At 46.8% G+C, this 229,190-nt stretch overlaps 6 protein-coding genes and 1 long non-coding RNA gene across 19 annotated transcripts; 1 reads left to right on the top strand and 6 right to left on the bottom strand.

The window, feature by feature from the left end:
* Window positions 1–8,971: 8,971 nt before the first annotated feature.
* PPP1R36 (protein phosphatase 1 regulatory subunit 36) lies at window positions 8,972–84,540 on the bottom strand. The gene is made up of 12 exons (XM_053366272.1): window positions 84,531–84,540; window positions 83,494–83,825; window positions 41,174–41,238; window positions 40,174–40,269; window positions 38,792–38,910; window positions 34,538–34,604; window positions 32,646–32,744; window positions 30,775–30,915; window positions 13,775–13,817; window positions 13,471–13,664; window positions 11,974–12,168; window positions 8,972–9,268 (listed from the first exon to the last, which is right to left on the bottom strand). Exons 1-12 carry the CDS (start codon window positions 84,538–84,540, stop codon window positions 9,034–9,036), a joined length of 1,596 nt encoding a protein of 531 aa, XP_053222247.1. The 3' UTR covers window positions 8,972–9,033.
* Window positions 57,314–59,871, bottom strand: HSPA2 (heat shock protein family A (Hsp70) member 2). Its single transcript, XM_053405084.1, has one exon. The coding sequence runs from the start codon at window positions 59,612–59,614 to the stop codon at window positions 57,710–57,712; it is 1,905 nt and encodes a 634-aa protein (XP_053261059.1). The 5' UTR covers window positions 59,615–59,871; the 3' UTR covers window positions 57,314–57,709.
* On the bottom strand, window positions 67,562–79,300 carry ZBTB1 (zinc finger and BTB domain containing 1). 2 transcript variants are annotated; one of them, XM_053404878.1, is made up of 2 exons: window positions 78,712–79,300; window positions 67,562–70,171 (listed from the first exon to the last, which is right to left on the bottom strand). In XM_053404878.1, the coding sequence occupies exon 2, from the start codon at window positions 70,149–70,151 to the stop codon at window positions 68,025–68,027; it is 2,127 nt and encodes a 708-aa protein (XP_053260853.1). In that variant the 5' UTR covers window positions 70,152–70,171; window positions 78,712–79,300; the 3' UTR covers window positions 67,562–68,024. The 2 variants fall into 2 exon arrangements, with proteins under 2 accessions (XP_053260853.1, XP_053260930.1); XM_053404955.1 differs by lacking the exon at window positions 78,712–79,300 and adding an exon at window positions 76,915–77,255.
* Window positions 84,541–90,699: 6,159 nt separating the features above from the next.
* Window positions 90,700–187,588, top strand: ZBTB25 (zinc finger and BTB domain containing 25). 7 transcript variants are annotated; one of them, XR_008332520.1, is made up of 4 exons: window positions 91,399–91,616; window positions 92,913–93,092; window positions 97,282–99,865; window positions 187,573–187,588. XR_008332520.1 is itself a non-coding variant. In XM_053406973.1 (3 exons), exons 2-3 carry the CDS (start codon window positions 92,920–92,922, stop codon window positions 98,417–98,419), a joined length of 1,311 nt encoding a protein of 436 aa, XP_053262948.1. In that variant the 5' UTR covers window positions 90,700–90,994; window positions 92,913–92,919; the 3' UTR covers window positions 98,420–99,869. The 7 variants fall into 7 exon arrangements, 6 of the variants coding, with proteins under 6 accessions (XP_053262948.1, XP_053263033.1, XP_053262768.1 ...); XM_053406973.1 differs by lacking the exons at window positions 91,399–91,616; window positions 187,573–187,588 and adding an exon at window positions 90,700–90,994 and having other exon boundaries at window positions 97,282–99,869; XM_053407058.1 differs by lacking the exons at window positions 91,399–91,616; window positions 187,573–187,588 and adding an exon at window positions 90,702–90,994 and having other exon boundaries at window positions 97,285–99,869.
* On the bottom strand, window positions 104,831–113,661 carry AKAP5 (A-kinase anchoring protein 5). Of its 6 annotated transcripts, none has more exons than XM_053406171.1 (2): window positions 113,578–113,661; window positions 104,831–107,832 (listed from the first exon to the last, which is right to left on the bottom strand). In XM_053406171.1, exon 2 carries the CDS (start codon window positions 107,038–107,040, stop codon window positions 105,598–105,600), a length of 1,443 nt encoding a protein of 480 aa, XP_053262146.1. In that variant the 5' UTR covers window positions 107,041–107,832; window positions 113,578–113,661; the 3' UTR covers window positions 104,831–105,597. The 6 variants fall into 6 exon arrangements, with proteins under 6 accessions (XP_053262146.1, XP_053262223.1, XP_053261788.1 ...); XM_053406248.1 differs by lacking the exon at window positions 113,578–113,661 and adding an exon at window positions 113,488–113,508; XM_053405813.1 differs by lacking the exon at window positions 113,578–113,661 and adding an exon at window positions 113,175–113,269.
* On the bottom strand, window positions 123,332–124,364 carry LOC128423054 (uncharacterized). The gene is made up of 2 exons (XR_008332660.1): window positions 124,308–124,364; window positions 123,332–123,896 (listed from the first exon to the last, which is right to left on the bottom strand). It is a non-coding gene; the product is annotated as an uncharacterized LOC128423054 (long non-coding RNA).
* Window positions 127,156–206,758, bottom strand: MTHFD1 (methylenetetrahydrofolate dehydrogenase, cyclohydrolase and formyltetrahydrofolate synthetase 1). The gene is made up of 28 exons (XM_053404739.1): window positions 206,450–206,758; window positions 191,149–191,233; window positions 190,425–190,484; window positions 189,232–189,285; window positions 188,020–188,156; window positions 186,753–186,853; window positions 185,394–185,530; window positions 184,522–184,633; window positions 174,421–174,548; window positions 171,589–171,686; window positions 170,210–170,383; window positions 168,954–169,090; window positions 168,491–168,537; window positions 166,085–166,192; window positions 165,910–165,984; window positions 164,900–165,002; window positions 163,677–163,753; window positions 160,289–160,429; window positions 156,589–156,657; window positions 154,602–154,713; window positions 151,307–151,446; window positions 148,236–148,277; window positions 145,788–145,888; window positions 143,039–143,216; window positions 139,520–139,627; window positions 138,182–138,334; window positions 127,849–127,957; window positions 127,156–127,552 (listed from the first exon to the last, which is right to left on the bottom strand). Exons 1-27 carry the CDS (start codon window positions 206,488–206,490, stop codon window positions 127,868–127,870), a joined length of 2,808 nt encoding a protein of 935 aa, XP_053260714.1. The 5' UTR covers window positions 206,491–206,758; the 3' UTR covers window positions 127,156–127,552; window positions 127,849–127,867.
* Between the last annotated feature and the right edge of the window lie 22,432 nt (window positions 206,759–229,190).

Here is a 229,190-nt window from a genome sequence, read left to right as displayed (position 1 = left end):
ACGAAGTTGATGTTGAAGAATCATTGCTTCAACACTGGTGATCATTGCTTCTTTCAGTACACTGATATTAGTTCACCTGTCTTCCTAAGACAGTATAATTTAGCCTGGGAAGACAGACTAAATTATACCAAATGTTAAATCACAAAATCTTGGAACTGAAAAGGATGGGGGACATCTAGTTCAAAAACCCTGCCCCAATACATGATGCAACTTAAATACGTGAAGCAGTGTAAAAAATATTATTTCCTTCTGCCCCATTTCATGATGGAAATCCCACCCATAGCTGCTATTTGCACCTACAACAGCATCCTTTTTGGACAAATAGCTTGGTGGGGCAGTAAAATGATTTGATCCCCCACTTTCACCACAGTCCTGACTGGGAGATCCATATGGCAGCTTTAAAAAATAATAATAATACATGTAACATAATTGGAATAACAAGTCTCTCTCTAACTATAATCCAGTTTCGACAATGGTCGCTGCTTGACAAAATAGTTAACTGAGATCAGCATAAGGTGGCATTGTGGAAACAGATGGCACAAAACCACTGCTGACCCCCCCTCCCCAACTCACTAGTTGTTAACCTGTTTGCATAAAGTACTTTTTCTCCCACACTTTCTTGTTTTCTGCTTTCATCTTCAGGAGCTATGGCTAACCTAGAAGCCCCTTAAATTTTATTAACTCTAAAAGAGGATAATAAAATTTATTCCCCACTTTCCAGCATGCTATGAAGTCTCCAGAAGTAGCACTAAAAACCTTGGTTTTCTATGGATGAGTGCATAGAAACTTAGGGTAATTTTCTAATATTTATGTTATTTCCAAGTATATAACTTGAATGGGGTGGTGGGACAACCCACAGACAGCCAATCAGCTAATCCTGTATCACATTTCCTGCAAGTAGGGTTAGTAGTAGTAGTAGTAGTAGTAGTAGTAATAATAATAATAATAATAAATGTTATTTGTACCCTGCCCTCCCCAGCCAGAGCCGGGCTCAGAGCGGCTAACATCATATAAATAACACAGTACACATAAAAACAGGCATCAATTAATTAAAATACATCTTAAAATTAATTCAGACAAATTAAAATCTGGACAAATGGCAGTTATCAGGTAAAGACTGAGAGCGGTTAATACTTTCCAGGACCAACTGTTTTCACTGGTCATATAAGGACCTGTGAACAGGCTGGGAGGCCTCCTTCATGCTTGTTCTTATACAAAGGAAAAAAGGTCAGACTGCACCCTGGCCAAAGGCCTGGCAGAACAGCTCCGTCTTGCAGGCCCTGCAGAAAGATGTCAAGTCTGGGTTGGTTGCCTCCAGACTATCCCTAGGTTCCAGGAGAGTTTCAAGTTTATACTGGAACTTTAGATTTGTGCAAATAAAGTGAATTTATTTGATTGTGTTTATTGAATTTATATTCCACCTTTGCTCCTAAAGAATTAAAGTACTTTGTTGTCCTTGTGCAACTATTCCACTTTTTTATGATAATAAAAAACACTGATTTTTTTGCAGTTAGGAAAGTGATAGACAGGAAAATAGATTGAAAATCATGGGATGAATGAACAATTAATGGGAACATATGTTAACACCCCAAAAGCAAATCAGGATGAATGCTCATTGTCATGTAACCACCCCATAAACAAACAAATAAAGAACAGAGATTAACCACTACATAGCTTTTGTGCAAGCAAATTGGAATGAATGCTGAATAAACAGGACATCCGGAGGGGCCCAGTGTGCTTTTTAGCTAACTTTGGCGAAATTCTCAACTTTTGGGTATTATAGTGGGGGAAAAATCTGGAGATAAAGTCTTCACTGTCAAGAGAACATTTCTGCCTTAAGTACGGTAAATTCCCTTTGATGAAACATCACTTAATGCTCCTGCTCTCAGCCTAACAATAGTATAAAGCAGTCAGCAGAGGGAGCCAAAACCCAATTTCTGCTCTGCTCTTGTTCCCTAAATAATTTAATAACCTTTATATAATTAAATGTTCCTGGGAGCCCAGAGCACTTCCTCACAGAGGTAGTTGGACTATTCTGTCTCTCTATGATTTGCCAGTCTTCTGTTTACCTCCATCCTCTCAGAATCTTCTGGAAGTGGGCTATTCTGTCCAGTCTGTAGCTCAGGGGTCAGCAAACTTTTTCAGCCGGGGGCTGGTCCACTGTCCCTCAGACCTTGTGGGGGGCTGGACTATATTTTGGGGGGTGGAATTGAACGAATTTCTATGCCCCATAAATAACCCAGAGATGGATTTTAAATAAAAGAACACATTCTACTCATGTAAAAACACCAGGCAGGCCCCACAACTAACCCAGAGATGCATTTAAAATAAAAGGACACATTCTACTCATGTAATAATAATAATAATAATAAATTTATTTATACCCTGCCCTCCCTGGCCAGAGCCGGGCTGAGGGCGGCTAACACCAGTAAAATCACAATAAAAACATAATTGGGGGGGCAATTTAAAATACAGGTTAAAATGCAATTTAAAATGCAGCCTCATTTTAAAAGTAGCCCATGTATCAAAACCGTAAGGGGAGGGAAAACATAAGGGTCAGACTGAGTCCAAACCAAAGGCCAGGCGGAACAGCTCTGTCTTTCAGGCCCTGTGGAAAGATGTCAAGTCCCGCAGGGCTCTAGTCTCTTGTGACAGAACGTTCCACCAAGTTGGAGCCAGTACTAAAAAGGCCCTGGCCCTAGTTGAGACCAATCTAACCACCTTGCAACCTGGGACCTCCAAAGTGTTGTCATTTGTGGACCTTAAGGTCCTCCGCAGGGCATACCAGGAGAGGCGGTCCCATAGGTACCTGGGTCCTAGGCCGCATAGGGCTTTAAAGGTTAAAACCAGCACCTTAAACCTGACCCTGTACTCCACTGGGAGCCAGTGCAGCTGGTAAAGCACTGGGTGAATGTGATCCCGCGGCAAAGACCCTGCAAGGAGTCTCGCCGCGGCATTCTGCACCTGCTGGAGTTTCTGGGTCAGCTTCAAGGGCAGCCCCTTGTAGAGTGAGTTACAATAATCATGCCGTGACCGTCACATGGATCACTGTGGCCAGATCGGGGCGAGAAAGGTAAGGGACCAACTGCTTGATACAGCGGAGATGGAAAAATCCCACCTTTGCTGTGGCTGCAACCTGCGCCTCCACTGATTCCCAACTGGCGGGACGGATTTAGAAGGTGATTGGGCTGGAGTTTGGCAACCCATACTCTAGCTCAGGCATGTCCAAAGTCCGTTTCGGGGGCCTAATCCGGCCCGCCACTTGGTTTATTGTGGCCCCTGTGGCAGTTTTTTTCCAGGGGTAAAATTCTAAAAAAAGTTCAACAACTTCAGTCCTAAAAGAACTTCCTGACAGTAAGAGCTGTTTGACAGTGGAATTTGCTGCCAAGGAGTGTGGTGGAGTCTCCTTCTTTGGAGGTCTTTAAGCAGAGGCTTGACAACCATATGTCAGGAGTGCTCTGATGGTGTTTCCTGCTTGCCAGGGGGTTGGACTCGATGGCCCTTGTGGTCACTTCCAACTCTATGATTCTAAAAAAAAGTCAACAACTTTGGTCGGCCCTTTGGTCGACCCTCACGCATGTTCACTTCATCAAATCTGGCCCTCTCTGAAAACAGTTTGGACACCCTGCTCTAGCCCAAGTATAGCACCATTCTGAAGAGGCTGCCTGTTGTGTCCCTGCTCTGAGCATTTCTTCTTCCAGTTAGGTGGCAGGCCCAGAACTCACTCATGCCTTCTCTGAGGGTGGGTGGTTCCTGATTGCAAATTTGCTGGGCATGCAAGAGGGCCCACGTTGAAGCATTCCTTCGCATTTTGAGTTCAAAGAGAATGTGGTGGAAGGTTGGGGGGGTGACTCCACTTTACCCTGAAGAGCTGCTGTCAGAGTAAGCAATGCTAGTCAAGAAGGACAGGTAGTCAGTCTGACCTGGTATGAAGAGACTTTTTGCGCCAGACTAGACTTGATGGCAGCAAATCCATCTGTTTAAACAGATTGAGAGAGGGATGGGTGGCAATCCGTTTTTAACTTGCAAATTGGATGCACCCATCAGAAGGTTAAGAACCTTCCTCTCATCCGCAGTTTATCCACCCGAACCCACCTCAACCTGCAAGAGTTAAATACCCAAACAGGGCTTTAGTATGGCTGTTGGTTTTTAGAAGAAAAGAAACCCCACAATCAGAAATCTGGGAAATACTGGGGCAGGGAATGTCTGGTATGTTTTTGATGAATCAGAGGGGCCTCCTTGTATGTTTAGGATTCCAGCTGTCATCCGAAGATAAATGACAATGTCTGGCATCCTTGCCTTGGTCCGGATTGCAGAAATGTAGCAAAGCTCCACAAAGGAGCTGTTTTTCTAGGCTTGCCTTGTGTGCAATAGCTCAAAAGGGAAGGATAATTTCTAAAATTGTTTTCTTTATCAGGGCTGCAGTCCTGTGAATTCAAATTCAGAACTAATCCTTCATCTGATAGGGCTTAATCCGAGATGCCAGCAAGTGTGAACAGTAGTGCTGCCACAAGATTCATTCCTATACAACAACCTTTGACAACCTGGTACGCTTCAAACTTTTTGGACTAAAGTTCCCATCAACCCCTGCCTGCCAGTTACTTCAGCATCTATAATTATTACTGCTGCTGCTGCTACTATTTCTTCTGTTGTTGCTGTTACAACGACTACTGCATAAAGTTTATTTAGCACCAATTCTTATAGAATCATAGAATTGTAGAGTTGGAAGGGACATCTAGTCCAACCCCCTGCAATATGGCGGTGGGGGGGGAGCTAAAAGGTTGTGACGATTGAGAAGGTTGAGCAGCTGCATATCAGGCATAGGCAAACTCGGCCCTCCAGATGTTTTGGGACTACAACTCCCATCATCCCTGACCTGTTAGCTAGGGATGATGGGAGTTGTAGGCCAAAGAGGGCTGAGTTTGCCTGTGCCTGGATAACATAATCAAAATGGCAGTTTTCATAGTAGCATATCATGTTTAATCAGTTTGATTAATCGGTCAAAACACATTGATACCTTCAGTTGATTGCACAGAAGATGGCTCACTTATAAAAATTGTTTTTAATAAATACTTTTAAAAATTGCTAGTAAGAACCTAAGAAGAGCCTGCTGGGTCACACCAATAGCCCATCTATTCCAGCACCCTGTCCTCACAGTGGCCGATCACAGAATCAGAGAGTTGGAAGGGACCACGAGGGTCATCTAGTCCAACCCCCTGCAATGCAAGAATATTTTGCTTCATGTGGGACTCAAACCCACAACCCTGAAATTAAGTCTCATGCTCTGCCAACTGAGTTGTGTGCGTCCATGAGAAGCCTATAAGCAGAACTGGAGCACAAGAGCTCTCTCTTCTCCTGTGCTTTCCAGCAACTGGTATCTAGAAGCATTGATGCCTCTTCTAAAACAATGCCTGTTGCAACACACTCATGTGTCATCTAAAAATGAGGAGAGCGTGCTTTTCTCTCTTTCAAAGGACTCTTCTCATACGAGAACATTATTTATTTTCTGTGTTGTAATTACAAAACAATACCTTTTCTTAATGCTGTGCCGTCTGCTGAAGAGAACAGCAGAAGAAGGTATTGCAGACCTGCACTGCACTCTGGGTTCCGCCGACACCTGTGTCTGCATGTCACTTCTCAACTTTTGCCTGCAAAACCTCGCCCGCCAAGATGTTGAAAAGAAACAAGAACAGGACGTAACAGGCAGTGTAGTTTAACGGGGAAACACCAAAGCAAACAAACAAGGACCTAACAAACAAGGCAGAGACAGGACAGCAGGGAAAGAAAGTACTTCTTCACACAGCAGATAGTTAAACTATGGAACTCACTTCCACAGGAACTATGGAAACTCACTTCCACAAACCACCAAGTTGGATGGCTTTAAATGAGTGGATAAATCCATGATGTATAGATGGTATATTACACCTGTGAAATTAGCCAAAATGTATAAGATAAATAATAAATGTTGGAAATGTGAAGAAAAAGAAGGAACATTTAATCATATGCTGGTGGGAATGTAAGAAAGTAAAGAACTTCTGGGAAATGATATATAATGAGATGAAAAAGATGTTGAAATATACATTTTTAAAGAAACCAGAAGCATTTTTACTTGGTATTATAAATGAGGATATTAATAGACAGGATGTTAAATTGTTCTTATATGCAACAACAGCGGCAAGAGTATTGTTGGCCCAGAAACGGAAGCAAAAAGAAATACCAACGAAAGAAGAATGGCAGACAAAATTAACGGACTACGCAGAATTGGATAAAATGACAGGAAGGATTTGAAACCTGTGGGACCAGAGATTTCCAGAATATTGGAAGAAATATATGAACTATTTTAAGAGCAACCGTAATCAACAAATTACTCTAGTAGGACTACAAGAAGTTTTGTAAGGAGAAACATATGAAATATTGCAAAGAAAAGAAGAGAGATATTAGTTATGAGATTTAAATGTAATAGTGAAAGTAAAAAATGTATATTAAGTGAAAAGATTGGAAAATTTTCAGATGTGATTGAGGGAAGTCAAAAAAATGTATAAGATATAAAAGTATGTTTAATAATTGTTGAAAATGATGTTAAAAAACTAATAAATGGATGGATGGATGGATAAATCCAAGGCTCTCGGTGGCTCCTAGCATCTGTGGCTCCTAGCATTGTGGGAACAGGAGGCTGGCTTCTTTCAGTCCGAAACATCTGGAGGGAACCAGGTTCAGGAAAGGCTGGCAGAGTCTTGTTGAAATTGGGGGGGGGGGCGGACAAATCAGAACAGAATATGCTCAAGTGCAACTTTCACAGCAAACTCCCAAAGCACAGCAGTGAAGTGTTTTGCTAAACACGTCCTTCGCCCTTGCAGCTAACAGGAAGCTGGCAACTTTTAATTTAACCACCCTTCCTGGTGCTGAACGACTTATGTGCCTTTCCCTACAACCACCCCCCATTTGTGCCAGCCCAGGCCATGGGCAGTGCTGGAGAGGCAGCTCCAAATCCCTCGTGGAGAAGGAAGGATTAGCATGTACCAGGCCAGCCTTGGCGTGCTGTTTATCAAGATTCCCCAGCTGAGCTGAAGCTTTGCTGAATGACAAAAGAGGTTCTTTTATACTATCTCCAGAGATGTGTAGTTTTAGCTCCCAAGGCAGGCGTGTCGTGCTTGTGGAGGCACGCAACTTGCTGAGGTCTGGTTCCATATGAGGGTGAATCATCTTCCTAAGAGGAGAAAGTGAGTCAGGAGGAAAGCTCTCTTTGTACAGGCTTATTATATGCCAGTCCCCCCTGCTGTTTTGCCCGGGAGTCAGGGAGAAATATCCACTCTTGCTAATGACATGTTGCAGCTGGGAATAATAAAAAGTGTGGCTCGTTATTCCAGCCCCACCCAGCCTTTCCATTGTGTGCTGTTGTGCATCCAAATGTTGATTATTTAGTTTAGAGCAAACTGGCAGGTCCTAGGGTTTATTTGTTGTTGTTCTTTTTAAAAAAACAAGGTGTCCACATTCTCGTTATGGGTCCTTGCACATGTGCACATGCATTATTTCCAACAACACTTAATTTAAAGCACACATTCCTAGTGATACGAATCTTGGGGTGCTTCCAAGGATGGGCTTAATATGGTAAACATATCACAAATGGGACGTTTATCACATTTCTGCCCAAAAGGTAAATCTGGATCCAATTATTGGGGCTGGGGTTTTGAAGCCAGAATGTCACATGGACCATCCCAAAAAATTGCACGCAGGAGGAGCACCCATCTGCCAATCTGGAAATTAGAACTAAAGGTCAATCCCTCCCCTTCTCTGCTGCAGGGCACAAATATAGGGTTGTCAGCTGCAAAGGAAAATGGGGCCCTTGCACCTTTAATAGGTCTGCAGAAGACCTTGTCGTAGCTTGTCATGCAGTGATGCAAGGGCATATATGAACTGGCCCAAAAAGGGGCTCTTTTCCTGCTTTCTAACCCATGCTAAGAGATCTCTGAATGTTCCTTTGATGGAACAGACTTGTTTCTCAGCAAGATATGTTGCACCCAGCCCTGACTTTATGGGGACCAAACTGGCTTTAAGACAAGCACTTCCAATGCAATGCAAGCACTCCCACTCTTGTCTGTGGGCTGGCTGTATCCAGATCAATCCATGGAGGGTATAGAGACGCTGGAAGCAGTGGGAAGCTGTAGTCTAAACAACAGTAGGTCCTGTTCGGTTGACCTTGCAAAGTCAGAATGCCTGGCTCCTAGTATTTACAAGGCCCTGGCCAATTTAAAGCCTTTGTGTTGCTTGCCAGTTGCAGATGTTAACATCTGTCCCGTTCTGCCTGGACTCCTGGATCAGTTTCAGGAAGCTCATCAAGTTAAATGTCCAGCCCTGACCTTGAGAATCCCAGATTGCTCCCAGTAGTCCTAGATTGTTTTAGGAATGCAGTAGGATGGTGTGTGGGTAAGGAAAATTTTAAAATAGCAAATTAAAGATCAGCATACAATGCATTTAAAAAAACAACAACAACTAATAGGGCTCACTAATAAACATTCCATAGGGATGGAGCAGGTACTGAAGATAATGTCCGAGACTGCCAAATCGCCACCCACAGCAGGCCACCAGCAGAGGATGTGAGCAAGCACAGTGTGCTAGGCCTGTGCAGCAGGAACTTCCAGTTGATGCACCAAAGCCTTAGGGAGGGCTCTGCAGTGAGGATGCAGGAAAAAGCCTTCTCCACCTTTACGGATTCCCATTTTAGGAAACCTACCTGTTCCACCAGGCCTTTGGAGGGGTTTAATACCTGAAAGCGTACTATGTCTAGTTTCAAAAAAACTCTTTATTCTGGTTTTAACGCAGACAGTTTTAACTTGCTTTAATGGTCTTTTTTTTTTTTTTAATGCACCGAAAACTGTATTGTCCTGGGAGCTTGGCAAAGTGGAAAGTGTAGCCTGGCTTTGCTATACTCTCCCTGCAGACTGGAGTACACAAGGGATACAATTCAAACGGCAAACGTTTCAAAAGAGTTTAATTAAACGAACAAAAATTATCCCTAATGGCTAGCGTACGCTGCTAGTGATTCTCAACGTAATCTGCTTCGGTGGTAGCCCTTGAACCCGCCACGGACTGGAGGCTCGCGCTGCCTTGAGGGACCTTAGGAGAGACATTCAGCTCCTGGGAAACAGCTGGAGAGATGCTTGTCTCCGATCTCATGCTTTCATCATCCTCGTTCTCAGCATCCTGCGTCCCGATAGGCTGAAGCGTATGAGGGATAAATCTGTGGCGTGGGCATCCAATGATGCCAATCCTGCCGGAGAAGAAGAGCGCAGCCAGGTTGTTGAGTGGGTGCCCACCTATTACACCTGGGCTAAAGGAACTGCACTAGCTGCTACAGCATAGGGATTACCGTATTTTTCGCTCTATAGGACACACTTTTTCCCCTCCAAAAATTAAGGGGAAATGTGTGTGCGTCCTATAGAGCGAATGCAGGATGTGCGGCTAAGCCCAAAGCCAGAACAGGGAGACGGAGCGCTACGCAGGAATTCCTGCTGCGCTCAGAAGGCTTACGGGTAGCCACCTGAAGCCTGGAGAGCGAGAGGGGTCGGTGCACACCGATCCCTCTTGCTCTCCAGGCTTCGCTTCGCTGGAGACGCGCTGCACAGTTTTCCCTCTCTGTGCAGCGCCCCTTCAGCAAAGTGGGAGGAGAAATGGAAGGGGCTCCGTTTCTCCTACCGCTTTGCTGAAGGGGTGCTGAGCAGAGAGGGGGAGAATTTCCCCCCCCCCCGTGTTCTCCCCCTCCTATGGTCCAGTGCGTCCTATAGAGCGAAAAATACGGTATATTCCACCACTTAACACCATGGCAAAGTGGTTGGGGTGCTATATCGGGACTGAGGAGACCAAGGTCCAAATGCCCATCTCGGCTATGAAGCTCACCGTGTGACCTTGTAGCAATCATCACCTCACAAGGCCAAACTAGGCAATACCTGAGTTCCGTATCTGTACCCTGAAATGCAAGTTTGTTTGTTAAAACAGTCTGCATTTAAAATAATAATTAAAACACTGCACTTAAGGATACAGCTAAGGTCCTGTTTGGCCCTCGGTTCTCCCTCGCGGGTGATTTCTGAGAAGTTTCTAACCATAATTACCTTGAATTTCTGCTTAACCCTCAAGAAAGAAGGGCATTTTCGCTGGCCAGGTTTAATTCAAATCCATCAAACCTCCTTTGGGGAAGGTTCTCAGGCAGGGTGGAAGGAGAAAGAACTTGCTCATGTGAAGACCACCTAGTGGAAACCCTCACACATACGGTTTTCAATAGTAACTCACTTATGGCTTATGTGTGTGGTACGGAAGCTGTACTACCCAGGACAGGATGGGGTTGTGCAGAGTTGTTAAGGCAGCAGAGAGCATTGTTGGCTGCCCACTCTCCACCTTAGAGCAGATTTATGCCACAAGGTGCCATAGGAAGGCACTGGACATAGTAAAAGATCCATCGCATCCTGGTCACTGTCTCTTCGAGCTTCTGCCATCAGGACGGAGATACAGGACGATGAAGACAAGAACGAGCCATCTTAAGAACAGCTTCTTCTCCAGAGCGATCTCGGCCCTGAATGGGAAGCCTGGACTTTGAAAGTCATCTAATCTTCCTTGCTGTACTATACTATATTGTTTTAATTAGTGTTTTTATGGAGCAGTCAAGTAATTTCGTTGTCCCCGAGAGGGGGCAATGACAATAAAGATATTATTATTATTATTAAACTATATGCTGATCTCCGCCAGCAATTTCTAGATCAACTCTGTATCCCCAAATGGAACCAGAGTCAGAGGTCATACATTTTCTATTACTGGGGAATGATCAGGAGCTCACCAAGTTAGTGGCTAAATATCTCTATTTGGTTTTATGTCGTCGAAACACACTGCAGACATCTGATCTCCCTGGAGACCAAGAGATGTGATGATAGACTCTCTGCCTCCTTTCTTTTAGCAAATGTTTTGTGCCACTGGGGAAGTGGTAATTCTGTATTGATTTGTTTTGGATGTTGTATGTGATGCCAATAAAGGTTTTACGATACGATACGATTTCTGGGAATAAAATGGGTGTCTGGAGAACCAGGTAGGCTGCCCTGTGCTCCTTGGAGAACGGGCAGGATAAGAAACAAAGAGATAAAGATGGGAGAGTCTGGTAGCTGGAGTCCCCTTCTCCCGATTTTCTGCTTTGGGGGTAAAGCAGACGGAATTGTTTCCAGGTGAATAAAAAAGACAGACAGGATGCATGTCACCAAAACCAACGTAGTCCATTGGCCTGAATTTGTTGGCATCCGTCTGTCTCGGGAGACAATGGAGGAGTGTGCCTTTTGGGGTGAGGTCAAGCCGTTCTCATCAAAACTCAATGGTTAAGCATTCATTGGATTCTATTCTGCTAGCTTTCCTCTCTTTTGCTCTAGCAGGGTCTTCAATGTCCTTTTGCTTTCCCCATGGCCATCACATGCACAAACAAGGCAGATGCACCCAATACATTTAGAGCACATTCAAATAGGCTCGAAACCATGAGTAACTCAGATGTATTTGTGAGAGAGGCCACTGCTCCCTGTTAGATTTTGTGGTCACGTATTGCGTAGAAATGGGACGCGGGTGGCGCTGTGGGTTAAACCACAGTGCCTAGGACTTGCTGATCAAAAGGTCGGTGGTTTGAATCCCCGCGGCGGGGTGAGCTCCCACCGTTCGGTCCCAGCGCCTGCCAACCTAGCAGTTCGAAAGCACCCTCAGGTGCAAGTAGATAAATAGGGACCGCTTACTGGCGGGAAGGTAAACGGCATTTCCGTGTGCTGCGCTGGCTCGCCAGATGCAGCTTTGTCACGCTGGCCACGTGACCCGGAAGTGTCTCCGGACAGCGCTGGCCCCCGGCCTCTTAAGTGAGATGGGCGCACAACCCCAGAGTCGGACACGACTGGCCCGTATGGGCAGGGGTACCTTTACCTTTACCTTTATTGCGTAGAAAAGCCCTGCATTCCTTACTTGGGTTCTGGCACGACAGAGGAAAAGGGTGGCAGCTCTTCAGGAATGTAGGCTGGCTGACTTCTGCCAGCATGGAGGTAATGGTCCTGGAAAAGGTACTGAGCACTGTCTTTAGGCATCGGCAGCAAGGTGCTCAGCACCGGCGATCGCTGGTCCATGATGCTTCGGATGGCTGGCTGCCTTACATCGGTGCTCCTTTAAGAAATAGTTAAAAAATTAAAAATTAAAAAAATGAATAAGGGAAAGGTGTTCAAGTAAGGGTGAAGTCATACAGGGTGCCTCCCGACTGACAGCATTTTGCAGGCTTTGGGGGTGCAGAATTCAATCACATACTGGAAATTTAGATTTGCAGAATTACAGTAAAATGGATTAAAGTACTCTATTGCCTCAGGGAAACAAATATACTAAAAAATATGGATTTTTTTTTTGTAATTAGGAAAGTGACAAGGAAATGCATTGAAAAACATGGGATGAATGAATGACCAACGGGAAAGTACGTATTTTTCGCTCTATAGGACGCACCAGACCACAAGACGCACCTAGTTTTTGGAGGAGGAAAACAAGAAAAAAAATATTCTGAATCTCAGAAGCCAGAACAGCAAGAGGGATCGCTGCGCAGTGAAAGCAGCAATCCCTCTTGCTGTTCTGACTTCTGTGATAGCTGTGCAGCCTGCATTAACTCCATAAGACGCACACACATTTCCCCTTACTTTTTAGGAGGGAAAAAGTGAGTCTTATAAAGCAAAAAATACGGTATGTGAATACATGAGATACAATAGCCATCTTCAAATATCTCAAGGGCTGTCATAGAAGATGGAGCAAGCTTGTTTTCACCTGCTCTGAAGTGTAGGACTTGACCCAATGGATTCAAGTTACAAGAAAGGAGATTCCGACTAAACACCAGGAAGAACTTTCCGATGGGAAGAAGAAGAGTTTGGATTTGATATCCCACTTTATCACAACCCAAAGGAGTCTCAAAGCGGCCAACAATCTCCTTTCCCTTCCTCCCCCACAACAAACACTCTGTGAGGTGAGTGGGGCTGAGAGACTTCAGAGAAGTGTGACTGGCCCAAAGTCACCCAGCAGCTGCATGTGGAGGAGCGGGGAAGCGAACCCGGTTCCCCAGATTACGAATCTACCACTCTTAACCACTACACCACACTGGCTCCCACTGTGCGACAGTGGAACAGTCTCTTTCAGGAGGTTGTGGACCCTCCTTGCTTGGAGGTGTATAAGCAGAAGTTGGATAGTCATCTGCCATGGATGCTTTGGCTGAGATTCCTGCATTGCAGAGGGTTGGACTAGAGGACCCTTTCGGTCCCTTCCAACTCTACAATTCTATGATTCTATGATCCTCAGGCTGGAATGTGCCCTACAACTACAATAATGCCTTGGCAGGACTTTGGGCTAAAAAAAATGTTCCCCACCCCCAATATAAATATCTGCAATGCATCCAATAACGGAGGGGAGGGGAGAAGAGAGAAAATGAGGCCATACTTGCGATAGCGGAAAGTGACCTTCTTCACCTCCTTGGTCACGTCTGTTTTCAACTCCTTGGGCTTAGCTATCTCTCTCAGAGCAGGATTGAATATGTTTGAGCGGAGCAGCCGGCCAACTTCCTGCTGGATTTCCTTGAGGTTCTTCTGTCTGAACGTAACAAAAGCCACGTAGGAGGAGAAGTTGTACAAGCACTAAATGCAAAATAAAAATAAAAATGGAGGTGATCTACTCTATTGTTGCAGCTTATCCGAAAGATGAGACAACCCTTAGCTGCTCTGTTCCTCCAGGCAACCGCTCTTACCTCAAAGAAATCCCTGTCTTTCTGTGTTGTTGATATTTTCCTCCTAAAATGTGGAAGAGAAGAATAAATCCACAGACAGCAACAGAAAAAGCACTCCATAAACATCTTCCTAAATGAAAGGGAGTTTCCTCAACATTCTGTCACAGTCTAGCATGACCAAGAAACAGAATCAAGACCAAACCCTGGCAGGTAAAATTCATTCCCATGCCCCAATGAAACTACCAAGTGGGGCTCCCAGTCTGCAGTTTCCTCTTGCCAAAATGACAGGGGCCCCACAAATGCAGTTTCAGACCACCTGTTGAACGCATCCATCCTGATTTGTTTGCAGGGAAGTTAGACAATGTTGCATCAAAGCAAGCGTTATCCCATGATTCCCAGTGCATTCCCCCCCACTTCTTTATTGCAAAAAACAAACAAACAATCTTTTGGGGAAGTGGGTTTGTTTGCTTTATTTCAGATATTTAAATAATACTTAATAGTCAGAATTTCTAAGTAGGGTAAAAAAAGGTTTGGGGAAAATAAAAAAACATCTAACCATACAGAGAATAAGAACAATTAAAAATCAACATAAAATCAGAACACTACCTTAAAATGCTGGTTGAAATAAGAAAGTTGTGGGACAACTATTCTCATATAACTGACATGCTTAACTCTAATTAATGCATGAAGGGGTTAATACAATAGAGTAAGCTGTCCTGCCAGACTTATATCCTTTACCATGGGAGGAAATAGGTAATCAAGCCTATTATCCCCATCCCTCCCCACTCTACCTGAGAAGCTCAGCATGAGAAGAAGTTTGAGCTTGCTGCTCCAACTTAGCCGCATGGCTCTCACCAGCCATTCTTGAGTTCCTATACCGATAATCTGGGAACCCTTACCACTTTGTTACTATCTTTGTTTCACGGTCTGAAGCACATGAATCCAACCTTTAGACAGTATGTAAGTAAACCAGTTTTTACTTTGCTGAACATGTGGTCTTTTACTATGCTGGGGGGTAGTGAGGGAATTTGGAAGCAACGTAGAAGGCATACTAAGTATTTGCCCCAAACCTGGATCTTGGCATCCAGGAATTATTCAACATGGAGGGTCCTTGTCTAATCTCAGTTGGGAGGGAATTTCAGGCTTCAGCCCCAACCCAGGCGACATGGTTTCTAGCAGTTACAAGCCATGCAAGCTGAGCCATGGGGCACCAACAAGAGACTTCCTTAAGATCTCAGTGATCAGGCTGGGATGTAAGGGATTCACCAATCCTTATGATATTCTGGATACAATTTTTTAAGGGCTTTGTAAATTAATGCAGGGATGTAGGTGGCGCTGTGGGTTAAACCACAGAGCCTAGGACTTGCCGATCAGAAGGTCGGTGGTTCGAATCCCCGCGACGGGGTGAGCTCCCGTTGCTCGGTCCCTGCTCCTGCCAACCTAGCAGTTTGAAAGCACGTCAAAGTGCAAGTAGATAAATTGGTTATGTTGGCCACATGACCCGGATGCTGTACGCTGGCTCCCTCGGCCAATAAAGCGTGATGAGCGCTGCAACCCGAGAGTCGGCCACGACTGGACCTAATGGTCAGGGGTCCCTTTACCTTTACCTTTAAATTAATGCATGAACCTTGAACCAGGCATGGTATTATATGTGCAAGCTTTCAAGCAATGATGTTACATGGCTGTGGTCATCCGATCCCATCAAGTCTAGCTGTAGCATTTTGCACCAGTCAGAACTCCAGGAAAGCCCCACATAGAACACATTGTACTAGGAGGCAATTGTGCTTTAGTCCCATGCCATGGAAAGCTTCAACTATAAATCAAACTGGTGTTAATGGCAGTGAAGCTGGCCAGGTTTTGGGGGTTTTTTTTAGCTCCGTCAAGTTGGCATTCCCAAATCATTTGCCTATTTTAGCCCCTCTCCCAAACCAAGAGTGTCCTCCTGGCTTATGGAAGATCTCTAAATTTGACTAAACATGTGTATTTAACATACGCATGTGCGAGAACAAAATGCAGATCCTTCCCCTCCCCTTATGTAATTTTGCCCCAGAGGAAACTGGCAGCAATAAATATTACCTAACCATGTCCCTGAGCCAGATATGCCTGCTTTCTTCCTCATTGTGTGAAGCACTAACAAAGTAAAAGGGGAAGGAAATCTACAAAACCCGTTTAAAAAATGGCAAGGTCCTCTGCAAATACCATCTAAGAAGATTTTCACCAAACTTTGGCTCTGCACACACAAAGATTGGGAATCACACAGGTGGGGGGGGCAGGATGAGACCCTCCAGAAAAGAGTAGAGTTTGTTTGTGTGCATTTTCCCCTCTAGGGCTGAAGCAGAATTTCTCTCTCCGGGCCCTTTTATCCTCAGAGAGAAAGTTGGGCTTCTGTGAAATGTTGTTTTGGGGGACGGTATTGCCATTTTGTGACAAGAGATGTCTCTGAAGATTATATATATCGCTCTTAGGCCCCAAAGGGCTGGTGACTTAGTCCGTTTCGGGGGGGCTAATCTGGCCCGCCGGTCAGTTTAATCCGGCCCCTGTTGTGGCAGTGTATCTGCTGAGGTAAAAAGCTCAACAAGTTTGGTCGGTCCTCACACATGTTCACTTCATCAAATCTGGCCCTCTTTGAAAAAAGTTTGTGCGCCCCTGTTTTAGGCTTAACCTTCCTAACCTCAACTCTGGACTAAAACTCCCATCAGCTCCAGCCAGGATAGGCCGCTCTAAATTTATTTATTTTGTTAAATTTTATATACTGCCCTTCATCGTAAGATCGCAAGGTAGTTCACAATATAAAAACACAAAAATATGTAACATAATAACAAAACAATACCCCCCCTTTAAAAGACCACAGATTGTTTAATTAGCCAAAGGCCTGGTTATAGAGGAAAGGTTTTGCCTGGTGCCTAAAGTTATGGAACGAAGGCGCCAAGCGAGCTTTCCTGGGTGGAGGAGTCCCCAAATGGGGAGCCAGGGCAGAAAAGGCCCCTTTCTCATGTTGCCACCTTCAGGATTGGCTCTAGCAGTCAGCAGCTACAGACCTTCCCCAGGAATACAGTTCCTGAAATTTCACATTTTCAGACGTGTGCTAAAGTTCTCTATGCCAGTTTCCAAAGCTCCCTTCAGGTTGCCTGAAACAGTTGGGCATCTCTATGCTCAGCCCTGCTCTCTCTCTCTCTCTTTCTTTCTTTCTTTCTTTCTTTCTTTCTTTCTTTCTTTTCTTGACAGTGGAATTCAAGGCTCTTTTGACCAGGGGCAGATAAGAAGAAGAAGAGGAGTTTGGATTTGATATCCCGCCTTCCACTCCCTTTAAGGCTAACATTCTCCTTTCCCTTCCTCCCCCACAACAAACACTCTGTGAGGTGAGTGGGGCTGAGAGACTTCAGAGAGAAGTGTGACTGGCCCAAGGTCACCCAGCAGCTGCAGGTGGAGGAGCGGGGAAGCGAACCTGGTTCCCCAGATTAGGAGACTACCGCTCTTAACCACTACACCACACTGGCTCTCGATATAAGGATCTTCCTAATATGGTCCTGGTGCTGTCTACTTATATTGAAGGGAGAGGGGAACGGTTAATCATTAATATTATCTACACATAGTAAATTCCGGCACTCTGCTAGGATGGCTACACAAGCTCAAACTCAAAAATGCAGTTATTTGCAAAGCCTAAATCAGACAGGTCAGGAGACCGTTTCCTGTCTAACCAGCTATCTGAAACTGCTGATGCTAGCTACAGGTCAGAAGGTCGTTTCCTGCCTAGCCAAAAACTGCTGTCAACTAAAAACCACTAGCAAGATGTTTCCTGCTTTGCTTCTGCTTTAAGTAATGCAAGATAAGAAGAGATACGAAGGGAATGCTTAGCTAGCGAAAGACACGTGTACAAGAAGGTGGGAGGGGGTGCTTACTGAGCAGAGAAAATGCTTAACCAGCAGAGGAAGTGCTTAGCTAGCAGCCTTAGCCAGCAAATATTGGGGGGGAGGTATGGGAGGAGGGTGAATGCTTTCAGGTATAAAAATGCTTGCTGAACATGGTAACAACACAGTCAGATTTCAGAAACTATATTCTGCTGACTGTCTCTGTGCACAGATTTGCAATAAATCTCTTTTCTCTGACCAAGAAGTCTCTGGAATTGTTTTTCCCCTCTGGCCACGGGGTTGGCGGACCGCTGGACCTCCGGGTACTGCTAATCTAAGGCTTCAGTTTTGGGGGCTCGTCCGGGATGGGTCCCCACCCCACGAAAGGTGGACCGAGGGGCCAGACTCGACCGGGTGAGCAACCAGGACCAGGGCTCGCAATCTCCAGCGCGCACCCTGCCAGTTTGTAGGGGGAGATCGCCACGCTGTGCCTGAGCCGAGACACCCAGTCGGGAGAGAAAAGAGGACGGCCGAAGGAGGGGTCCGCAGCGGAACAGGTAAGCCCAAGGGAAAGGGCGTGGTAGGAAGCCTGATCAGCTTCCCCTGGCTGTGAGCAGTAGAGTGCCGCCAGTAAGGTTGGGTAAAAGGGAAACAGAGGGGAAATTGTATTGGTGTGTTTTGTGTGTTGCATGTTGAAATTATAATGGTGTGATTTGTATGTTATATGTTGCATGTCGGATACCCCAGTGACTGAATTGTTGTCAAGTGTGGGTCGGGGCTTAGCGTCCCCTTGGCCGAGCGATTGCAGGGTTGTGCATTTTCTGCCAGGGCGACCTCGGCAGGTCACAATCTGTAGTGCGTGGAGTGTGAAAGAATTTACAGCCCATTAGGTGCGGGGTATCTGGAAAAAAAAAAAAAAAATGGGGTCTGGGGCAAGCCAATGTAGTCCTCTGGAATGTTTTTTAAAGAACTGGAAAGCGGCCACAAAGCATGATGATTGGGGGTTCAAATTGAGAAGACAGAGGATGAGGACATTGTGTGAAGTTGATTGGCCCCAACAAACTAACTGGCCCTCGGAGGGGAGCTTTGATTTGCAACTAATCAGCCCACTATATCAAAATATCTTGAACGTCCACCCAGACCAGATCCCTTATATTTCTACTTGGAAAACCAATGTAGAAAAGAATCCACCGTGGTTGAAAGCCTGCCAAGGCGACGCCCCACGAAATACAATCTGTACAGTTCGACCGGCAGGGAAGGCAGAAAAGCCCCCGGTGATACCAGACCCAGAAGATGAGGAGGGGGGAATCATCAAACCGCCACCACCCTATGCTCCACCAACTGCCCCTCTGGCAAATCCCCCAGGCCCAGGTCTCCAGGCACCGGGAGGAGCCGGTCCCCAGGCCCAAGCAAGCCCTGCACCAAGTCTAGAAAAAAGGGACAGCAACTTGTTAATGAATGATGAGTTAGAGGAAAAGAAGGAGGAAGAAGATGATGAGGAATTTATAGAGGAATTGATAAGATGGACTGAGAAGAATATGAGGTGGACCACGGAACAGGAGGAACGCATTACGGCATACGTAAGCCCCTATGCGGAAAAATTAGATGTGAGTCCCTTGTTAGTTGAGGCAGCAGAATGCTGCACCCCTGACAAGAGAAAGAGATGGCAACGTAAGTGGGGACAGGCAGCGAAGAAAGTTATGTCTCATAGACAGTATGAGAAAACCAGGAGGGATCAGGCAGCCGGAGTAATGCCCCTCCGAAGGGTTTATGACCCACCGGGACCTCCAGGAGCTAATGGGGCAGCAGCAGAACGGACCTACACGGTCCAGCATATACCTTTTTCAAGTGCAGATGTCTGTAATTGGAGAAATCAAAATCCTTCATTTGAGGAAAACCCAGCGAAAATCATAAAGCTGTTTGAAGGGATTTTTAAAACTTATAATCCCACCTTTGATGATGTGCAGTATTTAATGGATGCGCTGCTAACCACAGAAGAGACTAGGCGCATCCATGCTGAAGCCCGAGCACACATGAGAGCGCAGGGAGTGCAGGATCCAGCTATTGCAGCAGAGTACCCTGAAAACACACCGAATTGGGATTATCAAACTACTGGTGGCCAGAACACCCTCACTACCTACCGCCAGAACGTGTTAAATGGTATGAGGAGGGCAGCCAGGAAACCCACCAACTTTGTGAAGGTCAGAGAGGTAGTGCAGGGGAATGAAGAGGCCCCAGGGGCTTACCTGGAACGCCTGAAGGAAGCCTACCGTCAGTATACTCCTGTAGACCCAGATGAGGCTGCCAACGCCCTTATTGTAAAGGCTGCTTTTGTAGCTCAGGCAGCGCCCGATGTCCGCCGAAAGATTCAAAAACACGAGGGGTTCATGGGCCACACCCTTGAGTGGATGTTAGAACTGGCTCAAACCACTTACAATCAGAGGGAAGAAGAGGAACAAAAGAAAAAGGAGAAGTATCAAGCAAAGAAGTTGATGGCATTACAGGCCACCGCATCCATCCCTCAGAAAAGAGGAAGTGCCCGGGGAGGAGGGCAAGGCCGCCTGGGGAGGAATCAGTGCGCCATCTGCCGGCAGGAAGGGCACTGGAAAGGAGAATGCCCACAGGCCCACTTAGGAGGGAAAGGACGAGGAGAACGAGCCCCAGGCCCAACCCCCAGGGGACCTGGACAGGGACTGAGACCTTGGTCATCGACAAATGCCAGCAGGGGTAGAGGACGTGGACAGGGACCTCCCTGGTACCCCTCAGCCCAAAGGCAGCCCGGCATGATGAGCCTGAGAGAGGAGGAAGAATACTAGGACAGACCGGGCCCAGCTGCTTTAGGTTCCCGTGAGCCCATGGTCAAAATACAAACAGGGAACCAAACTATCCCCTTTATGGTTGACACAGGAGCCGCCCACTCTGTTTTGCCAGTACCAGTGTCCAAGCCCACCAAGCAAACGATTAACATAATAGGGGCTACAGGCAAATCACAAAGAGCCCCATTCCTGCAATCTGTTGTCTGTCGCCTGGGTGGCCAAGTGGTCCAACACAAGTTTTTGTATATACCAGAGTGCCCTATCCCATTATTGGGCCGAGACCTGCTATCAAAATTGCAAGCCCAGATCTCCTTCCAACCAACAGGGCAAGTGACAATGACCACAGGGCCGGCAGGGGAGTTCTCCTTAGAGGTACCCTTGAGGGAACACTGGCGCTTAATGATGGTAAAAGAAGAGGAGGGGATTATTCCAGAAGACCTCCTGCAAAAGGTAAACCCTGGTGTATGGGCAGAAGGCAACCCGCCCGGAATGGCAAAGAACATCCCACCTATAATAGTCAAGCCCAAACCATTCGCCAACCCTGTGGCTGTGAACCAGTACCCTATCCCCCGGCGAGCTGCAGAAGGAGTATGGGTACATTTGGAACGGTTACTTCGCCATGGCATCCTGAGGCAGTGTCAATCTCAGTGGAACACCCCACTCTTGCCGGTGAAGAAGGAAGATAACTCGTACCGTCCGGTCCAAGACCTTAGATTAGTTAACCAGGCCGTGGAAACCCTCCACCCCAATGTGCCCAATCCTTATACGCTGTTGAGTCTAATACCTCCTACTGCCTGCTATTTCACGGTACTGGACTTGAAGGATGCATTCTTCTGCTGCCGTCTGGCAGAGGAAAGTCAGCCCCTGTTTGCATTTCAATGGATGGATCCAGGAACAGGCACCAAGGTGCAATATACGTGGACGAGGCTTCCACAAGGCTTCAAGAATTCTCCAACCCTTTTTGGGGTTGCATTGGCCTCGGACCTGTCTAGCTTCCCCACCAGCCCACACAGGATTCTGTTGCAGTACGCAGATGACCTTCTTTTGGCCTGTTCAGACGAGGACACGTGTATGGAAGCCACCAAGGACTTGTTAAATCATCTGGCTGAAGCAGGATACCGAGTATCTAAGAAAAAGGCCCAAATATGCCAACCCATTGTAAAATACCTTGGATTTGATATATCCCATCAGCAACGGACCCTTAGAGAAGAAAGGAAGCAAGCCATTATCCAGATTCCAGAGCCAAAGAATCGCAGAGAACTTCGTGGCTTCTTGGGCTCGGCAGGATTCTGTAGAATATGGATCCCTGACTTCAGCACAATTGCCAAGCCTCTGCACGAGTCAACCAGAGGAACTGAAAAGGACCCCTTTGTGTGGGGAGAGGAGCAACGGCAGGCCTTCAAGGATCTGAAAAGGGCATTGCAGCAAGCACCAGCGCTGGGTATCCCAAATCCTGAGAAGCCTTTCTCCCTGTTTGTGGATGAAGACCAGGGAACAGCAAAGGGAGTGCTATGCCAAAAATTGGGAAGCTGGCAGCAGCCCGTGGCATACCTATCTGAGCGCCTGACGCCTACAGAACAAGGCTTACCGCCGTGCATGAGAGCAGTTGTGGCAGTAGCCACCCTACTGAACAAAGCAGACAAATTTACTTTTGGCCAAGACACTGTTTGTGTGACTCCGCATGCAGTCCCAGCACTGCTTGACATGAAGGGTACCTATTTCCTCTCCCAAGCGAAGATGAGGAAGTGTCAGATGTTATTGTTGCACCCGCGTCTGAAGTTCCAGGTCACCACCGCACTCAACCCAGCTACCCTGTTGCCGGTGGGAGAAGGTGAGAAGCAGACGCACGATTGCATTGAAGTGATGGATGAAGTATATTCCAGCAGACCTGACCTAAAAGATGAGGCAGACCCCCACTGGCTTTCATGGTTTGTGGATGGAAGCAGCTTTGTCGAGGCTGGGCAGCGAAAAGCAGGCTATGCAGTGGTAGCCCTGGACGACCAGGTGGTCGAAGCAAAGTCACTCCCGCCTGGAACATCGGCCCAGCTGGCAGAACTAACTGCGCTTACCAGAGCCCTGAGCCTGGCAATGGGACAGAAGATAAACATCTATACTGATTCTAAGTATGCATTCCTGACCTTACACGCCCATGGAGCCTTATGGAAAGAGAGAGGTTTGCTTACCTCCAGAGGAAGCCAGGTGGCCCACCCACAAGCCTTATTGAACCTTCTGGATGCTGTATGGGAGCCCGAGGCAGTGGCAGTTATCCATTGCTATGGCCACAAGACTGGACCAGGGGAAGTGGCCAGAGGAAATCGATTGGCAGACAGAGTGGCCAAGGAAGCAGCTCGGGAACTAGCCCCCACCTCGGTTATTGGAGCCCTGGTCCCAGAAGAAATTTTAAGCACCGCTGACAAGCCAGCTTATACCAAGCAGGAAAAGGACACTGCAGACGCCCAGGAACTGACATTAACCAAAGAAGGATGGTACCTTACCCCTGATGACAGGATATGGATTCCAGAGTCTCTTTCACGGCCAATAATTCAGAGGTACCATGATTCAACCCACATAGGACCCGATGCTACAACCAAGCAGCTGGAAAAATGCTTCTACATAGCCCACCTCTACCAACTGGCAGCCCAGATCTCCAGGAAATGCTTGCTGTGTCAAAAGAATAATCCCAGAACCGGACCACTAGCTCCCCCAGGGATTCAGCACAGTGGAACTGCACCCATGGAAGACCTTGTTGTGGATTTCACTGAATTGCCCCGCTGTGGACTATACCGCTACCTGCTTGTGGCGATCTGCACGTATACAGGATGGGTTGAAGCCTGGCCCACCAGAACTGAAAAGGCATTTGAAGTAACCAGGTGCCTGCTTAGGGAGATCATTCCCCGCTATGGGCTACCTAGGTCAATAGGATCTGACAATGGACCAGCCTTTGTCCACTCAGTTTTGCAATAACCCCCCCCCCATGCTAGTCAAAATGTGCAGTTTAATAATTATGTGCAGTAATTCTCCCGAGATTTTTTCTCTTTCTAACAGGTGGACCCAGGCCCACTGCTGTTAAAGTTGCTGACCTCACCCCTTGGGTCCACCACACTTAAGTGAAGAAGGCTATTTTAGATTGGACAGTTACACCAAATCCTGATGATCCTCTGAAGCTAACCATCTCCAGAAGAGCGCCAGACGACTGGACAAGTGGATGGGAGGGACGCCCGCGGGCAGCGTCCCCAACGTAGAGACTTTTTTCCAGCAAATTCTGAGGCACCGCCAGGACTTTTGATATTGGGGCCAGAACTCTTTGATATGGTCACTCCGTGTGTCAGGCCTCTGCAAGGGTGGATATATATATTCCTGTGGGTATATGTTAATATATGTAGAGGGAGAAGCCCCTTTCGGATACAGTGTGTTGGGAGGAAATCATGAGAGTATTAAGCATCCACAAGGACAGGTGGGAAAATTGGTTAAGGTAATAGGCTCCTCCTCAGAGAGGTGGGACACAACCTCCCAAAAAGCAAGGCAGCTGATAGAGCACGAGTATCAGTGGGCCCTTCAGCAATAAAATAGATATGTCCTAGAAAACTACAGGAGGTGATCTATGGGGTTGGTTGTATTCCTGGCTGCCTGATGGCAGTTGGCTCAGGAATGTTATAGTATTATTAGCAGGACCGCTATTAATCCTTTTGCTTCTTTGCCTCTGTATCCCCTGCTTATTGCAATGCTTGCAGCAAATGATGCAAAGACTCCTGTCACGGAAGCTAGGACCCACAGTCATCGCTGTGATGAGGGAGTATAGGCCCATACCCCAGAACGAACCTAAGTATTAGGTTGTTCAGAAGAAGAGGAGGGAGTGAAGGGAGAGGGGAACGGTTAATCATTAATATTATCTACACATAGTAAATTCCGGCACTCTGCTAGGATGGCTACACAAGCTCAAACTCAAAAATGCAGTTATTTGCAAAGCCTAAATCAGACAGGTCAGGAGACCGTTTCCTGTCTAACCAGCTATCTGAAACTGCTGATGCTAGCTACAGGTCAGAAGGTCGTTTCCTGCCTAGCCAAAAACTGCTGTCAACTAAAAACCACTAGCAAGATGTTTCCTGCTTTGCTTCTGCTTTAAGTAATGCAAGATAAGAAGAGATACGAAGGGAATGCTTAGCTAGCGAAAGACACGTGTACAAGAAGGTGGGAGGGGGTGCTTACTGAGCAGAGAAAATGCTTAACCAGCAGAGGAAGTGCTTAGCTAGCAGCCTTAGCCAGCAAATATTGGGGGGGAGGTATGGGAGGAGGGTGAATGCTTTCAGGTATAAAAATGCTTGCTGAACATGGTAACAACACAGTCAGATTTCAGAAACTATATTCTGCTGACTGTCTCTGTGCACAGATTTGCAATAAATCTCTTTTCTCTGACCAAGAAGTCTCTGGAATTGTTTTTCCCCTCTGGCCACGGGGTTGGCGGACCGCTGGACCTCCGGGTACTGCTAATCTAAGGCTTCAATATTCCTTAAAAATTAACCACCAGGTAAGCAGCCTTTCTCAGCCTCCTGGCTGCCAGTTGTTTTCTGGGCCCTGTTCAAGATGGGGGAAGCTCCAGCTCTGAATTTCTGCCCAACATGCAAGTATCTAAGGTACAGAATGCAAAGGTGGCACCCTGTATTTATTTTCACTCTATCCCTGCAGCTGAATCGGGAGGGGGAGTGTGTGTGTGTGTGTGTGTGTGTGTGTTTGCAATTCAGAGCCAGGCTTTCTGGTTGGGTCACTGAACAATTTTGTCATGCTGACTCTTGCATGCACAGCATTTTTGGGCTGGGCCACCGACTGTATCAGCCTACAATTAACCACGGAGTCGGTGCGGCTTAGCCTGCCGAATCGACAAGAAGAGGGAAAATAACTCCCTGTGCCGCAAGCGACGAGGATGGCTGACAGGACGCTGCTGAACCTGCAGCTGTGCAGCACCTGCGGGTGGCAAGGCACCGCCCAAGATCACACAGATTTTGCTGCTGCAGAAGCAGAAGGCAGCGGCTCTCCTGCGTCTCAGGTGTGTTGGCAGCCCAGCTGCCTCGTATCAATTGGCTGCAGATGCAACAAACTGAACCCGGGACATGACGCTGTCTGTGTTTGTTTGTTTGTTGTTTTGATTTCAACCTTTATTATACAAAGAACTTAAAATACATACAATATAAAACATTACATTTCAGACATTACAAATTATAAATATACAAAAGAATATAAAAGAAGAAAGAAAAGAAATAGAAAAAGAGGTAGAAGATGATTTTATTTACAATAAAAAAAGAACCTTCCGGCTATACACGTTGTACTATTTTGAAATAAATTCTTTTTTACACAGTTTCCTGAAAATGCAAAGTGCATGCACATGCAGGAAAACAAAGCTCAGAGTCAGAGTGTGTCCCTTGTTTCGGGTTTGGCACTTCAACACAAGGCGGGAAAGAAAGAAAGAAATGTGGAGGTGTTGAGTACCTGTTCCCCGCACAAGGGGAGTCCTTTGGCAGGCTAGGCGGCCCAGGGAGAGGGAACACAAATAATACCAAGGTGCCAAGCTGCTTTTAGGGATTGCAGGCACCCTTAAAAATCATGGGTGGTGCCTGAGGTTGGCAGGGTTGAGCAGCTGCTGGGATCGTAGCACAAGGGTGCAGCAGGTGTTGCAGGTGTTCTGCATGAAGAAGGTCCCAGGTTCAGTCCCAGGTATATCAAGTTGAAAGGGGTCTAATCGTAGCAGGTGAGGTGGAAAGGATTGAGATCTCAGAGAGCCACTGCCAGTCAGAATAGATAACAGGTGGGCATGATGATCAAATGGACCTCCTTTGAGGCAGCTTCCTACGACCCAGAAGCCAGCGCTGTCTGCTTGGTTTTCACTCTGTGCACAGCATGCTCTGAGGCAGCACAGGTTGTCTGTAACCTTCCCAAACCTTTCATGGACCCAAGCAGCTGCAAGCCAGATGCCTCAATGAGCTCTGGGGCATTTTCTTGCTCCACGCACCTCAGCAGATGTGCCTCTGCCTGCTCTACCCTATGAGGCCCTCCAAGGTTCAAGTGCCCAAGCCTCACTCAAATCCTAACCCTAGGACGGGAACGGGGGGGGGCACAAAACTCTTGATTGCACAGGAACACACTGAGTCAGAAGAGATTGTAAAACATGGTACTCGGGGACTCTGTGTTCCTGCCAAGTCTGCTAACCCCAGCTAAGGCCTCGCTGGAATTCTTCCTGCAAGTTAGTTTGGCTGAGTCCTGCTGCTTCTCCCTGGAATCATATCAGTAAAAGCTCATTCCTGGGCAATGTGCTCCCCGACAACCTTCACTTTCCGGCTGTGAGTCTGCGCGTCTTTAAGGGTGCTCTCCTAAAGCTGCCGAGACAACCTCTCCTCTCTCCGTTCCAGCAGTCTCAAGGGCTTTCTGAAAAAGCACAGGCCGGCAGGCCCTCGCAGCAGGTCACGTCCAGCTAAACAGGAAGGCAAATCCCTGCGGGGACTTTCGCGCTGAATAAACGCGGCTTTGGTTCTGAACGCCGAGCATGAGCTTCCTGCCAACAACAAAACAGCCATGCAAGCTTTGGGGAGTGTGACCAATATGAAATAAAGCTGCCGCTGTTTGTTTGTTTCTTTTGCTCTGCACCATCACAAAGCTCAAAGAAAGGATGCCCGAGCTGGTGCAGGAGAAATAAACTCAACTCATAAACACGTCAAAGAAATGACCTGCCAAGGTGGACCTGTGCTTTGCATGTTATTATAAGAGTTTGGGGCTTTTTCTTGCCCTTCGAAGCCACATAGTGGAAGAAAGCCAGTGAGAGTGAGTGATTCAAAGCGGCCAAGGCTCAAGTATGCCATCTCTTCTCCCCAGTACCAGCCCTTCTCTCCAGTCCTCTTTCCACCACCATTAGTGTTATTAGCTGCCTGGGGGCAGTGAAGGATCAGCCTGACTTGTACCTGAACCTTTAGCAGCAGAAACCAGCAGATTAAGCTTCTCACAACACAAGAGGACCACCTGGTAGCGCCTACTGATCAAGCTGCAACAGAGGCCAGCTGAAGAGATTGGCTAAAGAACCTAAGAAGGGGAACTCTCTAGAGCACGCCTGAGCAGAAGGCAAATAGGTGGGTAGCTTGCTGCAAGACTCCCAATTGTTTAAAACTCTTAAAACCCTAAATCAGGCTGCAGAAATGAACAAAGCTAAGCAGGAACAGGTTTGGGGGGAAAGAACTATGAGCTCAGGTCAAATCCCTTGGCTCAGAGGCACCCTGTTCCTTAATTTTAACTGTAAGCTATCTATGAGAAGGAAAACTCTGGTCCTGAACCTCCGCTGCCTTGTGGGACGTCTTCAGGAGTAAACCCTACACAAATCCAGAGTGAAGTGCCTAAGGCGATTGGATGGCACCTTCCAGCGACTCCTGCAGCCAAGCTGGTGCCAAATGTCTTGCTCTGCTTTCCTTTGGACCGCATCAACGAGTCTGAGAAGGGGTGGTGTCTTGTCGTCTGGGCAGCCCAGGATCTCCAGACACACTGCCCAGGCTTGTGCCCTGGGGAGGTCACTTGGTGCTGCTAACAAAGTGGTTTGACTTCACCTCCCGACACTCCATTGTCTCTTGAGAAAGAGAGATGTCAACACATGCCCTTTGTACCTGGTCCTTGTTCAGGTTCTTGCAAACAAAACCTACAAAATGGATCCAGCAAGCTTGAAGCCTGAATGCCCCTACTCTAGAGCAACTGGTAAGACTGGTAGGCTTTGGTTCGGGAGCTGTCTTATTGCCTTCTGAACAAAATTCTGTTGCGTGGCTTTTAACAGACGCTGAATCTGCAACAAGCAGAAGGAGATTGTCTTTGTCTCCATAGAATGAAAAGCTTTGTTTGCTGAGTCCTGCGTAGAAAATATCTGCTAAACTCGCAAGAGCAGGCCACACTGGTTTTTCTTCCCAGAGATGGCAACCTTAATGGGAGTGGAAGCAGTGCTGGGAAATAGGGGCTGCTGTTTTTTCATGGGCTTTGTAAGGTGGCAGTCACCGCAAGGGATTTGGCCCAAGGATTTAAAATAATTTTTTTAAAAGTACTTGCCCCTCCCCATGGTGACCTTCTTCATACTGTGACATTCGTCCCACTTCTTTGCGTGTTGAAATGTTCCAGAAGCACAGAGCTTACTCAAGTTTCATTTCCTTTGGAAGAAATTGCCAGAACTTCTGTCATGTAATATTTGCCCTTCTTTATGAACGTACGCATTGAGCAGAGATGGAGGAAAGTCCGCTGCTCACACATCAGATCTCCAGGTGAAATAGCCAGCAACCTACCGTATTTTTCGCTCCATAGGGCGCACTTGACCATAGGGCGCACCTAGTTTTCAGAGGGGAAATCAAGGGGGAAAATATGGTTCCCCCCCCCACAGCTCTGGGAGCAGCAGACAGGCTGTGCGCAGCCTGTGCACTTCTCCCAGACCTTCTCCCTGCTTTTGCGGGAGGTGGGGGAATTCCCCCATCTCCCGCAAAAGCCCACAGGAGCTGCACGCGGCTCCTGAGAGCTTTTCGACCAGTAGGGAGAAGGGACTGACGCAGCCAGTCAGTCCCTTGTCCCTCCTCGGGGGAAAGCCCCCAAGAGCGGCGCACTCTTTAAAGGGTGTGCAGCTCCTGCAGGCTTTTCTACGAGGTGGGGGAATTCCCCCACCTCGTAGAAAAGCCAGCAGAAGCCGCGCACCCTTTATAGAGCGTGCGGCTTTTGCGTGCTTTTGCGGGAGGTGGGGGAATTCCCGCACCTCCTGCAAAAGCCCACAGGAGCCGTGCACCCTTTAAGGAGCGCACGGCTTCTGCTGGCTTTTCTACGAGGTGGGAGAAGAGACTGACACAGCCAGTCAGTCCCTTCTCCCTCCTCGGGGAAAAGCCTCAAAGACCAGGTCGGGGAGCAGCGCAAAGGCGGCACACTGCCTTCCCACTGGCCCCCGAGCTTACCCTGCAGCCAAGGAGCCTGCATTCGCTCCATAGGACGCACGCACATTTCCCCTTAATTTTTGGAGGGAAAAAAGTGTGTCCTATAGAGTGAAAAATAAGGTAAATGCTAAGACTCAGGTATCTCTCTCCAAAATTACTCAAACTGCCAGCGGCAGCTAGGGATCATCCTTTGCTAGGAGCGTGGGAATAAAGGCATGGCCCCCCCTTCCACGTATTTCCTAGCTATTCAGAAGAGTAAGAGTGCCTAAAAATTACTTACCACAGATGCACATTGCCAGATTTGTGCAGTCTACCATTGCCAAGCCCAAAACTCTCTGGCAAGGCATTGTGATAAGGCAGCCGACAGTGGTAGCCCTAATCACAGAAACCTGATAGCAAATATTGTAATGAGTTTTGTTAAGTTGCAACAGCTATTTGCATGCTACCAGATCCTGAACACATTCACCCAGAGGCTATGACTGCTGATTTTAGTGACTTCTAAGGAAACATGATGATAATTTTAGCCTGTGATCCTAACTGATGTTATTTTGGAGTTTGTCCCACTAAGTTCATTGGGACCTTACGGCACCAATAATTTTTTGCTTAAGACTGTACCCTTGCACAGATTTCCTGAGTGCAGGTTTACCTGGAAGTTATGCAAGCTTACTTGAAAACAAGCCAAGCCTTCTACTGAGTTAGACCATTGGCTCATCCACACTACAGAATCGTAGAATTGTAGGAAGGGACCATGAGGGTCACCTTGTCCAGTCCCCTGCAATGCAGAAAACCTTCGCCCAACCTGAACCCACAACTCTACCCCGACTGAGCTATCAGCATGTCCTACTTTAAGGTAAAGGTAAAGGTACCCCTGACAGTTAAGTCCAGTCGCGGACGACTCTGGGGTTGCAGCACTCATCTTGCCCTATAGGCCAAGGGAGCTGGTGTTTGTCCACAGACAGCTTCTAGGTCTTGTGGCCAGCATGACTAAGCCATTTCTTGCAAAACCCAGAGCAGCGCACGGAAACGCTGGAGTGATACCTATTTATCTACTTGCACTTTGATGTGCTTTTGAACTGCTGGGTTGGCAGGAGCTGTCCTACTTTAATTGGCAGCTATTCTCCAGGATTTCACAAGAGCCCTTCCCATGCCAGGAATTGAACCGGTGACATTTTGCATGCAAAGCAGGTGCTCTCCAGATGAGCTACAACCCTTCCCCACTGAACTCTCTGGGATTTGCTTCCTGGTGAAAACGCTAAGAATCAGGCGGCATATCCCCCTTCAGTTTCCATAAAGGACTCTCAAAGGGCATTGGGTTTTGACAACCCACTCAGAAACCCAAGTTCCTACTTCTTCTGTTTTATTCCCTAGACATCTGCTGCGAAGAGCAGGTGGCGTTACAGAAAAGCATTTCCTGGGCGCAGCCATTTCCTTACTTCCCGCAAGCCATGTGATGCTGATCGGACATTCCCAGCCCGAGGATGAGGATGCAGTACAGCTCGGCCAGGTGCTTTTTGGTCACTGCTAGCTTGATTTGGTTCTCCCACATCTCTTTCCTTTCCAGGGCACTGGGCTTCCTGTTTAACAAAGAAGCAAGTCATTAAAAAAAGCATTGCACAGAGCACTCTCCCACTCATGGTTAGACGATCAAGAACACTATGTCTGCACCAGGGAACTCTGACCCAAATGAAAGAAAGCAACAGAAAGATTAGAACATTAAATCATAGGGCTGGAGTGGCACACCCTGGGATTGCCTAGCAAGACTCTGGTCAGGCAAGCAAGATCCACTATACCTGGACTATCATTAGTAGATTAGGTGATACAAAAGAACAGTAGGGTAATTGCAAATAAGGAGCAGGAAGGACCAAGATGTTGTGTGCTAGAATGTCTCCAGGTAGGTCAGGTGTGGCTAACCTGTGTTCCTCCAGAGGTTGCTGGTCTCCAGCACCCATCAGACTCGGCCAGCAGACCCAATAGCCAGGGATGATGGGAATCATGGAGCAAGCTTGTTTTCTCCTGCTCTGGTGGTAGGACTTGAATCAGTGGCTTCAAGTTACAAGGAAGGAGATTCCGACTAAACATCAGGAAGAACTTTCTGATGCCAGTGGGACGGTCTATCTCAGGAGGTTGTGGGCTCTTCTTCATTTGAGGTTTTAAAGCAGAGGTTGGATGACCACCTGTCATGGATGCTTTAGCCGAGATTCCTGCATGGCAGGGGGCTGGGCTAGATGACCCTTGAGGTCCCTTCCAATTCATGATTCTATGAATGTGATCCAACAACATCTTGGATGGCCACACCTTATTGGCCTCCCTCAAGGCTGGGGATCCTCTGTGGCCATCCAGATGTTGTTGAACCACATTCATAGAACCATGTCCCAACACCTAAGGAAGCGTTGGTGGTGATCTAATCTAAATGGTCTAGTTTAAGATCTCACCTGGGTCAACACAAAACGAAACAGGTAGGTGTTGGGGCATAAGGCAGCTGCCAATTCAAACAAAAGTTGGGTTGACTCATTTGTTTGACCTGTACTCTGTAAGCTGTCTTTGGAAGGTATTTATATTTTGAAAGGCAACCTAATAGTCTGTTACAAGGGGGGTGGGGTGGGATGGACGACATCATTATGGCTGAGCTCCATGCAGGAAATAGCTTTTGCCTGTTGCGGACTCTCCTGAAAACCCCCAGGAAGCAAGAAGGTTGGTGTTCCTTGCCAACACGCAAGGGGCAACAGAGTAGAGATACCCAGGCCAAGGCACTAGTGAAAGTAGGTTTGGGTGCATTTGTGGAGAAAGAAGGGAGAGTTCTGTCCACTTTTCAACGGTTTGTGCAACACCCACCACCCCAGCTTCCGCTGGTCTTAGGCCACAACCACCAATGCAGAACTGACCTCAAACGCAGCCATGAAGGAGAACAGGAGAGGTGGGGCTGACCTGAAAATGCTGAGATGCACTGACTCAAGTCTCCTTGTGGAGGAAGAAAGTCAGAAACGACCCAGGAAAGAAGGATGGAACCAGTCAGAGGAGACTGAAGAACACGGGGCTCAAATAGCTCCTGGGATGTGACAAGTGTCCCGCAGAATCACAGGAAATGGTCTTGGACTCCCAACTTCAGACTATTCATCCATTAGTCACTTGAGCACTGGCAACTCTTCAAGGTCTTGGGCTTGAGGCCTCATGGCTTGTGGTCTTTCTAACCAGCACAAATTGGGTCTTGAAGAAAAGCACACCGACACTGAATATATAGAGCAATAGCCCTTTCTAAACATGACGGGACTCCGCTTAAGACACACATCCAAGCGATTTTACTCACCCCATGAAAGATTTGGGTTTCATCTCCAAGGCTAATTTTTCCAGATAAAAATTCAGATAGTACAGCAGAGCCATGAGAAAATCATCTAGCTGCCGGCACCTAGAGCAGATTTTAAAAACAGAGCAAAACACCACGTCACCCATATAAACTTATTCACAAGGGAGCAGTTTTCTTTTGCTAAATGCGGTCCACTGGGCAATGGCACCTGGGTACCCTTCACGATAGGGACACGGGTGGAGCTGTGGGTTAAACCACAGAGCCTAGGACTTGCTGATCAGAAGGTTGGCGGTTCGAATCCCCGCGACAGAGTGAGCTCCCATTGCTCGGTCCCAGCTCCTGCCAACCTAGCAGTTTAAAAGCACGTCCAAGTGCAAGTAGATAAATAGGTACCACTCCGGTGGGAAGGTGAACGGCGTTTCCGTGCGCTGCTCTGGTTTGCCAGAAGCAGCTTAGTCACGCTGGCCACATGACCCGGAAGCTGTACGCCGGCTCCCTCGGCCAATAAAGCAAGACGAACGCCGCAACCCCAGAGTCGGCCACGACTGGACCTAATGGTCAGGGGTCCCTTTTCCTTTACCCTTCACGATACCCAATGTTCATGCCCAACGTGGCGCTCGAACCCTTGACCCTGAGATTAAAGGTCTCCTGCTCTACCAACTGAGCTATCCCAGCAGCCTATTATGTGTGAAGACCCAAAGGGTCACTTAACCATAATGGGATTTTAGAATAAGGGATAATTAATTGGCCCTCCCAATCATCGTCATTCCCACTTAAGAAGAAGAAGAAGAGTTTGGATTTGATATTCCGCTTTATCACTACCCGAAGGAGTCTCAAAGCGGCTAACATTCTCCTTTCCCTTCCTCCCCCACAACAAACACTCTGTGAGGTGAGTGGGGCTGAGAGACTTCAGAGAAGTGTGACTAGCCCAAGGTCACCCAGCAGCTGCATGTGGAGGAGCGGAGACGCGAACCCGGTTCACCAGATTACGAGACTACCGCTCTTAACCACACCACCACACTGGCTCTCTCTTAACCCACAAAGCTTACTGCGTGATCTTGGGATGGCCATTCTCTCTTAGCATAACCTACCTCGCAGGGTTTTTGTGAAGATGTGTGAATAATAAGAGGTGGGAATAATGCCTGTGGTCTGGGGTCCTTGGAAGAAGGCTGGTGGGAGCGGGGGTGAGTGGGATGCAAACAATTCCAAGCAGGCAAAAACATTGAGCCAGTGAAAGGTGTGGTCTGGGGAGAGGAGAATCATAAAACCTTAGAACTGTAGAGCTAGAAGGGACCCTGAGGGTCATCTAGTCCAACCCCCTGCAATGCAGGAATCTGAAGCTGCTCCATATGGAGATCGGACCTGCAACCTTGACATTATCAGCACCACACTCTAACCAACTGAGAAGTAGCCTGGCAAGTGTTTCAAGGGCCGCACAGAAAGCCGTGGAGGGCCACATTTGGCCCCCAGGCCTGATGTTCCCCAGCCCTGCTTTGCCACGCTAAAAGTAGCACATATATTAACCCAGATCCCTTATTAATCTCCTGTTGCAGGTGCTGACCCGGACAATCCCTTGCCCAAGGTCTGCTCATATGATTGACTAAGATTTCTGCAACAGCCCCATTTCATACTTCAAATGGAAGTGTAGCGAGAAGCAGCCGCAAGGGTACTTGTCTGAGGATGTGATGGTTGTGATTTCTGACATTTCCCCTCTCACAGAATTGTATATATGCCAAAGATATCTTTCAGAATTCAGGTCTTGATGACACAGGATTTGGCAACCTCTCCGCTAACATCTGACTTGGTTTTTACAAGGTGCCGTAAAATATATTTTTCTTTTTAAAAAAATGAAGTGAAAGCATCCCACTGTGAAATGCAAATACCAAATGGCATACCTCATAACTAAAGAGAAAGAATGGATGCGAAAGGAATCGTCTTCGTGGGCCAGAAACAGGGCAGCGTCTGAAAACATTCAAAATGAAAATTTTAAAAATCTGTAGCATTGCATTCTCGTCCAGCCCTGCAAAGTGTCTGCAAACTATCTCAGAGAAGGTTTTTACATAAATCGAGCTTTGTTTGCCTATATTTTTAAACTAAACTTCCTCCACGGAGCTCAGGGTGGTCCACCTTATTTTATTTCCCCTTCTAGCCCTGTGAACCAAGCTGTGAAGAAATTAATTACTGTCCCCAAATCACCCAGTGAGCTTTACATCTGGGAGGATTTGAACCCAAGTCTCTACGGGCCTTGTCGAACTTATGGAAAATCACAATCGCCGAACTTGCTTCCAGTTCTGATTTGTTTTGACCGTTAGGCTTGGCCATGTCGGCAGAATGGAAGATGGCAGGATCCCCAAGGATGTGCTCTAAGCGGAGCTGGCTACAGGCACCAGGCCAGTTGGCAGACCAACTCTGCGTTACAAAAATGTCTGCAAACGTGACATTAAGAGTGGTAAGATCAACCCCGCCGTGTGGGAATCCCTTGCAGACAACTGCAATGCCTGGAGACAGACAGATGGGCTGTGCATCCATAGCAGTGACCAGGGGAGTAATGACCACTGGCAGAAGCGCAGAGAGAAGAAACAACCGGATGCCTCCCTCTGCCCCAGCTGCAACAAAACATCTCTCTCCCATATCGGTTTCTACACCCAAAGCAGGAGCTGTAACTTTCCAACATTTTGACTTCACCCCTCAAAGGTGCACTCCTCCTTTGTCTCCCAAGACAGACAGATGCCAACAACAACCAGTTTAAGAAAAGGGGCAGAGAAAGAAGGAACTATGCAAGGGGTTAGGGAATAATAATAATTATTTATTATTTATACCCCACCCATCTGGCTGAGTTTCCCCAGCCACTCTGGGCAGCTCCCAATCAAGTGTTAAAAACAGTACAGCATTAAATATTAAAAACTTCCCTAAACAAATCACATGGAATCCTAAAACACGCTTACTAAGAACAAATCACATGGAATTCACTTATCTCCAAGTAGACATGTTTAGGACTGCCCTATAAGGGATTGGTGTAACTTGAGACAGGAGTAAGGAAAACAGCCCATTAAATTTGGATTGGTTTTATTTGCCCTGCTTTGTTTCACCTTAAGATAACAGCATGCCTCCTTCCAGAGAGCGCAGAAGTGGGTGCGGTTTGGGTGTAGGGCTCTGTCTGTGATCCCAGGGATTGTACCTGAAAAACTCTGCCACTGAGCTATGCACCAGGAGATGTGTGGGATGATGGATGCACGTCACTATTGTGGCAGGCTTGGGGTTTATCAAAGCTGCATCAGGCGTGACCCAAGAGGAATAAGCAAGTCGCCCAGGTCTAGTTTTCATGGAGGCGGTAAAAATGCGTCTGGGTGGTTCACTTTTAGAATGCAGGTGAGACTCACTTGACTGAAAGCTCCTCTGTACAAAAGCAGTCCCTGAATATAGAAATCTACCAAGCCAGGGAAAGGGGCCAAATTAATACTAGGGCTTTTTTTTTTTTTTGCACTTAATGCACATGTTTGTAAAAATACAAATTACATCTATTTTGGTTCTTAATGGCTGTAGGCACATCACGCCTTTGAAGCACATCCAAAGCACACAGACACAACCTTCAAATAATTCTGGGCACAGTAGTGTGTTAAGGGTTGCTGGGAAATGTATCAACAGTGCCTATAATCCTTTGAAGGGGAAATGTGCTTAAAAACACACACACAGAGTACTAGTCTAGCCTTCTCCTCATCATCTATTTTTCTACATGGAGTGTGGAGGGGTTTCTTCTTCTTTTTTGTATGGCAGAACATTAAATCATGTTTGCTCCCACCTGCAGTTTACTCTGAAGTGCTATTACCCAGACACAGGGTTTTCTATCTCCGTAAGAACACGGCTTCTTCTAGCACATTTTGACAACTTGTCTACGGTGGATTGACCTATACGTGGACAGCCTTTCCTGTCCAGAAAGATTTCCAGAATCCCAGTCCAAATTTAAGGTTTTGCAACGTTTTTCGAAGCTGACTCAACTTTTCAAAGGAAAAATGCAAGGCAGTCCTCCTAGGGCCATACCATTAAAATGCTAGAGCACGGGTGTCAAACACAAGGCCCGCGGGCCGAATCCGGCCCACCAGACCTCGTCATGTGGCCCGTGTAGCTGCCGCCGGCCACCAGCCTTCACCTTTTATTCTCGCTTTTTTTTTTTGACACAAGAAAGCCGCCCCTTCAGCGCTTGCGCGGCAGCCTACAAGCCAGAGAACGTCTGCCCTCTAGCAGCACCGGCCGTTCTACATAGGAAACCTCCACTTTACATGTCCTTTACATAGTCCTATAGATACAACCGGCCCTTTGAGGGTGACCAAACTGCTGATGCGGCCCCCGATAAATTTGAATTTGACACCCCTGTGCTAGAGGAAAACAATGCGCTTAGAAATTACTGTTACAACTGATTTAGCGATTTATGCCACGCCTTATTTATAAAGAAACGTAAGGGGGGTTACATGCCAGGCATAGGAAGCTGAAAGGCCACACAACAGAGAGAAGGATAGGCAGGGAGTTTCTGATGAGAGGGAAAATGCATGCTCACTTCCATCTCCCTCTCCCTGCATTCCGAATAGTCTGCTCTGGGCAGGCGTATACCTGCAGCACATGAGAATGACTTTAGGTGCACTGCTGCATTCATTGTGATTACCTGCTCTGCACTTTCCCAAGCATTAACCAGCTTTAGTCAAACAAAAGTGCACTGAAATAGTGCCTTTGTAATACTTGCTTTGTTTGCAAATACACAAAAGCAGCTATGTATGCCTTCAGGCGAAGCCAGAGTAGTGTAGTGTTTGAAGGGTCAAGAGTAAAAGCCGAGAGAGCCAGGACCAAATTGTTCAGCCATGAAAGACACTGGGTAACCAGTCAGTCTCTCTCTCAGCCTCACCTACCCTGCAAGGCTGCTGTTGTGCTACGCTACCTTCAGCTTCTGGAAGAAAGGTGGGACATGCATGTTTTAATCAGGGTTGCCACCATGTTTCAAACAGTGAAAATTCGGACAGAAAAGTTGTTGAGCATTTTTTGGGCAGAGTTGTTGAGCTTTATTCGCCAGAAACGACACTGCCGAAATAGATTGCCATACGTTCAGATATTCCTGGGCATTTTCGCGATTTCCACCCCAGGCGTATGGTAACCCTAGTTACCGTATTTTTTGCTCTATAAGACTCACTTTTCCCCTCTTAAAAAGTAAGGGGAAATGTGTGTGCGTCTTATGGAGCGAATGCAGGCTGCGCAGCTATCACAGAAGCCAGAACAGCAAGAGGGATTGCTGCTTTCACTGCGCAGCGATCCCTCTTGCTGTTCTGGCTTCTGAGATTCAGAATATTTTTTTTCTTGTTTTCCTCCTCCAAAAACTAGGTGCGTCTTGTGGTCTGGTGCATCTTATAGAGCGAAAAATACAGTAATAAATGTCCCCTCCAGCTCAGTCCCCTATTGTTTCCAATACAGCAAAATGCAGTGCTCTTTGTCTGAGTCTCCCGAGATTCAGGCTTACTGCACCTTCCCTGCCCTTCCCATAGGCTCCGATTCACATCACATCCCAATGGCAGGACAGAGAAACAGAGAGATTTCCAGACTACCAAGTGAAACACTGCCACTCACCAGTCCATTAAGAAACATTTGTCAAACCCTCGGCCACACCTGCGTGTGTTGGGCAAAAACCATAATGAATCCCATTTGTGAAATCCGAGATAGTAAAATGTTGTAACCAATGCTATGAAGATGCCATTATGAAAGAAGAGACTGGCACCATGATGCGATATAGAAAAGGAGGTTGCCTTTCTGCCTTCCCCTGCTCCATATGGACTGGAAATCTTGCATGACTCAAGTTATTTCCATGACTGGAGCCTTTCTGCAAAACACCCACTCCCTGTTTGGTCTATAGCGCATAGGACTGCCGTTGCTGATTCTGTGCAAGACTGTTAAGGTGGACGGTGCTCTTGGCTCCCACAGCTGGGACAAAGAAGCTATTTCTTTGATTTTTATGATTCTTAGGTATGCTGGACACAAGCCATTTAGGCCAAGTAAACAAGTGCTGTTTTCTCGGGATAACACTGAAATCAGCAGTCCTTGGAACAATCTCAAGGATGCCGGAGAAGATCAATAAGCTGCAACTAACTTGGCAATTCAGCACCCACACTTACACTTAACGTCTTCTAGAGAAATCAGTTCCTTTTGCAATCGCTTCAACAGCCGGGGCGACTTATCTTCTTGGATACTTCTCCGTTCGGCAAAGATATCTCGGAAAAAAACAGGATCCGGTCTGCAGATAAAATGGAGGGTGGGTAGGACTTGCATTTCATTTAATTGGACACATGCCAAGGCAACTCTGGAGCTAAACTCTGGCATGTTCTCTTTCCAGGTAACCTTGATTACGTTGAAAACAAAGGCAAAATTCAGCCTTCTATGGGCACATGAAGCTTCCTTATTGGTCTCTCGAGCCTTTAATATCCACAAAGGGGCGGCACTTAGGACATCCACAACACACATTTAAAGCACTGTCATACCACTTTAACAGCCATAGCTCCCTCCCCCAAGAATCCTGGGAACTGTAGTTTGAGGGTGTTGGGAACTGTAGTTCCAAGAGGAGATTCCTAGCAACTACAGTTCCCAGAATTATTTGGGGGAAACCAGGACTGATTGAAGTAGCATAAGAGGGCTTTGAATGTATGGTGTGGATGTGACCTGGAGGGGAAACTCTTTGCAAGACGCAGTGATGAAAATGGCCCAGTTTGTGCAGCCGTCTTCCCATCCTACCAATGCAGATGGCCTGTGGACCCGTTCTTTCTCATATTTGAGGGTGTGGATCCTCAAATGATCAATTGTAGTTAAGGCATTATGGGATGCAGGTGCAGAAGAGGGGAGGGTAGATACATCAGATGTATGTATGGTGTACACATCAGCAAAAAAGCAGGCCTGCGATGTTGTGTTGCTATTGTTCCCATTTTACAGACAGGGAAGTGGGGGCAAACAAGCAGCTTGCCCAAACATGTTTGCAGCTAAGCAGGCACAGAGGTGGCCCATGACATTGGGGCACAAAATCCGAATGGCAACCTTCGTGGCAATGGCAACAATATAATAATAGACCAAATAATTGACCTTTAATGGTGCACTTGAGGCAGGCCATCTCACTCTACCTAGAATGAATTGGAACTCCTGTCTCAAGAGTCACAAAGGAGAACTTTTTAAAACCAATCATTTTATTTTTAAAAAATAAATAAATTGGTGGGATTCCCTTACCATCCAGGTCAGGCTCAGACCATTTCTCCATCTATCCCAATACTGCCTACCTTGGCTGGCAGCAGCTCTCCAGGATCTCAGGCCTTGGTCTTTGCTGGGGATCAAACCTAGGGCCTTCTTCATTGAGCTATGTTCCATCCCCAAAGGTACGTTCAGTCTCTTCCCCTTCCCTTCCCCAAATACAGGATTTGCGTGGGATTTGAATCTAGGACTTCTTACATCCTTGCCAGGACCACAGACTATAGTCAGGGCATTTCAAGCTCTGCTGATTTTTAAACTGGGTCACCTGTCTGGCGTTTTTGTGGCCGTCTCTTGGAAGTGGATGGTTTTCCCTTTCTTTGACTTCTTCTCCACTTCCTTATCTTCCTCCTTAGGCTGAGCACTGCAATACCAAACAGAGGGGAGTTTTCGGTAATGGCAGTGGCAATTCATACAACTACACAGGAAAGAGAGCTCACCATGCATCTCTCAACCACAGAGTGAGCCCAGCTGAGAGGAATGGCAGCAAGTCCAATGCCAGTTCAGGATGCAATCTTGCCCCTGCCCACTATAATTCAGCTGGGATACTTGGTTTTTTTAATTTTCCAAAGCCCCACCATCCACAACATTTCTGAGTTGATCTGTTCATCTTCCATCCTTAATAATCCCACCCCCCAAAAAAATGAATACCGAAGGCGAGGGGGAAACAGGTTCAGGGATTGGACAGGTGGTTCTTTATGACATCACAGCATGCTCAACCAATCAGCGTGGGGTATCTTCTGCTTCAAAATTACAGAGATGTTTTCATTTTTATTCTTGCAGAGATTGAAGGAATGGGTATGTTTGGACCAATTGCACTTAGGGAGAGATGAGGCATACTACTAGATGCTTTCACAGCTGGAAAGAGCAGCATCCTGTAAACTCAGGCTCTTTTCAGTTGTCACTTTGTTTACTGTGGAATACCTCTTCTTACCTCCCATCGCTGCCAAGAGTTCTATCAGACCTGACATTTGCCTCCATTCAGAGGCAAAGAAAAAACATTTCGGTTCCTCCATGCTTTTGGAAAACAAGGATTCTATTTACTAAAATGTATTGGTTTCATCCTGCTGATTATGATCTGCTATTGTTGGAAATGTCGTAGATTCCATTGGTTTTATTGATTTTAATGGACTGTGCATGGAGGGGAGGAAATCATGCTGCAAGGCCAGGCGCTTCATAAACTAGCTCACTGGCAAGTGATACGAAATCACGATAACCACAAACAGAAACGCAACAAAGTCAGACAGAAAGGGGCACTGAATCCTTACCATGCAAATTCAAGACTTCGGCTGTCATCTTTCCAGTACCACAAGCCAGGGTTAACTTTCGTGAACTGCAAACGTTTTGGAATACACATGTATCAAGGAGTTAATGTAAACCATTTCATCATTTTCATGTTCGATTTTCAGTTCCAGAAATCCAGCGAGTTCATAGGCCTGACCGATAAGCCCAATGCCATGTGCTTCTAAAGAATGGCGATTCAATGTACACCCAAAACCAGGGCTGGAACAGCCACTGGGACATTATCAAGCAACCTCCAGGGATATTATTTCATGGTATTATTCTAAAAAAAAAGACTGATGTCGTGAGCCACCAAGCCTTAGAAAGACAACTTTTCCTAAAGGCTTTCACAATATTGGCCACCGGTGTATATAAAGGCCAGTGGTCCATCTAATAATCCTAATCATAATAATCAAGGCATTGACTGAATATTTCCAACTGCCTATTTAAAAACAGCAACAACCGATGCCGACTGGTCGTTTCAAGTTTGTGCCCATCAGAAACACTATGGATAGGGATGGAAGGCGGAATAAATATATATGAACACATATAGTGTTGTCCGACCTGTGGGGTGCCCTCCCATCAGATGTCAATGAGATAAATAATTATACAGCTTTTAGGAGACATCTGAAGGCAGTCCTGTATCAGGAAGTTTTTAATGTTTGAAGTTTTATTATGTTGGAAGCTGCCCAGAGTGGTTGGGACAACCCAGTCAGTTGGGCGAGATACACAAATTAATAATAATAATAATAATAATAATAATAATGCAAGCCAGTTGTATTCCTCAAGTAAGATTTAATTCACAAAAGGTTAGACAGCCAACATAGTGCAGTGGTTAAAGTGTCTGCCTGGGACCTGGGAGACCAGGGTTCAAATCTCCACTCAGCCATGGAGTTCACTGGGTGATCTTGGAGCTCATCATGGTATCTCAGCCTCACAGGGTTGTTGAGAGGGTAAAATGAGGGGCGGAGGGTGGGGGCCCAATGTAGGCCCTATTGGGGGCTTTTGCTAGAAAGGTGGGGTAGAAACGTAATAGGTAAATAAACGAAGCATGTCAACACCCACAAACTGAAAACTGCTCCTGAATTGTGGATACAAGAGTGGGCGCCTCTAATATTTGGGTTTGAAGAGGGGATTTTGACAGGTGAAGATTGCACGACGATCCAGCTATGAAAGGTGCAAGCAGGGCCAGATTTAGGTTTGAGGAGGCCCTTAGTTACTGAAGATAATGGGGCCCTTTATATGTCCAGCTGTCCTTTGCCAACAACAAATTGTCACTGTTTTTTATGTTGAATATATGCTATATGGTAATTTGTGGACCTGATAGGTATCTAAAGCCATTTGCACATAACAAAATATGTATTTTATCCAAGTAATTGTTGAACTGAAATACAATTAAGAAGAAGTATATTAATGGTGAAATAATTATTAAACTCTAACTTAAAATGATTTTTTAATTCATAACAAACTTAATAATGCAAAAACACTGTTGCTGTATATAAGTTTTATTGTATTTGTCTTTTATCTTATATTTTGGAAATGTACATCCAGGTTTTTTTCCCTTTAATTTTTTTGGGGGACCCCCAAGAGAGCGGGGCCCTAAGCTATAGCTTGTTTAGCTTATACGTAAATCCAGCACTGGGTGCAAGACCCAACCTGGTCATATCCTACCTTGGGCTTTTTTTAAAAAAAGAAAAAAAGTAATATCTGCAAACCCCACCTCACCCCCAAGAAGTTCCACAGTCACTAGACACATCCAGGAATGCAAAGTTACTTACAGGCACTATATGTCCCTTGGGCAACTCCAGGAACTGTAGCTGAGACATGGCGACACTTTGTTTACTGACAGAGTATCCTGGCAACAGCTCTCTGTCTCTCTTTCCATCTTGAATAGAAGGGTCGGCTCTCCCGCCTGAAGACTACAAGTCCCATCATGCAACGCAGCAGGCCTTCCCCTTTTTTTGTCTGTCCGTGTGGTGGCTTTTGGCTCTCTTTTTCTATCCAAAGGGCGTCCTCAGAAATTATCCCAATTGTGAACCCCCTTCCCAGATACGTGTGAACAGGACACCCGCGTTTCGTGTCGCAGGCGGCTTTCCTTTAAAATAGCCCGCCCGACACACTGACTGGTTTCAAAAATAGGTGCTACTTCTGAGCAGGATTGCTTGCTTTCTGAGTGAACTGCCTGCGCTCATTTTTCTCTCTCACACACATATATGTGTGTAATATTTATTTATCTGTTTTATTTTAAAAACAGTTAAATTTAAAATCAGTTAAATTTCAGTATCACCCTCCCTCCCCAAAGGAGCCGAGGGTGTCAAGCAGCAAAGCAGCGCCACTGAAAAATAATTTAAAAAAAATGTTTTAACACTGTGAGCATCTAAAAACAATCATATATCCACACCATGATTTCAGGGTTGCCAGGATCAATTATCTTTTCAGCCATCAAATGCCTGGGTGAACTGGAATGTGGTAGTTGTTGTTTTTTTAAAGTCCCAGAATGTTAATAATGCTCCTAGGTTGGGGGAGTTTTCCACAGTTGTGCCACTACCCAAAAGGCCTTGCCGCAGGTAGTGGCAACCTGGCAGCAGTTTTACAAAATCGGATTTAGTTTGTGTTTAATATGTATTTAACTTTAAATTTATTAAGCTACCTGCATTGAGGTTTTGGCTGTTATGCATTGATGCACACACAGAGGCTTGCACTGGGAGAGTAGAGCGGACTGCAAACATGGCATCAGAATGACTTTGACTCATGCCCAAGAAGAGGGTGTCACCTTACGTTTCCACCCATTTGTGCACCTAAATCCTCCCCAATTCCTTTCATTAAATCGTGCATCCCTGCTGAAAGAGCTTGCTGATGGTCGCTCAGGTCCCCGCGCAACGCCCGCTCTGAGCTCGGCTTACTTCTCTGCCTGCACCCTGTGACCTTTTTTAAACAACAGCACACTGTATGTTGTGTTTGCAGTTGCTATTGTGGGCTGCCAAGGATATTCTGGAGCCTTGGCAGCAATGCCGCATATTTATCAAGAACAAGAAGAGAAGCAGATTTGGAAACAAACGAGGTTTTGGAGTTGCGTCGAGGCAACGCTTCAAAAGCAGTATCAAAAACAGGGTAATAAGAAAGAGGCACAGTGAAGATAGATTCTTCTGTCATCAGCATGTGCTTATTAAGTCTGACTAACTTAGTTGGTCTTTAAGGTGCTACTGGAAAGGAAATTTTTTTTTTTGTTTTGACTCTGGCTATTCAGTTATCAAAAGCCTCCAACCTTTTCAGACCCAGGCCCCCACTGTTTAACCCAAACATGCATTTGGAGGCCTGTTTCTTAATCATTATTTTTTACCATATGTATGTATGGTGCTAATTCTGTTGTTGCAAATCACCTTAGATCAGGCTCTGACCCAACAGTCGGTCTGACTCCCAACTCAGCAATTGAAGAAGAACGAGTTAGAACATACCGTATTGATGAACTAAAAAAGTGCCCTCAATTAAATCAACAGATTTAATTTCCATCCTGATAATAACTGCAAGTTGCAAGTGTCACCTCAGAAGATGCGTCCCTACTTTCCCCCCCTTTACATGCAAATTTATGCAGCTGCACTAAATCAGTTAGCTGACTTAAACGCTCATGCTCAATTAAATAATATTTTTTTAATTGGGTGCAGATCTTCTAAATGTTCCTATTTTCCAGGGACAGTCCTGGATTTACAGAAGCCATCCCAGTTCCTGATTTGATCTCGCAATGTCCTGCTTTTCCTTAGGATGTCCCTATTTTCATTGGAAAAATGTTGGAGGGTATGGAGTTATGTGACCCCCGAATTAAGGAGATAAGTAACCATATAGCCTTTAGAAGACATCTGAAGGCCGCCCTGTATAGGGAAGTTTTTAAATGTTTAATGTTTTGTTATGATTTTATATGTTCTGGAAGCCGCCCAGAATGGCTGGGGCAACCCAGTCAGGTGAGCGGGGTATAAATAGTTAAATCATTATCATTGCTGTTGTTGTTGTTGTTGTTGAATAGGACGTTCCTATTTTCATTGGAGAAACACCAGAGGGTATGTGGCTGATAGCTTTACTTGTTATGATTTGCACCCTAGGTTTTTGGACTCAAATATGCAGTGTCCATATACCTCAGAAAAAAGAACAGTGTTTCTTAGTTACAGTCCTGAAAGGTTTGTGTTATATAAACATGTGTTACATAATCCCGTATATCATAGCCTTTATTTAAACTAATAAGCCTTAAACTCTCCCCGCAAAAGCATTGTGTCTGAGGAATGCCTTGCATTCCACGGAGAAAGACTGAAATAAAATGGAAATGCCTTCAGGTCTTGGCCCTCGAAAAGTCTGTGGATGTCAGATCTGGTTTCTTAGGGAATTATTATGGCACAACTACCTTTGCACTCGACTATGCAGCGCTGAATTCGTTCCCTGCACAGCAGCTGCCGTTCTGTTTATTTCTGCATTGGCCGCTTACCTGCCAAATGTTCCCTTCCTGTTCTCAATAAGTAGCTCCTTGCCTCGGGGACAGAAACCAAGAACATTAAACTCACCCTGATCTGCTCTTCTGTATTTTTCCATTTGACCCAGCTCATCCTCTGCCATCAGGTGTTGTTGGTGTCGAGGTGTGTGTGTGTGTTAGGGGTAGCATTTTTTTTGGCAGGAAGAACAGAGAAAGGCTTGGCAGGTAGAATGGTTGGAAGAAAAAAAACACAGGATTAAATGGCTCAAGAATCCTTGTTAATGAAGCTAATCCTGGGGGTGCCAGTTACTTTTTGGCCCCTATGCAATGCTCTTTTCTTCTCATACATTATACAGTATCACACATGATTAACCACATCCGCATAGTAGAGAAGGGAAACGAACTTTCTGGACAACATTGTACAGATTGCTTGCCAATTTAGGGTGGAGCAACGAGTGTGAATTTTACCTTTGAAAAGGAAGCTGGTTTCTGCATGCCCAGGTGCCTTCAGTGACAAATTATTACGCTAGTTGCCTGATTAAAGAAAGCCAATCCACTGTATGAGTTTTAACCAGCTAATTTGCATAAGGGCACACACACCACCTCTGAAGTAAGAAACATCTTCTCTTTGCTCTTAGATCAGTAGTGGGGAATCTCTGGCCTGCCAGCATGGTCAGCCGTCAGGAGCAATGGGAACTGGAGGCCATGAACATCCGAGGGCCACAGGTTCCCCACCCGTTTTGGACGCTTCTGAGTACAATTCAAAATGTTGGTACTGACCTTTAAAGCTCTAAATGGCCACCAGCCCTGTATACCTGAAAGAGCGTCTCCAAACACGTCATTCAGCCCGAACACTGAAGTCCAGCTCTGACGGCCTCCTGGTGGTTCTCTGCCTGCAAGAAGTGAGGTTACAGTGAACCAGGCAGAAGGGCCTTCTCGGCAGTTGCACCCTCTTGTGTGAAACAGCCTCCCATCAGATGTCAAGGAGAGAAGACATCCGAAGGCAGCCCTGTATAGGAAAGCTTTTAGTGTTTGACGTTTTATTATGGTTCTGTATGTTCTGGAAGCGGGACGCGGGTGGCGCTGTGGGTAAAAGCCTCAGCGCCTAGGGCTTGCCGATCGAAAGGTTGGCGGTTCGACTCCCCGCAACGGGGTGCGCTCCCGTTCCTCGGTCCCAGCGCCTGCCAACCTAGCAGTTCGAAAGCACCCCCAGGTGCAAGTAGATAAATAGGGACCGCTTACTGGCGGGAAGGTAAACGGCGTTTCCGTGTGCTGCGCTGGCTCGCCAGATGCAGCTTTGTCACGCTGGCCACGTGACCTGGAAGTGTCTCCGGACAGCGCTGGCCCCTGGCCTCTTAAGTGAGATGGGCGCACAACCCCAGAGTCTGTCAAGACTGGCCCGTACGGGCAGGGGTACCTTTACCTTTACCTTTATGTTCTGGAAGCCACCCAGAGTGACAAATAATGAAATTACCATGGACGCTCAGGTTGCGAATGTGATCCGTGCAGGAAGCACGTTCGCAACCCGCAGTGTCCGCAACCATCTGCGCATGCATGGGTTGCAATTCGGTGCTTCTGTGCATGTGCAAACCGGGATCTAGGCGCTTCTGCGCAAGCCCCGAAACCCAGAAGTAACCCGTTCAGGTACTTCCTGGTTCGGCGTGGTGCGCAACCCGAAATTGCGCAACCCAAAGCATCTGTAACCTGAGGTTACAGCCCCAGCTGCTTCTTCTTCATTACAGTGTGGGGAGAGGAGCGTATGTGCTTAACGCTTTTCCCTAACCTGATCCCCTGCCTCCCCCTCCCTCCAAAAAACTCTGCTGTTAACTTTCCTAAACTGGGTTTCCTCAATGCATGTACTATATTGCGTAAGTTCCCATGGAAAAGTGATGGGGAGGGGGAAGGCATAAGCCCCTTCCACACATGATGCTTCTCCTCTTCAAAAATCACCACCGCCACCCCCCACGGTTGTTTTGAAGCCAAGGAGTTGCCAGAGTTTCCAGATCTGTGTTTGCTACTGAACACACAAGTTGGTCCATAATTGTACTGCTTCATGTGTTGAAGGCGGCTACCCTTTGCCATGCCAAGGCTGCAGCTAGGGCTGCACAGACCTATTCTGGCTGAAGTTCATGGCCAGCAGCAACACTGGCTTTACATTAAAGCCTTCAGTGAGAGAAAGTTTCAATTAGCACGGAGTGCCACTTATGGGAAGGGAATGTAACTTTTAAAAACCTGAATAGCCAGCTGCTCACACTAATAAAAGGCTCCCTACCCCTCTCTGCTCCTCTTTTTATTTTTATTTGTTAATTTAAGATGGTGCCAACTATTTTGATGCTGCTGGGAATGCATGCTGCGGTTGTTCTAGCTGCTAACCTTTGATTGTGAACACGCCACAAGGAGAAAACAACATTCAGGGCAGACGGATTTCTTAGCACCGTATACACAATTTGGCTTTCTGCTCCAGCATTTTGCAGAATCATCTCCACGCATCATTCATATAGCGTTTTGGGTCGCAGGCATCCTGATTCATCCGCTTTAATGTCCCTGTGCATTATTAAAAAGGCCCATTTGGCAGATGAAAAGCCAAATGGCCGAGAGAAAGCAAATTGCTCAAGAGCACAGAGAGACAATACAGCTTAGCTGGCGTTCGATTCCAGTACTCCCAGGTTCTTGTGCAAAACGCTAATCACAGGATCCACACCCATTGTATTTGAAGACAAAGGCTGTGTGTATGTTACTGGCTTAAAATGCAGTGAGGTGCACGTGTTTCCAAGTTGCCCAGCGTTGGTCTGCCCCAGTGGCATGGATGCTTTCATGTAGCTTTTCAAATCGGATCGAAGCTGGTTTTGAGGGGAATGCATCAAAATACAGTATTCTTCAAGAAACTGCAGGGTAGATGTAGATTATGGCTAATGTCATGTGTATACAGCTTCACAAACCAGAAGGGGGGTGGGGATGGGACATGGGATGCAGAGCAAATAAGAGTGTGTACACAGCCAAAGACAAAAGAAGTCAGACTTGAAAAAAATCTATGGCGCTCTTGTTGCCTACCTTTGTGATAGTATAATAGGAAGCTGCCTTATGCTGAGTCAGACCGTTGGGACATCTGGTTCAATAATAGTCTACAATCAGCAGTTCTCCAGGGTTTCAGACAGGGAACATACATTGCAGAAGTTTGGACTAGACGATCTTCATGGTACCTTCCAATTATACAGTTCTATGATTCTGTTATTTCCAGCCCTACTTGGAGATGCCAGGATTGAACCCAGGTCTTTCTGCATGCAAAACAGATGCTCTGCCTCTGAGTTATGTCCCTTCCCCATAACACCAGTCTTGAAAGACCTACATTGGCTCCCAGTACATTTCCGAGCACAATTCAAAGTGTTGGTGCTGACCTTTAAAGCCCTAAATGACCTCGGTCCAGTATACCTGAAGGAGCGTCTCCACCACCACCACTCAGCCTGGACACTGAGGTCCAGCACCAAGGGCCTTCTGGTGGTTCCCTCACTGCGAGAAGCCATGTTACAGGGAACCAGGCAGAGGGCCTTCTCGGTAGTGGCACCCGCCCTGTGGAACGCCCTCCCACCAGATGTCAAAGAGAACAACAACTACCAGACTTTTAGAAGACATCTGAAGGCAGCATGTTTAGGGAAGCTTTTAATGTTTGATGCATTACTGTATTTTAATATTTTGTTGGAAGCCACCCAGAGTGGCTGAGGAAGCCCAGCTAGATGGGTGGCGTATAGATAAAAAATTATAATATTATTATTATTATTATATATATTGCTGTTGCTTTTATATCTGCCTCGTATTTAACAACCATAGGCACCCAGGTATACTCTGTAGCAAATAAGCAGGCTGGAGGCAGAGGAATGGATCACTCCAACCTTCCTACACCAACTTGCTGATAGCCACCAAGAAAGAAAAGTCTCTTTCTCCACAACCATCAAAGAAATGCTGCAGGCTTTTGACAGAGGATCAGATTGTTCTATTGCTTCTCCAACAGTTTGCATTGCACACAGAATTTCCTTTCCTTTCCCCCCTTTTTATTAGTGTGCTAAGAGGCTAGCAGTCTGTGTCTCCTTGCTGTCCGCGGAGGATGCACAGGGATTGTAATTTTTGTGGGCTTATTTACAGGTCTGCTTTTATACAGCTACAAACCAGGGATGGAGAGCCTGTGGTCCCCTGACAGAATGTTGCCCTTCAGGCCTTTCAACCTGACCCTTGGGACTTTTCCCAGGCCATGTTCCCTCCCCAGATTTCCCTGAGTGTTTTCACCTGGCTGGAAAGTTTCCTTCAAATCTGATAATGCCTGTTTTATCTGGGTAGAGAATGAACAGCTCCCCAATAATATTCTGTCTGTTTGGGGGAGAATCTTCCTCTCCAACTAAACAGTCACTCCTTCTCCTTTCCCTATGTGCCACTTTGCTCCCAGAAATCTTCTTTGCAGACTGTCAAAGGTAGCCATGAAGGTAAAGCAATTCATTTATTTCTGACTCAAGGGCACAATTTCACCAGGACAGTCTCCAGCATAAGCTCCATGGAAACATTCATGAGAATTGCTCAAAGGCCTGGAACAATTGCTTCAGAAGATGTCCCTAGTAGATTGCCCTCTTTAATTCCAGAGCGTTTTCTAGCCAACTTTCAAGTTTTTCTTTCATAAGGCACATCAAAGAGAGAGGAAATACCATCTGGGATGCATTGTGCCCACGGTCCCCTCCATTGCAGCCGTCTGCTGGGCTAAATGCAGAGCATCACCTGCAGGATGCCAACCACGCCCAAACACTCCCATCACCCTCGGGGTTGCGTTCAGATCTTGCAAATTCAAGTCCTGTAGAAGTTGTGCCTATCAAGCCAAAAGACTGAAGCATTTTTTAAAAATCTAGATTTGGGAGAAGTTTGCCATATGACATTTCTGAGAAGGGTCTTTACTTCACTTGCTTGCTTTACTGTAGGGTCGACCGACAAAATCCAGACTACATTATGGCACAGAACAAGCACGTCAGGAAAAGGAACTGTGCACTAAGCCAAACGGCACAAGAATTTGTTTAAATGCTGCCTGACGGTTCCTTTAGTCAAATCGAGTATTTGCAGAGATGGCCCTACCTTCCGGCAGAGATCTCAAGTGACAGCTGCTAAGGGACTTGGAGCTGACGGAGCTCTGTGCTCCATGCAACCAGTCCCACACACCCCCTCAAACACAGTGGAAGATCTATTTAAAGCCCATTTAAAACATGGTTTCCACCCCAAGGAATCCTGGGAGCTGTAGTTTGAGCTCTGGGTAAACTATAGCTCCCAATATTCTTTAGAAAGAAGCATGTGCTTTATACATATAGTGTCAATATGACCTAAGTGCCAGCCCAGCTAGTTTCTGTTGCAGTTAAGGGCAGCAAACTGTATTATTGCTTGCTCAAAATGAACTTTGAGTTTAAATGAGATTTAAGAGAATTGCCCTGGGCCCATTGTTGTTCCACGTCTTTATAAATGACTTGGATGAAGGAATTGAGATGATGCTCATCAAATTTGCAGTGACACCAGACTGGGAGGGGTACCTAACGCTGCAGAAGACAGAATCATAATTCAAAATGACCTTAACAGATTGGAGAACTGGGCGCAAGCTAACAAAATGAACTTCAACAGGGACAAATGTAAGGTTCTGCCCTTAGGCAGGAAGAACCAGATGCACAAATATAGGATGGGGGACACCTGGCTTACTAGCAGTACCTGTGAAAAGGATCTAGGGGTCTTGGTGGACCTCAAGCTTAACATGAGTCCACAGTGTGATGCAGCAGCAAAAAAAGCAAATTCTATTCTAGGCTACATCAACAGAAGTATAGTGTCCAGAATAAGGGAAGTAATAGTACCACTCTATTCTGCCTTAGTCAGACCGCACTGGGAATACTGTGTCCAATTCTGGGCACCACAATTTAAGAAGGATGTTGACAAGCTAGAACGTGTGCAGAGGAGGGTGACCAAGATGATAAGGGTCTGGAAACCAAGCCTTATGAGGAACGGTTGAAGGAGCTGGGTAGGTTTACCCTGGAAAACAGCAGAGGAGATAGGATATCCATCTTCAAATATTTCAAGGGCTGTCATGTGGAGGAGGGAGCATGCTTGTTTTCTCCTGCTCAGGAGGGTAGGACTCGAACCAATGGCTTCAAGTTGCAAGAAATGAGATTCCGACTAAACACTTGGAAAAACTGTCTGAGAGTAAGAGCCGTTCAGCAGTGGCGTGGACTCCCACGAGAGGCGGTGGACTCATTGAAGGATTTTAAACAGAGGTTGGATGGTCATCTGTCATGGTCATCTTTAGCTTTAGCTGAGATTCCTGCATTGCAGGGGGTTGGACTGGATGACCCTTGGGGTCCCTTCCAACTCTAAGATTCTATTATTCATTCTAAGAACATAGGAATCTGCTTTATATGGAGCCCATCTAGCTCAGCGTGGTCTACAGTGATTGGCAGCAGCTGTCCCGGATTTCAGGCAAGGAGTCTCTCCCAGCCTTAATTGGAGATGCCAAGGATTGAACCCTGAACCTTCACAGCATGCAAGGAAGATACTCTTAACCACTGAGCTAGGGTCCTGTCTACATACCTAGATTTCCTGCACCACTAAGAAAGTGAAACATGGCTACTTCAGGTTGTGTTTTTTCACAAGTTGGAAAAGGGAAGTTGTTTTATTCCTTATTCCTTATCAAGTATTGTTGTTGTTATATTGTATTATTATATTATTATATTATATTATATTATATTATATTATATTATATTATTATTATTTTCTTGTTTATACCCCGGCCATCTGGGTTGCTTCTAGTAAAATATAAAAAATAATAAGATGTCAGACATTAAAAACTTCCCTAATGTTTTCTAAATGTTTCAGATGTTTTCTAAACGTTGTGTAATTCTTTATCTCCCTGACATGGGAGGGCATTCCAAAGGGCAGGCGCCACTGCCGAGAAGGCCCTGTGCCTGGTTCCCTGTAACTTGACTTCTCACAGTGAGGGAACCGCCAGAAGACCCTCAGAAGTGGACCTCAGCTGAACGATGGGGGTAGAGATGCTCCTTTTTGCAGAATAAATATCGTTAAGAGCCTATTGAACTCTGGTGCAATGGGTCATTGCATCTGGCTGTTAACCAGAAGGTTGGTGGTTCAAGCCCACCCAGAGACAGCAGTGGGCAAGATTCCTGCACTGCTGGGGTTGGACTAGATGACCCCTGGTATCCTTTCCAACCCTATGGTTTTATGAAATCTATGGAACTCACGCAAAAACCTGTAATTCTCAAGGATTTCCTTAGCAGCAAATAAAATAGCTCACAATAAATTATTGCTGAAATTATTCCTACGCCCCAGCACATGATTAGGCCTCCTTTTCGCCCCAAAGGTTTGTCAGAATTCGGCATTTATGCATGCATGCAAACTAAATAGCCTGCTTTCACCAGAAAAGGACTAAGGGTAGCTTATGGCAAGCAATAGGAAAAAAATATCAAAACCAATGTTAAAGCTTCAAAAATGTAAAGGCAGCCCACACCAGTAGATTTGGGGGGGGGGGAGCTGGTAAAAGCCATTAAAAGGATTCCACATACAACAACAACAACAACAACAACAACAACAACAACAACAACAACAACGACAATAATAATAATAATAATAATAATAATAATAATAATAATAATAATAATAATTTATTTGTACCCCGTCCATCTGGCTGGGCTTCCTCAGCCACTCTGGGCAGCTTCCAACAAAATATTAAAATACAGTAATGCATCAAACATTAAAAGCTTCCCTAAACAGGGCTGCCTTAGATGTCTTCTAAAAGTCTGGTAGTAGACTTCTGGTGGGAGGGTGTTCCACAGGGCAGGTGCCACTACTGAGAAGGCCCTCCACCTGGTTCCCTCTAACTTGGCTTCTCACAGTGGGGGAACCACCAGAAGGCCCTTGGCGCTGGACCTCAGTGTCCAGGTAGAGTGATGGGGGAGCATGAAGCTGTCCCATACAGGGACCAATCCTGCAACCTAGGCATTACCATGAGAGCAGAGGTTTTACCTGGTTCTGGAAAGATGACGCCAGGTGAACATCTCTAAGGAGAGAATTGCATAATTTCAGTGTTACCACAGAAAAGCACCTCTCTCCAATAGTTACCTGTCTAACTTGAAAGGGGGGGTACCTTAGAAGGGCACATGAAGTTCTTAATTGAGGAGTGGGTTCATATAGAAGATGATCCTTAACCTTCTTCAAACCCAGGCCACTTAAAGCAGGCAGGACTGACTGCACAATCCAAACCTAAAATCCAGCAGGGTGTGAGGATTTGGGTTTGCTGCCTCTTGGGCTGCCTACATTGCTGCTAAGTCCCCCGCCCACCCCCTGCAAAATAGGAGCATGGTGAGGGCATGGCAGGAAATGGGGCCCAATCCTCAAAACATAGGCCCATGTTCACCTGCCAGCTCGGCCAGTAGCACCCCCTCGCAGAGGCTTCTGAAAAGCTTTTGGAAAAGGAGCAAGTTACAATGGCTTTCTGATTGCTCTATATTATAAGAATCAGAATCAGACCAAGTACTGCCAACACTTACTGGCAGCACCTGTCCAGGGGTTCAGGCAGGGAGCATTCCCAGCCCTCTCTAGAGGGATGGAATCCAGGACCTTTCACATGTAAGGCACAGTCCCTACCACAGCAATAGCTTGTGTCCTTCCCACAAGCTATTGCTGAACTACAACTGCCATTAAACCCAACCACTGGTCATGCTGGCTGGGCATGATGGGAGTTGTAGTTCAACATCTGGGAGGGCCACAGCGTAGCCACATCAATTTAAGGCTTTCGAGGACAAAAGTAGAGCTTTGAATTGAGCCCAGAAGAAGTGGAGGCAGTAAAGATATTTTAGTACAGCTGGATTAATGTTCCTCGCTCTCCTAAAAGGGCTCTGATGACTTCAGTTCCAATTTCTGGTACCCAAAATCTGATTTCCTTTCTTTCTCCTCCTCCTCCACCCCACTTTCATAGGTTTTCTTGATGCCTTTACTGTCATGTAAACAGAAACTCCTTCAACGATAACACTTGAAAAGAGCAAGCAACATCAAGCCTGTCTGCTCTCATCCCAATGGGTGTGTCAAGCATTTCTGTTCCAGCGAGGGTATGAAATCTCTTTTACCACATTTGGAAGCCGCAAGAGCCTGACTAAGGGAGTAAATCCCACTGAAGTCCACATGGCAAGGTTTGGTCTAGCCCTCTGTAAAGCCTAGAATCTGAAAAGTTTCACCAAATGCCAGAAGAGGCTGCCTCTCCTTACCAACATGCCCCTAATTATATTGTAACTTTCTGGAGATTTTAATTCTAAGACACGTTGGGAGCCAATCTTAGTTGAAATCAGGGTATAAATATAAACACAGACTACCTGCAATATATGTACAGCTCTGTAGCCTAGTATGGAGGTGCTCAGATTCTTCCGATACTGATGAGAACACAGAACAGCCATCTTGCGGAAGCCTATCAGGTCTAGCTTAGCAATAGGAAACTGCAACTGTCTACACACTATATATTTGAAGTTCATGACTCCCCACTCCCAAGAATCCTGGGAACTGTAGTTGGTTAAGGTGCTGGGAATTGTAGCTCTGTGGGGGTAAACTACATTTCCCAGGGTTCTTTGGGGAAGGATTTGTGCTTTAAATGTATGGTGTGAATGCCGTTCCTTTCTGCTTCATGTAGGCTGTTAATAAAGAAAGATGGCTTCTTACAATAGTTTAATCTGGATCGACAGGAAAAAAGGTGGCTGGGCAGGGGAGCAAGTAGAGGCACCTATCCTCCAGTGAACTTAATTGATCAGTTCATAGTAGCGTGTGAGAATCTATTGTGTTCCAGAATCTCTCAGTAGGGGGGCACTTAGATTTACCAGAAGCATCCTCAAAATCAGCCTCCCAGGAGCTCTCCAGATGTTTGGGACTACAACTTCCATCGGTCCCAGCCAACATGGCTGTATGATGACACAGGTGGCATGAAGGCTAATAAGCAGATCTGCCCCAATCAGCCAAGCATCATATAGCCATCCTAGCTGGGGCTGATGTGAGTTGTGGTCCTCAACATCTGGAGGGCTCCTGCTTGGCAGAGGCTGCTCAGAACATACAGTATATGCAGCCTTAAGATGGAACCAGCTGTGTGGGTTGTTTCAAGGAAAACAAACATTGAAAAAGCAACATTGGTAGGTGTGCTACTTGCCACGCAAAGCATGAAAAAGGCACCCCTGCCAAAATCTCATCTATACCTATATTTAAAAAGTATGGGAATCCTCCCACCCATTATTTTATCGTAACCCTATAAGGAAAATGAAAAACAAAACTAAGGACTTGGCATATGCTAGAAAGTGTTCTCCACTTCAGACAGACTTTACTAACAGTAACTAGGCTGTAAAAATACCTATGCAATAGGACAATGAAAAATACCTATGTAGGTAGTAACCTAGATTTAAGTTTTAGCTGTGCTGTGATTAGCTGTTACAAATAATACCTCCCTACGTACCCACCCACACTGTACTCGGTTCCATTTCTAGGTCATTCACCAAGGCTCCTGGATCCAGTCTGTTTGGGGAATCCTTGGATTGAACTGATAATATCCAGTATTATGATTTTTTAAAGGTATTTGAGAAGTGGTCATTTTTTCCTTCCAGATATAGAAACCACATTCAGCTACCTAGTCTTTCATTCAAGAATCTTCCAGTTAAACCATCCCAGCAGGACCTTGTCAATTTTACCATAAAATCAGTTAAACCCGAGTTTGCTACAGCCCTTGATTTCACCATATGTGGACAAGATCAGCACACAACACAGAGTTCTTCTGCTCCACTAGCTAAGCAGTTTTACAAGCTGTTAACTTTAAATATTTTACAAGGGTCACCACCAGCAGTTGGGAAGTTATTACTTCATGAGAAACTAGAATCTCCCCAAAATAGTTCTTACGATTTTGCTATTCTGACCCCATTTGTTTCATCCCTTCAGAGAGATAAGATACCAAAACCAGTTTATGCAAGCATTTGCATCTGGCTCCACCTTGTTAGCAAACTGTTTTTATGCTGTTGTCAGCTCCTGAGCTGGTTTGATTACATAGTAAAGCTAATTATAAAGGAAAGCTCCTCTATTAAGTATTCTTTTTAATAAGGCTCTTTAGTTTCCCTGATGTATGAAACCAATTAGCTTTGGACTCTGCCAGAAGTAAAACACTTAAGCTGTTGAAAGGATCTCTGTTTTATGACATTAGACCAGCTGGCAATTGTGCAGAAATCTTTAACCCGTGATAATTTTTAGTTTTAAAGATAATCACAGCAAGACTTAACTGCAGTTAACTGGGTGCCACTTTTTCTAACAGCTCCTGTACCTTTAACAACTGCATTACTGAGAAGTGACTTGAAAATCATGTCCCAGTACGTATATATATATATATACAGTGATAGAAAGGTTTACCTACTGCATTTCTGTCTGGGGTTTTTTTAAATCAAGGATAGTGGCAAAGTTGTGCCAAGTAGTAACAGACTAAGCCAGACCACCAATAAAATATTCTGCCTGTAACCCAACAATCATTTCAGGAGGAGTGCAAGTGCTTAACTATTTTCCCAACTAGAGCACTTAAACCCACAGTTGCTACCGCTTCTATCCCATAAACCATTTACTTTTAAAATGAAAAAGGAGGGTATTGTTAAGCTTCAAGTAACTTTTTATTACCAAAATTTTAAAATAACCAGACCAAATAGTTACAAAAAAAGGTAAAACCTTTCTTTGGGGTATGTTTTAACATTTTCCATGCTCTCTTGAAATGTTTCTCCCTCAATTGTAATGCTCAAGTAGATACTTTAAAAAACAGTGAACATAAAGAAACAGAAATCTACAGACTAGCATGGATATCTGAATACAAAGACAAACATTATCTGCAACAAACTTTTAAGCTGGCTTTTCTTCCCCTGGCAGAGAGCAAGTTAACAACCTCCTCCCATACACACCCACAGGAAAATCCCTCCAGCAATGGCACTGACTGAAGAAAAAGGGAAGAGCAGAAGATGGCAATTGCTCTTATAGTCCAGTCTATGGTAGTTTAGTCTACTTCTTCAATGGTGGGCCCACCGCCTGGAGCCCCCGCAGCTCCTCCAGCACCCTGGTACAGTTTAGCAATGATGGGGTTGCAAAGCTTCTCCAGCTCCTTCTGCTTGTGCTCAAATTCTTCCTTCTCAGCCATCTGGTTGCGGTCGAGCCAGCTGATCACTTCCTGACACTTCTCAAGCACCCTCTGCTTGTCCTGCTCACTAATCTTGCCTTTCAGCTTGTCATCTTCCACCGTCTGCTTGATGTTGTACGCATAGGACTCTAGGGCATTCTTGGAAACCACCCGTTCCCGGTTGGACTCATCCTCTGCCTTGTAACGCTCTGCTTCCTGGACCATACGGTCAATGTCGTCTTTGCTGAGGCGGCCCTTGTCATTAGTAATTGTGATCTTGTTCTCTTTGCCGGTGCTCTTGTCCACCGCTGTGACATTGAGGATGCCATTTGCGTCAATGTCAAATGTGACCTCAATTTGAGGAACACCGCGGGGGGCTGGCGGGATACCCGTCAGGTCAAACTTGCCCAGCAGATTATTGTCCTTGGTCATGGCCCGCTCGCCCTCATACACCTGCACCAGCACACTGCTCTGGTTGTCTGAATAGGTGGTGAAGGTCTGGGTCTGCTTGGTGGGAATAGTTGTGTTGCGTTTGATCAAGGCGGTCATCACACCACCAGCTGTCTCGATACCCAGCGACAGCGGTGCCACATCAAGAAGCAGAAGGTCCTGCACATTCTCGGACTTGTCCCCCATCAGGATAGCAGCCTGCACAGCAGCGCCATAGGCCACAGCTTCATCGGGATTGATGCTTTTGTTGAGTTCTTTGCCGTTAAAGAAGTCCTGCAGCAGCTTCTGGATCTTAGGGATGCGGGTGGAGCCACCGACGAGCACAATCTCATTGATTTGCCCTTTGTCGAGCTTGGCATCACGCAGGGCCTTCTCCACAGGCTCAAGGGTGCCACGGAAAAGATCGGCATTGAGCTCCTCAAAGCGGGCACGGGTGATGGACGTGTAGAAGTCAATCCCATCAAACAGCGAGTCAATCTCAATCGAAGCCTGGGTGGAGGAGCTGAGGGTGCGCTTGGCTCTCTCGCAGGCTGTGCGCAGCCGCCGGACTGCCCGCTTGTTGCCAGCGATGTCCCGCTTGTGCTTGCGCTTGAACTCCTCCACAAAGTGGCTCACCATGCGGTTGTCAAAGTCCTCCCCGCCCAGGTGAGTATCGCCTGCGGTAGACTTCACCTCAAAGATGCCGTCTTCGATGGTCAGGATGGAGACGTCAAAAGTGCCACCTCCCAGGTCAAAGATCAGCACGTTCTTCTCACCGGCGCCGCTGCCTTTCTTATCCAAGCCATAGGCGATAGCGGCTGCCGTGGGCTCATTGATGATACGCAGCACGTTGAGCCCCGTGATGGTGCCAGCGTCCTTGGTGGCTTGGCGCTGCGAGTCGTTGAAGTAGGCAGGCACCGTGATGACAGCGCTCTGGACCTTGCGCCCCAGGTAAGCCTCGGCTATCTCCTTCATCTTGGTCAGCACCATAGAGGAGATCTCCTCAGGGAAGAAGGTCTTTATCTCCCCCTTGTACTCCACCTGCACCTTTGGCTTCCCTGCCTCGCTCACCACACGGAAAGGCCAGTGTTTCATGTCGGACTGCACGGTGGGGTCGTCGAATTTGCGGCCGATGAGGCGCTTGGCGTCAAAGATGGTGTTGTTGGGGTTCATGGCCACCTGGTTCTTGGCTGCATCCCCAATGAGGCGCTCGGTGTCCGTGAAGGCCACATAGCTGGGCGTGGTGCGGTTGCCTTGGTCGTTGGCGATGATCTCCACCTTCCCATGCTGGAAGACCCCCACGCAGGAGTACGTGGTGCCCAAGTCGATGCCTATGGCAGGCGCTTTGCCCGACATGGTTGCAGGAACGCGGTTAGGTACCTCTCGAAAGCTCCGCCGACTGGAAAGTCACTCACGGTAGTGGTTTTGGCTGTATCTCGCCCGCCGCTTCGCTCACAACGAACGCTCTCGCTTCGGCTCTGAGGTGCGATCTGCCGTTGCCGTCGCCTTCGCCTCAGTTTTTATACCCGCGGCGCTCCCGCTTCTGGAACCTGCCAGAACGCGCTCGGCCAATCGTGACGCACACCGCGGACCTCTGACCAATCGCTCCGCTATGCCTCCTTCCCGCCTCTGCTCGTCCCAACCAGAAGCTTCCACAGGGCTCGAGATCGGACGGAGAGGATTGATGTCACCGGCAACCAATAGGGGCTCGGAGGGACGAAAGGGTTGGCTCTTCGAGACGCCTTCTGGGCGGCCGTTATGCAAAACAGCTCGGGTGCCTCCCCTCAGCGCCTCGCGACCAGAAAAAAAAGTCCCGTCATCTTTCTACTTAACTTTGAAGCTCGAGCGCCTTCTACTTGCTTCTAACGGCGTCGGGAACATTCGAAGAGCGCGCTCGGGGGAGCGGGGGGAGCGATGACGCAGCAGGATGACGAGAAAGGGGCAGTTGACTGAGGGAGATAAAATAACTGAAATAAAAGCAGTATTTGAGGGAAGGGTTGCTGCTTTAAAGGAAAAAAAAGAAGGTCACCCTGAGTCCCCAACATCGTGTTTCAGGCTCACCTTCCAATGCTGTAGTTGTAGCAGGAGAAAAGACGGTCTCTGAGCACGTCCAGAGTGCATTTGTCCTCACCTCACATTTAAACGTCATAACTAACTGGCACTTTCAAAATGGAGCCTTTTTTGAGAGACTAATATAACATACCTTTTGTCAACCTGGTGCCCTCATGCTGACTTGGTGAGGATTGTAGTCGAAACAGAGGGCAGCAGGTTGGGGAAGGCTGTGCCATAATTCACTTAAACTGAGGTATCTCTTTTTCTCTCTCAATTTCCAAAATGAAGAAGCAACAAGCAAAAAATAATAAAGTATGTTTTCCCACACTAGGCAAAGTACAGAGAAAGCAAACAGAGAGATTTTAGTTTATTCTTCTCTCCCCCAGGGAGGGATTCAATAACATGCAATAAACTGAATCTATTTCAATTGTGCAGAATGAAAGTGTTTTGTCATCCTAGTGCAACAAATTATGATTATTATTATTATTTAAAAAACAGACTTTGCAGTTACAGAAGTGATGGGAAAACACTGAAAAGTGAGGGGTGAACAAATGATTGACAGGCAGACACCTAAGCACCCCAAAAGCAAATCAGGATGAATGAAGGTGAATGTTCATTGTATATAACCATTCTGTAAGCAAATTGGAATACATGCTTAGTAAATACCAGAATATAGCCTAACCAGGATAAATACACTGCTGCTTCAAGGCAAGCAAAAGCAAGCTTTTAATACTGACATCTGTTACCATGCCATTATTCAGTCCTGAGATGCGTGAAGGGGTGAGGACATTTGCAGCCAAGCATTTTCCGCAAGCGACCACATAGTTGGCCCTGTGCGTAAAGGAATTATGGCTTTCCAAGGGCTTTCTTTCAAAGCTAGATCAGGACTCCCAGCCCCAAAGAGCAATACAGATGAAGGCAGAGGCAGCAAGTGCCTGAAGTGAAAGAGGGTCGATAAAGGAAAATAAACACAAAGCAAGGAAAAGGTACAAATTTGGGCAAGGGCCAGTGCACAATTTAGGCTGCTAGCGATTTCAGTATGGCTGTGGTAGGTAGCTGAAATATCCGTGCTCACAGGTGATTCCTGGGAATAAACACTAGGGGACAACAGTTGCCTTCATGCCTTGCTTGTAAACCTTTGCAAAGGCATCTTGATGGCTGCTGTTGAAACAGAGGCATACAGGCTGAACAGGACAGGACAACGGGTGGTTAATATGGAGAAAGTGGTGGAGCAGGATGTAAGAATAACGATGGTGGATCTGAAATGTCAGCATTTGGAGGGGAGGACAGCAACGTGTGCAGCAATTAGTGGAAAGGGGTAATATTGAGATAGGCTTTAGAACAGGCATAGGCAAACTCAGCCCTCCAGATGTTTTGAGACTACAACTCCCATCATCCCTAGCTAACAAGACCAGTGGTCAGGGGATGATGGGAATTGTAGTCTCAAAACATCTGGAGGGCCGAGTTTGCCTGTGCCTGCTTTAGAAAGAAATTGGGCAGCAACCCAAGGTGAAAAGTGACAACCAAAGAGGAAAAAGGAGACAAGCAGTACTGTGCTTTAAAGTTCCTGATTTATAGCGTGGGGCTCACTTTTCTAGCCTGCAAGCCACAGTTTGTAATTCTTATAAATTCAGCTGAATGTCAAATACCATCTTTAAGCAAACAAAGAGCTAGAGAGGAACTTGACCTTTTTTGGTTGTGATGCAAGAATTCCATGACACTCCTTAGTGAGAAACCAGAAAGGAAATTTGGTCACTTCTGTGGGGGGTGGGCAGGGGTCCAGCTTAAAAGGCATCCAGAAAGCATGCGATGTTGCAGACTCTTTTAAATCTTTCCCTTCTACTGACATGTAAAATGGTAGGCTGAACAGTATTCATTTACACATTCTATAACCACTACTTGTTCATAGTTTTTTCATGTGAAAGTGCCTCCATTTCATTAGTAGTATGACTTGGTCTCTTTAGTATGGTCTCTTTAGTATGACTTGGTCTCTTTGGAATACTCCCCCCCCCCCCGAGATTATGGAGCATTAGGGTAGGAGATGGCGCTAACCCGGAACAGGTCTCTGCAAGTTTAGAAGCCAGGCAAGAGTTCATTGCAACAACTTTTATTGGTGGCAAATCAATATATTTTGTAGCAGACCACTTTTAAGCCAGCATTCCCCAGAGGCACAGTGTGTCTGGCTGTTAACCAGAAGCTTGGTGCTTTGAGCCCACTCAAGGATAGCTGTGGGCAGGATTCCTGCACTGCAGGAGGCTGAACTAGATGGCCCATGGGGTCTCTTCCAACTCTACAAATGCTGTGATTTCCTTTGGAGAAAAATTCCAAATGCGTTTAGCCAGAAACATTTTGAACTCATTTAGACAATATTTTCCTAAGTAACAGCACAGTCCTAGATATGTCTAAGCCCCACTGAGTGTGGGAAGGGCAAACAGTGCCACTGAAAGAGTACTGGGGCACAAGGACACCAGTAACTGTGCATATCCAGCCCCTGACATTCTTGTGCGCACATGGAGACTCACTCTTTGGTGTGTGGGAGTGGGTCACAATTAGGGCATTGCTCTTTTTGCATAGGTTTAACTGTGACAATACGGGACGCGGGTGGCGCTGTGGGTAAACCACAGAGCCTAGGACTTGCCGATCAGAAGGTTGGTGGTTCAAATCTCCGTGACGGGGTGAGCTCCCATTGCTCGGTCCCTGCTCCGGCCAACCTAGCAGTTCAAAAGCACGTCAAAGTGCAAGTAGATAAATAGGTACCGCTCTGATGGGAAGGTAAACAGCGTTTCCGTGTGCTGCTCTGGTTCACCACTTAGTCATGCTGGCCACATGACCCGGAAGCTGTACGCCGGCTCCCTCGGCCAATAAAGCGAGATGAGCGCCGCAACCCCAGAGTCGGTCATGACTGGACCTAACAATCGGGGGGAAACCCGTATTTACCTTTAAACGCACACTGATAAAAGTAGTTGCAGCTGATGTCACCTGTCTTTCTTCTGGTTCTCACGCTCCTCCCTCTTTCTTTTTATTTTATCTATATCCCACCATTTTCCTCCAAGGAGCTCCCAAGTGGTGTATATGGTTCTCCCCCTCCTCATTTAATCCCAACCACCCTGTGAAGTAGGTTGAGATGAGAGGCAATGGTTGGCCCAAGGTCACCCAGTGAGCTCTATGGCCTAGTGGGGATTTGAACCTTGGTCTTCCAGGTCCTGGTTCAGCACTCTAACCACTACACCACACTGCCTCTGAAAATAGAGAAGACTATTTAAAGACAACAGCAAGGATTTGAACTCACAGACTCTGGGTATGAAGGAAGGTCTGATGAGCAGGATGCCTCATTTACCTCCTGTTTTAGAGGCTAGGGTTGGTTGGGTGAAAGGACCGGGGGATGAACAGAGGGAAGCAGCCCCTGCCACTTCATTTTCCAAGTTGTCTTGAGGGCATTTAAAGTTACAAGCTGACAACTATTTGCCAGGAAGTCAGATTAGGAACTTTTGAATAAGTATTAAGGCAAGGAACTGATAAACACAGGTTCACTTTTGTGCTGCATGATTGACTTTTCTTTGACGAGCCCAGATTTAACACTAACCAAAACTAAATATATAAATCACTTGTTTCAGGAAGGCTCACACTGCCTCAACAGTGGCAGAACCTGCCTGCTTACAAACTACATAACCTAGGTCAAGACAGCAACAGGATTGCTACTTTTGGCAGGTAGAATTTCAACAGATGCAGTTGTGGAATTTCTGCCTCCAATGCTGCTGTTAAATGCACAAAGCTGCCTTCTGTAAACAAGTTGGCAACCACACAGCCCATGAGTCGATACAAATTACCAGAAGCACTGTAGCTATTTGAATAGTAAATCGTATCAATTTGTCTTTCTGGGAGTTTTACAAGCTTAGTGGGTATTTCTCAAAGAGAAAATCAGTAACAGCTGACAAGCTTCCCAGAAAGTTGTCCACCACTACTGATTTTCTCTGCAGTAATATCTTGTTGCAAGGGAACAATGCAGCGTGCATTCTCAGCTCACCTTTGGGGACTGTGAGGCCCAAGAGCCCAAGCCAGCTCTTCCCATGTACTCTTTCGCACCTTAGAAAATGCTCCAGAGTGCCCCGCAACATGCAGCCGTTTTATGGCAGGGCCTTGGTAGCAGCCAAGCCAGTATGGAAAATGCTCATTATAGAGGCACAGCCATATTTCAAATGGATCACATCAAAGAGTAAAGAGATACAGTGGTACCTCTGGTTACGTACTTAATTGTTCCAGAGGTCAGTTCTTAACCTGAAACTGTTCTTAACCTGAAATACCACTTTAGCTAATGGGGCCTCCCGCTGCTGTCGTGCCGCCACCATGCAATTTCTGTTCTCATCCTGAAGCAAAGTTCTTAACCCGAGGTACTACCCAGTATTTCTGGGTTAGTGGAGTCTGTAACCTGAAGCATATGTAACCTGAAGTGTATGCAACCCGAGGTACCACTGTATACCATATGGCCAAAGCAGGTCTTGGTTTTTTACGGGCATAGTCCATTGATGAAAGCTGTATGAATTAGCTGATCAGTACAGTTGCCTGCTACCATGGGAACAGCCAGGCTGCTCCTACGCCTTTAACAGCAGGCTGAACAGGCAAAATTTATCACATCACAGGAAGACACATTATCCCATTCTAATGTCTGCAATCAAGTTGCTGTTAAAGGCACAGCTACACACTGAAATATCACCAGTTGAAACCCCCCCTTTCTCTACCCATGGTTTGCTACAGAGTCCCTTTGCTAAAAATGCCCTCCAACACACCTTGTGTTGCTAAATGGGACAGGTGCCAGTTTGACCCAGGAGGACCTCTGGTTGCCAACCCCTGCTAGGTATAAGACCGGAACAAACTGCAGCATACAGAGCACATATTGTGGCCTGTTACATTCTCTCAAGAGCTCCCAGTGTTTGCAACAGTAAGCAAGAGGCCTCTGAAATCCGCAATGGGCCCAGTTTGGCTTGCTGACCCGACCCACAAGGCCTGCTGACCCGACCCACAAGTGTCAGCAAATACTGTTGAGCCTTATGGAACCCACCTCAGAGGCCCAGTTCATTCGCTCACTTAACTTGGCTGGCCAATGTCTTCATATGGCAGATCAGCAGGTGCATCCTCTGCCCTGCACCAGTCTTTATCCTCTGCCCTGCACCAGGCAATATCATGGACACAGCACAATAGGCATGACCACCAACTGCAGACTTCAGGTCCCACAAAGGTGTTGGCAACTGGACAGGTTTATTAATGTGGGTTTCATGCAGCTTAATACAGCTCCCTGGCTTCCTCCTAGTTCAAAGTGAGAGAGGGAGTGATTTGGAGACTGTATTGTGTCTAAGGAGACAGCACACTGCTAATTAACTGTCCCTGAACATAGTGTACATGACGCCCAGTTAGTGCAGCTCTTATCCTTTAAAAAGCAATGGGTGACTGGTTATCCACTAGGGGGCATGAAGGATTTGCTGCAGAGAGGAGAGAGGCTCACACCTTCCTATATCATGTGAAAGTAGTAAATTGAGGATTAAACCAGTGTCATTTGTACCATTATTATTGTTGAGAAGCACAGTTTTAAATAAGGGGTCATTCTGTATCTTCCATCCATTCGGGCTAGAGGTATTATGAGAGTTCAAATGTACATGTCGGGGGGGGGGGACACACTCAATGAGGGTGCAAAACAGGTGTGGGGCTTGGCCATGGGAGAAGGGTGTGGGCAAGGGCCAAATTAGAGAGGCTTGCAGGGCGGTACTTGGCCCCTTGCCCTACAGTTCCTGTCTTAAATGAAGGTACAGGATCTGAGTTTGCAATCTTCAAACCACCCAGCATTTATTTCTGTTCCAACAGAAGCATGCATGTTTTAGATTAGTCACCAGGCAGAGCTCATACATCAACTGAAACCATTCTAAATGGTGAATGGTTGGAAACAATACAAGCTTCTGTAGCATGTGAAAATCAAAGACGGCTTGTAGTCTGTTTTGCAACTTGGGAGACAAAGAGAACTTTCCCACTAACTAGAGCTCTGCCTCCGTTCAGATCTGCAGTCTTTGCACAGTAAGACATAGGATATTACACTGAGGGTGGTGGTGTGTACGGTAGTTACATTTTCCACTTTTCGCACAGATAATTTTGGCCCTCATTAAGTAGACATTGCACCATAGATCTGGGACAAGCATCTTAAGGTATCCTCCTTATTGGGCTGCCCATTCCTCCCTCCCACACTTCACCACCAGTTTTTCCTGTTATTTTTTAATGAAGAATTGTTACTGTGGTAGCCATCAATTGAGGCTTTGGTTAATACAGTACAGTAGTAGTAGTAATAGTAGTATTTATACCCCGCCCATCTGGCTAGGTCTCCCCAGTCACTCTGGGCGGCTTCTAGGGCATATAAAAACATAATAAAAAGTCAAAACATTAAAAACTTCCCAATACAGGGCTGCCTTTAGATGTCGTCTAAAAGTTGTGTACTTCTTTATCTCCTTGATGGAAGGGCATTCCACAGGGAGGCCACCAATGCTGTGAAGGCCCTCTGCCTGGTTCACTTCTCGCAGTCAGGGAACTGCCGGAAGTCCCTTGGAGGTGGACCTCAGAGGAGTTGTAGTCCAAAGCGTGGAAAGTAGCAAAGGTGCGGAAGACTGTTTTAGAGTATATCCTGGATGTTTTACAATGTGCTTATGCTGCAACATCCTGATTTTTCTGTTGCAGCACGTCTGCACAGCAGAGAATTCCTGTGAATGTGCAGTACTCTCATTTCACCCCAAGATAGCATTGCAGAATGAACTAAAGTCACCCAAAGTGCTCTGGATCATGAGATTTAAATAATCAAACAAGATGTCTGTGATAGCCAGTATATACATTAAGTTATAAACCCAATGGTTTTACTCAGTGTACTCACCGGAATTAATAGTCCTAACTTAGTAACATTAATTTCATTGGGTCTACTCTTGAGTAAAACTTAGCTGACTACCACTCAATAGGTACAGTCCAACACAGCCCATTGATTTCAACAGGCTTAAGCATGCTTACGCTATGTGTTGGGGTGTGGCCAGTGGATATTTCTTCCCAATCCCTGCACATATTAAACATTATGCAGTCTTGATTTTCACATGAAGGTTTACTCCCCATATGGGACAGCTCCATATTCGTGCATTGCAGGGGGCTGGACTAGATGATTCTCAGGTTCCCTTCCAACTGTACAATTCTTCGATTCTATGCATATGGAAATAGAAAAGGAGACAGCTTACATTGATGGAACTGAGAAGCTGTTTAATAGAAACCGGTGATTCAGGTAATACTACAGTGTGCTTTTGAAGTCTAGAGTTTAAAAATAATGATTTGATTCATCTACTTAAGAAAGCAGGGGGGAAAACACAGAAACAGAACTTAACATGAGGCAAGAGTAAAAATGCAATAATTAAACATTTGGTGCTTTTTATGAACTTTAATACCCTAACAGTGCAATTCCATAACTATTTACTTAGAAGAAAGTCCCATTAAGTTCACTGGGGCTTACTTCCAGGTAAGTGAGCATAGGATTGCAGCCTAAATGAAGAAGCACATGATTTAAAGGTTCTTTTAAACAAACAAACAAAACCAGAACATTTCAAAACAGGCAATTTAATTTTTTTAAAAATGTATGATTGTTTGCTATGCTTTGGTGTTCCACTTGCTTTTGTTGTAGTTCTTGCCAATAAGCGTTATTATGCATTCATGTTCTTTTCAAATGTTTGGCATTATAATGAGATCTCATATCTTTCCTCAGATTAAATTTGGCGCCACATACGCCACATGTATAGAGGTGAACATCCATGTGCTGCTCGAGTTGTTCGTTATTTGGGAAAATCTGAAAGCAGACCTGGCATATTGTCTCTCCAGCTGACAGGTGGGATATCATGTGCCGGACATGATCATGCTTCCGGAAGTTTCCTTGGTCACAAATGGAGCAGACATACCTGGCCATGCCCTTGTGCATGTCGTTGTGAAGGCGCAACTGGCGCTCTCTTAGGAACTGCTTGCCGCATGTCTGACAAGCAAACTGTTTTTCCTTGGTGTGCACCGTGTAGTGTTCCCGTAAGTGGCAACGCTGATAAAAGCCCTTCCCACAAAGATTGCAGAAATGCTTGCGTCGATGGTCTCTTTCATTCTCTTCCATCATGGCATTCTTGAACAGATCTTGATCCAGGCAGCTGGACATGTGTTCAACCACCAAATTCTCCGTCTCAAAACGCAAGCCGCAGTTAGGGCACCGGAAAGGGCAAGCTGAATCCCTGTAGAGCTGTTTCTTCGGAAGACTGTTCATCTGGAAATGGCCGTCTCCGAACTCATCCAGCATCTCCACGTACATCATCTCCTGGATTTCAGATTGCTCCTCGGGGCTTTCTTCCAAGTCAATTTTCTCCTCCATGTTCCTTAAGCCATTGGTGGTCAAGTCTTGGGGCTCCCCGCAGGACTGCGCATGATCCTGCAACTGGCGCCCTTTCACCAATATCTGGCCACATTTCCCACACGCACATATGTTTTCTATGTGCTTGGACAAGTAATGAGAAGAGAGGTCTTCCTCAGTGATTGTCTGCCCGCACAGTTCACAGGACGCATTTTCCGGGCCCTCCTCGACGGCACTGACTTTACTGTTAAGGATCCTGGCGCTTCTAAAATATTTCCTGGCCTCCTCATCAATAGGCATGTGGGGTTTTAAGAAAGCTTTCCTAACACGCCTGTTTTCACTGACCTCTTCCTCAATGTAGTACCTGTAAACCGGGTCATCATCATCCAGGTCGTCGTTGTCAGTGGAATCGTTGCCGTCGGTCACCTTAATAATGTTAAACTCTTTCAGATCGTCGATGGGGTTGTCCTCTGGCTCCACCTTGACAATGATCCTTTTCCTCTCCGTGGCTCGACTCCGCTGTTTGCCCAGCGCCTCCAGTGAAACGCTAGTGCCTTTCCCGCTAGTTACATTCGACGCTGGGGAGGATGACCCATCCGTCGCTTGGCTTGCCTCTGCTTTGAATTCGTCCAGCTGGGGAGATGGGGTTTTATGGGCGGAGTCTCTCTCGCCGCCGTCTTTCTTATCGGCCCCGTAATACCTGGCGTTCTGATAGGAGTGCCTGTTCGTGCAGGACATGATGTGCTCATCCAGCAGCCGCTCGCAGCTGAAACTGAAGCCGCAGCTGTCGCAGGTGAAGCTCCTCCCAAAGCGGCGCGATATGGACACTCGGTCTTTGGCGCCAGAGGCCTTGCGCACAACGCTCCCTTTGCAGCTCTCCAACGGCTGCTCGGATAAGCTGCTCAGCCGCAGAGCTTCGTCGCTGACCTCCCTGCTCTGGGATGTGCTCACCGTCGAACTTGGAGGCTCTGCACCGCACCTGCTCGCTTCACTCCCGCTTCGGGCCAGCGTCTCTTCGTACATCCGCACGCCAAAGACCATTTTGCTATTTTGGGTGCTGGAAGCGGAAGAGGAGCACCGCAAACCCGAGGAGTTTGTGTCCTGTATGTCTTCCAGACATTCCGGCACGTTGTACAGCTGCAGCGAGTTCATGGCCACCTTGAACTGCTCAAAGTTGTTGGGGGCCGTCGCGATTTTCCCCAGATACATGAACTGCAAAATGAGATCAAAGCACTCGGCCGTGATCTTCATGTTGCTGAGGTTCAGTTGCGCCGTGCTGTGCTGCTGGCTCATGAAAAACATCCTGAAATAAGAGCTGCAGGCGGCAAGGACGGCTTTGTGTGCCTGGAAGTAGATGTCGTCAATCGCAATGCAGCAGTCGCAGAGAAAACCCCACTCTCTTTGGTTGTTGAGCTGCTGGAGGACATAGCTGCTGTGGCTGGTCCTTGCCATCTTCCGCCAGAATCACGGCCCTGTGCAAACAAGAGGAAAAGGGAGGAGAAGAGAAAAAACATATATACAGCTATCAGCTAGGTTTTGACAACTGAAACAAGAAGAGCCCCACTTTCTCATGATCCTAATCAAGGGATGGCCAACATCATGGTACCCTTCTAATGCTTCTGTTGGACTCCATCTCCCATCAGCCCCAGCCAGCATAGCAAATGGCCTGGGATGATGGGAGTTGTAGTCCAGCAACATATTTGAGGGCACCGTGCTGGTTATCTTTGCCCTAACTGATTACCATACTAGCCAAGGATGAATGCATTTTGATATGCTTCTGGAGTCGAATAAGAGGCACAGAAGACCTCAGGGAATCTGTGTTGTAAGTGTGCTGGGGTTACTCACTGGCTTCCCTGCCTCTACCCAGGGTAATAAAAGTCTGAAGGCATGGTGCTGGAGCCAAGCAGGCCTGCATCTGTGCCTACGCGGGGCCCACATGTATGCCAACTTGGGTTCCATGACAGAAAGGTGGGATATAAAAGAAGATTAAATAAATAAAAAATACTCGCAGGGGCTGGAGAGGGTAGGCTGTAATCCTAGAATTCCTAGGTGGGAGAAAAAGCTTCATTGAAATCAACGTGACTTAAGAGTCTGGTGACACATCGCACATGCCGTGTGAAAAGTAACCATGCCTAGTGGAGCTCCGCTTGTTGAGATTTCCCCCTGAAGGCTGGCGGCGCAGGATTTCAAGCTGCTGCACAGAGAAGCAGGAGCGTGTGCTCAGGTCTCACAAGGCCTCACAGGGAAGCAGATGCTTCTTTGGCACAGCTCAGCAACTAACCTTTCCAATGAGTTGGGAGGGGTATGTTCCAGGGGAAATTAGCCCCTGAAAGATAATAAGAGATAAAGAGAAGGGAAAAAAGTGGCCAGCAGCTCCTGCTTTCTAGCATGTTTGCCCCCCTCCCTCAAGTTTTCTCTAGCTGGCTCCTGGGAGTCTTCAGTAGTCTTCAAAGGCAATATTTGTGTATGGGTAATGCACAGGTCTGGGACGTGGGTGGCGCTGTGGGTAAAAGCCTCAGCGCCTAGGACTTGCTGATTGAAAGGTCGGCGGTTGGAATCCCCGCGGCGGGGTGCGCTCCCGCTGCTCGGTCCCAGCGCCTGCCAACCTAGCAGTTCGAAAGCACCCCCGGGTGCAAGTAGATAAATAGGGACCGCTTACTAGCGGGAAGGTAAACGGCGTTCCGTGTGCTGCGCTGGCTCACCAGATGCAGCTTGTCACGCTGGCCACGTGACCCGGAAGTGTCTCCGGACAGCGCTGGCCCCCGGCCTCTTAAGTGAGATGGGAGCACAACCCTAGAGTCTGGCAAGACTGGCCCGTACGGGCAGGGGTACCTTTACCTTTAATGCACAGGTCCCCAGCTTTTTTGGACCTGGGGGATGATTTTGAAACCTTAGAAAACATCATGGACACTGCTGCAAAACAGCTGAATGATTTAAATCAGCCTTTTTTTCTTATTAATGTCAGTTGTCTAAGTGAAATCCATCCATCCTCCCAGCCACCGCCGATATGCAATTAAAATCAAATCAAATCAGGAGGGGCAGAGCACGAAGCAGAAGGTCCAGGGGCAATGTGGCGTCTAAAAGCACAATGCTGCAGGACCCTAGGAATAACAATTTGCCAGGCTCGTATTTCCAAGGAATTGTGTTCAGAATTACATAAAAAGGGTATTATGTGCTGCAGCGGGAACTGGAGTGAAGCAGGCAAGGTATTATGCTGTGCTAATTATGCAAGTCAAAAAGACCCGGTTTCTAGTATTTGTCTGGCTGGTCCAATCCCAAGGCCTCATCCTGGTCACCAGTCACAGGAGCTGATGGGCTTCCATTAATGTACACCCTCTAGACTAAAGAAATAGGGGAAACCTCCTGAGCAGTAAAGTTGTGGTGAAACGCTAGCCCCAATGCAGCCCAGGGCAGGTGTGCGCACCTACTCAAAAAGCACATTGCAGAGATTTGTAGCCATCCTGTTTTTCTTGCTAAGCGGGCTTGCATTTTGGTTTTTATGACCTCATATCATTGCCGCTCCCCTGTCATGTGACAAAAAAGTACTGAGTTTTCAGCTGTGAGGGCTTTAAAAGGATGGGGGGGGCACTCAATTCTCCATAGTGGAATCTCCAAACTGCGCTGTATGATATTTAGGACGATGGTTAATTCAGCTCTGCACATTGCAGAAAGGCCCCATGTGCTGCATTTGCAGTGCACACAATATGTTTCAGCTTCTGTTAACAGCAGACACTTGGAAATGTGATTTGGCTTTGCTGCTTTGCTGCGAAATGCTATGGGGTCATTCAACCACTCCCATACTTGGCGGGGAGGGGGCGGGTCAAGAACATTATAGTACTGTAGAGGCAGAGAATGATGCAAACTGAGCTAGTGCCTGTCCATCCAAATCACCCAGATTTGGGTCTGTGCGTCTGTGTGTAAAAGAGGGGGGGGATTGCCTCTTCCCATAGCAACTTACTGCACACTCATTGTCCATTATGGAACTGAACCAGAAGCAACAGATGCTACTGTCTAAATGAGACCCTAGTTTAGGGTGCATCTAGCAATCATGGGTGACCCTTACCCCAAAGGCACATTCCTCTACTACAGTGATGGCCAAACTTGGCCCTCCAGCTATTTTGCGACTACAATTCCCATTATCCCTGACCACTGGTCCTGTTAGCTAGGGATGATGGGAGCTGTAGTCCCAAAACAGTTTGCGGGCCGAGTTTGGCCATCACTGCTCTACTATCTTCCGAGACATATGGATGTCAACAACCACCAACATATTTTGTCCTTGTTTGGGACTGTGGTGAAAACGAATCCATGCCTCATTTAGGATTTTCCCATTCTCTGTGCCTGTTTGACCATGCAGGAACTATTTAAAAACCTACCGCTCATCTTAGGACATATTAGAAAGAGTTTGCTGAAACCATCATGGGCTGCAAACAGCAAAGAACTGCTTTCTAAGGGCTCATGGAAAAATACCGATTTCTTTAAGGAAATCCCTAAGCATAGCAAGGCGATCCTAAGTGCCCTAGCAGCTTGCTTCTCCCTCTTCACGTTCACAGGACCATGCTCTGCTTTCCCCCTTTCACGTGCGTCCTCCTCACCTTCCCCTTGCAGAGCTAACCATGGTAAGCAAAACACGGTTTGTAGCCATGAATAGAACTTGGTTAGAATTAAGATGAATGCACATGTGATGTTCACTCTGATCATGCAAAGAAGAGCAAATTTGCTTGAGGGGGCAGGGAAAGAGAATATGATCATGGTGGGGTGTTCCTAATTGTGATTAGGAGAAGGGCAATTTTACTTCTGCGTTGTGGTCCTTAGCCCTTTTTGCTAAAGAAAACCATTTGCCAGTTTTCACATTCCCCCAACCCAAGCTCTGCCAAACAAACATGCAAGGAGTTTGTTACTGAGAAGCTGGAGCTCCACCGTACCACAATGCGATCTCTCCATAGTCTCCAAAAATAGGCAGGCTTGCTGCCAAAAGTGGGACAGAGCTACGGCAAATATGCTGGATTCCTAATAATGAGAGAGACGTCGCTGTTGCAAAACAGGACTGCTAAGAAGGGCCTTTCATGAGGCCTTGCAAATGGATCCACAGAGGTTACAAGTCATAGAATAGAATCATAGAATCATAGAGTTGGAAGAGACCACAAGGGCCATCGAGTCCAACCCCCTGCCAAGCAGGAAACACCATCAGAGCACTCCTGACATATGGTTGTCAAGCCTCTGCTTAAAGACCTCCAAAGAAGGAGACTCCACCACACTCCTTGGCAGCAAATTCCACTGTCGAACAGCTCTTACTGTCAGGAAGTTCTTCCTAATGTTTAGGTGGAATCTTCTTTCTTGTAGTTTGGATCCATTGCTCCGTGTCCGCTTCTCTGGAGCAGCAGAAAACAACCTTTCTCCCTCCTCTATGTGACATCCTTTTATATGTTTGAACATGGCTATCATATCACCCCTTAACCTCCTCTTCTCCAGGCTAAACATGCCCAGCTCCCTTAGCCGTTCCTCATAAGGCATCGTTTCCAGGCCTTTGACCATTTTGGTTGCCCTCCTCTGGACACGTTCCAGTTTGTCAGTGTCCTTCTTGAACTGTGGTGCCCAGAACTGGACACAGTACTCCAGGTGAGGTCTGACCAGAGCAGAATACAGTGGCACTATTACTTCCCTTGATCTAGATGCTATACTCCTATTGATGCAGCCCAGAATTGCATTGGCTTTTTTAGCTGCCGCATCACACTGTTGGCTCATGTCTAGTTTGTGGTCAACCAAGACTCCTAAATCCTTTTCACATGTAGTGCTCTCAAGCCAGGTGTCCCCCATCTTGTATTTGTGCCTCTCATTTTTTTTGCCCAAGTGCAATACTTTACATTTCTCCCTGTTAAAATTCATCTTGTTTGTTTTGGCCCAGTTCTCTAATCTGTCAAGGTCGTTTTGAAGTGTGATCCTGTCCTCTGGGGTGTTAGCCACCCCTCCCAGTTTGGTGTCATCTGCAAATTTGATCAGGATGCCCTTGAGTCCATCATCCAAGTCGTTGATAAAGATGTTGAATAAGACCGAGCCCAAGACAGAACCCTGTGGCACCCCACTAGTCACTCTTCTCCAGGATGAAGAGGAACCATTGATGAGCACCCTTTGGGTTCGGTCAGTCAGCCAGTTACAAATCCACTGAGTGGTAGCATAGTCAAGACCGCATTTTACCAGCTTCTTTACAAGAATATCATGGGGCACCTTGTCAAATGCCTTGCTGCATATTAATATCATTATTATTGTTATTATTTGCCATGCAATGCAGAAATAGGCGATTTACAAAAGGAATGCCTATGGAGTCAAAAGCATAGCAATCATCAATATACCAACACTAGCAAGAAGAATTAAAAGAAAGAAGCAGGAATTATAGAATCACAGAATTGTAGAGTTGGAAGGGTCCCAGAGAATCATCTAGTCCAGAGGCCCTCCAGATGTTTCTGGACTACAACATCCATCAGCCCCAGACAGCACAGCCAGTGATTGGGGGTGATGGGAGGTGTAGTCCAAGAACATCTGGAGGGCCACAGGTTGTGCACCGGATAGTCCAATGACCTGCAGTGCAGGAATCTCAACTAAAGCATCCATGGCAGATGCCCATCCAACCTCTGCTTTAAAAGCTCCAAGGAGAGAGTCCATATGGATGCTTCTAGATAGGGGCTCTATGTGACAAGCAGGTCGTTCATCTGCTTGGCATGCAGAAGATTCCAGGTTCAATCCCCAGCATCTCCAGGTAGGATTTGGAGAGCTACTCCATCAGAAACCCTGGACAGCTGCTGCTGCCAGCCAGTGTAGACAAAAGTGAGCCCAACAGACCTGTGGCCTGACTTTGTAGAAGACAGCAGTTTCAACAGAAGCAAATGCATACTCAGCATCCATCTCTTGGGCGGCAGGGAGATGGTTCTCTAGCCTCAGGAAACCAGGTGCCAGTTCACATACATCAACAGTAGCCCAACATATGGAGCACATTGCCACCATCCTTTAGAGCAATGAATGCAACACGATGGCAATCTTTTTAAGCAAACTTGCTTCTAGGGCAGGGGTCTGCAACCTTTAAGACAAAAAGAGCCACTTGGACCCGTTTCCGAAGAAAAAAAACCTGGGAGCCGCAAAACCACTGCGACATTTAAAGCATGCGCGCCGCTGCCCTCCGATCTGACAGCGGGCGAGAAGGTGACGTCGGGACGGTGCGTGACTAACGCACGCACCACCCCCATGCGATGTCACAGCCAGTACAGCACCCGCCACAGTGGGGAGTGTCGGGGCACACAATGCGCCTCCTCCCCTCGCTAGTATCCGCCCCGGAGCCGCGGCAAAGGTGTAAAAGAGCCACATGCGGCTCCAGAGCCGCGGGTTGCAGACCCCTGTTCTAGGGGGTGGCAGCAAACAGTGTTTCCTTTTTTGCAAACATCCGTATCCCAATCTTCCTCCAAAGAGTTCAGAGTGGCTTTTCATGGCGGTTGCCTCTTTTCATTCTCACAAGAAGGCAGGCAGGAAACAGAGGGAGGGAGAAGGACAGGAAGACAGACAAACAGGGAAACCGCTCAGTGGAGCTTCATGGCTGAGTGGGGATATGACCAGGGTTTCCTGCAGCCAAAACAAGCTCTCTTCCAAACTGCATACTTATCTCTCCCCTGCCTTCTTTTATCTCTAGCCTGAGTTAACTGCAGTCAAAGACTTATGACTTCAGGTATGCCTTTTTAGTGAGATACCAATGGCTTCCAATACATTGGAAAATCCTAAGCTGCAATTGTTCATAAGGCATATTCTTCTATGAGATGTGCAAGAGAAACATTGCCATCACTTTTACAGTTTATTTACACACACACACACTTGCAGAATAGTGTATTATCACAACAACCCTGTAAGGAAGGTTAGGCTAAAGAAGACTGAATGGGAATGTCTCAACAAATGAAGCGGATTTGTAAAAATGTTACATGGAAAAAATACGAGGCATTACACTTCTGTAAAACAAGAAAATCCTTAATAAAACAAAAACAAAAAAAAGAAGACTGAATGAGAACCTGCAGCAGAGCCTTCAGTAAGGCTGTCCCTGAACAGCATTCCTATTGAGATAAAACAGGTTCCCACTATCTGTATTTTCCAAAAACAACCGAAGACATTTTTGTTGTTGTTGTTCCAGCAAGCTTTCCCAGATGAATGAAAAAAGCATCTGCCTTAGGTGTTCATTTTGTACCTTTTCCAGTTGTTTTCGTACCGTTTTGAAAACGGTTTCTAGCTGTTCCTATAGTGGTGTCTGTCAACCTCCTCTAGACATATTTTAAAGGGGGTATTCCTATATCAATGAATGAATAATAATTATTAAGATACAATAATGGCCCAAGGGCAACCAGGAAGCTTCGTAGCTCAATGGGGAAATGAACCCAGGTCTCTGTGGGATGCAAACAACAAGGCACTTTAGCTGCACGTGGCTCATCCATTCCCACACAAAATCTCCCATTTATTTCTAGGGATCATAGAATCACAGAACTGTAGAGTTGGAAGGGACCTTGAGGGTAATCTAGTCCAATTCCCTGCAATTCAGGCATTTCAACTGAAGCATCCCCAATATCTGCTTAAAAACCTCCAATGAAGGAGAGTTCACAACCTCCTGAGTAATGTGTAGCATTTTTACAGTGTGCAAAGCACTCAATAGGTGTTTCTGTCTTGTAATCTTTAAAACACATTGAGGGATCTGTGAAGGGGGGCTAAGAGGTGGGTGAGTGTAACGGACTGAGGCTAACAGGCAAAAAGCCACATATAACGAGTTTGTGGCTGGGGCCAGAGTCTAATCACAGACGTCCTGATTTGCAGCTCAGGTTTTTAGGGCCAAAGGAGACACGGAAGATCCCTGGTCAGATTTCCAGAAAGTTCAAAAGCAGCTGCCAAGAATAGGGAGGCACTGATCTCAATCAGGGCAGTAGCAAGAGGGAGCCTGTGCACATTTAATTATTTCCTTCCACACTGCTTTCCTCGTCTAAAGCATGGGTAGACAAACTAAGGCCCAAAGTCCAGATCCAGCCCAATCGTCTTCTAAATCCGGCCCGTGGACGGTCCGGGAATCAGCGTGTTTTTACATGAGTAGAATGTGTGCTTTTATTTAAAATGCATCTCTGGGTTATTTGTGGGGCATAGGAATTCGTTCATCCCCCCCACCAAAAAATATAGTCCGGCCCCCAACAACGTCTGAGGGACAGTGGACCGGCCCCCTGCTGAAAAAGTTTGCTGACCCCTGGTCTAAAGCATTCCTCCAAAGGTGTGAAGAAAAAGAAAAACGCAGGTTCCTGTATCTGCAAGCTGGATGTCCGGGGGCAAGGCATTTCGAATCAGGAATGCAAAGCGGGAGGAAAGGGCTGCTGCCCCATGCCAACCCAACTCTTCCTCCCTCCCACCCACAGTTGCTTTTACATCCTTACAGACAAACTAGACCCATGGGAAGATCAAAACGCCTGCATCGTGCCACTTCTGCCCTTGACCACAATGCTACAGCCAGCTCAGCATCCCTCCTCAACGCAGGATGCTTCATGCATCAATCTACATCCACACATCTCAAACCTCCTAGAGGGCAGCCTCTCCGGAGTGTGTCAGAAGAAGAGAAAACGAGGAGCTCTGGGTGGGTGGCTCAGGACAACATGCCTCTTGCCACAGGTGCTGGCAGGGCTTGAGGAATCACGAAGGGATGCAAGGAACTGCCTTATACCAAGCCAGACCATCGGTTTGGCAGCAGTTCTCAACCTGTGGGTCCCCAGATGTTGTTGGACTACCATCATCCCTGAGCTCTGGCCTTGCTAGCTAGGGGTGATGGGAGTTGTAGTTCAACAACATCTGGGGACCCACAGGTTGAGAAAGGCTGGTCTAGAGCATTGTGTATACACTGCCCAGCATCAGCTCCTCAAGCAGGAGTCTCTCTCCTGGTCCTGAATTTGGGATCTACGTCATGCAAAGTTGAGGGATGCTCTGCCCCTGTGCCCTTCCCCGATCTGAGCCACCAAACCTGCCCAATTCCTGCAGCTTCACTTCGTCCGACTCGCTTCCTAAACTTTGTTATCACCATCCTTTCCGCATCCTTCCGACATCCTCCTAACAACCGTGAGCCGGGCGTAGCTGCGGCGGCGCTCCTTCCCCGACCGCGATGAGCACGAGGCTTCTGTTAGAGAGCACTGGAAAAATAAATAAACTTGAAATAAACTGCAAAGGGGGCGGAGAGAGGGGCCTTAACGCATGAAACGCAGCAGAGGCGAGCGATGTCTCCAAGCCAAGGAAGACTCGCAGCGTCTCCTCCTGTTTTGCCTTCTGCGGGAGCGGTTGCCTAAGCAGCGAGAGCTCCGGTTCACATGCCACTCATGACATCACCGGCTATATTGGTTTGCAACAAACAGTCCGACGGAGCAGCAATGGGTGAAAGCACGACTGCAAGCACGCACACACACAAAATGCGGTGAGAAAGCATGCAGGGTGGGAACAGATTCCGCCTCTGAGAAACTTAACAGGGAGATGCAAAGCGGTCTTCGCGCAAGTTATCTATCAGCCGGGCAGGCACACGCTGGCTTCCTGCTTCTGCAACTTGTCCTCCATTCTCATCCGCCCACCTCTCCGCCCACTAATGCAAGAAGAGCGTTTCTTTGAAATGAAGAAGAAGAAGAAGAAGAAGAAGAAGAAGAAGAAGAAGAAATTCCGCCACGGTATTTGCACAATTCCCTAAGCGTCATGGCTCCGGCTGGCTGAATGCGCTAAGGCGGCACTGAGAGAGGTTTCCCAGGCTTGCGTTGCCTGAGAGGGACAAAAATAAAACAAAACAAATATTAGTTGGTTGGAGGCCAACTAACAGAATGTTTCTGAGCAAATTAAGCCAAGAGTAATTCTGCAAAGAGAGAGAGATACTGATTCTCTGTAACTGGGGAGGCCTGGGTAACGGGGGCTCGGTTCTTTCAAGAGGAATGCCATTCCCAAACTTCTGAGCCACAGGATTAAGGAGGGGAAAAACATTTCATTCTCACAGCCCAAAAGTGGTTTGCTTTTCGGCAGGAGCGGCATGGTGGGGAACCTGCTGAGGCTCACTCCTCAACTGCAGACTCCTGGAGCCCCCTGGTTTCTTCCCCATAACTCAGGGACAGAGATTCAATCCCTGGTGTCTCCTGATAAGGCTGGAGAAAGATCTTGCTTGACATCCTGGAGAGCCATTTGCCAGCCACTGTAGATGATACTGATCTTCCCAAGTCCAGCGTGTTTCATGCCCACCTCACTGAAGGCATTTTAAAACATTGAGGACTGGCTACCAAAGTGCCTTCTGTGCAAATTACATCTATACCCCACTTTTCCTCCAAGGAGCTCAAGATGGCCTGCTTGGTTCTTTTCCATCTCCATCCCCTGCCACTACAACAACCCTGCGAGGTAGGTTAGGCTGAGAGACAGTGCCTGCGCCAAAGTCGCCCCGTGAGCTTCATGTCTGAGTGTGGATTTGAACCCCGGTCTCCCGGGTCCTAGCCTGCCTGACATTCTACCCCGGCTTGTCTTTGTCCCCATGTTGCTAAGTGCAGCCTGAAACCTATGCAGCACCCAGGAGAGCTAATCCAATTATCAGAGCAAGCTGGTGCATGTCTGCACTGCCTGCAATCCTATTAGGCATGGGTGCAAGAACCACTGAGCAGACATGCAAGAATTGCACTGCAAGACCGATCTCTCCTGCTGCGCTGCACTTGAGATGAAGCACAGTGGAATCTGACCAAATGCAGGTTTTTGCAGCTTAAGAATCAAGGCATCTTTTCTCTCCCCCAACCCCATGGCTGTGTTCCAACATTAAGCCTGACCAAGAGCCCTGGACAACTCAAAAGCTGGCTCTTTATTTTGCGCCATCTCAGCTGGTCTTGCTATGGGTCTGGCCCAACTGTGCAAGGCTTCCTTAGATTCCAAGGATCAGTTCTTCCAATAGGGAGGAGACAGGAAATAATGCATGGGAAAATCTACCACAATGCAGGGGGTGCAGTTTTCTTGTTAGCGTCACGTCCGATGGCGGTTCCAGATAATTACTTTAACCATAGATGCATGGAGTCTGGATTATTGGTTCGGTGGTACACTTTTAGCATGCAAAAGTGTCCTGGGTCAATCCCAGGCATCTTCAGACAGAGCAGGGCAGCACTCCTGCTTCAAACCCCCGACAGTTGCTGCCACTAAGTGTAGACAATACTAAGCTACATGGACCAATGGTCTGGCTCTGTAGAAGGAAGCTTCCTATGACCCTAAGATTTCTCTCAATGTCAGATTCTGGTCCTACATTGTTGAGAATAAGACCATGAAAAAGCTTCCTTGTCTGGTCACCTGCAGAAAACTCCTGCTCACCACAGGCGACCAAGCCAGCGCAATACTATTCTGAACAAGGGGTCTGTGAAAAAGACATGGATGGGCACAGGAAATGACCTTATGGCACATTTGACTATCCATCCAAATAGCCAAGTGCTGTTTTTAACCGGTGACGCTAGGGAAGAATTGATCCCTTGTTAGGAACTCAAATATATAATCTAGGTGCTCCTTAAACCAGGGTTACAGTCACCAAACGGAATGCCTAGTTGCCATTTTTGGGGCAGACAGCTCGAAAGTCGTATTTTTCAATATGACTTTTTGGTTCCTGAAATTCTTTCTGATTGTGCAGATAAAATTTAGCAGATAGACTTCCACAGGATGGGTATTAGTGTGTGCAAATTGGGATCCAAGGATCCCCAGGGATGCAACCCCAGATGTTGAAGACGTCAGGTGCCATCCTGGCACCCGGGCATCTTCAGTTGGTCGCAGGTGGCCAATAGCCAGGTGCAAAATGTGCCTGGCAAATTTTGAGTACTGGATTGAACCGGAGACCTTCTGCATACATAGCATGTGTTCCACCACTAAAGTATGAGGCTTTGGTCTAAGAGCACGCCTGGAAGAAGGGGTGTCCTTTCCAGAGTGCCCCCTTTTTCAGAGGTTGGCGACACATGAGAACAGGTTTAATACATAATAATAATTTATTATTTATACCCTGTCCATCTGGCTGGGTTTCCCCAGCCACTCTGGATGGCTTTCAACAGAATATTAAAATAGTAAACATTAAAAGCTTCCCTCAACAGGGGTGCCTTCAGATGTCTTCTAAAAGTCTGGTAGTTATTTTTCTCTTTGACATCTGGTGGGAAGGCATTCCACAGGGAGGGCGCCACTACCGAGAAGGCCCTCTGCCTGGTTCCCTGTAACTTGGCTTCTCGCAGCGAGGGAAGTGCCAGAAGGCCCTCGGCGCTGGACCTCAGTGTCTGGACAGAACAATGGGGGTGGAGACGATTCTGAACTTCCCACCTTGCACCGCTGCCATAGGAACATTTAAAAACCAAACCTAAGTTATCTTTGACAACTGATAAGCCTCAGCACCCCCTCGGCTTGACAGTTTCACCGGAGAGTGAAGCAAATTTGGAAGAAACAGAGAGTGGAGTAGAGCAAAAAAAACCCTATAAATTTACAACCACAAATCTCAGTGCAGTTTGGAGCAAAGTGAGAAGCAAGCAGTTCAAGGACTACTCACAGCAGAGTATCCTAAAGGGCCATAGTTTTTAAGGTAGGCCATATTCAGAGCCTGGATAGCTTGGTTGGTTAGAGCTTGGTGCTGATAATGCCAAGGTTGCAGCTTCGATCCCCACATGGGACAGCTGTATATTCCTGCTTTGCAGGGGGTTGGCCTAGATGATCCTCAGGATCCCTTCCAATCCACTCTATAATTCAATGATTCCAAGAGCAGGGGGGAAACTGTGACTTGTGAACCGCAGGCATCGCACATTCACCAAAGCAGGAAAGAGTCTAGATCAGGGGGGTCCTGTAGTCCTCAATGTTTTGGTGGCCTTTGGCAACATCTGACGCCTTGCCCCAGCCCTTGCACTGCCTTCCCAAAACCAGGTAAGCCAGGATCTGGGCATTGGGAATGAGGTGCCCATCTTCCCAAAGCCTAGTTTGCATTTTCCCAGCTTGGGGAAGAAGGTAGGAGGGCTCTAGGGTCCTGCCAGAGCCCCATGCCTCCTTCTTTGGGAAGACAGCACGAGGGCTGGGGGAAGGTGTCAAATTTTAGCTTCGTCACCCACCACCGGGTCTGGGGTTCGTGTCCAAGTACTTCTGCGGCCCACTTGGAATGAAAAGTTAGACAGCTCATTCCAGCGCCGGGCGAAATGCCCGCGTGACCTCGGCTTTAAGAGAGCAGTTGGATCTCCCGGATCCACGGCACCGCCTCGATCTCCCACGCCGCTCCCGATCCCCGGACTCAAGTTTTCCCGGCTGTCCGCGCAGCAGAAGGAGCTGCGCCGCCAGGGGCGCCCTGCCGCTTCGCCACTCGCTCTCCCCCAAAGAGAGCGCCGATGGCGGCGCAGGGCGCAAGCCACATGGCTCCAGCGGGGCAGGGCGGGGAAGCAGCTCCAGAGGCCTCGGCCGGGAAACCCCGATGCAGCCAAGGCCGGGCGCGCCAGCTAGCGCCGCCTTTCCCTCTCCGGAGCGCGCGCAGGGAGAGAGAGACGATGCCGGAACCAGCCTCTCCAACCGCGGGCGCACACAGGGGCGCACGCTTCTCCGCCTGCGATCGGGCGCTCCCCTTCCGCGATCGCGCTGCGCTCGGCTTCCCCCAGGCCCGAGGCCTCGGCCCGGCCGCAGCGCGCCTCTCTCCGCGCGCTCCGGCGCTGCGCCACCCAGGGAGGCTCTCTCCTCCCGCGGCCTGCCCAAGCTCTACCCGGGGAAGCGAGCGTCTTGGCGCCGTGGTTGCGCCCCGCGCCCCACTTACCCGAGGCCGATGCAGACGTGCGGGGGGTGGGATCCGGAAGGACGAGGCAGGGGCTCGAGGGGCGGCCAGCTGCTCTCCCGGCGCCGCGGCCGCCTCCTCCGGCTGCAGCAACAAAGGACTTCCGCCCCCGGCCGCGCCTGCTGCTGCTGCTGCTGCTTCCCTTGCTGCCGCCCCTGCTCTGGTGCAGCAGAAGCAGCTCCGGCTCCGCCGCGACCGCACGGAGCCGCCGGACCCCTCCCCCCGGCTGGCAACCAGCGAGCGGCGCCGGGCCCTGCTGGCGGCGGCGGCGGCGGCCAGGGCGCAGCGGTCGCCCCCCCCCCCGCCGCATCTTCCTTCTCCGCGTTATCCTGCACGGCCCCATTCATTCCCCGGCTTTGGTGGGGTGGGGGTCCTCCGTCGAAGTGCCCCAGACCAGCGTGTCAATGTCAGGCTGGGCAAAGGGTGGGGGACAGGCCTTCAAAGGCACCCCGCCCCCCAGCCAGGGTGGATCTGCTAGTAGAATTGTAGAGATGGAAGGGACCCCAAAGGTCATTTAATCCAACCCCCTGCAGTGCAGGAGTGATGCACCTTAAACTTGAGGGCCCCTAATCCTGGAGGGGCCCAGAAGCCATTTTTAGTCCACATTGCTTTTTTAAAAAAAAGGGGGGGTGCTCTAGTAGACTCAATTTCATCATTCTATGATGCAGCTCCTTAATTTTTATCCCCTACCCATAACTCGAAAACAATAAGGCATAGGGATTTTTAAATTGCATCATTCCCCTTGACGGGTGAGATAATCTAGTACAGCAATTTTAATCAAAATCTGAGACATAGTAGTTAATTATTTTTTTGAAAGTGGTTATCTGTTGTGGAAAGACCCCTTAAAGAAGATAACAGTGGTTACCTGTACCTTGTTGCTGCTTGCAAAGGCGTCCACATAAGCGCTCAAGCTTCAATGCCCCCCAAAAATGTAGGTTTACCGCTGCCCCTAGCTGGGGTTGCATTGACTGGGGAGCTTTTCGTGGGTGGGGTGTCGGTAACAAGAATTACCAACTTACTTTGGCCCATTTTGGCATGTTTGGATTTTAGAGGCAGTGCCACTCGCTCCAGCCACTTCTCCCTCCCACCAACGCCTGCTTAGAGCCTGACAAGTAATCTCTTGGTTGCCTTTGCCTGGCTTTTCTGCCTCAGACAGGATGTCTAGTGTAATGAGATGCTTCTGGACTGCATCTCCTATCATCCTTGATTCCTGGCCATCCTGACCGGGGAGGATGGGAGTTGGGCGGACGGTATAACAGTATACCATAACACACATACACCTGGTGCTCTTTGGATGAAGAGTGGTATATAAATTTAATTTGAAAATGCATAAATAATATTATTATGGGGATTGTAAGAGATTGTGGAAGCGACAGATGGCGAACTCTTGATGCTGACTTATTCTCTTTTTTAAAAAAATAATTTTTATTAAGTTTCATATTACCAAATTAAACACATCAAACCAATTAGTCCAAATTATAACAATACATATCATATAATCCAATTGTTTTCCAAATTATAAATTTTTGTGGGGGGTACCCATGCTTCTTGATTGGCAGGAGTCCAATCCTCGAATATTTGTTCTGCTTTCATATTAAGAATGATGTTTCCAGTCTCCTCTTCTCAATCCTTGTCATTACTCATTTTCCTTTTCATTCACCTCCGAGTTGCTCCGCAAGTGGGTTGAAAAAAACAGTCTTATTTGTGTTTCTGTGTGGGCTTTGTGCTGCTCTCTCGTAAATCACTCTCATCCAACAATCCTTTCAGCTCGAGCGAGCAATCGCCATATTGTTCCAATGAAATACAGTCTAAAAGCTCGCTCTTTTGCTTTCCCGACCTGTTGCATCATAAATTAGTCTTTTTCCAGGAGGGCTGCCCCTTCCAGTTCGCAATCTCATCGAAAATAATATATCTTCTGCTCGCCCTCCCCAAGACCAACTCCAGCAACACAGGTCTCATATCAGATCTCCATTCTTACTGCGTCACAAGAGAGAGCCCTGATGCTGACTTATTCTCTGTGCCTTAGGAATATAGGAAGCTGCCTTATCCCAAGTCAGACCAGTGGCCCAAGTGATTGGTAGCACCACTCCAGGATTTCGGGCGAGGGAACATTCCCAGCCCTCCCTGGAGATGCCAGGGTTTTGTACCCAGGACCCCTGAGTGTGTGTCTGCTCCCTTGGGTTCCACAACAGAAGAAAGGGGGGGTATGTGGAAATGTACTAATAAAAAAAAATGGCGTAAAAATATGCAAGGGGAGAAAGACGATGCCTGCAGACCTTCCAGGAAGAGCAATGCTGCTTTCAGATGGATATTTTTGTGCATGACGTATTCAAATAGCGAAGTCATGCTCCAAATGTGCAGCCCTTTGGAGCCAAAATAGCACCACCCGCAAGGGGAGGTGTCAGCAGATGTGTGTGGTGGGGGAACCCAAGGTTTCCAGAAGTACATGAAATATTTTTGTGGGGGGGAACCAAGACCACCAAAACCTGAGCGCTCATCTTGGAATGCTGGCTGACGGTTGTGGAAAGGGACATGTGGAGGGGAAATGGAACTGTCTGTCTGAAACCCTGACCAGCAGCACTCCGCGTGATAACATTTTAATCTTTTTTTCTTGCAGTTCCCTTTTGCACATCCAACTTCTGAGCTTCCTCTTGTTATACTCCAGGGGTCAGCAACCTTTTTCAGCCGTGGGGCAGTCCACCGTTCCTCAGACCATGTGGTGGGCCGGACTATGTTTTGTAAAAAAAATAATGAACGAATTCCTATGCCCCACAAATAACCCAGAGATGCATTTTAAATAAAAGGACACATGCTACTCATGTAAAAACACACTGATTCCCGGGCCGGATTGAGAAGGCGATTGGGCCGGATCCGGCCCCTGGGCCTTAGATTGCCTACCACTGTTATAATCTATCAAAACAGCAGCTCCAGCCTTTTTATGGGTTGACCGAACAGATGTTGCTGGCTGCAGACCACAGCCTTGTGTGTACGATAGCTCTGCTGGTTAGAGCCTGGTGCAGAGGATGCCGAGGTTGCAGGTTTGATCCCCGTATGGGACAGCTGCAGATTCCAGCATTGTGGGGGGTTGGACTTACAATGATCCTCAGGGTCCCTTCCAATTCTACGATTCTATGCCTGCTTCTGAGTCTCTTCTATGCATGTAGTAAAGCTGCATCATCTATCTCAGTGCATGACAGTTGCTGCAACGAGCAGACAAAACAGAAAGTTGTCCGCCAACACCCTCAGCAATTTCCAAGGTGTGGAGGAACAGGAAATGGGGGGGCCACCCAAGCAAAGTGTTTTGTTATATATTTTTATCTCACCCTCCCAAGAAGCTCAGTGTGCTTACAGTGGTACCTCGCAAGACGAATGCCTCGCAAGACGGAAAACTCGCAAGAAGAAAGAGTTTTCCGTTTTTCGAGGTGCTTCGCCAGACGAATTTCCCTATGGGCTTGCTTCGCAAGAAGAAAGCCCATAGGGAAATCTCCGGGGACCTCTTTTAAAATGCTGGTGGTCGGGAGCAAAGACTTTCGCCCACCGCTGGCCTTCAGAAGAGGTCCTGGACCTCTTCTGAAGGCCGGCGGGGGCAAAAGTCTTTGCTCCCGACCGCCTGCCTTCCCGGGATAGCGGAGAAGCGCAGCGCGTTTCTCCGCTATCCCGGACGGCTTTTGAAGGCAGGCGGGGGGGAGCAAAGAGTTTTAAAATCGCCCCGGGACAGCGGAGGCTTCGCTGCCGCCCGCCAGCATTTTAAAATCGCCCCGGGACAGCGGAGAAGTCTCCGCTGTCCCAGGGGCTTTTAAAATGCTGGCGGTCGGCAGCAAAGCCCTCCTGTCCCCGGAGCTTGCGGGGCGGGAGGTGGGGAGAAGGGCTTTTCTTCCCACCGCCAGCCTTCAGAACAGCCTTCTGAAGGCTGGCAGTGGGAAGAAAAGCCCTTGTCCCCCCCCCCCTCAGCCTTCAGAAGAGGTCGGGGGACAGACTGTCCCCGGACCTGGTCTGAAGGCGGTTTCCATAGGAACGCATTGATTGATTTTCAATGCATTCCTATGGGAAACCGTGCTTCACAAGACAAAAAACTCGCAAGAAGAAAAAACTCGCGGAACGAATTAATTTCGTCTTGCGAGGTACCACTGTATGTATATATTTGCAATTGGTTTCATACTTATATAAAAGCCACAGTGGAAATTAAGCAGTATGTTAATTAATTAATATTATTCATGGAGGTCCTCCCCACTGCCCCTTAACCTCAGAGAACAGCCTTTACAACCTGCGTCGCTCCTGTGTTCATCCAACACTCTTGTCTACTATAAGGACCGCCTCTCTCCATATGAACCTACCCGGACCCTGAGATCACCTTCTGATACCATTCTTCATGGGCTTTCTCCACAAGAGGTACAGGGGGTGGCAACACAAGAACGGACCTTTTCTGCAGTGGCTCCCCGTTTGTGGCATGCTCTCTCCAGAGAGGCTCACCTGGTGCCTTGCTTGTACACCTTTAGGTGCCAGGCAAAACTGTTTCTCTTTAAACCAGGCCTTTGGCTGATTGACATCCAGTGCCCTTTTAAAATGTGTTGTGCGAGGGGAGATTATTGGATTGTTTTTATTCTGTACTTTATGTTTTTATTTTGTGATTTTATATTGTGAACCACCCTGAAACCTGCGGGTATAGGCTGGTATACAAATAATTAATAATAATAATAATAATAATAATAATAATAATAATAATAACAACAACAACTCATGCCCAATTAACTGGAGGATACCAGTTGGATCTCTGCAGCATCAAGGTCACATTTTTAGCTCTTTTGATCCCTGCAAAGCCTGATAACGGAGCATTTCATCCCTGCAAGCCCACATGCAAAGCACCATGACTGCGTACTACACCATCTCAAACACTTTCGGAACTTAGCAAGTAAAAAAGGATACCTTAACCCACCTCCCCTCCAGATGTTTCCTGCAATGCAGGTGGAGTCTAAAAGTGCATGACACTTTGTGGCTTGGTTTGCGTGTGTTTTAAAATTTTCCCACCCCGCCACCAAACCACCCTTCCTTCTCTGCACTAGTTGCTTAACACGGCCCCATTCCTGCCCCCCCCCTTTGGATGGATTTCGGCCTAGTTTCTAGTTGTTAAAAGCAAGCAATAAAGCCTTCTCTGGACTCTGCCATTCCTCCATTCACATGCCCCTTATCAGAATTTGACCTCTCCACCCTTTCTTACAGAATTTCCCTAAACATGTGAAATTGCCACATGTCTGTCTAAGCTGGCTGGGACCAACCACATTCTCTTGCAAATGAACTTATACAACTCATCCTTACTTAAGATACTTGCAGCAGAAGTGTAAGCAGGGAAAAGGGTCCTTCTCTTCAGCGTAGAATAATTAGATTTCTAAACTCTTAACAGCTCCATCCTATGCAACTTCACCTCTTCCTAAGTCATTTAAGTGTAAACTCAGTGAAGCTACAATGTAAAAATAAAAAAAGACTTTGCAAGACATTTTTCTGTGTGGTCAAACCAAAGATAAAGAGCATGAAGAAATGTGGTTTATTTAATTGTCCTGAATATCTGGAGACACCAAGGTTTGCAGATGCTCTGCTGAAGGCCCAGTTCATGTTTCAGGGTATAATATAAGCCCGAGTTGAGGAGTTCTTTAAAAACCCAAACCAATCTAGGAGGTTGCCAGGAGGACACAAGGACAATCGCTGCCACATCAAGCAAGAGCCACATATTTTCATTCCAAGGATTATGGCTTCTTATTACCCCTTTCCCACAATTATGCATTGCCAGAGGCTTTTCTCTGCCCGCTGCAGGCTGTTATTTGTTTATCCTGCATTAGGCTTTTCTCCACTCACTTGGAAGCCAATAGAGCGTTTCTCCCCTTCATGGATCACAGCTAAAAAGCAGAGACATCACCTTGCCAACAAAGGTCCGTATAGTAAAAGCTATGGTTTTCCCAGTAGTGATGTATGGAAGTGAGAGCTGGACCATCAAGAAGGCTGATCGCCAAAGAATTGATGCTTTTGAATTCTGGTGCTGGAGGAGACTCTTGAGAGTCCCATGGACTGCAAGAAGATCAAACCTATCCATTCTTAAGGAAATCAGCCCTGAGTGCTCACTGGAAGGACAGATTGTGAAGCTGAGGCTCCAATACTTTGGCCACCTCATGAGAAGAGAAGACTCCCTGGAAAAGACCCTGATGTTGGGAAAGATGGAGGGCACTAGGAGAAGGGGACAACAGAGGATGAGATGGTTGGACAGTGTTCTTGAAGCTACCAGCATGAGTTTGACTAAACTGCGGGAGGCAGTGGAAGACAGGAGTGCATGGCGTGCTCTGGTCCATGGGGTCACGAAGAGTCAGACATGACTAAACAACAATAACAACAGAGCATTTTTTGCTCTCCAGGTTAAAGATACAAACTGGAAAAACAACAGAAGCGCCCCATAAACTGTGGCCAACAGTTTCAAAATAAAGCTTGCCAGGTGCTTCATATGACTGGCAGGCTGTGCACCGTACACAGAACCTCAGTGCAGTTCCCAGATGTGCATTCGTAAAGGTAAAGGTACCCCTGCCCGTACGGGCCAGTCGTGTCCGACTCTGAGGTTGCGCGCCCATCTCGCTTAAGAGGCCGGGGGCCAGCGCTGTCCGAAGACACTTCCGGGTCACGTGGCCAGCGTGACAAGCTGCATCTGGCGAGCCAGAGCCGCACACGGAAACGCCGTTTACCTTCCCGCTAGTAAGCGGTCCCTATTTATCTACTTGCACCCGGGGGTGCTTTCGAACTGCTAGGTTGGCAGGCGCTGGGACCGAACGACGGGAGCTCACCCCGCTGCGTGGATTCGAACCGCCGACCTGACGATCGGCAAGTCCTAGGCGCTGAGATTTTACCCACAGCGCCACCCGTGTCCCGATGTGCATTCATACCAGAGACCAAATGCAGGGGCCTCTCATCCCACCAGCTGCAGATCTTGGAGCCTGAAACCATAGAAGAGTTTTGGAAGGGACCCGAAGGGTCGTCTAGTCCAACCCCACAACCCCGACATCAAGCGTCTCCGTGCTCTATTGACTGAGCTGTCCCGGAGATACAACAGCATTGCCCTGTTGTGTCTTTTTTTTACTGCCATGGGAGCAGGCTGGCTTTCTAACCTTCCCGAGAGCGTCGCTGAGAGGCAGGAAATACATTAAATAAAACGGAAACCCCCCTGTCGAAATGACTCCAAGGTGCGCTCCCGCGCGCGAGGGAGACAGGCAATCCAGAGGCTTTGCAGCTGCCTCCTTGCGCCACAGCCCCCTTTCCCAGTCCCCTTCTCTCTCCTCTCCTCCCCTCCCCTCCCCTTTCCCCTCCCTCTGCTCTCCCTTCCTCGGCCCCGAGGCGCAAAAAAAAGCAACGTGAGACCGCGCTCGCGCGTGCGTATCCGGCGCGCCCTTGTTCCCTGCCGCCGCTGCGCAGCCGCCGCTTCCACGGGCCGAGAGGCCCGCTGCCTTGTGGGGTAAGGGGGCCAGGAGCCGACGGGACCGAGATGTGGGTGCGGGGTGGCGTCGGGGAGCGCTGTGCAATGGGGAGCAGCCCCTCTTCCAACGGAGGAGGGGGGCGGTCGGTCGAAGGGGTGGGGGGAACCCAGGAATAGATGCCCGGGGTGGGATAGCTTCCTTGCGCACCTCGCCTTTTGCAGCCGCGCGCCGCGTCTGCAACAGGAGCCGGCGAGCTATTTGCAAGCAAGCAACCCGACTCCGCTGCACCGCCAGCCTTGGCTGCTTTTCTGTGTGCGCGCGTGGCACGTTTGCATTTCCGTGGCTTGCTATGGGCATGCGCGGCGACCAAGTGGTTTTTTTTCCGGTGGGGCCGGAGGCGCGCAGGCCAGCGGCACCCCGAGCCAGAAGCGCGCAGGTATTTGGGGCTGCCGGGTCGCCGCCTTGCGCGGGGCCATCTAGCGCAGTATTGACTGCACTGGCTGGCAGCGGCTCTCCAGGGGCGCGAGGGGTGCCGTTTCCCAGCCTGCTTGAACCCCTTCTGCGCTGAAAAGCGGATGCTTCGCCGCTGAGAGTGCGAGGTTGTGCCCCGTTGCTAGCAGGTTGCAGCCGGGTGATTCTTTTTTTAAGATTGCACCTTCGGTAAGGCATTTCAGCAGCCCTGAAAACAAGTTGCAGGAAACCACACGAGTGGAGAGTGGGCTCTTGTCCTCTGGTCCAGCTCTTTGTTTGGCCACTGTGAGAACAGGATGCTGTCCTAAATTCTTCTGATGCGCCTGTTATCCCTCTGCTTTCACTGGAGAAGAGGGGACGAGCACTTTTAAGGGTTAAGCCAACTCAGTTGAAACTGCCTAATTCAGCCTTTGGCCAGCCTGGGCCTGATGGGAGTTGTAGTCCAAAACATCTGGAAGGCACAAGTTTGGCCAAGGCTGGTTTAATGTCGCGGGCATTTTGAAGCCTCGTATTTTAGATATTGTTCTTTTGAGTTTGAGTGTGTTTTGTGGTTTTGGTGGTTTGAATCTTATTAGCATTAAAAACAACAACACACAGGCAGAAATATCAAGTATTCCGGATTGTGCTTGCTCAGTGGTCAGGACTGATGGGAGTTGTAGTTCCTGCTACTCTGAAATGGACATGCCTTCTCAGGCAGGGTGGGCAGAAGGTAGATGGAAATCTGCAGACAGATGTCTGTTTTGCAGTAAACCTCCAAGGGCTTCTGATTCTCAGTTGCCTTGCAATAGCAACAACTATTCCACCTAAACTACCGGTAGATGGGTAAAATGAAGAGGGTTTTGGGGAACTCAAGAGTGTGTTAAAGGACTGCAATCTTAGTTCAGTTCTTGAACTGGAAGTGAATTCCTAGGCTCAGAACGTGCTCAGAGGCGCCTTGCTCATTAATTTTAACTGAGAGAGCCAGTGTGGTGTAGTGTTTAAGAGCGGTAGTCTCGTAATCTGGGGAACCGGGTTCGCTTCCCTGCTCCTCCACCTGCAGCTGCTGGGTGACCTTGGGCTACTCACACTTCTTTGAAGTCTCTCAGCCCCACTCACCTCACAGAGTGTTTGTTGTAGGGAAGGAAGGGAAAGGAGAATGTTAGCCGCTTTGAGACTCCTTAAAGGGAGTGAAAGGCGGGATATCAAATCCAAACTCTTCTTCTAATTTTAACTGCCTGACCTAGGATAGCTCAGTCAGCGGAGCATGAGACCCTTAATCTCAGGGTTGTGGGTTCGAGGTCCATCTAGGGCAAAACATTCCTGCATTGCAGGGAGATGGCGTAATTGACACTTGTGGTTCCTTCCAACTATACAGTTCTTTTGCACCTGACTGCAGCTGGTAGCTCTTGGGATTTTAGTAAAAAAAAGAGACACACACAAAAAAGAGTTAAGATCTCACAAGCCTGAAGCCTCAACACCAATAAGAGCTCTTGTTTTGTCCTGCAGAAACACTATGGAGACTGCCAGCCACAGCCTGATCCTCCTGCAGCAGCTGAACATGCAGCGGGAATTTGGCTTTCTCTGCGACTGCACTGTGGCCATAGGAGACGTCTACTTCAAAGCACACCGAGCTGTCCTGGCTGCCTTCTCAAACTATTTTAAGATGATATTCATCCACCAGACAAGGTAAGGCAGTGCATGTCTTTTGGGGCATTACGGATGCAATCACAAACTTGTTTTCTGGGAAGGGGAGGCTCTCAGAACTTCCAGAATATCTCCCTTACACACATAAGACTTTGTAGCATTTGGCTACCTGGAATGTTGTGGTTCATGGGAATTGCAAAGGGGAGAAGCGAAGAAGCTGATTTAAATATTATACCTGCCTCCAACCCTAGATAAAATGGCAGAATCAGAATTGTAGAGTTGGAAGGGACTCTAAGGGTCATCACGTCCAATCTCAACTAGATCATACATGACAGGCAGCCATCCAACCTCTGCTAAAAAACTTCCAAGGAAGGGAGAGTCCACCATCTCTTGTGGGAGCCTGTTCCACTGCCAGATAGCTCTTACAGTCAGAAAGTTCTTCCTGATCTTTAATCACAGTCTCCTTCCTTGTAACTTGATAGATAGATAGAAATTTATTACGGTCCCAGACCAGTTTTACATACCATATTAAACGAGCATAAAACACAATATTGATAACAATCAATTATAACAATAAACAGTACGAATATGGCAGCAATTAGAAATGTGGTTTAGGTCTTAATCTCTAAAATATTATCTAGAGTTCGCATCTGAGGTCTTAAAGGGTAAAGGTAAAGGGGACACCTGACCATTAGGTCCAGTCACAGCCGACTCTGGGGTTGCGGCGCTCATCTCGCTTTATTGGCCGAGGGAGCCGGCGTACAGCTTCCGGGTCATGTGGCCAGCATGACTTAAGCAGCTTCTGGCGAACCAGAGCAGCGCACGGAAACGCCGTTTACCTTCCCGCTGGAGAGGTACCTATTTATCTACTTGCACTTTGACGTGCTTTCGGACTGGCAGGAGCTGGGACCGAGCAATGGGAGCTCACCCCGTCGTGGGGATTCGAACTGCAGACCTTCTGATCGGCAAGTCCTAGGCTCTGTCCTAAGACCCTTTTCTGAGGTCTTAGTCTTTGTAATAGCACAGCTTGTTCCCCGGGTTATATGGCAGCCGTGCAAAATTTGGCCACCCTTAGTGTGATCTCTGGATTCTTGTCCTCTAACAGGGATTTTAAGCATTGAGATTCAAACCCACTTGGAATTTTCTGTATAACAGGGGTAATAAAGACCGAATGTGTATCCTCATAAAAACGGCATCGAAGCAAGACATGTGAGCCAGTTTCCACCTCTATCAAGCTTCAGGGGCAAACTCGCTCTGCATACGGTTTACCCACATATCTGCCCTGTGATAAGGCAGATGGCAGCATGTTGAATCTAGCGAGGGTGAACAACCGTCTATATTTAGATATATGTTGTTTTGACAGATATATTGCTGGGGTAAAACCACTCCCATTGTCTTTGATTGTTGTTGTTTAGTCGTGTCCGACTCTTCGTGACCCCACAGACCAGAGCACGCCAGGCACGCCTGTCTTCCACTGTCTCCCGCAGTTTGGTCAAACTCATGCTGGTAGCTTTGAGAACACTATCCAACCATCTCATCTTCAGTCGTCCCCTTCTCCTTGTGCCCTCCATCTTTCCCAACATCAGGGTCTTTTCTAGGGAGTCTTCTCTTCTCATGAAGTGGCCAAAGTATTGGAGCCTCAGCTTCACAATCTGTCCTTCCAGTGAGCACTCAGGGCTGATTTCCTTCAGAATGGATACGTTTGATTGAATGTCTTTTCTTTGATAAGAATGTCATTCTTTGATAAGAATGTCTTTGATTGTCTTTGACAATCTTTGAATGTCTTTGATTGCTGGGTGCTTATTCATCTCACTCACATGACCCTGAAATTCTACATCCCATATTCGTTGGCGAATTGTTGCTCTGGCTTTCTCATAACGTGCGACTATCAGTGCCTGTGGCGAAAACCCCAAGCCTCTTAGCTTTTCGTATAATGTACCTTGTAACTTGAATCCTTTGGTTCGGGTCCTGCCCTCCGGAGCAGGAGAAAACAAACTTGCTGCATGTGACAACCCTTCAGATATTTGAAGATGGTGATCCTATCTCCTCTCAGTCTATTATTTAGCAGGCTAAACATGCCCAGTTCCTCATAAGGCTTGGTTTCCAGACCTTTGATCATCTTGGTCACTCTCCTCTGTACATGTTCCAGCTTGTCAACATCTTCCTTAAATTCTGGTGCCCAGAACTGGACACAGTAATCCAGGTGTGGTCTGACCAAGGCAGAATAGAGTGGTACTATTACGTCCCTTGATCTGGACCTTAGAGTTCTGTTGATGCAGCCTAGAATAGCTTTAGCTTTTTTTTGCTGCTGCTGCATCACACTGTTGACTCATGTGAAGCTTGTGGTCCACCAAGACTTCTAGATCCGTTTCCCATGTTCTGCTAGTAAACCCGGTTTCCCCCATCCTATATTTGTGCATCTGGTTCTTCCTGCCGAAGTGCAGACCCTTACATTTGTCAGGAGCTCAGATAAAAGGAAACATTATCTAAGATGGACAGGATACTTATCTTTTTTTTTAAAAAAAAATTGTTGTAGTTCAGTATGCCACGTTTATGCTTATCCGGCTCTACATTCATCCATTGTCTTAAAAACAAATTGAGTTTTCCCCCTTTTAAACACTGCCCAATCCAAATCCAAGTCTTTATAGCCTAGCCCAAGGCCGTTGTCAGTCATAAATAGCATGATTAAAAAGCCAGTTAGTGTGTCATAAGAAGAGTCTGCTGAATCAGGCCTGTGGCCAGCATCCTGTTTTCATTGTAGCCAACCAGATGTGTGTCTGCATCCATCACTAAGTTTGCTGACAATTTTCAGAAAGTAACTTGATCCTAGAGACCAGAAGGTGCACCTGTATTTTTAAATTTTTAATTCATTAGAAAAGGAAGTACCGTATTTTTCGCACCAAAGGGCGCACTGGACCATAGGGCGCACCCAGTTTTTAGGGGGGGAAATCAAGAAAAAAAATCTTTCCCCAGCCCCAAAGAGCAGCATACAGGCTGCGCACAACCTCTCCCTGCCGGAGGGGTTGCGCGCAGCCGGAGGGGTTCCCCTTTAGCCCCGTGCAGCCTCTCCTTGCCAGGAGACGCTGCGCAGGGCTAAAGAATCCATAGCCCCGTGCAGCCTCTCCTTGCCGGAGGGGTTGCGCGCAGCTATGGAGCAAGCCAAGGCAGGGGGCGGGATGGATCCCGCTCGCTGTTTTGGCTTCCCCTTTAGCCCCGTGCAGCCTCTCCTTGCCAGGAGATGCTGCGCAGGGCTTTCCTGGCTTTACTGGGAGGTGGGTGGATTCCCTCGCCTCTCCCAAAAGCCCGCAGAAGCCGTGCAACTCCTGGCTTTTCTGGGAGGTGGGAGAAGGGACTGATGCGGCCAGTCAGTCCCTTCTCCCTCCTGGGGAAAAGCCCCCAAGAGCGCACGGAGCTTGTGTGCGGCTCTTGGGGGCTTTTCCCGCCTGCCTCCCCCCTGCATTCGCTCCATAGGACGCACACACATTTTCCCTTGCTTTTTAGGAGGGAAAAAGTGCGTCCTATGGTGCGAAAAATACGGTAAAATACAGATTAAGAAATTGGAACAGACATTGCCTCAAATATGAAAGGGAAGAAGAAGAGAGAAATGTGTTAGACCGCATCCAAAAATGTCACCTCTTAAAATTTACAGTATATTCAGCTTGTTATTATTCTAAAAGCAATCAATTGTGGGGTGTTTTTTAGTTGTAAAACCAAGAAACAAATGAATAACATAAATAAACGAAGAATAACTTCTTAGGAGAAACCACAGTATAATTCCCCTTCCATAAATTTCTGCATGCTGTCGGTTTATTCAAAAGCACAGTATGTTATGACCTCTGGCTATTCCTCAAGGGTAGGAGCAGCCTGGTTTAAATCCTGGTATTGGCTTACGATTGCCTGAACATTTGCATTATCATCAGCACTGCCTCGTGAATGGTCACTGTACTTATTGTTTGTGCATTCTCAGCTTTAGTATAATTGACAGCTTGTACATATTTAATTTCATTCCCCTCATTGCTCACACATACTTTTCTTTGTACCCATGTGTATATAAAAACGCCAACTTAGGATAGCCCTTCAAACTTCTAATGCCGTTGACTAAAACCCACAAAAGCTTATGTCACGGTGAATGTGTTGGTCTTTAAAGTTCTTCTGGATTCTTCGTTGCTATGTTTGTCTTCACTCTTAACGGCTGCAATCCGCTTCCCTAACGTTCCTCTTTTGTTTCAAGCAGCGACTGCATAAAGATCCAGCCAACAGATATCCAACCTGACATATTCAGCTACTTGCTGCATATAATGTACACTGGCAAAGGACCCAAACAGATCGTCAACCAGACCCGGCTGGAGGAAGGCATCCATTTCCTGCACGCCGACTACCTTTCCCGCATGGCTGTGGAAATGAATCAGATGCTGTCGCCGGAGTCCGTGCAGTCTTCGAACCTGTACGGCATCCAGATCTCCACCACGCACAAATCCGTCAAGGGAGGCCTCCAGGCGAAGGAAAGTTTGACGAGCCTCGGGAGCAGAACCGCCGGCCAAAGCGATCACCCCCAGCTGCAGCTCTCGTTGGCCATTGGGCTCGACGACGGCTCTTTGGACCAGCAGCTTTCTCATCCTTCGCTCCCTCCGGCTGTGAAGCCGGCAGAGGAGCTTCCAAACGCTCCCGTGACTATAAAACAGGAGAAAAGCGACCCGGAACAAGTGGTGTCTCAGAGCCACACCTCGTTGTCCCCGGATGTCAGCGGCCCGGCCTTTTCTAGGACGAACCTCAAGGTCCATTTATGCCAGTACTGCGGGGAGCACTTCGAATCCCGGAGCAATCTGCGCGAACACCTCTTCACGCACGTCTCGGGATCGCTGCCGTTTGGGGTTCCGGCCTCGATCCTGGAAAGCAGCGACCTTGGCCAGCTGCAGCCCCTGCACGAAAACCACGAGGCCGCGGAAAGCCACCGGCTGGGCTCCTTCCTCCGGAAAGAGGACGAGCGCCACCTGGAGCATCCGGCGCACGGCAGCTTGGAGCCTCTGCCCATCGGCCAGCTGTCTCTGGTTTCCAAGGATTCTGAGCCGGTGGAACTGAACTGCAACTTTTCCTTCTCGCGGAAGAGGAAGATCAGCTGCGCGGTTTGCGGCCACAAGTTCCTTCGCAAGAGCCAGCTGCTCGAGCACATGTACACCCACAAAGGCAAACACTTCAAGCTGGGCCGGTGCCAGAGGCTGGGCGGCTCGGCAGCCCCCAAATTTCAGCTGCTTGGGAGCAGCTGGACTCCAGTGAAGAGCACCGCCCTCTCGCAAGCTCACGCGGATTCGCATAACGCGCCGGATCCTGACCTCTCCCAAGAGAGTATTGACACCATACTGGTTGAATAGCTCCTTTCCTTTTTCCTGTGTGCGTTTTTTGCCTGTGAATTCCTGCACTCCTTTCAACGTCTCTCTCGTTGTCGCTGAAGGTGTTTTCTGTCTTCTTGCAAAATAGGAATCGGCAGACTGAAAGCCCTGTTCTGGGTTGTCTCATGGACTCGGTTGCGCGGCTGTTTCTCACGCTTCTCCAGTAACGTATGCACTGGGGAGACCACATGGTAAGGGGCAGGTGACATGGCTGTGCATTGCTGCAAAATGCAAACTAAATTGAGTGCACTCCCACACCTGAAATCATATGAGATGTCAGAGGTAGGTACAGATAAGAATGCAGCTTCAAAGGAACAATCGGACATGCTTATAGTGCGCTCACACGTGTTTTCTTTTGCAAGAGGAACTTACTGTCAGAGCTGATTGCTGCCATCAGCAAGCCCTGCTTTGCCCAATTGCAGGAGTGGTTTGAATGCAAACCACACCTGCAGATGGACTTCAAACAGGGTTTCCCCAAACTTGGGTCTCCAGCAGTTTTTGGACTACAACTCACATCATCCCTAGCGAGCAGGTCGGGGATGTTGGGAATTGTAGTCCAAAAACAGCTGGAGGCACAAGTTTGGGAAACCCTACTCTGTGATGAGCCCCTTTGACAGTGGTTCTCTAGCAATGTCCCTCCAGTGGATCCTGCATGCCCTTGACTAGATTTCAGACCCAGGAAATATCCCTTTCAGAGACTGAGGAAAACAGCAGGGCCAGAGATCTCATTCCCTCTATGGCAGTTCCATGTGTTCACATAACAACACATTTTATGCTAGCCCCAGCATTCTTGCAGATGGAATAGCCTGTAGAGTTTGTTATATAGGGCTATCGCCAGTGTATAGAAAGAGTAAATAAAGTGGCCAGGAGCAGTCGTGCCCTGAAGCCACTTTTGAGGCTGCACCTGGATTGAGTTTCGGCTGCCCCTGCTGCATCTCTGCAGGCTTCCCCGTTCTGGCCTCACACCCTCCCAAAGAGCTTCCACCCGGGAGGCTGATTTTGTGGCACCTGCTCATCAGGTGTGATTGGGTAGTTCAACCTGCGATGCAGAGATGGTTACAAGACTGCCCAGCCTCAGGGGAAGCCTCTCGTCGCCCCTCTGGATGAGTTGCTGTCCACGAGGCTTGTCTCAAATCGGTGACTCCTGCAGAAACACATAGAATTGGTCCCTCTGGGGAACCTTTTGGAGACAGCAAAGGAAGTGATGAACAAGATCAGGTTAAAAGCAGGCAGAGCAATGGATAGATGTAGCCTACAGCCCACCCATTCCAAATTCATGTTTCTATACACTCAAGAGAGGTGCAGAATCCTGCATTTGTCCCTCTAGGTCTGAGGTTCTCCAACACTGCTTGGAAAAATCTTTTCACATGTAAGTGGTGTGTTCCTTCAATTCAGGAGAAAAAGGCGCAAGTTTGTCAGTTTTTGGAAGTCTGGGAAATCACGCAGCCTTAGGAACGCTAAGGCTGTTCAGGAATCTCTTGCCCAATGTGGGGCTTGAACCCACAACCCTGAGCATTTTGGGGGTTGGACTAGATGACCCTCGTGGTCCCTTCCAACTCTTGAGATTCCTTGATTCTGTCCCAGCCCTACAAGTTTTCCAGTTTAGCCAGAAAGGGGCATGGAATCTTACCAGCAGATTGGTGCAATAAAAAGCTCTGCCCTTGCTAGCTTTAGATAGTCCTGTGTGAGTTTTTTTTCTCATCGCACTATTTCATATTAGTTGCTGACCCACTTATTTGTTTTTAACGTTGCTTAAGATAGATTTCTTCCCCGTTACAGCACAACCTGTAGATTCTCTGTTTGCTCCCAAAGACTCCCAGCCCATTTAAGTTATTCACTTTTTTTATTTTTACAAAAAATTGAGGAATAAAACCAAAATCTTCTGAATCTTCCATCGGCTCGTGCTTTCTATTTTCCTGTAGAAAAACTCTGATCTCGTGGTTGGTTTGCCCAGAGCATTGGAGGGGCTCTTGGTCCTTTTAGTAGGTTGTCTCAAAGCAGCTTCCAGGAGATTTTCACCATAAAACCACACTCAAAAGCGTTTGGCTGAATTGGACCAAAGGCCTGGCATATGCAGCAAAGCAGGAGGTGTGGTAGGAAGAGGTATAGTTCTGGATTTGGCCCAGGTTTCTCTGTGAACGCAAGCAAAAAGTCCTCACCTCTAGCTTTTGTCTTCTTGTCAGATTTATTACGTGTCAGAACTTGATCAGCCAGCAGGTGGCAGCAAGGCGCAAACAATGTTCTTTTCTCAAATTAAAATGTGAACTTGCCAGTTGTAAACTCAACTAAAAGGCCTTTTGTTATTCCACACATACACACCCGTTCCACGCCTCCCACTGTTCTTCTGCAACAATTCTCTGACACACAAGGTGAGTCACTCAGATTTATGAGGGAATTTTGAAACACATGTCAGAAGAGCATGAAGAGGAGGCGGGAAAGACATTTTTTTTTTTTTAGAAAGATGTGTTTTTACTGAAGGTGGGAAATACTTGAAAGCTTTTCTTTTGGACTGTAATGGCAAGGAAATGCAGTCTTGAGTTCTGAGCGCTCTTTTCCTGCTGGATTCTTCTTGATAACCCCCGCCTCCCAAACCGCGTGTCTTGTTTTCCTTTCCCCACCTCATCCCTTCTTCCTTTTGTGCTGTCCCCTTTAGGCAGTGGCGCTTTTAGGGCAGAGAGGTCCACGGCTCCACTCAGCAGAATGAGCAGACAGGCCCCCCAACACAAGAGGGCTTGCTCACCACCATTTTGAAGCAAGTACAGTGGTACCTCGGCTTAAGTACTTAATTCGTTCCGGAGGTCCGTTCTTAACCCGAAACTGTTCTTAACCTGAAGCACCACTTTAGCTAATGGGGCCTCCTGCTGCCGCTGCGCCACCGGAGCACAATTTCTGTTCTTATCCTGAAGCAAAGTTCTTAACCTGAAGCACTATTTCTGGGTTAGCGGAGTCTGTAACCTGAAGCGTATGTAACCTGAGGTACCACTGTAATACACGTTGCCCTCTAAAGAAGATGCATTATCTCCAGAGTCCCATATAATCGACCTGACGCAACCCTTTTCCACTGGAGGGCAGAGTAAAAATATTTCGAAACAAAGATGCCCCACATTTGCAAGTGCAAATCCACATCTGACTTATCCCAGATCAGGGTGCAATTGGAAAAGGAGAGCAAGCAAAAAGAACGGACCTTTCCCCTTGCTGATTAAAAAATCTTGCTGCAAATTCACTAGTTCTCTATTTGTTGCGCTCCCCACAATTTATTTGTAGGGATGTTTATGACTGAAAAAATAGAGCACCCGAAGAGGCGTATTGTGAAACTCAAAACGGAAAATAGCACCGCCCAAAAATAGAAAGGGAGTGTCCTAAAGTAATCAAAACCAAAGCAAACTAAACGAAGCGAGAAGCCATTGACCCAGGCGGGAACACACACAAAACCCAAATGGATTGTTTTAGATTAGGCGATTCTCCTGCATTCATATAACCAAAAGGTTTGCTATGTTGCAGCCTAGCTGTACAGACCCCTAGACAACAATAGTAGCACCTGCTAAGGATCGGGGCCAGGGTGTCTATATTGGTTCCAAGCAGCTTGAGAGCAAATGTTGCCTTCTGATTTCCATCTTTCTCTGCTGTTTCCCGAGGCTTCTTCCAGAGCCGCCTCGTTTTTCTTTCTGCAGTTCTCTTTTGTGTAATCACAATGAAAGTGGAGAGGCAAGGAATAGCTTCAGTTTCATTGTTTAGCTCCTTTTCTTTTGTATTACTTCGCGCGCACACACCTTTGAGCTGCTCCCTTCTCTCTTGTATGCTTACCTTTATACGTGACAAAAGCTGTAAGGAAAAAAAGGAGGGGTGATGCATGCAGCGTGGTACGTGAAATAAATCAACCAACAATTTATCTCCAATATGAATTGTTCATCGCCAGCAGCAGAAAGGGGCAGAGTATGTGGATCTGCCACCCTACCTTAAAGGTGAAGGTAAAGGGACCCCTGACCATTAGTTCCAGTCGTGACCGACTCTGGGGTTGCGGCGCTCATCTCGCTTTACTGGCCGAGGGAGCCGGCGTACAGCTTCCGGGTCATGTGGCCAGCATGACTAAGCCGCTTCTGGCGAACCAGAGCAGTGCACGGAAACGCCGTTTACCTTCCCACCGGAGTGGTACCTATTTATCTACTTGCACTTTGATGTGCTTTCGAACTGCTAGGTGGGCAGGAGCAGGGACCGAGTAACAGGAGCTCACCCCGTCGCGCGGATTCGAACCGCTGACCTTCTGATCGGCAAGTCCTAAGCTCTGTGGTTTAACCCACAGCGCCACCCGTGTCCCCTGCCTTACCCGAGAGTAAACCCTGGACATAAAACTTGAGTTGACATGCACAGGATCGCACCGAAGACCAAGCCTCTTTAAAGGAAAGGAAGTCGGGGACATTAATGGATTATTTTGGGGGAGAGAGAAAGGGCTGTTGCTAGCCTTGGTGCAGGATTTCTAACCTCCAAAGCTGTGCCATTTCAGAAGGCAGATTTGGGATTGCAGGACTGGAGAGCTCAGCTGGTTAGAGCGTCGTGCTAAAAATGCCAAGGTTGCTGGTTCAATCCGCAAATGGGGCAGCTGCATATTCCTGCATTGCAGGGGGTTGGACTAGATGATCCTCAGGGTCCCTTCCAACTCGACAATTCTAGGATTCTCTCACTTAAAGCAAAGACCAGAACCATATTCCATGCACCTAGAAAAGTAGATCACCAGGGAGTAGCCAAGGCTGAAACTGGAGCAATCAAGTACGCAATACCCCAACCAAAAATTGACCTCCATTCTGAAGTGGTACAGTCCCAGCTTAATAGGGCTGTACCATGTGATTTTTATAAACACATACACTGGACCTGAATTAAATACTGTTTGGGTGCTGACAAAATGAGATCAGCTTCAGGTTCTCCTTTGCACAACTTCCACTATCCTTTTTGCCTATAATTATGTGCCAATCAAGAATTGTGTGTTTTAAATACAATTTTTCAGTGAATTTTATGAACTGCCCAATTCTCTGCAGCCATTTTCATTTTTCTCCCAGTTTTGGGAAGGGGGTGACTAGAATCGACACCAAGAAGGCTCAGGGTCACTCCTTGCATTGCCCACTGCTATGTATGCAGGAGGTTTGGTTAACTTCTGGAGACGGTGCAATGCCTACGGACCAACACTGTGTAGGTCTGAGCAGCTGCAAACTCCCAAGTTCACCTGGATTGACATCATATTTAACAGTCAGCTCCAGAAAACAATCCCATAGCCTTTATTACTTACCACAAATGTTATGTGCAGGTACTACTTTATGACAACTCCAGCAATACTGAACGAATGACACTCTTGATGGCAGCCCCAGGAACACCTTTCGCAGCTAAATGTGGCCCCCTAGGCCACATTTCTCTTGCCCTCAGGACCCTTCCTTAGGTCTAGTCCTATCACCAGGTAACAACCCCTACCAGAACCTTTTGCATCCCCTCAAGTGTTTAACTGGGACAATGCCTATTGGATGCCTATATCTGCAGGTGTAGCAACCTCTCAATTATTTGCATGGTTGGAATCTAGCCAGCAAAGGTTAAGTGTCACGTTATTCCTCCACCCACTTTTGTCTCTGGCTCCGCCCACCTCCACATGTGGCCCCTTCCTATGTGGAGACGTGGCCCACAGCTTGAAAATGTTCTCCATCCTTGATCTCCCAGAAAAAAACTCACTCTTCTGGGGACGTTCCACAGGCTTCCTGAACTTCAAATGGCTTGAGGAATATATTCTTTCCTGAAATAAATGGGTAGGCATGATTCATTCTTGCACTTGTGCAAGAGTAACCTATGTGGACCTAAGGAAAACTAAGGAGTAGATGGAGCCCTTGCCTTTGAAAACGGTTAAGCGCCAAAGCAGTGCCCTAGCTTGCTGGATCTCCTCAGAAACACTCCAGCAAATCCTTTTTATCATTACAGTAGTGTTTAGTTCTGCGTGCCACAGTTTAAGAAGGATATTGACGAGCTGGAAAATGTGCAGAGGAGGGTGACCGAAATGATCAAGGGTCTAGAAACCAAGCCTTAGGAGGAACAGTTTAATTATTCTTTGAATTTTAAAAAAGCCTCTTTAAATATATATAAAGGCTCAAGTTTTGCAGCCTTTCTGCCTAGGAAACAGACTGCACCGCCATTATCATTTTGGTTGACCTCTCCTGCAGCTCTACAATATCCTTGGTTCAGGTACGGCAACCAGAATTGCATATTGCATTCCAAGAACTGACCGCGTCACAGATTTGTATAATGGCATTAGGAGTCTTATTTCCGATCCCTTACTTACACCACCTGATATTTGACGATAGTTTTAATCTGTACTCAGTGAGATTTGCTGCTTTCCCTTTGGAAGATCAAGTGAGCTCCAAGTCTCTGAAAACGAAACATTTATTCTGAGCAAAAACAGTGCCGAAAGGCTCTAGAAAGTTACACTTTTCTAAATGAACACTGAAGTTTTGCTAATATGGCTCTTAAGGCCTCTGCAAGACCTCCGATAAAAACGTCTTGCTTGCCAGTTTCAACGTGTGCATCCTTCATTCACTGTTCTGTAAATTGATCCCAGTTCAACAACTTGCCTCTAACAGCAACTTAACCAAAAGCAATTTAGCGGGTGTTAAATTTGATTAACGTAGGGCTTCTTCAAGCATTTGGCAATAATGGGAATCGAACAACTTGGTTCTAAGTAAGGGAAATAAATGGACATGGGAAAGAAGAGGTGGCTTCTTGCTCTCCTAGCTCTACTACGCAGAACAAGCCATTAACACGTCACCATGCAGCACAGGGCCCACCCTTCCAAAAATCCTTTTTTTACGTACATGATACATTCGTCTCACTGACATGCAAAATTAAGCTAATCGCAGCGAGTACTGCAATTTAACTCGGGGTTTCATCCGATGTCTTTCATGTTGAGTTCAAATATTGTAGGACTTCCTTCCCCCTTCCTATGGCATTAATACTGGATTGACCTATAAGGCGAGGACAGGTAGTTTTGGCACATGATGCAGAAAATTCAGCCAAGCCACTTAAACAGCAGGTCCCTTGCACCTTTTCCTCGGTGCTCAGAATCCGCTACAGTACTTGTGGAAGTCTGATGGCAGGGCCCGGCCAAAGACCACCAGGGAGCTCCGGTGACCTTATCATAGAAAACTGTTTTGTTTATTCTGCTCCAGAGCCATCTCATTCACAAGCTGCTCGATGGACGACTGGATGGCCGCCTTCACAAGTGAGGCGGCCGTTTCAATCAGAAGCACCTCGTATTGTTCTGAAGCCCAGGGCTCCTGGTCATTGGCACCCAAAGGCGGCTGGTCCTGCGGACACGTCTTGCCTTCCCTCCCTGACCTGGAATCGGGGCCTTTGCTGGTCTTCTTCTTTGCTTTCTGTTTGCTGGCTTGCGGAAAGGAAAACGTTTCGCAGCTATAGCTGGGTTCCTCTTCCTCTTCCTCCTGGAAGGCCTCCGCTTCTGTGATCATGATCACAATGCCCGCCCCAGGCATCGCAAGCTTGTTTTCGTCGGATTCCACTTCCTGGACGGGACAATTTGGCTCCTGTGAAGCCTCGTCTTTGGACACAGGCAGACTGCAATGCAGCATCACTTCAACCGAATCGCCTTCCTTGGCACCGTCCATCTCCGGCACAACATCCTCCCCAGATTGTTCCAACTCAGCCTCTTTGGCAGGAGAGTTCTTGGAGTCTTCTCCTTCCAAGACGTTGGGTTGGCTTTCTGGCAGGTCCTGGGCAAGCAGGGAGCCCACCTCTCCCTCAAAATCAAACCTCTCGTTTCTCACTTCTTCAGGTTCCCCATAGAGGCTTCCGTGATGCAGCTGGAAGAGTTGCTTCTCCTGTTCTGTTTCCAGGACTGTTTCGGAGTGGATAATTTCTGACTGAGCTGTAAAGTCTGTGTATTGGTCAGGACCGGGACTCATCTCTGAAAAAGCGTCCTCTCGCCTGGCTGGAGCCACCTCTTCAGAGTTGTTTACAACCCCCCTGTCGCCCTCAAGGGCACCGCTGGGGGACTGGTCAGCGTTCAGAGGACCTTCCACAGACACAGACTCCGGTTCACTGTTCCTTTTGTTATCCACAATGCTCGCCCCTTCGCTGGCTTTCTCGCCGTGATCCCCCTCCTCTGTTATTTCAGCCTGGCAGGACTTCTTGCTTCTACAGAACCTTAGGCAGGGAATTTTATGGTTGGAGCTGGTGCGCTCCTTGGCACCAGAATTTTCCACATTCGTCTCCAGCTGCACACGGGAACCAGACTGCGCTTGTTTCTTCAAAGCGGATTTGGACCTCCTCCTCATTGTCACAAGCCGCTTGAAGGACAACCAGGCCCCTCCTGACGTCCACGATAGATCTGAAGCCTCCATTTGACTTTGCCCAGAGTTGGAGAGCTGGTTTGTAGCCTTTCGGATTACAGATTCACGATCCTCGTCTTTCTCTGTTGCGTAGGACTTCTTCCTTTTCTTAAAGCAAATCGTGGAGGCCTTTTGGGCCGGGCTCTCGTGTGGAAGGAAAGGCTTTTCCGCATTTGAGGCTTCCGGTTCTTGCATACTCTCTGTCTGAATTTCTTTCGTTGCATCCTCCATTCTTAAATCCCTGTCCCTTAGCTATCGTTTCAGAGGGAAGACATCCTTATGGCAGATCCACACCACAAACGTATCAGTTTTATAGCAGTTGTGAATACTTGGAATTGTAGTTTGGGAAGTGTATTGACAAAATCTTTAGAACCACAATTCCCTGCAGAGAGGAGACGACTGTTGAGCTCCTTTTCATCCGCAGCACTGATATGCTGTTATCAAACTCAACAAACCATCCCTTGAGATGTCTTCTCACGACCTCAAGATGACCTATCTATTTTATTCTATTTTTTACAAAAACATCTTTTGATGGACACCTGAAGGCAGGTTTCTCTTTCGCTTAGTGTTTTTTGTTTTTTAAAAGAGTGAGGTTTTTCTTTTTCTGACAGCAGGGTGTTTTGACCCCCCTCCGTGTCTCTTACTGAAGAACTCTCTGCCCGACGCCTCTGAGCATCAATTTTAATCATCTCTCGGTGCGATGGGCGATACTCTTTCATCAGAAGCGTGGCGCTTTAATAGTTTAAAATAGATTTTGGATAATCACAGAGACTGGCCCTGCTCCATTAACGACAGCCCCGGGAGACAACATCCACTTGCAAATATACGTGCCTTTTCCCAATCAGGGGTTTTGCATGCAAGCAACTACAAAGAAGGCCATCTTCATAAACTGGTTCAGGGAGAGGCATCCCTGTGTCCTTCCAAGTCTGCTTCTTATTGCCTTTTGGTCCATTTCCCAATTAGCATCCCTTGGGTTATAAAACGCAACGACTTTCCTCATTGATGGGATTGCTTTGTGAGCACCTGCAAGGGGGGGGGGAGAGAAAAACGGGGGAAAGTAATATTGCACTGTACTCAGGGTGCCCACACAAATTAATGCTCCAAAAAAATCAGATTGCTTTGCAGGGAGAAGTGCTTTATTTTTATTTTTTATTTTTAACCACCTCTGAAGGCAGGTATTGGGTTTGACCGTAGGGGCCCCAAGTTTACATCTCTATTGAATATAGCCGTAAACAGAAAATACAGTGGAGGAGAGCAGTGTTAGAAACTCAGGTATACAGTTGTACCTTGGAAGTCGAATGGAAACCGTTGCGGAAGTTCATTCGACTTCTAAAACGTTCGGAAACCAAAGTGCGGCTTCTGATTGGCGGCAGGAAGCTTCTGCAGCGATTCAGAAGCAGCGGAAGCCCTGTTGGATGTTTGTTTTCCAAAAACAGTTCGCAAACCAGAATAGTTACTTCCGGGTTTGCGACGCCCGGGAGCCAAAACGTTTGAGAACGAAGCTGTTCGAAAACCAAGGTACAACTGTATAAGCAAGGCATCAAAAGGTATTAAACCAAAGTTACAGTGGCCAAAATGGAATGTCCAGTTGCCATTTTGATGATAAGTTAAACATCTGCCTAGTTCAGATGACTTATCTTGTGGAGAATTGCATCAAACCCCGACTCCAGCTTCCAACAGATATAAAAACATAATAAAGCATCAAACCTTAAAAACTCTCCTATACAAGGCTGCCTTCAGATGTCTTCTAAAAGTCACATACAGTAGACCCTCTAGTTAAGGACTGCTCTGGATACGTAACTTTCGGATTACGAATGTTGCAAACCCAGAAGTGTATACTTCTGCGTTTTGCCGTGCGCACATGCGCTCTGCGCGCACAGAAGCTGTGCTTCTGCCTACAGACTTTTCGGGATGCAGACGGACCCCTGGAACAAATTTAATTTGTATCCGGTGGGTCCACTGTAGTCGTTTATCTGTTTTATATTTGACAGAAGGGCCTTTCACAAGGCGGGCGCCACTACCGAGAAGGCTCTCTGCAGCAGAGAGGACGAGTCATCCCCACCATCAACAAACTCCTGAAGAAAGCTCAGGTTCTGCAAAAATATATATGCCCTGGTGCGGTGGACAGGAAGGGATGTCTACTTCATGGGAACCCAAACCCCGTTTGCGACACAAACGTCATATAGGCGCTTTCTTGCTAGCACCCACGGCTTTCTGCTTCAAAAACGCGAGCTGCGCTGCACGAGGGATGCTTATTTATAGTCTTCCCTTCCCTTTCCATAGCAACTGCAGCATAAATCGCCAAGCACATGTCTTCAGCATTTCGCGGGCGCTACCTACGGGCGAAGCCCTTCAACCGCAAATGCCATTGTGATACAGTGGTACCTTGGGTTACATACGCTTCAGGTTACATACACTTCAGGTTACAGACTCCGCTAACCCAGAAATAGTGCTTCAGATTAAGAACTTTGCTTCAGGATGAGAACAGAAATCGCATGGTGGTGGCAGCAGGAGGCTCCATTAGCTAAAGTGGTGCTTCAGTTTAAGAACAGTTTCGGGTTAAGAACGGACCTCCGGAATGAATTACCGTAAGTACCCCAAGGTACCACTGTACTTCTAAAAGTGGGTGGAAGGAAGGAGGGAGAGTTTTCCGCAGAGAACCAAGATTTGCAGCAAAGCCTCAGGTTCATCCCAAACATCCGATTACTCTAAGAGCATTTCGTTGAGATCACTGTGCCCTTACAAATAATTCGTGATAGCAACAGTACAGGCGTCTCCCCACTTGTGCGGAGGGTTAGATTCCCGGGTTCTGCATGTATACATGAAATGGAAACACCATTGGGTTCAGTGGTGGGTGGAATCAAATAATAACAATTCCGGATGCCCACCCCACCCCCCCTTCATTTATCATTATTATTAAAAATTGCAAGCACATTGCAAGAGGAAAAGTCACTCTTAAAAAAAAAAGAAGGTAAAAGACTTCTGGGGAAAAAATTATAATGAATTTTTAAAAAATGATGAAATATACATTTATGAAGAAACCAGAGGCCTTTCTCCTTGGAATAATAGGTTCTGAATTGCCCAAAAGAGATGTAAAAGTATTTTTGTATGCCACAACTGCTGCACAGATTTTAATAGCCAAAAAATGGAAAACACAAGAATTACCAAAGGTAGAAGAATGGCAGATGAAGATAATGGACTTTATGGAGCTGGCTGATCTCACCGGGAGAATCCGCGACCAGAAAGAAGAGGAATATCAAGAAGACTGGAAGAAATTTAAAGACTATTTGAATAAATATTGTAATATTAAAGACTTGTAATTACTTGAAAGAACTAATTAGGCCTAGGATTAAATTAGGATTAAATAAATAAATAAATAAATAAGAAACAGAAGGATAAGAAAAGTTAGGAAATTTGATTATAACCGGAATATTGTTATATGGACTAATGATATTGGAAACTGCTACATTCAATTACAAGGAAATTCAGTTGGAAGAGATTAGAGGAAGTCAAGTCATATGTTTATGAAGTTGGAGTTTAACTAATTAATTTTTAAGTCTTATTGTATTTATGTATGTGGTGGTATATGGGAGGTTTGTAATATTTAATTTTCTCTATTATCTTTTTTCTTTTCTTTTATTATTGTTTTTTCTTTTTCTGTTATGTTTAAGTTATGTCTTTGTATGAAATTTAATAAATATTATTGGGGGGTACTTTTTAAATCATAGAACTGTAGAGTTGGAAGTAATCTCAAGCCGCCATCTAGTCCAACCCCCTGGAATGCAGGAATAAAGGGAGCTAAGCCTTTGGTACACCCACCTCAAACGCTGGTTTAGAGCAGCTGTTTTAACAGCTGTCTAACAGCCAGAGGACCCCTGGCCCACTGGCAGAACACATGCTTGGCATGTAGAGTACCTCAGCTTCCACACCTGGCGCCTCTAGTTGAAGGACTCTATGGGAGCTGTTGAAGCTCAACATCAAAAAAACGAAGATCATGGCCACTGGGCCCATCACCTCCTGGCAAACAGAAGAGGAAGAAATGGAGGCAGTGAGAGATTTTACTTTTTTGGGCTCCATGATCACTGCAGATCGTGACAGCAGTCACGAAATTAAAAGACGCCTGCTCCTTGGGAGAAAGGCGATGGCAAACCTAGATAGCATCTTAAAAAGCAGAGACATCACCTTGCCAACAAAGGTCCGTATAGTTAAAGCTATGGTTTTCCAATTAGTGATGTACGGAAGTGAGAGGTGGACCATAAAGAAGGCTGATCGCCAAAGAATTGATGCTTTTGAATTCTGGTGCTGGAGGAGACTCTTGAGAGTCCCATGGACTGCAAGAAGATCCAACCTCTCCATTCTTAAGGAAATCAGCCCTGAGTGCTCACTGGAAGGACAGATCCTGAAGCTGAGGCTCCAATACTTTGGCCACCTCATGAGAAGAGAAGACTCCCTGGAAAAGACCCTGATGTTGGGAAAGATGGAGGGCACAAGGTGAAGGGGACAACAGAGGACGAGATGGTTGGACAGTGTTCTCGAAGCTACCAACGTGAGTTTGACCAAGTGGAAGACAGGAGTGCCTGGCATGCTCTGGTCCATGGGGTCACGAAGAGTCGGACACGACTAAACAACAACAATGTTAAGTACCTCCACCCATTCTACACGACCACAGGAGAAGGTCTTTGCATGTCTTGATCGGAACTCGGTACACGGAGCCAGCTGCAAAAAAAAAAAAAAAAAAAAAGCAGCCAGCGGCAGAGAAGAAAGCCAGAGCACAGAATGAAGCCATATAGCGCAAAGAACATTTTTAGCAGTCCTTGCACTGAGAGAAAGGGGGAGTTGCAGTGACAGCCATTATTGTATATATTTCTGCAAGCACAACCCCAGGGTGAAAGAAATGTTACCCAATCCTACTACCTCGTTATCTGATTACATTGGTATTTATTTGCAAATGAATGAACAATAGTTCGGAAGGTGTTTTTTTTTAGAAAGGGGTATTGAAAACAGTTAAAACAAATTACAGTCACAGAAATAGGGTGGAAACACCTGTCACAGGTGTTAAAGGCCAGGATAAAAAATGATTTCCACCTGTCACATCAAGTTCCACTGAAAGCATTATTTCCTCTATTCAAGAAAAACGGGGGGGGGGGGGCATTCTAAGCTGCTACCTGCCATTATACATATTAATGTATTATACATATATATTATACATATATAAAAATATGTAATACATATATTTAAAAAATTGACACCCGGTTTAGCCAGATAACCTTTTAAATCAATTAGCCTAACCCTGCAAAACACAAGCTGCCTTGTGCATTTCTAATGTATATAACAGCATGCAAATTTGATTTGCAAAAATCTGACGCCGCTCACAAGAGCGACAAGCCCCGACAAGGTAGTTTCCGTACTGCAAACCCAGCATTTTTGCAGGAATCCATTAAGCGGGATTTTTTAATTTTATTTTAAAGATACATCGTAAAGGTAGCCCCGGATACCTGCAGTCAGAACTGCTGACTCTCGATTCACAGAAAGTGTGCCAGTCTAGAATTCCACCTGTTCTTCACACAAAGGACTGAAGCTGCCAGCACCGACTCCGGGAACCAGCAAGACCTTTCCAAACCACCGTGCAAGAGATCCCCGAGGCACCCATTCTACAGACAAGTCACTGAGGCTGAGAAGGAACCCTTTGCCCCAAGGGACCATGCTCAGGTTGGCCGCGTGAAGATTTGCACATCTCCCTTTTGCAAAATTTGTATGCCGCTTAATCGTCGAGGTCTCTAACAAGCGGCTTACGCGGAGGTCCAGCCCTGGGCTATGCACCGCTCTCTCTTTTTTAATCACTCCCCCCACCCCCCATACTGCCTATCATTTAAGGGGAACCTGCAACTACCTGCACCTCGTTGTTGCTGGCGCTCAGGCGATCCTCATCCCGGCTGCGGAGCCTGGGAGCGGGCGCGCCTTGCAGCTTCGAGGGGCGCCTCTCTTTGCAGAGCAAGCGGGCGCGCTGCCCTTGTGCAGCTGCAAAAGCCTCGCGCTTGCAAGGCGCCCGGCGCGCACTCCCCACCGCCAAGCCCCCAGCGCGCACGCTGCTGCTGCACGCCTCCGCGGCTCTGCACGCCGCGCGCTCCCCCTCGTTGCACCGGTGGGGGCTGCCTGCGGCTGCTCGCCCGTCCCGCCCCTCTTCCTCCCGGGCCGCCGTGCGCGATGCACCCCCGGACATTTGCTGCAGCTGCTGCCCGCTGGATTCCGCGCTTGCTGCCTCGGTGCTCGCCTGCCTGGCCGCCCGCTCCGGATCTGCATCCCTCTCCCGCCTTGGCAATGTGCAACCGCTTCCCCGGGGCGATCGCTTGCCCCGCGAGGCTCACCTTGCGCTCCGGCCGCCGCGCCTCGCTCGCGCTGCCGTCCTGCTGTCCTGCCTGCCCGCCGCTCGCACTCCTCTCCTGCCGCGGCGCCGCCGAGACCCGCCCACTGGACGGCCGCGGGGAGGGGAGAGGAGGCGGGGAGCCGTCCTTCGGGCGCCCCCTCGGCGCGCCACGGCGAAGCTCCCCGCCCACGATCGGGTCGCGGCAAATGCAGGAGGAAAAGTGTCGCCCACCCTCGGTCCTTAATTCGGATTAACAGACGCCGGGTCGGCTCCCCCGCCAAGAAACTAGCGTATAGGTGACGAACCAGACCTACGTGCCCTGGAAACATGCAGGTGTCGCTGCTGCGTGGCAAGATGGAAACGTTTCCCATAACGCATGTCCTGCAAACGCGCGCTTCTCTTACGCATAGTGCAGCAAGGGCGCAGGTTCACACGTTCGCACGCCCGTCGGTAGTTTTCTCTGAGGCCGCTGGAGGGAAGTGCTGTGTGTCCGTTTGAAGCCCCCATATGGCTCTCCAGGGTCTGAGCGGAGAGCCTTTCCCGTCGTCTCATACTGGATCCTTTGTAAAAAAAAGCAAAACTATTTCTTCCAAGGATCGAAGCTGACACCTTCTCCACGCAGAGATAGCTCCTTCCCTGAAACATGGGGGTATTTGTGATGGTTCAGGGTAGTATGAGCACTGCCTCCCTTGTGTCAGAGCAATGATGGTCCCATTCACATCTACAAGTTACCTTCTTTTCATCAACTGGGAAACACGAATGTGTGAACCAGCTTTTATACTGCAGCCAGGTTACTACAATATTTATTCAATTTATATACCTCCCTTTATCCAAAGGTCCCAGGGCCGTGTACAACATTAAGAACGTAATTTACCCAGCATAATAATGAAAACATAACACACAGCATAATAATCATGTAATCATATATTAAGAGTCTCTTGCACGTTTAACAGGCCATAGATTATTCAGTAACCAAAGGCCTTGGTATTTTCACCTTTCTGGGGAGAATGTTCCATAGTTGCGGAGCCACTGCAGAAAAGGCCCCGTCTCATGCTGCTACCCTCCAGACCTCTCTCTTTTTTTTTAAATAATATTTTATTAAGTTTAACAATAAAAAAGTAGAACAATAAAAACACAAAATAAATATAAAACACAACAATACAAACTTTCACGATACATAAAATACAAACGTTTAACAAGAAAACAAAAAGACAATCAACACTCAAAAAGTAGAATAAGAAAAACACAAATCACTCTTTTCCAATTATTCATCTTCAATTAACTTATTTTCCTGACTTCCTCATGCCTCCCTTTTTTATATCCCTTTTTAACAATTAGTTCAGCAAATTCGTATCCTACTACTTTATCCTTATTTATTTTACCTCCCAAATTTCAAATTTTTATCTCTTATTGCTAGAACCCCTTCATTTTAATTCAATGTCATCAGCACACCCTCCAGACCTCTCAAGGAGGTGGGGATATAGAGATTACAAACTCAGTGTTCGGGTTGGTTCAAATGGAGACAGACGTTCCTTAAGGTATTGAGCTCCTGAGCTGTGTAAGTCTTTATAGGTCAAAACCAGCGCTTTGAACTGGGCCCGGAAACTAATTGGCAGCCAGTGCTCTATCCCGTGACTGCCCACTGTATTTGTTTGAGACAAGTCTGGGTACCTGTCCTGTTATTCCTCACCTCCAGGTGTTTTTCCACACCGGCAGTGGTGCCCTCTTGATTTTGCAGACTAACGAGAGCCACCAGAATCCTTGTCTACTGGGCATGCTGGCCGGGGCTGATGGGGTTTGTAGTCCTCAACATCTGGAAATCATCAGACTGGAGGAGGCTGGTTTAGAGCATCCATGAGGTCAAGGATGCAGAGCCTGTGGCCCTGCAGGTGTGGGACTCCAACTCCCATCTGCTCCAACCAGGAAACCCCGGTGACCAGGGCTAATGGGAGATGTGACTTACACAAGCGTTTGGGGATTCTGATGGGTTGTTTATGAACAAGAGGCACATGGGGCTTGTCAGCCTGGGAAGGTAGCCCATCTAGGAGAAGGAGGACTCTGATCCTAACCCACCACTGCCTTGGGGGACATATTGGAGAGAAGAAAAGTCTAAGGATTAAACCCTCCACAAATCCAGAATGGAGTCCCTAAAATGGATGGATGGTGCCTTATGTGTCTCCTTCCTGCAACTCCTGCAGCCAAGCTGGTGCCAAACATACTGCTCTGCTTTCCTTTGGACCACATCAGGGGTGCTGAGAGGCAGGTCTTGTCCTCTGGGCAGCTCAGGACTCCCTAAATATACACTGCCCAGGCTTGCGCCCCAAACTGGTACTCCTAACGCAGCAGTTTGACTTCACCCCCCAAGGCACACTCCATTGTCAACAACACAAGAAGCCCTGCTGGATCTGGCTAAAGGTTAATATTGTTTTATAGCATGGGTAGGCAAACTAAGGCCCAGGGGCCGGATCTGGCCCAATCCGGCCCGTGGACAGTCCGGGAATCAGCGTGTTTTTACATGAGTAGAATGTGTCCTTTTATTTAAAATGCATCTCTGGGTTATTTGTGGGGCATAGGAATTCGTTAATTCCCGCCACCCCCCAATATAGTCCGGCCCCTGACAAGGTCTGAGGGACCGTGGACTGGCCCCCTGCTGAAAAAGTTTGCTGACCCCTGTGTTAGAGATTATAAATGCTGAACTGATTTGTTAATAATATAATATGGCTTAGTGTTTAAGTTGTTGCTTTGTGCTTTATAAGATTGCAATTGTTTTACTGATGATTTAGTTTATTCTGTATTTGTGACGTTCTGTTATGTTCTAGCTAGCATTGTTATTTATTGCTTGTAAGCCACTTTGAGACCCATTTGAATGGAAAACGGCATATAAATGTAGTAAATCAATTCACCACCAACTGGCATTCAGAGTCTTCCTTCCTCTCACACGGGAGATAGAACGCCGCCATCTTGGCTTAGGCCTTTATGCTCATGCAGTAGCAGCTGGTCCAGCCTGAACGTTATCAAAGGAATCCAATTTGTCTTGGCTGTCTTCCCGCACATGGGAAACGAGTATAAGAGGCCAGGCCTGCACAGATGCAGCCAGTGATTGCAATACTAATGTCTTCAGACTGGTTGATATGCTATGGGTTCCCCCACCATTGCAAGTCACGCAAACATTGGGGATGCGTTCCAGATTAAACCCTTTAATGAAAACACCAGCTTTATCAAGCTGAATGCCAAAGTCGGCCATTCAGCAGTGCGATCCTAGCCTGAAGGAAGAGAATATTTTGTAGAATCACAGACTTGTAGAGGTGGAAGGGACCCCAAGAGTCATCTATTCCAACCCCCTGCAATGCAGGAAGTGTGGGGTGTTAAGTTGTGGGCGAACATATCAGACGACACAGTGATTCTTCCAAAGCAGCTCTTTATTTGTAAGCTGGAACAGAACTGAACTGAGGAGCTCAGTCAGCCTGCTTATATAGAGCTCCAGAACAATGTAACTGTTGCAACTTTCTAAAACTATCCAATCACTGAACGTCACTTTCGATCCTTCATTTGCATACAAACTATCCAATCACTGAACGTCACTTTCGATCCTTCATTTGCATACAAACTATCCAATCACTGAACGTCACTTTCGATCCTTCATTTGCATACAAACTATCCAATCACTGAACGTCACTTTCGATCCTTCATTTGCATAACTATCTACAGTATCCCCCTGCTGGCCCAGGGTGAGACTTCAGTACATAACATGGGGTGTCTGGAGATGGGACTTCATTCTATGAGGCAGGGAGGGGGAGCCTATAGCATTCCGCCAACGGCTGTTGGACTCCCAACTCCCATCATCCCCAGCCAGTGTGGCCAATAGCCATATACAATGGGAGTTGTAGTCCAGCATAATCCAGACGCCTATGGGATCCCTTTCTCTGAAGAAGCACTGCTACCAGATTTGTCTTTTGTTAGTTTTTCTGTTTAGCACACCACCTTAAATTAACCCCCACTTTCTTTATGTTAAGATTGCCTTGATTCTCCATAACACGAAACCCTTATAATCTCGCTTTTCTGCTGGTAGCCTGCAACTGACGAGGAGGCTCTGTTTCGGCCTGGAGAAAGAATTCATGAACTTCTTCTTTGGCGACCACTCATAACCGAGTAAGATTGTGATATGGTCTTAACAGTGTGTCTGTAAGTGACTCTGGAGGCCAGTTCTGGATCCGCATATCCTTCCACAGTGAGGACATAGGTTTCCAGGCAGGAGTTGATCACAGTGAGGGTTTGCCAAGTGTGCCTTCCTCTTATCGCGTCTTTGGTAGAGGCTATTCTCCAACTGGAGGCCACTGTTTCCCAATTATCCATGCTTATACTGCATTTTTAAGGATTTGCCTTGAGAGCGTCTTTAAACCTATTTTGTTCACTGGCATTTCGTTTTCCATTCTTAAGTTTGGAATCGAGTAGTTGCTTTGGAAGACGATAATCAGGCATCTGAACATGAGCAGTGCAAGAAAGTTGATGTTGAAGAATCATTGCTTCGACACTGGTGATCTTTGCTTCTTCCAGTGCATTTGTTCACCTGTCTTCCCAAGTGATGTGTACAATTTTTCGGAAACACCATTGATGGAATCTTTTGAGGAGTTGGAGATGGCGTTTATAAGTGGTCCATGTTTCACAAGCGTACATTAAGATTGGTAGGACAATAGCTTTGTGAACAAGCATTTTGGTTTCCCTGTGAATGTCCTGGTCCTCAAACACTCTGCACTTCCATCAGGAGAATGCTGCTCTCCCAGAGCTCAAATGATGGTGGATTTTTGCATCCATGTCAGCCCTTGTAGAAAGAGAACTGCCTCTGTAGGAAAAATGATCAACGTTTTGCAGGGAAATGGGCAGACGACATTCTTAGCAACCTGAGTTGCAACCATACCTGGTAAATACATTTATCGTTAATTTACCTTAACTGTAAATCTCTGCCATTCGCCTTACTTTTAATATGTATGATAGGTTGTCTGTCTTTATTATTATTTTACCACTGATGTTCTGTAATGTGTTTTTAATGGGATCTTCTGAAAAAGGGCAGTATATAAATTGAATAAATAATAATTATAATAAATGAATAAATTATACACAGAGAGATATAACAAACAGAATGCCCCTCAAAGAGTGCAGCATCTTGTCAAACAAATTAGTCGGTATAATACAATTTCCCTTTTTCAGAAAAAGTGTATTTCCATTTCCTCAGAAGAAGCAGGTGGTCGCTGCTGATGTTGCTTTTGTGTGTGTGTATGATGTAAAACTGGAGCAAACTGCAGAAAACCTACCTGAATTTTCATTGCTGCTTTGTCAATGTATCTTTGCTAGTCGATTTTTCCGTAAGAATTTGGTTCCCAAGCAATGTAAACCCAACTGCTAATAAATCTGTGCTTACAGATCTCCAGAACTTAGCAATAGCAAGTTCCTTCCCCTCCTCTCCACTTGCTTACCAGCAAACCCGAATAAGAGTTATGGAGAACTTGAAAGCTTGCACAGCATCTTGTAATATTTTGCTTGGCCTTGTAAAGATAATATGGATTAAAGTCCTAATAAGAGTTAAATCCTTTGCAACGGAGAGATGAGTCCTATCTCCCTATCTGCTCATCTGCAGCTAGTTTGGCTAACGGAGCGTTTTGTCTGATTGCAGAGTTAAATGATGCCGCAAAGAGAGTTTGTCTCGAAATTGCCTCCCTCTGGAAGATCTTCCTTCCTGGAAATTTGCACTCCCTTTCTTCAAGGTGTCTTGTATGCCCCTGCCAAGGGACCCTTCTCGAAACTCGAGACCCGCGGCTTAACACAAATTTGTATGTGTGCCATTGATAAGAGTAATCTCTCTGCCATTATTCTTCAATTCCAAGTTTGTGGCTGAATGGAGATTCCAATTTAGCAATTCTGAGTACAGACCCACAAGAATGGCAGAAAGCCTTGGTTAAGTAACTGGAGGGGTGGAGATGTTTCATTGTGAATGCACCCTAGATTACTGGTTCCCATACTCTTTCCCCCACATGGACCACTTGAGAATTGCTGCTGGTCATGGTGGACTTATTTTTCTACCTGTTGCATCCTTTAAAACTTAGGACACTTTCCCCCTGAAATATACTCGGAGTCGAGTGTGAATTTCATGCTCTTTATTCAGCTCATAGTAGCAATGAATGAATCTTTCCCCAAAATGTCTAGCTATATATGCATTATTTACACAATGGGCCCCGCGTGATTGGCTAATTCCGGGCTGCTCCTGTAGGCCAATCAGGTTGCGGATTCACCTCCTCCAGAAGTCTGATTGGCTGCTCCTGCAGGCCAATCAGGTCACCGATTCACTTCCACCTGGAACTGGATTGGGTGGCTCCTACGGACCAATCAGACTGCTGCATTCTGGATCCTATTGATCTAGGATTCAGTTCAGTACATAACACCCGCAGTGGGTAGTACACCCTTTTTCAAAGAAGAAGAAATTGAGAGGCACTCTTCACTTTTCTTACACCACCTTACAGCTCAGTTGGTTACAGCGTGGTGCTAATAATGCCAGGGTTGCAGGTTCAAACCCCGTATGCGACAGCTGCATATTTCTGCAGAGCCAGTGTGGTGTAGTGGTTAAGAGCGGTAGTCTCGTAATCTGGGGAACCGGGTTCGCGTCTCCGCTCCTCCACATGCAGCTGCTGGGTGACCTTGGGCCAGTCACACTTCTCTGAAGTCTCTCAGCCCCACTCACCTCACAGAGTGTTTGTTGTGGGGGAGGGAAAGGAGAATGTTAGCCGCTTTGAGACTCCTGAAGGGGAGTGAAAGGCGGGATATCAAATCCAAACTCTTCTTCTTCTATTGCAGGAGGCTGGACTAGATCCTCAGGGTCTCTTCCAACTCTATGATTCTGTGATCCTCCCAAAAAAACACCTGCTGGGTTGTGCAAGAAGAACTACCTTCCCACATAGGGACATGAAAACAGAAGTGGCCTTCTACCAGTTCAAACTATTGATCTAACCCGGTACAGTCTATTCTTGCTGGCCGCAGCTCTATGGGGTCTTTCCCAGCACCTGCTGCCTGATCTTGCAAAGCGCAACCTCTACAGCCCCTCTGCTAACGACCCTTTTGTTCTGGGTGTGCAGCGGTTTGGAAGGCGGTGCTCTAATAGTGATTTATGCAGAGACACAACATGCTGGACGAGAGGGACTTCTGCTGCAATCTCGGCGCCCGGAGAGAGCCCGTTCAGATAATTTCCAGCATAGAGCTGTAGAAGATGGATGAGCTTATGGCTTCGCTGTGAGTAAAGAATGACTGGGAGCAGGCAAAGGGACAGCAATAAATCACACTGGCGTGCAACAGCCTCCTTGGTGGCCGGGCGCAGGAGTCTTTTGTGATTTATTCCTCATAGCACACCAGTTGCCAGTCTCTCAGGGTACAGCACATTGCATGCAGAATAACTACCTTAGGAGGACACCAAAACAGTTGGTTCCTTTTGCCTTGGAGACCCCTATCAGCTGTCATTGCCTGAACACAATCCTTAAAAATGGGGGGGGGGTTTAAAGGGAACAAGAAACATCTTAAGCTTCAAAGCTCTTTACAGGTAAGACAATAAACTAATTGTTGCATGAATTTCCTTCTTCCCAATAGGTAAAGGGACCCCTGACCATTAGGTCCAGTCGTGACCAACTCTGGGGTTGCGGCGCTCATCTCACTTTACTGGCCGAGGGAGCCGGCATACAGCTTCCGGGTCATGTGGCCAGCATGACTAAGCTGCTTCTGGCGAACCAGAGCAGCGCACGGAAACGCCGTTTACCTTCCCGCTGGAGAGGTACCTATTTATCTACTTGCACTTTGACGTGCTTTCGAACTGCTAGGTTGGCAGGAGCAGGGACCGAGCAACAGGAGCTCACCCCGTCATGGGGATTCGAACTGCCAACCTTCTGATCAGCAAGCCCTAGGCTCTGTGGTTTAACCCACAGCACCACCCGCGTCCCAATAGCGAGGCTATATATAGCAAGCCTTTCGCCTACACAGGGGCTCCTCCCTTGTGAAAGCAACGCCAGAAATTTTTGGTTTGTCACCACTACAGAACTTAGGAGCATCAGAAGCTGCCTTATACTGATCACCGGTCCTCCTAGCTTAGTAGTGTCAACACTGCCTGCCAGTCGCACGCCAGGACTTCAAGCATGGGATGTTCCCACTCCAGACCTAACTGGAGATACTTGGGATTGAACCTAGGACTTTGTGTGTGTAAAGCAGTTGCTCTGCCCCTGAGCTATGGTCCCTTCCTGCATTCTATGCCCACATAATACACTGCATAGAAGCCAGCCTGGGTGTGCACTTGACATGGGTGGGGAATAGCTCAGTAGGTAGAGCACGAGACTCTTAAATCTCAGGGTTGGGGGTTTGAGCCCCATGTTGGGCAAAATATTCCTGCATTGCCAGGGGTTGGACTAGATGATTATCGTGGTCCCCTCCAACTCAACAAAGCATCCTGTGACTGTCTTATCCAACTTGCTTGGCAAACTAGCACATAGCATTAGGTACGTAAAGGGCTCTGGTTATGGTATTCTTTGTTGGGACATAGTGGAGACGTGTGAAGACTGTTGGAGAAATTTATGGAACTGTGGAAGTCTTTGAGAAGAGCTCATCTGAGAGAAGGTGGACAACTTACAAGTCTTCTGGACTCAAAGAGAACTCTGGAAGTTGCAGGACTTTGAAAGCATCTCAACTTAGTACTTCCCTTGTGGACTTTGAAAGCAAAGAACCCTCTCTGGGCTCAGAGAGTGAATACTGCTTGTAGCAACTGCTAACAGTTTGTGAGTGTGTTGGTGTTTGCCAAGTGAAAGCTCTCTCTTCTACACAGTTGCTTCCTATGGTGAGATTAACCAATGGAGTGAACTTCTATGGCACATACAAAACACCAGGAACGGTATTGGGACCCGTGCTTTTTAACTTGTTCATAAACCATAAAGAATTAGGAGAAGTGAGGTGGCCAAGTTAGCTGATGATACTGCATAGTTCAGTCAGTGAAACAATGAGAGACTGCAAACAGCTCCAAAAGGACATTTGCAAACTGAGTGAATGGGTAGTAAAATGGTAAGGAATATGCTTTCAGTTGCGAGCAGAACAGGGGTGGAGAAGCTGCCACACTAAAGAGGTTGCTCTCCTAAGTCTCAGCCAGCATGGCTAATTGCTAGGGATGATGGCAGCTGTGATTCAACACCTGGAGGACCACAGGTTTTGGCACCCCGGATTGTAGAGCACAGCCTTACACCAGGTCAGACTATTTGTCCATAGAGCTCAGTATTTCCCACTCTGACTGGCAGTATCTCCACAGTGCCTCAGAGAAAGGTCTTCCCCTTCCCCTCCAACCCTGATCTTTTTAGTTGGAGATGCCATGGTTTGAAATGGAGATTGTTTAAAAAGATCTTTTAACCTGGGCGGTTAAGTGCAGTCAAAGGCAACTATGAGGTGTGGTGCTCATCTTGCTTCAGGTCGAGGGAGCCGGTGTTTGTCCAGAGACAGCTTTCTGTGGCCAGCAGGTCTAAATGCCATTTACCTTCCCGCTGTAGTGGTACCTATTTATCTACTCGCACAGTTATGCTTTTGAACTGCTAGGTTGGCAGGAGCTGGGACAAAGCAACGGGAGCTCACCCCATTGTGCGGATTCAAACCGCCGACCTTCTGATTGGCAAGCCCAAGAGGCTCAGTGGTTTAGAGATCTTTTACCTGTAACGAATATGCATCACCACTAAACTACAGAATAATCTAAAATGAACTCAGGTTTATTTTCAGTAGGGGTTGAGGAGGTAAGGAATATAAGGGTTAAGTTAAACTGAAGGCTTTAATAAGAGTTTCAATGAGAAGTAGTATGCCCTTGATCTCTTTGAACCAAGGGTGATGGCACAGAGGCAATGAAAACACCTCAGATATACATCAAAATCCAGTTGACTATATGTCTGGCCTTAGAATTTCCTTCCATATGTGAACATTTCGCCTTCCCCTTTCCAGAGACCCCGGTTTAAACCCATCCATGTTGGTGCATTGCAGATGCAAATATTGCAGCATTTATAATCCATTTCCAGTAACCAGGGCTCCTGCCCAAAACAGTTCTGGAACTCATAATAAAAACAAGTTCCTCTACATTAATCACAGCACATTCATCAAGTACCTGAGAGCTTTTCAAAGATGTAGCAGTTTATTTGTGTTAATTACAAGTCTGGCAACAATTTCATTTTCACATTAGGAAGTAATATATCTTTTGGGGGAGAGGAAAGAGGATGTTTCTGTGTGTGTGTGACAAACCTTATTTGAAACAGCTTTTGCATCTTGTTTGATCACTTGAACAGAAACATGAATGTTGCACAAAAGAAATAAAGGTTTGGCAGTGAACACCAGGGACCTATTAAAAAGGCAAAGCAAGAGGAAACGTCCCGTCCTTGAGGTCTTATGTGGGAGATCCAGTCTCCCCACAAATAGAAAGAGGTGCCTACCAGGAAACACTGAAGGCAAAGCCTTTGGTGGACTTTGGATTCTGGAAAAAAGAAAAATCAGGGCTGCATGCAAATTTCTCTTAAGCGATGCTGACGGAGATGGAAAGAGCACTGGCCAATTTGGGTCTCTCTTGGAGGTCAGGATCTGGACTTCAAACAGGAGTAAACCCATCATAAAAACCACAGCAATTATTTCATTCGTAACCAAGAAAGAACAAGCATATGAACCACCCAAGACACATGGGAGGCTGTGGAATAAAGTAAAGCTAAAGGTACCCCTGCCCGTACGGGCCAGTCTTGACAGACTCTAGGGTTGTGTGCCCATCTCACTCAAGAGGCCGGGGGCCAGCGCTGTCCGGAGACACTTCCGGGTCACGTGGCCAGCGTGACAAAGCTGCTCTGGCAAGCCAGAGCCGCACATGGAAACGCCGTTTACCTTCCCGCTAGTAAGCGGTCCCTATTTATCTACTTGCACCCGGGAGTGCTTTCGAACTGCTAGGTTGGCAGGTGCTGGGACCGAGCAGCGGGAGCGCACCCCACCGCGGGGATTCGAACCGCCGACCTTTCGATCGGCAAGCCCTAGGCGCTAAGGCTTTTACCCACAGCGCCACCCGCTGTTTTACCCACAGCGCCACCCGCTGTTTTACCCACAGCGCCACCCGTGGAATAGCACTTTATAAATTGGCAGCTAGCGAGTCCATGTTTTACTTTATTGTTTTACTTTATTGTCACTAATGCAACTGTACATAGCTGGGGTTGTTATTGGGTTGGGGAACTGAAGCTATGTTAATATATTCAAAATTAATTTAAAAATATGTTTTAAAAAACCCACAGGAACATAGGAAGTTGCCTAATACAGACCCGGTCCATCTGGCTCAGCTTTGTCTACGTTGATTGGCAGTGGCTCTTAAGGGTTTCAGAAAAGGGGTTTCCTGCCCCCCCAGCCCTACCTGTGCATTGAACCTGGGACATTTTTCTGCATGCAAAACCAAGGACTTTGCCCTTTTATGAAATAAGAGAGAGGGACGGAGCAAGGAAAGTTTCCCATCCATCACCTCTAAGTTCTTTTGTCAGAGTTGCACAACTGAGAGTCAGAAAAGGACTCAAAGGAGAGGTATTCAGGTATTTTGTACATTCCCAGTGTAAGGGAACATCCTGTGCAAACAAGGTGTCTTACAGCAGCAGATGCCTCTGCAATCACCCGAGAAGCCATCAAGGTTGACCATACAAGTCCACATCGTTCCCAGCCCTCCTTGTTGTCTGACAATGATTAGGGTAGGCGTAAATAAACTCCAGATCTGGAATGAAACCAGGAACGGAACAACCCCTACAGCAAGCAGAGCTTTTGAAGCAATGCAAAATGAAAATATAGCAGGACTTTAAAAGGTGCAGCGTGCAGACATCAAGCACCCGCAGGGAAAAGTATACTTAGAACCAACACGCAGTGAGGGCAACATAGGGATCCCAAGAGATCTGGGCAATTTGCTACAATGGCTGGCTGGCATCCAAGCGACAAGATGACCTATTTGGTTGCAGCCTGCGCTGAACATGTGCCGAGTCCCAATCCCTGACGGGAAAACTAAGATGCTTGTTAAATGAATTCCCAAGCAGTGCAAAAACGGAAGGAGTTAAACAGAGTTTGGCTTTGAAGTTTTCCTTTCTCCAGTTGCTATGAGGAAGACAGGCTCTGTTCATGGGTGCACAAAAGCAAACATAGACTCAAGACAGGTGTGTGCGCAAGCAAGTAAACCAAGCAGCTACTCAAGGAAGCATTGCTCAAGTGATGGGCAGTTCTGCTCCACTGCGTGGGGAGCTGTCGCTAGAGGGAACACAATCATCCACCCACTTCCCTGTATCATTTAAACTAGCTACACATCTCAGAATAGACCACTTGTCGCCCGCTGAGCCAAACACAAAGCCACCAACCTGCTCGTCAATTGTCCTCTATTTTATTTTTTTTCTGCATCCCAAAGACTACTAAATAAAAAGGGAGGTTGATCAAGCTACCCGATGGGCCCCCATCCACGGATTCAGACTGGCTGATCATATATTTGCAGGCCTGCATTAGGGGAGTTGACTGCTGCCAAACAGATGAAGGCCATTTAAACTGATGTGAGAATGCAAGGCAGAGACATCACATTGCTGACAATGGTCCGTATAGTTAAAGCTATGGTTTTTCTCAGTAGTGATGTATGAAAGTGAGAGCTGGACCATAAAGAAGGTTGATTGCTGAAGAATTGATGCTTTTGAATTCTGGTGCTGGAGGAGACTCTTGAGAGTCCCATGGACTGCAAGAAGATCAAACCTATCCATTCTGAAGGAAATCAGCCCTGAGCGCTCACTGGAAGGACAGATCCTGAAGCTGAGGTTCCAATACTTTGGCCACCTCATGAGAAGAGAAGACTCCCTGGAAAAGACCCTGATGTTGGGAAAGATGGAGGACACAAGGAGAAGGGGACGACAAAGGACGAGATGGTTGGACAGTGTTCTCGAAGCTACCAGCATGAGTCTGACCAAACTGCGGGAGGCAGTGGAAGACAGGAGTGCCTGGCGTGCTCTGGTCCATGGGGTCACAAAGAGTTGGACACGACTAAACGACTAAACAACAACAGAGCATGCAAAGCACCCTTTGCACCGTCAGAATGCTGGTCTGTTTGGCCACAGTGGCCAACCAGATGCCTTAGTGGGAAGTCCTCCAGAAGGACACATGGATGACGGCACTCCCCAATTGTTGTTTTCCAGCAGCTGTCTCTGATCCTGGAGGTCGTATACAACCATCGTGACTAGCAGGCACTACTAACAACTTAGGGAATGCAGCGCCCTCCAGATTTTTGCTGGCCTCCAATGCCCATGAATCCCAACCGGCAATGACCTATGGCCAGGGTTTATGGGAGTAGTAGTTCATCCTTCATTTGGAAGGCACCGCACTGGGTGACCCCGGCCTACGATGAGAAGCAAGAACTCAAGGTCTCAGGCGTGCCTCCAGAGATCTTTTTAACTGAAGGGATTGAACCTGGGTTACCGTCTGCATGCTTCTGCCATTGAACAGTGCATTGCCTTGCCAATTTGAGAACGGGCTGTGCAGCTTGGGGATATGTGCAGAGTTGCCTGCCCCATTCCATGGGAATGTACTAGCATTCATAATTACACCAAAGATTTAAGATGTTAAAAACACACTTTTGTACATTAGGCACTAATAGAGGATGCTAGGGCTGCAGTGTTTGAACTGATTAATCAGTTAGGATTACATGATCACATTTTTTTAAAACCAACCCCAAAAAAGGATCCTCCAATTAGCTGGGAAGATTTTTTTAACAAAGTGAATATAAAAAGTGCAGAAGGCAAACACCATTCTAAAAGAAGCCTTCTCTAGCATCTCTTTCCAAAAGAACGCTTCTTTGATATTGCCAAAGACGACACATATAATCTACCAACAAAGAAAATACTATCTTTTGCTTAGAAATATTCTGTTTCCCCATATGCATACTGCATAGATCGAAACTCATGTGATTAATCAATTAAAACATCTTTAATAAGTTTGCTACCCTGGTTAAAACCGCATGTTGCTTTTCACTGACTGTTTAAAACCACGTTTTGAACCCATTTTAAAAGGTTTCTGGGTGATATCCAACATTAGCCAGAGTAGGCCCTCTGAAATCAATGGATTTAAGTCCATAGATCTACTCCTGAATATGACTAATTCTGGTGATCACCCTTTGCTTTTAACATGATGCAGACTTTCACCTGTAGTGACTAAAAAGTAGACAACCTAATTAAAAATACAGTATTACAGATTATTATTATTTTTTTAAAAATGCAGCAGGTTAATTTGTTTCCAAAGACTTCCTAGTGACCCCTTGAGGTACCTTCTTCAGGTTTCGCCAAACTGGCCTTGCTTGGATACCTACAAAAAGAAAAGAAATCATGTTACTAGTCCTCAGCACTGCGAGCCATGATGAAAAATGCAGAAAATAGATGGCCAAGTGCAGCTCTCTAGAGCTATGTAGGTCAAACAACTATGTAGTTCTTTCACATGCATGTTCCTGGGATTGCAGAATAGGGACTGCATGATGGAAAAAAGGCTTCCACGTTATTTCAGGGAAGAGTGAATGGTGGGACCAGGCGTGATTGCAGAGCTAGGAAAAAGCCAGCAGTTGCAAGCAGGGAGTCCTGCAGGATAGCAAGCAATGAAGTACTCACTTTGGATTGTCAGTTCATTTTAGAAGAGGCCGGTCACTTCTCCAGTTGCTGGGTCCAGGTCAATGTCATAGAAACAAGGCCTAGTTGGAAGTCCCGGCATTGTGCTCATCTGGAAGGAATTAAAAGGGGAAAAATCAACTGAAACAAACTGAACAAATATCAAAAATGGAGCTGGAAACAGGAGCAAAGAACATTAAGAGCTTCCTGGCTGGATCTGGGTCATGTCAGTGGACCAGCAGTTGCTTGAAGCCAAAGTCCTATTAACCAGCAGGAAGCAGACCACCAAGACAAAGGCATTTCAACCCTCTTCCTGCTGGCTAGACAACTGAAAAACTTGGCACCTCTCTTCCCAGGCAGGACTGCCACTGGTACAGCTGACATTTGCCCTGTGGCTTCACAAGAGAAAGGGACAGGGGAGCAAAGCTGGGATCTTCTTTCCAGCAAAGCTGTTATGTACAGTGGTACCTCGCAAGACGAAATTAATTCGTTCCGCGAGTTTTTTCTTCTTGCACGTTTTTTGTCTTGCGAAGCACGGTTTCCCATTGGAATGCATTGAAAATCAATCAATGCGTTCCTATGGAAACCGCCTTCAGACCAGGTCCGGGGACAGTCTGTCCCCCGACCTCTTCTGAAGGCTGGGGGGGGGGGGGACAAGGGCTTTTCTTCCCACTGCCAGCCTTCAGAAGGCTGTTCTGAAGGCTGGCGGTGGGAAGAAAAGCCCTTCTCCCCACCTCCCGCCCCGCAAGCTCCGGGGACAGGAGGGCTTTGCTGCCGATCGCCAGCATTTTAAAAGCCCCCGGGACAGTGGAGACTTCTCCGCTGTCCCGGGGCGATTTTAAAATGCTGGCGGGCGGCAGCGAAGCCTCCGCTGTCCCGGGGCGATTTTAAAATGCTGGCGGGTGGCAGCGAAGGATTCGCTGCCGCCCGCCAGCATTTTAAGATCGCCCGGGACAGCGGAGAAGTCTCCACTGTCCCGGGAAGGCAGGCGGGGGGGGGGAGCAAAGACTTTCGCCCCCCGCCGGCCTTCAGAAGAGGTCCTGGACCTCTTCTGAAGGCCGGCGGTGGGAGAAAGTCTTTGCTCCCCCCCGCCTGCCTTCAAAAGCCATCGGGATAGTGGAGAAACGCGCTGCGCTTCTCCGCTATCCTGGGAAGGCAGGCGGTTGGGAGCAAAGACTTTTGCCCCCCGCCGGCCTTCAGAAGAGGTCCTGGACCTCTTCTGAAGGCCGGCGGTGGGCGAAAGTCTTTGCTACCGACCGCCAGCATTTTAAAAGAGGTCCCCGGAGATTTCCCTATGGGCTTTCTTCTTGCGAAGCAAGCCCATAGGGAAATTCGTCTGGCGAAGCACCTCGAAAAACGGAAAACTCTTTCTTCTTGCAAGTTTTCCGTCTTGCGAGGCATTTGTCTTGCGAGGTACCACTGTACTGAAGTTCTCACCCTGGGCCAGAAGGAGGATACTGTAGATAGGTTTCACTCAGGTCCACATATGCAAATAAGGGATTGAAAGTGACGTTCAGTGATTGGATAGTTACAGAAAATGGTTACTGTTGTGTTCTAGTGGAGCTCTATATAAGCAGGCTGGCTGAACCCTTCAGTTCAGTTCTGTTCTGGCCTATGAATAAACAAGAGCTGTTTGAAGAATTGCTGTGTCGTCTAATATGTTAACCCACAACTTAACTCAAGCCTCTACCAGAAAGGAGGTATGGGAGGAATTAAGAAAGTTAATTCCATCTGCCTGCTAGTTCTTTGGCATTCCAGACAAAAAGCCCCCCATCCAAAACGCCAGCTGCTCTCTTGGTTGCTGCAAACAGGCCCCTGCTGTTCTGGGTGGGGCTCTTTGGGAAAGTACGAGAGGAAAGCTCATTGCTTCGAGTTTGGCTTCAAAGTTCATGAGAAGGCAACAGTACGCTTTGAGTGAAGCACCAGTAAACGTGTGGATTCGTTTCAGCGACAATCTTGAGCCTGTGGTCCTTGTGGGTTGCTAATGTTCAAATCCGAACCCTGATTAATAACTATTGTTATTATTGTGTATCTGAAGTGTGCATGCGCACGAAAGCTTATACCCAGAAGAAATTTAGTCCGTCTCTAAGGTGGTACTGGACAATTTATTTTTATTTTTTTATGTTGACTGTGTCAGACCAACACGGCTACCTACCTGAATCTATTATTATTATTATTATTATTATTATTATTATTAGTAGTAGTAGTAGTAGTAGTAGTAGTAGTATGCTACCCATCTGACTGGGTTGCCACAGCCACTATGGGCGGGTCCTGACATTATTGGCTTCCCTGAACAGGGCTGCCTTCAGATGTCTTCTAAAAGTCTGTTAGTTGTTTATTTCCTTGACATCAGATGGGAGGGTGTTCCACAGGGAGGGTGCCACTGCTGAGAAGGCCCTCTGCCTGGTTCCCTGTAATCTCGCCGATCATCTAATTATCATCTCTGGAAAGCCCCCAAACAGGTCATGAAGACTAGCAACCACGATTAGAACTTTGCACACTTAGAAACAGCTCATGCCGTGGGGCGGAACCACAAAGCTCGCTTCCTGGCAGGCGAGTCACTGTTGCTTATCAGAAGGGAGAAGCAGTAAGCATGGAATGGGCATACAGGTGTAGCTGATCGCCTGCACTGCATCAACCTCCCTCTCTCTTAGCTCTCCCACCTCTCCCTACCAGTGAAAGCAGCAGCAACACACCTGCCGGGTTAAGCTAGCCTGGCATTTCCCTCCCACCAGACAACCTGCTTATGTTGCATACCTACATCTTGTAGAAGCGAATTCCATAGTTAAACTATACACTGACCCAGGGATGGCTGTGGGCAGGATTCCTGCATTGCAGGGGGTTGGACTAGATGATGATGATGATTCATTATTTATACCTGGCCCATCTGGCTGGGCTTCCCCACCCACTCTGGGCAGCTTTCAACACAATATTAAAATACAGTAATGCACCAAACATTAAAAGCTTCCCTAAACAGGGCTGCCTTCAGATGTCGTCTAAAAGTCTGGTAGTTCTTCTTCTCTTTGACATCTGGTGGGAGGGCATTCCACAGGGCAGGTGCCACTACCGAGAAGGCCCTCTGCCTGATTCCTGGTAACCTCACTTCTCACAGTGAGGGAACCGCCAGAAGGCCCTCGGCGCTGGATCTCAGTGTCCGGGCTGAATGATGGGGGTGGAGACGCTCCTTCAGGTATACTGGGCCGAGGCTATTTAGGGCTTAAAGGTCAGCACCAACACTGAATTGTGCTTGGAAACGTACTGGGAGCCAATGCAGATCTCTCAGGACCGGTGTTATGTGGTCCCGGTGGCCGCTCCCAGTCCCCAGTCTAGCTGCCGCATTCTGGATTAGTTGTAGTTTCTGGGTCACCTTCAAAGGTAGCCCCATGTAGAGCACGTTGCAGTGGTCCAAGTGGGAGATAACCAGAGCATGCACCACTCTGGCGAGACAGTCCGCGGGCAGGTAGGGTCTCAGCCTGCGTACCAGATGGAGCTGGTCGACAGCTGCCCTGGACACAGAATTGACCTGCGCCTCCATGGACAGCTGTGAGTCCAAAATGACTCCCAGGCTGCGCATCTGGTCCTTCAGGGGCACAGTTACCCCATTCAGGACCAGGGAGTCCTCCACACCCGCCCGCCTCCTGTCCCCCCAAAACAGTACTTCTGTTTTGTCAGGATTCAACCTCAATCTGTTAGCCGCCATCCATCCTCCAACCGCCTCCAGACACTCACACAGGACCCTTCCAGCTCTACAATTTTACTGTGTGAGGAAGATGCTGTTTTCTGCTTTGATCGCCCACCATGCAGTTTCATGGAATGACCTTGTAGTTTCAAGACGGGAGAATGAAAAGCATCTCCACTCACCAGGCATTAGGTGATGAACCTTAATCATGTTTCCGATTCATTTTTCTTTCTTCCTTTCTTTAAAAAAGAGAGAAAAAGATTTCCACCACTCTTTCTCCCATTTTGCAGAGAGCTCAATTAGGTGGATGGAGAATTTCCTGCTCAGCACTGCGAAAGAAAGCTCCAAGTTTAGCTGAGACATGAGCCCCCGCTTCCAATATCTTAATCCTGGCTGGTGGGCCATGCAGGCAGCAGAGTCTTAAAGCAAGACAGAGCTACACAAATTGGCTGACGTATTTCCACCCCCCCCCGCTAAGATTACTTCTGAAGCAATGGTACATTTTTATGCAGCTCTTTAGAAGGCTCGCTTCACACACAAGGGATCATAACCCTTAATCAGTGGTATTCTTTCTGCAGGTGAGCCGGGCTCGCGAGAGACATTTTTAAAAGATTAACCCATGTGTTTAAAAAACAAGAAAAGACGGGAAGATTTCTAGCAAGCAGCATTTCTGATTAAAAACCAGACCAAACCCCAACAACCCACAAAGCAAACCTATTACACTCTGAAAATGGCTCCCATCTGGCTCCCCAGAACATTATGGGAATGAATTCTAAATAGTGTATGTTTTTCCTTTTTCTTTTTGCTGGTCTTGTTAACCTCCTTTGATTGCAAAGAGGAGGGTTGGGGGAATGTATGGATTCAACCAGGAGATCAGATGGGGCCTTAGAGACTAATACATCTATTATGGCACGAGCTTTCGAGCTACTTGCTCTTCCCGCCCGGAATAAGTGAGCCTTGTCTACAACTCCATTTACAAGGTCTTAACATTTGCCTTTGCGGCCGGGATTTCGGCGTCAGTGCTGAATGGGTACATCTACAGGCAGCAGACATGGCAGGTTAATAGAGGTTAGGGACGTTCACACAGCTGCAGACATAAGCAGCGACCAGCATACAAAGGGCTGTAAATCTGCTCAAAGGAGTCGGCTGTAGCAGGGCTTGCGGACCAGCCAAGCCATTTAATGCCTGGCTTAACCATTTGCTCAAGAAAATAAGCAGATACGGCAACAAGGAAGAAGCAAATTCTCTGTGCAAGAGGCTTCCTATTCCCCCCTCCCCCCTTTTTTTGGATTTATAACTCTCTAGCGCCGTTCGATCAGAACATGCCGGGAAGGTTGCTTAATCTTGAGCAAGAGAAGCAGGATTCCCCCCCCCCCCGCTTCACCTTCAAGATGCCCTTGCCTTATACAGCAAGCTGCTTGCAGAACTCGGTTCACTGTGGGTGGGACGACCTTCACCTGCAATTCGAAACACACTTTCCCGGAAGAAAGCCCCACTGAATACGCTGGGACTTAATTGCGAAAACAACATGCCTAGGATTGCGTTACAAGATTTGGGCAGCCCGGAAAAATGACTTTTCTTGCACAAAATCTCTACCATGTGCGCGCTCTCTCTCTCTCTCTCTCTCTCTCTCTCTCTGTGTGTGTCCAGATCTTTCTCCCTTCTCTTAAAGAACTTTACATAACAGAACTTAAAGAAAGCAGGGAGAGATGATGTTTATTCACATTGGTACAAGCCCATCAGATACACCCACGGGCTGACAATCAGCAAGAAAAGATGGAGATTTAAGCCGTCCTTTATGTTTTGCACCTGCTATTTTCAGACCCGTCCATTCAAAGCCAGTGTTCAGCCTTTCTCACAGCCTTGCTCTTATAGCACAAATATTTTAATGGGCATAGGGAGGGGAAAGGTGTTCGTAAATCAAGTCCCTTTTGGATCTCTGTTGCTCAAGAGGCCTGCGTTGCCCCTTCCATAAAAATATATAATGGTGAGTGGTGTCCCAGACCAGGACAATACGAGGAATATTGCTTACAAGGGAGAGATGTGAACATATGGGGTCATTAGAATACGCAGTTGTGATGGATAAATAAAGAGAACAATGGAAGGGGCGGGGAGGGAAGTTAAAGATTATGAATATATAGTTCTATTCAATGAAATGTTAAAAAAAATTGTAATGGAAAAATATAAATAAAAAATTGCAAAAAAGGGAATATTGTTTACAGTACTAGCTGCTGCGCCTCTAAAAAGAGTATTGTAGAGCTGGAAAAGGGAAACCAAATGACCAGGGGACTGCAGCAATCCATTACAAGGAAAGACTAAAAGATTTAGGACTTTATAGTTTAGAAAAAAGCAAGTCAGGACACACAATAGAGGCACATAACGTAATGTACGGTGTAGAAAAAGTGGATGAAATACGTATTTTCCTCCACTCTCTTGTAATTCTTAGAGGCCAGGGTCATTCAACAAAGCCATATGGTGACGGCAAATTCAGAAAAAGAAAAAGAAAAAAGACTTCCTCACATTGTTGAACTACAGAGCTCACTAGAATCATAGAATTGTAGAGTTGGAAGGGACCACGAGGGTCATCTAGTCCAACCCCTGCAGTGCAGGAATCTTGTTGCCCAACATGAGGCTCGAACCCACGACCCTAAGATTAACAGTCTCCTTATCTTCTCTAGATTGGGGACAGACAGAATCAATTGCACCGCCCGTTTGCAGACCACAGCAACATGTTTCATCAGCTCAAGTTTCTACCATCCCATTCTGCTGTGGGAGATGGAGAGAACATGATGCAACTCTGAAAATACTTCTTTTTTTAAAAAAAACCCTCCTATCCCACACACCCAAATAAATTCAACCAGAGCAAAATAATCTATACCAATAGCCTTCCAGCCACAATCTTCCCAGTCCACTTGTTCCTTACTACAAGAAGATATGGTGCTCAAAAAGGCTTTAGAAGGGAATTGAGATAAATTCATGGAGGAGAAGACTATATCCGTAGCTACTAGTCAGGATGATGGCTGCTCCCTGCAGGATTAGAAGCACTGATGCTTCTGAACTTCAGCTGCTGCAACAGGAGAGGCCTAGGGCGGTTCTGTTCTCCTTGTGGGGCATCTCAAGGACTTGGGGCTGGCCGCAGGATGCTGCGTTCGATAGGCCTCTGGTGCTTATTCTGTTCCTGAGCTTTGCAGGGCGCGTGGGCGGTTGTCACAGGGTAGAAGGAACAAATGCTGCCTTCGCTGTGCACCTCTGATCTGAAGTACAGGGGAGCATAATACATCCATTCTCTCGTTTCCACTCCCACAGCTGGCAGGGCTATGAATGTTTCCACAAAAGTGAGAAAGAGACGAGTGTTTGGCGCTCTCTGGGGAGGTTGCAAACAGTCAGGGAGGGAGGGGACTGCAGGCTTATGCCATACAGACCATAATGCAAGGCTTCCTCCACCAGCCCGGCTACAAAACCAGCTCCGACCTGCAGGGCTCCTTATAATCTTAGCGTTTTGAAGTGATGTTAACGGGAGCAACGACACTGCGCTGAGCGAGTGGGTTTTAATAATGTTAAGCATAAAGATTATGCTAATGGCCTCGTTGGCTGACGTGTGCTTATTCCGGGATGCAGTTTGAAAGAGAACGTCGGTGGAGTCAAAAACCAAATTCAACCCCCTGCGCGCACCCCCTCCCCTCCGGCCGACATCAACCGGTGCTCCCAAGACTGCCAGAATAAGTCTTTGGTTTTTGAGTGGCTTGTGTCAGGCGTAGGTTGTCAGCAAAAACAATAAAGCACTCAAGTAAATAGTTACTGAGGGAAACAAACTGCAGCTTGGGCCTAGTGGTTTCAGCAACACTTTCCAGGAGGTCTTGCCCCGATGAGGCAATTGCAAGGACTGGATGTCCCCATCTTCCCACCCCTAAGGCTCCTCGTCTCCCCACACAGTCTCAAACTGCGGCTGCACACATATCATCTCTGCCCCACTCTTTTCATTGCTCTGTGCGTTCTCCAAGGAGAGAGCGGAGCTGGTCGCAGCAGGAAGTGGGGACTCCCTGGATTCTTCAGCAGCCTGTCTTCACTCTGCCTTTTGGTCCCCCTCCCCTCCAGCCTCTGCTTCAGCCTCAGAGTCTGCACTGTTCTCTGCCCCAGACTCTTCCTGCTCACTAAGCCCTGTTACCTCTTCAGCTTCCAACACCTCCTCCTCCTCCCAGTCTGCTCCCTCTTCTCCCTCTGACCACTCGTCGTTGTCCCACCACCAATTCCCAGGCTCTGAGCCTCCTTCCCTTGGGGGCTCCTCGGCTGGTTCCTCCCACCATTCCTCTGCAACCAGCCAGTCCATGACATCTTGCCAGGGGTGATCACGCCTACAGTAGGGCCGGGTGCTATATTGTCCAAAACTGGTTTGAAGTCCTTATTGTGATATCAGTTTCATAATTTTTGACCTGGCAATATATTGTGAATCATGGGGTGGGTGGCTGGGTGTACTTTGCAAAAATCACAATGTGGGAAAAACCACGAAGCCAGCTAATGCCTCTACATAGCTCCATCCTTATTTCAGACATTGGGATGTATCAGTATACAGCGGTACCTCAGGTTACAGACGCTTCAGGTTACAGACTCTGTTAACCCAGAAATAGTACCTCGGGTTAAGAACTTTGCTTCAGGATGAGAACAGAAATCGCGCGGTGGTGGTGCGAGGCCCCATTAGCTAAAGTGGTACCTCAGGTTAAGAACGGCCTCGGCCCAGTATACCTGAAGGAACATCTCCACCCCCATCATTCTGCCCGGACACTGAGGTCCAGCACCAAGGGCCTTCTGGCAGTTCCCTTGCTGCGAGAAGCCAAGTTACAGGGAACCAGGCAGAGGGCCTTCTCGGTGGTGGCACCCGCCCTGTGGAACGCCCTCCCACCAGATGTCAAAGAGAAAAATAACTACCAAACTTTTAGAAGACATCCGAAGGCAGCCCTCTCTAGGGAAGCTTTTAATGTTTGATGCATTGTTGTTGTTGTTTAGTCGTGTCCGACTCTTCGTGACCCCATGGACCAGAGCACGTTTGATGCATTACTGTATTTTAATATTGTGTTGGAAGCCGCCCAGAGTGGCTGGGGAGGCCCGGCCAGATGGGCAGGGTATAAATAATAAATTGTTGTTGTTAGTTTCAGGTTAAGAACAGACCTCCAGAACGCATTAAGTTCTTAACCCATATTGCTATGTTTAGCTGGTGATAAATTACAATGCTGAAAAACAGGTATCGCCAAGCGCTCGTGTTCAGCGTTCCCAGAGGAACTGCAGGGGTGATGTGTCCCTCAGGCCAAGAAAGTTCAGTCACCTGTAGTGTCCTGCCTACTCTGCCAATGGTGCTCCAAAGGCTCAGGGATTTGTGCAAGCCCTGCTACTGATCCTGAGGACTGAACGCAGGACCTCAAGGCTGGCTCTTTCTGCCAATGAGTTATGGCTCTTCCACCTGAACATAAGCAGCATTACCTTAAGCTGCCAGCTCCTGAGAGTCTTTTCTTTTTTTTAATGCCATATGGTTTTGTGAGAGCCTGGAAAAACAACAGCAAGAATCTAGTGCTACAGGCAGACTTGCGTAAGATGCTTGGGGGATTTCAATTAAAAGCCAAGCCGTCCAAATTTGGAGATGCCAAAACAAGACAAAATGTTTTAGTCTTCCGAACATTCCTGCAACATGTGCTTTGCTATTTATACCAGAGAACATTTTTTTTTTCTTGGGCTAACAAGCATATCTTAGATGAGAGCTCCTCCCCTCAACTCTCTCCTGGCCACAAATCAGCAATATTCACCCAAAATCAGCAATATTCACCATAAAATAATTGAAGGTCTGTTTGGATAAGGAAAGTGTGTCACTGGGCTACAGGTTTAATACAGCATGCTGGAGATTTATTGATTTAAAAAAACCAAAAACCAAAAGTGACTTAATGTAACTTAATGTACAAAGCATTGAAAGTAAAATTGCTTTGTAAGCTTGCACAACACAAAACAGGTGTTTGTTTGTTTGTACCTCAGCCACACCCCAGCATCCAACACATATAAAAACAATAAAACACGAAACATACGGAGCGGCCTTCAGATGTCTTCTAAAAGTCAGATAGCTACTTATCTCATTGACATCTGATGGGACGGCCTTCCACAGGGCGGGCGCCACTACCGAGAAGGCCCTTTTGCCTGGTTCCCTGTAACCCCACTTCTTGCTGTGAGGGAACTGCCAGAAGGCCTTTGGAGCTAGACCTCAGTGTCTGGGGAGAATGATGGGGGTGGAGACACTCCTTGGGCTATACAGGCCTGAGGCTGTTTAGGGCTTTTGAAACGAGAAGGGGCGCTTTATGGCCTAACATCAAGAAAATGAGATCCACACAAACTGCAGAGATTCACAGTCGCTCCAGCCCTCTTTTTCATCTGGAAACAGCATTTCGCCAGTCCAGCTTTCCTCAACTTTGGGTCCCCGGATGCTGCTGGACTACAACCTCCATCATCCCTGGTCACTGGCCAAGCTGGCCAGGGATGATGGGATTTGTAGTCCAACGGCATTTGTGAATCCAGGGTTGGTCAAGGCTGTGCTAGGCTACATAGACAAAAGGTCGAAGGCAGCTCTGCATGTTTGCTACCCGCTTAATCCACACAACAAAGCTTTCAATATGTAGCACTTACCGTTCCTACTAACGGATACAAGAATCCTGCGCCCACGCTGGCTCGGATGTCTCTGATGGGCAGGATGAAACCAGAGGGCACCCCTTTCTGTTCTGGGTCGTGAGACAGCGACAGGTGGGTTTTCGCCATGCAGATAGGCAGGTTCCCAAAACCCTGGATGATGGATTGAGGAGACCACAAGAAAGAGCAGGACAACTTTTGAACAGCGTGCCAAAAAAGCATTATGCAATTGCTTCAAATAAAGTGTACTCAGCTCTGTTGTGCCTTGATTTAAAACATCTGGAGGGCCGAGCTTGCCTATGCCTGCTGTAAACCTACTGAACGGGAAGTATTCCCCATTAACTCAATGGAGACTTATTTTTTGAGCAATGTGTTATAGCAGGCATAGGCCAACTCAGCCCTCCAGATGTTTTGGGACTACAACTCCCATGATCCCTAGCTAACAGGACCAGTGGTCAGGGATGATGGGAATTGTAGTCCCAAAACATCTGGAGGGCCGAGTTTGCCTATGCCTGTGTTATAGGATTGCACTGTTAAATCTGGCTGCAATCCTAAGCCCTTCATGTATAATTTCTGCTGCAACGGAGTAGCACTGCTACCCCAAAGGGAAAGTAAAAGACCCCCTAATGCTGCCATTTGCAGTTCTATGACGATAATCTGCTAATTGCAAGTGCTTTTGGGAGGAGCCAATATGGACCTTGGGCTTTCTAAAACAACAACAACACAACAATTTCATTCCAGCGATTTGGAAGCAAAGTTTCAACTGAGATACTTAACTAGAGCTGCGAGTGCCGTAACTTTAGTTTATTAAGGAGCGGTGAGTAAGCAGCAGTAAGCAAAATCTCCAAATATGTTTTTTAAATGGACATGCACACGATAAAGTGCAGACAACTTTGCATATCATTGGCCTATGGAATTTTAACAAGGAATGCTTTTGCAGGGAAAACCTTTTTTTTCGGAATTTACAAATGCACATACAAGCTACAAAATGTTAACATCCTTAACTAAGGCAGTCTGAATTTGGTGTCAAGAAAAGCCGAATGACATCCTACTGAAATAGGAGAAGATACAAATTAAGTTTATAAGCTCATAAAAAGAATAAGCCCTAATTATCAGCATCATATCAGAGAGAGAGAAAGCAAGAATGGGCAACATGCCAAAATGAAGCCTGTTTTTTCTGGAGAAGAATTTTCTAGGCTTCTTTCCTAAGAAATTAATTAAGGCAGTCTTGGTAGCTGTTGACCAACTCAGGCTACGTGCGCAGGAAAAATCAGAACGTGCCCACACAAAAATTCAAAGGTAAGAGCCCAATCTTGCAAGGATGTTTTTCTAGCATACCTGCTTGGTGTACAGAAGAATCTTCTGCTCGGCTTCTGGCAGCAGTTCAATGTCCTTTGCCCCATAGATAGTCTGTGCAATAATTCTTATCTTGTCTAGAATCGGAAGCTAGAAAGACAGGAAAAGGAGCAGGGAGAGAGAGAGTCAGTCCAATTCCTTTCCTACCGCCATGGGATGCCAAATCAATAAGGAACGTAGCCAATCATGGTAATCTGAAAGCAACAAGAACGCATCATTTTCCCAAGCAGAAAACTTACTGACGAGGGGCTGCACCAGAAAATGGAAGGCTTACCCTGAGTGATGGTGACGGGGAGGAACCTCAGGCCCAGGCACAGATGTGGCCCCCAGACCTCTCTGTTTGGCCCTTTGTACTCTCCCCAAGCCACACCCCTCTCCTTAGATCACACCTCTCAATGGTCCTGCCTTGCACCCTCCTTGGGTGCTTCTGCCTGGCTGGACTGTGCCCTTAAACTTTGATAATTCATTTCTCTTGCCCATCGGGATGGAGAGGGGTGTGCGGAAACCAGCTTACTGTGCAAAGGTAAATAATTTACATTCTTTGCTCCACCCACTTCTGGCCCCGCCCACCACAGGAATGTGATCCCAAAAGGCAACGAAAAAGATTCCCACCTTTGGCTTTCATGATTAATAATATGTATTTTAAATTTAAATGGAGGCAGTGAGAGATTTTACTTTCTTGGGCTCCATGATCACTGCAGATGGTGACAGCAGTCACAAAATTGAAAGATGCCTGCTTCTTGGGAGAAAAGCAATGACAAACCTAGACAGCATCTTAAAAAGCAGAGACATCACCTTGCCAACAAAGGTCCGTAGAGTTAAAGCTATGGTTTTCCCAGTAGTGATGTATGGAAGTGAGAGCTGGACCATAAAGAAGGCTGATCGCCGAAGAATTGATGCTTTTGAATGATGGTGCTGGAGGAGACTCTTGAGAGTCTCATGGACTGCAAGAAGATCAGACCTATCCATTCTTAAGGAAATCAGCCTTGAGTGCTCACTGGAAGGACAGATCCTGAAGCTGAGGCTCCAATACTTTGGCCACCTCATGAGAAGAGAAGACTCCCTGGAAAAGACCCTGATGTTGGGAAAGATTGAGGGCACAAGCAGAAGGGGACGACAGAGGATGAGATGGTTGGACAGTGTTCTCGAAGCTACGAACAGTAGTTTGACCAAACTGCGGGAGGCAGTGGAAGACAGAAGTGCCTGGCGTGCTCTGGTCCATGGGGTCACGAAGAGTCGGACATGACTAAACGACAGCAACAATTTTAAATTTATTACCTCGCCCATCTGGCTGAGTTTCCCCAGCCACTCTGGGCGGCTCTCAATCGAGTGTTAAAAACAATATAGCATTAAATATTACTTCCCTAAACAGGGCTGCCTTCAGATGTCTTGTAAAAATGGGATAGCTCCTTATTTCCTTGACATCTGATGGGAGGGCGTTCCACAGGGCGGGCACCACTACTGAGAAGGCAGAGTCGAAGGGACATCTCAGGCAGGCAAGAATGCTTAAGAGCAGAAAGCAGAGTCTGTGAAGGATTGGCCTGAGGAGAGGGGGTGCATGTGTGGAGAGGCCTAGGGGGCTATGCCCGAAGTTCCCCAAATGTTTATTTGCTAGATTGACAGTGTCTGTTACTGCTGCTTAGCATGCATTGCTCATCAGATATTATGAACCACTGCGTATCATTTATGACGATGTGCTACTTATTATGATGCATCGTATTTATATGACAGTTTCTTTCTTTTTTTATTGGATGGATACACACACACACATTTATTATGATCTATGTTGTAAACCGCCTTGTGGTCTTTTTTGACCAAGGGTGGTGTAGGAATTCTAAAAAATAAGTAAAATAAATGTCCTGATTCAGTAGAGGCCAGATTCCAGTTTCCGTAAGACTGGAGAGGATATAGAATGTTAAAATACATAGGTGCGTATGTGCATTCTTATTTTTACTCTCCCCTAACCAGTCAAGCCTTCAGAAAAGCCCCATAAGTGCAGCTGAAACACCAGGAGAGTTGCAAGGTATGAGCGCGGAAGGGGAGGGGAGCCTCTTGATTCACAGAGGGAACCAAAATTCATCGCAAGGCGGAGGGAGGAAACAGTGGAAGGGAACTCAGAACACTTTGGCCCATTCTCCTTTTAAGCCATCCATCATTCATTAAGTCACTTTTTTCAAAAAACAAAACAAAAAAACACACAACCACATTATTCCCCATCGCTTTGAGAATGCCAATCAGATTCTGGGCATTCGGAACAAAAAATTCTGTGTCTTCCCAGGGACATTAGAAAGCAATTTGATTATGCCTCTGACTAAAGGGCAAGGAATTAGATTTAGCCTGAGAGCGACAGAGGGGATTGCTGGGTACCTGGCTTGGCTAGTCGTGGAAAGAGAGCCTGCAAGAGCATTTATGATAATTTTGAGGCCCTAAGCCATTCACCCTCCCAAATCAGCCAGTCTTTCCCAAGTCTCCCACAAGCTTATCGGTATCTTCCCCCAGAGCAGGTGTGGGGAACCAGATGCTGTGGAAATGCAAGCTCCCATCAGGCTCCGCAAGCACAGCCAATGGCCCAGATATTTGGGAACTTTAGCGCAGCAGCAGCCAAAGCGACAAAGATTCCCTACTCCAAAGAGTTAAAGAAAAATTCTAAGGGGGGGGGAACTATTAAAATAGGTGAGCAACAAAGGCTAGGGTCTTTGGGTTTATGAATGAAGAAAACTGGTAATTGATGGGAGCTTATTGTGTACATATATTTTTGCAGATGTATAACTGAAGAAGTGAATAATGTGAAACAGATACCTACAGTCGTACCTTGGAAGTAGAACTGAATCTGTTCCGGAAGTCCGTTCAACTTCCAAAATGTTTGAAAACCAAAGCACGGCTTCTGATTGGTTGCAGGAAGCTCCTGCAGCCAATCGGAAGCCGCGGAAGCCCCGTCGGACGTTCGGCTTCCAAAAATAGTTCGCAAACCGGAACAGTCACTTCCAGTTTTGCGGTGTTTGGGAGCCGAAACGTTCGAGAATTAGGCTGACCGAAAACCAAGGTACGGCTGTACTGGAAATAGGAGGAGCAAGATTTGTAACGTGAAAAGCTCCTGTAAAAATAACAAGATTCATTTTCGCTGGAACAAATCTCATTGTGGCAATTTATAAGCTATATGTTTGCATGGGTTGTTTTCTTCTTTTTGCAAACTCAATACATGCAGCTCCTGAGTTTAGTGGAAGGTTTAAAATTTATATGAAGAAAGTGCATGGTTCAGTCCCTGGGATCTTCAGGCTAGGAGAGGCCCTTGTCTGACCCCCCTGGACAGCTGCTGTCAGCCAGAGAAGGCGACACTGAGATGGAGCTGCTGCTTATATCTCTGTGTTTCTCACCCATGGACCAGAATCATTGCTAGCCCAGCTGCAGACTCCTTTCCTCAAAATAACTTCCCTTTTTCTGCATTATAACTCAATGAAGGTCGCAAAGAGGAGTCACACAGGGTTCAGTGAGAATCCTTACCTCCACATTGTACAGAAATTTGAAGTTGCTGGGGGCCAGCGATGCTCTCTGTACAGCTTCGGCCAGAGCCACGGCTCCTCTCCCTGCATTGGCCCAGTGGGTGCATTTCACAGCATCAAAAGCGCCCACTTCCTTAGCCAACCGGATGACCAGCTGTAGCTCTGCCTCCGTATCAGATCTGCAAAGATATCCATTGATGGAGAGTTATCACTGGGGGGAACAAGTGGATGGTTTTCCTTGGGTCAATGCACCTTAGCAAACAGCAGGAAAACCCAGTGCCTCTTCCTGTACACCCTTTACTTTTATCTGGTATCAGGATAGATAAAAATCTCAGGCCAAGGGAGCAGGCATTTGGAAGGGGACGACAGAGGACGAGATGGTTGGACAGTGTTCTCGAAGCTACCAGCATGAGTTTGACCAAACTGCGTGAGGCAGTGGAAGACAGGAGTGCCTGGCGTGCTCTGGTCCATGGGGTCACAAACAGTCGGACACGACTAAATGACTAAACAACAACAAGCTTTCCGGGTCATGTGGCCAGCATGACTAAATCACTTCTGGCACAAAAGAACAGCATGACGGAAACCAGAGAGCACAGAAACACTGTTTACCTTCCTGCCACAGCGGTAACTATTTATCTACTTGCACTGGTGTGCTTTTGAACTGCTAGGTTGGCAGGAGCTGGGACAGAGCAATGGGAGCTCACCCCGTCATGGGGGTTCGAACCGCCGACCTTCGAATTGGCAAGTCCAAGAGGCTCAGTGGTTTAGACCACAGCACCACCTGCGTCTTCAGCTTTACCTAAGAGATGCTATCACTATACTGAGCCAATGATGATGTAAACCAAAGAGGGAGAAGCATAGGGAGATTTAATTTTGACTATTAATGCTCACTGAAAACCATTAAGTGCTTAATCTTCATGACATCCCAACCACCACCTCCCACGATTCAGCTGGCAGGAATGAAAAATCACTGCCTGATTAGCGAAGGCATTTTCTTTTATTCAAGGTTGAAAACGAGACAAGAGCAGAGAGCTGCCACAGAACATTTCTCAAATGCACTTCAGAGCAACGTCTCATGTGGATGCACATCACATTTAAGAAAGACACATGCAGGATGACTCACGGATGGCATGGAAGGAGGGGCGGGGACCAGGGAGGTGCAGGAGAGCCTTAATTTGGGCTCACAAACAAGATATTGTGTGGGTAGCTTGCCACCTTTCAAGCGGCCACCCATACGTGGTGATTTCCTAAAGGCAGGCACAGCCAAACATGGCCCTCCAGCTGTTTTGGGACTACAGTTCCCATCATCCCTGACCACTGGACCAGTTACCTAGGGATAATGGGAGTTGTAGTCCCAAAACAGCTGGAGGGCCAAGTTTGGCCATGCCTGCCTTTGGATGTATCAGGACCACCAAGGCCTTATCAGGGGAAACACCTCATCTGAATGCACCCTTTCCTATGTTACTTGGTATAATAGTAGTAGTAGTAGTAGTAGTAATAATAATAATAATAATAATAAATATCAAAGAATTGTTGAGTTGGAAGGGACCCAAGGGTCATCTAGTCCAACCCACTGCAATGCAGGAATTCTGTGCATCGCCGTCCCTGGGTGGGTTCGAACCACCAGCCTTCTGGTTGCACTGAGCCACTGGGGGAGGTGTTAATAATCGTAATAATAATAAGCACGTTGCCAAAAAAAGGTCTGTATAGTTAAAGCTATGGTTTTCCCAGTAGTGATGTATGGAAGTGAGAGCTGGACCATAAAGAAGGCTGATCACCGAAGAATGGATGCTTTTGAATTATGGTGCTGGAGGAGACTCTTGAGAGTCCCATGGACTGCAAGAAGATCAAACCGATCTTAAGGAAACCAGCCCTGAGTGCTCACTGGAAGGACAGATCCTGAAGCTGAGGCTCCAATACTTTGGCCACCTCATGAGAAGAGAAGACTCCCTGGAAAAGACCCTGATGTTGGGAAAGATGGAGGGCACAAGGAGAAGGGGACGACAGAGGACGAGATGGTTGGACAGTGCTCTCAAAGCTACCAGCATGAGTTTGACCAAACGACGGGAGGCAGTGGAAGACAGGAGTGCTTGGTGTGCTCTGGTCCATGGGGTCACGAAGAGTCGGACACGACTAAACGACTAAACAACAACAACAATAATAATACCCATATAAATTGTGCTTTCCAGCATTCAAAGCACATCATGTGCATTATCTTGTCGCCATCCTTACAAAAAGCCTGTACAGTGAGACAGCATGATCACCCCCCATTTTACAGATGGGGCCGGGGAGGCAGGCCATTATCGAGAAGACCTTGTCTCCAGTCACCAATCTCCATACTCAAGAGATAAGACACTGAGAAGGGTTTCAGATGTTGATTGCAGTGTCCAGACAAGTTCATATGGGAAAAGGGGACCCTCTAGGTACGGGGGCGTCCTGAGCCATAAAGGGCTTTAAACGTCAAAAGCAGCACTTTGAGTTCAGTTTGGAAACCAAGTGGCAGCCAGTGGGACAGAACTGGTGTTAAGAGATCCCACCTCCCTGCGTTCTTTAACCACCTGCCTGCCACGCTGAGCACCAGCTGAAGTTTCCGAACCATCTCCAGCGGCAGCCCCATGTGACAACCGCCCTGTGATAATATGCTACTATTTCACTGCAGTTCCAAAACAGCAGTCTGAAGTAGTGCCAGTCCCCTTTACTGCTTTATTTTCCTGCATGGATAGGCAGGGACTTTTAGCTCTCTTACTTACTTGAATGCATTGACAGCTACGACGACCGGGATGCCAAAGGTCCTGGCGTTTTGGATTTGCTTGCGCAAGTTGCTGCACCCTTTCTCCAAAAGTGGGAGGTTCTATATGAAAAGGAAAGGGGGGGGGGGGGAAGGAGAGAGTTTGTTTGGGGATGAACAAGTGGTAGGTAGCTTTTTGCAACTTGCCAGCTCCCAGTACAGCTGTTACGGCATCTTTAGCCTCTTCTTTCGGATCACTTAAATAACAGAATAGTGGAATTGCAGAGCTAGAAGGGACTCCAGGGTCATCTAGTCCAACCCACTGCAATGCAAAAATCTCAACTAAAGCATGCATGGCGAGATGGCCACCCAACCTCTGCTTAAAAACCTCCATGGAAGGAGAGTCCACAACCTCCCGAGGGAGTCTGTATGAATCTGTCCATCTTCTGTCTACTCTGAGTGTTCCACCTTTGCTCTGCCAGAGAAAATGGCCTTTTATGTCTCTGGAACCCGCCGCCAATCTTGGCCAGTTAAGAAAGTTAACGTCCAATTGTGAAAGATTTTAAGCTGCTTTATCAACTGCTCCATCTAACATTGCTTTTTCTCGTGGTAAACTGTGCACTGCAACATCATTTGCTGTAAGCTGCCTCAGGAGCTTATATTGATGGGAAAGGTAAACGCTTTGTTTTAGATGGCTAGCCAAGATGCGTATGTTTTGGAGGGTGTCTGGAAGCAAACTCTGATTGCTGCCGCTTCTGTTAGTAATTGCTCTTCTGTGATTTGTTAGGAGTTTTTAACGGATTGTTATTTTGGGGACTTTGTGGATTTTTATCTACTTGCCTTATTGTAAAGCACCCAGTGGCTTGGGCTTATCTAAAATACAAACACATAATCCTCAACCAAGCAGCCAGAAGCTACCCTTAGCCCCAGTCTACCATTTTCCTGACCTGAATTCAGCTACCTCCCAGGCACTTTTACTTTAAAAAAAAAAAATCACAGCTGCAGCAACAGCGAGGTTATAGAGAGATAAAACTATTGGCATGGAAAATTTTAAGTAGACCTGTGGATTAAACGAGCAGTGAGCACTGCAAGCCCAAAGTGTCATTATAAAAATGAAGCACTGCAGCTCAGGTTAGGAAGTCGAAAAGGAGAGTTTTTCTCTTAGGCATTTTGTGTGCTGAGAGCACCCTACATTCTGCTTTCTCAGCAAACAAAATGCCTAAGAGAAAAACTCCTTTTTGACTTCCTAACCTGAGCTGCAGTGGGTGGGGATTATGGCCAAGCTACAAAGTGATTTCTTAATACTTAAATAATTTAAATTTCCTCTGAAGCTTTGACTCACCCCCTTTTCAGGATTAATTTCCTCACCTGAAGCAGCTTGAGTCTTTACCATATATTCTTGCTTACATTCAATATCAGACTGCCACTGGCCTGGTTCACACATAACGCCAAGCCGTGGTTTATTAAACTATAGCTTCGTGTTGTACGCGAACCCTGCCAAGTGGCTGAATTACTCTTTACTGCCAACAAACCACAATCCTGATGGTTTCTTGTTGGATTACAACATATGGTTCATTGCATTTATAGCTCAATGCTGTGTGTGAACCTGGCCACGTCATTCCTGATGCATGGCAAGGTACAAAAACATGGGGAAAGCAAAGTTAGACAAACCAACCAAGGTTTAGAGAAATGTATGGCATAATAGCTGCTTACAAACTGATTTCATATCCTGGTCTTTAAAGGTAAAGGGACCCCTGACCGTTAGGTCCAGTCGTGACCGACTCTGGGGTTGCAGCGCTCATCTCGTTTTATTGGCCAAGGGAGCAGGCATACAGCTTCTGGGTCATGTGGCCAGCATGACTAAGCCGCTTCTGACGAACCAGAGCAGCGCACGGAAATGCCGTTTACCTTCCCGCCAGAGTGGTACCTATTTATCTACTTGCACTTTGATGTGCTTTCGAACTGCTAGATTGGCAGGAGCAGGGACCGAGCAACAGGAGCTCACCCTGTCGCGAGGATTCGAACTGCCAACCTTCTGATCAGCAAGTCCTAGGTTCTGTGGTAAAACCCACAGCGCCACCCGCGTCCCTTATCCTGGTCTTTAACAGGGCTTAAAGCCATGGTTTCTCTGTTTGGACATCACAGAAAACTGTGGTTTCCAACAACCTAGGCTAGAAGTGCTGGCATCAGGTACATGAGGGAAGGAGGTGTGGCCACACAGATCATTTGGGGACCAACAAACCATGGCTTACTGGCCTGGGATTATGATGTAAGAACTGGGTCCCCGAATCTTGGCTCAAAATGAGCAATCTTTATTCCTCAGAGCGGAGACGGGAAGCAGCACTTTTCAGAGTGGAAGTATATGTACTGCATTTAAGGGCACGTACTGAGGGCGCTGAGGCTGCCTTGTGTCTTGCAAAGTTCTCATTAAATCAGGGAACAGTAAATAGAGTCGGCAGATCATTGTTACCTCTTCAGTGTACTCCTTTGGCAAGGGAACTCCAGCAGCAACCTGCAAAGAGCAAAAACAGGCATTGGAGGTGGCATTCCCTATGAACTCCAATTTCATTCCCAACCCTGGCATTTACCTGGGAGCCTGTTTAGCCCCGTTGAGAGGTTCAAAAAAATAAAAGGGGGAAAAATGCATGCAGTCATAAATTGTACAGGGAGAGAGTAGGCACTCCCAACCTGCTGTGACCCAGTAGCAATGGACTGTGAAGTGGGCTTCCTGCTGAAGGTGCTTAGAAGGTTAATAATAATAATAATAATAATAATAATAATATTAATAATAATAATTTATTATTTATACCCCGCCCATCTGGCTGGGTTTCCCCAGCCACTCTGGGCGGCTTCCAAAACAATATTAAAATACAGTAATGCATCAAACATTAAAAGCTTCCCTAAACAGGGCTGCCTTCAGATGTCTTTTAGGCAAGTGTTTATACAATGGTACCTCGGGTTAAGTACTTAATTCGTTCCGGAGGTCCGTAATTAACCTGAAACTGTTCTTAACCTGAAGCACCACTTTAGCTAATGGGGCCTCCTGCTGCCGCCAGAGCCCGATTTCTGTTCTTATCCTGAAGCAAAGTTCTTAACCTGAAGCACTATTTCTAGGTTATCGGAGTGTGTAACCTGAAGCGTATGTAACCTGAAGCGTATGTAACCCGAGGTACCACTGTACTTATTCCCTTCGCATCTGGTGGGAGGGCGTTCCACAGAGTGGGTGCCACTACCAAGAAGGCCCTCTGCCTGGTTCCCTGTAACTTGGCTTCTCGCAGTGTGGGAACCGCCAGAAGGCCCTTGGTGCTGGACCTCAGTGTCCGGGCAGAACGATGGGGGTGGAGATGCCCCTTCAGGTTCCTCACAAGCAGGATGAAGTGGACCAGAGGTGGAGTGGGCACAAATTAGACTTTTAGGAAAGGTCCCCACTTCGAGAGAGAAGGGGAGTTCTTCTACAAGGACATAGCAAAGGTTGTGAATTTTGGCTCACGTCTAGGAGTCCTGCACATTAACATAATGAACCAAGCAGCAATTGTTTCCCTCTGATGAATTTGCAAAGAATAGATGGCTGCCTCCAGGGACATATCATTACCTCTCAACACAAGGCTCTGAGGCCAAAGGAGGAGAGACACCAGACTGTGGAGACGATAGCCAGCGGCACACAAAAGATCTCATTAGCAAAGAAGCAGTGGGCAATGCTGAGGGAATGAATTTGACCTTCCCCCTTCCTCCTGCAGACTCTTAATATTTTTCTGGAGAACTCGTCTTAGCTCCTGTTCCAAGCTAAGGAAAGAAGAGGTTGTTTGCCAGTCACCAGGAGGCACAACGTGTGTTTGTGTGTGTGTGCAAATTTCTCTCACTCACTTTTTACTCCATCTTTAGCTACACACACACACACACACACACACACACACACACGTCTGTTAAAAAATAAGATCACTTTGAACTCCAAAGATAAAAAAGGAAGTAAGGTATTTCTAAGACTGGCAAAAAAGCAAACGTTCTTTGACACAGAAGGCCAGTAATTCTGCTTGACATCTCTGTAAGGAGAAGCTAAATATGGAAAATATTCAGAATACTTATCAGGGATTAGGCTACAAAAAGAAAAAAGGGAACAGCTAGAGAAACTGCCTCTTGCTTATGCCGCAAAGCCTAAGGAATCTGTAAGAAACAGAGAATCAGAGCATTGCTGCCTACCCAAAATGGAGATTTGTTTCTGAAACATGGCAGTCTGGTTGCTCCGCCAACGCGGCCAATGTAAACCTAATTGATCAGAGACAAGTCTCTGCAAGGAGGCTTTGCTTATCTAAACAGCAAGGGCCACGAGGGGAAAGGAGCAATGCAAATTAAAAGCCCGACGCCTTCATAACGTTAACCATCACTTATATACTGACAGAAGCTGTGGTTTTAAAATTTTAAATAAGAAGCAAGCAAAGAACTGTATAGAGGGGGCGGGGGAAAGAGCAAAATGTGTTTTTGTTTTTTTGCTTTTCCAATGAAGAAAGAGAATAAACATCATGATGGATGGTAAGGGGCAGGGATAGGATCAGAATCAGAAAATGAAACCGAGGGAGATTGGAGAGGAATTGAGAGCACTGGCTACCCAATAAGGGCAGCTGGAAAATGGAGCCAGATTCCTCAGCGTCACTGCACACTTTCGGGAAGGAGAAGTCAATCTGGTACCCTCCCGGTGTTTTTTTAAATATAAATTTTATTAAGAGTTTTCAACGTGATAGAATAAAAACCCAACTAGTCTAAAACAACAACAACATCATGTGCTAAAGGGCCCATTTATTATTATTATTATAGACTAGTTGGGTTTTTATTCTATCATATGATATGATTGTGATAAAGGGCCCTTATAGCTATTATTTTTACCTCCTTTCTCTTTCTCCCCCCCCTTTCCCCCTCCTTTCTTGGTTTCTTATTATTTCTGTTATTTAGTTTGATTTTTACTGCATTTTATGTAAAAAATAAAATAAATACTTATTAAAATGACAGCAACAACGATACAGAAAATGAAGGGAGAAAACGAGAAAAAAAAGAGAGCAGAGAGTTATATATATACAGCCCTCCATTATATCTTAATTTTTGGTCCTCATACAGAGAAGTGAAACCTCTCAGCTCTCGCCTGGGAGAGCTTCCCTCTTTGCCAGTCACACACCCTGAGAAAAGCCACTCTAGGTCTCTCCCAAAGGTCCCTTCTGTCCCATCACCTCCCTGTATGTATCTTCATTTATCAAGATTTATTGCATTAGCCGTGTGGCCATAGCATGATATACATAGAAATAACAACATAAAATGGGGGTGGGGAGGTAAAGGTAAATATCGTCCTGGGCAAATACTTATCATTTATCCTGAATTTTAAGTCTTCAGAAATCAAAACATACATGTGGATAATATCCACAGGTATTAATGGCCGTGCTGGCTGGAGCCGATGGGCAATGTGATCCAGAATACTTGAAGGGCACCAGAATGGGGGAACTGAAATGACTTAAGCCTTGGTCTCTGGGCTTCCCTATCGCCAAGGCCGCCACTCACCGTAGGGCCTCCACCATGCATCTTCAGAGCTCGGACAGTAGCCACCAAGACGACCACATGGGGCTGCAGGCCAGAATACCGGCACTTGATGTCAAAGAACTTTTCCATGCCAATATCTGCTCCGAAGCCAGCTTCTGTCACTGCAGGCGGAACAAAAGGAGAACACTGCATTATATTATGTACAATCTCCTTTCTATTTGCTTGGCAGCATTAGCATCATTTTCATTTTAATCTCCGTCCTTAAGCCACCCACTCTAGTGTTTTGTTTTGTTTTTTTTAAAAGGTAAAGGGACCCCTGACCATTAGGTCCAGTCACGGACGTCTCTGGGGTTGCGGCGCTCATCTTGCTTTATTGGCCGAGGGAGCCGGCGTACAGCTTCCGGGTCATGTGGCCAGCATGACTAAGCCGCTTCTGGTAAACCAGAGCAGCGCACAGAAACGCCGTTTACCTTCCCGCTGGAGCGGTACCTATTTATCTACTTGCACTTTGACGTGCTTTCGAACTGCTAGGTTGGCAGGAGCTGGGACTGAACGACGGGAGCTCACCCTGTCGTGGGGATTTGAACTGCCGACTTTCTGATCGGCAAGCCCTAGGCTCTGTGGTTTAACCCACAGTGCCACCCGCGTCCCTATCCACTTCAGTGTTCAACTCGGAGGAATTCACGCTTTGGGAAACGTGCAAGAGTTTTCCAAAATGGCAAGAGCGAAATGAGGAAACGGAACTGCCTGAAGCACAACTGAACCAGAGACGCACAGCAAGGATGAAAACCAGAGGGTTTTAAAAACTCCTCTTTCCTTTCTATTCACACACCTCTAGCCGAAGCTCCCCAGGCATGGCATTAATAAGCAGCAGCAGCAAACTAGGAGAGACAGGGCAGTGACGATGCTGCAAAGGGTAAGACATTCCTAGCAGAGATCCGGCAAGCCCCTGAGTCTCTCGACTCCTAGCGCTCGGCTTACCTGGCCTCCCATCACCTGAGTCACTGCAGCACACCTGGAGGGAGAGGGGAAAGGCAGCGACATGGCCAGCATGGTGCAAACACATCAGCAGACCTGACCTGGCACTTCTGCTGTTTGTTTGCACCACACTGACCTCATTCCTCTAGTCCAGGCATGCTCAAACTCGGCCCTCCAGTTGTTTTGGGACTACAACTCCCATCATCCCTAGATAACAGGACTAGTGGTCAGGGATGATGGGAACTGTAGTCCCAAAACAGCTGGAGGGCTGAGTTTGGGGATGCCTGCTCTAGTCACTTCATTGCCTGCCCTCTTTCCTAGCTTCCTAGCTATGCAAAGTCCTTGCTCCAGCTGGAACAGCGTCAAAGAATTTATGCAAAATGTCCTCTGGTTTGGGGACCCCAAACAGTCAGGTGGGCTCCCACAAAAGGCATTCCCTGTGGAATGGTCTCGCCCTAGATACAGAGCAGGCGCTGACAGTACTGATATGTCATTCTTGATTCAGGATTATCATAGACAGATAAAGGAGGATTTATCTACCTGATTATTTTATGGATAGGCTACAATAATATATACAAAAATATTAAGCAGAAATTGGTACTTGTACAGCCGATGTGAAAGGACAAAGTTTGAAATATTATTGTAAAAATAAGTATGTTTGATTTTATTGAATATTGAAATGAAAGTTGGGAAAGCAAATGTATTTGGAGCAGCAATGGAGGGAGGGAAAAAGAAGGAACGCTGGGCGTGGAGCTGGAAGTCAGCTTTTAAATTTGTACTAATTTGGTGACAATTCGATAAAAATTATGGAAAATCAATAAAAATAACTGGCAAAAAAGTAAAAAAAAACACACCCAGAAATAAAACCTGTTCCTTAGATTTGGAAGATGCAGATTTTCAAACTCTCGTGGTGTTTCAGGTGTTTTAGTGGATTGTCTTAAGTTATTGTGTTGCATTTTGGGAATCAATATTATTTTGGTTTCCCTGAGAATGGAACTAAATTTGAGAAAGAGGGAAAGGACTTGCTGAAACAACTAATTGAACTAGAATACAAAAAAGGGAGGCGTGAGGAAGTCAAGGAAATAAGTAAATGAAAGATAAAGACATGAAAATACTGGATGGATTCCCCCCCCCTTTTTAAATGTTTTTGTTGTTAAATGTTTTTCTTTTTTCTTTTTTATAGTTTTGTTGTATTGTTGTTTTTTTATTGTATTTTCTTATTTTTGAAATATTGTAACTTTTTATTGTTTGTTTTTCTCTTTTCTGTAATTGTTAAACTTTAATAAATTTTTTTTTTAAAAAAATATCATTAAAAAAAAAAAAAGAGAATGTCCAGGTCCTCAAACGGAATACAATCTTACTCAGCTACAAGTGATCATTAGAGAAGAAGTTTATGTTGCACTCTGCCTCAGTTACTTCTGATTTAAACGCTGCATGTAAATATTCTAAATAAATAAATGATGGCAGCCGGAAGGGTGAACCAAAGTGACAAAGCCCATTTTCTCAGCCACTTTACCCACTTTGAAACCGGCTGTTTTGTCTGGCTATAATCCCGGGGTGAGGTGAAATTATTTTGGCGCGATTTGAAACAGAGGTGCAGCCATTTTGTTTCCCCCTTGAAGGCCTGTTCTGAGGTGCTCTTTGAGAATACGGTGGAAAACACAGCCCCTTCCTTTGCCATTCCCAGTTCAGTGGACAGCAGCTGAATATATGCAGAAAAATACACCCTTCTACAGAGTGGGCAGCTTGTTCCTCAAGCATCTCATTTTATCCGTGAGGTGCAGTGTTAAACACACCTCCAGAGAAAGGGCAGTGACTGAAGCAGGCTTGTTAAATAGATGAACTCACAGCGTGCTGTTCCTTGCAAGCCTTTCTGAACAACACAAGACTTTTGTTTCAGGCTTGAATTTCTCTCTGCCTATTTATCTTATTTTTTAAAAACAAGAATTGCCTTGCAAAAACCCGTAGTGGTTCTATGCATGCCCAATCAGAAGTAATCCCACTGTGTTCAATACGACTTACACCCAAGTAAACAAGCCGAGGAATCGTTGAAATGATTATGGGAAACAAACTTGGGGAAGGGGGCACAACTTCACAAAGCTATTCCTCCTTGGATTACTAGGTCAATTTCACAAATGTTTTTCGGTGCAACAGCAACGATAGGGAACCCATGGCTCTCCAGAAGTTGCTGGACTCCAACTCCCATCATCCCCAGCTAGAGAGGCCAACAGGGATCATGGGAGTTGTAGTCCAGAAACCTATGGAAGGCCACAGGTTCCACCACCCACTGCATCGTGCAGCCGTGAATTCTGTAAGTAAATGGGGCACAGAGACTCACCCACAAACCCTTCCTTGCCGACGAGCTTCAGGGCAATCTTGTCTGCCAGGACGGATGAGTTGCCATGGGCAATGTTGGCAAATGGACCAGCGTGGACAAACACAGGGTTGCCCTGAGAAGAGAAGGGGGAAATGCAACTGGAAGAAGGAAATGCAAAGGGAGAAAAGATGCTTTGCTACCTGGAATGCTGCAAGCCCAACACACACTTAAAAGGTAAAGGGACCCCTGACCATTAGGTCCAGTCGTGGCCGACTCTGGGGTTGCGGCGCTCATCTCGCTTTATTGACCGAGGGACCCGGTTTACAGCTTCCGGGTCATGTGGCCAGCAAGACTAAGCCGCTTCTGACGAACCAGAGCAGCGCACGGAAACACAGTTTACCTTCCCGCCGGAGGGGTACCTATTTATCTACTTGCACTTTGATGTGCTTTTGAACTGCTAGGTTGGCAGGAGCAGGGACAGAGCAACGGGAGATCACCCCATTGCGGGGATTCGAACCGCCAACCTTCTGATCGGCAAGCCCTACGCACACTTACTCAGAAGCAAATTCCATGGATCTCAACGGCACTTGCTTGCGAGTAAGCCTGTGTTAGGGCTCTAAAAATCTTGCAGCACTTCAAGTGTCTCTGGTGAAGCAGCCCAACGAAGTGGACATTGGGCAGAACTGAAAACCAGCAGGAAAAATCAGCCCATCACAGTCCCTTCTGCGTCGCCCCAAGTTGAGTGATTTTTATTGTAATTGTTACGAGTGAATTTAATTATTATTTGCTGGTGTTTTGAGAGTTAATTTTGTTGTGTTCTATTATATTCTAACACATCACTGAATATCACTTTATACGACATAAGTTGTTCGTTTTCAAAGTTATGTTTCATTATACCTTTTTGTACTGGATCAGATTATTATAAGGTGTGTATATTTTGTTGCTGCAAACCGCCTTGTGTAAAGTAATATAGAAAGATGGTATACAAGTTGAAAATGAAATGAAATGAGACTCTTTCTGTGTCTGTCAAACCCAAACAGTTCTACAGGAGAGGAGGGACCTCTCACTTCTCAAGCCAAATCCTTTCCTGCACAGAATGGGCAGGATCCAGGAAGTTTTAACCTTTCTGGCTACTTCAGGAATGTAGACGGCAACCCCCCCACCTCCATCTCTGCTAGCTGAGGGTAGGGGAAGAAGATGCAATCTTGCCTGTTAGGAACTGGCTTCCCTCATAGCTCAGAGTCCTTTCTTGGCCACCCCCACACCTTCTGGGAATGCGACAAATCTGTCAACCACATCCATTCTTGCTGCGTTATATTTTGGTACTCAACTTTAAATAGCAAGAGCTTTGCCTCTGGATTAAGAGCCTGCAGGATTTGCAAGAATCCCTGTTGGATATACTAGGCTAGCATCCTGATTCCAACAACACCTCTGGATAAACAACACTTCCTCTTGTTTTCCTCACAGTAACTCGTATTCCATGCCTCTGCATGGGGAGGTTCTATTGATCATGGCCAGTTGCCCTTGACAAGTCTATATAATTTCTGCTTTAAGCAACATGAAGACCAATCTCCATTTACAACCTGTGTGCTCTGAGGTAAGGCAGAAGCTAGGCCAAGCAGCAGAGAGCCACCAGCTCCTGACTGGACCACCAGTGGCCTGGGAGATCTGTTGAGGCAGCCTTTGTCCCTCCTTCCCCAGAAGAGGATAAATCCAGGCCAGGGATCTAGTGCCATCGGCAGCTGATTCCACTCTGAGATTATTTTTCTACCATTTCATAGATTAAGGGTCTCATGACTGAGCTATCCCATTTGTTTGTGTTAATGTTTTTTTAATCGTAAACCACTTTGGAAACACAGCAAACAAACAAGGCAAAGCGTGAAGGGGTGATTGGTTGTCAGGTGCAAAATGTTCTTGAGAACCACTGCCTCACAGCATTTGGGGGGGGGCAGGTAGGTTTTCCGATTTCCAACTGAAAGCACAAAGCTTGCACAAGATATGCACTTACCTCCAGAGTCTGCATGAGGTTTGGCTCAATAGCATCTTTCATCAAAACTGCCAGGGCACCACTAACTCCCTAAAGAAAGAAGTGTTTAGAGTTACCTGGGTGGCAGTTCTGACCAATTTCTTAGGATGCTCCAAGAACCGCAAGGGAGCCCACTATTCTACCTTGACAGAAATAGGATGCTAAATGAACACAATTGAGGATGCCATGCTCACCATTCCATAATTACAGGTAGGGCAATTTCACACATGTACGATCTACCTCTGGGATCCTAAGCATAGTGTTCGAGTGCCGAAGAGACCAGCCTTGGTGCGTGCGAGGCCTCTACTTCTCCCTATTTTTAATTTTAAAATGTAAATTAAAGCTGGTGTCCAGGGAAATTTACCTTAGGCACACAATGGGATTCTGGAGCAGGGTCTCCTCAGACTACCTGAATCACAAGGGGCTTGCAAAGATAGATAGATAGATAGATAGATAGATAGATTCTTTATTGTCATTACACACGTGCAACATTGCACAAGTGCAACGAAATTGGATGCCATCCCTTAAAAACAACAAAAGCAAAACAACAACAACAACCAACAAACCACATTCCAGCCACACCCACACCCATCAATCTCCCAGGTCACACTATCGAGTTACAGCATTCAAAAGGGCCACAGCTCTCGGGTAAAAACTGTTTTTCAGTCTATTTGTCCTTGACTTGATGTTTCTATATCTCCTGCCAGAAGGCAGTAGTGCAAACAGACTGTATCCCGGGTGAGATGAATCCTGCAGGATGTTGTTTGCTTTCCTAAGACAACGGGAACCGTACAATTCTTCCAAAGATGGGAGAGGTTGACCAATAATCCTTTGTGCTGTGGTTATGACCTTCTGGAGCACCTTCCTCTCCCTAGCTGTACAACTGGAGAACCAAGCACAAATACAGTATGTAAGAATGCTCTCTATGGAGCCTCGGTAGAAGGACACCAGCAGTCTCTCACTCAGATTGTTCTTCTTTAAAAGTCTGAGGAAATAAATTCTCTGCTGGGCCTTCTTCACCAGAGCAGTGGTATTTGCGCTCCAAGTCATGCCCTGATCGATAGTTACTCCCAAAAACCTGAATTCCGCCACCCTCTCCACCCGTTCCCCATTGATATGCAAGGGCTGAATGTCCGCCTTTTTTTTCCTGTAATCCACCACTAATTCCTTGGTCTTAGCCGTATTAAGAGCCAGATTGTTCTCTCCACACCAAACACAGAGCCGCTCCACCTCGTCCCGATAGGCGGACTCATCCCCTCCTGAAATGAGCCCTACCACCGTAGTGTCATCAGCAAACTTGATGATTTTGTTGCTGGAATAGGTGGCTGTACAGTCATACGTATAGAGAGCATAGAGCAGGGGACTCAACACACAACCCTGTGGTGAGCCGGTGTTAAGGCTAAGGGCTGTGGACATATGTGACCCTACTCTAACCCTCTGAGAACGTTCTGACAAAAAATCCAAAACCCAGAGACAGGTGGAGTTGGAGAGTCCAATCGCCTCTAGCTTGGACACCAGTCTATGGGGGAGGATAGTGTTAAAAGCTGAGCTAAAGTCCACAAACAGCAGCCTCACATAACTCCCCGGCTGCTCCAGATGGGACAGAGCAGCATGGAGAGTAGTGGTGATAGCGTCCTCTGTGGATCTATTTGCCCTGTATGCAAACTGGTAGTTGTCAAAAGTTGATGGAAGACAGGAAATAATATGACGGCGCATCAGTTTCTCAAAACACTTCATGATGATTGGAGTCAGTGCAACTGGTCTGTAGTCGTTCAAACTACTGATTGTGGATTTTTTAGGCAGAGGGACAATAGTTGACGACTTCAGGCAGGGTGGGACAATAGACTGGTGTAAGGACTTGTTGAAGATCTTAGTAAAGACCCTCGCCAGCTGATCCGCACAGCCCTTCAACACCTTTCCAGTGATGCCATCAGGTCCAGCCGCCTTCCTCGGATTCACCATCCTCAATACCTTTCTCACCTCATGCTCCTCTACCGTGAATGAGGGGCCCCTATGGGCTGGTGGCTGTAATACCGGCGTCTCAGGTGGCTCCTTCTCGAAGCGAGCAAAGAAGAGGTTAAGCTCCTCCGCCAGCAAAGGGTCACCGTCGACAGCACCAAGGTTAGGTTTGTAGTTGGTAATGTGCTGAATCCCCTGCCACATCTGTCTTGTGTTGTTGCTCCTTAAATTGTCCTCAATCCTCAGCCTATAATCCCGTTTTGCCTGTCGAATACCCCTCTTCAAGTTTGCTCTTGCCACACTGTAAAGCTGCACCTCGCCTGACCTGAAAGCCCTGTTCCTTTCCCGCAACAGGCCCTGGACCTCTCTATTCATCCAGGGTTTCTGATTGGGATAAAACCGGATGGATTTGTTTACTGTGACAGTGTCTGTGCAGTGATTGATATAGCACAGAACTGCCGCCGTGTGCTCCTCCAGGTCTGAACGATCGAAAATATCCCAATTAGTTCTCTCAAAACAGTCCTGCAGCTGGTGAATAGCACCTTCAGGCCAGATTTTAACAGATTTTAATATTGTGGGAGCCCGTTTCCTGAGTGGGATATATGCTGGTACCAGGAACAAAGACATATGGTCGGACTGGCCCAAGTGTGGCAGCTGTAAAGCCCTATAGCCGTGATTTACATTCGAATAAACTTTATCTAGTGTCTTGTCCCCTCTTGTGGGACATTTCACATGCTGATAGAGCGTTGGGAGCACTGTTTTAAGTTCTACATGGTTGAAGTCTCCCGCAATGATGTGCACAGCTTCAGGATACTTGTCTTGCTGGCTGCTGATAAGGCTCTGCAGGCATCCCAAAGCCAAGTTGGCATTGGCATCTGGTGGCACGTACACACCAGTTAACATAACAGCTGTAAACTCCCTAGGGAGATAGGCTGGTCTACATTTAACAGCCACATATTCCAAATCCGGTGAACAGTGACTGCCCACAGTCTTAGAATTATTGGACCAGCATTTGTTCACATATACGCACAGCCCCCCTCCTCTGGTTTTTCCGAAGTCCATGCCTCGGTCATGACGATGTACCACCCAGCCTTCCAACTGAATAGCTGTGTCTGGTATGGACGGTTGAAGCCATGTCTCAATGACAAATAAAACGCAGCAATCTTTTACAAGGCTGTTCTTTGCTGCCTGCAACCTCAATTCATCCATCTTGTTGGCAAGAGATCTCACATTGGCAAGAAATATGCTGGGGAGTGGTGGTTTAGATGGACTCCTCTGTAATCTTACCAGGACGCCAGCCCGACAACCCCGCCTTTGCCTCCTGTCTCTACGCTCCGCAAGTTCTGCTTCGTTCCTGCGCTGCAGGGGGTTGGACTAAATCAGGCATAGGCAAACTCGGCCCTCCAGATGTTTTGGGACTACAATTCCCATCATCCCTGACCACTGGTCCTGTTAGCTAGGGATCATGGGAGTTGTAGTCCCAAAACATCTGGAAGGCCAAGGTTGCCTGTGCCTGGAAAAGATGACCTTTGGGTCCCTTCCCACTCCACAATTCTATGCTTCTAAGTTATCCTTGGGCCAGCAAAGGTTTATGAGCAAAACACCCAGATCCAAGAGACAGCTGAACCCGAATTAAGTCCGGCAGAGGTTTCTGGGAAACTTGCACCGTCAAGGTCAGTTTTCGCGAAGTTTCGTCTTCTGAGGATGATTACGGCCTACGTACCAGATCTTCTGTGGTAATTGGAACGCCGTTCTTGCTGGAAGCCACCACCATTTTGGCTAGGCGACGCCTCATGTCCTCCAGGCCATCTGTGAGAGCCAAGACCGCCATGATTTCACTGGCAACTGTGATGTCGAACTGAGCCTGCCGGAGGGAAGGACAGGGTCAAAAACAGTCTCCTTTCAACCCAAGTGACATTTTTTTGTTTTAAAGGAGAACCACTGTCTCTGGATACAAACTATCGTGGGGATGTGGGGTGGGGGAATCTTAATAATAATAATAATAATAATAATAATAATAATAATAATAATATATTATTTATACCCTGCCCATCTGGCTGGGTTTCCCCAGCCACTCTGGGTGGCTTCCAACAAAACACTAAAATACAATAACCTATTCAACATTCCCTAAACAGGGCTGCCTTCAGATGTCTTCTAAAAGTTTGGTAGTTATTTTGCTCTTTGACATCTGGTGGGAGGGACATCTCGCAAGGGCCCTGTTTCCTTGGAGGGAAGTGGTTGGGGGCTGCATGCTGGTGGATGTGCAGGGCTCCTGCAAAGGCTGAGATAAGACGAGGGGATTTCGACAGGGATAGCAAACAACACCCACTGACATTCCCAGAGCTTTGCCCTCGTTTGTATCTGGGCACCCTGGCGGTGGGGAGGGCCAAAGTGGGCAAGGCTGGAGCGAACACCCCCCTCCTTCACCCCATACACTTTGTTCAACCCCTGACCTCTGGGTAGCTGAATTGCTTAGCAGAGCTTTGCAAACTTGTCGTGCTGGTGACACACTTTTTAGACATGCATCATTTTGCAACACGGTGTTGTTGTTTAGTCGTTTAGTCGTGTCCGACTCTTCGTGACCCCATGGACCAGAGAACGCCAGGCACTCCTGTCTTCCACTGCCTCCCGCAGCTTAGTCAAATTCATGCTGGTAGCTTCAAGAACACTGTCCAACCATCTCGTCCTCTGTCGTTCCCTTCTCCTTGTGCCCTCCATCTTTCCCAACATCAGGGTCTTCTCCAGGGAGTCTTCTCTTCTCATGAGGTGGCCAAAGTATTGGAGCCTCAGCTTCAGGATCTGTCCTTCCAGTGAGCACACAGGGCTGATTTCCTTCAGAATGGATCTTCTTGCAGTCCATGGGACTCTCAAGAGTCTCCTCCAGCACCATAATTCAAAAGCATCAATTCTTCGGCGATCAGCCTTCTTTATGGTCCAGCTCTCACTTCCATACATCACTACTGGGAAAACCATAGCTTTAACTATAGGGACCTTTGTTGGCAAGGTGATGTCTCTGCTTTTTAAGCAGAGTACATAGTGTGTACATAGTGTGTAAATAAATACGTAGATTAGCTCTATGATGTCTCATGCTTCTTGCTATGCAATGCTAGAAGATTAGTGTGCATATGCCATCTGGTATATGTCGCTGAGCGCACTGGAGAAGAAGCGAAATGCCTTTTCCAAAGCTGCGCACACCGGAGGACGCTCGGAGTGCAGGGGCTGCAGGAGCACCCCAGGGCGTTTTCCAACATGAACTGCCACAACGCCTCTTGCTTGCCTGGAAGAAATCCATCTTTAGTGTGGCAGCACCACACTTTGGAATTTCCTGCCTGTTGACACTGGGCAAGTGCCTTCACTGTACTTTTTTTGCTGCTTGCTAAAAACATCTTTGTTTAAGGCGTGCAGAATGATGACGTATGCTTTAATCTGGTTTTTGAATAAACAACCAAGGAAATCCCCTGTGTTGCAAAACAGACAACTCTGAACAGCCACAAGCAACACGCGGCTAATAATTTGCTAACAACAACAGTCACAGTCAGTGCAGAACCGTTTTTCCGGATGATGAACTGTTTCAATGGTAATTCATCATCAGCAAATGAATTGTCCCTACAGGTACATCTAGTAGCAAAGGATCAGCAATCACCGAGAAGTGTAGTAAAAACTGTTCTACGCTTTGTTCGGAGGACCAATCACTGCTCATTTGCAGGACTGTGACTGTTGAAAGGCATTTTGCCTCCATCTCCAGGTTCTTTGACACTGACTAACTATGCTCTCTACTGTTGTTCATGAACATTATTTGACTCCGATGATTTGTTACTCCACTGCATATTTTCTGTTTATGAATTGTGAAACATTATAATTTTGTAAATATTTTGTTAGCACATTCTAAGCTGCGTGTTGCCTGTGGTTCAAATTAATCGCCGATTCTGTTTTTTTTTTAATTAAATGTTCCCAATCGTTTTTAGCTGTTCCCCCAACCCCTGATAATGTTACTGTTTTTGTAAACCATTTTGAGGTTTTATTACAATCAAGCGGTATCTAAATCTTGGGAAACAAAATATATAAATAAAATAGAGATAAATGACGGGTGTCTACAATACACACACCTCTCACTTTCGCATGGCTGGAAAGTCACCTGTTGTAAGGTAAGAGTCACCTCCATTGCTCCACCCACATTCTGCCTCTGGCTCCACCTACCACCCGCATGCCGTCCCCAGAAGGGATGAAAAAGGTTTCCAACCACTACCCCGGTTCTACAGGAAAGACAGCGCAAGATTGTGCTGGAAGAGTGCCATTTTTTATGCCAAAGACAACACAGAGTCAAGCAAACTAAATGTCTGAAATGGAGAAGACTACAGGGGTACCTTGGTTCTCAAATTTAATCCGTTCTGGGGGTCCGTTCGACTCCTGAAACGGTTCAAAAACCAAGGTGCGGCTTCCAATTGGCTGCAGGAGCTGCCTGCACTCAATCAGAAGCCGTGTTGGACGTTTAGCTTCTGAAAAACATTTGCAAACCAGAATACAGTCATACCTTGGGTTAAGCATGCTTCAGGTTGAGCGTTTTCAGATTACGCTCCGTGGCAACCCGGAAGTAACGGAACGCATTACTTCCGGGTTTCACCGCTCGTGCATGCGCAGATGCTCAAAATGACGTCACATGCATGTGCAGAAGCAGCGAATCGCGACGCTTAGGCGCGGGTTGCATTCTACTCAGGATGCGAATGGGGCTCCGGAACGGATCCCGTTCACATCCAGAGGTACCACTGTACTCACTTCTGGGTTTGCAGCGTTCAGGAGCCGATTTGTTTGGGAGCCAAGCTTTTTGATTACCAAGGTACCACTGTACTCCAAAACACTGTGGGTGGAAAAGCCAGCCCCTCAGAGCAATTTAGCACCAGGTACATATTATTACCCCCCCCCTTTTATGTTCTCATGCACATCATTTGTAGAAGAACACTCAGTGGGGGGAAAAAACCCCAACACCTCTTGGCTCAAGGTGAGCCCAGTTGCTAAGGGAGGGTAAGATGCTATTGTTCAAAGACCAGCCAGTCCCGCCCCTGCCCCCCCGCAATAGGAAAGCATTTTGGAATGAGAAAGGAAAGGGCACTTACTGTGCGTGAGAACCCCTTTTCGGTTGGAGACTGCCCAATAGTGATCTTCCGCAGAAACCTGTCATTTGTGTCCATCACTGAGCAAGGGAAAGCGAGGAGAGGGAGGGAAGGAGAGAATGAATGGATGGATGGTTGAAAGCAGGTTAAAAAGGACCCTGTGATATGGGCATTTTAGGCAGGTTTTTTTGGGGGGGGCTAGCAAGGGTCAGCAACCTTTTTCAGCCGTGGGCCGGTCCACCGTCCCTCAAACCATGTGGTGGGCTGGACTATTTTTTTTTGGGGGGGGGGAATGAACGAATTCCTATGCCCCACAAATAACCCAGACATGCATTTTAAATAAAAGCAGACATTCTCCTCATGTAAAAACACCAGGCAGGCCCCACAAATAACGCAGAGGTGCATTTTAAACAAAAGGACACATTATACTCATGTATAAACACACTGATTCCTGGACCGCCCGCGGACCGAATTCAGAAGGTGATTGGGCCGCATCTGGCCCCTGGGCCTTAGGCTGCCTGCCCCATTAGCTCAGAAAAGCTGCTGAAAGGTGAATGCCTACTCATACATGCACACACTCAAAGACATGCAGGAACACACAGACACAGGTGCACAGCCCTCTCCCTCCCAAAAACTTTTAGAGGTCAACAGTTTCCCCATGCGTTCCAATCAGCGCTGAGCAGCTACATCTCAAGAGCTGCCCAGCAGCGTCCGGGCGGCTATCCTGCCAAGAAAATCAAATTAAATGGTAGCTCCCTGTGCTGACATCTCTGCCGGCCACTTCCTGCTGCCACATAAGCCCACCGAGGGAGCACATAGGAAGGAGAAGGCTCAGCAGAGGGGTTGTTGCACAGGGCCCTCCTCAAATCTTGAGCCAGCCCTATCAATAACTCTGTAATTCTGGGGATGTTCCTGATTGGAAGTCGGCAAGCCCAGAGCAATGACTCATGCAGAGAAGCAACGGCCGTCTCCTTGGAGGATGGACAGTTCTGCTACACGGGAAGCGGAGGACCATAACTATCTATAATCTGTGTGCAATCAGATTTTGGCTAACATTGAAGGCTCTGGGATGGGGACAGGCAGTGGAGGGAAATAAGTAGGAATCTCTAAGTCTAAACCTTAAACCATTTTTTTTTTGTACACACACAAATACTAAAGCTCATACTCCCGCACGCTTCTAAACGTCATTCTACTTTGCCCACTGTGGGTTATTTTTGCGCCAATACCTCTTTGCCATGTTATGCTGTCTGGATCAATATCCAATCTCACAAATTTGTTTATTTCATCATCCGTCAAAGCCCTTGGGTCTGTTTTCTCAATATGCAATCTCTGAGGAGGAACGAAAGGAGGGGGAGAGAAATAAGATGGTGGGTAGTTATAGGAAATGAGCAACTTCAGGGGGGGGGGTTGGAATCGTTCTTAAAGCAAAATAATAAAGGGAGAGCTGCTTCTAAAAGCCTAGGCTGAAACTTGAAACCTGCCAAGAAGAAATGTGAAAAAGCCTGGTTTGCACATAACTCTGAACCATGGTTTGTTTAAGCCATGGGTTAGCATCCTGTGCAAACCAGGAATGATGTAAGTGACAGAATTTTTTTTAAGCCAGAATTTCAGCTTCAATGGGCCAGCTATAGATATGGGTCCTAAGTGTGCCTAGCTAACTTGAACAGGAGCCTAATCTGAAAGAAGATACATAATGCAGAGCCAGATTTTCCTGAAGAAATAGAGAGACTTGTACAAATCAGCCTTCTCCAACTTGGTGCCCTCCAGCTCTTTCAGACTATCCACCAAAACAGCTGGAGGGCGTTGGTGAGGGCTGGCATAGTACACCACACTTTGCCTGGGTGCAAATCTCATAAATTACAGGGCCAAGATTCTGGGTTTTGCAACTGTCTGCTGGCTCCTGATGGCTTACATGACAACACTGATGCACAAATATGACTTCATTAGGTGCTCTTGATTAGTCCGAAAAGTGCGACTTTTCAATTTTGTAACTTTTTTCTCTTTGCATACATTTGCCAGATACCCAACCTTGCATTTTTTGCCTCCTGTTTGCCTGGTTTTTTCTATGCTTTGCTGTTTTCAGTACAAGTTATTAAAATGAAATAAAAGGATTCTGGGCTTTGCACCAAATTCTATGCTTGCGAACATGCAAGATGGTCACATCCCTGAATATATAGTCCATGAATCATCCACACGGAAGGGAAATTGGTTACCGGAACAGGCTCTGCAAACTCACCCGCAATCTCTGGATCTGGACGTTGGAGAACTTCCTGGCGCCGTCAACAGAAGGGACCAATCGGGAATAGAGAGCCTTAAGGAGCATAGACACTTCATTAGTGGCTGCAGGGCACTCAACAAGTCATACAAACACACAAATGCTACAGGGGAAAAGATAAATCGCACCATGTTACCTGATCAGACTGCGTGGCCTCGTGGAAGATGCGGGCATCAATAGCAGCAGCGACCAGGTTATTGGCTGCAGTAATGGCATGGATGTCGCCAGTGAGGTGGAGATTAAACTAGAGAGGACGGAAAATGTCAGTTTGCATTTCTTAGTGCAGAAAGCACTGATCTGGTGTGTTGAGATCTTTCTATTCTAATTAATTCAAGAGGGTTCTGGAAGCTTCTCTGTGTGAAAGAAGGTTCACGATGTTTGGGTTATTCCTTCAGAGAAGCCGAGTGCAGCTAGTTTAAACTAGTTCTGTTCTCTTTCAGTCAAGGTCATTGCTGACTATAAAAATAGGCCAGAAGGAGCCTGGGTTTCACACTTCATCTTTCTATCTCTCTTTCCTTCTGGTGTGGTGTTCTGAACAGTGGTACCTCTGGTTGTGAACAGGATCTGTTCCGGAGGCTCGTTCACAACATGAAAAGAGCACAACCTGCAGCGGTGCGTCTGCGCACGCACGGGTTGTGATTTGCCGCTTCTGCGCATGGCAAAACCTGGAAGTAACCCTTTCCGGTACTTCCAGGTCGCCGCGGGACGTAACCTGAAAGAATGTAACATGAAGCGGACGTAACATAAGGTATGACTGTACATAGTATGCTTAGTGTTAAGATTCAGACTTATTATAAGTTACAGTGGTGCCTCGCAAGACGAAAATAATCCGTTCCACGAGTCTCTTCGTCTAGCGGTTTTTTCGTCTTGCGAAGCAACCCTATTAGCGGCTTAGCGCTATTAGCGGTTTAGCGGCTAAAAGGCTATTAGCGGCTTAGCGGCTATTAAAGGCTTAGCGGCTTAGCGGCTAAAAGGCTATTAGCGGCTTAGCGGCTATTAGCGGCTTAGCGGCTAAAAGGCTATTAGCGGCTTAGAAAAAAAGGGGGGGAGCGAAAAAAATTGCAAGACTCGCAAGACGTTTCCGTCTTGCGAAGCAAGCCCATAGGGAAAATCGTCTTGCAAAGCGCATCAAAAAACGGAAAACCCTCTCGTCTAGCGGGGTTTTCGTCTTGCGGGGCACCACTGTATTGCAAGTTTAAGTTAAGTCTGCTGCAACTGGATTTCTTATGGACAGGGCCAATCCTGAATGCATTGGATTTGTGACCATTATGCTCATTTGCCTTCAGTAGCAGTAAAGCAGGACTATGAGCTGGAGAGGGAAATATTCCATGGAGGCGCAGGTTAACTCTGTGTCCAGGGCAGCTGTCTACCAGCTCCACCTGGTACGCAGGCTGAGACCCTACCTGCCTGCGGACTGTCTTGCCAGAGTGGTGCATGCTCTAATTATCTCCCGCTTGGACTACTGCAATGCGCTCTACCTTTGAAGGTGACCCGGAAACTGCAATTAATCCAGAATGCGGCAGCTGGACTGGTGACTGGGAATGGCTGCTGGGACCACATAACACTGGTCCTGAGAGATCTGCATTGGCTCCCAGTACATTTCCGAGCACAATTCAAAGTGTTGGTGCTGACCTTTAAAGCCCTAAATGGCCTCGGTCCTGTATACCTCAAGGAGAGTCTCCACCCCCATCGTTCTGCCCGAACGCTGAGGTCCAGCGCCGAGGGCCTTCTGGCAGTTCCCTCATTGCGAGAAGCAAAGCTACAGGGAACCAGGCAGAGGGCCTTCTCAGTAGTGGTGCCCGCCCTGTGGAAAGCCCTCCCATCAGATGTCAAAGTGATAAACAATTACCTGACATTCAGAAGACATCTTAAGGCAGCCCTGTTCAGGGAAGTTTTTAATATTTAATGCTGTATTGTTTTTAACACTCGATTGGAAGCCGCCCAAAGTGGCTGGGGAAACTCAGCCAGATGGGCGGGGTATAAATACCGTATTTTTCGCTCTATAACACGCACCCGACCATAACACGCACATAGTTTTTAGAAGAGGAAAATCCGTAGGCATGCCACCCGTACGCATTCCCTCCATAACACGCACAGACATTTCCCCTTACTTTCTAGGAGGAAAAAAGTGAGTGTTATGGTGCAAAAAATACGGTAATAAATTATTATTATTATTATTAGCAATGTTCCTACAGGCGAGGCTAGAAAATTGCTCTGTGATAGGTAAGAGACAAGAGCCATCTCTTGATGTCACACTGCAAAATTTCCAGAGATCCAGGGAAGTAGGTATCGTAGAAAAAGTTCCTTCAACCACTACATGCTTCCCAAAGGTTTCCCAGCCCTGCTTTAAACACAGAATCACAGAATTGTAGAGTTGGAAGGAACCACAAGTTCCAACCCCCTGCAATGCAGAAATCTTTTGCCCAATGTGGGGCTTGAACCCACAACCTTGAGATTAAGAGTCTCGTGCTCTACCGACTGAGCTAATCCCACATCAACCGTTTTGTCTCAAATGCAGTCGTAAATTAAGGAATCAAGTTACCTCCTCCATAGGAATAACCTGAGAATATCCACCTCCAGCCGCACCACCTGTATAAAAGGAAGGATGCCATTCATCAGACCGCGCTTGCAAAAAGCATGAGCATCTTTGGATTACGAAGAGGATGCACAGGCTTCTAAAACCGACAAACTTCTCTGAGGAGTGATGGGTGTCAAAAAAAGGGCTTGCCCGAAAACCTCCTGCATCCAATTACAAGAGATGAAAGTAGATCATGTGCTTATCTGTAAGCTGTCTTGTGTTATCTCATAACTTTTAAGTTCAAATTACTGATACCAGAAACAATATTTTCAGTAATGTTCTGGGAAGGGATGTAGCGCATAGCAGTGCATCTGCCTTGAATGCAGAAGATTCCAGGTTCAACCGCCCCGCCCCCCCAGCATCTCCAGGTGCACCCTGGACATAAGAAGAGGCTGTTGGAACAGGCCAACGGCCCACCTTTACGTACCTTTAATTCCAAACGTGGGTCCTTGCGAAGGCTGCCGAACGCAGGCAAAGGCATTCCGACCAAGGTATGCTCCCAGTGCTTGAACCAGTCCCACTGTTGTGGTGCTTTTCCCTTCTCCCAGGGGTGTGGGCGTTATACTGAAATGAAAAAAAACAAAACCCAAGGCATTGGGAAAATGCACCCGTTTCCTTCGAGCAAAGCCGACAGGCTATGAACAAGGTGCTCTCCCGCATGCACCCTTAGCGCTGGTATTCAAAGCTCAAGACAAGGTCTTTGGGGTCCAGCAAATCACAGGATGGCCACAATGCTGATCATGTGCTGTCTCACCTCTGCCCCTCCCAGCAAACAAACACCACCTGCCTCCTGGGAAGTCAGTGCAGCGACTCCAGCCAGTGGCATAGCATGGGAAGGGCCACAGGGGCAGCTGCCCTGGGCACAAAATTGTTTGGGGTGCACAATTTCAGCACCCAGAGCTGCCTCAACACAGCTGTGCACTGTTAGTTTCTGTTTAGCCACTGAGCAGCTGCTTGGAGTCACAGGACTCTGTTTACATTCCAGAGACATTCCAGGCTGTTGGAAGTCGCACTGTTAGTTTCTGTTTTGCCACTGAGCAGCTGCTTGGAGTCACAGGACTCTGTTTACATCCCAGAGACATTCCAGGCTGTTGGAAGTCTCACGGAAGAAGGGAGACGGGTGTGACGTTACTGGTTTCCTGTTCCTTTGTTCCTTTGTTGTTCAATTGCTCTCTGCTCTCACAGAGAGAGGATGTATTTTCCTTTGCTCTCTGCGTAGCTTAGTAATAAAGCATAGCATGTAGCCATAAATCTCATCACTTCCGCATGCTGTTTTGGATTCTCTGCTGAATGGGGGAACGTGCCTGAGGCCTCATCAAAGGCTCAGGTCGTTAATTATTCATTGGGGGCGATTCCGAAGGACTCGGAGGAAGATGAGCTTTATCAGCTTGGCCGGGCGGAGATCCCGACATGCACTTCCAGCGAACGACTCTTCTTTTCTTATCACTGTGGCTGCAATCCTCCTGAGTGACGCGGACACCATTAGGCAGCTGAAAGTGCATGCATACTCTGTCTGTTTCCATCCCTCTCTCCCACCCACCCAGCTCCAAGCAGCCCCGGGCACTGGAAATCCACGTTATGCCACTGGCTGGTTCCACCCCACCTGGCAAGCTGCTCCCTGCTCCCCAACCAAAAAAGGCTACGAGCCGACCAGAGTAGCAGAAACGGAGCCATGAAACCTACCCCGTTACGACAACGTATCTGCCGTCGGGCTGGTCCTTCAGGCGCTTCAGTGCCGACAGCGAAATCTTGGCCTTGCACTGGCCGTAGAGTTGCACCTCATCTGAGAGCAGACCAATCTCCTTGGCCAGCTGGCCGATGGGCTTGGGGAAGCAGGACCGGGATACTTCGATGTCGCTGAAAGTCAACAAGAGGGTGGTGAGGAAGAGTTCTACGGAGCGACGATACGCAGGACTATAGGAAGCGGCTTTAATGCTGAGTTATAGATCGCTGGCCCAGTGAAGTTCATGGCCGAGTGAGGATTCGAACCAAGGTCTCCCGGGCTGTAGCCCACTACTTTAATCACAACACCACACTGCCTCTCCCCACTACAGTTGTGTGTGTGTAGGGGGAGTCATGTTTCTGAGAGCTCGCCTATATGAAAGGAGAGCTGGAAAAATAGCAGGAGAAGGATGGACCAGAGCGAGCTCTCATCTTGGGTGCCCTCCAGCTGTTTTAAAACTACAACACCTGACAGTCCCAGCCACAACATCTGGAGATATTCCTAGAACCACAGAATTGCGGAGTTGGAAGGCATCATACAAGGATCATCTGGTCCACCACACCCCTGCAATTGCAAGGCTCTCTCTGCTCAATGTAGGGACGCGGGTGGCGCTGTGGGTTAAACCACAGAGCCTAGGCCTTGCCGATCAGAAGGTTGGCGGTTCGAATCCCCGTGACGGGGTGAGCTCCCGTTGCTCGGTCCCTGCTCCTGCCATCCTAGCAGTTCGAAAGCACGTCAAAGTGCAAGTAGATAAATAGGTACCGCTCCGGCGGGAAGGTAAATGGCGCTTCCGTGTGCTGCTCTGGTTCGCCAGAAGCGGCTTAGTCATGCTGGCCACATGACCCGGAAGCTGTACGCCGGCTCCCTCAGCCAATGAAGCGAGATGAGCGCAGCAAACCCAGAGTTGGTCACGACTGGACCTATTGGTCAGGGGTCCCTTTACCTTTACTCTGCTCAATGTGGAGCTCAAATGCACAACCCTGAGATTAAGATCCACATGATCTTCCCCAGATTGGGGGAAGATAGACCTTGTTTTAAAACAACAACAACCACCTAGATTATTTTTTTATTATTATAAAAAAACTGTTCCCTGAAAATTCAACAAAAATCAATTGCCTCACCCATTTGCAGACCACAGAAATATATTCCATCAGTTCCAAGTTTCTATCACCCCATTCTGCTGTGAGTGGTGGAGAGAACATGATGGACCTCTACAAAGACTTAATAAAAACAACACCCCCTATCCCATGCCCCAACACGCCCCCCCATATAAATTCAGGCAAAAACCAGAATGAAATAATCTCTATCAATGGCCTTCCAGCCGTAAGTTGTTCCTTACCTTGGAACAGGTGTTCTAGGGATCAGCTGGTTATACTGAATATTCCACTTGCCGGGCTGATATTTCTCCAGAAAGCGCTGCGCACTTTCTACAGTGCTCTAAATTCGTATTGAAAAACAAAGAAGCGAACCAAGGAAAGGTCCATCACACAAAACGTTCCAGCAGGTCAGTCAACAATGTCACAGGCAAGACAGAACAGGAGCCCAGCACACACCTGGCAAGACTACTGGCCGCAACTGCTGTGTTCTCCCTCTGAATACTAGCTGCTGGGAGCCAGGGAGAGTGCAGTTGAACTCAAGTCCTGCAGGCTTTCCACAGGCGTCTGGCTGGCTACTGTGATAACAGGATACTGGACTAGGTGGACCAGTGGACTGATTCTGCAGCCGGGCTCTCTTCTTAAGGTCCATGAATAATCATAGTTTAGAGGTCCCAGGCCCTAAGGAAGTCAGATTATCCTCTACCAGGGCCAGGGCCTTCTCAGTGATGGCTCCGACCTGGTGGAATGCTCTGTCCCATGAGACCAGGGCCCTGCAGGATTTAACTTCCTTCCGCAGGGCCTGTAAGACAGAGCTATTCTGCCTGGCTTTCAATTTGAACTTAGCCTGATCATTTATTCCCCTCCCCTTTTTATGAAGATTACCCACTCTGGGATCCCACAGCTAATTCTCTCCTGGTCTCCTTGCTGGCCCAAATAGGACTAACTTAGCCAGCTAGCCCTGGTGATCATCTAATGTTTATTGGATGGATTCCCCCCCCCCTAAATTGATTTTTGAATTCTGAATTTATTGTTATTCATGTTTTATACTGTATTTTATGCTGTTTTTTGTTGCATCAATTAAGTTAAATTTGTTGTTAGATGCCCTGAGCCCGGTTTTCTGAACCAGGAAGGGCGGGGTATAAATAAATTTTTATTATTTATTATTATTTATTATTCTTATGCCTGCTGAAACCAGAGGAAGGGCACGGAGCATTTATGTCCAAAGATAAGTACAGAGCTCTCTGTCTCCCACTCCTCGGGGATTCAAATCATGCATATTCTGCAAATTTGCATTTCCTGCATTTCTGGTGCAGAATTTAGGTCCCCTGGGTGGTGCCCGAAGGATTGCCCTTGTCCATAGATCCCTCATGAAGACTTCAGCCAGGAGCTAAGGTCCTGCACCAAGAACCTCCATCACTCATTGTGACACAAGTGGGTACAAGCTACAGGGCCTTTTTGGTTGTGGCACTGCTGTTATGGAATGCACTCTCTAGGAAGCCTGGCCTCAACACCTCCAACCCCTGCCTCGTTCTAACATCTTCATTACAACCTGGTTGCTTGGGCAGGTTTTGGGGGAAGGCCAATTATTATTTCTGTTGCCCTTGAAGCCAATTTTAGATTATCCCCCCCAAAAAAGCAGGATATAAAACAAAGGACCATAACTGTTTACAGCATTAGTTACTGCATTTTAGAATTATTTTTTCTGATCTCTGCTGTCAGATACTCTGATTACATCAGCAGAAAGCCAGGATACAAAGGTTAAATCATCACCGTGGTTTATATTTTGAGAGCCTGTGGCCCTTCAGATGCTATTGGACCTGTCGTCTGTAGCCAGCATGTCCAATGGTCAAGGATAATAGGTGACAGACTCCAATCTGCCCCTATTTAGAGGCATAGTGATCAGAAATACTAGAGGTTTCTATTTATTCCAGCAATTTATATAGCTCTTCATAATAATAATAATAAATTTTTATTTATACCCCACCCTCCCCAGCCAAGACCGGGCTCAGGGCTGCTAACAACCAATAATAAAAACAAGTTGATTAAAATACAATTTAAAAGATTAAGATACAACATTAAAACAATTAGGGAGCAATCTCTTCATAGGAGGAGAAAGGAAAAGAAAGAGGGGGAGGGAATCAAACTGATTCTGAGCCAAAGGGCCAGGTGGAACAGCTCTGTCTTACAGGCCCTGAGGAAAGAGATCAGATCCCGCAAGGCCCTGGTCTCATGAGACAGAGCGTTCCACCAGGCCGGAGCCAGTGTTGAGAAGGCCCTGGCTTTGGTTGAGGCTAATCTAACTTCCTTAGGGCCTGGGACCTCTAGGGTGTTGCTATTTATGGACCTTAAGGTCCTCCGTGGGGCATACCAGGAGAGGTGGTCCCGTAGGTACGAGGGTCCTAGGCTGTGAAGGGCTTTAAAAGTCAAAACCAGCACCATGCGACAGAGACGGACTTACAAGCAGCTTACAATGTTACAAAACTATCACAAACAAGTTTTTTAAAAAATCAACTAACGTATGGGGGCCGTCATGGCTAATGGCAGACAAAAAACACAGACATACAGCAGAGACAAGCAGCCCCATCAAATAAAATAATAATAATAATAATAATAATAATAATAATAATAATACGCTGCCCATCTGACTGGGTTGTCCCAAGCACTCTGGCCGGCTCCCAACAAAATATGAAAAACACAACAAAACATCAAACATTAAAAACTTCCTTATCAGCTGCCTTCTGATGTCTCCTAAAAGTCAAATAGAATAATAATAATCCCATTATTTATCATTTACAAGCATGCATTCATAGGTAGCAGCTGCGCCATCACCTCTGCAATTTATGCTCACACCAAAAGGTGGGACAAACACACACACACACACACAGAGAGAGAGAGAGAGAGAGAACACCCTAGAGGACCCACAACCATTCCTCCCCCCTCCCCCCTGTACATAATGTGCAGTTGCTCTGGGGGAAAGCAGAGTTTTGAGGGTGGGGTTGTGGGAGAGCAACACAACCCATATGCCTCCCACAGGTACAACCACTGCGCTCTCTCCGCGAACCAAGGGCACACACCTGCATCAGCATGGCAACCGTCATTGGCCCGACACCTCCAGGGACCGGGGTGATGTAACCTGCCTTCTCCTTGGCCGAGCTGTAAGCCACATCGCCAACGACCCTTTTCCCACTTGCCCTCGTACTGTCTGTGTGCGAGAGAGAGATAAGGGGAGGGTGCGCATCAGAGCAATACAAAGAATAAGCAGGAAAAAGGCCTGGGAACATCTTTGCAACGGCAGAAACACACATGCAATAATCTCTTGGCAGCGCTAAGGCAACACACCAGACCATTCTGTTTCTCCTCCTCTTTCAGATTTCACTAATAATTGCTGTGTTGTTAAGCTGGTGAACTGCACAGTTCATCCAGAAAGACTCCCTCTTGAGGATTTCCCCACTCCCTGGGTTTTAGCGCTGTTTTATCCGTGTTCACGCTGCTCCATGTGGCTTTATGCTGGTTCGACGTACAGCTCTGCCCATAGTGCAACTGCAGCAGCAATCGTTTACGCGCAGACCGGATTTGTGTTTTGCAGATTTTAATCTGTGAACCACTCAGGTGGACGTGTATATAAAAATGCAAAAAAGAGAAAGAAAAATAAATTTATCCAAGAGCAAGGTTTGCTCAAAAACTCCTGCGTGTACCATTTTTATAAGCGGCCGATGCATCATGCTTTTCTTAAGAGTTTGCAAGGCAGCAAGATAGCTTGGGATTTGCAGGGCAAGGAGTTGGGCATGAAGAATAATCCTGCATTAATGCCATGGAGCCAGAGCTGCCTTAGCCAAATCTTTTCGTTTCTTTTTCTTTTTTAAAAAACCCATTCAGTCAAATTGCAAGCACTTGTGGCCGGCTAAAGCTATGGTTTTCCCAGTAGTGATGTATGAAAGTGAGAGCTGGACCATAAAGAAGGCTGATCACCGAAGAATCGATGCTTTTGAATTACGGTGCTGGAGGAGACTCTTGAGAGTCCCATGGACTGCAAGAAGATCAAACCTATCCATTCTGAAGGAAATCAGCCCTGGGTGCTCACTGGAAGGACAGATTGTGAAGCTGAGGCTCCAATACTTTGGCCACCTCATGAGAAGAGAAGACTCCCTGGAAAAGACCCTGATGTTGGGAAAGATGGAGGGCACAAGGAGAAGGGGGCGACAGAGGACGAGATGGTTGGACAGTGTTCTCAAAGCTACCAGCCTGAGTTTGACCAAACTGCAGGAGGCAGTGGAAGACAAGAGTGCCTGGCGTGCTCTGGTCCATGGGGTCACGAAGAGTTAGACACGACTAAACGACTAAACAACAACAATACAGATGGCACACCTCAATGACATTGAAGTGTCCAACATCCTAACTGTTAATCTGCACTGTTTCAGAGAACCAGTGCAGTGTAGCAGTTACTAGGGTCTGCGAGACCTGGGTTCAAATCCTCTACTCAGCCATGGAGCTCACTGGGTGACTTTGGGCCAGACGCAACCTCTCACAAGGGTGTTGTGAAGATAAAATGGAGATGGGGAAATCCACGTACCCCGCTGTGAGCTCCTTGGAGGAAAAGTGGCATATAAATGCACAACGCATTCTATGGCTTCCTATAGCGCTATTTAGATACAAGATCATGTACAAGGTGAGCTAAGAGGCAACATAACAGAAAGCATATAAAATTAACTTGTTTATGAATGCAATTATCTTGCACGTGAAAAACTGGAAAGAAAACATCAACAAAAGAAGAATGGATTTCAAAGTTAATGGATTATGCAGAGCTGGCAGAACTAACAGCAAAAATAAGAAACCAACCCCACAGGGTATTCATGGAACAATGGAAGCGCTTTGGGGATATATGTAAAAATGTTATAATCAGATGAAATCGTGAGCAGGATTTGAAATACGGGCAGTGGTAGGAGATTGATAACATATGAAACAGAATAATATGCCTTAGGCGAAATGTTTATTAAAACGCAGTAAGTAAATGGGATGAGTTTATGAACCGCATGGAAGGAAAGGCAAGAAAGTCAAATTTTAAAGAGAAACGTATAACAAGTTTGGAATCTGGAATATATATATGTTAAGATTCTAAAGTTTAATAAAATTTGACTCAAAAGTAATAATAAAATTCTATGATTAAGGACAGGAAAATTAAAGTGCTCCTTCACACAGTAAATAAACCAGGAAATTTGCTCCCACAATATCGTAACAGTAGCCATCGAAGTACATGACTTTAAAAGCGGATTGGACACGTTATTGGAGGATAAGGCTATCAACGACCATTGGCCACAATGGCTATCTTCTTCTATCTCCCCTATGGAAGGCAGCGTCCTTCTGAACACCAGTTGCAGGGAATCTCATTTTGGGAGAGCGCCGAGGCCTCCAAGTTTTGCTTGGGGGCTTCCCATAGGCATCTAGTTGGCCATCATGAGACCACGATGCAAGGCCTTGGCCTGATCTTCTTACGTAAAGGTAAAGGGTAAAGGGACCCCTGACCATTAGGTCCAGTCATGGCCGACTCTGGGGTTGCGGCGCTCATCTCGCTTTATTGGCTGAGGTAACCGGCGTACAGCTTCCAGGTCATGTGGCCAGCATGGCTAAGCTGCTTCTGGCAAACCAGAGCTGCGCATGGAAACGCCGTTTACCTTCCCGCCAGAGCGGTACCTATTTATCTACTTGCACTTTGACGTGCTTTCGAACTGCTAGGTTGGCAGGAGCGGGGACCGAGCAACAGGAGCTCACCCCGTCGTGGGGATTCGAACTGCTGGCCTTCTGCTCGGCAAGTCCTAGGCTCTGTGGTTTAACCCACAGCGCCACCCGCGTCCCATCTCTTCTTATGTAAGGTACGTTTAAGAAAAGAAAGTTGAGTTGCTATCCTATTCCTGCACTTATCTAAGCCAGACCTGTCTGCAGCAATTTTAAGCAGTACCTTGGAAGGAAAAAATGTTGGTATAGCCTAAAGGAAGGGAAGAAACTTTTCAAGCATTTAGATGCCTCTGCCTCTCTTCAGAAACAACAGCCATTGAAAGCAGAGAAAAGGCCTGAAATGCCGCACAGAGGGGAAATCAATTTATCTTCGTTTGTTTTGCACTGCAGACACACAAAGTGAAATATCCCAGGGGTTACACAGGTTTCTCAGCTTTCATTTAAATACAGTGGCATCTCGGCTTTCAAACGTCTCAGGAGTCAAACGTTTCAGCTTTCGAACGCCAAAAACCCAGAAGTAACTGCTTTGGTTTTTTAATGCTTTTCGGAAGCTGAATGGGTCACGTGGCTTCTGTGTTGAGTTTTCTGGATGTAAATGCTTCCGGAAATGCATGCTTCAGTTTTCAAATGTTTCGGAAGTCGAACGGTCTTCCAGAACAGATTACTTTCGAAAACCAAGGTACCACTGTACACACGCCCCTATGCAAAGCGTCTAGTCCTCTTGACAAGGGAGGTTATCTTAAAATACAGTGGTACCTCGGGTTACAGACGCTTCAGGTTACAGACTCCACTAACCCAGAAATAGTACCTCAGGTTAAGAACTTTGCTGCAGGATGAGAACATAAATCGCGCGGCGGCAGCGGGAGGCCCCAATAGCTAAAATGGTACCTCAGGTTAAGAACAGTTTAAGGTTAAGAATGGACTTCCAGAACGAATTAAGTTCTTAACCCGAGGTACCACTGTACTGGAGAAAAGTTCATATGCGTCTCTCACACTGGCTGTGAGAAAATAAAATATTAATAATATTAATATTAATAATAATAATGATGATGATGATGTTTGTACCCCACCCATCTGACTGGGTTGCCCAAGTCACTCTGGGCAGCTCCCCAGGTAAGAGCTGGGAGAGTCCACTTGCTTTTGTGTAAGATGGCTACCCCATGAGAAGAGAAGACTCCCTGGAAAAGACCCTGATGTTGGGAAAGAAGGAGGGCACAAGGAGAAGGGGACGACAGAAGACAAGCTGCTTGGACAGTGTTCTCGAAGCTACCAGCATGAGTTTGACCAAACTGCGGAAGGCAGTGGAAGACAGGAGTGCCTGGCGTGCTCTGGTCCATGGGGTCACGAAGAGTCAGACACGACTAAACAACAGCAAAAGGGTTAAGATCTACCTCGATAGAGGGCTCTTTATTTTATTATTCTTTCTCTGCTTCTTTTCCGCCCGTCTCTATTTTCTCTGTCTTTTTTGTTTTGTTTTCTTCTCTATTTTTATTTAGATTAGTTTGGTTTTTAGTGTATGGCACGTTGAAAACTTCCCCCCCCCAAAAAAAATTCAGGTTAAAAAAACAAAACACATCTGTGACACACTATGTTGGCAGTCATTTCTTGAGGAAAGGGATCGGTGGAATTGTCAGCGCTTTTCACACCATCTCACCTTCCAGAACATTCCTCAGCAGCCAGGCATCCCTCAGGTGTTTCAGCCTAAAACTCCCATCAGCCCCAGCTAGCTGAGATGGGAGTTTTTTGTCCTAAACATCTGCAAGCCGCCAGGTTAGCAACAGCTGCTCTAGACTTCAGCTTATGCAGCAGGGATCTTTAGAGCACATTATCCTTTTATGTAATTATACCCACATTTCAAAAATAAAGAATTTAAGCTTCATGCCTAATTCGATACCAGCTCCATGTAGCCCATTTCATCCAATAAGATTTTATTTCAATATATCCTTTTAAAAAAATGACTTTGATCCTGAAATTGGGCTGTTTTATATCCCAACCTCAATATTAACCCGCAGAACAAGGGCAATTATTCTCAAGATCATTAAATTATTGCCTCCCTTTTTGAACTTTCAGATCAGCTGCCTGCGTCTCCATAGCAGCCGCCGTCAAACTGATGTCCAAGGCAGCGACGGAGCCTCCATCCGACAGCTCCCAGGCCTGCAAATGCTCTCAATGTCTCCGAGAATTATATCCCACATGCAGAAGTCTGCGCTTGTCCACTTTACCTCCTCTCAACCTCTTCCCCTGCATTCAAGCGGTGTGGCTAGGGTCGGTGCATGGCCTGGGGAGACTCCCAGGGGCCAGGCCTAGAGGGTTTGAGGTTCCTCAACCCTGTATTAAAGGTTGACTATACAGTATCATATACAGAAGGGACCTGAGGGTCATCTAGTCCAACCCCCTGCAACCAGGGCCGGATTGAGGTTTGAGGAGGCCCTAAGCTACTGAAGTTAATGGGGCCCTTTATATGTCCAGATGTCCTTTGTCAACAACAAATTGTCGCTGTTTATTGTGTTGAATATATGCTATATGGTAATTTATGGACCTGATAGGGAACACATTCATCCAGTGCTTTACCAACTGCACTGGCTCCCGGTGGAGTACAGGATCAGGTTTAAGGTGCTGGTTTTGATCTTTAAAGCCCTTCACGGCCTAGGACCCTCGTACCTACGGGACCGCCTCTCCTGGTATGCCCCGCGGAGGACCTTAATGTCCACAAATAACAACACTTTGGAGGTCCCAAGCCGCAAGGAGGTTAGACTGGTCTCGACTTGGGCCAGGGCCTTTTCAGTACTGGCCCCAACTTGGTGGAATGCTCTGTCACAAGAGACTAGGGCCCTGCGGGACTTGACATCTTTCTGCAGGACCTGCATGACAGAGCTGTTCAGCCTGGCCTTTGCTTTGGACTCAGTCTGACCCTTATGTTTTCCCTCCCCTTACGGTTTTGATACATGGGCTACTTTTAAAATGAGGCTGCATTTTAAATTGCATTTTAACCTGTATTTTAAATTGCCTCCCCCAATTATGTTTTTATTGTAATTTTACTGGTGTTAGCCACCCTGAGTCCGGCTCTGGCCAGGGTGGGCGGGGTATAAATAAAATTTATTATGATTATGATTATTATCTAAAGCCATTTGCACATAACAAAATATGTATTTTATCAAAGTAATTGTTGAACTGAAATACAATTAAGAAATATATTAATAGTGAAATACATCATAGGAGCCTACGCAACACAAAACACTGTTGCTGCATGTAGGTTTTGTTTTGTTTATCTTATATTTTGGAAACGTACATCCAGGTTTTTTTTCCTTTAATTTTTTGTGGGGCCCTAAGCTATAGCTTGTTCAGGTTATACGTAAATTCGGCACTGCCTGCAATGCACCACCCAACCTCTGCTTAAAAGACTCCAGGAAGGAGAGTCCACAACCTCTCATGGCAGTCTGTTCCACTGTCGAACAGTTCTTACTCTCAGAAAGTTCTTCCTGATGTTTAGTCGGAATCTCCTTTCTTGAAGCCACTGGTTCGAGTCCTACCCTCCAGGGCAAGAGAAAACAAGCTTGCTCCATCCTCTGTGTGACATCCCTTGAGATATGTGAAGATGGCTGTTTCCTTCGCAAATCCCGGTGTGAAATAGTTCTATTGGAAGTGGAGGCACTTTAAAAAAAGAGGCCCATTCTAAAGGGGAATCTTAGGCTGGGGTCCTAATGGAAGTTAAAGACAGAAGGAAGGTTTCCTGCCCACCCTACAAAGCAACTTGCCTCCCTCTCAGAAGGGTCTACAGCCAGGTGGGACCCCTCTTGAACTGTGTGTGTGTAAAATCTTTCCAAGCTGGGCTTGGATCGCAAAATAAGTCAACTCAGAGACAGGCAGCCTCCAGGTGCTGTTGAACTGCACAGCATTTCTCAAACTTGGGTCGCCAGGTGTTGTTGGACTATAGCTCCCATCATCCCTTGCTAGCAGGATCAGCAGTCAGAGCCAGTGTGGTGTAGTGGTTAAGAGCGGTAGACTCGTAATCTGGTGAACCGGGTTCGATTCCCTGCTCCTCCACGTGCAGCTGCTGGGTGATCTTGGGCTAGTCACATTTCTCTGAAGTCTCTCAGCCCCACTCACCTCACAGAGTGTTTGTTGTGGGGGAGGAATGGAAAGGAGATTGTTGGCCGCTTTGAGACTCCTTAGTGAGGGACGCGGGTGGCGCTGTGGGTTAAACCACAGAGCCTAGGACTTGCCGATCAGAAGGTCAGTGGTTCGAATCCCCGTGACGGGGTGAGATCCCATTGCTTGGTCCCTGCTCCTGCCAACCTAGCAGTTCGAAAGCACGTCAAAGTGCAAGTAGATAAATAGGTACCACTCCGGTGGGAAGGTAAACGGCGTTTCTGTGCGCTGCTCTGGTTCGCCAGAAGCAGCTTACTCATGCTGGCCACATGATCTGGAAGCTGTACGCCGGCTCCCTCGGCCAATAAAGCAAGATGAGCGCCGCAACGCCAGGGTCAGTCACGACTGGGCCTAATGGTCAGGGGTCCCTTTACCTTTAGGGTAGTTATAAAGTGGGATATCAAATCCAAACTCTTCTTATTCTTCTTCTTCAGTGATGCTGGGAACTGTAGTCCAACAACAGCTGGTGACCCAAGTTTGAGAAACACTGGTTCCTCCGTTAATTCATAAAACTTGGGCCCCAGAGCATCTCTCTACATGAGACCCTGAAGGGTCACAGTCACTGAGCGAGAGGCGCCAATGGTCTGACCTGGTGGAAAGGTGGCTTCTGAACTTCCCCACCTGCCCCATAAGAAGCCCCCTGGACTCACCTTTCACTCAAGTGCCTTTATGTCGCTGGGATAGGTCCCTGGACTGTGAAGGTTTGCCTTTGTAGTTTGGGGGGGATGGAGAAAGGAGCATGTGCACCCCTGAATTTTGCACGGAGGGAATGCGCCAAGTGAGAGCCAAATCCATTGCTCCATCCCAGTTTTTCCTCCGCTCTTGCCCACAAGCGCAATAAGGTTGCTCATGGGGCATCCATGCTGGAAAAGCTCACCCCACCTTGTTTAGAAGGTACACTGACCAGTTTGCATGGGGCAGCCCTTTCTCTAGATACCTGGCCTGCGAAGTGATGCAAAACGGCAGACGTAAAATACACCTCTCACTTATCCTGGCTTGGATGCAGAGACCAAGATTTTTCTGCCCTGCTCTTTGTTGACAGCTCTAAGAACTCAGTTAATGAACCAGAGGCTGGCTGGCATAGATTGCTTCTTTAGAAACACTTCTTTGCTGCATTTCTCTCCCCCGCCCCGCTTAAGAATCTAACTCTCAGGTTCTTAAATAAGAGGATTAGTCACACCTGTCAGGCTGTTGCTATCCTCCCACTTAACTGCGCTTCCATGAAGCCTGTTTTTATAAGTGATTTATTGCAATTATCTAATGGAAAGTGGGGGTTTTTTCCACAAAAAAAAGCAAAAAAGAAAGCACTCCTATGACTCCATAATTTTATTTAACATGGTGACAATCACGGCTTGCTGAAGTTGCTTGTCAACCCAATGGAGTATGGAAACTGATTTGTTATTGGAGGGATGGGGGAGGGTGCATGATGTCGGGCTTTGGATGCCATCTCCCAATTTCTGGTTGCCAGGATCCTGCCCAGCTCCCTTCTCCTTCCTCCCCAACAGAGGAGGTCTCTTGCCCCACAACCTGCGCTGACCTTGGAGTCTTCCTAGACTTAGCGGTCACTTCTCAACTTTCTGAGAGGGTAGCAGCTGTGAAAACTGGTGAAATCCACGCTAGGGAGTGTTAGGAAAGGAAAATAAAACACCTGATGCCATTACACAGCTGTGTTTGGAATACCGTGTGCCGTTCTGGCTGCCTCACCTCAGAAAGGATACTGCAGAGTTGGAAAAACGTCCAGGAAAGGGCAACCAAAACAATCAAAGGGATAGTTACAGGTAGGTAGCCATGTTGGTCTGCCATGGTCGAAACAAAATAAAAAAATTCCTTCCAGTAGCACCTTAGAGACCAACTAAGTTTGTTATTGGTATGAGCTTTCAGTGCCCTTCAGCTCTCTATATTGGACAAACAAGCCAAACCCTACGCCAAAGGATAAATGCAACATAAATCTGATATCAGGATTCACAAGACAGAGAAACCAGTAGGAGAACACTTCAAACTCCCAGGACATTCTATACAAGATCTCAAAGTAGCTGTCTTATTACAAAAGAATTTCAGAAACAGACTGGAAATAGAAGTTGCTGAATTGCAACTTACTTAAAACCATGGAGAGACCTGGTCTGAATAGACATTGGATTCTTATCTCATTATACATGGTAAAGCTATTTTTAGCCATCTCACCCCTTGCTTTTTCCTGTAAGACCTATTGCAATCGTTAACAGTCATCAACAGGTTTACCACACCTATGAGCCAATCACCCATTCCCCCCACCCTTCTGAGTAATACCCCTCCCCACCCTCTCACTATATATAAGGGTCTGGTGACTTCTGTTTCAGTGTATCTGAAGAAGTGTGCATGCACACGAAAGCTCATATCAATAACTAACTTAGTTGGTCTCTAAGGTGCTACTGGAAGGATTTTTTTTATTTTGTTTCGAATCAAGGGGCTGTGAGGGAAGGTCACAACATTCGGGACTTTTAAGAGAAAAGGTGAGTAAGAGGTTATCATGATAGCACTTAAAAATGTGAAATTTGCTCCTGTAAGAGGTGGCGATAACTACCAAATTTCATTTCTTTAAAGGAGGATTAGACAAATTCCACGAAGGATAAGACTCTCAATGGCTACTGTGTGCTGGCTCCACAGTTTGAGGCCGTAGCGGATAGCTCAATTGGTAAGAGTGCGGTGCGGATAATGCCAAGGTTGCAGGTTCGATCCCTGTAAGGGACAGATGCGTATTCCTGCACTGCACGGGGTTGGACTGGATGATCCTCAGGGTCCCTCCCAACTCTATGGTACCAGTTGCTGGAAACCACAGGAGGGGAGAGCGCTCTTGCTGGTTTCCCACAGACATCTGGCTGGCCACTGTAAGACTAGACGGGACGTTGGCCTGATCCTGCAGGCTCTTCTCATGTTTTTGTTTTCCAGAAACCGCTTTTTAATTTTTTTCCCTGCAGCATAGTTTTATGAGTATCAATATGTAAGGTTTTCATACAGTCAATCAATCTTTATTACGGTCCAGAGACCCAACAAATCGTTATAAAGCAATGCACAGTTCAGACAGCCTACCTCCAGGTTAAACAAGCATTTTGTTCAGACAAAGATAGGGATCATTGGTTCTTGCAACAACCAATAAAAACTTCGCCACTGCTAATGTTCTAGTGTTTGTCCGGTCTTCCATTGGAACCTGACATAGTGAGCCTCTGATTTTCCCGGGAAAGGTACCAGCAAGGGTAATATCAGTTCAGCCCAGCTTGCTCATATTTCACATGGTGCAACACTTTTTTTAAAAAAATTACCTGGTATGTGGTTGATTCCACAGTCAATCACGACCGCGCCAGGTTTGATCCATTCTCCTTTCACCATCTCTGCCTTGCCAGCAGCAACCACCAGGATATCCGCTTTGCTGACCTGCAAACAGAGCTTGCATCAACCCAGGGTTCACCAGGCATGCTCCACCACCCTTCCCTCTTGCTCAGTCTCTCTACTACCCCACCCCTTTAAAGTGAATACTCTATTTTAAAAGAAATGTTTAAAGACAGGGAGAAGAGAGAAGAACCCAGTGGTGGCTAGAGTCCATTAGGACTGCAAGGCCCTTCCCTCTTGACCCCATGCTTGATGGGGACGTAGGAGAGGGCCTTCTTGGTGGCTGCTCCCAGACTCTGGAACTCCCCTCCACTTGAGAAGTCAGACTGGCGCTGCACTATTTTTATTGTAATTATCTGTATAGTTGTTACAGATTTTGATGTATGAGTGGGTGGGTGGGTGTGTATTTGTGTATACATACATGTGTGTGTGGATATTGTTTAATTCCCCCCCCCCATGTCTTAGGTGTTCCCATCAGGGGGGAGAGTGAGCTATAAATAAATTTAGAAGAACAAGAAGAACAGGAAGAGGAAGAAGAAGAAGTAGGGTGTAATGCAGGAGGCCAACAGTAGGTGGAGCCAGAGCCAACGATGGGCAGAGCCAACTAATCCTATCTTTGTCCCCTACATCCTCTCTGCTGACTTCTACAAGGAAACAGTGAACAGGTTGGTGATACAATGACTACTGCAATTGACACACGATAGTATCACCAAGGCAACTTTGTACTTCCAAGCACCATAATAAATAAAAATAATAACAACAATAATAATTTATTATTTATATCCCGCCCGCCTCCCAGCCTTACCTCCTCAGCCAGGGACGCAGTCTTCGAGTGGCATGTTGTCACAGTCGCGTGATTCCAGAGCAGGAGGTCGTGCATCGGAGCGCCAACTATCTTGCTGCGACCAATCACCACGGCTCTTTTCCCAGCCACCTGAACACCTGAAACACAGAACTCACAACTTAGTTTTGCCTGAATTCTGAGCCGTGGTAATGGCGTATTTCAGCCTCTAGGGCTTGTGGGATTCCACTGCATGAAAAAAGCAGAAGCTACACCGCTGAGCCACTTTGCTTCCCCACAGGCACGGTGGCATCTTTCACCTAATCTTTTATATACAGTGGTACCTCAGGTTACATACGCTTCAGGTTACATACGCTTCAGGTTACAGACTCCGCTAACCCAGAAATAGTGCTTCAGGTTAAGAACTTTGCTTCAGGATAAGAACAGAAATCGGGCTCCGGCGGCGTGGCGGCAGCAGGAGGCCCCATTAGCTAAAGTGGTGCTTCAGGTTAAGAACAGTTTCAGGTTAAGAACGGACCTCCGGAACAAATTAAGTACTTAACCCGAGGTACCACTGTACATATAATTTTTATTTATTTTCCATTTAATATTATACATTCACATCATCATTATCCACAATACTGCCCTGGCTCTTTAGAGCCTATTGACTTCCTTCCCTCTCGCCTCATGGCTTTCAAAATCAACCTTTATATCATTGCAATTTATACGTTTTACAATTCTAATTACGCTCATTACAGAATGGCTCAAAATTTACATTAATATAGAAAGACGGAAAATCTCTCATTACAAGTCTTCAAACAGCCCTGCTAGTGACGTTAATTGCTTACAATAATCTTCCAGATATCGTATAAATTTACTCTAATCCCTTTGGAATACTTGATTGCGCTGGTTTTGGATTTTTCCTGTCAGCTTTGCCAGTTCTGCGAAGTCCACCATCTTCATCTGCTACTCTTCTTTCACTGGTACTTCTTGTTATTTCCATTTTTGGGCTACAATAATTCTTGCGCAGTTGTTGCATACATAAACCGTCTTTTATCTTCCCTCAGAATCTCTTCACCCACTATACCCAGTAAAAAGGCTTCTGGTTTTTAAACAAAAGTATTTTTAAACATTTTCTTTAACTCATTATATACCATTTCCCAGAAAGCCTTTACCTCTTTGCAAATCCACCACATGTGGTAGAAGATACCTTTCCTTTCCTGATGATTTCGAGCACTCATTAGTTCTTGTACATTTTAGCCCTTTTCCTTAATATTTTGTCCCTAGCACGGCAAAACACAACAGGACCTTAATTCTTCCTGGACCTCTTTCACAGTAGCATCTTTACCAAGGCAAGAGGCCACGTGGTTTTTCTTTGCTTACCTGTCTGCCTGATGAGCTCCATGCATCCTTTTGGCGTACAGGGGATGAAACAGTCTCCGAGGTCGCCACGCGAGAGCTTCCCTGCGTTAATACTGCTCAAGCTGAAAAGGCGAGAACAAAGCAGCAGTGGTCAGCGGTCTCTGAGGAAGGAAAAAGCTGGCTGGAATTCTATTCCCTCGTTCTAAGTCTGGGGCAAACTGAAGCGCAACCTCCTCTGGAAATAAATGAATTGGGGGGGGGGGCAGATGCAAAAGTTATCTGTTCCAGAAGGTACAAGCATCTGGTTCTGGACTGAAATCCCTTTGCCATATATGGTATGCATGTGATGATAAAGGCCCAAAACCTTCTCAATTCAGTAGCAAACATCACCAGTAGCAAAGATCTCACTTCAGAAGCAAAGATCACCAGTGTCAAAGCATTGATTCTTCAACACCAACTTCGTTGGACTGGTCATGCTGTGCAGATACCTGTTTAACGTCTTCCAAAGCAATTACTCTATTCCGAACTTAAAAATGGAAAGTGTAATGCTGGTGGTCAACGAAAGAGGTTCAAAGACTCTCTCAAGGCAAATCTGAAGGGGAAAAAAGGACAGTGGTACCTCGGGTTAAGAACTTAATTTGTGCCGGAGGTCTGTTCTTAATCTGAAACTGTTCTTAACCTGAGGTACCACTTTAGCTAATGGGGCCTCCCGTTGCCGCTGCACAATTTCTGTTCTCACCCTGAAGCAAAGTTCTTAACCTGAGGTACTATTTCTGGGTTAGCGGGGTCTGTAACCTGAAGCGTATGCAACCCGAGGTACCACTGTAGTATAAACACTGAGAACTGGGAAACACTTGTCTGCGGGTACTCCAATTGGAGAACTGCCTTTCCCAAAGGTGTCATGGGCTTTGAAGACACTCGAACTCAGGACGAAAGGGAGAAACGTGCTAAGAGGAAGGCACGCTTGGCAAACCCTCACCGTGATCAACTCCCGCCCAGAAACCTATGTCCCCACTGTGGAAGGACGTGTGGATCCAGAATTGGCCTCCATGGTCACTTACAGACTCACTTTTAAAACCGTGATTATGGAAGACAATCTTACTCGGCTACGAGTGATCGCCAAAGAAGAAAGTAAACCTTCTCACTTCAGTCTCATCTCCAGGCAGCTCTCTGGGATTCCGGACAGAGGACATTCCTATTTCCCTGGAAATTGCCAGGGATTGAACCCGGGACCTTGCCTACAAGTCAGAGGCTCTACGGCAGACCTTTGACCCTTCCGCAAGCTTACCCGTCCACATCCTTTTCAGGTGCCACAGAATTGGTGACTTTCTCCGTGTTGATGGGCTTGTTGGTATCCAAAGGCAATTGTACTATAAACCCATGAACAGCAGGGTCGTCGTTCAGATTGTGAATGCATCTCAGCACCTGTTTGTTTAAAAGCAGGAACAGGACCGGGGGCGGGGAGACAATTAGAAAGAAACAGGTGAGGCTCTGCAACAAAACGTTGCACCATAGCATTTTCCTGTTCAGGGTTCCAGCCTGCCATTTTATCTCCCTTCCTTCTATTCCCCACTGCTCCCCACATCTGTCAGCATTCTGTGCCTACTGAGCATGCTAACCCATCACGCTAGTCCTCATTGAGCTGTTTTGAACCTTCTCTCTCTGTTCCCCCCCCCCACATGTGGTACATAATAATAAATAATTTTTTATTTATATCCCGCCCTCCCCAGCTGAAGTCAGGCTCAGGGTGGCTAAGAACAATAAAATAATACAACATTCTAAAATCATTTCATTATAAAATTAATTCAAATCAAATTAATGGCAACCATTGGGCTAGAGTTCTGTGAGGATTGCCAAAGGAGGGTGGAACAGCTCTGTCTTGCAGGCCCTGTGGAAAGATGTCAAGTCCTGCGGGGCCCTAGTCTCTTGTGGCAGAGCGTTCCACCAGATCGGAGCCACAGCCGAGAAAGCCCTGGCTCTGGTTGAGGCCAGACTAACCTCTCTGTGGCCTGGGACCTCCAAGATGTTTTTGTTTGAAGACCCTAAGTTCCTCTGTGGGACATACATGTGTATAGTTGGGGGGCGTTTTGGGAGGGGTCACAGGAGAATGAACACACTTATGTCCATTAAAATATCTGAATTATCCACTGATGTCTGAGGGTCCCTTTCACTTCCATCCCTGAGGAAGTTTATAAATAACTCCTCTGTATGAAAGCAGGAAATTAGCTATCTAGACAACAAGATGGTTCATTCCAACACTTTAATTTTGTGTCTCATAGAATCGTTCTCTCTCCTGAACCTCCCAACATGAAGCTTCATAGCACAATAGCAGATGAGAGTAAGGTCACAGGTTCAATCCCAGGGACCTCCAACTGAAAAAGATCTCAGGAAGAAGATTTAGGAATCGATGAGGCACTTTCAGAAGAAACCGGGATCTGGCAAATGCAACAGGATCTCCCTGTGAAACCACAGAGAGATTCGTAAAGTAAAACTGGGTTACCTCAGCTTCTGTTGCAGTGCTTGGCAGCTTGATGTGGTTGGCATTGATCCCGATCTGGAATATAAGACAGAGAACAAAATAGAAATCATTAGACTCTATGAATTGCGATGTGATTAGATGAAAAGCAGCCAAGTAATTTTCTCATTCTGGAAGGCTCAGGAAAGAGATGGCAGAACTGAGCCGAAACCTTTGGCTCCCTTCTTCTCCCCGCCACATGCACAGAAAGGGACCTTGCTCTGGGCAGCTTTTCTAGAGAGGGAAAATGTTTGCCCACTGGGCAGGAAAACACGTTGCCAAGGCAACCAGGAGACATGCGCCGTCGTCTCACGCTGTGATGTAAAGGTGGTTTAGCTGTCCACCATCAACAAGGAAGTGCGATGGCAACAGCATGTCTCCACTTTGCCCTCTTCTCCCTGGTCTTGGGATATAAACAGAAATAATATTCAGAACATTTTGTCTTTCTTTCTTTCTTTCTCACTGTGACTTTCCGTGGAGGCCCTTATTTGGAGCAGCTGGGCATCAGGGCAACGACCACAGATCGGTGGCAGACCATAATGTTCTGGGAAGGGATGTAGCTCAGTGACAAGAGCGTCTGCCGTTGTTGCCAGTCAGTGAGGATAATACTAAGCTGGATGGAGCAATGGTCTAGCCCAGCACATGGCAGCTTCCGATGTTTCGAACTCACTCCCCACATGCAGACTGGCCATCCTGTTGCCCATCACAACGTTCCTCCTAGAACGCCGCATCCTTTCCATGCGCCGCTGCCACAGCCAGGAATGGTGAGAGGAGTGCAGAACTACCACGGCTACACATGGCGCTGAAGCAACACCCAGGTGCTTTCCCTGAGTCACTGTTTCCTGGGCTCTGACGTGGTCCACCAGGCTATACCCACTGCGCCTCACAGCCTTTCTCAGATGTGAAGGAAATAAGCAGCTATCCTATATTTAAAAGACATCTGAAGGCAGCCCTGTTCAGGGAAGTTTTTAATATTTAATGCTGTACTGTTTTTAACACTTGATTGGAAGCCGCCCAGAGTGGCTGGGGAAACTCAGCCAGATGGGCGGGGTATAAATAATAAATTATTATTATTATTATTATTATTATTATTATTATTATTATTAACACCAAAGTGAAAAGGGGGAATGTAACACTCCAGAGAACCCTACGCTATTTGGGTGCGTGGGTAATATTACCTCAGCAGCAGCCTTGAGTTTCATGCTAATGTAGAGATTTGAATCATCCCGATCACCAACCTTTAGAAGGAGGAAGAGGGGGAAAAATCACAAATAGAAGGCAATTTATTTATTTCTGGTTCGGTTCCTAAGATAACTTAGCTCAAGGAAGTCAATGAAAGAAAAGTTTCTCGTCCCCCCCACTTATGCAACCACCAACAGGGTGTCCCCCCCCCAAGCTCATCCAGAGGATAATAAGACCCTCCTTTAAGGCGTGTAATGGTATGGAGGCAGGAACCTCACACAAAATTAGCAGACCTCCCAGTTTGGGGCAACCCTGCCCTCCAATAATAGGCCTCCATACCAAATCCCACATTACACAAGAACCGTCTGCTTCCTCAGGTTCCGCTTTGGTCACTGAAATTCCAACTGGGGGAATGGGCAAAGGGTTAAGCCTTTCCTCACCCCCTGTAAATTTTAATTTCCTCCTCCCAAAGACTGCTTCGCAGATAATAAGTGATATTTCACGACACAAAGTGACCACAGACCACACCGTTCCAGACAGGCCAATGCCAAAGTTTCAGATTTTGATATATATATAATATAGAAAAACTGTTCTTGTGTGAAATTCTGTCCAATATATCTGGAGGACATCCAAGTGGGTGAAGGATGCTGTAACGTCTGACCCCGTGAGCATCTGCTTTAGATGAAAACAAATCTCAAAATTGTAGATATAGCCGCTAACCTGTAGAATTGCAAGGCCTGGTCTGAAGCCTGGGACTCTCTCCTTCATTTCTGCCACTTGGCTCTTGAGCCTCTGCCTCACTTGCCTAGAAAAGGAAGAGATCGGAGGGAGAAAAGAAAGGCACCAGTCACAAATCCAGCAGCAGGAAAAACTAGGAGGAGGAGAGTTCCAAACAGATGTGCCAGGGTTCAAACCAACTTGGAACTTTCTGGAAGACTTAATCTTGGAACCTATGTTCCCATGTTATTCATCGGGGAAGTGAGAAATTGGGTACTCCTGACTACTTCTCTGCTACCTCTGCCCATAGAGGAAACTTTCCCTACTTGGCGCCCTCCATGATGTTGTGGACTACAACTCCCATCAGCCCCAGCCAGCCTGGCCAATGGTCAGGATGATGGGAGATGTGGTCCTGGGAGGCACCAGGTTGGGGAACGCTGCCATAATGCATGAAGGCGGAGAGAGAAATTGTGACAAAGCAAAACTGTAAGAACCCAGGGAGCTGCCTTATACCGAATCAGACCTTTGGTCCACCTAGCTCCGTACAGTGGTACCTCGGGTTAAGAACTTAATTCGTTCTGGAGGTCTGTTCTTAACCTGAAACTGTTCTTAAGCTGAAGCACCACTTTAGCTAATGGGGCCTCCTGCTGCCGCTGCCCGATTTCTGTTCTCAACCTGAAGCAAAGTTCTTAACCTGAGGTAATATTTCTGGGTTAGCGGAGTCTGTAACCTGAAGCGTCTGTAACCCGAGGTACCACTGTACTGTCCACACTGACTGGCAGCAGCTCTCTGGGGAGATGCTGGGGACTGAACCCGCAACCTTCTGCACGCAAAGCAGACGCTCTGTCACTGAGCAATGGATTCCAAGACGCCAAGGTCCAATCACAGAGTCAGTGGTACCTCGGGTTACAGGCACTTCAGGTTACAGACTCCGCTAACCCAGAAATAGTACCTCAGGTTAAGAACTTTGCTTCAGGATGAGAACAGAAATCGCTTGGCAGTGGCAGTGGGAGGCCCCATTTGCTAAAGTGGTACCTCAGGTTAAGAACAGTTTCAGGTTAAGAACGGACCTCCGGAACGAATTAAGTTCTTAACCCGAGGTACCACTGTAAAGCAGTTTTCAAGAGGCAGCAAGGAAATCCATGCATTTTCACAGGAAACATCTGTGTAAACACGCAATTTGTTACTCTGCATTGGCTCCCAATACGTTTCCGAGCACAATTCAAAGTGTTGGTGCTGACCTTGAAAGCCCTAAATGGCCTCGGGCCTGTATACCTGAAGGAGCATCTCCACCCCCATCGTTCTGCCTGGACGCTGAGGTCCAGCGCTGAGGGCCTTCTGGCAGTTCCCTCATTGCGAGAAGTGAGGTTACAGGGAACCAGCCAGAGGGCCTTCTCGGTAGTGGCGCCCACCCTGTGGAACACCCTCCCTTCAGATGTGAAGGAAATAAGCAGCTATCCTATCTTTAAAAGACATCTGAAGGCAGCCCTGTTTAGGGGAGTTTTTAATATTTAATGCTGTGTTGTTTTTAACACTTGATTGGAAGCCACCCAGAGTGGCTAGGGAAACTCAGCCAGATGGGCGGGGTATAAATAATAAATTATTATTATTATTATTACTGATTGCATCCCGCCTTTTCCTCCAAGGAGCTCAGGGTGGCGCACATGGTTCTACCCCTCGTGTAATTCCCACAGCAACCCTGTGAGGTAGGTCAGGCTAAGGGGCAGTGACTGGCCCAAGGCCACCCCGAGAGCTTCATGGCCAAGTGGGAACTCGAACCCTGGTCTCTCCCAGGTTCCTAGTCAGACACCCTAACCAAAATACCACGCTGGCTCTCAAATTACAGCATGCTGGCTCTCACGCCACCCGATTTAGGAACAGAAAAGCAAACACAATGAGCTACGCCAACACAAAGAAACCACAATTCATTCTCATCTGTACTATACGTAGGATCTCATGGATAAGTAGCTGTTTCTTGTTCATGATATAGCTGGTCTCCAACTGATGTTCAGGCACAAGCTAAAAAGATTAAGTCAGGCACATTCATTGTGCACTGAAAAATAATAAGATTTAAAAATAACAACCCCAGTGAAAACAAAATCAAATGGACCCGCCAGTTGCTATTACAGTCACTCTTGAGGCGCACTGCACCACGCCGGTTTGCAGAAATAATAATACTCGCATTGCAATGCCATCTACTGAGCACAGGGTGCAGCTGCAGGCAACAGAAACTGCTTTTGTAAATAAAAAAAGGTTTTAATTAAAGAGCGTTAAGTCCCATTTTCAGCCTGTAGATATTCATAATATTTGACAAAGTATGCAGATCTTCAGCTACTGACCTCTGTTTAAAAGTGTTTTGCTTTGATTTTATAGCTTTCTGCTTCTTACTTTGCCCATCCTGGCACCCTCCAGGTGTTGGGAACTAGTTTTGACATCTGGAGAGCAGCAGGTCGGCAAAGGCTGACATAACCCATTTATACATTATGTAGGTTTTGACAATGCACTTGTAAAAATGCACAAGGGAAAATCTGCAGAACCCAGATTTATGAGAATGGATCGTAAGTCCACCAGCAATTTCCAGGGATGGGGGCAAGATTCTAGGCATGTGTTTGATACTTGCTTCCTTTTTCTTCTTCTTCTGGATAAAAATCTGGTTCGGGCTGCAAAGAAGTTAATACTCACACCTAAGTAAATTATTACTTCTACCTGGAGGAAACATTTGGCATCGCTGGGCAGATTAGGAGAACCACCGCAGATTCACACCCAATCCTCACCCTTAATTTCTTTGCTAGTCCAGCACTCTAAAAAGCACCAGATGGGTGGATCTTGCCACCCTTTAAATATCCTATAATAATCCCGATCTGGGGCTTTGTGGGAAATTAAAAGGGTGGCTAGAGCCAGCTGCCAGCACCACCTAAAACATTACCACCACCAGGGACCACTGACAAAAGATGCTCTCTCAACTAGGGCCAGGGCCTTTTCAGTACTGGCCCCAACTTGGTGGAACGCTCTGTCACAAGAGACTTGGGCCCTGCGGGACTTGACGTCTTTCTGCAGGGCCTGCAAGACAAAGCTGTTCCGCCTGGCCTTTGGTTTGGTCTCAGTCTGACCCTTATGTTTCCCTCCCCTTATGGTTTTGATACATGGGCTACTATTGAAATGAGGCTGCATTTTAAATTGTATTTTAACCTGTATTCTAAAATTGGTGTGTCCCCCCCCCACCTTATGTTTTTATTGTAATTTTACTGGTGTTAGCAGCCCTGAGCCCAGCTCTGGCCAGAGAGGGCGGGGTATAAATAAAAATTTATTATATTATTATTATACCAAGTGAGACCATTGGTCCAGCTAGTGCAGTAGTGTCTACACTGGCTGGCAGCAGCTCCTTGGGATTTCAGGCAGGGTTCTCTCCCAGCTATACCTGGAGATACCAGGAATTGAACCTGAGCACTTCTGCATGCAAGGCAGATGTTCCACAAAAGAGCTACAGCCCTTCTCCATCAGCAGAGACTTCCCCCAGGGCCTGTTCAGATCTGGAGTTGTCTCTTAAGATCATACTTTGTCCTTTGCCTGCAAAACCTCCCTTGGGAGGTTGTGCTCTCCTTCCTTGGGGGTTTTTAAGCAGAGGTTGGATGGCATCTGCCATGGATGATCTAGTTGAGATTCCTGGATGGCAGTGTTGGACTCTCCCAAAGGACATTCACCTGGCACCTTCATTATACACCTTTAGGCGCCAGGCAAAAACGTTCTTTTAACCCATGCCTTTGGTTGATCTGATTTACATCACATGCCCTTTTAAAATGTGGTTTTTTTTGGGGGGGGTGCTACTGGGTTGTTGTTTTTATTTTTATTATGTATTTTATGGTTTTATACCTTGATTTTATTCTGCGAACTGCCCTGAGCCCCCCCAGGCATAGGGCGGTATATAAATTCCATAAATAAATAAAATAATATAACCCTCAGGGACCACTTCCAACTGTACAATTCTATGAATCAGCAAAAATATAACATGTGAATCTGTCAGCGGTTAGCACCTCCCCAGCTAACTTTTGTTTCACAATTTTTAGAGTTGGCAGATTCCGTGATGAGCCATAAAGGACAATCTGTTCTAAATGTCAGCTAGTTAATATTTCACCAAAACCCACTCAAATATCTCCCTCGGCTGCCATGCTAGGGGCAGGAGGCGACGGCTGAAGTCCCAGTCCAAGAGATTACAGGTGCCCCTACCTTGTCCCAAATAAATAAAGCCTATTTTTCTTCATATTTTGCCCTAATACATGCGTGGGAAACTATGGTTCTTGTGAGGGCCGCATTTATGTCTTTGTGACCTACTGAAGTCCAACCTTCTGAGGTGGGCGGGGACAGGGGCAAAAGTGGGTGGGGCTACAAATATGAAGGTTAGATTTTGTACAGGAACATAGCCATCGTGTCTGATTCTCTTTAAAGACATCCAAGTTGGTGGCCCTCAGTACATGATGCTCACCCATGGTTCTGTCACAGCCTCTCAGCCTAACCTACCTCACAGGGTCATTGTGAGGGTAAAATGGAGAGGGGCCACAATGCACACCACCCAGAGAAAAGGAAGGACGTAAATGTGATAGTAAACAAAAAACGGTGGGAGCAAAGTACTTTCTTTGGTCTGTACCGCATCTCGGCAAGATAACGTGCAATCAGATACAGCAATGTATAAAGGTCAAGGGACCCCTGACGATTAAGTTCAGCCGTGAACGACTCTGGGGTTGTGGCGCTCATCTCGCTTTACAGGCCGAGGGAGCCGGCGTTTGTCCACTTCTGCAAACAGTTTTTCTGGGTCATGTGGCCAGCATGACTAAGCTGCTTCTGGCGAAACCAGAGCAGTGCACGGAAACGCCGTTTACCTTCCCGCCGGAGTGGTACCTATTTATCTACTTGCACTGGCATGCTTTCAAACTGCTAGGTTGGCAGGAGCTGGGATTGAACAATGGGAGCTCACCCCGTCGCGGGGATTTGAACCGCCAACCTTTTGATCGGCAAGCCCAAGTGGTGGTTTAACCCACAGCGTCACCCGCATCCCTACAGCAATGTACAGTGGTTACGTACTTAATTTGTTCTGGAGGTCCGTTCTTAACCTGAAACTGTTCTTAACCTGAGACACCACTTTAGCTAATGAGGCCTCCTGCTGCCGCTGTGCAATTTCTGTTCTCATCCTGAAGCAAAGTTCTTAACCCGAGGTAATATTTCTCGGTTAGCAGAGTTTGTAACCTGAAGCGTATGTAACCCGAGGTACCACTGTATATCTATATATTAAATAACTTTGTGGCAACTGAAAAAGACATACAGATTTATTGTGGCACAATCAATGTAGCAAAGGCATTTGCTGCAACATTTACTTCTTGGTTTCACGCTTCTACAGACTTCATCAACTTGGTGTCCTCAAAATGTTTGGGACTGCAATTCCCATCAGTGCCAGCCAGGAGTTGTAGTCCAGAACATCTGGAGGCAGTTTTCGAAATTCACATTTTGCACCTAGCTACTGGCCACCTGTGACCAAGTGCAGATACCGGGGTGCTAGGATGGTGTCTGATACCTCCAAAATCTGGAGGTGGAAGACTAGGGATTCTTGGATCTGGACTGTGTTCACACACTAGTAACACATCCTGAAGAATTCTATCCATTATATTTTATCTGCACAATCAGAATGGATTTCAGGAACCCAAACGCTTTTCCTGTGCATCCTGAACAAGAGCGGTGAAGAACGTTGTAGTTAATTGTTGTCGCTTGTCTTCGCTTGCCCCCACCCCACTGCCCTGCTCACAGTTGTGAAGAATATTCTGACGTCATGAACGCCCTGTGTCACCGTTAAGAAAAAGAGGTTGAAAAAGGCCAGTATATATGTGGGCTGTCAAAACACACCCGTTGGCTCTTTTCGGGGCTGACTGCTTGGAGAGAGTGTAGTGGTCCTCTTTTCTTGGTGATTTGGGGCTAGTTTTTGGAGTTGAAGGGGAAGCTAATTCACTCGGAGACAATTTAAGATAGCTGTGCCAGGAGCTTTGAGGTTTCACACCTTGATTTGATCTTACTTTATTGTACATCACAGGGGGCTCAGATTGTAATTCCACGTCTACACATTTAAAGGTGCCTCCCACTGTCTTCTTATCCACCAGACATTTGGGAGATATGGGTTGCACATAAGGGTCCTTCATTGTCTCACCTTGATCATCCTTTTTTTCTAGTCTGCTTCGAAGTAGATCAAGTCTTTTCAGGATCTCAGTTTGAGCTGGGGAATGCAGTGACCAAAATCGCTTTATCAGCGAAAGTTCTTCTTCCCAAGCGGAGTCCTCACTATCCCACGTGAGAGGCCCGACGCTAGTTGGATGAGAGGCTTCCTTTTTTTCATTTGGTGCTGTTTGGTGGGGATGATCCTGCTGGAGCTTATGCTTTCTATTTCGATGGTTTTGGTGGTTGGTTTTTTCCCCTTTGTGAACTTCCATTCCTATGCTCTTGGGCCCCATCAGAGAGGTTGCAGGTGCTCTATTTTCAAATATTCTTAATAGGACTATTCTTTCTTTTTTGAATAGGTTTTTAGCTCTAAAGATGAAACTGGCCAGATTATGATCTAAAAAAGTAATCAATGCTCGTACCGAGCAATCATCTTGATGTAGATACTCTATAGCGGCTATGTCAATTGCTTTTACTACCCCCGGTAGAATGCCACTTATAATGGACAAAAAGTGGTCTATACGGTCCAACCCTGCATAAAATCTATGCGGTTTAGGGTAGTTAGCAAAGACAAGCTTTTGTGGGATTAGGACTAAACTCCATTCTCTTTTGGGACACAACATCTGTCGAACTTGGGAGGAGTGGTTCCCCTCAATAGTTTGGGTCGCCTGCTCACCTCTGTCTGCAGATTCTGTGCTGGCCATAAGAGGACTCTGGGGCGGTATAACTGCAGATGGATTAGTTCCTTTGTCCCAGCTCGGTGTTGATTCTTCAAAGCTTGATTTGGATTCTTTTATGGGTGTATCTACTTTACGTGTCTCTTTGATGGCACTCGAGTTGGATTTGTTTGTTCCACTTGTGGAAAAAGATGGAAGAAGGTTAAAGAGCTTCTGCCAATATTTTTTACAGGTGCGGTGAGTTGTCTTAAGCCGCCTTGGGTTTTTCATGTTTTTGCTTTTCTTCATCTTAGGCTTGGCTTTTTTCCTCCGGGGTTTGCTGGGGAGAGGTGGATCCGGGCTGGCTAGGGGATTTGTATTCTGGTCTGAAGCGCTCACATGTTGTTTGAAATTATCCACTAGGGTCAGGAGCAGCCCGTTTGTTATCACTAAGAAATTTTTAACGTTAAGGAGATCCTTAGAAATCTGGTATATCTGCTCCTGAGGATAATCACCCCACATTTTTGTTCCGCAGTCATTGGCTTTCAGCCAATGGGTTGAAAGATTACCTCCAAGTTCCAGCGGTGACAAATGAGGATTGGCATCAGGTGTGTTGGCTGTGTTAACCTTTGTAGCATTCTCTGCTATGGCAAGTTCTTGGGCCAGATTTGTTGGGTGGTTTGTCCTCTTGTTGTCTGTTTGCAAATCCTTTAGCTGTGTTGACCAATCCAACACTGTGAGTGGCAAAGGCATAGCAACATCTAGGATACTCTCATTCTGAGTTCTCTTGCTCGAGTCTTTTTGAGGAAAGTAGCTGGTAATTTTACTTTGTCTCCTTCGTCGCTCCATCGGGCTCTGCGGTGAATTAGGCAAAATTCCTTGGTCCTTGTATTTTTTCCTAGTGAGGACCATAGTGGGTATATGGGTATATATGGGTGTATGGTAGGGGGTGCTTGCTTAACGACGGCTTATCTCTTGTTCTAAGCTGGAGTAAACAGTAGCAGAAGTGCCGATTTGTGGAAGTTGCCTCCTAAACCTCTCCAACCTCTCCAACTTGTTAGTTTCTCCAGCAATTTACATCGGGGCTTGTGAGGTATCAGTCATTTAAAATGTTAGAAAATATTACTGGTCTTAAGCTTTCACACTGTGCCTTGTTTCGTTTAAAATTCAACTAGGTCTTTCTCCCTCATTCAACAGCCTCACGGCGTGACCAATAAAGTAGCTAGGCAGTATAACGAAGCAGAAGAAAAGAAAACAAAAGTCCCTTGGAATAATTATCGGGTTGAACTTGCCTTGTGTTTCTTGGGGTTATAGCAGCTTCAATTCCTTCCTTTTTTATAGATAAAAGCTCGGCGTCCTTCCGAAGGAGTAGCTGACCTCCCCCGTCTGCTAATTACCAGCTCCGTCGCCGACAGCCACATATATACTGGCCTTTATACTGTTTTTTTAGACACCAAAGAATTGCTGGACATGGTGGTGTCATAGATCCAGCTCCCCGAAGGGCCCGGGGCCTAAAAGTGCTGTCTTGGAACATCGCGGGTTGGCACGCCAAGAAAAATAACCAACAATTTTTGTGTTACCTTAAGCAATTTGACATCATCTTCTTTCAGGAGACATGGCAGAATGACCCTATATTTCTTAATGGGTATAACTGCCACTACCTGCCTGCCTCTCCATCTCTGAGGGGCGGCAGATCTAGTGGTGGCTTAGCTTGCTTCATTTCCACGGAGCTGGCGCATTCTCTAACAGCCCTACCTAGCTGCAATTCTGTAGCAACAGCCGCTCTACTTAGCTTCAAGAGAACTACTCTCTTGCTGGTCAATGTCTATATTCCCCCAGGCCAAAAAAACCCCGTTGTCAAGGCTACATGGGCTGAGCTAGAGGCGTTTTTAGAGCCTCTCGAATCTACTTACCCGTCTGCCCTGACCATTGTGTGCGGAGACTTCAACGCTCGCATAGGAACAGATGACAACAGTCTATACACTCATTTCAACCAATTTATGGACCCCGAAGAACTGACGGATATTGGCGCGACACGACTGTCCAAAGATAGCAGAAGTAATTTCTCAGGTCTCTGCTTGGTGCAGGCTGCCAGACGGAGGGAACTGCTGATATTAAACGGCAATATAGAGGGGGACCGCCCCGGGGAATATACCCATTTCTCCAAGGCTGGGGGAAGCGTTATAGATTATATCTTAATCTCAAGATTTGCTCACAGCTTTGTAAGGAAGTTCCAAGTGGGCCACAATATTCTGAGTGATCACCTGCCTCTAATTTTAGAGCTTGCAGGTCGGCCTTTTGACTATTCTATTGCCGAGCCACAATATATACCTTCTGCAAATTTGGTTATACCTGCCCCCAAAAGACTTAACCGAGCAAACTTAACCGAGCAAACTATATGCCAAACATCTTTATACCAAGCTAACTAGCTGGCTGGAAACTGAAGCCATTCTAGCGGAAGAGCAAGCGGGTTTCAGGCAAGGCAGATCCACCATAGACCATTGCTTCATCTTAGCCTATCTAATTGACAAATATGCCAAAAAATCCCGTGGGGTGCTATATGCAGCCTTTATCGATCTAAAGGCTGCTTTCGATTCAATTCCACGTGTAAGACTCTGGGATAAATTGAGCACATCAAGTATAGACAAAAGACTATTATTTCTGATGAGCTGTTTGTATAAAGACACGGTGCTGCATGTAAGAACTTCGTTAAACGGCCATCTTATAGGACCAGTTTCTGTCAGTAAGGGGGTCAAGCAAGGTTGCATCCTGGCCCCAGCTCTATTCAACATCTACATCAACGATATGGTTAACTGTTTGTCATCTCCGGACTTCCACGCCCCCAAACTGGCTGACAAAGCAATATCAGTGCTTTTGTACGCTGACGATGCGATACTCCTATCCCGAACAAGAATAGGCTTAAACAGGCTCATAGGTGAATTCTCAGCATACTGTAGGAGAGAGCAACTTGCAATAAACTATCAGAAAACCAAAACTATGGTTTTTGCAAGGAAACACAGACAGTATAGCTGGAGGATGGATAACCAGACAATTGAACAAGTCAAAGCCTTCAAATATCTGGGTATCGTTTTCCAGTCGACTGGGTCCTGGGATGTCCATCAAAAATGTGCCAAAGAAAAAGCAGCTCAAAGTATCAAGATGCTGTCCCGCTTCTTCTACACGAAGGGGGGCAGATACATCCCAGCAGCCCTTGAAGTTTATCAAGCAAAACCTCTGGTGCAGTTACTGTATGGGGCCCAAATCTGGACGGGGAACCACTGCTCCAGTCTTGAGTCTGTCCAGTCTAAATTTCTAAGGCAGATTCTCGGTGTCCCCCCCTGTGTTCCCAACGCAGCATTAAGACTCGAGGCCTGCCTTCCATCTGTGGAAACTCGGACTTGGCAGAGAACATTCAACTATTGGCTTCGTCTTAATCTGAATCCACCTGGTCTACTGCCTTTAGTAATGCAAGACTCTCACAAAAGCAAGTGGTTCAAAACCGTGCATCAAAAACTCCTTACATGCGGTCTGCACTCACAGTCCCTATTATCAATGGGCCTCATCAAAGCAAAGAGTCTAATAGGCCAGCGCCTGAAAGACATCGAACGACAAAACAACCTGACCATCTTAAAGAAACTGTGCCCATGGTATACCTACTTTCCCCCTTCTCATTTTGACTCTCCAGCTTCATACTTGTCTAAACTAACCATCCCGAAATACAGACGTGCCTTTACATTGGCTAGATGGGATGTTCTTCCCTCTGCTGTACTCGAAGGTCGTTACCAAAAGACTCCATTTGAAAAACGACTCTGCCCATGTGGAGATGGTAACACGGAAACAGTGTCTCACGTCCTTCTTTCTTGCCCCCTCTACAAAGACCTAAGGAATGAGATTATTACTCCACTCATTCTCTCCAACCCCGGCCGTTCATCAGACATTACACTGTATTTTCTATTATCTGATACGGAAAGTCAGATAACAGAGAAGGTCGCGAGGTACATCGAGAGAGCTGCGAAATTGAGGGCCACCATCTGAGTGACAGACTTGTTCATCCGACGGACCATCTTTTGCCTGTTCTTTTCCTCCTTTTATCTCTATTTTTACTTTTAACTCTTGTACAGCTGTGGCCTGTTGGCTTTGCTAATAAAGTTTTGTTGTTTTTGTTGTTGTATGTGGGCTGTCCCTGGATCAAGTGACTTTTCTATTTAATTAAGTTCTTAATCTAGGTCAAAGTTGTCATCTGAACTAGGCAGACGTTTAACTTAGAATCAACCACAGTCAGGAAAATAAAAGACTTATGCCAAAATGCTAATTAGACATTCCATTTTAGCAACCGTAACCTTGGTTTGAGGAGCCATTTGGCACCAAGGTTATTATATAACTGAGTTTCTAACACTATCTGGAGAGTACCAGGTTGGTATAGTGATCCGATTGCTATGCAGGAAAAATGCAATGTGCAATGTGGCCTTTTGATAAGTAAACTACCACCAACACCAAACAAAAAGGTCCTTTTTGTCTTCTAGTGTAAACTGAAGTGTTGTATGAATGGTCTCCCCAACCGCAGAGAGCCCAAGGCAGCCTAGAGCCCTGTTTCAACAGAAAACACAGATTCAAAGCTGTTCTGAAGTTGTAAGTCATTTCAAAGAATAATCTGGATTGAGCAGTTGTAAACAGAATTTCCCCTTCTGTAAAATGGGGAACAGTAATAAATAAATATTGTTGCCTCAAATAATGGAAAAAATATATCTCTAAATTTACCTGGCAGGGGGAAAATCCATGAACTAAACATAAAATTTTGATAGATTTAAAAGAAAGAGGAGGCTTTGCCCTGCCAGACCTGCAATTGTATTATGAGGCAGGCTGCTTGTGCTGGTTAAAATAATGGATCGTATTGGGAAATGCAGACATTTTAGATCTAGAAGGTCATGACATAAAATTTGGCAGGCATGCTTGTCTTTGGTATGGGAAAGCTAAAATTTATATGAGTTTTACAAACCACATTATCAGGAAGAATTTGTATAGAGTCTGGGAGAAGTATAAAAATTTGCTGGAAAGAAAAACACCTCTATGGTTATCTATGGGAATCGCTTGGAAGACACATTTGTGTGAGCGTTCCAAGAACCCGAAAAGGGGGAAAGGGCATATGTTGCTGCAGGAATTTCACAAATAAAGGGCTAAGGCATTCCACAGGCTTGCAAGTCCAACCAGATGAAACTACAAAGGCTCCCTGGTTAAATTTCATGCAGGCCCAGATCCTGTAGTGCAGTGCTCTTGCCTGAAGCTGTTTGCTTTGCTGGCTCCCTGGTCTTTCCACTTCTAGCACTGTGTTAAAATTGTGCAATTGGGTGGTGAGCTGAGGGAGGGGGGGAGAGAAGGGAAGGCAGCTGGATCAGATGCCAATTATCCACTTCCAATGCAAAATTGACATATGAAGGTCAACCCGTAAGGATTCAGCGGCAGTAATGAAAGCAGCGCCACTAAATTAAAGCAGACCACATCGCCCAGCCATCAGCTCTGGTTGCATAAGCGCTATACATTTAAAGCCAATGACTTGCCCCATAATAATAATAATAATAATAATAATAATAATAATAATAATATCTTTATTGTCATTGCCCTCTTCGGGGACAATGAAATTACAAATCATGGGAACTGTAGCTTACCTCTTGCGGAACTATAATTCCCAGCACCCTAAAACTAAACTACAGCTCCCTGCCTGCAAATTGCCTAGGGACGTATATGTCCAATTCACAAATCAATAAATTGCCAGTGGTCAGGGATGATGGGAGCTGAGCACATATATAAAGGACTGGGAGCCTGCGGCCTTGCAGGACTACAGTTCCCATCACCCCTGACCACTGGTCATGCTGGCTTGGACTGAAGACAGCATCCCATGGTTTGCATAATTTTCAGCTCCGATGCACCCCTGCATGCAAGGGTAGTGATGAGCTTCAGAAAAGAGGCTGCAGGACTATGGCAACACTCATGGTGGAATCCAATATAACACTGACGCCATCATTTCAACAGCACAAAGATTTCAAGATTTCCCCCAACTCTCTGGGGCAGCTTGGGGAGAGGAGAGGAAGGGAGCAGTCTTTTGCAGAAGCAGAAAACCTCACACGGACGAAACAAGGGAGGCAGCTTCTGCTCTCATGCTGCAAAGAGGTCTAACAAGCCTCCTGGGTGCAGGCAGAAATCTAACAGGTAAGGTTTTTTTGTTTTGTTTTGTGCAGCATGCAGGTACAATGACAGAGGAATAAAACTAAAAGCAGCTTCTTCAACCAGGCCCCCAGATAGAAGTGAGCTTTGAAAGCAAAGGTTTCAAAAGAGGACATAGTTTAAGACACACACATATGATTTCAGGATCAAGGAATCAAATGTTAATCAGTCACGGACCAGCTGCTGGGTTAATATTAAGCCAGCAGAGCAATAAAGGGAGACAGGAGACAATTCCCTTGGAAATCTCTGCAGGCCACAGCCTTCCTCCCTGGTCCTCTCCCAGTATTTCTGCCAGGCTGGAATGTGTCCTCTGCAAGTCTGATAATACAATCATACCTCGGGTTACAGACGTTTCAGGTTGCACGTTTTTGGGTTGTGTACGGTGCCGAACCTGGAAGTATCAGAATGGGTTACTTCCGGGTTTCAGCACTCGCGCATGCGCAGAAGTGCTAAATTGCGCTTTGCGCATAAATGCCGAATCGCAACCCGCAGACACAGCACTGTGGGTTGTGAACATGCCTCCCGCACAGATCACATTCGCAACCCAAGTGTCCACTATACTTCTTTTTTGTGTAGATGGAGAACAGAGACAGGGTGAAGGAGCACATGCAGCTCTCCTGCTGTAGAAAGGCAACATTCACATTCGCTGCTCTGGCCACTTTTGCCTTCCTCCTTGCACAGCGCTGAGGCATGGCTCCCCAAAGGCTACGGGAGCATAATGGCTGCCTTTGTACAACAGCTCCACCGGGTACCAATCTATATCTGGGCATCGTTCAAAATGCTGACTTTGATCTATTATCTCCGTCCCACCACCCTCACAGGCATTCTTGCTAGGGGATGCAGGACAGGGCCTTTCTCGGTGGTGGCAGCTCCCAATCTCCCTCGAGAAGCTCAACTCGCTCCCTCCTTGCTGTCCTCCCACCTTCACGTTCCAATGGGCTGCTGGGAACAGACTGCTTTTAAAGAAAGGGTTCGGGCTGTGCTGCTTTAATTGCAGTTATCCATATGCTTTTAAGGTATTTTATGTATGCATATAGTTTAAATTCTGATTGCTTTCCCTGCCCTTAAGTTTTTAGCAGCTCTTATTTTTGTCCATAAGCCACCTTCCTTGCAAGTAAATAAATATATGATAATAGTAAAAAATAAAACGTTGCCCAGAATGGAATGCAACCCTCAGGGTAAAATCACAGAATTGTAGGGTTAGAAGGGACCACGACGGTCATCTAGTCTAACCCCCTGCAATGCAGAAATCTCTTACTTGAACCAATGACCCTGAAATTAAAGAGTCTCATAGCTCAGTTGGTTAGAGCATGGTGCTGATAATGCCAAGGTTGCAGGTTTGATTCCTGCATGGGGCAGCTGCATATTCCTGCATTGTAGGGTTGGACTGGATGATCCTCAGGGTCCCTTCCAACTGGACAATTCTTTGGTTCTATGCTCTAGCGACTGATCTATCCCTGACGACGGGCCATGCTGGCTGGGGCTGATCTGAGTTGCCGCCCAACAGCAGCTGGAGAGAGCCACGGGGCAGCCTAGCCCTGCCCTGGAGGAAAAGGCCAGTCTCAGGTTCGATTTACAGCCCCATGACGCCACCAGCTTGCAGAGGCTCAGCAGCGCCGAGTCTGGCCCGTGCCTGGATGGGAGACCACCTGGAAACCGGGCACAGGACACACCTTTGGCCTCCAGGCGATGGGAGGAAGGCGGGCGATTTTTATTTAAAGTTAAAACGAACGGCAACTTCATGCAACAACGAATAAGTTGGATGGAAGCGAAGGGAAACGGCACGTGGCTTTGGGGGAGTCTGCGTGGGAGGGCTCCCTCCCTCCAAGCACGAGACTCTTAACCTCACGGTCGTGGGTTCGAGTCCCCCGCTGGGAAAAAGCGCAGCTGATCCCCGTGGTCCCTGCCAACTCTACCATTCCACCAACCTGGTGAAATCTATGCCAAGTGGCGCGCAAGTCCCGCGGAACTCCACGCGGGCGACTCCTGTCCGGACGTGCGCTGGGGCGCGCAGCAAACCCGGCAGCCTTCATCCTAAGGGGGGGGGTCTGGCCCTCTTGGAGAAGTGGGGCGCAAAAGACGCCCCCCCCACTTACAGCCCCGAGTTCAGGTGCGCCCTAGCAGGCCCCGAGAGCGATGCATACACGCGTCTCCTTCCTTCCGCTGCCCGCCTCCCCGCGCGCAAACCCCGGTCCTCCCCAAAGCCCCGAGGGGGCGGCGGCGAGGCGACCTACTCGGAAACGGCCTTGCCGCTGATGATCTCGGCGGGAGGCATGGCGACACCCCGGGCGAATGCAGCTCCTGCGCTCAGTGAAGCCCCGATGGTGCCTGCCGAGGGGTCAAAAGAGGCCCGGCCCGCCCTCCCCGCCCCTCTGCACGGGACACCCACGTGGCCGCGAAACTTTTTCCTCTTTCCCCCGCAAGCCCAGGCCGGTCGACCCCGGCCGATCCCCGCCCGCGCCCTCCCCTCCTCGCCGGGGGCGGAGGCAGCAGCAGAAGAAGGAGGAGGGAGCCAGCGGATCTCCAACGCGACTGGCCGCCTCTTCCTCCGGCGCGCCCGCCCCCTCGAGGCCCCCGATCCGCCCCTTTGTGCGCGATCCAAGGTGCGTCGGTTCCCCCGAGGGAGTGCAACCGCCTCCCTCCGCCTCCTCCTGAGTAGGTGGGGCCGGTGGGGATCCCTCGCTGCCTTTCGATCTGGTGGAAGAGAGGTCACAGGGTGGAAAGAAGGGTGGTTGTGTCGGACCATAGCTGTCAACTTACAGCAGCCTCGAAAATAAGGGATCAGCAGCCAAAATAAGGGATTTTGGCTTAGCTTATACAGAAATCCGCCACTGATGGAGCCATGCTGCTTTGGCTGCCACTGACTGTGTTTTGCAGGGGGTTGGGTTACATGATCCTGAGGGTCTACAACTCCGACCAAAGAAGAGGGGCAGACAAAACGTCGAGATAGCAAAGCTTACAGGCAGAATTAGAAACCAGGAAGAGGACCTCTTTAATAAAGAAAGGGGAAAGTTTATAATTTAGTTGAAAAGCTATTGTAAAGAGTTACATACATTGGTAGGATTGACAGAAAACTTGCAGTAAAAATTTGAACTGTGGATGGACAAATGATTTATAAAAATAGAGTTATTAAAGGGATGCAGAGGGGGAAATCACTACATTAAGATGCCGCACTGGTTGGAGGGTATGCTAAGCAGCACGTTGGGGCTGCCGTCATCCTGGTGCGAGGAGTTCCATCGGCCCTTCCCCGCCTGAGAGAGAGGGAGGGAGAGAAACTCTCGCCCACGCCCCTCACGAGCCCGGCATGAGGTGGCTGCGGTGCTGCGGCAGCCGCTGAAGCACCCCCCTTCTGCGTCCCTCCCCATCCCCTCCTCTTCCTCCTCCCTCAGGCCGCCTCCTCAGCCACCGCCACCTGTCTCCTCACGACCCACCCCTGAGGGGGGAAAGCGAGAGACGGAGACGCGGCAGCTTATGCGCATGCTCTCTCTCACAGCCTCCCGAGCAGGGCGAGCATGAAACCTGGGAAATTTAAGGGACATCATCAATAAGGGACCGCAGTGGGACACGGCGCTGGGATAAGGGAGTTTCCCGCCAAATAAGGGATGGTTGACAGCTATGTGTCGGACCCCATCACTGCTGCAGGCTCACCCAGCCCAGATTTTGTGCACTTTTACTGTGCTGGGGAGTAAATCCTGCTTTGCCCCTATGGGGACGTTCCAGGGGCTCCCCTTCAAAACTCAGGCTGCCGTCTGAGCGCTGGGACAGTTAAGGCATTTTTATTTCGGCTCCCTTCTCTCCCCCCCCCCCAAAAGCCACAAGCTAGTTTAGCTGTGGGAAAACTGTGTCTCTTCAAATAGTATGTTGGCATCCGTCCTAGAGACCATGGAGTGCGCCTCCGGGGGTGAAGTAAAAGTGCATGGAAGTGACCTCTCCTGGACACAAACCTGGGCAGTGTGTCTGGAGGTCCTGGGCTGCCCAGACGATAAGACCTGTGGGGTGCAACGGTGGCCCCAGAAAAGAATTACTGTATTTTTCGCTCTATAACACGCACCAGACCATAACACGCACGTAGTTTTTAGAGGAGGAAAACAAGAAAAAAAAAATTCTAAACGAAATAGTGGATATATGATTTTTGTGGTTCATGCTGTGGCCACAGACATGTGATCTGACAGTGAGTTTGGAGTAGCCCAATGCAAAAATCCTGAGGATCCATGTGGATCCATGCTTTGTAACCACGGAGGAGGGAAGGAAGGGGAACCATGGATCCTCTGCTCACGACTGCAGCATATCCCCCCGCCACCCGCAGGCATTCACTCCATAACACGCACAGACATTTCCCCTTACTTTCTAGGAGGAAAAAAGTGAGTGTTATGGTGCAAAAAATACGGTAGTTGCCCTGGCATCTGTGGGGCAAACTGTACTTGGACTAAGCACATTACAGTGGACAATCAGGTTGCGAACGTGATCCATGTGGGAGGCATGTTCGCAACCCACAGCGCCATGTCTGTGCATGCATGTGACACCATTTGGCGCTTCTGTGCATGCGCAAAGCGTGATTTAGTGTTTCTGGGTTCAGCGCAGTGCGCAACCTGAAAATGCGCAACCTGAAGCCTCTGTAACCTGAGGTATGACTGTAGTTTTTTGTAAAAACCAAAAAACCAGAAATTTTTCTTTTGGGAATTATAGGGACAGAACTACCTAAACTGTACAGAAACTTATTCATGTATGCTACTACAGCAGCAAGAATGTTACTCGCCCCAAAATGGAAAGAAGCAGAAGTCCCAGCAAAGGAAGAATGGATACAAAAACTTACGGAATATGCAGAAATGGCAAAACTTACTGGAAAAATAAGAAATCAAGATAACAAACTTTTTATAAAAGAATAGAAATGGTTTATTGAATATTTACAGATAAATTGTAAACTGATAAGAACATTGGCAGGATTATTGTAATAACCTGCAGTTTCTTAGGAATATATAAAGTAGATGAATAAATGAACAAATTAAGTTAATTTGGCTATGCAAAATATATTGGAAATAAATTTAAGGAACTGCAGAAAGGGGGAAAGAAGTCAAGTTTTGAACTGTAAAATTATCGAAATGTATAAAACCTGAAAATCATAAATAAAATTTACAAACAAACAAACAGTGTGCTTAATGTAACTGTGTAGTTTGGCCATCAATCTTTCTTTAAAACCTTGGCCAGGTACAAATCAGAAAGTCAGCCCTCTAACTGGGGCTACAACGTCTCTTTTTAAATTTCAGGCAGGTCTGTTTGAAGAGTTAGCTGGCAGGGAGAAACATAAGGAGTGAAGCTTTTTGCCACTAGATAAATGCAAAAACTGAGAAAGTTTGAATCTTTTGAAATCCGGCTTTGACACAGAAACTCAACCTTAGGATTTTCCTGTCCTTCCCCTTTCTCTCATATTATCTTACCTTCAGCCCAGTGTTTTACCAATCCTGTTTCAGGAATTGGAATGTTTGTGAACATTCTGTGTCACTGCAATGGCTCAGTAGGAGGGCCTGAAGCGCTGAAGAGCAGCTGTCAGTCAGTGCATAGACAGTGATGAGTCAGCTGCACCTGTGATCTGATTTGGTATAAGAAAGCTTCATTTGCTCCTATGACCAGCTCTCTCCTTGCTACCATTTCAGCAGACTCTAAAACACATTCTTATTCGCAGTTGCATTTATTGAAGGTTTGCAAAAGGCAGGGGCTTCTATTTTCTATTTTTATTGGGCTGGCTGATGAAATTGAATTGGAAGTAATTAGGTGTTTTATCACTGCTGCTGTCATTATTAGTGTACTGCTTGTACTTTATGTGGTTTTAAATTGTTTTTATATGTTGTAAGCCGTGATGGGAAGATAATATATTTTTGAAAGGAAGCGTATAAAATAGAATAATATCAATCCACTTGCTCTTCAGCTCCTTCCAGATTCAGGACACAAAAATACAGTAAAGATAGGTTAAAGACAAAGACATGAATTGCATCATTAAAATAGCAGCACCAGAGAGGCATAAAACAACTGGTTCCATTCTTTAAAAAAATAATAATTTGCAACGGTTTAAATACAGTCAGGATTAAAAAAAATAAAGAAATGCCGATACAGGGCTGCCTTCAGATAAATCTGCTTAATTTTGCCTGGGTGATGCCTGCTATAAATATATATAGAAGATGTCAAAGATCAGTATCTGGGGGGACATGCATTCCAATATTTCATTTATTATTGCATGTGTTATTCCTTCTTCAAGGAGCTCAACATGGCATATGTAGTTCTCCCTCTCCCTGTTTAACTCCCACAACAACCCTGTGAGGGAGGTTAGGCTAAGAGACCGTTACTGGGCCAGGGTCACTGTTATGTACTGAAGTTCTCACCCTGGGCCAGCAGGGGGATACTGTAGATAGTTTTCACTCAGGTCCCTATATGCAAATAAGGAATTGAAAGTGACGTTCAGTGATTGGATAGTTGCAGAAAGTTGTTACTGTTGCGTTGTAGTGGAGCTCTATATAAGCAGGCTGGCTGAACCCTTCAGTTCTGTTCTGGGTCTGTGAATAAACAAGAGCTGTTTGAAGAATCGCTGTGTCGTCTGATATGTTCACCCACAACTTAACAGTCACCTAGTCAGCTTTGTGGCTAAATTGGGCATTTGGCTGAGTTTCCTAATCTGGCACTGTAACCCAGTGGTTCCCTATCCTACCCTACAAAAAGCATTATTCAGAATAGCCGTTTGCACGACCCACGGAGGACGATAATAGTTGGCCTACCTCATGGGGATGTTGTGAAGGTTGTCAAGATAACAAAGTGTTTGAGCGCTTTGGAAAAGTTCTGTATAAATACTAAGTGGCGTCATTAGCAATCAATGCCAATGAAGTTTTTTACCGCAACTCCTTTCCTGCCCATCTCTTCTTGCTGCCCGCACCCTTTTGCCTTAAATTATCTTTACAACAACCGCATGCGGCTGTTAAGTGTAATTATTTTACTGATGAGAACCAGGGGTCGAGAGAAGAAAGAGATCTATTAATATCGAAAGTATTTTAGCTGGAGAAGATTCGGAACAATCCCAGAGATGGCCTCAATACGCCCCTCGTTTGAGGTTATCTTGACTCCTCTCCAGGGCGAGGAATGATTCAGAAGGAACAAATGAGTTTACAAATTGACATTTCACACCGCAGCCATAGCAATAATGCTTAGGGTACTTGCAGAGCTGTCTCGATGCTTCTGCAGCATTTTGCCAGCTAATTAACCACGATTGGGCAGGGAGCTGGCGTCCAGCCTCCTTCATCTAAAGGACAGTCACAATATTTGAGTAATCAGAAGTTTTCGGAAGAAACGGGGGCCTGTGAGGAAGATGGTCTTAGAACAAAACAGGAATAATGAGTAACCAACCGTTGGTAGCAGAGGTAAAGTAGATTCGGGGCTAGCTTTCTAGCCAGGGTGGGGCAAAGGGATGCCCCCCCCATCACACCCTGAGCTGTGCTTTATATCTTCCCTGGACTTTTCGGGGAAACTGCCTTTTCAGTTTGTGACTTAGCAGACAGCTTCTGGTTAAAGAATGGCAGCTTGCTTTCAGAACACAAGCAATTTAAGAATAAAGGGAACCCTGACCATTAGGTCCAGTCGTGGACGACTCTGGGGTTGCGGCACTCATCTCGCTTTATTGGCCGAGGGAGCCGGTGTACAGCTTCCAGGTCATGTGGCCGGCATGACTAATCCACTTCTGGCAAACCAGAGCAGCGCACGGAAACGCCGTTTACCTTCCCGCTGGAGCAGTACCTATTTATCTACTTGCACTTTGAGGTGCTTTCGAACTGCTTGGTTGGCAGGAGCTGGGACCGAGTAACGGGAACTCATTCCGTCGCGGGGATTCGAACCGCCGACCTTCTGATCGGCAAGTCCTAGGCTCTGTGGTTTAACCCACAACGCCACCTGCGTCCCTAATTTAAGAATAGGAGCCTTTGAAAAATCTAGCAAATGAGGCAGGATAAGTGTGCAATAAAAATCTCACCAGTAAGAGCCTCCCCCCCCCACACGTCTGCTCGTTTGACTGCAGGTGGATTTTTCATCAACGCAATCGCCCTGTAGTTACTTAAGCGATAGTTAAATATTAAAACTTCGTATTATGAGCTAGAGTTAGACTTTAACCCCTCAGACTTCCATTTGCTGTGCTTTGGGTAATTTTTTTGGGTGGGGTGGGGTGTTACTTAAGTCTTGAATGTCGATCACAAGAAAGCAATGTGGGTAAAATATGAGTTAAAAAAGCCCCCATGTGTATACAGTACAACAAGTAAATGGTGACCAGATTTGCTGTTCTGTTTGGGAAATACGCGAAGAGCTATCAGTGGGGAGCTGGATTTAAATCACTGGTTTTCATGGGCCTTTTCCCCCCTCTTGCTGATTTAAGCTGTCTTGATTTAAGTCTGGTACCTGTTGAAGTGTGCTGCATTTGTGCACACTTAACCACAATCCAACTTGTCTTACAGGATGTTTGTCCAGATTGCTCAGGAGTGCTGCATCAGTGCTCCCCCCCCCCTCCCCTGGTGTCTTAAGATCCAGGAATATGATGCCTGTGCTTTTCACTGGTGCAGACCATAGTCAGGAATCAACCCAGCCCCATCAGGCCTTGCACAACGGTTGGCTTCTGATGCTATCTTCACTGATGTCCTAGAGAAAAGTACTATACCCACCTCTCCCCAAGATCCTCTCCTTAATCTTGATTGGGCTCTGCAACCCTGTTTTAGGACTACAGTGGACGCTCGGGTTGCGAACGATCTGTGCGGGATGCACGTTTGCAACCCGCAGCATTCGCAACCTGCAGCTGCACGTCTGCGCATGCACGGGTTGCGAGTCAGCTCTTCTGCGCATGCACAAAGTGCGATTCAGCGCTTCTGCGCATGCTCGATTGCCGAAACCTGGAAGTAACCCGTTTCAGTACTTCCGGGTTTCGGCGGTCCGTAACCCGAAAAAACGCAACCTGAAGCATCTGTAACCCGAGGTATGATTGTACTAGACTCTGCTATCTGGAATAGCCCATTGAGGCATAAAGCCAGCTCATGTTTCTTCTGTAACACTGGTGCATTTATCTGAGAGAAGTCACGCTACTTTCTTTTCCTTTCTTGATTTGGCATCCATGATTGCGAGGGGTCACAAGACAAGGGAACACCCTAGAATCCGGGTAATGCAGGCTGGACACAGAGTGCTCTTCAGATCATACCCAGGGTGCAGAGCGCTTGTGTGGTTTTCACCAGCTGCACAAATTTATTTCTTCCTATTTTTCTTCCCAGCACACTGCTGAGTGAGTTTAGTCAGCATGAATCTGGCTGGAGCTCCTTCATTTAAAGTACAGCAGCTAGGATGAAAACATTCTCAGGGACTTTAGCAAATGGGGACTGATGTTGCTCATGGCTGATTCCTGTTCAAATACAACCTGAAGATGTCTTCAATATCGAGTTCACCGGATTGTCTTAGCAGAGTGCTGTATTGACATCCTCTTTGACAAAAATGTTTTTGTGTGTTTCAGCAGTTTCCAAAGTCAGCACGAGGCTGCTGAATACCAAACTGGAGCTGGCCCCAAGGGATTTACCCAATGAGAATAGGTTTTAAATGACATCTTCTGATATTTGCTATTCCCTGGAAAAGCTAGTGTTGGGGCATCTGAGGAATTCTCACCCTATGGTCTTCAGTGTTGTAAAATGCAAAGCCCATCTAAGATAGCTTCTCTGTGCGGGAGGAACTGGTTGATGGTAACTTCCCATGTTCCTAATACTTAACTTGATGACAGTCTCTCTCCTGCTCAGCTAGAGCAAACCAAGAACTGCAAGATCTGGGCTTGTCAGCTATACCATTCCATCACCTTGCCTGTATTCTTTAGTTCAAGAACTGAAACTCAGCTCCGGCAGAGCTTGAAGGCAGCCCTGTTGAGTAAGCGGTCAGTAAAGAGGAGTCAAGGTTGGCATGGACCAGAGAGATTTTTATCAGCGATGCACTTGGCAAAGACGTCATAGCAGGCTACTGAGTAACTTATGTTTCTAGAAGGATGCCTAGAAGCAATTGCACCACTCTCTACCCAGAAAAACTCTGAGTTCTGCCATCACCGCTAGCATCAAGTAGACATGGAAATTCCTCTGGCCTGGATAGAGGGTACTGACTGCAGGGCCACCCTAAAACCCTAAGCCTGTATGTAATGTAATGAAAAGGGGAGCCCGGAGTAGAGATGTCACAGAATTCCAGAGGAAACAGGAGTGGAAATTGCCAATGTTCACTTGCACATCCCAAGTCCAGAATGGAAATAAATCCAGAAAATATGCTTGACACTCAGGGTTGTTCTTGCTTTTAGCCTACAAACGATATGTAGTTGATTGTTTTCCCCCTTTTCATTGCATTTTTTGGTGTGTTTAAATGAAGAGTGCAATGTATGTACTTAGATAAAGTACGTAAGTTACATACTTTTGCCATGGAGGCCATAGAGACAAATGTGTAGGTTCTGGCAGAAGGCGAATTGCAGCAGAACAGAAACATCGCTGCATGCGAAGAGTGCTGGGGAGAATGCCTTCTTATACCCCACAATCCAGAGTTTCCCCCATGGGCAACAAAGGGCAATGTCATTGTTTCACAAAGTAGCACAGTTACATCTTGATGCTGGGGCTCGGTTCCAACAACGCACAATTTTGTGTCCGTGATCAGCTTTATCAGCAGATTGCTGCAACCTCCTGGCTTGGAGGCGCAAACTTTGCAGTGCAAATAAAACAATCCCCCAGCTACGTATTAGCTGCAAGGGGCAGCCAAGAAAAACAGAAATTTGGCAGGCATCAATTGGGGTAGAGCTCAATGCCCTTTCAAGCATTTCTGCAATCACTAGTTGATATTTTGCCACTTTGCCTTAAGATACTTTTATACTTTATTATACAACTTGTATACAGTGAGATTACACGAGCACCCCCCCCCACTCAGCTCTCTTAGTCTTAATTCCCCTTGTTTACTCACACACACATGCCAAACCCAAAAGTCAGTTGCCCTGTTGTTATCTTTTCATTCAGCAGCCTAACAGCCCACGGACAGAAGCTGTTCTTTACCCTGTTGGTGCGACTAATCATGCTTCTATATCTTCTGCCTGAGGGCAGGAGATCAAGAAAGTGCCAGCCAAGGTGTGAATCATCCCTGAGAATTTTCCTCACTCTCCTGAGGCAACGTTCTGCCGCAATGTCATCCAGTGGATTCACGGGACAGCCCATAATATATTGTGCTGTATTCACCACCCTCTGTAGGCACTTCCCATCAGTTGATGTCAAACCAGCGTACCACACCGTGATGCAGTATGAAAAGACACTTTCTATTGTGGACCAGTAGAAGGAGATCAGCAAATGTTGATGGACATCGTTCTTTCGCAATACTCTGAGGAGATAGAGTCTCTGTTGGGGTTTCTTAACCAGGACTAACTCCCAACTACATAATCACAACATGCACAATCTCAACACCTGATATGGTGTAATGCTTCTGAATACCAGTTGCTGGAGACCACAAGAGGGGAGAATACTTGTGTGATTGGATCCTGCCCGTAGGTTTAGCACAGGCATCTGGTTAACCATCATGAGAAGAGGAGGAGAACTGAACTAGATGGGCCACTGGCCTGATCCAGAAGGCTATTCCAATGTTCTTATGATCAGTACTGGTAACAGACACAAACATTGCCATCACGCTCAAGGTGGGCCTGAAGGCCACCAGAATTAGATGACAACTGTTTCAAATGGGATGCACAATATGTATTGAAATGAGCTCATTTTCTCCTGCTGGGGGGGGGGAGGTAGGGCCCAAACCAATGTGTTCCATTGTACGACTGATTGCCAAAGAAGAAGTAGTATCTGGGTGCAGCAAGATCAAACACGGGAGAAGCACAGAACACCCCTATTTTCATCTGAGAAATTTGGCTGGTATGCTGTTCAACAGGTCAAGGGATGCAGGTGGCGCTGTGGTCTAAACCACAAGTTACAAGAAGCTGTTCGACAGTGGAACAGACTCCCATGAAAGGTGATGGTATCCCCTTCAGTGGAGGCTTATAAACAGAGGTCAGATGGGCTGGCCATCTGTCATGGATGCTTTAGTTGAAATTCCTTCATTGCAGTGGGTTGGCCCAAATAACCCTTGGTGGACCTTCCAACTCTACAGTTCTATGATTCTATGACCCAAAATGTTATTGTTTGCCATCACATATCTCCTCCTTACGTAGGAGGCCCTCTCAGCAGCTTCATTGACATGTCACATGTTAATGAAGCTCCTTTAAGCCAGGGTATATTGATGGATATGGGACGCGGGTGGCGCTGTTGGTTAAACCACAGAGCCTAGGACTTGCCGATCAGAAGGTTGGCGGTTCGAATCCCCGTGACAGGGTGAGCTCCCGTTGCTCGGTCCCAGCTCCTGCCAGCCTAGCAGTTCGAAAGCACGTCAAAGTGCAAGTAGATAAATAGGTACCGCTCCAGTGGAAAGGTAAACGGCATTTCCGTGCGCTGCTCTGGTTCGCCAGAAGTGGCTGTCATGCTGGCCACATGACCCGGATGCTGTACTCCGGCTCCCTTGGCCAATAAAGCGAGATGAGCGCCGCAACCCCAGAGTCGGCCATGACTGGACCTAATGGTCAGGGGTCCCTTTACCTTTACCTATATTGATGGATAGTTTGTTGTTGGACTTTACCTTAGTGGAAATGCTTGGTTATCACAATGCAGTAGGATTTGTAGACCTACCTGGGAGCTGGAGCTGGTTTTGACTCTCCAGTGAGCAATTACAGTGGCTTATGTGATCTTTTAATGCAAGGAAGAAGACTCTTCTGACTCTCCAGATGTTGTAGAACACCAAACCCCATCATCCCTGAACGCCGACCATGCTGGCTGGGGCTGGTGGGAATTGGAGTCCATCCTTGACACCACCCCCTGCTCCTTTTGGTCAGGAGAAAGGAGATGGCAATAGAAGGAGGATAGATTTCATTTCAACTTTATTGCAGGAAATTGATCCTACATCTACCCTCTAGAACTGCTCCCGCTACAGATATCAAACACACGCTGCCTCTATTATCTTTTTGTCGCCTGCTGAAGAACTCCCCTTTCCAACAAACCTTTTAAGTGGAGATTTTTATCCCTCTTCAAGTCTGTACTGAAGCAGTTGAAATTGCTTTTGTATATGTGTTTTATTGTTAAATCACTTCAGGATGTTTTATGGGAAATGATTCACAGACGCAATCGATAATACTTCTAGGGAGGCTGTGCACATCCTGCCCCCATGAAGAAGAGCAGCTCCACAGAAGACACCAACAGCGCAATCCTGCCTGCTCAGAAGTAAGTCACCTAGAGTGGGGTTTAATCCCAGGTGAATGGGTCCAGGCTTGTGGCTTTAATTCCCTAATGAATTGCTGAGAGTTCCACGGCTTTCATTTTCCTGGAAGTCGCCCAGAGTGGCTGGAGCAACCCAGCCAGATGGACGGCATATAAATAATAAAACTATTACAGTGGTACCTTGGTTGTCGAACGTAATCCGTTCCAGAAGTCTGGAACAAACTTAGGAAGGCATGGCTTGTGATTGGTGCAGGCGCCCCAGAAACAATAGCCAACAACTGCATTGGACATTCGACTTCCGAAAAACGTTTGAAAACTGGGACACTTAACTTCCGGGTTTTCAGCGTTCGGGAGCCGAAATGTTCGAGTACCAAGGCGTTCGAGAACCAAGGTTCCATTGTATTTATTATTGTTATTTTCTGTGGTCTTCTTTGCTTCATTAGTGAAGTATACTCAGAGTCGAGAGTGGATTTCATGCACTTTATTCAACTCATAGTGGTGAGGAGGAATGAAAGTTTCCCCAAAATATCTGCTTTATATACATTATTTACACAATGGGCTGCACATGATTGGCTAATTCCGGGATTCTCCTATAGGCCAATCAGGTTGTGGATTCACTTCCACCTGGAGCTGGATTGGGTGGCTCCTGCGGACCAATCAGACTGCTGCATTTTGGATCCTATTGTTCTACGACCAATCAGACTGCTGCATTTTGGATCCTATTCAACTCAGTACACAACAATTAGAGATAGGCCTTTTGATCTGCCCTTCTGTCACGGGCATTTCCCAGCCAAAGGAACGCACATGACAGTTGTTTCTACAATTCCAGACACCCACGCACACCAGTCTAGTGTCACTAGGCAGCTATTCCCAGGTTTGTACTCTAGGGAGCAGTTGCAGCAACGGGGGGCCACTTCAGTGAGAGGTGGTAGTGCTGTGGACTCTGATGACACAGCAGGCTATAAAAGTGCAAAAGCCTCTCTCAGACCGTCAGACGAGTCTGACACTGAATTGGAGGAACCACTGTTCACCATAGGCTACCATTCTCCTAAAGAGGAGAAGTCTAGCATGGAAGACTTGCGTATAGTACGCAGATCTGAAAGAGCCACAAAGGGTAAACCACCCAAAACAGGAGTCAGCAACCTTTTTCAGCCATGGGCCAGTCCACTGTCCCTCAGACCATGTGGTGGGCCAGACTATGTGGGGGGGGGGAAATGAATGAATTCCTACACCTGTCAGGAGTGCGTGCAGGAGCCGGGCCCTGTGACCAGTAGGGCTTCGCAGGACTGGGGTCTTCCTAAGTTTGTTCTGAAGAGGCAAGGCACGGCCACACAGGTGAGGCCGATTGGTAACTCACTGCACCTGGTGGCAAGAGCCGGGAAGGGATATAAGGTCAGCATTTCCCTTCAGCTCTTTGCCACAGCAACATGTTTCCTGCCTTGCTGCGTTTGGCTTCTTGCTTCCTGAGCCTCGGACTTCGGCTTCTTGACTCCTTGTTTCTCGACCCTTGGACCCTTGACTTCGTGACTCCCTGCTTCCTGACCCTCGGATCCCTGGCTTCTGGACTCTTGTTCCTGCTCCCACCCCACCATCTTGCCCCCGGTCCCAACGTCCTCAGCCGGAACTTTGATCGTCCGTAGACCGGACCGTGACAATGCCCCACAAATAACCCAGAGATGCATTTTAAATAAAAGCGTACATTCTACTCATGTAAAAACACCAGGCAGGCCTTAGGTTGCCTATCCCTGACAAAAAAGATGTGCTGAAGAATTTGCTAAAACAACCAAAGCAGCTGTTGCTAGTAACTCAGAGAAGGTTTGGGAACCTTCAAGCTTCCAAGAGGTCCAGAGTTTAACCTCAGGGGATGTTGAGCCGTGGTTAAATGCCATGAAGGCTGAACTTGATTCCTTAGAGAGGAACAAGACAAAACCTGTCCTATACAGGTTTACCAAGACAATAGGTCATGTTGTCTTTCCTCACTTCCAAGGGATGTAAGCAAAGAACCAAGTACTTGCAGATAAAATTACACTGTGCAAGAGAGTGTATCCAGAAAGGACTCATTTAGGTGTCCTGCATGCCAGGAAAAGAAATTCCTGCAGATCTGTTGTCAAAAGTTGTTGACTGGGAACAACTTCAGGTTTATGTACAGTGGTTGCAGTTAGGCTGAAATACTGCAGCAGCGGGTTACATGAAATGGGGGAGGATGTTGATAATTCCATTCCTCCCGTGCTGCAGATGTGTGGGATTGCTACATGTCACATGTCTGTTTACATTCCAGCACTGATTATTGGAGTCTTGTGAGAGGAAATTGAGATACCCTGTTTCCGCTCTGTATAGCTTTTGCAGCTCTCTCTCCGAGGAAGAAAGACGGAGAGAGAAGCCATGTTTTCTTTGTTCTGTTACGTTTGATTTAATTTGCAATAACTTAGGCTTAGATGTTACTCCTCAAGGCTGAGCTTCTGTTTTGAACTCTGCTAATCGTGTGCTCATGTCTCTGGATATGGGCCACATCAGCGTGACGGGAGACCGGAGTGATGAATCCCGGGCGATGCTGGATTAGGGGAGGCACCAGGCCTCGGTCTTATCACCCAACAGTTTATGTACCTTCCCCTGACAGGCTGTGCGCATGCAGCCAGAGACTGTGCCCACATGGAAACGTGCTCTGCTCCTCCCTTTTCAGTCCCCTCCTGGTTCTGGATGACAGTGGTGCAGGAGAGGGTGGGGAAGCACATGGCCAGCCCCTTGGCTGACCTGCCTCTTCCTTCTCTTCTTCCAACACAACCTGTGCTCCACCCTCCAGCTCTGAAGCATCCCCTGCCTCTGACTCTTGCGTCTTGGCTGGTACAGTTCCCCACAAACCACTGCCCGCCTCTCCTGAGTCAGACACCGGGTCCCATTCCCCTGGTACACTCTCACCAGCATCCTGCCAGTCCCTGACATCTGCTGGACACTCGATGATTTGATTTATTTTTTTGTTAGCATTTCCCATATCACTCTAGGCCAGGGGGAGCCAATGTGGTTCTTTCTAGATGCTACTGGACTGCAATTCGGTCTTTTTCAACCGTTGGCTGGGCTGGTGGGAGTTACAGTCCAATGACATATGGAGGGAGGGCACCATGTTATCTACCCCTGCTTTAGACACCTCCTGCTCCTCAAATGTCCCAGCCACTGCTCAATAGGTATGAAGCAATCGGGAGAAGCAGGATTAGGTGGAAAAAGGCAGTCTGTTACACAGGCAGGCACTCAAAAGTGCCAAAGTCCATCATTTCGGTACTTACAAAACAGCCCACTCAGTAGAATAGTTTTCACTTTCAACTCTGTCATTTCTTTGTTTCCGATTAACTGAAGCGGAATAGGATATTCTGCGTTTAATTGCATGTTAACCTCTTAAATACGAAAATAAAATTGTGCAGCCTTGTAGCTTTGAACAGGGCAAAGGCAGGAAAGAGAGAAGAGGTAAACAGTGAAAGGAAGAATATGGGAGGTTCTAAAGGTAAAGGTAAAGGGACCCCTGACCATTAGGTCCAGTCGTGGCTCATCTCGTTTTACTGGCCAAGGGAGCTGGTGTACAGCTTCCGGGTCATGTGGCCAGCATGACTAAGCCGCTTCTGGCGAACTAGAGCAGCGCACGGAAACGCCATTTACCTTCCCGCCAGAGCAGTACCTATTTATCTACTTGCACTTTGACGTGCTTTCGAACTGCTAGGTTGGCAGGAGCTGGGACCGAGCAACGGGAGCTCATCCCATCGCTGGGATTCGAACCGCCAACCTTCTGATCAGCAAGTCCTAGGCTCTGTGGTTTAACCCACAGCACCACCCGCGTCCCATGGGAGCCTCTAGCGGGTAGCAAATAGGAGGACTGATACACGTGTTATGGGTTTTGATGCAACTGAAGATCTTGCATGACAGTGGTTGTCACTTCTCCCTGCCCCGCCTGGTATACTAATACAGCAGCATAGCAGGTAACAGGGATGCAAGGAAATGTAATTTTCTCCAGGGCCCTAAACTCTTTGCATGGAAGCCCCGGCACATGCAATTTCCAGGTTCCCTCCACAGGAACATTTCCCAGGGTCTCTGGCGCTTACCATAGAATTGGAAGGGATCCCTAGGGTCATCTAGTCCAACCCCCTGCAATGCAGAAATCTCAGCATCCATGGCAGATGGCCATCCAACCTCTGCTTGAAAACCTCCAAGGAAGTAGAGTTCACCAACTCTCGAGGGAGCCCATTCCACTGTCAAACAGCTCTTGCTGTCAGAAAGTTCTTCCTGATGTTTAGTCGGAATCTCCTTTCTTGTAACTTGAAGCCATTAGTTCGATTCCTACCCTCTAGAGCAGGAGCGTCGTGACACCCACAGCCGGTCACATCCAAAGGTCAAACCTTTTCCTAAGACAGGTGTAAAGAGCCATCGGGGGCAGGGGGAGCAGGGGAGCAGCCAGATACGGTTGTGTGGAACGTTCCCAAAATGTTGAGGCACTTGGGTTGCTCCAACTTGCAATTTTGCAATTTACCTGGAATGTGTGGTTATTACAGTCATGCTCCTCTCGCAATCTAACACAAGGAGGAGCTCTTGGCATGAGAAACACTTGGTGCTGGGAAATGTGCCATGGCCTCGATGTGCTTCAGTGCCAAGCGGAAGCAGACACAAAATACAAATTGGGGACTTGCTTGTGAGGTTGGGCTATTGCCCTTGATTTGCAGAGCTCAAGGTTACACCACCTGAAGAAAGAAGGTTGCTGGATCAGGCCTTTATAAGTCCCCAATCTGCTGCGTTGGGGAAGCTCCAGAAATTGCCTTGTTCCACCTAGTTCAGTAGTGTCTACACTGATTGCCAGCTGCTCTTTGGGATTTCAGACTGGGCATGTTCTCAGCCTTCCCTGCAGATGCCAGGGATTAAACCTGCAATTCAAGCAGGTGTTCTGCCCCTTAGCTACGGCCCTTTCCCCTTGGTTTGCTTATATAATGTATCCTACCCCACCTTGGGACTATAGAGATGATGCTTGTGTTATAAATGTTTATATGCATAATCAAAGTCAGCTGTCTGAGCTGTGTGTGTGTGTGTGTGTGTGTGTGTGTGTAGATATGTGTGTTGTAGGTGTGTGTGTGTAATGTGTATCTATCTATGCAAATGCCACACATACTAAAGTTTATTAACTCAGTGGTTTTTATTTCCATTTATTTCCAACAGGTGTGTTGCTGCAAATTTACTCCTCCAAGTCTCTGTTTTAAACCTATTTGTAAAGTTATAAGTGTGTTCATAAAATTACAGAAATGTAGGGTTGGAAGGGACGCTGAGGGTCATCTAGTCCAACCCTCTGCAACACAGGAATCTCAGCCAAAGCATCCATGGCAGATGACCATCCAACCTCTGTTTGAAAACCTCCAAGGAAGGATTCGTTCCAGAGGTCCGTTCTTAACCTGAAACTGTTCTTATCCTGAAGCACCACTTTAGCTAATGGAGCCTCCTGCTGCCGCTGCGCCACCGGAGCACGATTTCTGTTCTTATCCTGAAGCAAAGTTCTTAACCTGAAGCACTATTTCTGGGTTAGTGGGGTCTGTAACCTGAAGCGTATGTAACCCGAGGTACCACTGTATAAGTTAAATACCGTATATACTCAAGTATAAGCCGACTTTTTCAGCACATTTTTTATGCTGAAAAAGCCCCCCCTGGCTTATACTCGAGTGACAGTCCTTTCAGGCTGTTCCATTCTCCTCCTCCGCCTTTGCCACTGTCGGCAGCAGCGGAGGAGGAACGAGCAGCCCAAAAGCAGCCCTTTTGGGCTGCTTGTTCTTCTTCCGCTGCTGCTGCTGCCACCACCAGGTTTGTGGTGTGGTGAACCGGCTTATATTCGAGTCAATAAGTTTTCCGAGTTTTTTGTGGTAAAATTAGGTGCCTCGGCTTATATTCGGGTCGGCTTATACTCGAGTATATACGGTAAGCTAAATGCATATAAGTTAAATAAGTAAAATGGTCAGGGATAGGAATAAGTAAATCTGCCAGTTCTGGTTTCCCTCAGTTTCTCGTTTTTCAAACATTAAGTTCAATTCTCTGCACTTCTCTGTGATGGATTTATTTTTAAATCCTCATTAGAATTCATCTGCCTTTTAGTGTGGATTTCTCCTCACACACACATTTTTGTATACAGTTCCCCCAAATTTATTTTACTTATTTATTTCATAGAATTTATATGCTGCTTGATTGTAAAAACACTTCAAACCCTCAGAAATGTTACTTGTTTTCACCTTAACAGAAAGCAAATAGTACAGAAACAAAGCGGTTCATGGCTTACAGGTTTTAGTCACACAAAAAAACAAAACAACCCCCCTCACAGGTTTGTATTAATTACATCATTTGCCCTCCACTAGCCCTCCCATCTCATCAAATTTACAGTGCTAATAGAAATCAGGGCAAATAAATACTAGCCAGGAAAACATCTGTCAGTGGTGTGGGGTGTGTGTGTGTGTGTGTGTGTGCGTGCGTGCGTGTGTGTCAGTGGCGTAGCGTGGGTTGTCAGCACCCGGGGCAAGGCAAGTAATTTACGCCCCCTAACCCGTGGATTTTAGCAGGGGGCAGAGAGCTGCGAGTGCGAGCGCACCCCCCCCCAGATGTTGCGGCCGGTGCGGCCGGCCCCCCCTGCACCCCCCACGCTACGCCACTGGTGTGTGTGTAGATACACACACACACATACAAAACCCCACCCTGTCATTGGCTGAAAGTCCTGTTGCTTGAGACCTGTTTCCATGGGAACAGGAGCTGGAAACTAAATTGAAAAGTAGCTGATGCAAAGAGCTGAAATAACAGAACATGGGAAAGCCAGAGCATATGGTCTGTGCTGAAAATGGTGCTGGCCAATTTATATCTCCAATAGAATCAAGCAGTGAGGCTTTTCCTGGGGTCGACCCTTTCAGGCTGCAGGTGTAACAAAAATGGGGCTCAATACCTCAATTTTGGTTTCTCTCAGATATTCAGTTTTCCCCGATCTTAAGTGCAGTTCTCAGCATTTCCGCAACCCTTTGTGATTTTTAAAGCATTGACGAGAACTCGCCGCCATCTTTGTGCAAATTTTTCCCAACATGCACATTTTTGTATGCAATTTTGCACACTCTTTACGTAATTGCAAAGTGATTTCCCTTAATATAATGCATCTTTCTATATTGTTTGCACAAATATATGCACTTCCATGTGCTCTTTACCCCGCTGTATGCACGCGTCACTTTTTGTACGTGTCGCTTGGCACATTGTTTCAGAAAGCGAAAATTAGATAGGTTCACCTTTAAGTGTAAACTGAATCAAATTTCTCCCTCAGTCATAGTATTAGGATGTTTACATTCTCCCTAACACACACACACACACACACACACACACACACACAGTCTCCAGATAGTCTTTATTTTGCAGGAGGGATTCATGCTTATATCAGAAATTTAGTTTTGTGCTATTAAAGTAGATTAAAGTGCTCTGTTGCAACAAATCCACTTGTTTTTGCAATAAATCCTCCTTTTTAATTAGCTACGCTTACTGTGTTATCAAGCTGGGAACCTGGATCACCTCATTTTGATGCAATACACGTTATCCTCTAACGAAGGGGCCCTTGTAAGACAATTAACTCCAGGGCCTTAACTATATCACTTTCAGCAATTCTTGTTTACCTATTGTGCAACACTTTGGAACCAATGGGTATGCGAAGACCGGATTCAGTGGACTGAGCAGACGAGACCAATAACATCCAATCATTCTATCCATCTTCAAATCCTGATGTTACAAGTTTGTTTTCTCTTTCACGCAAAAAGTCCATAAGAAGTTTCCAGTCCTGAATAAATGTTGATAATGATTTTTCTCTCATTACACTTTGCCATCTCAGCCATGTCCAATAGTTTTATCAGCCATTCCTCTTTAGTGAGTAGGGCTGTATCTTTCCACATTTGTGCGTATAACAATATTGCCGCTGTAATCATATATTGGAGCAATTATCCCTGGTCCTTTTCTAGTTGTGTGTCCATTGACCCTAAAAGAGTTCTGGCTTCAATTGAGTATTTAACCTTTAAAACCTGCTGTATCAGTGTATGTATGTGCATCCATTTGTTTAAAGCCTTTTTACATGTCCACGAAGCATGATAAAATGTCCCTTCGTGCTTTTGGCACTTCCAGCAAACATTTGAAACATCTTTATACATTCTGAATAGTTTCTCAGGAGTTAAACACCAATGATACATCATATTATAAAAATCCTCTTTAAGATCATAACACAATGTAAATTTTAACCCCATATGTTCCCACTGTTCTATCTGTATATTATAATCAAAATAAACTGCATCCTTTTCCTAGTGAAATGCTCCTGTTCCTGTCTTCCTTACACAGGCTGAAAATTCTCCTTCTCCGTTGGCCCCCAAAGTCCCAGTGGTAAGAAATCTGCAACTTCTATTAAGCCCTGCACATGCCAGGTCTTGCAGTAAAGAGAGTGCTTACAACTTGTAATAGATGCAATTTCTTGCAATCACACAATGTTCCTGACCTTTAGCTGGTCATAAAGCAAATGTACCTTTACTTATGTCAAGTAACATCAAATTTTCTTTCCTGTTGAATCAGAAGAATGAAGTTATACACTATGCAGGCTAATAGGAAATTTGAGCAAAGTATTCGATCAGAGCTTCGTTGTTAAAAGACTTTAATGGCCATCGATGCTCTGCTGCAATTTTCTTCTTCAGAGTCTCCCTCCTCTGCTTTTTCCTTGTACACATAGATGCAGGCGAAGACAACCAAAATAGGGAAAATATTTTGTACGCCAGCTGAGAAGCTCACATTTCGAACGATGGCTTTAAACATGCTCTGTATGAACGTTACCTACATACAAATAATTATAGCTTGTATTCTGCAATATACCCTCCTACCGCTGGAAGGGTCTAGCTCGGGCTTCCTCAACCTCGGCCCTCCAGAGCCAGTGTGGTGTAGTGGTTAAGAGTGGTGAACTCATAATCTGGTGAACCAGGTTCGCTTCCCTGCTCCTCCACATGCAGCTGCTGGGTGATCTTGGGCCAGTCACACTTCTCTCTGAAGTCTCTGAGCCCCACTCACCTCACAGAGTGTTTGTTGTGGGGGAGGAAGGGAAAGGAGATTGTTAGCCGCTTTGAGACTCCTTAGGGTAGTGATAAAGCGGGATATCAAATCCAAACTCTTCTATGGCCTACAACTCCCATGATACCTAGCTAGCAGGACCAGTGGTCAGGGATGATGGGAATTGTAGTCTCAAAACATCTGGAGGGTCGAGGTTGAGGAAGCCTGGTCTAGCCTCTAAATCCTTGGGATATTCAACACACCTCAGAAGCTTAGGGATGGTAGTGGCATACCCTCCAACATTTCTCCGATGAAAATAGGGACGTCCCATTCCATAATGCTAATCTTACTATTTATACCCCAGTCATCTTAGAGGGTTGCTCTGGGCAGCTTTCAACATATATAGAAACACAATAAAGCATTAAACATTTTTTTAAAAACTTCCCTATACAGGATTGCCTTCAGAAGACTTTGGGGTCGGATTAATCCATACCCTCCAACATTTCTCCAATGAAAATAGAGACATCCTAAGGAAAAGCAGGACATTCCAGGATCAAATCAGAAACTGGGGCAGCTTCTCTAAATCTGGGACATCTCTGGAAAATACAGACACTTGGAGGGTCTGTAGTGGCCCGGGAGAGGGCACCTCTGTGGCAGCCCCCAAGTTGTGGGACTCCCTCCAGAGGTGAACCTTGGTAATATGCTGCCCTGTGTGAGGCCATTTGATGCCTTTCCACTGGCTTTGGGAAGGAGGCTATGGGCTCTGAAAGGGTCCTAGAGCCCTCCTACCTCCTTCCAAAAGCCCAAAGTGCTTGCACAGGGCGGTGCTGAAATTTTAGAGCCCAAAATCTGCCGCTGAATACAAGTGCTCCCAGAATGCCTCACTCGGTTGCATGTCACACTTGGTTTCCAGTGCACTGCTGCCATATTAGCAGCAGTAAAACGCTGAAAGTAAGTCACGTTGGAAAAGGAGCAGAGCAGCAGTTTAGCTTGCATGGCACCATGACTTACCAACTGGCCCTCCCAAGAGGGAAAAAGCATTTCTTTCAATTCACTTTCTCCATATTATGCAGAAGTTTATTGTCAAGTTGGCCATCCATGTGCCAGCTTGCAGCTCTTCTAAAGAGCTTCATATAAAGTTGTTTTTCTCTTCGATGACAGTTTCTCTGGATGAGAAGGCTGAAGGGCTCTCTTTTCCATGGTAACAGCTTCCAGAATTCTTGAAAGAAGGTCTATTGGAAATGTTGAGAAGTCAAAATTCGGGGGAAGAGGGGGAAAGGCGAGGATGAAGAAAGGGAAATGTAGAACGATAAAGTTGGAAAGGGACAAGGGTACAAAATGGGTTGTTTTGCATACGTCACTGCATTGTAAGTGGCTTAGAAGTCATTTTGGCATTTAGGAAGTATATAAATTAATTTGTTGTTGTTGTTTAGTCGTTTAGTCATGTCCGACTCTTCGTGACCCCATGGACCAGAGCACGCCAGGCACTCCTGTCTTCCACTGCCTCCCGCAGTTTGGTCAGACTCATGCTGGTAGCTTCAAGAACACCATCCAACCATCTCATCCTCTGTTGTCCCCTTCTCCTTGTGCCCTCCATCTTTCCCAACATCAGGGAACATTTGAAGGACAGCTGTGTTTCAGTTCTCATGTTGTTCCAGAAAGTGCAGCATTGATAGATTTGGCTTTGCACATGAATTGAGTCTAATTTCTCACCAACCCCATCTCTTTTGGTACCTATGTGACTACCCTTTGGGGACATAAGTGCTGTCATGTCACCCCTCAGTTTTATTCAGGCTAAACATATGCAGTTCATCCAACCTTGTAGAACCATAGAATTGGGAGGCACTCCGAGCTTCATCTCTACCACAGCCCCCTGCAGAGACGTCACCTTCCCAACAAAGGTCCGTATAGTTAAAGCCATGGTTTTCCCAGTAGTGATGTATGGAAGTGAGAGCTGGACCATAAAGAAGGCTGATTGCAGAAGAATTGATGCTTTTGAATTATGGTGCTGGAGAAGACTCTTGAGAGTCCCATGGACTGCAAGAAGATCAAACCTATCCATTCTTAAGGAAATCAGCCCTGAGTGCTCACTGGAAGGACAGATCGTGAAGCTGAGGCTCCAATCCTTTGGCCAGCTCATGAGAAGAGAAGACTCCCTGGAAAAGACCCTGATGCTGGGAAAGATGGAGGGCACTAGGAGAAGGGGACGACAGAGGACGAGATGGTTGGACAGTGTTCTCGAAGCTACAAACATGAGTTTGACCAAACTGCGGGAGGCAGTGGAAGACAGGAGTGCCTGGCGTGCTCTGGTCCATGGGGTCACGAAGAGTCAGACATGACTAAAAGACTAAACAGCAACAAAACTTTCCCCCCATAGGACTTGTTTTCTATTCTTCTGACCATGTTTGCTGCCCTACCTTGAACCAGTTTGCCTGCTTAAAGTGAAGGCACCAGCTGAACCTCCCTGGGGACAACATTCCAAAAACGGGGATAACATTCTGCATTAAAAAAAAAAAATTAAATAAGACTATAGACAAACTGGATGGTGTGGGTTTTTTGTTTTTGTGTTTTGGTCAAACGACAACAAACCATTAATGCAGCAATGGCC

The sequence above is a fragment of the Podarcis raffonei genome, chromosome 1 (genome assembly GCF_027172205.1).
Source record: "Podarcis raffonei isolate rPodRaf1 chromosome 1, rPodRaf1.pri, whole genome shotgun sequence".
Classification (NCBI taxonomy): Eukaryota; Metazoa; Chordata; class Lepidosauria; order Squamata; family Lacertidae; genus Podarcis; species Podarcis raffonei.
The sequence above is the reverse complement of the archived record's forward strand: the minus strand, read 5'-3'. Positions and strand labels throughout refer to the sequence as shown.

What these genes read in the sequence shown, in the direction of transcription:
- HSPA2 (XM_053405084.1), bottom strand. Translation starts at nt 59,614, where the DNA reads ATGTCGGGCAAAGCGCCTGCCATAGGCATCGACTTGGGCACCACGTAC.
- ZBTB1 (XM_053404878.1), bottom strand. Translation starts at nt 70,151, where the DNA reads ATGGCAAGGACCAGCCACAGCAGCTATGTCCTCCAGCAGCTCAACAAC.
- PPP1R36 (XM_053366272.1), bottom strand. An exon ending in TTCTCTAGAAGACGTTAAGT is followed by an intron (nt 34,605 to 38,791) that starts GTAAGTGTGGGT and finishes GAATGTTTTCAG; the next exon opens with ACGCTGCCCTGTTTCTGGCC. An exon ending in CATCACATGGCTTGCGGGAA is followed by an intron (nt 13,818 to 30,774) that starts GTAAGGAAATGG and finishes TCCACATTTTAG; the next exon opens with GAGGAAAATATCAACAACAC.
- ZBTB25 (XM_053406973.1), top strand. Translation starts at nt 92,920, where the DNA reads ATGGAGACTGCCAGCCACAGCCTGATCCTCCTGCAGCAGCTGAACATG. An exon ending in ATATTCATCCACCAGACAAG is followed by an intron (nt 93,093 to 97,281) that starts GTAAGGCAGTGC and finishes TTTTGTTTCAAG; the next exon opens with CAGCGACTGCATAAAGATCC.
- AKAP5 (XM_053406171.1), bottom strand. Translation starts at nt 107,040, where the DNA reads ATGGAGGATGCAACGAAAGAAATTCAGACAGAGAGTATGCAAGAACCG.
- MTHFD1 (XM_053404739.1), bottom strand. Translation starts at nt 206,490, where the DNA reads ATGCCTCCCGCCGAGATCATCAGCGGCAAGGCCGTTTCCGA. An exon ending in CAGGCCTTGCAATTCTACAG is followed by an intron (nt 190,485 to 191,148) that starts GTTAGCGGCTAT and finishes CTCCTTCTAAAG; the next exon opens with GTTGGTGATCGGGATGATTC. An exon ending in AGGCCACGCAGTCTGATCAG is followed by an intron (nt 165,985 to 166,084) that starts GTAACATGGTGC and finishes ATGCTCCTTAAG; the next exon opens with GCTCTCTATTCCCGATTGGT.